Here is a 280,569-nt window from a genome sequence, read left to right as displayed (position 1 = left end):
TTTGGCAACTTGTTGATTGTTTTGTGTTTTTGGGCCTTGTGAAGCTCTCATGGTCGAAGAGAATGGTCAGAAAGCTCTTCAATATCAAAAGCAAAGCTGAGGACTCCTACCAATCAAATGGTGTTGCTTATGGAGGTGGGTGTCTTTGTTTTGTTCTCCTCAAAAATTGGGCACATGCTTTTATCCAAAAGCATTGTATAGTTCTTTGGTTTTAGCTGGGTGGTGGAAAAACTAAGGGATGTATAAAAATAACACCATTTAGAAAAGAGAAAAAAAAAACATTGAAGCCTTGCGTCATTTGTTAAGTTCTGGCTGCTTTCACCAATACGCTCATGGCATTCCCATTTTTCTTCCCCTGAGCCTTTTTAACCTCTTGTTGTTGCCACACTTGTGAATTACATTTTGATGCATTGAAACTTGTTTCCTTTTCCAGGAGGTGACGTAGAATACAGAAGCAGGAACAGCTTCTCTGAAAGAGAGCCTTGCACAATCAAAAAGAGCAAAACAGGTACACGATTACGAATTACCCCAATCCATTCTTTGAAGCATCACCCAATTTAGAAAACAATTTTTGTTGTTGCTTAGCCTAACGTTTATACACAATGTTTACAACCCCTCATTGTAATGTGCAGAGAAGTTTAGCAGAAACACGGAGCAGGTCAGGCGAGGGAGAGTGAGTCTTGACCATCCTAGAATTATTGATGTCCATAACTATAGGTATGTGATACTACTTTTTCACCAGGAAAAAAAGAAATCTTGCTTTGATGTGTTGTTCGATTAATTACTCACGAGTGCTTCTCTTTTCTTTATGAGCAGTGTTTTTGTTGCTACATGGAATGTGGCTGGAAGATCCCCACCAAGTAATTTGAGTATAGATGATTGGCTTCATGCTTCACCACCTGCTGATATTTATGTTCTTGGGTAAGATTTGGTACTTGTTAATATCTTTTCTCTTCCAAGCAAATTTAGTACTAGTGGTTACTAGTGACACATTTGTGTTTCAGATTTCAAGAGATAGTACCCTTGAATGCTGGTAATATCTTAGGAGCAGAAGACAATGGCCCTGCCAAAAAATGGCTTGCTCTCATTGGAAAGACTTTAAACAATCTTCCTGGTACTAGTGGAGGAGGAGGGTATTATACACCATCTCCCATTCCTCAACCGGTGGTAGAACTAAATGCAGATTTTGAGGGATCAGCTAGGCAAAAGAATTCGTCATTCTTCCATCGCCGATCATTCCAGACGACTTCCAGCGGCTGGGGAATGGACAATGATCCTTCAACTATGCAGCCACGATTGGATCGAAGATTCAGTGTTTGTGATCGTCTGATTTCTGGTCCCAGGAAAAGTGACTTTGATCCCAGTTTTAGATGGGGTTATAGGCCTAGTGACTATTCCAGGGCAAGTGACTACTCTAGGCCAAGTGACTATTCCAGATGGGGTTCATCTGATGATGACAATGGCCTTGGAGATTCACCAAGCACAGTATTGTTTTCACCACTGTCTTATGCTGGACCTACCTTTGCTGAAGATGGATACACCATGCCAGGGCGTTCCAGGTACTGCCTCGTTGCAAGTAAGCAAATGGTAGGAATATTTCTCACCATATGGGTGAGAAGTGAATTGAAGGATCATGTTCGAAACATGAAAGTATCATGTGTTGGCAGAGGATTGATGGGTTATCTTGGAAATAAGGTACATTTTAAATCACTCATCATTTTCCTTATTTTCATTTTTAATTTGATGTGTTCATACCAAAATTGCTGATCAATGGTTTACCTGAGAGAGATATTCTGCATGTATTTTCAGGGATCCATCTCAATTAGCATGTCTCTACATGAAACAAGCTTTTGCTTCATTTGCAGCCACTTAACCTCAGGACAGAAAGAGGGTGATGAACTAAGAAGAAATTCTGATGTGATGGAAATTCTTAAAAAGACAAGGTTTCCACGTGTACATGGTGCTGACGACGAGAAGTCTCCGGAGACAATCCTCGAGCACGAGTAAGAATTTACTCGCACACAACTTAGTATTAATAACATTTTTAACATGTTTATCAGTTTATGTAATTTGAGGCCCTTCTAGCATTTACATGTTCTGATTTTGGATTCATTTTTTTAGTCGAATTATATGGCTTGGAGACTTGAATTATCGGATTGCGCTCTCTTACCGTTCTGCTAAGGCACTTGTTGAGATGCAAAACTGGAGAGCATTGTTAGAGAATGACCAGGTAGGCCTATATTATTGTCTATGTCTGCTAAGAACACAAATAAAAACAAATTAACCTTTCGAAATATCGTAAAATATACAACATATATCTCTTTCCTTTTCATGTATATACTCACAAAAACAATAAATGTTAATATCTATATTGGTATTCCTGGCAGTTGAGAATAGAGCAGAAGAGAGGTCGTGCATTTGTGGGATGGAATGAAGGGAAGATTTATTTCCCTCCAACTTACAAGTATTCAACTAATTCAGATAGGTATGCAGGAGATGATATGCATCCAAAGGAGAAAAGGAGAACACCTGCTTGGTAAGATCATCTTCATTCAAAACCAAAGCATAGAAATTTAGCAGAAACACCCCAGCACCATATGAATACTAAATGAGACAATTAGAATATAATTTTTCTGAATTGTTGCAAACAACTTATGTCAATATAAATGTTTTTCTTTGTACAGGTGTGACCGGATATTGTGGCATGGAGAAGGTCTCCATCAATTATCTTACGTCCGCGGAGAATCAAGGTTCTCAGACCACAGGCCGGTTTATGGCATATTTTGGGCTGAGGTTGAGTCAAGTCATGGAAGATTGAAGAAAAGTATGAGCTGTTCTCGAAACAGAATCGAGGTGGAGGAACTCTTGCCATATTCCCACGGATATACTGAACTAAGTTTTTTCTAATGGAAGGAGGACTAGCTATAGGATTTCAGGTACATTCTCTATCCCTTATGCATATACTCACAATTCCAAAAATACAAGATTCTTGCTTGTATGAAAAACTTAGAAATGATATTATTTTTTAAAGTTCATGCTATTGCACATGGACCTTTTTCTTATTTTATTATTGGCTAGACCATAAGTAATATAAGGTTCAGAAGGTTTAACTGAGTTATATTATATCTGAGCATAATATATACTGATATGTTCCATGCCACTAGTTGTACCTTTCTTTTCTAGATAAACAAACTGATTTCATCAATCCGTTAGCCAAAATATTCAGAATATGTTCACTGCATAGTCTGATTAGTCTATTTCTCAATCCCTTCTGCTTTAGTGTCCTTTTTTTTGCTTTCTTATTGTCATACAATTATTTTCCCCCCTCTAAATACGAAATCTTATATTATATGCATGCACCTATTACTGTTCAGCACCTGGTCAACACCTCAGTTTGAAGAATTTTATCCATGGAAACTGATAGAGACAAGCCATTTCCCACATACCGAAAAAGGTTAGTTTAGTTTTTTTCTTTTCTTCTTTCTCTTTCATGCTTTTCTTTTCTTCTCTTGGTTCTGCTTTTGGTCTCAACCTCTTTTGTCTAATATTCACTTTACTTTATCTTTGTGAGGTGCTAATATGTAATTTTGCTACACAGTTTCATCTCATGCCTTGCCAAACATATGATCAGTACACAGTTCCTCATCATCATCTCGTTAGAACTCACGCTACTGTGAAAGTGTGCATTATTTGATAGCCAATTAACAAACACTCAACTTTACAATGTCTCATAACACCGTACCTTCATTGGCAAAATCATTAGGTACTACATTATTTATTCTTTTCTTATTAATGTTTCTATAAATTACTAGTGATACGCACGCCGCACGCATACTCATGATCAAACCTTTCTTTCTTGTGCAGGAGCCGGAACGAGACCATTTTTTATTTAATTAATCATTCTTTAATTGTTTTTGGAGAATATTCATCATGACTGAATGAAGCTGAAAAGATCGTCAAGATAATCATTAGGGTACTAACTTTTTTTTTTTTTGAGGAAATGAGAATTTTGATGTATACTGATTGCTACAGTGATGAAAAAGAATTTGTACAAAGAAAAAAGAAAGAAAGAAAGTTCTAGTTAATTATTGATAGAATTCCAGAGCCTCCACTCCTCAATTTCTGACTCTCTTCACATGATTAATGATTTTACTGATAAAGGTGCATTTGATGTCTAATTATATTCCCTCCTGCTGCGTGCACTTCTTTTTATTCTTGAGCTCATTAACAAACTAAAAAGGCTTAAACGGGTTCACAGGTTTCAAACGTATATGGAGATTCCGATTGAGTAATCATACATGGATAATGATTTTTTATAGTATTTTTTTTTAATAATTTTTTCACCTCTCTATTACCTTTTTTTTGTTTAATCTATTACTAACCCTCTCTTTCTATCTCACTCTTGAGTCTTGATTGAGTAAATTCTTAAATTTTGTTGTACAAAAGTAATGAATGATTAACATTGTCCATTTTTGTCTAAAAGGCTAGTTACATACCTATGTGTATTTAAGGAATAATAATGTTAATTACTAAACGTAAACGAGGGTATGGGTTGGAAAATTTTGGAGTAGTGGTTACGTACTTTCCATCGCTAAACACAAGGCTGGCTTATAGTCCGAAATAATTGAATGTAAATAAATAGCTTATCTAATCACGTACTTTGTAGGAATTGTTAGAGTTGTAACCAACAAAAACATTGATATAAAAGTTTCAAAAAGGGACTAAACAATTTATTAGCATTAAGTTTAGTTGGATTTTGGTAGCCGAAAAAGGAGAAAGATAGGTTTAATGATGGTTTTAATTATAGTGTTTTACTTTTCCTTAAATATATGTTGTTGAAGAAGCAATCAAAATAATGAGGAGAGGTTGCATGTGTTATGAGAGTGTTCTGAGTGGCAAAGAAAGTGATCCTTAGAGTTTTGATAGAGACGTGACATGGTGCATATGAAGTATGAACTGCAAAAAGGTTCATTTCTCATATCACTTTTCCTAGTGCTACTGTAGTAGTTCTTCAGCCAGCCAGAGCCATTTTGTTAGACTTGTGCTTTCCATTTCTGATCCACTCCTTTATGCTTTCTCTCTTTTCATCTGTTCTATGATTCATATAACTTGCTCAGGACCACGGCTTTTCTGAAATTTTTAACGAGTTTCCAAGACTTGGTAAAAATCTGACCATCGACAATATGTCACAGAATTGGGTTGAAAGACTAAGCAGGGCCAACATGTGCTCTCTTTGTACACCTTTTGTCACTGCCATTTTAAGCAATGAAAAAAATAAGTAATTAAAGTTGCATTTAGCAGGGAAAAAATGTTGATGAATCTCTCTTATGTGAGACGCTTATTTTGAACCATTTTTAGAAAACCTCCTGTATGTTAGAGGATTTAATTCAAGCAACTTTGTTTTTGTTTTTGTTTTTGGAATCATCATGGCTAAAATGTAACAGCCTAGATATGAATTAGCTATAAAATGCTGTGATAATCCGATAAGTATATATATATATATATATATATATATATATATATATATATATATATATATATATATATATATATATATATTTATCTTCTACTTCAATCTTATCGATTTCTTTCCAATCGCAAATTTTTAAAAAATCAATTTATTGAAATGAAGTAACAAAAGTTTTTAAGAAAAAAATGTTAAGACCTATATTTTCAAAATACAATTTCATATATCTTGAACAAGAATGAGGATCCCACCAAGCAAAACATAATATCTTATGAAGTATCCATATATCTATAAAATATTGTGTTGATGTGTTTGACACGTTTCTGACACAACACTTGTCAAACACGTCATAACACCTTTAACACATTTATATCATATTACAATTAAAAGTTATTTTATTGTTCAAAACCTCTCCAACACGACTTTAACACATTTTTAACTTAACTTGAATACGAATTAAGGGGGTTAAATTGACTTTTAACTATTAAATTACTCAATATTTTGATTTTTAAGAAATATGATTCTATCTTTTAATAATTATTATCATATAAAAGTTATAAAATTTATATATACATTGTGTCTCGCGTCCTACATTTTAGACATTAGTCTTGTCATGATGTCCGTGTATGTGTCATGTTAGGTGTTTCTATGTAATATACCTTAATATATGAACCCCTAATTCCTTGTTTGTGATAGCACGTAAAGGTAAGGTTGAGTGTTATGCCTAGAACCGTCCCACTTTGTTTGGGCTTTTACAGACCATCAATAGGCCGAGGCCTTTTGTTTTTGTCTATGAGAAATAAGATGAATTTTATTGGAGAGTACAAGAATAAGTCTTGTGTCAAAAAGTCAATAACTGAATGTAGAAAGAGAAATGAGGCCCAACCTAATTGAAGAGAACAATTTGTGTACTGTACAAAGACCCAGATGCTGATGTCTACATTGCCGAATTTTTTACCAAAATATTTTTTTTTTTTTTTTAAATTACAAGATTAACAACTGTGCAGGTTTATTTACCACACTATAACCATTTACTGTGCATGCTCAGAATTCGGTTCCCGGAAAACCGAATTTTGAGCTTCAAAGTATTATTTTTTTTGTTTTTTCAACTCAGAATTCGGTTCCTGGGGAACCGAATTCTGAGTTGTTTTTATATTTTTTTTTTTCCGTGTTTGCAGGGAAATTTGGGCAGATTTTGAAAGTGGAACGGCCCGTTCCGAAAGCAGAACGGGCCGTTCTGCTTAATGCCACAGAGTCATTTTTTCAAAATTGAAATCGGCTCAGAACGGGCCGTTCCAGAATTAAGAATTACACCTTTTTTTGAATGTGGCCAGGAGCTGTTTTAACGAAGGATACGTGGTTTTGGAACGGGCCGTTCTGGTTTTGGAACGGCCCGTTCTGGAAAAACAGTAAAAATGACATTAAATTAATATATATATTAAAATTATATTTGTTATACAATTTTAATATTATATAATTTAATTAAAATTTTAAAATTAATTATCTTTTTGAGTTTACTAGAACTGATTATGTGATTTTAATTTTTAAAATTTTAATTTATTAAATATTGAAGTTGTATAATTTTAATATTACAATTTTAATCAAATAATTTTAGTTCTTTAAATTTTTAATTGTAAAATTCTACTTTATCCTATTTAAAATTAATATATATATATATATATATATTAAAATTATATTTATTATATAATTTTAATATTATATAATTTAATTAAAATTTTAAAAATTATGTTTTTGAGTTTACTAGTACTGATTATGTGATTTTAATTTTTAAAATTTTAATTAAATAAATTTTAATTTATTGTATTAAAGTTGTATAATTTTAATATTACAAATTTTAATGAAATAATTTTAGTTCTTTAAATTTTTAATTGTACAATTCTAGTTTATCCTATTTAAAATCAATATATATATATATATATATATTAAAATTATATTTATTATATAATTTAATTAAAATTTTAAAAATTATGTTTTTGAGTTTACTACTACTGATTATGTGATTTTAATTTTTAAAATTTTAATTAAATAAATTTTAATTTATTAAGTATTAAAATTGTATAATTTTAATATTACAAATTTTAATCAAATAATTTTAGTTCTTTAAATTTTTAATTGTACAATTCTACTTTATCCTATTTAAAATTAATATATATATATTAGAATTATATTTATTATATAATTTTAATATTATATAATTTAATTAAAATTTTAAAAATTATGTTTTTGAGTTTACTAGTACTGATTATGTGATTTTAATTTTTAAAATTTTAATTAAATATATTTTAATTTATTAAGTATTAAAGTTGTATAATTTTAATATTACAAATTTTAATCAAATAATTTTAGTTCTTTAAATTTTTAATTGTACAATTATACTTTATCCTATTTAAAATTAATATATATATATATTAAAATTATATTTATTATATAATTTTAATATTATATAATTTAATTAAAATTTTAAAAATTAATTATGTTTTTGAGTTTACTAGTACTGATTATGTGATTTTAATTTTTAAAATTTTAATTAAATAAATTTTAATTTATTAAATATTGAAGTTGTATAATTTTAATATTACAATTTTAATCAAATAATTTTAGTTCTTTAAATTTTTAATTGTACAATTCTACTTTATCCTATTTAAAATTAATATATATATATATATATATATATATATATGTATATATATATTAAAAATTATATAATTATTAAATGATATAATTATTAAACTCAAAAACATAATTAATTTTTAAAATTTTAATTAAATTATATAATATTAAAATTATATAATAAATATAATTTTAATATATAAATATATATATTAAAAATTATATAATTATTAACCAATTTCAGTTATATATATATATATTTATTTATTTATTTTTATTAATGTATTAAATGATATAATTTTTTATTATTAAATGATATATATATATATATATTAATTTAATGTCATTTTTACTGTTTTCCCAGAACGGGCCGTTCCAAAACCACGTATTCTTCGTTAAAACAGCTCCTGGAACGGGCCGTTCCACATTCAAAAAAAAGGTTTAATTCTTAATTCTAGAACGGCCCGTTCTGTGCCCGTTTCAATTTCGAAAAAATGACTCTGTGGCATTAAGCAGAACGGCCCGTTCTGCTTTCGGAACGGGCCGTTCCACTTTCAAAATCTGCCCAAATTTCCCTGCAAACACGAAAAAAAAAATATAAAAACAACTTAGAATTGGGTTCCCTGGGAACCGAATTCTGAGTTGAAAAAACAAAAAAAATAATACTTTGAAGCTCAGAATTCGGTTTCCCGAGAACTGAATTATGAGCATGCACAGTAAATGGTTCTAGTGCGGTAAATAAACCTGCATAGTTGTTAATCTTGTAATTTTTTTTTAAAAAAATAATATTTTGGTAAAAAATTCCTACATTGCCACACTTCTCAAGTTTATAATGTTGACTATTTTAAATAAAGTACTTTATAATATTGAGCTAATGACAAACTGATTTGTAATATTAAATATTTTTATTAGTCGATGACATGATAATATGTTTTATCAGTTGTTTAATGTTATTTTTTTGTTTTCACTGTTTAATAATAAATTAAATAAATCAGCTCGAATAAAGTCAAATTTGATCAAATAAAAATAGTTCTTATCATTTAAATTCAATGAAAATATGTTTCAAATTCAGTCTGCAATAGTTCGATTCACCCTTAAGTTATATTAAAAAAAAATTATCCGATACACGAAGAAATTACAAATTAGAGACATAACTACAATACTTTATCAAATAAAGTCTGTTATGAAACTTGTCTTCCTTAAAGGGTGCATGACCTCTTTAATGATTTTTTTACTTTATTGTCATGACAATTCTAACTATGAATGGTGCAGCACACACAAATAAACTTGAAAAAAAAAATGTGATGTTGGCTAGGACATGGTCACTGAAAGAAGATTAGGGGTAAAAACAACAGAGAGAATACACATTTAATATTATAATATAAAATTAATTTGAAAATTTAAGTGATATATTCCATTCATTTATTTAATTATTCATAAATCTAACATTATTGTAGCAAATTCTACCAATGTACTACATAATTTATTAGTTTCCTGAAGAAAACATTATTATACAATAAAACTAAAATGTATTTATTGTTATGTTAAATATTTCTCACATTCATTAGTATTATTTGGAAGAGAAAGAAGAATAAAAGAGAATGAGAGAATATGTAGGAATTGATTTGATAGAAAATAAGTAAGAAATAAAATGAAATAAAATCAAATTTATAATTATTTGATAAAGTGAAATTAAATAAAAAATAAAATGAAATTAATATTTATAATTACTATTTTACCCTTTATTTACAAGGTGGTTTAAATTATTATTAGAGTGAAATCCACTTCTAAAAATCTACTTTTAATTCTTCACAAAACTCTTTAAATATCTTCACTAAACACAATTTTTTTTTAATTCATTCTAGTCCATTTTCCTCCCTATTAAATAATCTCTATCAAATATAGTCTAAATGTTAAAAAAATTCTCATTGTATACTTTGAAAAGTCTACTATAAAAGCTTAGTGAGTCAAACAAGTTTCTAAGTACTTTTAGAATAGAACAGCAATGTGAACCACCGTTTACTTAGATTCATTTATTAGAATATTGTATGTAAATCTTGCATTTACTCTAAGCATTTAGGCTATCACACAGGTGGTGTTGGGACAATTTACAATAGCCTTATAGCTGGCCTATTTTGAATTTAACTTAAGAATCTTTAGTTTGTGTGGAAGCAATAGAAGAAAGAAGATTTAGAAAAGTGTCAGAAAACCCTAAATCCTATCAACACTTTTTTTTTATTGGGAGATTTCGTATCTTAATTAAAAATATATATAAAAAAAAATAAATAATAAAAATATATTAATGTAACTCGTATTACAAATGATTTTTGAGTCTGAAGATCTTGTGAATTTAAGTCTTTAATTAATAATAAAAATATTATTATTTTAAAATAATAAAATGATATAATGGTATACTAAATATAAAAACTAAGATAATTATTAAAAGGGATATCTTTTTGCGGTAGGGGTTGATCCACGCTTAAGCAAGGTCAGAGGTTCGAATCCTGCCTTGTGTATGCAGCCGCGTTAAATCTTAGGGCCAACTATCCCACCTTTTGAGGTGCCTCCAACGTAGCGAGGAGGTTAGTCACTGCTATCGACGGTAAATACTCCAAGGACGAATCAAAAAAAGGGATATCTCTTTTATAAATTAGATTAATTTTAACTTTTATATTAATTAGATTTGACTATTTAATTATTTTTATTAATATAAATAAAATTTACAATCTTGTTATCACTTTGAGAGAGAGAGAAAGAGAGAGAGAAAATAAGCCATTTTTATTTTTTCTTCACGTTTTTTTTTTTTTTTTTTCTGTATTGCTTCAATGTTTATACAGTTGATTTTTGTTCTTCTCGTAATCTTATTTTTATAGTATGATAATTACACACAATACTTATTTGTTATGCATATTATTAAAATTTATCATGAATTAAATTATCTTGTAAAAGTTATTAAACTTTTTAAGTAAATACATAAATGTACATTTTTTAATTTCACATATATAATATATATAAAAAAATGGTAAACTAACTTAAATAATTTAAACTTCATTTAAAAGCTTAAATAAAATTATTAATCAGAATAAATGAGTGTCAAAAAATATTATATTACCATCAAATTACATATTAGTATATACAAGTAAATTATTAAGTTTTATAACAATTATATATAAATTAGTGGGGTCGTGGCTTGATATCTTTATATTCTATTTAATAAAAATATTTAAAGATTATCAATTTTTGTTAGTCAACTAATATTATATTTGGTCTTTAAATCTTAAGATCTCAATTTTAAATTTTGTATTTGTAAAAATAATTGATATTTAATATTACTTTTATCATTTAAAAATAAAATCATCTAAAAAAAAATATACCAAATTAGATTATTGTCTTTATAAGATAATAGATACTAGAAAAAAAAACATTTTTATCTTAATGAAATTATAATAAAGCGGTTATGATGAAAAATGATAATTTTATCTAAATTAATAAAATAAAATTATTGAATTATCATCTATTTAAAAAAATAATTGAAGAGTTATCATAATAAATAAAAGATAATATTTTAAAAATTAGGTATACAAAAGGGATGAATTATCATTATATATGAAATTATAAAATGATTACATTAATATTTTGGAATAAGGAAGTTATAAAGTAGGTATGATGAAAAATAATAAATTTTATCTAAATCAATAAAATAAATTTATTGAATCATCATCTACTTAAAAAAATAATCGACCAGTTATCATAATAAATAAAAATAATAATGTTTTAAAAATCATGTATGCAAAAAGAACGGATTGTTTTTATATATGAAATTATGAAGCGGATATATTAATGTTTTGGGATAAGGAAGTTATAAAGTAGTTATGATGAAAGATAATATTTTTTTATCTAAATTAATAAAATAGAATTGTTGAATTATCATTTATTAAAAAAAATCGAGCAGTTATCAAGGATAATATTTTAAAAATTGTATATAAAAAATGATGAATTGTCTTTATATATAATTATAAATTATAAATTATAAATATATAAATTTAGAATAATTTTCTTGAAGAAAATATTCTTAGAAATTAATTTTAAGTAAGAGTATTTTAAATTTATCATTTTGTTAATTTTGTTTCGATAAAAACGTTTTAAAATTTTCTTATTTCTTTATTTTTTTAATTTGTCATTTTGTTATTATTAAATTATATTTCAATATTTCTTTATTATTTTGGTCTCTTAAATTTAAAATTGTTATTTTTAGTTCCTATAATTTTAAAAAATCTTATTTTAATCCTTATATTTAAATATTGTTAAGAAATTTATCAAATATTATTATGTAAAATCTACCTATTAATGTCGTTGTTAGTGAAAAATATCATATTAAATCCAGTTAATACTACATAATTTTCTTAATTTGTCACTTTTAGATATAATATTGATGATGTAAAGGACTAAGTATTTTTTTTTTAAATTACATAAATTAAATGAAGAACCAAAAATAAATTTTTCTTAAATTTAAAGAGCTAAAAATATATTTAAATCTAATTAAAAATAATTTTATATCAAAATATAAATTATTTACTGTAAATCTTAAATCCAATTTATATAATAAAATATTTATTTTTATAATTTTGAATTACAATATAATTTGTATATTAAAATGTATTTATACATGAAAAAAAGAAAATTGCATCACGTGTATGTTAAATTACAAATTATTTTAAAATTCTTCTTAGTAACAAAAAAAAATAAAGTTATTTTAAAAATTACAGATTATAGATAGGGTAAAAGAAAATATAAAAAATTGAACATGAAAGGTTGCGTAGTGTGAAGTGTATGGAGTGGAAACCAAATATACAAATATAGGATCGGATTGACTCCACAGTGCGCAGAGATGAGAAGAAATCAGTTAGCGAACTTTTCCAATCTTCCTCGCTAAGGTAAGGAGTAAGTCTTCCAACCAAAACCCTTTCTCTCTCCTTTTGCAATGCGATTTCCTCACAGATTCATGCTCGCTTCGCTTATAAACTGATCGTTTCTGCTTTCCTCATTCTACTTTTCGTTTTGCCTTAGGTTCTGCGTAACCGCTGCTTCAATTTAACCCATTGCTTCTTCTCTCACCCTTCCCTGCACGGTTCTCTCTTCATCTACTGTTCCTTTTTCTTTATCTTCGTTTAGGATCGTGTTTTGGTTATTTCTTGTTCCTATGTTTGGATATTAGTGTTGGTGATGATGAGATACATTAGTGTATATAAGTGAGGAACGATTTTCACCTGATTGTATATGGTTGAGTTAGACTTTAAATCCAGTTTCTAAAATGGCAATAGAGTGTATCAAAACTTATATTATGGAGATTATTGATTGTTGTTAAGTCTACATTACCACCAATGCACCAATTTTACGGTAGAGGCACTCATCGTGATTTGTGCTGGGATCCGCCAATTTTATGCAAATTCACTTTTGAGGCCATAATTGCAGTTTACACGAGTGGAACTAAGCCTTGTTGTTTTGTAGCTTCGCTTTCTCATAATCTCGTCTGTGTTTTTGCTTTTGCCAAATTATGTTCCTATATATTTATTTTTGGATGATATTTTGTGTAGAGCCAAAACTTGGAGGTAGCATACAATAGTTTCCGATGAGTACTGCTGGATGGTCAGATGAGGAATGCTCTGTCATTGGAGAAAAGGCAGAAATCGGGTTTCTAGATTTTGAGGAAGAGAAATCTGTTTGCAGTTACGTTGAGGATGAAAGGGCACCGATTATTGTATCTGTCCCATTTGCATTTGTGAATGGCAAGCCTCAATCTGTAATTGTAGGAGATACTGCAGTGGATTTAATAACAATTAAGAATACTACTGGTGAACCTGTGGACCTGTGGAGTGTTCATATTTTTGCCTCAAATCCTCAGGACAGTTTTACTCTTTCTCTCACAGAGCCTCCATCAGCAAATTCAAATGCAGACGGAGACCAAAGCTTTTTAGAATCTTTCACTTTGGAGGACAGGGTGCTTCAGCCTGGAGAGAACTTAAAAATATGGTTGTCTTGCAAGACAAAAGATATGGGCATGTACTCATCAGTTGTTTATTTTGATGTTGGAGATGAAAAAATCGAAAGGGTGGTTTTCCTCTTAGTTGAAGACAAACTCTCTAAATCTTTGGCTTCTAACAGGCCTTATTCAAGAGCAAGGAAAAAAGATAAATTTGTCGTAGATACTTTTGTTGCGGCTTCACGTCCTGTAGGGAAGCCAACCCGAAGATATATAAATCGACTTCCAAGATATAACATTCCCAGGGACATCAGAGAGTTGCTTGAGAGCAATCAGGTCCCTCAAATTCTTGAAGAAGGTCTTACAAAAAGGACTTATGCTTCTTATTTCAAAACATTAATAATAATGGAAGAGATACAATTGGAGGTAATCATATTTGTTACACTGTATAGCAACTTATGAGTCACAGGCCATAAAAAACGTCAAGACTGATTTTATTTTTTTTCTATTAATTCCTTGATACTGACTTATACTTCAGGAAGACATGAGGACTTATGACATGGAATGCATATCTATGAGAAAGAGAACCAGTAATTTCTTGACTATGGAGGTTCCTGGGCTTGCTGAGAGAAGGCCCTCGCTGGTTCATGGGGATTCTATCTTTGCCAAACTCTCATCTGGACATGATAATAACACCACATCCGTTTATCAGGTTTGGTCCTTATTTGGCTGCGGGTCACATTCACTTGGATAAATAAAATTTTTAGCTAGAAATTGTTGCATCAGCTGGTCATTATATACTATCAGATGGATACCGTAATTATTAACATTTTTTTATATTTTCTTTTGATGTGATCTAGAGTCTGCTCTTGTAGATAATAAAAGTGCATGCCTTTTTGATTGTGTTATCTTAACCAATGAATCATAGAATGCCATATCATCTGTGGTGATATATTTATGTTGGCAACATTTGTTATGTGTCAATTGTCTTACCTATATATACTGCACGCCTCTTGCATTTCCTCTCTGCATTGGCAAACATGATTCAGGGGCAGCTATGATAGATTGAACACATTTGTAATGCACTTTACACTTTGAGTGTTGGTTCTAAACCTTAAATAAAATTAAAGAGATTATTACAGAATTGTAGAATATAAAACAAGATGGGTACTTTGTGTAATAGATTTGATATTGTTTTATTGCTTAAGATTCAAGAAAAACTTAACAGAAGGGTATCCTTTTCTTGTTGGAATTATTTATTTATTTATTTAGAAGGCCAGATTTGGGTCATATTTGGCCTGACTGGACTGCACGAAGATATTTATCCCCCTCTGGTCATGTTGGGTCATATTTGACCTGACTGCACGAACTTCATGATGTCTGCAGAAAATGCAACACTTAAATTGCAGTTTCTAATCCATTGAGGATAAGTTCAGCAATTCAGGACATGATTCTGCCCATGCTCCAATTTGCTCTCTTGTTTGTTTTACAGGGTGAGTGAGTTGTATTGATTTGCGTGACTCAAAATGTGAATCAAACAATTTCTATAACCATGTGTTTGATACTTATTTTAAGGGAATAATTTCTTATTGTTGGCAGATTATTGAGAGATCTTTTGAAAAATAAACAATTATTTCCCAAAATTTAATCATTTGCAGAACAGGCACTATGTCTGTGTGAAGTGCATTCCATTAATCATTAATCATTAATTTTGGCTATCTTTTATTGTTCGTAAATATATGCTTATCCAATTTGCTTTCAATTATTCTACAAATTATTCATTTAGGGTTGGGTTACTGTGTGTGAATTTCTGCAGGGATTTGTCCACCGAGTTGAAGCTGATGAGGTCTATTTGAAGTTTGATCCTGAATTTCATTTTTTCCATAGGGATGAAAATCGCTATGATGTTCACTTCACATATAACAGGCTTAATATGAGAAGGTTATATCAGGCAGTTGAGGCAGCAGATTACTTGGGAAATGAGTTCCTTTTTCCATCTTCGTTTTCCAGAAAGAGGCAGATCAAAACCACTGCTTTGGTTCCCATATCTGGTACTTTTAACGAGGAGCAAATTTGTTCAATCAAAATGATTCTTGGTTGCAAAGGTGCACCGCCTTATGTGATTCATGGGCCCCCAGGTACGGGAAAGTCGAGGACAATAGTAGAAGCAATCCTCCAGCTCTACAAATATAATAAAAATGCTCGTATTCTTGTCTGTGCACCCTCAAATAGTGCAGCAGACTACATACTGGAGAAACTCCTTGCTCAAAAGGATGTTGCGTTTCGAGAAACTGAAATATTCAGGCTCAATGCATCTACCAGGCCATATGAGGATGTCAAACCTGAACTTATCCGCTTCTGCTTCTTTGATGATTTGGTATTTAAGTGTCCCCCAGTCAATGCCCTCATTCATTATAGGATCATAATATCCACATATATGAGTGCTGGTCTTCTTTATGCTGAAGATGTTTCCCGCGGTCACTTCTCTCACATTTTCTTGGATGAGGCTGGTCAAGCTTCAGAACCTGAAACCCTGATTCCTGTGTCCCACCTCTGCACAAGGGATACTGTTGTTGTTTTGGCTGGAGACCAGTTGCAGTTGGGTCCAGTAATATATTCCAAAAAAGCAGAAGAGTATGGGTTGGGGGTTTCATACATGGAACGGTTATCTGAATGCGAGTTATATTCTATGGGAGATGCAAATTATGTAACAAGATTGGTTAAGAACTATCGTTGTCACCCAGCGATTTTACATCTCCCTTCAAAGCTGTTCTATGAAGGGGAATTGATTGCCTGTAGAGATCCTACAACTTTCATGAAGATTGGGGAGTTGCTCCCTAATCAGGAATTTCCTATTCTTTTCTATGGCATCCAAGGATGTGATGAAAGAGAAGGGAATAACCCCTCTTGGTTCAACCGAATTGAAGTAAGTAAAGTTATAGAAGTTGTCAGGAGACTGATAGCCGGTGGGAATATAAATGAGGAAAACATTGGCATAATAACTCCATATAGGCAACAAGTGCTGAAAATAAAACAGACGCTTGAAAATCTAGATATGCCTGAAATCAAAGTGGGTAGCGTTGAACAATTTCAAGGACAAGAGAAGGAGGTTATTATCGTATCAACTGTTCGATCTACCATCAAACACAATGAGTTTGACAGAGTCCACTGTCTTGGCTTTTTGAGCAATTACAGAAGGTTTAATGTGGCTATAACCCGAGCTATATCACTGCTGGTTATAATTGGGAACCCACATATTATCTGCAAGGTATTGCTTTTTATCTAACAAACTGCAACTATATGTTAAGTCAGTTAACTACAGATCCCCCCTTTTGTGCTTATACATATAAAACATGTTCATATTTCCTCTGATTGACTGTATTGCATGTAAGCACTAGTTTTCTACTTTCTAGATGGTACACGTTACAATACATTACTTTAACTGTCATGGTTGTACTGAGAAATGGGAATGCTTACAGATAATGGTATTACTGTTTTCTACATTAATTGGTCAATTTGTCCTCTTAACTGGATAAATATTGTTGCAAAATATTCAAAGAAAGATGGTGATAATATAAAAAAAACAGGTTCAAACCCTAATTGTTAGCTAGAACCTTATCCTGATAATAATGGTTTATAAAATCATTCTTCACTTGTCATTTGGCAGGACGACAATTGGAGCCAAATGTTGTGGCACTGTGTGGACAACTCATCTTATCTGGGTTGTTCTCCTCCTGAAAGGCTTCAACATTGTGAGGAAGAGGACACTGGAGAGAACTCATGCTTTACTGAAGATAATGCATTGCCACCCTCCAACAATGTTGGATGGGGTCCGGATTCATCCCCGTTAGATTTACCTAAACCTGTTACCGATGAAGCTGAATGGTCTGACGGCTGGAGAAGTAATTAATCTAGCACCTCGGACTTGGACTTTTTCACAAGATTCATGTTTATACTCTCTTTATGACTTTTTGTATTAGGTTTCTGTGGACTTACACTTGTGTTTGGAACGAGGCCTAGTTGATTTTATTTATCCCATAAAGTTTTTTTAAAAAAAATAAAATTAAAAAGGCGATCTAACCCATATTGTATCCTGGTGAATTGATTAATTACAAATTGTTTATCATGCAAGTTGTCATCGACCAGTTGTCTGGAGTCTAAAATATTGAATATTTGTAAATATACAAACATGCCTTTAGTTTTTATCATGCGAGCGCTGCATCCAGATTAGAAACGAGATTAATTATTTGGGTGTGTAACAATATTTTCCTAAGCATTCCATGAAAACAATATGGTAATAAAATTAGTAACAAGATATTTTAGCAAGAGTTGGAAAGGTCACGTGTTGAGGAGTGTTACAAAATCACATGTCCATACTCCATACTTTTTTGTGTTAAGTTAACGTGGACCTGGTGCATGTTTGGAACAGATTTTGGAATGTGCATCCGTGTTTTCTCTATACGTCCAACAGGCAAAATTTGTGGATGCTACAACTTGTTTTCTGGTGGATGAAGTTTTACACATCTACGATTGATTTTCTTTTAAGACGTGACGTTGATTTTAAAAAGCCCATATCTATCTGTCTAACCCATGATATTGTATATGGATGAATTGATTAATTACAGAAGTTAATCACGTAAGTTATCATGTCATCAACCAGTTCTAAAATCATGACTACTTGAATAGATAAGTTATTCATTATCAGTAAAAGTGTATTTATACGACATCCTTTACTAATAACTAACAAGTTACTAACAAAGAACAGAACCTAAGCTAACCGAAGAAAGAAGCGAATAAAAAACAAAGATATAACTTGTATATATTTTGTCACCAGGGAAACGCACAATTGGGATGAGAAACAAAAGTGTGTATATGTTTGAAACACGTACGGCCATTATGTATTGAAATAAAGACCAACCGATCGAGGGTGTAGCAACAATAGCAATTAACATATTAATTCCTAAGGTTCAACTATATTTCCCATGAAAAGGTTGAGAAAATGAGGGTAATGAAAAGCAGTATGTGTGAAGTGAGGGTTGAAGCATTGGGGGAGGTGTTGTGAAACCATGTTATTGTTGCTGCTCCTGCTCCTGCTCCTGCTTCAGCTGGTACCCCTTTCCCATAAGATCCACCCAACCCTGATCCTGATCTTCCTCCTCCTCCTCCTCCTGCACGTTCCCATATGCATGCATGCATGCATGCATGCATGCATGCTCGTGTTAATATATACATACACGTTCATTCTCGTTAATAATAAGAAATATCCACAACAGAAAGTGAAGACTCACTACCACCACCACCACCACCACCACTACCGCGTAGAGGTTGAGTTGGTGCGCTGTTGAGAGGAGGAAGAGCCGGTGCTGATGCTGTCAAAGAAAAACAAGAATGCAATGCAAGGACGACGTTAAATAACTATCTTAAGCCTTAAGGTAAGATTTAGAGTGAAAGAAAGAAAGAAAGAAAGAAAGAATAAAGAATGAGTGTTACGTACGTACCTGAGCAAAGAGAAGGGAAGGTGGTTGAGGTTGTGTTGGGAGACGGACACAGCCAAGAGAGGGAGAGGAGTCTGCTGCTGTTCAGAGGGAAACCCAGAATCATTGGCTCGCGGAGGAGATAGCAGAGGCACGCCGAGTCCGCGGCGGAGGAGAAGGCCTCGCAGCACTTTTCCGAAGCGCTTTCCGTCAAGTTGTTCGGAGGATACGACACGTACGCCAGACACGGTGAAAACGACGTTAGCTCCTCCGTGCAACCCTCCCTCGCCGCCGTCACCACCGCCGCACCCAAGAGGAGGACCACCGACGCCATCATACGTTTGCCATTTGGCGTCACTGAAACCGACTCACTTCTCATGATCATTAGGTCTATGCATGCACTTTTCTTTCGCCTTTCGAATATCATAATGCTTCCACCAACGCCATCGATTCCTATCATATGTAATATTTTATAACGAAAACTAAAATATCATTTCTTTATCTTATTTAATCACATGTTCTAAAATATCATTTCTTTTATAAATAATTGCCTAATTTTTCTAATATTTATAAATAATTTTGTAAAAAATATTACAAAGTAGATCAAATTTAATACAATTAACTTATTTCTTTAATAAATATTTCACGCACCTCATCCAATTAAACTAAATCCCATATGTACTTAATATGAGCTTTACTTTTGATCAGTGATTTTTTAAAGTGCATTTATGTAATACATAGAGTTTAACAAACATTTTTATCTATGATGTTATTGAATGGACAATGACTATCACAAAAAAAATAAAAACGAGAAGCAATTTAATTGATAACATGTATCATCACATTATTTTTATCGACTATTACAATTGTTACATTACTTTTCAATATTGTCATGGTTTTTATGCTATTGCAATTGTTGTCTTCACCACCACCTTTGCACAACTTCCACCACCAAATATATTTTAAAAAAATTAGTATTGATTAGAAGCACAGTAATATTTTCATACAATGACCTCCTCGTCATTTAGATAATTTTGTTTAAATCTCAACGTACAAAAAGAAGTTTGTATTTGAATTTAGTGTCAAATATCATCAACAGTCAACAAAATGATTTATTTTTATTTTGTTAACTTAATATGACAAACAATCGGAGTGGTGAAAAAAAAAAAAAAAAAAAAAGAGGGAGAATTCATTATTAAGTCAACGAAGACTTGGGGGAGGAACTGATATTTAGCAGTTTGACAACAGTAGAACAAGCAAAGGGCTAACTAGCAAAGGAAGTTGGAACTGTTGCTTTGAGCCAACCACTGCACAGCAAAATGTATATTCTATGCACCCTCCGCTGAACAGCCATCTAAGATTTTATGATTTAGCCTGTCTGATAAATTCATATTGTAGTTCTTATGTTGCATTAAGGTATGCCAAGGTTGATGTCACCTTTTTATCAACTCCAAATGAACTTATATAGTTTTGCTAGTGTTGTTTTCAAATTAAAATTGAAATTTTATCATCATAATTCACGTAATAAATGTTTACATTAAAAATATTTATAAAACTTTACACCTTAATGAAATTCGGCAAACTTAATAAACTTGCTGAGTGAATAAAATAACAATAATTTGCTTTCCATGCACTCATATACACCCCAACACAAAATGCCTTTTGATATAATAATCTGAGCAAAACCTAATAAATAGGCACAAAGATGTGGAAGGCACAGCAACCTAGTAGTGTTTAAGAATGAAGGGAAAATCCTATAGCAATCAATAAAACAGAAGGCAGGAGGTGGTAAGATGAGATGGCAGATGATGGAGTCAGATCAGAGCGGCCACTTCCTCCTGTGGTTGCAGATGATGGAGTCAAAAGAGGAGGGGTTGTATCAGACACTGGTGCCAAAGAAGGTGAGGGAACTACAGAGGAAGCTGTTCAAACAAAACAAGATGCTCACATTAGCATTAGTATTAGTATTCAAGTTGACAAGTGTTTAGTTCTCAATAAACTGTCACAGTGCATGCCATAAGAAATTGCATATGATAGTGTGTACCTTGAGGACTAAGAGGTGGAACAGATGGAGAAAGAGATGGCCCAAAAGCCGCTGGTCCTGCCAACATAAATCAAAATCATGTAAAGCATTAATCAAAATATGGAAAAGGTTCGATGATTAACACTTATGGTCTAGATAAAGTTTTCTAGAGATAAAAATAAAAAGAAAAATTAAAATAAGTTTTCCCTTAAACTAAAAGTCAAAAATAAGATTTTTGAGATGTTAGTAACAGAATATACTAATTTTAATTTATAGAAAAAATTATTTCATTTTTTCTTTCTATTGTTTTCTTGTAAAACTGTTTTAAAAGACCCTTAATATAATAAGTTTTAAGCATATTGGCGTTACCTGGAGCTGGAATTGGCGAACCTGAGGCTGCAAAATAAGAAAGCACTTGATAAATTGAATAATTAAAAACAAATAGTAAGAAAGAACTTAAGAAAATAAAGATTGAAGAAATATGTGTATACCTTTGCATTGAAGTGGAAGACGAGGCAAATTGCAAGCACGAGGAAGAGAGATGGCCAAGGTTCGGTTGATTGGTATTGTGAAGGGAAGATTGCCGGTGACAATGAGACACAAACAGTCCATGCCCCCACTTGTGACGGACTTTATGCTATTACAGCAGTCTGCAGTTGGTGAAGCTGAAGAAGTGCCATTGCCACTGCTATTTGTCAGGAAATTCATGCAAGGGTTCAACAAACTGTTTATCATTGATGCGTTGCATGGCGTCGTCACTTGGGCGTAGGCTGGTCTAGCTATCACCGTAGCCATGGCTAATATCACAGTTAGGCTCACAAAACGCTCCATGTTTGAGTTTTGGATGCTTGTCTTCAAAAGTACAGTTTGGAAGTTTGATAGTGGGAAAATGGAGAATAAGGAAATTTATAAGGAGATAAAGGAGAAAAAAATAGGTCTAAAAGCTCAACTGCCATAACTAATCAGTGGGAAATGAAAAGAGTGGGAGTAGGTTTGTGAATGGTGGCATTTTAAGCTCAGGTGGCATCTAAAACATCCTACCCTAATCTATTGTTTTTTTATCATTAGTAAGCTGGCAAATGTCAAATCAAATCATTCTTTATTTTATTAGGTCATCTGCTCAAGAGGATAGATAACCGAATCCTAGTGCTAGTAGTACTTCCCTCTTCACTTCCTGCCCTTTTTTTTATTCATGAAAATCAAATTCATTATTAAAAGATTACTACAACATATAGTTTAAACTAACCAACTTAAACGGCTTAACCCCTTTATCTTCCTAGCGTTTCTCTGCTTTTACATTAAATATTTATTTATTAAATCATACAAATGTGATACTAGGTTAACACATAAAGCTTCCATTGGACTTCAACTCATTTAAACGTCTACTATATTTTGGGGTCAAGCCCAAGCCAGACTTTTTTCAAAGACCCAACTTATTAACCATATCAAACCGTTTTTAAACGCGACTTGATTTATGACGATCAATATTTCGGCTATAACATTAACACAACCAATATATGGCAATGGTTTCTGACTACCTAAATGAAAATTTACTAGCATATAGCGGTACTAAATTTGCTTTAAATTAATTTTTTTAGTTATTTGGATGAAACATACTTTAAAAACTATTAAAATTCTGTAAATTGACTGGTCAAATACTTGGGGAGAAGTTGGCATAAAATTGTAAATCAATAGCTTACAACGTCTTCTGTTCGTGAGTTGAAGCTACAAGGGGACGCTAATACGTTTTCGATCAAACATACATGTTACAGACTGCTGTCCATCTCGCAAGACACGTGGTTCTTTCTTGTTTGGTTATGTTTTTTAAGTCTGCTGCTTTGAACACATAAAAGTATTACTGACCCGAAGCCTGAGAAGCTTTAGTGGGTCATCTGTTTAACCGCCCAGGATTTAGAATTTTATACGCAAGTCAATATTATAGAAAAAGGGTCCCAGAATTGAGGTTTGATTACCTAACAATATATAAGGCCGCCACCAGATACCAAATAGATCCCGTTGGACAGTAGGAGGAGTTGTTCACCCACATCACCTTACCATTGTCATTTTCTGCCCCCCTTCCCCTACAAAACCCCATGCCTCCTTCTTCCAAAACCATCCTCTCTTCCAAAATATCCCTTACACTCGAAAGAAAAAGGATACCAAACCAACACATTTGCATCAAACAATTCGGATGGCGCACACAAAAATGGAGACGGGTTTGGTTTTGGTGGTAATGGCCATGCTGTGTGCAGGAGCTGCAGCACAATCGAGTTGCACAAATGTGTTGGTGAGCCTGTCACCGTGCCTTAACTATATCACAGGGAATTCTTCAACCCCTTCTTCAGGATGCTGCTCACAGCTTGCCAGTGTGGTACGCTCACAACCACAATGCCTGTGTCAGGTTCTTAGCAGCGGTGGATCATCGCTGGGGATCAACATCAACCAAACTCAAGCTCTGGCATTGCCTGGTGCTTGCAAGGTGCAGACCCCACCCACCAGTCAGTGTAACAATGGTAAGACAACACAATTTCTATTTCATTACATTACATTCAATACAAACAAAAAAAACGAAAAACAGAACTAAATAATAACCAAGATAAGCGTAACCCATTCTGATCAACATCCTTCTGCTAACGTAACATTTTTTGTTCGCCAGCAGCTGCTTCCCCACCAACAGAAACAGAAGCGGAATCTCCAAATTCAATTCCATCAGGTACTGAAAGTTAATTCACCACTTTTCGGGATGGTATTTTAGTTGATGCTTCACAGTCTGATTACATCCAATTTGCCCTTTGTCCGAGTTAACCATTCAAATTGACATTCACTTGCAGGAACCGGATCCAAAACCCTACCCACAACTGATGGTGGCTCATCCAGCGGGAATTCCATCAAGTTATCAACACCTCTGATACTTATTTTAGCAGCAGCAACATACGTTTCAACTTTTACAACATATTGATTCTATAATCAGTTGGCTTCCCGTTTGCTATTTTTTGTTTGTTCGCCATTTGTTCTTGTTTAATCATATACTATTGAGTTCCCCTTAGGCTGAAGGGTTCGATCTATTCATTTGTGACCCCTACTGGGTTACATAGTTTTGTACAATGTGAGATGTTTGTTCTCTCAGTTTATCAATAAAGATGGGTTGTGACTTGTGGTTTGCTATTCATAATTCACTCGGAACATGTCATTGGATTCTAACCTCAGAAAGCGCACAAAACTCGAGTGTAGCACTTTCGGCACTAAGGCAATGAACTTTTAATTGAAACTGATCAATGAAACTAAATTTATTTACTATGAACGGCAATCCACAAACTACAAAGCCATTATTAGACAACATAGTCTTTCATGGATTCAAACTTCTATTTAGAGGGATCAGAACTTTGTATTTGCACATCCGTTACGTCCAACTTAACACACTCTCCTCAGTTAATTTTCTACTAATTTCCATGATATGTGAATGAAATGATTTTCTTTAATTTTCTTAGACATGAAATAGTTAAGAACATAAGAGCTCATTTACACATTAATCCTCACAAAGCTGCCAACAATAAACCCAAACCAATTAACAGGTCCCATCTTCAAGTGATTACTAAACAAAGCAAGTGAATTCAACAGGCTTCAATTACGGAACCAGATGCAGTGGCAGACTAGCATGACTTCCACGTATACACAGAGCAGAACAGATGAATAAAATATGTAGTACACCATGAACCACGTAATTAAAGAATTTGAATCTCTCCCTCGAACCACATCTCAGGAAGAATAACAAAAAAAATAAATAATCAAGCTAGAACTCTGAGTCAAGTCAGTCTCTACATCCAGCAAATCCTGATGAAGAATAGAAGCATTCCAAACATTGCACATAAATTAATCTTATACATTTATGGACAAAACTTGAGTCTAAATTTGAGACGTGTAGCTTTAAAAGTTCGTTGCAAGTATAAACATTCCCATCCATATTATACAGAGGAGCATACTATTGGAACTATTTATCTCATACCATCTCATAAAACATAAAGACCAAAAAGATGCAATATTTAGGCACTGAGGAGCTCACAATCAAAATTACGCACGCCCATGATCTGGTACAAATCAAGAATGCGATCGAGAGCGTACAAAATCTTCCAGTCTCTCCCACACGTCAAGCGCAGCAGCCCTGTCTTGATGTCTCTTGTTCTTACTAATCTGCCAGTGCCATCAAGTTAGACTACAAGTTCATGAGCTGAAAACATAATAAGACAAGCTTTGAGAATAACAGAACATGAACCCACCGAGACAATCTTGACATTCCACTGCTTCACATTCTTCGCCGACTCCAAACTATCATCTTCAAATCGCATGTAAAATCCAATAACTGCAAAAAGGAATGACAAAGCGTTACTAGAAAAATTCAACAGCATAGTTTAGCATAACAAGTGAGGACTGACTAACTTTTGTTGAAAATTTCAACATGGTCCTTGAAAGGCCAATCCTTAAACTGCCACTCCTTGCCCAAAACGAAAACAGCGACGACACGATCCCAGTCCTCGGGTTTGAGCGAAGAGGGCTTATCCCTGACTTCGTAAGCGGTTACAACCCTATCCCTACTAAGCTTCTTCTGCACAGTGACGCAATCGGGCCTAGCACCTTTCATCTGCTTGACTTTGACATCCGTGGGTATATAAACACCGTCCTCAAGGAACTCCTTCACGTTGTAGATAGTGATTAGGGTTTGGAAGGCGCTGGGGACAAGGATAATGGGGACGCCTTCCCCGATCTTAGAGCCCTTGAGGTGCATTTTGGGCTTGGGAGTTGGGTCGTAGGGGCCCATGTCGTCGGAGAAGGCGGCGGTCCCGTCGGAGAAGCCCGTCAAGCGGCTCTTGGCGACGAGGCCGTCCTTCCGCTGGTGGGAGTCGATCCGCTGGCGCTCCTCCTCGCGTTTGGTGGCGGAGACGAGGACGGTGTAGAAGTCGCGATTCTTGCACTCGAGGAGGGCCTGGCGGTCCTTGAGGGGCCTCTCGACGGAGCGGATCATGGACATGAGGTCCAGTTCCTGGGGCTGGGGCTGGGGTTGGGCCTGGGCCTGGGCCTGGGATTTGGGGGCGAAGGGGGGGTCCTCGGGGCGGTACTCGATGGAGTCGGTGGAGGCGAGGGTGCCCTGGAGGTACTGGAGGAGGGGCTTGCGGTCGGGGAGGGTGACGGAGGGGATGCCGACGGCGAAGGTGTTCTGGATGTACTCGGTGTGTTTGAGATGGTGGTTTTTCACGTAGTGGACTAGGGTTTCAAGGGTGTAGCGGTTGCCCTTGGTGGAACGGTACGCGGTCTCCACCCAGCATGGGAACGTGTACTCCTCTCCGAATCGGAACTCGCCGTTCACACGCACTATTCTCTCCACCTCTCCTCTCATTGTGAACTCTCGAAGAGCCGACAGCGGATCCATTCTCGCACGCTGTCCCTCACCTCCCACCCACTACTGCTTTTTATAAACCTCACTCTTTTAAAAAAAAATAATTTTTTATTAATATTATAAAAAAAAAATCATACAAAAATATATTGTTACATTATTTATAGAATTAATCACATGTTAATATATCATGTCAATTACTTATTTAATAAAATAAAATAATTTAAAAATTTACATTAAAAAAATTTTATACCAAGAGTATATCAACTCTTATTTATACCTCATAGTCTCAGGTTTCTTTTCCTCTTAATTCATTCCTCGTAAGGAGAGACATTCGAATTAGGTGTAGTTACTTTTTGGTGTAGTTAATTAATCCATGTGCCACATCAGTGCCACATTAGCTCTGACCCACTTTATGCAGTGATGTGACACAAGAATTGCTTAGATACTTTAATAATACTATAAAACATTAAAAAATAAAAAAATTAATAGATAATAAAAATAAAAAATTATTATAATATAAAAATTCAAAAATTTAAGATAAAAAAACAAAATATACTTAAAAAATTATTAAAATCAAACTATTTAAATATATAATAATATTATTACAAAAAAAAAATTAGAACATATAAAATAAAAATTCACCACATAACCTCGAATGTTTTTCAAATGAGTATGACAAACCAATCTATCGAGGAGTGTTGTTTACCCGCTCCCTAAACACATAAATAAGGTTTATTCTGAGTCTTGTTTCATAAAACTTAGTATAAAAATGAAAAATAATTCCAACATCAAGCAATAGCATGTCAAGTATAAATGCAATCACCTGCCATTCCTACAACTATTATGATAAGCGGTTTCTTTCTGAAGCTAGGCGATCCATTCCCAGAAGAGGATCCTTCAATATGCAGCTTCTTCATAGTTTCTGCGATTTCCTCCTTTTCTTTGTTTTAACCTTCATAACGAAACCAAGGAATGAGCATCAAGAATCCTTAGAGCCACGATTGAAAAATTCAAAATTAAATTCATCCAATTAAAAGAAAGAAAGTTAGGGTTAATCCTTTAACGAACAACAAATTAACTATCATTTGAGCCAAGTACGATGACCTATTGCGAACATCCCCCTTAAGCAGTGGATTCAATTTTTTTTTTACTTTATTTGGTTTTACAAAAGCGAACGGAGAGAAAGCAGACAGAGAGAACCGAGTTAGGAAGAGGTACGTGAGGGGGGAAAAGTCGCCGGAATCCAGTTGCATAAGTACGTTGGCATTTTGGAACCGTTATTGGTGGCGTTCATTTCCAATTGCGGCGGCGATGTGGAGAGAAGTGAGAGGGAAGTTGTCTTGCGCAGTTGAGGGCTTATGAACGGATCCAAGTTGTCTTACTTTGACGCGCCAAATGAAGGCTCCGTTGGAATATCAACACAATTTTTATAAATACTCACGCATAGGGGAGTTTTATGGGTTGATGGTTAGAGTTTTTTTTTTTTTTTTGTCAAACATTCTATGTGTACCGGAAGGTCCCTATCGGTCACGTTGACCAACACGTGCCATTTCGTCAGACTGCATAGCCACGTACAAGCATCATCATCAACGTCGGCTCGGCATGAGGCCGAGAACCGACATCAGGCTGGTTAATGCAAATATGGACCATCATCATTCATCGAGTCGGCTCGGTCAGGTGCCGTGCCGACATAGAACATACCGGAAGTATACAGGCTGCCGTGTACGGACTGGACGGTTCGGTCATTTGCCGCTCCGACTAGTATTGATTAGACGGCTCGGCCTCTTGCCGAAGGGTTAGGCGAGTCATAACAAGTAATCACAGTCAAGAAAGGTAAGTACATGATTAAAGCCTAACGACCAATTAGTACCGTATTACCTAATTTGGTAAACATCTGATAGGGCCCATCACGCTCAGGCCCATGTCAGATGCTATAAATAGGTCACACGTAACAAGGTATGTCACTGTTCATTTTTAACCTAGATACTCGTGCATATACTAACTTGAGCGTCGGAGTACCTTTTGCAGGTACCTCCCCCCACTTTTGAAGACATCGTTGGAGCTCTTATTCGGTCCCCTTTCACCAGGAAGAACAGGAGTGTGCCCTCAGACAGGTACACTATTCAAATCACTTAAATTTTTTATTAATTTATATGGATTTAAATTTTATAATATTTTTACTTAACTTTTAAATTAATTTAATATTGATTGGATTAATTTGATTTAAGTTATCACATATTTAATAACTTAAAAAAATTAAGTAAATATATTTGTTATAGTAACTAAATTGTTATTAAAAATTAATTAAATTGGTGGATTTGTAATATAGTTTTTTTTAGTTTTTTTTCTTAATTTATTTAAATATTTTAAATGGGTCTTGTCTAAAAAATGACACTCGATATATTATAATATAATTTTTTATTTTTCTAAATATTTGAAAAAATTATGAAAATATTTATATATTATAATATAAAAATATTTTCAAAATAATGAAAATAATATATACAAATTAATTATTAATTAAATAAATAATAATAATAATAATATATAAATTAATTGATTTGAATTGTCAAATTCATCAACCGGGTGAATACCCTTATTCATATATTATTACATTAATTTAAGCAATATTATTAAGATACAACATTTTTGTTATTTAAACAAAAAAAAGACACCTGTTAAAAAAATTAAAAAAATAATGAATAGTTATTTAAAAGGTGAGAATTTTGAAAGTTAAATATAAAAAATAATTTAATAGTAATTAGTATAAAAATGAATTTAAAATTTGTGTACAGAAAAAATAATCATTTTTTATTAATTGTATGAATATATATTTAATTAGTGATCCTCCTATCAATTCCTTCATGAAATAATTCTTTTACTTATATTGATCTCACTAAATTTTAATAAAATTATCATGTGAAAGAATATGGGTAGTTTAAAAAAAGAATGTTATACAAATTGTTCTCCACCGCCATTTTTTTACGTACCTCTTCATTGTTAATAAAATAAGTACTTTTTTTTTTTGGGGTAACAAATTAAGTGATGAAGTGATATAACCAGTGGACAAGTGAAGTGTAAGTCATCAGGCATTAGAAGATGCAAAATTGGAGAAGCCTTTCGTTGTGAGTCACGTAGAGAGAAAACGAACGAGGTCGAACCATCTAGCTTGAACTCATGCCATTCCATTATCATTATGAAGAAAGTACATCTATACAAGTAAAAGAAACACTTTTTACAGGAGTAAAATCGTAATAGCCTTGTGGCAAAACCGCATTTAGAAGGACTATCATCGCTGTATCTTACCTTCCTAAACACAGTAAAAGAAAAAGGAACCAGAGAAAATATAACGAGATTGTAGAATCCATTTGCACACACAAGCAAAAGAGCTTCAATGCTTCATTTATCTCCGGTTACTTATACTACTCTTTAACTGTTGCCTTATCAACTTCATTCTTCCCCCGTGAAGCAGAAATATTACTTTGATCCATATCCCCAGCCTTTCCCATCAAAATCCCAAGCTGTTCAAAACAGTATAAATAAATGACGTGTCATTATGGCAATCCATAAATAGCTTAACAAACTGAACAATTGAACGAAGGATAATGCAGATAAGGAAAAACCTACCTTAGCTTTTGGAATCCCCCGACCTTCCTTGTCTTCCTTGGCACAAACAGTGGAAGTCATGATATCTGCATCACATGAAAACCAATTTAATCTTAACTAGGAAAAAATACGTTCAGCTTTCGGCAAGCTTTGTAAGTAGAAGACTGATCTTACTTTTCTCGAGTGCCCACCCGTTGTTTTTCAAAATCTCAGAGATGATTACAACAGTTGGAATAGCTGGGATTCAATTTAAAAAAAATAGTTAGCAAAACAAAATGCAACTGCGTGTGAGTGTTCTATTATAACTCTCCCTAAGACATCAGTTACTTACTCCACGTGTGAGAAACTCAATCGCATAAAATGGATGCACAATAACATTTAGGGTTTGATTACAATTAGTTTCAACTTTCAACCAAGAGCATAATAGAGAACAGATTGAAAATATTTTTGGTGCAATTGAAATTATTCTTTATTCCAAATTTTCACATACTCACCCAAGAACACTCTTAATGTTCAAGGTTTAACTTGCCATAACAAACAATTGCTTTATGGTAACCCTCATCCCAAAAATGTAACGAGCAGAATCACACAAGAACGCAAAAAAGATTCAAGAAAATTATACCCAAGCCCAGTGCACATAGCTCGACGTCGTTGCCCTGCTTTATGTACTTCTGCAACAGAAAGAAACACAAGATCGATAGATGAAGCCATTTGAAGACAAATTCACAAAGAAAACGTCCAAGAAAAGTAGAGGAAAAAGATGCAAAGCGCAGTTAATCCAATTTCCAAGCAACATGAAATGTGAAATGAAAAACAAAAAATCAAGAACGCACTTAACTACCGATAACCGAAATCCAAAACAGATTTATTGGATGAAAAGCGATGAACGAAGTCAAAGATTGGAGAACAAGCATCAGCGTTAACGAGTGCGAGAACAGAGTGATACCTTGGCGAGATTGAGGTAGAAGAAGAAGGGTTTCTTGGTTTTGGAAACCTGAATTCGGATGACCTTCTTGGTTTTCTCTTCCGCGCCGTTAATCTTGGCGTCGGCGATGTTGCCATTACCACTCACAGAAATCTCCGTCGCCATTGCCACTCTCTCTCTCTCTCTCTATTGGAAATTTTGCAGTGCGCTACTCTCACTTGGAAGCTTCTTCAACAACAAGTGAATGCAACTCTGTTGACGGAGGCGTTTTTATAGGAGCCGTTAACAGATAAAAAGGACACGTGTCTCCTTTTTTTCCCCCTGATATCTCGTTAGTTAGTTCGGTCTTATTTGGGCCTAAAAAAGTAGATCAAGTGCAGGCCCAAAGAAAGTGTTTTGTAGGAATTGGTGGAAGCTATTGAAGCTTAAGCTCATTCTAGTGATATTTGGGCTTTCAAATATTAAGGTTTGAATTTTAAAGTCAAGTGTGTTAAGTATTTTTCTTTAAGCTATTATTCTAAAATTTTATGATCGTTTTTACAATTTTATGTGTACAAAAATTTATGTCGGTTTAATTTTTTTATCTAGATAATTTTGTGAAATCATATTAAAAATTTGTTAGCTTTAATTAAAATGATATATTAACTTTATTTCAAAATATCAATATATTGAAGCATAATCATAAAGGATTAAAGTTTAAATTTTTATTTCAAAATATGAGCTAATTATCACTTTTTATGTTAGCAAAATGTATTAATTATCACTTAATTGTGTACTAAAATGAATTGATTATCATTTATGTACTTATTAATAAAGTAATTATAGAATTAAATATTGTGTAAATTATGACTATTATAACTATAAAAAAAATGTTATTTTCTTATAGCTTTTATTCATTGTCTTTTTTTCCAAACAATCCAAACACAAACCCTTTTTTTTTTAGCTTTTGCTTGTAATTTGGGATATTGTTTAGTGGTCCAAGTTGAATCGTGGGCTATTTATTACAAACTAAAAGTTGTGCAATAGAAATTTCCAAAGTGTAACATATGTGTAGAAAAAAAACTTGGTTTTGGAGATTGAGTTTCTCAATGATGGTTGTTTACGATATCACTCGAGTTATTTCTTCGTAAATAAGGTGGTGAGTATGGTTGGTGATAATTAAGACGTGTCTTGTGATTACAAATATTAATAGGCAGATCAAGTTGCAAATTGTTTAGCCAAACATAGTCATTTTATGTTAGAAGGGGTATGTATCTTACAAAGTTCCCTGCATGAATAAAGTTACTTTTGTTTACTATATTCAATAGTTTTTTTCTTTAGAAGTTTTTAGCTTGGGGTTTTAACCTTCCACTATACCAAAAAAAAAAAATCATTTTTTACTATTATTATAAATGTCGATTTATCAATTATAGTAATATCAAAGATTACGAACAAACTTATAGTATTAGTTTTTTAAACCCTCATATGATTTCACTATTTTTAAATGATTAAGTTTGATATTTTTTTTAAAATGTCAAATATTTCTCTTTCATCTAACTTCATTAATATTATTAGTGTTAATCCGGACAAAAGAATAAAATTAAACATTTTCTTTTAAGTTAAAAGACCAGATTAAATTATTTATAAGTAGTTGAATTTGATTAAATTTTAAAAATAAATAGAGAAACTAAAGAGGGGTAATCACCATAAATATTATTGAAAATCAAATTCTCGAGGAAGAGTAATACGAACTATATTAATTAAGACAAAAAGAACAATAAAATATGGATATAGATTAGCGTGAAAGATTATACCATCTCCTTCTATTTAAAAAATTGTCAAAATTTGACTTATTTATCATTTAATTTATTTTCATAGAAATATGTTTGTGAGAGTAAATTTCCCCATGAATAATAAAATCTTTCTCATTGATAACAACTATAAGTTTGATCACAACTCTCTCTTGAGCATTATATATCATATTATAAATAAAGCTTAATATTTAGTTCATTAAACCCTCTAAAAAAACACAATTTAAACCGGCTTATTTAAAAAAAGTTGTAATATAATTAATTACATTATAAAAAAAACTTATTTAAAAAAATGAAGTTAATAAACATTTATACACACTTGGCTTTTTTCCCCCTTACTAAACTAGGATATTTAACAACTTCTAATTCTTCTATCTTCATGTTTTTTTAACAATTTTCTCTCTCACATCTTTTATGTTATTCCTTACCTCCACCAAACACAACAGTAAACTTATATACATCCAACAAATCCTATGTTATATTCCCCTAGATAATTATAACACAAAATTTTTAAAAACAAAATACAGGTAATGGGCCTAATGCAAACAGCAGAAGTTAGAAAAAAGAAAGTGTATGATGAACAAATTTACGCGGCTTTTGGTTTGGATTTAACCAGACAGGGTTGGGGTTTGAGCTGCCAAACCTAACAGATCCTTTCCAATAATTAATAGAAACAAATCGACGGCAGATACGCTGCCACGTGCCAATTAAAAAAAAAAAGGCTATCCGGTTTGTGTTTGGTTTGTTGAAGAATGGGAGGGGGAGAACTCGTTGGGTGTGTCCTGCGCAACAGGGTTTCCGTCGTCATCTAATTCCATTTTCGTTACTAAACACAGCAAGAAAAGCGAGGCAGAGAGAGAGAGAGAGAGAGAGAGAGAGAGAGATCTTTCATTTTCTCGGGAAAATGGAGGATTCTTTCTTTGACGTCGTGGAGTTTCTGAAGAAACCCTCGATAGTGGAGACATTCGTCGACATTCTGCTTTGCGCGGTTCCGATTTGGCTGGCCGTCATGATCGGCTTGCTGATCGGGTGGTCATGGCGCCCGCGCTGGACGGGACTCCTCTTCCTCGGCCTCCGCAGCAAGTTCCGCTTCCTCTGGACGGCGCCGCCGGGCTTCGGCGCCCGCCGCCTCTGGCTCGCCTTCACCGCCCTCTCCGCCTTCTCCATTTGCCGCACCTATTGGTCCAATTTCAAAGGCAAAGCCAAAGCTCAAGATCCCTCGCCTTCGCAATCCGATGTTGCCGACTCCAACGCCGTCGCACGCGCTACACGGTAGCTCCTCAATTTTACTATAGTTTAGGATAAGAAATTATCGAACAAGAGACCGGAACGCTGATTATTAGGGATTGGACAAATCAAAGTATTGAGTTATATCACGTGTTTGGCGTGTAGTATTTGCTTTTGCGTTTAGTTTTTCAGCTGTTTTAGAAACTAGTTTTAAACACTTGTGAATTGATCTAGACAATCCAGTTTGGTTTGTTTCAGGATAGGCATTTCAGTTTCAGCTTCTTCGGAGCATTGATAATATTGTTGTATTGTTGTTTAATTGTTGCCTTCGTAATTGCTTACTTCTAGCTATCAGATTTTATGACATATTGTGCTGTTTCGCTAGAGGAAGAATGAGTTGTTTTATTCATTTGGCAACTTGGTTATTGCATATGCATTAGGTCCGGTGATAGGGCTGAGGAGAGGGAGCAGGACACAGTTGCACAGACCGATTTGGAACATTTTCTTCATCTCCTTGAAGGGAAAGATGGAGTGATGGATTGGCAGAGTTTTATGGAGAGGTCAACACCGAACATGCAATACAAAGCTTGGCGTCATGATCCTGAGGTTTAATTTTCATCTCATTTCAACTGTCTGTAATCTGACGAAAATCACCCACATCCTGCATTACCTCCTAGTTTAAAGTAGATTTATGTCATCGAGTTTTTTCCATTCCATATTCCCCACCCAAAATAATGGATACGTCCTCACCATCTATGTTGATGATTATTTCTTTTTGGATTTCTACCTTAGAAATATATCACCATCTGATGTTGGACCTGGATCTGTTAACAGTCAGGTCCTACAGTTTACCGTAGTAGAACTGTCTTTGAAGATGCAACTCCAGAGTTGGTGAGGGATTTCTTCTGGGATGATGACTTTCGTCCTAAATGGGATGCTATGCTTGCATACTGCAAAGTATTGGAGGAATGCCCTCATAATGGGACAATGATTTCTCACTGGATTAAAAAGGTATTTGCAGCAACGATCTTAAAGACTTGCATTTTAAGTGTGCAATGGTATGGTTGACTGATTCTTCATTTACTCCTTTTGTCTGTAGTTCCCCTTTTTCTGTAGTGATAGAGAATATATTATTGCTCGAAGAATATGGCAGGATGGAAACACATACTATTGTGTGACGAAGGTATGGTTGTGACACGATTCATTACTATCTTATGGCATTTCTCTTGTTTTTGTTCCTCTCCCAATGACTAGTCTCCGCTCTTCTATAGCTAGAAAAGAAAGTCCCATTGGTGTGAAGACATTGATAGTGAATATTTCAAATTATTGATAGAAATAATTAATGAATTATATGTGGCATACAGGATAGGATAAGTGGAAAATGCTCCCTCTACTTCCCCACAAATTATTTTTTAAACCCAGGTTCACATGTCAAATTGATAATATATTTTGAACTAGTTATTAAAGTAGTTATTCACCCTGGATAGTCAGCAGGTATCATGATGGAAGCTATACTGAAGTTTATACATACAACAACAATAGTTTTGTTCCACTACGTGGGTGCGGTTACATGGATCACATAGTGCCATTAGGCTTGGTTAAAACTTAAAAATCAAAGTCTCAGGGGCATTATTCAGCATGAGATCTCTTAATAATGCCTCAATGTTCTTTTTAGTCTCCCTCTAGTCCTCTACAAGATAAAAACTATGCTATCTTCTCTCCTCATCAACGCCTCTTGTAGCTTTCTTTGCATACTCTATCGTCTTTTACTTCATAAGTGCTACAACAATATTTCCTTGTATATAATCATTTTGAATCCTGTTTTTTCTTGTGTGGCCACACATCCATCTTAAAATGCTCATTTTTGATATTCCCATCTTTTTCTCTTATTGTTTATTTATAGCCCAACATTTATTATTGTATAGTATAGGGTGTTCATGGATTGCATTGGATTGGTTTTGATGAAAAAATATTCAATCCAATCACTTTTAGATTGTTCTTTGATCATCCAATTGGTTTGATTTATTTCAATTTGGATTATATTGGTTTTCAGATTTTTGAAATAGTCTCTATAAGTATTGAAATAAATGATGAAATACTTAAATTAATCCAACATCAAACATCACATCTCATACATAACTCGTAACATAGTTCAAAGTACACATTCAAATTAAGTTAAAGATAACCTTACAATTTCAAAAAAATAAAAATTGATAACAGACTCCTAGTTCAAACGCATTCTTGAATATATGAATATGTAACTAATTATTAAATAATCTTGAATACACAACAAAGTTCAGTTCGATCAGGATTGGATAAGTTTTCAACATAGGATCCAAAATCCAATCTATTCCAATGAAAACAATTGGTTTTTTCAGTTTGTTAGTGTTGTGATTCAGGAATTGTGTGTATTGTTGTACACATACCAATCTTATTTATAGAGTGAATACAATAAATGATAGAGATACTAATCTCTAATATTATGGAAACTAATCTAATCATATTCCTAATTGATAGTGAGGATAATAACCATAATATATGTATCCACAATATTTGTAATATATTCACAATATCTGTAACAGTTAGGTTTTTCATTTTTTCAATTTGGTTAGGTTTGTATTGGTTGAAGAACACTCCTATTTGAGTACAACGTTTCTTATAACAGTGTGATAAAACTTTCCTTTGAGCGTGTGCTTTGTTAAACTACTTTGTTGTCTTTAATAACCTAGTACAGACCGAGTACAATTGGTCATACAACAGTACATTAAGACTTTCCTTTGTGCTTGTTGAGTAACATGAAAAGAATAGGGGAAAAAATGCAAACATAATTAAAAAATTAAATAAAATAGAAACCGCTATGTGACATGAAAAGAACAGCGACCACAGAACAGAGGTTGTGGGTTGGCCAGAAATGCCTGTCAGAGTGTTGTGGGTTACTGTAGAGCCGTGAGTCAGATGTTGTGGCTAATAGAGGAGAGACCATGAGAGCAGTACATCGACTTGCTGAATGTGATTGAGTGCTGAATCAGTGTTTGACAGGTATCAAACAATTGACTAATGAAAGAAAGGGATAAATTTTGAAATTATCCCCATAAATTGAATGGACAACTGGCAATTGGGGCAAGGGTCTTTTAATTGCTTGTTACCAGTGTGGCCACAACAGCTGCAAATTGACACTATTTGGGGTGCAACAAATGCTTCTTGATAACATGACATTGTAGCTTTCTTGTAGCTGCCAGAGGCTGCAACATGGGGCCCCTATGATGTTACCATCGCACACAATTAATAACTCTGGTCATTAACATAACAAGACACTCTTTGTTGGAGAATTGAATGGTTGTTCATGTCTCATTGTTGGTGAAACTTATCATTTTAAAATCTCTTGATGCATTTCTGGCTTTACTTTATGTTTTAAATATTTAATGGCATCCTTCAAAATTTCATGAATTAAAAATTTAAAATTGGTTTAATTCCCTTTTGGTCCCTGTAGTTATATGAATTTTACTCTTTAGTTCCAATAGTTAAAAATATTTCATTTTAATTCCTATGAATATCATTTTTTGTTCCTTTTTAGTTTCTATGTCTTTTAATTATATTCTTCATTAACTGCAAAGTATTTCCAAGTTAATTCAGATCATTTGTTAAGATGATTTATTGCTTTACATGTTTCTTTCAGTAAATCTACTGTTAATTGATTTAAAATAAATAAACAAAATACAGAAGGTTTATACTTTTTCAATCTTCAATGTTATAGGGAGTACCCTATCCAAGTTTGCCAAAACGGGATAAGCCCAGACGTGTGGAACTCTATTTTTCTAGTTGGGTAATCAAACCTGGTAAGAACTGTCGGAACAATTATTTTTTGCTTGTTAACCTCAAGAATTCAATGGTGATGTTTCATGGGCTGATTCTGGGAAATTGATGCAGTGGAATCTCGCAAAGGAGATGGTCAGCTGTCTGCATGCGAGGTTACCCTGTTACATTATGAAGACATGGGGATTCCCAAAGATGTTGCCAAGTTGGGAGTCCGCCATGGAATGTGGGGAGCTGTCAAGAAATTGCACTCTGGAATGAGAGCTTACCAGAATGCTAGGAAAACAGATGGTTCTTTATCAAGATGTGCATTGATGGCAAGTAAAACAACTAAGATCTCTTCTGACAGAGACATGCATTCCTCAGAGCCTGCGTCTTCTTGCAAGGAAGATGGAGTGCAAGCCTTGATTAATACCGCACAAAAGGGTCATGGCCTCGACTGGAAGTGGGTGGCTGTGGGTGGCACTGTTGCTCTGGTTTTGGGTCTTCATACTGGTGCTGTAGGGAGAGCGTTGTTGTTGGGAGCAGGGCACAGAATTGCGCGGAGATGAGTTATCTAGGATCTGGTTAATGTCATGGGAAGGTCCACTTGTCACCATTCAGAATATTCATCATATATATACATATATATATTTAGACCATCATTTAACGGTACCGAATGCTAATTTTGTGTTTGTTATTATTATTATTATTATGACGATGATGATGATGATTTTTTGTATTAGTTTCAGCCCGGTTAGATTCATCTTGCCCCTGCGTTTTAGAATGCTAAGCATCAATTACATGCCATTTTTTTTTAAAGGGAATCCTTTCAACAACGTTGCCATCAAATTATGGGCCACAAATATTATATTTTACCAGGATCAATTGGACGACTTGAAATGTTTTGTAGCACGGTAACCAAAAATAGTAAAAATAAAATAAGGATAAACTGTGTAAAAATAGAATGTACTTTGATGATTGAGCATTTAAGATTTTGTCGGATTAAAGTGATTCTTGGTTCTAACAAGATAAAAACTGGTGTCCTGTTGTATGAATTATCAAATGCCAAAGTAGAGCCGTTGAGCTCAATAATTCCGTAACTGCACTGTAGGTATGATATCGGTGTACCCCAACACGGGTATCAGTTATTTCGTCCGGACGTCCGATTCGGGAAACATGATCATGTCCATTTTTCGTTTGCAACAGTACTGTGTTTAAACAACAGCGATATGTAACAAAAACAAATATTGATAAATAAAAAACTAGTAAGCATTTTAAAGTGGGAATTATGAAAAATGTGAAATTAGCAATTCCTCTCTAAAACATATTTTTTTTAAAGCTTATAAATAAATAATAAATAATCATCGACGAATGGGAAAACAAAAAGGTGAGGAAGCACAAATCCAACAATCAGGCAGGTCTATATGCTGCTGTTTATGATTGGCAGCCCATGGTATTGAAAAGATAAAGGTCGATAATATAATAATTTGATTGGGAAAAACAATTTTCTTTAATGTAAGTTCTATGGTTTGTTTGAGACATGGAATAAAAATGAAGTTTATATATATATATATATATATATATATATATATATATGACTTGACCAATAATAATTTAAATTGAATAAAAGTTAGTATTTTAGTTTACATGATAAATTTTTATTTTATATGATAAAGTATTATAATGAACAAATATTTTTATTACGTAAGTTCTATTTTAATTTTATGATAAGTAATTTATATTGTGATAAAAAAATTTAACTATCAATATTTTTTTTTAAAAATATTAAAATTTAAATTAAAAAATTAAAATAAGACTTCCTTTGTATATATATAAGGACTATCTAGAACGTTTTTAACAGAGTTTTTTTTAATGATAACATTTTTACGAATTTATTTCAACTTTCTATCTATTTTTAATTTGTCTTTTTTATTTAACTATCATACAATTTACATGTTGAAAATATTTATTTATTATAAATTATAATTATATAAAATAAATATTTATTTTGTGCACTACACAATCTAAAATAATTATGATCCACGTGGCATACTTATCATTAGCATTTTAAAGAAAAAGCTCTCGTTGATTTATAGTCTTTATAAATATTTTATTCAAAAAATACTCTAATTTATATGTAAAAAAAACGATAGAGAAATTTATTATTGTTGATTGATAAATTTTTAAAAGAATATTACATTCAATTGAAAACATATATATATAGAGAGAGAAAGTAAAAAAAAATCTATCAAATTTCATGTGATTAATTCTTATTTTATATGCCAAAATAAGTTGAGATGACTTTGTTTTCTCCAGTCTTCTAGACAACTAGTAAAATTGATTTAATTCGTGATTTATCTTTCAAAATAAATTTATTTTAACATATACATCAGAAGCTTATTGCTATAGATATTGAGTTTAACTAGTTGAGTAGTTTAAAATTTAAATGAAGCGAGATTTACAGCAGGTTGGTAATTATTATGTCTTATTACTGTCATGTAAGCAGTGATGATGAAATGCTGCAAATTGCAATAATCCAACGTACGAGGGTTGTCAGTGGCATAGAGTGTGTCCACGTGGCATATCCTAAAACCTCACACAGCAGAAAAAAGGTAAACAGCTTCATGTAACTGTTGTATCAGAACGTCTGGTTCTGCAACTGCACCCCAACTCCTATCTCTCTCTCTCTCTCTCTCTTCCTTTTTCCCATTTTTCTTTTTTGCTTTGCTTAGTGGATCACAGTCGCACCTAACCAAACCAAACTGGTATGCTTCACTTCTCAATTTCCTTATACCTTGGAAATGAACTCTTCATATCTATTAAGAGATAAGATAGGACTACGACTGTGTGTAGCTATTAAAAACATGTTTCCTAGTTCCACGCCCTAATGTCAAGCACTAGCAGGAATTAGTGTGACTCTATTCTTACCATCATATTATACAATCTGTTGTCTTGTGTTTGGATATGCAAACGATTTTTTTTTTTTTTATTACCTGGACTAGAGTTTGTTATTTTCCTTGCTTTTTATGTTTTTGTGTAAATGGTTTAAAATCTCATGTTTACAGATATGCATCTAAATGATCGTGTTGAATCCTTGCTGCTTCTAATTGAGTTAAATTCAAGTTCAACTCAAGGTGATGGGGGTGACCTTGTTCTTTGTTCACACATAAAGCCCTTGTGATGCTCATAGGCGGTGTCCATGAGGAATGTGCCCGAGATTGAAACCATTCATAAACCTGTACATAGCAACCTGAGCTTTTGGTATGTCTGATCCTTGACATTATGCGTGGCAAGAAATTATTATCAACCTTCGTGTTATCTTTGCATATATGATAATGCTTAATGTTGGTTGTTTCTCCTCCTAGTCTCCTCTCAAATTTTACTAGATTCTAGTGGAACACTTGAATTAGGAATGTTGCAGAAAGAGGTTAGAATAATGGTCCGTTGAAACACTTAAATTAGGATGAGGAAAAGGAGAAACAAATGAATGTATCCAACATGCTTTCTAAAATATGATGCATCTTAGAAAACTGATTATCGTGTAAGGGTATGTTTGGATAAGTTTTTCCGGAAGCACTTCTAGGAGAGAAAAATAGGAAAGAAAATCAAAACAAGTTTTTCTGTATGCTAAAAGTAGCCATAGACTAAAACTTATGAATAAAAGTAAAATTTATGAGAAGCTAATAACTTATGTATCAACTAGTTAAAAATAAAATTTTAGAGAAGCTAATATGAGAGAGTTTCTGCAAAATAACTTATGTATAAACTAATTCTTAGCTTATGGGGAAGCTTATTTCATTTTTTCCTCCTATTTTGATTTTTTATAAATGTTTTTAGAGAAGTTTACCTAAACATATCCTAACCCACAATCCAGTCATGCAATTAGCTGCCTCAGCATTTACCCTACATTCAGAATTTTCATTTTAAGCACTTCATAGAAGGTTAATTTTAATTGTAATAATATTTCAGGACCTTTTTGTGAAGAGTTTATCCTTCTGAAGATGAGTGCCGAAAACAAGAAAATAAAACCAAAGACTGATATTGAACTCTTTCTCAATAATGCTAACCAGTGCGTTTGGAAAAAAATAAATAATGACTCAGGTGCAGGTGCAAATGCAGCCTCAAGGGTGGACATGACACTTGCTGCCACTGACCCCCTATCTGAAATAGTTTGGTCTCCAGACAAAGGTTTGAGTCTTAAATGTGCTGATTCAAGCTTTGCTAAAAAAAATACTTCTCTTTTAAGGGATGTTGGAACAAGCTGTATGGTTCTTGCTTCGCCACAAAATTTTACTGGTGGTAATTCTACCACTGATAAACCTATAGATGATGATTTTGTGAAACCTATAGCAGTTGTATGTGCCAAGAGTGATATTGCTGAAGCAGATGCTCATACGATGCATCCAACAGGTGGTGATTCAAGTGCCAAGGCAGAGTGTAAAGCCTATGAAGAAGATGACATGGGTAAGTGTATATAGATGCAAGGAAAGGAGGCTTTACAGTAGATTTTTGGGTTCAAATAAACCTTACCTCACTGAATGACAAAGAAATACATCTGTTATCCTAATTAGTTAAATACTTAATTGGGACTTGTGAGTTTGAATTAATGTCTTTCTGGTCACTTTTTCCTAGAATCATTTTCTCAATCCTACAGAACTCTCATCTGGCAGGATCTGTTGGTCATAAGGAGAAAGTGAACACTGCAGCGGTAGCACTTAATTTGTCTAATGATCAAAATGAGAATCTAATGAACAATTTGGAAAAGGTTACTGGAGATCGAGCCAACATTGGAACTGATAAGATATCTGGAATAGAGGGAAACAAACTTTCTGCTACTTCAGGTATGTGTTGCCATCAAGGTAGTTAAAGGTGAAAGGGGCACTTACTGCCGAGCAAAGAGAGCCACCAAAAAGCAAGACTTACTAAAAAAAGATGCTAAACATTAAAAAAATTAAAAGTTAAAACTGTTAAATATTTGACTATTTTGCATTGATTTCCATATAAAGTACTGTTGTAGCATAAAATTCATAGTAAAAATAAAACATTATGAGCCTCAAATTCTTACTCCTTAGTATCACAGATGACAAGTTACATGGCTGGTTTTAGAGATTTTTAGTTGCTATTCGGAAAGGCGCTTTTGTAAGAGGCACTAACCCCGTTTAGCTTCCTGCCTCAGCGCAGTAGGTGCATCTTTTGGTGCCATTTTAGTATATATATTTTATGAGTTATTTTTATAAGGTTATTACACAAACATACTCTACAATGATGAGATATTGTCCGCTTTGGGTCTTAGCCCTCACGGTTTTGCTTTTAGTCATCACCCAAAAGGTCTCTCAATCATTGAAGTATGTTTGTATTATATAAGTTGTTATTTGTTGTATTATTTTATCGATGTGGGACTTGTTTGAATCCCAACAATCCTCCTCTCAAACAAGGGACCTAACCTTTCATGCAGCGGAATCTGTCTTTATATGGCACATTATATTTTATGAGTTATGAGGGGTTATAGGGTTATTGGTTTTCACCGAATCCAACCTGCGGCTCTGATACCACTGATGAGGTTATTTTTATGGTATTTGTCTGAGAGGATATTTTATGAGTTATTTTTATAAGGTTATTACACAAACATACTCCACAATGATGAGATATTGTCCGCTTTGGGCCTTAGCCCTCACGGTTTTACTTTTGGTCATCACCCAAAAGGCCTCTTTTGAAGGTGATTTTTCATCATCTTCATTCTCCTCTTGATCATCAACTTTCTTTTGAAGACATGCATTTTGTGTTCTTCACTTGTATCTTCATTTATAATTGGCTCCTCCTCCAAATTTAAAGCAAAACTTTTGCCTTTCATATGAACATTGAATACTTCTTTGTTGTGTATATCTTTAATCACACAATTTTTATCTTCAAATAACACTTTATAGCCTTTTCCTAATAATTGAGAAACACTCAACAAATTTTGGTTAATATCATGAACATATAAAACATCAGATATTAATTTAAAACCTGAATGACTCTTAATAGCAAGTGTTCCTTTGCCTTTTACTGCAAGGTGTGCTCCATTCCCCATTTGAACTTTAGAGATATCAGTTTTGTTGAGTTCTTTGAAGAGTTCTCGATCATAGGTCATATGATTTGTACAACCACTATCAATAATCCAAGCTTTTGAGGGTTTTTTGGTCATAAAGCATGACATTGAAAGTAGTTCTTCTTCTCCCTCTTCTTGTTGATCTTCAACAATGTTGGCTTCTTCTTGTTGCTCATGAGATTTGCATACATGTTTTAGGTGTCCTAATTTTTCACAATTGTCACATTTTACATCAGGTCTCTACCAACATCTTTGTTGTGGATGATTAGTCTTTTTGCAATAAGGACATGGTGAAAAAATTTGAGTGTTATTATGTTGACTGTTCTCTTGAAACAATTCCTTCTTCTTGTTTTTGCCGATTTAAGAGTCATGATCCTTGTGAAAACATTTTGTGAAACACAGGCAAAGAGACAACTTTTTGCCTTTGCCTTCTTGATTTTCCTTTCCTTGTGAATTTTCATTTGGGCTACGGTAGGATTTTCTGGCAACGCGGAAACACATAATCTTCTTCTACAGCTTCCCAGAGATCTAAACAATGATGGGAAAATTTGTGAAAAATTTGTTTCTGCTTCCATCTCCAAGATCGTAACCTTAGCTCTAGATACCAATGATGGGGTTATTTTATGGTATTTGTCTGAGAGGATATTTTATGAGTTATTTTTATAAGGTTATTACACAAACATACTCCACAATGATGAGATATTGTCCGCTTTGGGCCTTAGCCCTCACGGTTTTGCTTTTGGTCATCACCCAAAAGGCCTCTCAATCATTGAAGTATGTTTGTATTATATAAGTTGTTATTTGTTGTATTATTTTATCGATGTGGGACTTGTTTGAATCCCAACACATTCTAATTTGTTTAATATTTGTTACTGGTTTATAGCAGAATAATTGGAAAGAATATTTGATAGTTCTGCAGGCTGTTTTTCTAAATACACTAGTTCTGAGTTTTAAAACATTTCCTTTCTGTTTTAAGGACACTAACTGAAATATTTGTTTTTGTATAAGAAATTCCAAGTTCTTCCTTTTTTGGCATACATGAAATGTATTCTGTGTCCATTTTCCTGCAGGCCAGGCTGATCAAAGGCCATTTGATAATTTATTACTTCAATCAGATGAAAATAAACCTAGCATGGACCAAAATCCTTTTCTGGGGAGAGATACTGGTGTAGAAAAAAAGGCTGTAGTAAATGAGGATAGTTTGCATACTGTGTTTGAGCCTATAATTGAATACAAAGGCTCTGGTGCTCCAGGGGATAATTTAGCATCCTCCAGCAGGAATCCTGTAGAAAAACTGGAATGTAGTGCAGAGAATAATTTGCGATTTTTCAACTGTGAAGCTGCTTGTGCTGGAACCAGCAGAGTTAATGTTAATGAGACTGAAAACAAATTTCAAGACAATGAAATGTTGCAACCATGTGATAAGATTCTTCCAGTTTTGCATTCTCCATGTCATAGCAGAATTCATATGGCAATCAACAAAGGCAAGGAAAAATCCTTATCAGATGTTGATGCAAATGTAATGTTATCAAGGGAGGAGAATGACAGCCATTCAAGTGTTGAAAGCTGTAACAGTGCTGGCTTTTTCCCAACTGGTAAGAAGAGACGTAACTTTCAACAACAGTTGATAATTGGGAGTAAAAGAGTCAAAAAGCAAATTGAAGAAACTTCTGGTTCCAAATCCTATGCTAAACGGGACAGCTCATTCATGAACTGGATTTCAAACATGGTGAAAGGACTCTCACAATCAAGTCAGAATGATTCAAACGCTTTGGCTCTTGCCCTTGGAAATCCAGATCATCTTAATCTGCGGCCCAATGAGAAAATTATCACGTGCAATATGAATCAAGATCCTGAGCCACAAAATACAGGATTCAAATCCATTTTTCAGTCCATATATTGTCCAAGCTTGAACAATGTGGGAACAAAAATGCCTCATCAAGAAGGAGTGAGTAGTGATGATTTAGAGCCAGGTAACATGGAAAATGGAATAGATGCTACTCCAATAACCTGTTGTGCGGAGAACAATTTGCAATCAAATAAGTTTGAAACATATGATGCCGGTCCATCCTCACAGCCTACTATTAAACCTCTAAACTTTTTTAACTATCAGGAAAGCCCAGTGGAGAATACAAATTTTTCCATCTTGGGTCATAGTAAGGACAAGGAAGAAGTGGCATCGCATTCTTCTTCAACCAAACAAAATACAGATAATAATGATAATGTTGATTCCAATGTGCTTTCTGACAGAAAGGAAGAAGAGAATATCTATCACAAAAGAGATAATCTGGGAAGTCTGTGGATAACTCGTTTTTCTCCAAAATTCACTCCTCCCTTGAGAGAACAACCTGCCAATGACACAGAGGCCTCTACTGATCTTAAGGAAGATAAAGGAAATAATGATAATAAATCAATGTATAAGTTCAAGCCTCCTTCATCTTCCCCAGGATTCAGAAATTTTGAGCCAATGGCTTCAATGTTTGCAAGGAGATTTGGTGCCATCAAACACATCATACCAACAAACACAGCAAATAATGCCACACAGTTAAATATGTTGTGTTTGTTTTGTGGAACAAGAGGCCATCAACTCTCTGATTGCTCGGCTATTGCAGAAAACATGCTAGAAGATCTCCAGAAGAATATAGATTCATATGGGGGATTGGAAGAACATCCTTGTCTATGCATCAAATGTTTTCAGCCCAACCACTGGGCAATTTCATGCCCCACTTCAATCTCAACTAGGAAACAAGAACTGAAAGCTAATGCCTTGGTGAATGATTGTGGAAAACATTTCATCCCAATCAATGAAGAGGGTGCCAGGCTGCTGAATGATGAGGATGACCGAGTTTTATCTAGCGGTTCGATTAATGATGAAACTGATAACCGAGCAGGGCAAAATATTAATTTGAAGCGGAAATCAAATGAAATTATAACCTTCAAGGTAGGCAGCAATGCATCATTGAAGAAATACCGGGGTTCAAGTTCAGAGGAAAACAAATTCAGAGAAAATCCTACAACATCTCCATCCAAATTGGCTGAAAGGAAGATTTCACATGTGCCAAATGAAATATTTGAAGCAGTGAAAAAGCTTCGATTGTCCCGCACTGACATCCTGAAGTAAGTAATACCAGTCAACTAACTTACACTTTGTCATTTCGTGTAAATGAATCATGTGGTTTTATGGTCCATCCCAATGCGGATACTATACTCTCTCCGTTTTTTTTTTCATAGTCATTTTTGACACTTTTTTTTTTTCTTTTTTTATTGTTACTTTTCTAAAATCAATGACTTATTAATTTTTTTTTTCATTTTTATCCTTGATAATTAATGTATATTTACTGAACAATGTGTCTATTCATTTTTCAATGTACCCATTTCTTCTTCAACCACCTAAAGGATATAACAGGAAAATAAGTAATAAATACTTGAAAAAACTAAAATATCAATCATTTTCTTAATTCTTGTGCATAACCTTAAATGTCAATGAAAAAAAAACGGAGGGAGTAAAATTAAACAGCCTAATGGTAATTGCAAATTACATCAATGATGCTAATTAATTATTCTTAATCCCAAAATTCATGCTTAAATCATTATGCATTGGTACGGGGGTACACATTAGACGTATAAATTAGTAGTTTGCACATTCCTTTTGCTTTTGCTGCCATTGACGATTTTCTTTTCCTGCATTTCATTGTTTCTCATCAAAATGGTCATTATGCCATTGCGCCTTGCACATTTATCTGATTAAACAAACATTTATCTATATTGAAGTAGAGTGCATTCATGAGTTGAATTTGTCTAATCATTAGGTTACCCTTTACTCCTTTCTCATCTATGATCATAGGGACTTTACACGAAAGAAAAAAAAAATGTACACAAAAAAGTAGGTGAATTGTGTTATAGACACCTTCCCATTTTTATGAGAAAGAATGGACTTTCCGAAATATTTTCACAATGTCCTGATAGGAGCACTTTGTGAAAAAATATAATGTGACACTTGTATATTCACAATTAGTCTTACACCTGCAAAAATATAAATAATCTAACTTCAGCAAAATGTAAGTTAAATAGAAGATAAGTTAGCCCACAAATAAATTGAGTTAAATTCGAACCATGTATCAACAAAATCGAGGCATACAATCACTAAGTACAAGAATGGTAATAGAAATAAAAAATAAAATATGGGAAGAAGAACAGGAAATGAGATTACATATATGCCACCAAATGCTATCTGTTAAATATTTATTTACAAATACACTACTTATGCCTCTTGGTATTGATTGGGAAGGAGCCTCTGTAACCTGTATTGCTAATTTTTCTAGCATTTTAAGTATTAACTGGAAATAAAAAGGAGAAATGAAACCAACAGGAGTGTATGAAATCTGACAGGCAGAGACAGAGATGCATATTTGTGATAGGTTAACATAGTGTAGACTTTTGTCACATAAAACAAATGGATCTTTGTGACTTTACTTAACAGAATGCCCTTTACATCAGATGGATAAATACTCATGGCTCAATCACACAACTTGATGGTTTTTTCTTGCGCCTGCGGCTCGGGAAGTGGGAAGAAGGGCTAGGGGGAACTGGATACCATGTGGCATGCATAAATGGTATAACTAAAACCACACCTTGTTCTTTGCATGTAAAGCATGTATCATGCTTGACTTATGTTACTTGATCACATTGTAAATTACCCTGGAATTTTTAGTTTGATGAGACATCATGACTACTAGTCTTTTTCTTTTTTACTTCTGAGTACAATTCATGAATGCTGTTTTTATTCCTTCCATTTTTGTTTTTTCTTCCTTGTTCTGTCTGGTTTACGGACAGAGACCCAGAGACAGTGTTCAGAGCAGAATACAAGAAAATCTCTCTCAGTGAAAGTGGGGAGTATCAAGTGCATGGTCGAGAGTCAGTATATATCCAATCATGATTTTCTTGAGGTAATAATCAATGATTATATATTAGCTTTTCCACTTGTTTTCCATGTGTACATATTGGAAGCTAGTGCTTTTTCACTTGTTTTCCATTTTGACTCTTTAAACTACTGTGAAAGTGAAATTCAGGCTCTAATATTATACTAGATGGGATAACATTCTTATGGGTTTGACGGTGGTTTACTGCTTATTGAGTAATGAACAAAATATAAGGGCGTTTTACTTCTATTTTCATTTCGTATTAATTTCTACACCTATTTTTTTGCTCTTCAGATTTTATTGGTATGACAAGTGAGCTGTGTGAAAGTGAAACTTTGAGTCCTAACTAAGTTGAACCTACTGAGCTAACTTTATGCTTTATATTCATATAACAATTAACATGCACAAGTACATTTAAGAGGAGTGTTTACAACGCTCCGTCTAATATACTATTTAATATTAGTTAAACTTTAGGTCAAAATTATATTCTTTAGGGGACCAAACTTAGAGCAGTTGTTTAGGTGATTTGGTGTTGTTATCCGATTAAAATTGGTGTTTCACCTTCATAATCCACAAAAAAGAATGTTTACATTTAAGGTCAACATAGGTTCCTAAGTTAAAATTCTAATTTTGATTGGAAAATAATATCAAAAGCACCTGGGAATTGTATTCAAGTTTAGTCTTTCTTTAGGATCTTTTGATATCATTCTCCAATTAAAATTGGAGTTTTGTCTCAATAATCCATGTTGACCTTTAATGTAAACTTTTATAAGTGGATTATTGAAATAAAATTTCAATTCCGATAAAAAAAAATAAAAAAAATAGAAATAAAAAATAAAAAATAAAAAACAAATGTACATAAAGAATTACATCTAAGTTTAGTGCTAAAATTTATTAAAAACTAAAAAATCATGAGTTACTAGTGCAATGGTTATCAGCTGAAGAGGAGGATCTAAAAATTCAATAACTCAGAGGGATCTCTAGTATATCTAGACTCAAAATCCCCTAGAAACGCCTTGTGATCAGCCCGAGAATTAGTACATGTCTGGTTTCATGTTTAAGCTAGAATTTGCTGCTTTTGCATGGTTTATCTGTATTTGACACAATTTAATTAGAAATATATATAGTTAGATTTAGTTCAGTGGTTTAGCATCCACTCGTGCTTTTGGTATAGCTGCTTCAACTTCACCTGATGCTTTTTTCTCTCTATTTGAGCAGGAAGAAATCATGGAATGGTGGTCCACCACCTCAGAAGCAGGTGCTGAGATTCCATCCGGAGAAGATCTTACAGAAAAATTTAAAAAGAAAAAACTGTTAGGTCTCTAGACATTTATTAAATTAAATGTTAATATATTTATTAACATATAAGCGAGTTCATTCTCACACTCTTTTAGATAAAAATTCTGTTTCCTTTTTGTTATCCAATTAATTGTATATCAAAGGAAGCTTAACATTGAAGATGGTGATAACTCATCATCACGAGTCTGTGCATGTCATACAGACATTCCTATACAAAGCATTGTTTCATGTTATGCAATGAAAATTATACTAATTCATTACTCACTAATCACTATTTCTACCCTCCACTCCAAATTGCATCTATGTCTTGCACGTTTTTGCAGTTTCTTTTATCCTGGTTTGATAAAAATTTTAATTTAGCCAGATCCCACAAAATACATAGATTAAAAAGGCATATTTAATTAAAAGAAAACTTATATCCATTTTTTGAAAATTAAGGCCATTCTTTAAATGAAAATAATACGTTATTAGTAAATATATTTTCATTTAAAAATAGCTCAATTCATGTGCATATTGCATATGGTGCCTCGTGAAAAAATATTGGCATATCTAAGAGAAAAGGTGCTTTCATAAACCTTTAATATTTTTTTATTTACCCATGAAGATTTGATATAATGAACTTGGTGAAGGAGATCGTGTGCCTGTAAACTTTCTGCTCGGTTTGAAATTAAAATATTGCTTTGCCAACCATGTTTTAATAGTGTCATTCAAGTAATTTTAAAATAGCTCAATTCATGTGCCTACATATGCATATGGTGCCTCATGTGAAAAAAATATTGGCATATCTAAGAGAAAAGGTGCTTTCATAAACCTTTAATATTTTTTTATTTACCCATGAAGATTGATATAATGAACATGGTGAAGGAGGTCATGTGCCTGTAAACTTTCTGCTTGGTTTGAAATTAAAATATAGGAATTTAAATATGTTTTTAGTCCTCAAATTTAAGGTAAATCTGTTTTTGTTTCCTCAAACTTAAAATTGTTGTTTTTAGTTCTTATAATTTCAAAAAATCTTATTTTAGTTCTTATATTCAAATTTTGTTAAAAAATTTATCAAACATTATTATATAAAATCTACTTATTGGTGTCTCTATTAGTGAAAATATCATTTAATCTAGTTGATATTGTATAACTGTCTTAATTAGTCACTTTTAAATATGTTATTAGTGACTTAAGGGACTAAAATAAGATTTTTAAAAATTATAAAGACTAAAAATAACAGTTTTAAATTTGAAGAAGCAAAAATAAATTTATCTTAAATTTGAGAGACTAAAAACATATTTAAGCCAAATATTATTTTGCCAACCATGTTGAAATTGAAATTCAAGTAATGTAATAGTGTCATTCTAGAGTACCACACCTTTGCTTTACTTTACCACGTGATTGCAGTTGTAAAGGAAGTGAACCCGGATTTAGTCCAGTAGTTTATTGAAATGTCACTTGATTCTTTTTTTTTTTTTTTTTTTTTTACTCTATACAAATCTCTCATAATTTATTTATATAATAACATGATACCGTATAGTCTTCCTATGAATAAAATATTTCCTTGATTATTATGCAGATAATTAGTTAGAAAATAGTTCTGCCTCTTTCTTATTTATATGATTCAATTTATAATAATTATTTGTTCTTTTATATAAAATGTAATTCATAATATTTAATGAATTAATTATTTTTAAATTAAAATATATTAATTATAAAGAAAAACATGTATTCTAATTGGTTAAGGAAGTAAGCATTATTAATTATGAAAGAAATAACATAAGGTGTATCGGAAGGGTCTTATCGGTCACGTGGACCGACACGTGTTGTCCTATCAGACATCTACGCGGACCTCGAACACGACTATGGCCGTATTAACAAGCACACGAGATCATTAATGGCTTAACCATCGACTCGGCAAATAGCCGAAACCAAGAGAACACTAGCAACCTCGGTTCAACTAGAGATCGGTAAGATAAACCAAGGCAGCATGATAAGACTCCACATAACCATATGTATCGTCTCGGCCAAAGGTCGAGAACTAGGGGTGGCCCAACACATACCAATCGGCCCGGTCAAGGGCCGAGAACGAAGGACAACCCAACACTCTATTTATCGACTTGGCCCAAGGCCGAAAACGAACGACAACCCCAATATTATCTATCGGCCCGGCAAGAAGCCGATAGGGCCAGGCAGGAATTAAGACGACGATCACGATTAACAAGGACAAACGCGTGATTAAATCAGCCAATTAGCATCGTATTACCTAATTTGGTAAGCATCAGAAGAGGCTCACTACGTGCAAGGCCCATTAATGGTAGTATAAATAGGTCACTTAAAACGAGGTATGTCACTGATCATTTATTACCTTCGAGAATTGTGATTGTCCTGACTTGAGCGTCGGAGTGCCTTTTGCAGGTACTTCCTCCCTCTGAAGCATCCACCTGAAGCTCTCGTTCGGCCCTTCTCCTACCAGAAAATTACGAGTGTGCCCTCAGACAGGTACATAAAGTATGCATTATAATTGGTTAAGAAAGAAGTGATGGTTAATTAAGAAAGAAAAGTAGTACAAAAATAGTTTTTAAGAAGAAAAACTGAACAATTATTATCAACTAAATTAACTATTTTTTAAAATTGTAATAAATTAAGTATTTGAGTTTTATATATAAAAACAGAGTTAGCATGTATCTTTTAATTCACTTTAGGCTTATGTATATATTGGAATGGCTCTAAAGAACAAGCATAAGGTCAAAGAAATGAACGTGATTGATTCTTGGGCTTCGTTTGGTGCTGCAGATTTTATGAAGAGATGGGTGAGAAAAAATAGATAGGAAATAGGAAATGTAGTGATCACATAAGAGTGAAAGGAGGGAGGTGAAAAATGAAAAAGGTGTAAGTTCCATAATTTTTTTTTATTTCTTCACTAAGTTGAATGAAAATGAACAGTGCTTACAAATCTGAAGAAAAAATAATAATCGATTTTGAAACCTACTACGTATTAATTTTTGCAATATACGTAACAAAGAACGGTGCTTGCAAGTAATTGATTGTATTAGTGATGTAACAAAATTAATTGATTGTCAATTTGAGACAATTAATTACTTTTAGTTAAATTATTTTTAAAAAAATTATTTCTCGTCAAAGGTCAAACCATACATCGTATTCAATTATTTCTTTTTCATATTTCTATCTATTGTTTCTCTTATTTCTGTTTTTTATACCGAAAAAAATAAAAAATAAAAACCTTGATGAAACTTTATTATTTCTCTCAAAACAAATGCTCTCACTTTCACTGTATTTCTCGTCTACTTCCATTAGGTATCTTTCACTCTTCTCTATTTATATCTATTATAATTCTCATCTCATTCTTTCCTTCAATAACACTTCATTGAAATTATACCTCTAATCATGAACAGAAACATGTAATGACTGTCAAACAGTTGATGCCAAGAAAGTTTTGCAATATATATTTTTAAGTAGGTAATGGTATTTCTCTGAGGTTATAATCGTATACTTCTCACATCAATACAAGCTATTAAACAAAATCTTAGTCTCGTCATTTTTTTTATGATGGTATGTCCATCTTACCTAATTATGTACGTTTCTTCCCCGTGCCATAAGATGTGGGAACGACTTATACAAGCTAGTATAAAATAAAGAATCACCATTTAAGAACTATACCACAAATGGATTAAAACGAATTCATCATTTTCCACATTCTCAATCTCAAGACAACGTACATGCAGAAGCTGCAACCTCTATTGGAACTCATCTCATGAAGCCTTCATCCAAATATTCAATACATAGTGAACAACAACAAATTCAGAAGCTACAACGAAGTTAAAAGTGAACAACATGATGAAGCCTTCATAAAAACATTCGATACAGAGTGGTACTTGTTTGCTTCCTTAAGGTCCTAGGGAGGTCATTAAACAAATAAAAAATGAAACACTTAATGAAGAGCATTTCCTACTCTCATAACACGCATGGTGCAATTCTTTTTTTTTTTTTTTCCATGGAAGTGGTCCTGCTTCCAAAGCTGACAACTAAAGGACATATCGAATGCGGATTTTTCACAACCAAATTGACATCAAGAATAATACATGGCCAGCATAACTGACTCTTAAAAAATGATTGAACCTAATTGGCAGATTCTTTGTTGGCTTCCTTGAGGTAATTTTCCTTTTCATGGAGCCACAGATCAGCAAATTCACAGTTTTTCCAAGCCTCAAACCAAGGCCCTCCACGAGTATAATGGATGGACTTTGGCTGAGTAGAGGGATCATTCTCAACAACCTTGTTATGCCCCTCAAGAAAATTCCAAACAAAGGGTATGGATCCAATTTCAGCATCCTCAAGCCATTGAAACCTGTGAAGGAAAGCACCTGTTTGAGTATTCACAGTGTCAGGAGTGAGCACACGGTTCTTGGGATGAGCACAGTTGTAGAGAACCATTGAAGACCAATTCTTTCTGGGGTAGACAGTTTGCACTGCCCCATCCATCTTAGTGGTCTCCTTGGGAGCATAATCATGTTGAACACACATGATGGCATACTTGTCGTCAATCAAGTCCACCAATTCTTTGATATCAGCCAAGTAGAGGAAATCACAATCCACAAACATGGCCCAACCTTGGTAATTGGCAAGGCAAGGTGTCAAGAATCTTGTGAATGAGAACTCAGTGCTCTCAAACTGACCCCTCTCCCGCCAATACAAGCCACTCTTTCTCAGATCTGACTGCTTAATTGGTATGATCTCAACAGGAATTGAAGACCTTCTCAAGATGGAATGCCGACATACCTGAAAGGCGATATCTTCACGCTGGTCATACCCCACGAAGATCTTGAAGGGCTTCTTCTCATTCTCAATTTTCCCATTACTCAAACTCATTTCTCAATGTGCCTGTCACGCAACAAATCAAAGATAAATACGATACAAAATCACAAACACATAGACCCCATTTGGGTATGGACAAAACCATGGAAATGCAAGAGCGAAAAATCTAATCTTTTTTCATTCCCAAGATCACCCAAATGTAGTAATGCAATGCTAAGGAATCTAGTTGATGTTTTTTTGAAAAAAAATAAAATCCCAAATAAAAAGATGAAAGGTGGAGAGAAGGGTACCTAGGAGATTGCGATTGAAGCAGTGTGTTGGACTTGTTTGGAACAGAGAAAGAGAAGATTTTATTTAGAAGAAGCGGAAGATGGAAAGAGAAAGCGAGGATTCAGCGGTGACGCAGATGCACACCGACACACTTATATATATTATTTATTATTTATAGAATATAGGCATAGCAGAAATTAAAACATGCGATGCTGATGCTTCACGCGTGAGCACACTGGATTTGGATTTTGGAATACAAATAGCTGCCTCAATCACACGTTTTCTTCGATCCAATCCAATTTCATTCACAAATCAGTTATCCCAACCCATCGTTTTACTCCAAAATTTAAAATTTGATTTTTCTCATATGCACACATTATTTTTAAGTTAATATATCTTACAACTAATCAAACATTATTCTAATATTATGAGAATTAATTTTTAGAACATTATATTGCTTTTTTATGTTAAAACAAACCTTATAATTACAAACTTAAGAAACTTAGTATAAAAATTAAACCTTTTATTTAAAAAATTATAATGATAGTAATAAGGGTCAAACATAGAACCTTAACCTTGAACGAATTTGAGACTTAAATACATTTTTATTTCTTAAAATATCATAATTTCATGAATTTTGTCCCTAACAATTTTTTTTTCTTTTATGATAGTTAATAATTTATTTCATTTATTATTTTATTAAATAACTTATAATTTACATTAAATTTTAACAATCAAACCATTAGATTAAAAAATTTTAATACATAGATCGAGTTTATAAATCCTTAAAAAAATAAAAATTATTTAATATTTCATTTCATTAATTCAAATTAACATATATTTTTTTAAAAAAATTATATATTAATTTAAATTTATATAATAAAATATGGGTTACTAGATAAAATAAACTTATATAAACTTACTCTCCTCCTCCTACTCTTATGATTAAGTCATTAATTATTCATTAGGCCTTCTCAAATAAAGAACACCGGGGGGAAAGCGTAGCATAGAAAATGGGTTGTCAAGACCATTGTAAAAGTGAATTTTGTTTTTGGGCCAAAAAGAAAAGAATAGGGTTAGAAGACCTTCAATGGCCCATTCGCATAACCAAAGCTAAGCTAACATTGGAAATTCAGAATTTAGAACCACGAATTTTAGTTATATGTATCTTTCTGCTATTCAACCTACCAAAATTGAAGTTATATGAAGAGAATATGCAACTACTTTCTCTATTAGGCCGAATGACTTGGGCCTACTATGGGCTTATCCCGGCCCACCAGTAAGAACATGGTGACCTAAAGAAAGAATTCATGTCTTCTCCATTACTCACGTGATGTTATCCATTGCTATGCTATGTATGAACACAGAGTTATACATTAATTGAAGTGCATGTGGAAATCTGTGTTTCCTAACATATGTAAAAACAGTTGCATCAGCGAAGGGAAAGTGTTGCATATTCTCTTCATGCATCTGAGTTATTTTATTTTATTTTTATTGACAAGGTTAAAAAATTTAGCTAAAAATGGCAAAGCATATGGACCCTATGTTTATCTTAATCAACTAACATGCCCTAAGGGCTATATAAGCTCATTAATAGCAAGTTATATTGTCGTATACGCAGTTGTGAAAATTAAGTATAAACATGCACACGTTTCCAATGAATTTTCCATTTTCAAAAAGGGTCAACAATGTGTAAAGCATTTTTGCTTTGAAGCTTTTAGAACACTTTTTCTTCTTTCTTACCTAATAGCACTTGTCATTTGGGATTACCTCCCACGTTAAGATTCTCGAATCATAAATATTTTAATTTGAGTTTGTATAAATTGAGTTACAAATTTGTTATTTGGGACTCCATAACCAAAATTTATTCTTATCTTAAATTTGTAGTACCAGAGATCATTCATTAAATTTCTTGGTACCCAATTTTGTAATTCAACAATCACTTATTCTTATCTTTATTTATCCTCTTGCGGTTTACCTGTCTATTTTGCTATTTGGAGTCAACAATTTCAAGAGATTTTAGCGTGTTCTAAGGATTGTAATTTTTTCAGGTTTTCTAATTTATCTGTTGTTGACTTATTGCGTTTTGCATGTGGTTTCCTTGCAATCATCGAACAATATTGTCAAGATAAAGAAAAATATCGAATGTATGCTCTAATTTTGGGGTGGATATCGAAAAATTAGAATGTAATTAGTGGAATCATCAAACAATGCATATAAATATCTTGTTCAAAAGATGTTAGGATTTTAAATATAAAGAAAAAAGTTTTACATTAATTAGAATTAGATATATTAATTAATATATAAGTAAAAAAAAATTCTTCAACCCAATACCTTAAAGTTTTGAATTAAGATGCAATTGATTTATTCATTATCCAATCGAAAATTTTTCTCATATATTAAATTTTTTGACCCAATAAAATTAACTTGATGTTCTCAAACCTGAATAATGATGTCAATGAATAAAAAATATATATATATAAATACCTTGCTTAGGTCATTAAGTTAGGTATGTGGTTAATATCTAAAACAATAGCGATAAAACATAAATAAAGAATAAAGAATCGTGTTCTCCCAATTAGAAATGGTGGAACCGTTGAAAAAGAAGTGTTTTGGATATCTACGGAGCATCCGAGAAAATAGAAGAAAAAAAGAAGAAAGGTGTGTTCTCTTAATTTGATTTGATGATAGTTGTACGAGTGAATTCGTACATGCATGTGTTGTGTTGTGTTGTTCCCACCACTCAAATTAAGCACAAACACAAACCTGTTCCACAAACACACTACACTTTCACAACACACACCACAAACCCTTATTTTCCATTTACATTACACACTTACGCGGTTACACCTCTTTTTTCATCACTTTTCACTTATATTAATATTATTTTTTTCCAATGAATAAAAACAAAATTTAAAATATATGAAAATAAATTTCAAGACAATTTAATAAAAATAATATAGTCTATATTTCTGTTTTTTTTTTACTCAAAGTCTATGTTTGTGTAAAAGAAAATTATAATTTTAAGAGATTAAAAATAAATGAATTCTTGACCAAACTAAAACTAGAATTTTCGTGATTTTAAAAAATAATTTTAGTTAAATTTGAAATATTACAAAGGGAATAAAAAAATATGTAAAATTAAATTGAAATGAATATCTAATGAATTATATAATTCATAACATTTTATACAACAGCTCTTAATGTATTTATGTTTCCATCAAATACTCACGTCATTTATTATATCTTATATTTCTCTCTCTCTCTCTCTTAATTATATAAATTATTGTAAAAATAACATCTCTTGTACCTAAATAATGGAGTGTTACCCATATATTGGATCAAGATGCCATAACTTGATTTTTTTGGTCCAGTCTAAGTCCAGATTTTCAAAGACCTAACATGAAATGTTGAATTCTCTCACATTGCCCCCACCAAGACTTAATAGCTCCATTTAGATGTTAACAAATGTGAGGCCACTTGTTAAGACCTCTTCTGCATCATACAATGCAAATAAAGTTGAAAGGTTCACTTTTAACTGTTTGTAATATATTATAACTATGTTCTGTGTTTGGAAAAAAGAAGAAAAACTTCTTTTGTTTTTCTTTAGTTTAGAGAGAGAAAAATATATATATATGTGTAAGCCTTCGCACCTTTTTTTTTTTTTTTTTTGTTCACTTCTATAAGGAAAAAGCACTAGAGAAATAATTGTTTTTACTATTCCTTTAATATATTTATATCCAAATGCTTAAAGTAACCAATTATTATTATAAACATAATTATTTATTAAAAAAAACTTATCTTTCTAATTTACTTTATATGTAATCAACTATTTGAAAAGTTTTTTTCCTCTTAGATATATTGATAATATAGTAATTTTTATCCTTTTTTTTCACTTTTATTTCTCCAAACTAAACAATATCTCTAGGTGAATATCTCAATCTTGGATATATTTTACTCAAGCTTTAGACTTGAATTATCGATCATAGAGGCCTTGTTATTACAAAAACTAACTAGTTGCTAACTATATAATTAAAGGATCTTTACCTAACCCAGCTTTAATACCCTTGACAAAATATAAGGTGTTCATCGAATTTGATTAGTATCATTAATCTCATGGTTTAAGCCAAATTACTTAAATTGATATGGATGATTTTTTTTTTTAAATCAAACTAATTATAATTGGTTTAAATATTGAATTTTTCTTTTTTGAAATTAAATTCACTTAATGACTTGATCGATTATTTTTTAAAATTATATTAATATATTTTAAATTTTAATATTTTTTTTTTATCTTTATAATTCATTTAAATCTTATGATTACCTTATTATTTAATTTTTTTAATCATATTTTGAATAAAGAAATTAACCAAATATATGAGGTAGTAGCTGTAAATATATATATATATATATATATATATATATATATATATATATGTGTGTGTGTGTGTATAACTTTTATCAATTATTACATTTGTTCAATAACTTTATATTAAATGTAAATTTTCTAGATCCAACTATTGAATTATAACTTCATATCATGATGTATGTTTATGTCAAATTTTGATAAAATTAAACAACAAATTTCTTCTATATAAATAAGGTATCAAATCATCTTTGCTTAATATATAAAAAAAATTATTTATGATTTAAAAGTAAGAAACTCTTAATCGAACGATAAACTTTGAAAAATAATTATCTAATATAAACTTATAAAATGGTGTAATATCAATGTCATTTGATCTTTATATATACATATGTGTGTGTGTGTGTTATATGTGTATATGAGAAAAGATCCATTTATTAAAAAAAAACAAGTTTTAGTTGAGTTATTCCACTTAATAAATTATTATATACATTGAATTTCAACAATTCAATCATCGAATTAAAATTTTTTAATGAATAAATCAATTAAGTTTGTTTTTACAAAATTTTAAAATTGTTTGATATCTCGTTGCATTAAATCAAATGGTCATATATTCTTAAAAACATAATATATGTTAATTTGAATCTATATAATAAATATTATATAGTTTTCAAACTTTATAAAAAAATTACAGACATAATCTATTTATTAAAATTATTAATTCAACAACTGAATGATTAAAATTCATTATAAAATATAAATTATTAAATGGAATAAGTCTATCAAAACTTACTATTGAAATAAGTGAATTCTCTATATATGTGTGTGTGTTAATGGTGGACAAAAACATGGGGAGGGAAGAAAAAAGTTACAAAGATGTTGTTAATGCTCAATTAAATTTATTTAAATATGAATTGGATATTTTAATTTATGTGTCACAATTTCATTGGAGGGACGGGGTTCCAAGAAAGCGGGATGTGTGATTTGAAATCAATAACTCGTGATATACGTTAAATTTCAATGATCAAATGATTAAATTATAAGTTCTTGGTATATAAATTGAGTTTACAATTTTTTAAAAATTTTGATAACTTGTTTATACTTAATCCAAAAAGTTATTGAAGGTATAATATTTGGTGTAAGGTTTTAGACATACACCTTACGAGTTAGGATCTGTTGACACTAGGTGTGAGTCTAAAAATTTACATTTTCAATAACAATTTGTGTAATGTAAATTTAATCGATCTAACGGTTGAATTATATGACATTATACTTGAAAGATTATGTATATTAAATTCACATGTTTGAAAATTTTTTTTAGATATATTATCCAAGAATGATTATTTAGACATATTTTAAATATCATATTATACATGAAGATAAAGCCAATTCACGAACTAGTAAGTAATTTTAGAATCATATAAAATTTGATATATATAATTTTGAATATAGTATCATATGATTCAATGGTTATATCAATTAAATTTGCATTATACAAAAAGTTGTTAAATGTATAAAGTTTAAAACTTATACATGGTGTCAAGATTCTAACAATCTCTTCCTCCCCCCCTTTGTGTATATATATTTCTATATATTCTTACCCAATTTTACAAGTACTTCAACGGTGAGGATGACTTTTAAATTGTTTTGACATCAACGATGATAGGGAAACTTGCAAAAACTCCTTAATGCTTAAGTTAAAAGGGAGTTTAAGTTAAAAATGAAATTATGATTATAGTGATACCTCGTGCCCTATATATGCATGGTTGAAACCCTATGTGTCCACATGATTGTGCATGGCATTTATTGCGAGGATACATTATCCTTTGTGTGTCGCTCTCTAATGTCCTATAGAGTATTTGGAGGTATGATATCAATATTGTTTTTCTGGTTGTTCCTAAGTTACAATCCAAGCTTGTCACAATTAGGCTTGGTCATGAGCTTGACTCGACGAACCCAAATTAGACAATACAATACACACACACATACACTCACACACACTGTGAGAGGTAGGTTTTTAATGCTAGAGCGAGATAAATTAATTTCAACCATTAGACTAAGTTGAATAATTTAGATTAAAAGATTAAAAAAATTACTATGTACCACCACGATCATACTACTTTTATCACTGATGTTATCACTATCATTATTAAAACTTCATTATTACCACCATTATCACCGTCATAATTGTTGCCACTATCATTGTTGATAACAATAGTGACAATGACAATGGTAACAATGTTGATGACATTGTCACCATCGTTATTATCATCGTCAATGGTAATGATAATAATAATAATAGTGACGATAATAAAAATAGTATTACAGTGATGAGTGGTAGTGATATTAATAGTTGCAAAAATCATAATATTAGTAATTTTATAAAAAAAATGTTTATAATTATTATTTTTATTTATTAAATTTTTTATTTATATTTTAATGATTATGATTTACTCACATTTTACTTCTATATATTTAATCACGATAGGGTAGTTTTTCATTGTGATAAAAAAAACTTACATTTTTTTTCATTTTCCAATTATCAAAAGCATTCAAATTTTCAACTTTTATATACCTTCTCGTACTTTTTTTTTTAAAGTTGATATCATTGTGATTTTTTACGTATAAAAGGAAAAAAAAAAAAAAAAAACACCGTTAAACACTCAAAATTCATCTCTAAGTTTCTTCATGCCTAAGGAAGTATTTAATAAAATAAATTATGATTTTAATGATTGGTGTAACTTTATTTTCTACTCGTGTTATCAACCAATTACATATTAGTATGCATGACTTTTAAATAATTTATTTCATAAAAACAATAAATTTAATTATACATAATGAATTTTGATTAATTGACAATGCGATTTTTTATATGTTTTTTGTGTAAAAAAATTAAATTATAATTAAATAATATATATATATATATATATATATATAAATAAATAAATAAAGTGACATGTGTAATATCATCAATTACATGAATTAAATGATATAAAATTATTTTATCAATTATCTTAATTATTAGTTTTGAATTCAAATGTTGAATATTAAATATATTAAATATTTTTAAAAATGGTTTTATTATTTATAATCCAACTCAAACTAAATTATTACCAGTTTTACATGTAATTAATTGAGCTGCTGTGAATAAAAAATACATACGGTCAATGAAAAAAAAGGTTGACATGTATAATTAAATGATCTTTTTATGCAAATAAATTAATAATGATGTGTATACTTAAATACGTCTTTAGGTACTTATTTGAATTAATGTGAATGACAAATGACTCATATCACTTAATTAAATGACCAATTATCAAATCTTGATTATTTAGAATGAAAAAAACTTGAATTCGAAGGGAATTATTACTCATTTAGTGTTTGTCAAGTTTTAAAAGGAGATTGTCCCATATTAATAAGAAATGTTTATTGATATTGAAAAAAAAAAACTCCAAGAACACGTTTAATTAGTTAAGATTCATAATATTAGATAGGTCAATTTTATAAATTTAAATTTAATTTGATTAAATCCAATAAATATAAAGACAAAATTAGGCATAAAAACTTGTTAACATATATTAATTTCAACATTAAAGTATATTTTACAACAAATATTTAAAGATAAATAATATAAATATAAATATAGTATCATATTAGACAAAATAGTATTTATTAAGTAAAAAAAAATCACACATAAATATTTAAAAAATGTTAAATAGGGTTAAAATTATTCAAATAACAACATGAACTTGTCTTTCAAATACATAATGTCAATTTTGTAAAATTCAAAACCATCAAAAGTCGTTATGTGACAAATCATCATGAACACAAAACATTTTTACCAACGTTATTAAAGAATGACATTTCTTTTAAGCGATATATTTTTTTTAATGTTTAAGATTTCTGTACACTTTAAAAAATATTTAATATTAACATGTTAAGTCCAATATATCCTCATTTGATATATTTAACAAGAATAATTATAGAATAGGAAAAAAATTGTTAAATAATAATATATATAAAAAGTTTATTAATACTACTTAAAATGTGTAAAGCAACAAACATTTTGAAAAAAAAAACTAAAACATAAAAAAATTATGCTCCTGGGAAAATATCAAATATTGTATAAATTTATTTTTAATTATCAATAAAAATTAAAATTTTTATTATACCCTTAATTATTTATTATGGAGTGAGAAAATACAAAAGGAATATAGGTATGAAAAAATAATTAATATGAAAAGTAAATGATACTTTAAAAAATTGAACAATAACTGAATTTAAAAAAAAATATTAATTACAAACTTTTAATGGTTTTAAGAATTAAAAAAAACTTAAACCATATGACAAAATAGAACATAAAAAAAGATAAAGTATACCAATATTAATATATCATTAAAAAGGCGTAAAATTTACTTTTATATCATAGAAAAAAGCGTCATACTATTAAATAATAATACAAAATAACAAAAAAATTTATTATTTTGCAACTAAAATATTGTAAACATAATTGAAATAAGAAGGAAACTTTACTATTTCAAAAAACGATGTAGCATAATAATTATGTAAAATTATTCATTAAATTATACTTTTTCTAATAATAAAAAGATTTAAATTTTTTTAAAACCATTTTTAGTTTGATTTAAATTCAAAGTTACATTGAAAATTAAATTACATGGTACTTTTTAGGTTTAGAACGATGACTTTTGTTTAAAAGTTGAAGACTAATAATAAATGGGAGTTTTTAATTATTTTATTTTTATTTGACTTAAATATATATATTTTTTAATAAAGATAAGAAATATTACAATTTTTTTTGTTGATAAAAATAGGAAATATTACAAAGATAGTTGCAATTGGGATGCTTCTAACTACCTCAATCCTTCCTCACCCAACCACTAGACTAACCCTAATGGTCTAAGAAATATTACAAAGATGATCGCAATAAAAACTCGTTCTAAATTTTCATATTTTTAACTACCTAAATTTCTCTCTATCTAATAACTAGATTAATCTTAGTGATCACTTAAATATTATCTAGTCTCTATATTTTATAAGTTTTTATAATGAAATATTGTTTTTGTGAATTTTTTAAACATATGTCCACGTGGATGATATGCGATACTTTATTTGCCACATCCTTATTTAATGAATTTAAAGAATATAGAGTAAAATGGCTTATGGCTTAGGGCATAGGGGATTAGGGGCGAAATGTGAGGCACAGACGCTTGCCAATCAGGCCTTACTGCTGACTCACTCAATCTCACGCGCACATTTCCCACGCGCTTCCCATTCTTCAACTAACACGCTTCACACGTGCGTAATGCTCCTTTCATTCGCCTTCACTTGCTTATTATCTTCCTCACGCAGGATCGGTTATAATAATATTAAAAAAAAACGTAAATAAATAATAAATAATTAACAGAGTAAGCTATAGTAAAAAAAAAAAGATTTAAAGAAAATACCTCAAAAGTAAAAAAAAAAAGAATCTAAAAATGAAGGAGAATTCTGTTTTAAGGGTTTTTGAGTTAATTAATGAATGAATTTGATTTAGAAAATGTAGAGAGAGAGAGAGGGGGGGAAAGTTTTAGAGGAAGCTACATTTAGTGAGAGAAAGGGAGAGATGAGAGACAGCTGGGTTAGATGGATTTGGATTCTGAAGAAAAAATAAAAAGCCCATTTGCAAGATTTTACTTTTATTATTATTTTTCTTCAGATCACAGACAGAGAAAGTGAGGAGAGAAGAAAAAAAAGTTATATATTTAATGGATGCTGCCATTTATTATATTATTGTGTATAAATAAATAGAGAGAGTTTGTTGTATGAAATTTGCATGCTCATCTGGGCTCTTCCCTCAACCCTTCATTTTGAATCCCCCATTTGCTGGATCCATACTCTAAGCTCTCATAACCCACAATTTCCCTACCGCCCACTGTTCTCTATTTTCTCATCGGAATTTGCCTCACGCAACCAAGGTAATGGTCTGCAATGCAACCGGGTTGCTTTTTATCTCAATTTTTTTTTTCCCAGTTAGGGTTTTTTTTTGGGTTGATTATTTTGATTTTTTTTTTCTCTGCTCAAAATCGATTTTCGCTTTGTTTAGTTTTCTGCATGTTTGAAATTGAAGCTGGTTTTGTTGTTTTGAGAGGAATTTATCGGAAAAGTTGGGTACTTGTTTGTTCTCAAAAGGGGAGTTACAATTCAGTGTGTGGTTGGGTTAGGGTTTGATTTTGTCTTTAGAAAGGGTTTTGGGACTTTGGGGATTTTTTTTTGTTTGGTTGGGGTGGGTGGGTGGGTGGGGGACCTTTTACATCACTTCAATTAGCATTTGCAAAATTTTAATCTCTGGTAGATTCTGGGTTGAGAGAAGTATTTCATGGAGTGGTACCTGCTTAGTAACTTTTTCTGAAAAAGTTGGGGCAATGTTTGTTAATGTGGTTTGGATGTAAATTCTGCATGTCGATGAGGACTTTCCAGATTTTAGAAGCTCAGCTATGAGTCATCAATCATCATAATATTCAGGAGTACGCGCTGAGATAACAGGGTAATTCACATGTTGTTCCTTTTTTTTTTTTTTTTTTTGCAACATGTGCATTATTTTGTTATTGTTTTATCGCTGACGCTGTGAAATAGTTGCAACATTTGAATAACATTATTGTCTATTAAACTGAAAGAGTGGGAAGATCAAGTATGATGTAGGAGTGGAAGATTGGAGGAGCTGTCATCTTTGAATAGAATTGTATGCATATGTGAATGTAAATGTAGCATGTATGTCCATTGGTCTGGGCATATATTTTTTTGGTTTCTTGTTTTCTTATTTCCTATGTAGTCTTCATCTTTCTTTTTGTTCAAAGAAGAATTCATTAGTAGAGAAGTATAGCAGTTATTGAGAATTAGGACCCCCCTTAAGCAGGCATTTCGAAAAAAAATTAAAATTGAAGCAATTAGTTCAAGAGTGTTCACCATTCTCTGCGTATATGACAAGGAAGTCTCCTAAAGAATTTATTTGCTAAAATTCACAAGTTTAAAAAACAATCCTTTTTAAGATTAGTAGCTGTAAGAGTAAGAAACTCTAGCTATAAGTTATGGCACGATTGGCATCACAGTACATTCAAATACACTCCTTTTATGGATCCCAAACTTCAAACATGCTCAGAGAAAACGTTGCAACTTAGAAACATATCTGAGTAAATCCATGATTCGCACAATGTCCACACCTCAGAGAATAAGATGAGCTCTAGTCACTGAACTTCAAAATATGTTTCACAAATATAAGATAAATCCTGATGCAGTTTCTGTGCTTGAGAATTGTGATAAATTGTTCATGTTATTCCTATGCCGTAACATTATGAAACCTTGCTATTGGAGGTATCCTTAACTCTGTAAAAAGCATTAGGGTCTGAGTCAATTTTCATCTTTCATTTAACTTGTGCTTTGTTTTGATTATGTATCAGCCAAATCTGAAAAAAGCTTGTCAAACATTCTATGATTCAGTTTCAGAACACTGATATGAGACTTGAATCGGGAACTTGCAATGTGTGCTCGGCTCCTTGTTCATCTTGCATGCATCTTAACCATGCTCTCATGGGGCCAAAGGCTGAAGAGTTTTCTGATGAAAACTGTCGCGTAGGAGAGGCTAATAACCAGTATTCTATGGAAGAGGATAATGCATATTCTCTTAGGAGCAGAGCTTGTGAAAGCTCGCAGCACACTGTCAGTGAAGCAAGTAATATGCAGAGTGTTAATTCAAGTCATGATGCTTTGTCCGAAAATGCCGAGAGTAGACAAATTACATTGAATAAGTATCAAGATCCCAAGTATTTAGAAGGTCATGATGACAACACTTCTTGTATTAGTAGAGCCAGTGATGCTAATTTTGTGAATGGCAGCCATCAGAGGAAGGAAGAGAAAATAATAATGCATGTGGAAAGGGATTCATCTTCTCATGTTCCAGAAAAATTGTTGGAATGCTCCATTGAGAATTCTAGTTCATCCTTGACCAAAGAGAGGGAACCTGTTGTTTCTGGTGAGAAACATATTGCTGTTAAGGATCGCCTTGTTGAGAGTACTTCCGAGATTTCACTAAAAGTATGTCCAAAGTCAGAAGCAGATACCGCTGTTTGTGATGTTAACAATGAAGATCCTAAATGTTCACTTCACAATGGACAAGGTGAGAAAACGGAGCTGGTTAAATTGCCTGGCAAGCAGGAACCTCAATCTGAAGACGAGAGTGATGAATCAGATGTTGTGGAACATGATGTGAGTATCTTTCCTTTTCTATCTGTTTGTTTTGTGTTTTTTTGCTGAATCTAAACTTGATTGAGATGAAAATGAGGGCAAATGCAATAGCATATGTGGATGTGCTTAACCTCAACTTAAATTTCTCATTTCATTGACTGGAAAATAGGTAAAGGTGTGTGACATCTGTGGAGATGCTGGTCGTGAGGATCTACTTGCCATATGTAGTAGGTGCAGTGACGGTGCAGAGCACACGTATGCACGAGAAACTTTCACCTTATTTCTTAGTTTCTATTATATTGATACAAATTCTGTTCTCTAAAGTCTAAATTGAATTTTATCATTATTATTTCGTTGAATCAGCTACTGTATGCGAGACATGCTTGAGAAAGTCCCTGAAGGGGATTGGTTATGTGAAGAATGCAAAGATGCAGAGGAGAATGAAAATAAAAGATCGGGTAAGAGTGAAGTTATATATCATATTACATAATTCTGGGGTTTGACATTACACACCCTTTTTTGCTTTCTGTGAACTGAATTTGCAGTCTTTGATGTTGAGTACATAAACATTGAAGCACTCATGTATGTGTATATCTATTTCTGTATGCTTACATTTATGGATTTGAATTTTGTATTCAGATGTTGAAGACCAAAAAATGGTTGAAGCTGGTTCAACCTCACAAGTTTCTGGCAAAAGGCTTTCTGATAACATTGAAGTAGCTCCAGCAGCAAAAAGACAAGCTCTTGAATCAAGTACAGGATCACCAAAGATGTCAAGTCCCAAGAAGTTAGTTCCATTATCCCGTGAATCTTCATTTAAGAGCTTGGATAAATCAAAAGTGAAGCCTAGTCTTCTGATGCCTATTCGAAACCACTCTGGTGGTAATGACACAGAGATTGCTCGCTCTCCTTCGATTGGTCCCCGGGGTCAAAATCCTAAGGGTAAGCATTTATTTTTCATCTGTTTTTCTTCTCTGCAACTTTCTATATTTTCTGCAGGTCTTAAGGTCTTTTGAGGAACTGGGTTCCTTAATGATTTTTTACCCTGTATCCTAGTATTTCATTTATTCTAAGTACAACTTTTGTTCCTATGAATAGGTATGTTGTTGAAGTCTAATTCATTCAACAACTTGAATTCCAAGCCAAGAGTTAAACTTGTTGAAGAAGTTGTTCCCCCAAAACCAAAAGGGGGTAATGAACATACTTCAAAGAACATGGACATGCCTGCTCGAATGACTGGCAAATCAACATTATTCAAATCCTCGAGTTTGGGGCGATCAAATGCATCTGAATCAAAAGTTAAAATGCTTTCGCCCAAGTCTGCAACTACTCAGGATTTGAAAGGTTCTAGACATTCAAAAGAATCAGGTGTGTTTGATAGGAAATTTCCGTCTAGGGTTGATCGTCCCGTGGCTAGTACTGTCGTTTCCACTCCTAAGGGTGATCAAAAGCTTACACCTCGTGCTGAAACCAGTAAACCCTCAACAATGAACAACAATCGAGAATTGAAGGTTAACCAAGATGGAAAATCAAGTACATTATCAAGGTCAATGAGTAATATAAGTCGTAAAAGTTTGGAGCCTCAAGTTAGTTCAGGTGTGATCTCAATTGGAAACACAGTATTACTGCTATTGTATTTTTATTTTTACCTTTTTTTTTTTGGGGGTGTGGGGGGGGTGGGTTGTTAATCTGCTGCTTTTGGTTTCATAAAGCCACCGTCTATGTTATTTTCCCTTGTTTTAGTTTCAGCTGGGGCATCCTTCTTTCAATAGTAGATTTTGTGCTTCAAACTACGCTATCTTCAAATATTATTTCTTATTTCATTTTTTCTTTAAATCTAATAGAGAGAACATCAACCCGGGTTGATGAAGCTCAACAGGATGTGCTGCCTCGATCACGGGAGACTGCAAATCAGGTTGAGAAAAGCAGAGATAGTTCTAGTGGTGATCGTGTAAGGTCACCTGTTCCAACTTCTTCAAAAAACCCATTCTGTCAAAAGTGTAAGGAATTTGGCCATCCCTTGGAATGTTGCACAGCTGGTACTACACAGGAATCTGGTGCCGAAATATCTGTCACTGCCTCCAGTAGTTCAAAAGAGGAGATGCATAAAGACAATATATTGAAAGCTGCAATCCAGGCTGCTTTACTTAGAAGGCCTGAAATTTACAAGAAGAAAGAAGTGTCTAATCAAACTGATGAGGTCTCTACCTCAGGCACAGAGTTGAATTGTGAAGTGACTTCAAAAGACCAAGTGTTGATTTCTGGCACACTGAAGCATAGTATATCTGCTGATGAAGCCCATGAACAACTGGAAACCCTTGAGAATTCTACCTCAGATTCTTCAAAATGTTCATCTGCCAATGATTTGAAGCAACTTAACTCTTGTCCAACTGACTCTCAGTCCCTAACAGGAAAGTCAGATTCCATTGGTCTTGCAGCTGGAAAGCTTGTAGTGAGAGACTTGTCTGATAAAGCTGTGGCACTGTCAAGTGTTCCTTCGAAGACATTAGCCTTTCCTGAATATGAATACATCTGGCAGTATGAAACAACTTTTGATGAACTAGCTTGTCTTTAGTTCTGGGTTGCTCTTGCTGTTTTAATTGTCATGTTTTTCAATAAAGTGCACTGTACATAAGCTTTGTTGCTTGCTTGCAGGGGTGTCTTTGAAGTGCATAGAAATGGAAAGCCTCCTGATTTATATACTGGACTTCAGGCGCATTTATCATCTTGTGTTTCTTCTAAGGTTATTGGGGTAGTGGACAAGTTCCTACCCAAAGTTCCCCTCAATGAAGTTTCTCGACTGAGCATTTGGCCTTCACAGTTTCATCATGGTGGGGTTAGTGAAGATAATATTGCCCTTTACTTCTTTGCCAGGGATGTTGAAAGGTAAGTATATGGATATTATTGTTATATTGGCAGTAGACCATGAAAAGCAAATATTTCTTTGTTTTTTTGTCATAATTGACTTATTAGCGATGTTCTGACACAGTTATGAGAGATACTACAAGGGTTTATTGGATCACATGATTAGAAATGATTTAGCACTTAAAGGAAATTATGATGGTGTTGAACTGCTGATATTCCCTTCCAATCAGCTTCCTGAAAATTCACAGCGTAAGGAATTATTTCATACTTTTCCAACATTATAAGCAACTTGTGGAGGGATACTTGCAGGTTTGGGGCTTTTGTTGATGTTTAAGGCTGGATTAGTGTTCATGGGTTGCTTAAATTATTTTATATATGCAATTTTGAAATGTCTCGGAGAAACATGGTTTCAGAATTCTCTACAAAGACAAGCATTCTTCTGTTTTAGTGTGCACCTTGTGTGTGTTGTGTTTTTTATTTTATTTTATTTTTTTGGGGGGGGGGGGGGGGGGCGTAATGGTTACTTTACTTGTCATTTGCCTGGGTGGTGACCCTATTTATTTTGATTCAGGATTCTATACTGCTTTATATGATGTCAGAGTTCTGAATAAGACTTGCATTGATGAAATGCATTAAATTGCAAAATTTAAGAATATTCTGTATTGAACTCAGACCAAGTCAAAAGCAATAATTTGACCATGCATTCAGCAGGCATCAGTGTGTCACCAGTGCTAAATGGTTACTTGTCATTTGCCTGGCTGGTGATCCCATTTATTTTGATTCAGGATTCTATATTGCTTTATATGATGTCAGAATTATGAATAAGACTAGCATTGATGAAATGCATTAAGGTTGCAAAGAATAAGAATGTTCTGTATTGAACTCGGACCAAGTCAAAAGCAATAATTTGACCATGCATTCAGCAGGCATTAGTGTGTCATCAGTGCTAAATTTCGGTTAGATATAAAATCATTCTTGAGTATTAACATAATAAATCAAATTTTTGGGAGAGTTGGTCCTCAATTGGTATTAGATCCTTGCATCTCGTGTCTTAGTTGCAAACAGGAAGCAGAGGTGGTGACTCTAGCACTGTTGTTTTTGCATGACTTCTCAAAGGGTTAGTGTACAGTCAGCATGAGTGGGTGGGTGCAGGGGGCAGCATGGTGGAATGTTAGGATCCAATCAGAGGTTGGAACTAGAGCCCCGTCTTAGAAGTATGGGTTTTTAATGTGGGATTTGTGTTTGAAGCTTGAAATCACAATGGCTAGCTTTTGTGGCATAGTTCTTCCAATGTTTGTTTCAATTGGGGATTCAAATTAGTGGTCATGAATTCGTTCTACTTGTTTTCTAAAAGAAAATGAATATTAGCATGTGCCTGTGCATTGTCCTTGCTTTAAGGAGGCACGTTTGATATAAAATCATTCACATGCCTTCACCTAATTGCTTAAGCTTTTTGTGGGGGGGGGGGGGGTAAGTCGGTCCTTGACAATTGGGTATGCTTGGCTTTTCAGTTAGATGACTGATTTAAATGCATATCTATGTAAAAAGAAAAGAATTGTTTAAATTCACTTGTTAACACATGTTTAGACTGCTAATGATCCTATTTTTTGGCAGGCTGGAATATGTTGTTTTTCTTGTGGGGCGTATTTAGGGGGAGGAGGATCAATAATTCAGATTCTGCAAAAAAGATTTGTATTCCCAGTTTGAATGTGATGCCAGTTGAGGAGAAATCTTCAGCTGTTGTTTTGACGAAGCCTGAAACACATTGTTTGCCAAAGTGCAAGAAAGATGAAGAATCAATTGATTGTGATAAAGCATGTAATGCACTTCTCCCATCCACTTCTGTAGACCAACGTCAGACTAATGGAAGTAGGAATGTGGATGCCAATGACCAGACATATTTGGGTTCACAAGGAAACTTAGAGAAGCTAGATAGTAGGATTGACTCAAAATCTACATCAAGGGTTCTAACAAGCAGCACTCTGTTACATCAAGAAATTGAGTCTCCTGGTTCACCCCTGGTAATGTTTTTATCCTTAAATACATAAAATTTCATAGACCGGAAAGTTTGTTTTTCAATTGATAAAAATCTACTTGCATTCATGTGCGATGTCAACATTATGTCTGATTATAGTCCCTCTTACTATGAAAAGTTTGAAGCAATGCTGTTAATGGTGTATGGTAGCAAGCCAAAAAAATGGCATAAAATTATAGTGGATGGTGTTTATAAAAGTATATATTACTGTATGTATGTGTCAGGATGAAATCCCTTGAGCCAATCCCCTTGTATGTGTCTAACATCTTGTTGCTTGTAAGCTATGCTGTCATTGCTGTGAACTGTACCTACCTTGAGACCACTATTTAGAAACCCATTTTGTGAAGAGTAGTTGTTATCTTTGATGCCAATCATCTGAGTTTGTTTAAACACGTTCTTGCTTTATGCAGAAAGCTGGTGTACCTGAACAAGGACAGTGCAGAGAGTGTGAACCTCCTGAAGCAACAGGAAAAAGTGCAAGTAGTATGATTGTGGAAACAAAAACCGATTCGGATATTTCTGTTAAGCAAGAGAACACCTTGTCTTTGATTCCTTCTGAAGAAGGTGCTGCAAGCAATATTAGCGAGGATAAGATTTCAGAAAAAATAAACAGTGATAAAGACCAACAAAGGCCTGAGAAGAAACGAAAAGAGGATTGTCATTATATTGATTTAGAGGCAAATCTTGACAATCAAGAACCAGGTGCTACAAGCAATTTTAGTAAGGATAAAAATTCAATAACAGTTATTGGTCAAGATCAGCAAAGGCCTAAGAGGAAACCGAAAGATGATCATTATATTGATTTGGAGGTAACGCCTGAAGATCAAGAAATGGGTTCTGTAAGCAATATACGTGAGGATAAAAAAATGGACGTTGAGGAAGACTGGCGATGGCTTAAGAAGAAACAGAAAGATGGTCACTGCATTGACTTGGAGGCAACTTTTCCGGGAGACCCAAGTGTAGAAGTGGTCAACTGTCAGCTACCTGATGATAAAGTTCAATATGTAAATCTTTCTGACACAATTATGCAGGGTTCTGCTGTTAGTTGTCAAAGAATGCCTTGGAGTGAGGGAAATGCTATGTCAGAAGACAGAGAAAGTTATGGCAAGAGGCTAAAGTCAGGTTTTGGTGGATTTTATGGTTCTGGAGGTAGAGACTCTTTTAATGACAGTTTTACACCTCTTAGAAATGATCTTGGCTCCTGTTCTTCAGTTGAGGACAAAGGATGTGAGGAAGCTTGTGCTGAAAAAATCATCCTTGAGGACTTAGGTACGAAGGAAAGAACCTTCTTTCCGGTTGGCATGCAGAATGCTAGCAACTCACTATCAGTGCTGAATACCATGTCAACCAAAGCGGTTGGTGGGTACGATGAAGGGTTTCAAGATGGGACTCCTAATCTAGAGCTTGCCTTAGGGGGCAAGACGAAACCGCCACAGTCTGCGCCTAAGGGTATGCTGCCTTTCTTAGTTGGGGCAGTGGACAGGCAGAATAACCGCCCGGTTAGCGTGGGAGATAGGCCGGAGGATGATGGTTTTGCTGCATCTCTTTCTCTCTCTCTGTCCTTTCCATCTCCAAACAAGGATCACACAAAAGCTGCTGAGCTTTTGCCTGATGGCCACCGAGTGAACAACCCGTTTTTCCTTTTTGGGAGAAAATAAATCTGCTGGCTGCTTATATGTTTCCAATCATGTAAATTATCTTGTTTCGGATGGCCCAGCATGTATGATAGATATAATCTTCCAGCCCCTCGCTACACAAAAGAAGGAGCCGTTGTCCTCAACAAGAGTCAATAAGTTTTCTTTCTTTTTTTAATCCTTTGTTACATACATGTTTTTGTATTAGTTTTTTTGTTTTCAGAATGCATAGTGACGGCTGTTTGTATATATAGAGAGAATTGAAGCCGACATAATTTCAAATATGATACTAGGAACTTGCGGATGACTATTTTTATGGCAGGGTTTCCTCTGTTCCTGGCTCCATTCTGTCTTTACTTCATTATATTTGGTAAGCACAATCTTATATTGAAACTAAACTTATGTTGTTGAAAGAGAAGTTCATGATTTTCTTCTCAATTATTAAATATATGATTAGGAAGGACAAATCTGAATGGGACTGGGAGTATTGTAATGCTGCAATGGTTCGTGGTAACTTGTAAATGTAAACGAAAGATCAATCATCATTTTCGTAACAGACTAACAAATCAAAATGATTAATTGATCTGCCTTCTTAGTCACGAACTCCATGCTTGAATTGACAATCATCATTTTGCATGGAAGATATGATATATATATATATATATATATATATATTGTAAGTTGGTGAGTTTTTTAAAATAAAAAAATTGATATGAAAATTATGAAGCGTCAACTAATATATGTGTTTCTGGCAAAAAAAAAAAACTAATCAGTATATTATGTTGACTTTTTTTTTAATTAATGAAATTTTATGGATGAACATAATAATTTATTTCGTAGAAATAATTTTAAGGGATAATTTGATGAATTTTTTTAAGGACAAAATTTAGTCCAATGATTTTTTAAAGATCAAATTAAATCATGGTAAAGAAAGTATATTTTCTCTTTAAAATAAAACGAAACACATTAATTTCACTTGAAAACGCTTTTTTATTATATTTTGTTTTGGTCATGCTTTTGAGATGCACTTAAAATGTCTAAGCTAAAATTTGGGGGCACAATTTTTTTTATTTAATAAAATTACTAAACTTAACGTAACAAATACTAATAACAATATACTTGATTGATATATATTATGTATTAAAAATAATCATATGAGAAGTGTTTGGATGTAATAAATTTAAAACAAAAAATATTAATATCTATAACTTATGTATGTATATTTGTATGTAAGTAAGTGTTCGTGTATATGCACATGTGTTGCAATTTAGAGTCTTATATGTACTTTTAAAATAAATTTATGATTATTTTATTTTTATCAGTTATTTATTAAAATATAAATTATAACATAAACTATATATTGTTTAGTGCATGATGTGTGTTCATGAGATTTTAACTTTTCAATAATCCTAGTTTTAAAAAATAGAAATAAGTAGTTAAATTGTTCATTATATATATATATAAAGAGTGATCAGCATTAGAAGATTGAATTGGTTATAACAAAATTAACGCTAATAATATCACGATTCAAAAGAGATTACATTTCACCGAAGAAAAATTTTCCTTTATATAAAAATTTAATTTTTTTTAATAATCAAAATGATTATTTCTTTTAAAAGCAAGTTTATATTATTATTTTTATTTGGTATATATTGTGATGAATAATAAATAACATATCTATTTATGATATCTTAATTTTTTTTATCAAGTTAATATAATTATGATTCAATTAATTTAAAATAATTTTTTGGTTTAGGGTTTATTTACAAAGTTAAGATTAATTATATATATTTTTCTTCTAAACTTATACATTTTTGTAAATTTTATCTTACTTTTTTTTCATGAATTTTGCTCCTAATTTACTAAATACCATAAAATTTGTATCGCCATTTGTTACAATTATTTGAAACAATTTCGTTACATATAATTGAGACTGTTTAAGTAAATAAGAGTAAATTTTCATTTATGATATTTTTAAAATTGAGAAAGAAAATACGTAGAAAATTCTTTTGAGAAGCAAAACACACGAAAAACATTAGATGAAAAAATTGCAATTAAACATAATATTCATGCCACGAGAGGGTTTAATATCTTATAATAAATAGAAGTAAAAAATAATCATGCAATGAATGTAGTTATATTTTGTGTATAAATTAAAAACAAAAACCTGTTTGATAGCGAAATCGATTATTTTTTTTAAAATTAAGATAGATATTTATTTTTTCAGCGGTGATATAAAATTAAATTTAGCTTCAAATTTGTTATTATTCATGATGTTCCCAAAACATTAGATAATGAATAAAGGAATAGTAATAGTAGTAGTTGTGAACTAAAATTTAAACATTTGTTTTTTAAATATATCTCTTTTATTTGAAATAATGAAATAGCTGATAGATAAATAAACATAAAATTGTGGTGATGAACAGTTATTATTTTATTTCATACAGAAAGACAAATAAGTTATCAATTTGCTGCTTGTAATCTCCATTCTCTTATTACAATTCTCTCTCTCTCTCTCTCTCTTTTCAGACACACTCTCTCATGGCAACTTGTTTCACCCCCTTCTCCATTTCAGGTGAATTTTTCCGTCTTTTCAATAACCCTTTTGGCTTCTAAGAATCAACAATGTTCAAATAACACGCCCCATCAGAAAAAAAAAATGTCTTTTTTTAACTATCAGTCGGTAGTCCTTCATTTCTAGGGTTTTCTCTGCTTTTATTGATGCTTCCTTATGATTAATAATCATCACCGAATGGAGCGTATATGGAGAATATGAAAAATGAGATTTTTTTTAATTCAATATAAATCATGGAATTCTTGTATTGTAATTTTTTTTTTGGGATTTAATTTGGGACCAGGTGGATCTCATGTCAAGTCACCTGAGTTGTGGTTAACAAAGGGTAACTCATTTGGGGTTGGAACTAAGGTCAGTGTTCAAAGGAGATCAAATCTCGTGATCAACAAGAACCGCAGGTCATCAATTTGTGCAGAATACCGGTATGCCATTTTGACCTCACTTTATTTTTCGGTGCAATTTTATGTTTTAAAATAAATTAAACTACTTAGATCGACCTAGTAACGAGTGTTGAGATAACATGCACATCGTCTTAGGTTTGAATTTTATTATTGTGATTGCAATTTCGACTGATTAAGAAAAATTAAATCTATTATAGCCCTAGCCAGACTTCTGATTGTATCAGATGATTTTGTCTTTTTTATTTGTACTTTATTAGATTTAAATTTTAAGACTTTGTATTTGGTTTCTGTGGTGATTGGTGTCTCGGTTTATATCTCACATAAATATGATCTGCTTGGGAATATTTTGTGAATCTTTAAATATAGAATTTCAGAAATCTTTAAACATCATCATTATATTTGTGAATTGCATTGCATGATCCATGTAGCTGTGCTCACCTAGTGAGATAAGGTTTTGTTGTTGTTGTCGTATGCACACAGATTGGTTTTCTTTCCAATCTCGTATAGTCGTTTATGCTAAATAAATCATAGAACAATCTTCCAGACCAGTTGATGTGTTACATTTTGTCTACGAAAGACCAGAGGTGAAGAATGGTGATGTTTAATGTTTCTTTCCACTATCTGTTAATTGTTATACTTGTATGTTCTGATTTCACAGATTTTCATGAATTTTAGACCTAATAGTGAATGAGCATTTGAATCTGCTTTTTCTGAAATGAATTAGAAGCAAAAATGGTAGCCACCGTTTCATTTCATGATTTTTTGAAATTATTTTGGTGCTAATATTCTTTTTAAATTCCGAGTACTTGGAGTAATAGTTGGAATTTGCACGTCACTTGATTTTATTGGTTGCTTATTTTGGAAGATTACACAAAGACTTACTGAGCTTTCCATTTTCTATCTCCCATGTATAGTGATAATAGAGGAGGTGGAGGTGGAGATTTTCTTGCTGGCTTTCTTCTGGGTGGTGCAATTTTTGGAACTGTTGCTTATATCTTTGCTCCCCAGGTGATTTCTTCTTATTTCTATTTTAAATTTGTTTAATACTAACAACTTAAACCGTAAGCAGTGTATGGTGAACAAACTTGATTACACATCAAGAAGAAAGGGAAAGTAAGATGAGTTAACTATGTGGTAGATAACTTCTTTTGAAAATTATTAAATTTTTTTTGCTAAACAAGAAAATGCAGTCATGAAGGACTGACTCAATGGACTTGTCATTATTAACTATATAATTTCTGTTTCATTTCTAAGTGGGACATTTGTTTCATGCTCCAATGGCTAAATTTGCTTTTCTAAGAAGAGAAAAAGAATAAGTGGTTTTTTCTTTTATATGCTGTAACGATGGTAATATCAATGTGCTGGGATGATGAGTTAGAGTCATGAATGTTTATTTTTATTTACAAATATGAAAAATGTCCATGTAGTGTTTCACTAGCTTCCCATCTTTGAATCTGGTTTTATGGTTGTCTCGAGTACTACAAACATTCTCATGGCAAAATTTCGGATATATATCACTAACACTCTCTTTATTAGAAATTACAAATTTTGTGGGTTCTGTATTTCATTTAATGAAAGAGTCTCTCTTGGTTTAGTGGTAGGACTCACTAAATTTTTTAATTTTAAACCAATAGTAGGGAGAGTATTAAGAAGAGTGTTAGAGTGAGTGTTGCTAACATTTCTCATATTAGTATCATTTACTTTTTGTCTTGGAAAAAATACTCATTTATTTTAATTATCCATCTTTTTGTTGTACTGCTGTTACTTTTGTTACTATTTACTCATGATATTATTGTTGCCATTTTGATGGCTTAGTATGCTTGCAAGTTTGTATGTTGACACTATTTTGTGATGCAGATCAGAAGATCTCTGCTAAATGAGGATGAGTATGGATTTCGCAAGGCCAAAAGACCAATGTATTATGACGAAGGGTTAGAGGTAAATGTAATTAGGCTCCTTTTGGCTTTAGATTCAACTTTTCTGTTATTGAAATATGCTTACAATATGTTTAAATACAAGTTTAGAAGAGTTTCTTTGAGCTTATTTATCGAAAATAAAGAGTTTTCAAATAGACTCTTGGAATCTTACAACTATGTTATGCTGTTTCTGAAAGCAGAGGACCAGGCAGACCTTGAACGAGAAGATAGGGCAACTAAATTCTGCCATTGATAATGTATCTTCACGTTTGAGAGGTGGCAACAACGTGCCTGCTGCTAAGATAGAAAGTGATCCTGAGGTGGAAGCTACCATGTGAGATGCATTCACAGTTTGATACTGCGATCGATGATGCTTTCAAGTCATGAATTCTAAGAATTGAAAATCGAGTCTATGCTTTTTTGACGGGTTGAAAGATGTGAAGTCTTGTTGCTGGACTAATATAGTTAAAGCTGTCAAATTATTACTTTTTAAATTTTGTTTAATAATGGATGATTTTGTTTGTGCATGATTCAGTTGGATTCTGGGGCATTACTTGTTTCTTGTTTTGGTAACTATGCTGAAGTAAATTTACAAGAAAAGAAAAAAAAACATGTTGCTGTCCAAGTAATAATTGAAATCTCCACCACCCAAAATGTCTTTTCAAGAAATGATATTAACCAAGAAAATAATATATATGAAACGTGCTTAAGGAGGAACGACTAAAATTTTTGCTGTGCAATATAAAATGTTTCCATGGTAATTCAGGCGAGCATTGATGCCAAGAAAATTACGAATATGTTAGTGGTACCTTTTCTATCCATGTACAATGTACAAAATTAAAAAAGAAACGATGATATAAACGAGATGACTAATTGATATCAGAAGATGAACGGAATTGTAAATTATAAAAAATAAATATAAAGGCTTTTACATTATAATATATAGTTAAATATATAATTCAATGATTTAAATAAAAGCACTGTTTTAGTAGGAATCTCAAAGGCATATTCATTTTTTATGCTTTAGAATCGTTATGTTCTTTACTATGTAAAATTATTGTATTAGCCCAATATAATCAGCATATTCTCCTCGTTTAAATCGGTGTTTGTGAACTTTGACAAGTCACTACAACTGATTAATGTCTGTACACTGATTAAAAAAGAAGGAAAGATTAGGTTAATCATAAAATGTTCAAACAAGCCGATATAATTCATGATTATATACTTGTATGTGTGTAAGAACAAATGTAGATAGTTTCTTTTAACCGCAAATCACTCTGGAATTGCGGTCTGTAAAATAAGTAATCCAATGTGGAGGGTTGATGTAGTGGTATTATTGGCTCACCTATTTCATTTGCAAATTTAGCTACAACTACCTATAATTATTTGTGAAAAAAACAATGACTAATCTGTCTTGTTTCTCTGTTTCATTTCCTTTGTGATTCTTAATTTAGAAGGCAACGTAGGCTTTAATAAAACAAGGATTTATTGGGTCAACCTTCCCCTTTAATTTTATTGGGGTTAGCATTCCTCTCCCAGATGTAGCCCCTCAATGTTTGATGCTGTACGAAGAAGCTACGAAAAGAATAAAGCACCCAAAATAACAGTTTTTGGCGCAATGGAAGGTGCTCGATCACCTAGAAATGTCAATTTTATATTACATACTTTTTCTTTCCTTCTATTTTCTACACAATTAAGCAAGAGAATTTTTATCTTTTAGCTTTCTTTCCTTTCGTTTTTCCGCCAAACAGCTTAACAATCATCTCACTTTTTACTTTTTTTTTTCCCAAGTCCCCTTCTTTCTTTTTACTTTTTTTTTTCCTAAATCAAAAGAATAAAGACGCAGGGATTGGCTGAAAGAAAGGGTATCAATCACTATTCTAAATGATCAACAGATAAGCATATTTATAAATCATGTATAAGCGGTGCAGAAAATTTTCTTAACCACTGTCATGATATAAAAATTTAGCATTTCTAAATAATAACCCAAGGATTTGTGATAATAGAAGATGGAATGGAAAATATAAATAACATGCTTCAGAAAAGTTATAAACTTAGCGAATCAGCATGTGGCTACAAGCCAATAACATGATCAGCCATCCAACATGAAGGGTAGCAGTTGTATCTCAAAAACATTGCAGCTTCCTCTCCATAGTTGTTCTGGATGCCATCCTCTTTCGAGTTCAGTGACTTTACCATGGCCTTAAAAGTGGTTCAGTTAGCAGCCACATGATAGTTTTAACCACTCAAAAGACAATTCCACCTTTCAATGAAAACTGTTGTGCTCATTGATCAACAATGATAGCAAAGGAAGACAAGCAAAGCAACACATTATCAAATGAGCACTCAATTACCCAAGCTTTGGAGTTTGTTAAATGTATTCAGAAGCATTTAGTGAGAGGTTATGAAGTAACTTATAAAGGTGAAGCCCAATCTGCTCTCTAATTGGGGAAAAAAGTCCACATCAACAATGAAATAGAGAGCCTAACAGCATGATTACATCAAGAATGAGTACTGACTATTGCCTACATACTAGACAATATAAAACTATCAACATTACAAAAAATTAACCACGGACTATATGCATAATTTTCCAAAATCTCTAGAATACTATTTTAATAATTGTAATTCCCAAAACTCAAAATTCTTCCAAGATTTTTACAACAGCAACAGGATGAGACTGAAACTTCAGGCCATAGTCTTGGGGGAAAAAAAGACAGTCTTACAATTGCAGTCAGACAATAGCCCCATTGCCTACAACATTAGACAATGGCAGCACAAAGGGGCGTGAAGCTTCGAATCGCAGCAGAGATGGTAAGTGGTGTGAGTGGCACAGAAAGATTCATGATAGAAATTAAAAGCACAGCATTGGGAAACATGGGTTAGGAGTTTGTACACCAAAGGGAATAATTGGAGACATTGCAAGGCAGCAGAAAGAGAAGTGTTTAAGTCTGTTAGAGCAGCCAAGGAAGAGAGTCAATGAGAGGTCATGTGAAGTTGTTATTTGGACAAAATTGGAAATTCACCATGAAGGATAACAAAGAAAAAGGTGAGCAGCCATGCAGTGGTTTATGATGGCTTATCTACTCTAACCTGGCAAAAGCTCTTCATTTTCATTTGTATATATAGAATTATAGATGATTATAACTGATGCAGCATAAAAAAAAATTAAGCTTCTGAGACCATGAAAAGAACTAAGCTGAAATCACCAATAATCACGGCAAGAACATTTCCCTGAATTAATATGATGAAACCTATTGGCATCTCTCACAATTAATTCACGACCAGTTACCATTGAGACTCTTTTTGCAAAATCATGGCAGTCTTTGCATGATCGTGTATTTTTGAATACCATAATGGGGGTCTCAGCTGCAGTGTATATGAGACCATAGGCTATAGCTAGTCTCTCACTATGATCAAGAAGCTGCTCTTTCCTTTCAGTAAAGTCACATAGAACATCCTCTTGATTGAGAAGGTGCTCCTCAACTTTCTTTAAAGAGAAACTGAGTTCTTTTAATTTTGAGTATATTTTTTCTGTCTGCGGGTGGTGTCTATCACCTACTACAAAACGGTGGACTTTACCCTTCACAATAATCCAGCTGCAGCTGACTTCCTTCCTCACGTTTCTTTCAGCCATCAGCTTTCTAAATTGGGCTGCTTCATCCCACTTCCCAGCCAAAGCATACAAGTTGAACATGATCACATAAGTAGCAGAGTCTAGTGGGTCTAGGCAAAAGATGTTGTCAGCTGCAATCATCGCAATCTCAAGATTCCTACTGCTCCAACATCCTCCTAATAAACTTTTCCAACTCATTAAATCAGGTTCAAGTGGCAGACTCCTTATCACCTCAAGAGCCTCCTGTAGCAGTCCAGCACGAGAATATATATCTATCATGCAATTGTAATGATCAATTGTTGGGTTCACACCATATTTGTCACTCATTAAATCCAAAAATTGCTTTCCCTCTTTAACTAAACCTGAATGACTACAAGCATTTAACAAACCTATGAATGTAACAGCATTTGGACTTACACCAGAACCCTGCATCCCTTTAAAAAGCCTTAAAGCTTCAGAAGCTTTGCCATGGTAGGCATGAGCACATATTATTGCAGTCCACGCAACAGTATCAGGTTTATCTATTGTCAAAAATGCTTCATGTGCATAGTCCACTTTGCCACATTTTGAGTACATAGTGATCAGAGCACTCTCCCCAGAGAGGTATGCAACTAGCCCCTTTTTTATTGCATCTGCATGAACTTGAGCACCAGAAATCAAATCTGAGACAGCAGAGCATGCTTGGAAAATGTTGGTATAGATGAATGGATTCAATAACACTTCTTTACTTCTTATTGTCTTAAAAACCTCAAGAGCCCTGTCAAATCTTCCACTCTGGCAATATCCAGCAATTAAAGCACTCCATGAGAAATCATTTGGTTCATGTATGCTCTCAAAAGCTTGACGTGCAGCTTCAAACCTTGCACACTTGACATAAAAGTCTACTAGTGGAGTTCCAACAGAGACCTCAGATTCCAAGCCAAGTTTAACACAGTAATTATGAATTTGCCTTCCAGTGTACAAGTCTCCTAAAGCAGCACAAGCCTTGAGAACTATTGAGAAGACAAACTCATCCAACTCTACACTTTCACTTATCATCCTGGCAAATAACAACAAAGCATCCTTGTGCCTAGCAGCTTGAGTATAGCCCACCATCAATCCAGTGCAAGCCACAACATTTTTCCTGGTCATATTATTGGTGGCAACTTCAGCACCGTCCAACCACCCACACTTGACATACATATTGGAGATTGACGTTTCAATAGAATCATCGGCTGCAAATCCAAACCTTATCAGCTGAGAATGTATCTGTTTGCCAAGGTATAACATTGAAGGATCCACAAATGATGCTATAAGAGTACTGAAGATAGAGGAGTTTGGCATAACTCCAAAATCCAGCATACGCATGAGCAATCTAACAGCTTCATCTATACACCCTTCCTCAATGTAAGCAGATATAATGGTGGCCCAAGAGAATAAATCCCGATCAACCATTTTATCAAGGAATCTCTCTGCATCTATGAAACTCTTGCAGTCACAATACATTTGAAGGATGCAATTATCAATGTACTTATTGCTTTTGGCCATTCTCTGCAATCTTTTATGAAATAATTTTCCATCAGTTAATGCTCTCAGCATTCCACACATTTTAAAGAGGTATTCGTAGGATCTGGGATTAATGGCAATACCCGCTTTGCCCATGCTTCCAATGAATTCATGCACTTGTGTAAGCTTCCCTTGTTTGGCTAAAGAAATCAAATGCAAGTTTTCAACTTGGCCTTGTTGACTTTGATGGGTCCTCAAGGAAGAATGACTGCTTTTCAAAGAGACCCAGGAAGGGATTTGAGCAAAATTAGTACGCCTGGCATCATTAGTTTTACGATTAGCTACCACTACTTGTGAAGAATTGGAAAGCAGCCATGAACATTGACAAGTAATTGAAGACATTAGTTTGTTAGAGATTGGAAGAATGTATCCCTGTACAACTTTGGTGAAGTCAACAAAGCCAGATTCCACACAAACCCAGCAACAAAGATATTCTATCTAATTCCTTGTGTGATGCAATCTGAAAAGAGAAAGAGGGGTTAGATAAAAGGCTTTTGCTAGCTTAGATCAAGCAAACAGAAACAGTGGTATAGTCAGTTGCAAAGCATGCAGCAAGCCATGAACAAAAGAAACCAAAAAATTAGAAAGAAAATTGAGATTTGATTGAGGTCTCGTATCAGTGTTCAGAATCATAAAATGTTTGACAAGCTTTTTTCTGATTCATAATCAAAACAAAGCACAAGTTAAATGAAAGATGAAATTTTTGACTCAAACACTAATGCTTTTTACAGTGATAAGTTAAGGATACCTCCAATAGCAAAGTTTCATTATGTTACTGCATAGGATCAACACAAACGATTTATCACAATTTCCAAGCACAAAAGCTGCATTAAGGCTTATCTTATCATATTTGTGAAAATTTTTTTGAAGTTCAGTGACTAGTGTTCATCTTATTCTCTAATTTGTGGACATTGTGCCAATCATGGATTTACTCGGATAAGTTGCCACATTTTCTCAGAGCATGTTTGAAGTTTTGGGTCCATAAAAGGAGTGTATTTGGATATACTGTGATGCCAATCGTACCATAACTCATAGCCAGAGTTTCTTACTCTTACAGCTACTGCTCTTACAAAAAGGGATTATTTTTTAAACTTGTAGATTTTACCTGATAAATTCTTCATGCACCATGCACCACACTCCAAGTTCCAACTATTTTATGATCTCTCCCATATTTTTGAGAAGCTGAAATGTGTAATTATTTTACAAATGTCAGTGACAAAATCAACGAAGTGCACTTTTGCAGCAATGCAACATCAAGATAACATTACTAGCATATGTTACTGTGAAAATGGGAGGAATTTGAATGCATTTATCAATGATTAATGGCAATGATTTTAGGAATATTATTTTGTTAGTGGTCTTAATGGGTAGTTGTAGGAATTGTACTAGTTAAACTATGCTAATACCCAGCCTAGATTATCAGTATACAAAAGAAGTGTTAGTGGTGTTTGCCTTTTCTTTTTGTTATATTTTAATGATAGTCTACTATCCTCCTTTTTTTCTTATAATGAAATTCTTGTATATAAAAGGTATTAGAGATTAGTTTTATACACATCTTTTTATCAGCGAATATACTAATAGAGCTCATTCCAACAATCAATTTAATGGTAATTTACAAAGGAAGTTCCTACAACAGCAAAATTCTCTTCAAAACAAAGAGATCTGTTTTGCTGAAATGATCACAGTATCATGTTAGTTTCACTATATATCTTAACCAATTCAAAATTCTTTTCAAATTAGAAAAAGTCAACTTAGCTTCATACACACTCAACTAGTAATATTTCACATTCCTAGTAACCATTGTAAACCATTCAGTACTTCCAATTCCAAAGAAGTACAGAGGGAAGATTTCCCACTTAAAGATTGTGAACACTTAATACCATAAAAATTGCTCAACAGTTAGGATTAAAGTCATGCGATGAAACCATACTATCTCAAGCCCATGTTCTAATAAATGAACAATCAAACCTCACAAGCTGAAAGCCAAAAGAAAAGTGACAAAGCACAAATACTATGTATTACAAAATGAAAGGCTGTAAGTTCATAGTTATCTTCTTGTACCTGCTTTGTCTGATCTTCAACATTATCAGAGATGAACTTCCCCGCCTGCATTTAAGAGCAAAACATACATTATCAGGCCACTAGAATAAATGCACAATTGCACACATATAAAGATGCTGAAAGATTGAATTGAAGAATGAACTTCATATAGATGATATCAAACCTCGGTAACAAGGCCAAGAACACCTGACACAAACAAAAGATTGTTGGCTTTGATTGCTTGAGAATATGGTCCCAATGCCGCTAGGGCCTTTTCAGTCTGACCAGCTTCCTTTATCCCTGCAATCAATGATAAAGAGATTGACAGCATCAGATTTTGATAAAGATAACAATAGCTATGCAAAGGAGTTTCATGCAAGCAACATAGTCTCTCTCCCTTTGTATCTCTCCACCAAAACACAAAAAAGCATCTCAGCTATGCCCAATACATATACTTCAGTTCAAACAAGCAGTTTTACCAAAATTAGTTTTCCAACAGAGCGCATGAAAACCGATCAAAGCGTAAATACACTTCAAGGCAGTTAAGCAGTACCCACACTGACAGATTCTAATTCTATATCGAATTGATCACAAAAACATAATGACAAATTCTACCCTCATCACTGACCTGATAAATTCATACAAAATGCAAGTATGCAACAGTATGAGTTATGATAATATAATGTCGAAATTACACATTTTACAGAGATAAATAATAGAAGAAAATAGAAGGAAAAAAATATCAGAAAACATCAAAGGAAGTAAAAACAGAGATATAAATCTTGAAATTAAATTACCAAAAAGTGGGGAAAAAAACGCAAAAGAACCCTAGATTATAGAATAAAACAGAGAGGAGAAGAAATAAATAGAGAAATTAGAGATAAACCAAAATAAACACAAACAAAAACCCTAGATAAGAAAGAAATCAAACATTAAAGAAATGCATAAACAAATTATAGAGAGACGAACCAAAAATGCATAAACGAAATGTGAGAGTGAGCTCGAGTGAGAGAGAAAGGCTCAAACAACGCCAGCAGAGAGCGTGTGATTTTAGTTTATTAAAATTCTGATTAAAATTTTAAATTCTTCTTAATAAAATATCCGAACAGAATATTTTGTCACAAAATTTTTAGAATCTTTACTTAAATTACTTTCAATTTTTTTTAAATGGTGTATGAACTATGTTTATGGATAAAAAAATTTTTGTTTACTTTATTTTTATTCTTGCAATCAGATTGATTGTTAAATTTAATGAAAAAAAGTAAAGAAAAGGTCTTAAGAAAGTAGTTAGGTGAAAGGTAAAATTAATTTAAGGTTTTAATGAGATGGGACTTTCATTATTATTCATCTGATTATAATTTATTAGAAAAATAGCTTAGATATATTTTTTATTATTTGCTTTTGTTTCTGTAAAATATTTTTTTTAAGTAATTATAATATTAATACAAAATATTCACCGAGAATAATAACTAATCTATAAAATATTTTCAATAACAAACATAATTAAAAAACATTTTTTGCAAATCAATTTTTTTTATTCTCATATATCATAATATTTTTTTTTTCTCTTTACAAATATTTATTAACTCATTAAATTATAGACTAATCTCTATTTATGTTAATATCACTACTACTATATTGACATTTATTAAGTTTTTTACAATAAAAACGCTTTCTTGATGTGCATATAAATTGGTATGTTTATTTTAAATAAAAAAAGATACACATACATTTGAGTAAAACAAGGATTTTGTTTTCACTTTTTTAATATATTTGTTTGAACTGGTTATTTAAAAATGCAATTTTTTTAAAGTTATCTCTATTTACCTCTTAAAATTTTACATTTTTTTCATAGAAAAAACACTTATTCTATAATCACTTTTTTAAATTTTAAATAAAATGAAATCTACTAATTTACATAAAAACTATAAATTCAAATCAATCACTATTATAAAACTACTTTTCCTTATATTTTTATTAGTGAAATTGTTGGGAATATGTCTAAATATTTTTAGGAGATTAAGTTAATTTTTTTATAAGAATATTTTATTTTATATTTTAAATATTTAGATTTAATCTGTTCTGATTATTTTAAAATTTATTTCCTTATTTTAAAATAGGATAATATCAATATTTAATTTTGTATAACAAATTTTTTCTATAAATAGAGACTCATGAATAAAATTATATTATGTTCCCTGATAAAAAATCTCTTATAAAATATTCCCTCAGATAAATATCATAAAATAACCACATCAGTGGTATCAGAGCCACAGGTTGGATTCGGTGACAACCAATAATCCCATAACCCCTCATAACTCATAACATATAATGTGCTATATAAAGACAAATTTCGTTGCATGAAAGGTTAGGTCCCTTGTTTGAGAGGAGGATTGTTGAGATACAAACAAGTCCCACATCAAGAAAATAACACAAAAAATAACAACTTATATAACATAAACATACTTCAATGATTAAGAGGCCTTTTGGGTAATGACCAAAAGCAAAACCGTGAGGGTTAAGGCCCAAAGCGGACAATATCTCATCATTGTGGAGTATGTTTGTGTAATAACCTCATAAAAATAACTTTCATAAAATATCCCATCAGACAAATACTATAAAATAACCCCATCATTGGTTTTTAGAGCTAAGGTTACGATCTTGGAGATGGAAGCAAAAACAAACTTTTCACAAATTTCCCCACCTATTTTTGATGGAGAAAGTTATGATCTTTGGGCGGTGAGAATGGAGGCATACCTAGAAGGTTTAGATCTCTGGGAAGTTGTAGAAGAAGATTATGATGTTTCTGCATTGCCAGACAATCCTACCGTAGCCCAAATGAAAATTCACAAAGAAAAAAAAAATCAAGAAGGCAAAGGCAAAAAGCTGTCTCTTTGCCTGTGTTTCACAAAATGTTTTCACCAGAATTATGACTCTCAAATCGGCAAAAGTAATTTGGGATTATCTAAAGGAAGAATATGTTGGAGATGAAAGAATTTGAAGCATGCAAGTATTAAATTTAATGAGAGAATTTGAAATACAAAGAATGAAGGAGACTGAGACAATCAAACAATACTCAGACAAATTGCTTGACATTGCTAATAAGGTACGATTACTAGGAACGCAATTTCTTGATTCTATAATTGTTGAAAAAATTCTAGTAACTATACCTGAAAGATATGAAGCTTCAATAGTGGCTTTGGAGAATACAAAGGATCTAAGTAAGATCACTTTGGTAGAGGTGTTACATGCATTGCAAGCATTAGAACAAAAGAGGCTTGTGAGAGAAGAATGATCTATGGGGGGTGTATATTTAGCCAAATGGAAGAACAAAAATAGTGGCAAAAACAAGAAGAAAGATTTGTTTCAAGAGAACAGTCAATATAATAACACTCAAATTTTTCCACCATGTCCTTATTGCAAAAAGACTAATCATCCACAACAAAGATGTTGGTGGAGACCTGATGTAAAATGTGACGATTGCGAAAAATTAGGACACTTAAAACATGTATGCAAATCTCATGAGCAACAAGAAGAAGCCAACATTGTTGAAGATCAACAAGAAGAGGAAGAAGAAGAACTACTTTCGATGTCATGCTTTATAACCAAAAAACCCTCAAAAGCTTGAATTATTGATAGTGGTTGTACAAATCATATGACCTATGATCGAGAACTCTTCAAAGAACTCAACAAAACTGATATCTTTAAAGTTCAAATGGGAAATGGAGCACACCTCGCAGTAAAAGGCAAAGGAACACTTATTATTAAGAGTCATTCAGGTTTTAAATTAATATATGATGTTTTATACGTTCCTGATATTAACCAAAATTTGTTGAGTGTTTCTCAATTATTAGGAAAATGCTATAAATTGTTATTTGAAGATAAAAATTGTGTGATTAAAGATATACACAATAAAGAAGTGTTCAATGTTCATATGAAAGGCATAAGTTTTGCTTTAAATTTGGAGAAGGAGGAGCCAATTATAAATGAAGATACAAGTGAAGAGCACAAAGATGCATGTCTTCAAAAGAAGTTTAATGATCAAGAGGAGAATGAAGATGATGAAAAATCACCTTTAAAAGAGAAGTTCGAGACAAATGTTAAAGTGCTCCCACTGAAGAAGAATTACAACAAAAATCACAAAAAAAAGAAACCAATCAAAAAAAGAAAAGGCAGATTTTGAAACTCAAATTAGGTGATAAAAATATTCAGTCAAGGAGGAGTGTTGAGAATATGCCTAAATATCTTTAGGAGATTAAGTTAGTTTTTTTTATAAAAATATTTTATTTATATTTCAAATATTTAGATTTAATCTGTTATGATTATTTTAAGATTTATTTCCTTATTTTAGAATAAGATAATATCAATATTTGATTTTGTATAATAAATTTTCTCTATAAATAGACATTCATGAATAAAATTATATTATGTCCCTCTAATAAAAAATAACTCTTATAAAATATCCCCTCAAACAAATATCATAAAATAACCCAAAAATTACTCTCCAAAGCGGGCTAATTAACAATTTTAAATGCTCCATTCCACACAATGATGACATCGATCTTAAATTAATCAGAACCATTAACAAATGCGATTTAACCTAGCTGGATTCACCTCAAAGTTAATCCAAAATATTTAAAATTTTTTTTATAATATATCGAGGTAGAAATGGTCTTTTTTCCAATTGAAAAAGAAAAATATTGGTATGAATTATTAGCATACCTGGGATGTATGGAGGCTTCTACCAAAATGCCAAGTGGAATGGAAAAAAGGAAAAAAAAAAATATTAGATAGTCCTAAGCTATATAAATTTTTAATTAATTTTTATATAATATGTACTTAAATATTATTTATTTTAAATTTGAATTTAAATAAATATTATATAGTGATTAGTTGAAGATATAAATATTTAACAATTTTTATTAAAAAAAAAAAAAAAAAAACTCCACTCGCTCTGCTAACAACCCAACACATGGACATCTATTTTTCACATATTTATTCCATTAAATAAATGCTGACTAATCTTTCTATTGCCCCACATGTCTACATCTCAACCTTCCAAGTGTCAATCACTAAAACAGACACTCTTTTCAACATTACCATGCCTGACCTCAATCATGCATTAATACAATTAATTATATCTTATTATTAAACTAACTTCGCATATTTTGATTAAATAACTCGAAAAAATTGAAAGCATCCTAATCATAAAGTATGGTAAATATAAAAAAATGTTAATCAAACATATAATAAAAAAAATCAGGATAAATTTTTTTATATTATTATTTATTATCTCAATTTAATTATAAATTATAATTTTAATGAATCTCGCTATAGTCAAACATATTAAATTATCAATTTTATAAGATGATTAGAGAAATCACTAGCATTATTTATAATGAAAAATAAATAAATGAAAAGAGAAGATTAGCACTTGTGAAAAAGGCATGGTCCTTGGTTTGGGTTTGGGTTTGGATGTAGACTTAGAAGAAAGGGAAGATAATAAACACTACCTTTACTTCCTCCTTTCATCATCTGCCACCCACCACTACAAACTTATAGCTCCATTTCTATACTTCCAAACTTTTCCCTTTCTCTCTCCTCTCTTCCAAGAGAAACTTTCTTTTTTTCTCTTTTTTTCTTTCTGCCTCAAACCAAAACTTGGTTGTTATCATAGAGGATAACCATAAGAGAAATCAAACCCAAAAGTACATCATCAACAAGAATCATGGTTAGTTTTAGTACCAACAATCAATGCAACCCCCCACGTGTGCGTTTCTTTTTCTATTTTTTCATGTTTATTTTTCTTGTATTAATTCCTCTCTTGTTTGCTAATTAATCTTTGTTATTTGTTACTGATTATTGTATGGAATCAGGGGGGTGGAGGAGGTGCAATTGGGGTGAGAGGTCTCAATGAAGAAGAAAATAAGTGGCCATCATGGCTTAAGCCACTTCTCCAAACAAGCTTCTTTGTTCAATGCCAAGTCCACTCAGATTCCCACAAAAGTGAATGCAATATGTATTGCTTGGACTGCATGAATGGAGCCCTTTGCTCTGCTTGTCTTGCTTCTCACAAAGAACACAGAGCCATTCAGGTAAAAACTTTGGGTTAAAATTTAGTAACTAAAATTCTTGGTTGGATCCATGACTCGAATTTGATCCAATTTTGTGGGGTTTTGAACCCAAAAGATCAAATTCAAGGATTCGGATGCATGTAATCTGATTGTGTAACCTTCCTACATTATCACTTTGTTAGGATCCAAATCATCCAACCCCTTTTGATTGATCCTAAAAATATTTGTCTCTTGTATTGGTATTACCACTTACACGTGCCATCCAATGCTGAATTATCAATTCCAAAGTCAACAATGGATGGCCAGTTAAAAATTTGCCCTTTGAAATTGAATTTTCTCCCATTGAAGAATTGATTATTGTGCAATTTAAATAAATGCCGATTGGTTCATCCTACGAGATGATAGATTGAATGTTAGTTTAACATTTTGGTATTTTATTTTAGCTAGATTATATAATGTTGGTATAATCTCTGATGGCTTGTTATTGTATTCTTTATTATTTTTTCGAAGATAAGAAGATCTTCATACCATGATGTGATAAGGGTGTCGGAGATACAAAAATTTCTGGATATAACAGGGGTCCAAACTTACATTATAAACAGTGCCAAGATTGTGTTCTTGAATGAAAGACCTCAACCTAGGCCTGGGAAAGGAGTTACTAACACCTGCCAAGTCTGTGAACGCAGCCTTCTTGATTCATTCAACTTCTGTTCCCTTGGTTGCAAGGTAGTATATACATAATTGCTTTATAGTTTATACACATTTTTTTTCTTCTTTTCTTTTCTTTCTCGTCTATTTTTCTTTGTAGCAAAACTAAAGTTACATGTAATATTAGGTCTTCACACAAACAATCCAAGTTAAAGTTGCTCTAGTTTTCCAAATAGTTGTACTATTAGTAGCCCCTACTTTTTTTTATTTTTTATTTTTGGACTTTTTCCTATGTTGAAGTACCAAATCATTTTTGTTTCCCTAGAAAAAGTAACAAAAGCATAGGTGAAAAACTGAATATGAAATACATGTTTAACATAGTAATGTAATCATAACCTATTATAAATGATAAATCTGATAACTTTTATGGTAATTATTTTAAAATTATATAAATCATAATTTCTGATATCTGATTTGTTGATCGTGTAAAACTGATTAGTATGTAAATGCATACATAATTATTAAACCTTATGAATTACATGCTAAAGTTTTCAATTATTATTATTATTCTATCTCAGATAGTTGGAACCTCGAAGAAGTTCCCGAAGAAGAAAATGTTAGGTGAGAGAGATGGGTCCGATGGTGAAGAATCAATAAATGGCATAATGAATGAAAGTGCAAGAAACAAAATCCAGAGCTTCACACCGTCAACACCGCCACCAACAGTGGTAAATTACAGGACAGCTAAGAGGAGAAAGGGAGTCCCACATAGGGCTCCAATGGGGGGTGCCCTTATTATACAATACTAATAATAATGTTATATGCTATTGCTAGCTTCATGGGTTTAGGTCACTCACCAAACAATAATTATACCCACAAATATTCAACTTCCCTAAGTGGCAATATCACATCCTTAGACATAAAAGTTACAAATACCTAATACCTGAGCCTTGTTCACTTGAGGCCGGTGTTGGGTTACAAAATATAAGGGATAAAGCTGTGTCTGAACCAATTACTTTATTTGTGTTTAAATGGATTACTTTAATTTACTCTTAAATGAGCCAACTAGAAAGAAGTTGTACTTCTTAATTATACCAAAATGTATAGGAGGATAATCATAAAGGGAAAAATTATAGGTTAAAAATGAAATGAATATAGAATATATAGAATGGGAGTAATTGAATTTATGTTGGTGTAAGAATAGCAATCATGTGTTGGTATCAGATGCGCAATGTACAAAGTGGCTTGTAGAATGTAATAATGATAATGAAAATAATAATAAATAAAAGAAAAAGTGGGTTGTAGAAAGATGTTGTATTTTAGACAGTAGATGTCTTTATCATGATTATTAAAATATTCCCCTGGTTTGGTATATGTCCATCAGACTTGAAAGTGCGGTGTTGAATTGTTGAACTGGTTATGAGTGGTTTAAATTGCAGAATGTATTTGGCTTCTGTTTTTCTTTTTTTTTTTGCTTTTGATGCATGACTTCTCGTGCTTCTTTAAATAACCCTATATTAGTGTAATGTATAGAGAATCTATTTGATTAAATATTTAATGATTTTAATTGGTTCGTTTTTCTGCTCAAGTAAACACAATTTTAGTGGATATTATTTAAAAATAATCACTTATTTTTTTGAGGACTGTATGTTTGTTTGTAGAATAAATTGAAGCAATAATACATAGAATAATTGTTTGGTAAGATAAAATAAAAATAATGGAAATGCGTCCACAAAACAAGATAAGATACCGAAACTGACAATATAAGAATAATAGAGGGGCCCGCTGAAGAAAGGAGAGGCAGCTGGTTTTTTCTATAAATCCATAGTGAGCCACCGAGCTGCCCACTATCCTTCGGTATGTGTGGCACCCTACCACTCTTAGACTATACATATATAATTAAATCAAGCCATGAATATTACATTAACAAAAAAGTTCACTAAGATTAAAAATAATCAAAATATAAGAAATAAATCAGTCAATATAAAACAAAAATTAATAACAAATGATAAATTCGAGACCATGGTTCAAAATATGTATTTAGAAAGAGAATATCTTTGAAGTCGGAAATGTGAATCTATCATTTAATTATGTAGGTTTACTTATATATATTTAGAGAGATGGAGCATATATTATGAGAATGTATTTTGGTATGAGAATGAAAGTATTTGATTTTAATTCTTAAATTAAAATATTAAATCATGTATTGATATTGTTATAATTGTCTTTTTTAAAATTTAAATTCTAATTTTAAGTATAGAATAAATTATATTAGGATAATGATATTCATTTTACATGCGTTCATAGTCTCGTTCATGATTTCTAAGAGGTTAACCTTTTCATCAAAGATTAATAATATGATAAGATTATAAAAAATACTTTAATTTTTTATCACGAGACACACTTTAGAAGAAAATTGTAATTTTTTATAATTTATAAATCAATAATTTTATTTTTCATCTTTTTTTGTTCTTGTTAAAAATGATGAGAATAGATGTTTATTGTTTTTTTTTATAATAAGAATAAAAATTGAAAATTAAATTTTCTCTTTTACCTCTTAAACTTTCTAATTGTCATTATCAATTTTATCAATATTAGTGCATATGATTTGATATGAAATATTATCTTCACATTTTGTATAAAAATTAAATGATAAATAAGAAAAGTAAAATTGGTACATTATGATTTTATTTTATAAATTAATAAAATTAACTAATATAACATAATTATATTAATCTCTATTATTCACTTAAAAATGACTTATAATGAGGACTAAATGGAATAATTTATTAAAAATCTTTAAACTTCATTACTTATTGTTATTTTCATCGATGAATATATGTTAATAAGACACAACTTAGATATAATAATAAGAATGAGTATCAAACTAGTTGAGTTGAGTTTATCTCTATTTTTATCTAGCCTAAAATTTTGATAAAGATATTTACTTAAACATCTGAATTGATTTAAAAAGTTATGAAAATAAATTGGGTTAACTCAATATTTTAGTATGATATATTAATATTAACATTATGCATAGTTAAATTATAAAATAAAAAATGTAAAATTTAAATTAAGATATATTTTATAATATATTTAAAATAAAACAATATTGTTGTAAATATAATAACATGTTTATATAAAGTGTTAATTATTAAATAAAATATTATTATTAATATACAATTGTTTATATAAAATTATTTTTTTAAAAGAACATAGGACATTAACTTGGACTATGATGACTCAAAAGATATCCTAAAACTGTTTTTAAAAATCTATTGAATCTAATTTTAAAATCTGAATTCATCTAATCCTCTTTGGAACAGGTTGGGTCACTGAGGTAGATCAAAATTTTCTCACCCATACATGATACTATAGGTGCTTTTATTGTTGTTTTTTTAATCAAAATTAAAAATTTATCTTAATAATATACACTGTCATTCAATAAAATCGTTTATTAAACAAATTACTAATTAGAAAACAACACTTATAATAATAATTCATGTGAGTTTTATCAATGTTAATAGGATTAGTATTACTTAGGTCACATATTACATAAGATCAGGGATGACAAATAAACTCATATCCGTGAGTAATATTTGAATCCGTCCCGACTTTGACAGAGAATACCTTATTTAACCGAGTATGAGTACGGGTACGGGTATAACCCGATAAAATTAACCTGGGTACGGGTACAGATATGGTATATACATACCCGCCTCGTACCATACCTGTACCCGTACCTAATTTAATTACATTAAAAAAATTTAATATTTTATTATGTGTAATTATTTATTATAATATGAAATATTTATAATTGTGTAATTATTAAGAAATTTCTTGATTAAAATATGAGATAAAGAAATAATATAATTATAATTATAATATAATAAAAAATAATTTAAAAAATATTATATATTTTTTTTGTAAAAAAAATAATTTTTTACAAGTACGGATACGAGTATACCCAATATCTAACAGGAACGGGAATGAAAATAAAAATTACATACTCGACGGATCGGGAGAACAGGACAGATATCATAAAGTACATTGCCATCCTTACATGTGATGCTTGTAAAAAGTTATTCATGAATTGTAGCTCTAGGATTAATTTTTTTTTATAAATTTATTTATTTTTACATTACAGTGATTTAGCCAAACACGGTAGAGGCAGTGATGGCAAAATCGCGGCTGAGAAGGTTTTGCTTCTCTCTCTCTCTTAAACCCTAAAGCAGGGTTTTTGTGTGGTGTTGTGATTATGAAGAAGAGAGAGTTGAAGACTCTTCTCTCTCACACTCTCCAATTCCTCCACCTCCGATCCCTCTCCACCTCCGATCTCTCCCAACACTACGCATTCCTCCGCGACGCCCTCAATTCCGCCCCCAAAACCCTCCCCTCCCCCAGCGACGCCGTTTCCATCTCCAACGCAATCCGCGCCGGCTTCGGCCACGAAACCCTAAACTTCCTCCGCCAGTTCCGCGGCAGGTTGAGCGAGTCCCTCGTCGTCGAGGTAATGAATGACGTGAAACGCCCCGAGTTATGCGTCCCCTTTTTCCTCTGGGCGAGTCGCCAAATCGGTTACACCCACACTCCAATGGTGTACAATGCGCTAATTGAGTTACTCTCTTGCAATGGCCACGACAGAGTGCCCGACGCGTTTTTGATGCAAATTAGGGCTGATGACAGGGATTTGCTTCGGAAGCTGCTCAATGTTCTTATTCAGAAGTGTTGTCGAAAAGGGTTGTGGAATGTGGCGTTGGAAGAGTTGGGGAGGCTCAAGGATTTTGGGTACAAGCCTTCTCCCACCACTTATAATGCTTTGGTTCAGGTTTTTCTTAGGGCTGATAAGTTGGATAGTGCTTATTTGGTTCAGAAAGAGATGTCGAGTTCTGGATTTGGCATGGATGGGTATACTCTGAGTTGTTTCGCGTATTCGCTTTGCAAAGCTGGGAGGTGCGGCGAGGCGCTGAGTATGATTGAGAAGGAGGAGTTTGTGCCTGATACGGTTTTCTACAATAGGATGATTTCCGGGTTGTGCGAAGCTTCGCTTTTTGAAGAAGCTATGGATGTCTTGAATCGAATGCGGGCGAATTCGTGTGTTCCCAATGTTGTTACTTATCGGATTTTGCTCTCTGGTTGCTTGGGGAAAGGGCAGCTTGGCAGGTGTAAGAGAATTCTTGGCATGATGATCACAGAAGGGTGTTATCCGAATCGTGAGATGTTTAATGCTCTTGTACATGGTTATTGTAAATCGAGGGATTACTCTTATGCCTATAAGTTGTTTAGGAAGATGGTTAAATGTGGGTGCCAGCCTGGATATCTGGTTTATAATATATTCATTGGTAGTATATGTAGCAATGAGGAGCTACCTGGCTCGGACGTGTTGGAATTGGCTGAAAAGGCTTACAGTGAGATGCTTGATTCGGGGGTTGTTTTGAATAAGGTCAATGTCAGCAACCTTGCGCGGTGTCTTTGTGGAGCTGGAAAGTTTGATAAAGCCTTTAAGATTATATGTGAAATGATGAGCAAGGGTTTTGTTCCTGATGATAGTACATATTCTAAAGTGATTGGTTTCCTTTGTGATGCCTCCAAGGTAGAGAAGGCTTTTTTGTTGTTTGAAGAAATGAAAAAGAATGGCGTTGTTCCCAGTGTTTATACTTATACTATTTTAATCGATAGCTTTTGCAAAGCTGGTCTCATTCAACAGGCTCGCAAATGGTTTGAGGAGATGTTGAGAGATGGTTGCACCCCGAATGTGGTGACTTATACTGCTCTTATTCATGCATACCTGAAAGCTAGAAAGGTGTTAGATGCAAATAAACTATTTGAGATGATGTTGCTTGAAGGTTGCAAGCCTAATGTTATTACATATACAGCTTTAATTGATGGTCATTGCAAGGCTGGCCATATTGATAAAGCTTGCCAGATCTATGCCAGAATGCAAGGTGACGTAGAATCCTCTGACATTGACATGTATTTTAAGCTAGATGACAACTGTGAAACACCAAATATTATTACATATGGGGCTTTGGTGGATGGTTTATGCAAAGCAATCAGGGTTAAAGAAGCCCGTGAATTGTTGGATACCATGTCAATTCATGGTTGTGAGCCTAACCAAATAGTGTATGATGCTCTTATAGATGGGTTTTGTAAGACTGGAAAGCTTGACGATGCACAAGAGGTGTTTGTAAAGATGTCAGGATGTGGATACAGTCCAAATTTGTATACCTACAGCTCTTTAATCAATAGTCTGTTTAAAGACAAAAGATTGGATCTTGTTTTGAAAGTGTTGTCCAAGATGCTGGAGAATTCATGCACTCCCAATGTTGTTATTTACACAGAGATGATTGATGGCCTCTGTAAAGTTGGAAAGACAGATGAAGCTTACAAGCTGATGCTTAAAATGGAAGAAGTGGGTTGTTATCCAAATGTTATAACTTATACTGCAATGATTGATGGCTTTGGGAAATTAGGAAAAATTGAACAATGCATTGAACTATATAGAGATATGTGCTCAAAGGGTTGTGCGCCAAACTTTATAACCTATAGGGTCTTGATAAATCATTGTTGTTCCACTGGCTTTCTTGATGAAGCAAACAGACTTCTAGATGAAATGAAACAAACATATTGGCCAAGGCATATATCAAGTCACCGTAAAATTATTGAGGGCTTTAACCGGGAGTTTATAACCTCAATTGGGCTTTTAGATGAGCTGAGCGAAAATGAATCAGTGCCAGTTGATTCTTTATACAGAATTTTGATTGATAATTTTATCAAGGCTGGAAGACTGGAAGTTGCCTTGAATCTACTTGAAGAGATTTCATCATCTCCAAGCCTAGCAATTGCCAACAAATATCTATATACTTCTTTAATTGAGAGTCTGTCACATGCAAGTAAGGTTGATAAAGCCTTTGAGCTTTACGCAAGCATGATAAATAAAAATGTTGTTCCAGAGCTTAGCACATTTGTCCACCTCATAAAAGGCCTTACCAGGGTTGGTAAGTGGCAAGAAGCACTACAATTATCAGACAGCTTATGCCAAATGGTTTGTCTCACTTGCTCTAACTCTTTGAAGCACAACACAACACATAAATTTTCCACGAAATTTTGCCAAGTTATTGTAAATATGTTAACATTAGGAACTTACTTTATGCATTTAGTGGTAAAATAAATCTGCTGAACTTCCACGTCATTCCTTACTGAACTGCTCAGTTAATGTACTAGATCCTTCAGTTATTATTTTGGCATGTTTATTCTGACTCCTTTTCTTTTGTATTTTCTATCAACATTGCAGGATATATGCTGGCTTCATGAAGAGGCAACCAACGTGAATTAGATTTCTGATGTACAGAATTGCAGATTGGATGTGAGTTATGTAACTAAAGGAAAATGAATATAGGTAGGATAGAAGAAATGGTTAAGCTGGTAAGAGGCTGCTCTCTCATAATCTCTAATATATTATGATGCCTTTCATTTATGATTATTAATCTTCATTTGCAGATGTGGGTTTTTTCAGTTCAGGTAAAAACAACAGCGATAATGGAAGCAGAAACATGGAATGTTGAAGAAATCTCAAAATGATGTTCTTTGTAATCCATTAATCTTCAAGTTCCAAAATGACGTGTATTTGTCCACCTATCATCACATCATGCCACAGGTAATGATTTTATAATCTATGATCAAGCATATTGCATACTAATTGATTCCAAGGTATATAAAAATTAAACCTCTCGCCTTGATTTCTTTCGGGGTAAATTATATCTCAATAATGTTTTTGTTATTTGCCAATAGTCTAGAAAGAGAAAAAAAAAATTATATCAAGTGTTACACACTCGCATTTTTTTGGCCATTTTGCAATCAATGGGCATGTTCACCTAATGGAGGTTTTTCCTCCTATCATTTGCAAACAGAGCTTCAGTGTTGGTTTCAAAAATCTATTTGTGGTCAGGCATTTGCATGCCTGATTCATTTTTCGATACATGAATAGGCTATTATTTGTTTTTGCTTTTCCTGTTTTGCCATTTTACCATTTGATAAATTAGAAATTCTGTGAAATTTAAGAATACAGAATGCCAAGTCATTTACAACTTTTGTTGCACTAACCATTCATGTGCCCCATTATATTAGCAAATATGCTTACTGTTTTTTTTTCTTCTTTTCTTCAAATTTGTTATGTTCTGGGTTTAATTTTGAAACTGGTAAAATTTAAAGATAAAGTCATCTTCATCTGGTATATTTATTGTCTGTTTTTGAAGTTGAGACAAATAATCATCTGTTTTTTACTATGAAGTAGCCTGGCAGCTAAGGAATCAGCTTTTGGGGCATATTTGAGGAGCAAGGAGTTTGGGAAGTATATCCTTGGTTCAATTTTTCTTTTATTCGAGAGACTGGCCATTAGAAGGAATGCAAAATGTTCTAGTATTGTGCTCTTCTTGTAGAGTATATGGTATCTGCATGCGAACTTGCAAGGGTTAGAGTCAACACTCTTTTTTGCAAGGCATGGTATGTATTGGTGAAATTGGTTATCATTGAAAAAATAGCCTCCCCACTCACTCTGTACACCTGAAAGCTCTGGACATAACCATGAGGGGAGGATCATTATGCACCAAGCTGCCCTTTTGTTTTGTGGACGAATATCGATAGATTACGACGCCAGGTTTTTTTAATTAGAAGGCGTCATCTCTCTCATCTTTGTTGCGAGAGTTGTTTTCTTCCCTTTTATTTCCCTTTGGCTGTCTTAGGAGGACGACTTCTTATTCTCCGTTTTGGCCCTCTCAACAAATGATGATATCCAAAGAGATGAATGTGTCAAGAAAATGATTTAGAATAGGATCAAAGGCGCAATGTTGCTTCACTTTGGGATATGTCTAGTGCACTGAGGCTTCCTTGGAAGCTTGAGGCAGAGACAATCACATCATGTTTTATTGATAATGGAGTGCTCAGGCTAGTTCACTATTCACATCATGATTTCGAATGGGGTTCTAGCTTTAGCCAATTTAGAGACTAGAGTGTACTAATAACTCCTTGAAATGTTTTCTGGGGCTTTTTCCTCTACTCTAGACTGGGCGGTTTGCAGTCACTGAACCCTTCACCATTAGTCATGAGCTGATCTGTGTATGTACTACCATTGTAATTCATTCTATATAAATACATATGAGGATCCTACTCCACACATGTTCTGCATTCGTCTCTGTCTTCCTACAAAAAATTCTGTAATAAATATGTGGTTCTGCAAAATTCATTTGGAGAGGCGTGCTTCTCCAATTTCTCAATAATTTTACCACCTATCGCTTCACTTCTAAAATACGTGCTCTTTATCTATGTTTATCTCATTTATCTTTTCGCATGTGATTTGCTTTTTGAGAGATATATTAATATTCTATCCATATATAAATAAAGAATGATACATTAATTTTAAATGATTATTGTTGGACATTGTCTCATGAGAGGTGGTGAGTTTTGTTGCAAACTAAAAAAATGTACATCATTGAAGGCATCTTAAACGTGTTTCTAACTAATCAATATGTATCTCCTAAAAATGCTAATCAATATGTATTTCACCCGAGAAATGATACTAAACATGTTTTGCATGACATGACGCATCAAATAAGTATGTGAAAGCATTTCGGTGGAGATTTTACGATAGATAATAAGATAAATTAGAAATACATCATGCAAAGTAAGGATGTGCAAGTATTAATAACCAAATGATTCCGATGAAATAAAAGCCCACCAAATTAGTAAGTTATTTTGGGTGGCTTTTATTTCATCATACTCATTTAGTTTATTAATATTTGGCACATCTTAACAAAAGTTTAAAATAATAATTCTAATCACTATATATATATATATATATCAATAAAAAATAATTTTCTATTTTACAAACAGTTCACTTTTTCACTCTTTTATTCTCGTTTAAATATAATTCTTTGATTTCTTATATCTTATATATATTTTTTATACTAAATGAAAGATCTATCAAACAAATAGTTACTGAATATTAAAATTAAATGTGTATTTATCGTTAAAATTTAAATATTATATATATATATATATATATATATATATTTTATCAATTTCAATATTTTTTAATTTCTTATCTTTTTGAATGTATAATTTATATATTTATTTAAAAAAATTTAATTTCTTATCTTCTTGAATATATTATTTTCATATATATATATATATATGAATATCTTTTTAAAAAAAATTATTAATAGTTAAAAATAATTTTGTATCACAATATAAATTTTTTTATCATAAATCTAAAATACAGTTTATATATTCAAAATTATTTATTTATTATAAATTTAGTTATATAAATAAATAATTATTTTTTACGCTGTAGATAATAAAATGTTAGTTTTTTTTATTATATTTTTTATTTATAACAGTTTCTATCAATTCTCCTATTTATTAAATAAAAAAAAATCAAATATTTAAAAAAAATTCTAAAACATTAAATACATTTATTTATTGTATTTAATATTTTTTTTCTTAAAATATTAGACATTAATTTTTAAAATAATAGCAATTCCATTATTCCATACACTGTTATTTTAATTAAGGTGCAGTAGATGGTTAAATACATTGTAGTTCTGAACGTCTCAGCCACTCTCAGTCTTCTCTCTATTCTCTCGATTTGAACGATTTTGTATTTTTAGTTCTCTTTTAGGTGCGATTCTCATTCTCTTTAACTCTCATCTTCTACCATATCGTCATTTTCCCTTTTCCACCTGCTCTTTGCTCAATCCTAACCTGCCTTTTATTGGCATGTTCTTCGTTCCAATTATGCATTCACGTCTGTGTTTTCTTCTCCTTCCGTTTCCCAACTATTCATTATTAAGCATTCTTCACGTATGTAGTTTCGTGTTTTGTTATTTGATTTTCTTCTTTCTCCTTTTGAAATTGATGAACTTGATGTTTTTCATACTTTTAGGGTCAATGAATTTTAGAGATGGAGCTCACAAGTTGCCTCGCTGTATTGTTACGGTAATTATTCAGTTTTTAGTACCCTCCAGACCAATTCATGAGTAACTCTTTGAAGACGACGGTATTTGTTAATTATGTTAAGCCCTTTTGATTATGTAAAATATGCATTTAGAAAATTATCTTAAATTTGTTTTTCTTGCTTTTCTTTTATGCGAGATCAACTAATTGGAAAAAAACTTCTCTTCACTTAAGTTACAATAACAAAAGAATAGTTTATAATATTCTATAATTATCTATATTTTACAATAATGTTTTTATTAGAAACATAATAGCAGTTTCTTAAAATTTATAACATATTTTATATTAAATATTCTTATTTTGCAATTAACTCTTTTAACACACTTATTTTTGGGGTCCCAAAATCAATTCGGCCAATGCTATAAAAGCCTTACTTGCCTATGCCTTGAGCAAGCTTGTCATAGACAAATCTTTAAATTCCAGTAGGGACTGACATCAAAGACTTCCAAGTGCTGTAATCCAAGCATACTGTTATGTACTCAAAATTGGACCAAGATGTAAAAAGACAACTATCTGGATACTGAATTAACAGAAATGTAGTCCATACCTTTTCTTAAAGAAACTGGTAATCTAAATCTAAATGTCTGTACAAAACTTCTAATACGAAATAAATATACATATTCTGCATGTTATAAATAAATTATGCTTATGACATTTTTCAAAATAACCCGATTCTGTTAACAGGGTTCATGCTAGTGTATCAAGATTCCAATCTAAATGCATGTTATTGTTGCTTCATGTTTACTGTATATATTGTTGAAAACGATGACATTTAACATGAATGGTTAATCTATGCATTTGAGCATATATTTTTCCATTCAGTCCAAAATTTAAAAGTCCACTCATTGCGGGTTTTCTAAGGCTTGTACAGATCGGAAATCTCGGGCTTCAACTGCTATGGTACTTTCTGCAAATAATTGTCAGCGCATGGTATTACATATCAGTTGTGGGTAATTTGTTTGAAAGCTATTTCATCTCTTGGGGAGTATTAAAGAAATACAAGTCTCTTCATTTAAAAAACGTTCGGTACCTTGCCATTGTTATAGAAAGTGAAGAAGCTTATCAGATTTCCAAAGTTGTTAAACTTTTGCAGTGGCTGGACTCTATTGGTGTAAAGAATGTGTGCCTCTATGACATGAATGGTATGAAAGGTTTATAGAATCAGTGATGTTAAAGTTTCTTTTACTCAGGTCATATAATAGTATTTTCATTGAACTCTACATTCTAGGAGTATTGAAGAAGTCTAAGGAAACCATATTTCAAAAATTGAAGAATGCAAAATCCATAGAGGTACCATATAATTGTTTTCCCAGCAGATTTTTTCTTTCTTAATATATTAATAAATTTGTCTCCTGATTTATGATGTTAGCCTGCCTGTGATCGGCGTGTCTTATTTCTTTGCCATATTAATCACAATTTGGGTATCTCCCTCCTTTGCCACATTTTATCTTGTCTGATCCTATGATTTCTTTCTACTGTTCATATATAGTTGATGGGAAAGGATATAAACAAGCCCTTATTTATATTCTGGGAGATTATGTATCCTAGAATAAATTGATTTTAAACATGAAATTTGTTGAGTACATCTGATTGCATTTCCAATTGTCCTTGGCTTAAAAGTTTGGAAATGATGGGACTTACCTATAGTACTTGACTATCTGTGGATGTACTATCTAAGAAGATGAAATACATGCTGCCGTTGATATATTAGATAAGCTACGTGGCTCTCAAATCTTGAGTCTAGACTTGGTGCACAATTATGATATGATGAAAATTGAGAGAAAATCAAAGGGAAAGAAATGAGGCTAGAAAGTAATTTTGTATTTTAGGTATTTGGATGGTAGGTTCAAAATAGGAGTGACAGAAAATAGGCACGAGAAAAGCATCTTTGAGGGCACTAGACTTTTTTCTCTAAAGACGAGGTGATAAGGGGGAGAACAGACTTTGTACAGGAACCATACCTGTTTTTCTTCTCCCAATAATGAGAAAACTGTTTACATTTTCTTCCTTTTCTTACTCTTCTAAACAAAAGGTGGAAAAGATGATCATTCTTCTCATTTGTTTTCTTTGTATTTTCTCTCTATATCCAAAAAAAATGCACAAGTAGAAAATATGGATCATAAATGGCTCATTCAGATGCCATTGCTGTCGAACAAGTAACTTCTACCGTCATGTCACGTTTTTTATCTGATCTAGCATTAACTCAGTGCAGGATATTAGTGAAGTTGTCACACACCATGCTCCAGGTCACATGACCTTAGAATTTCTTTCTTATGTGGATGGGAAGGAGGCAGTGGCCAAAGCAGCTAACTTGATTTTTGTGGAGAACATGAAACGACATAACTTGGGTGGAGAACTAGATGTTCCAATCTTGTTAGAATCTCACTTGAATGAGGCATTGCAAATTGTTGGTATGTTTTCCTTCTAAATCTACTAATAGAGTTTGTTTGGATACTGGTTTTTAAAGGATTTTGAGAATTTTTCTTCTTGAAAATGCTCTTTATTTTTAGTAGAGAAACTCTCAAAAGTTCTTCTAAGCTTGTATCTCAACACACTCATAGTCTTATTGATTGCGTTGTACAATAAAGCACTTACTATTTTCAGGTAGCAAAGGTCCAGAGCCTGACCTTTTACTGGTTTATGGACCTGTGAGGAGCCATCTTGGTTTTCCTGCATGGAGACTTCCTTACACAGAGATCATGTAAGTTCTTTCTAGGAAAGTACTATTATTTATGATTAGATTAGTGCAGTAATCAAATGTTTGTTTATTGACATGAAGTGAAGCTATGCTTGTTTATAGAAGCTAAAAGCAGTAGCTCTATTACATGGTCTTCCTGTTCTGTATTAGGTTTTCAACTTGGAAGAGCCTGTTGATGATTTATCTGAAAAATAAATTACTGTAAATAAAATTGGGTTTATGTCTCAAGTATCAGTGAATATATTTGGATTGGATCCGATTTAGTTTCTCATTATTTGCTTTGTGTTCCTGTCTCTTTATCCTAGAGTCTGTTCAGATAAAAAATTTCATAAATATTTCTAAAAGAAAAAAAAAATGAAATAAGTTTCTCCAACAATTATATATAACTTATACATAAGTTAATTTGTAGAAGTTTTCTCATATTAACTTCATTAAAAGCTAATTTTTAGCTTATAGAGACCTTATTTCTTCTCTTTTTTTTCTTTCTAAAACGCTTACAGAGAAGTATATCCAAACATGCCAATATTTTCTTTCTGCACTTGTAAATCTGTGGTAGACAGGAAGAGTAGTGGCTACCCCATAGTTATATTGCCGAAACATTAAGCCTTAAAAGTGAACTTCCTTGCATCGCATAGGTTAAGTGGTATATGATGTGAGGGCCTACTTGTTTATAATTCTCACTTGATACGCCAATAAGACAGCTTTTTTCTCTCTCTCTTTTTTCCCCCTTTGAATAGATTCTGACTGATGTTTGTGTTTATTACTAGACATATGGGATCATTGAACTTCATGAGATATGGTTCCTTAAGAAAAGCTATTTACAACTACACGAAAGTGCATCAAAATTATGGTAAGTTTTCTCTTTACTAAGAGTCATTTACTGGTCTTCGATGGTTTGACCCCCAACAAACTAGTAAATTTCCTACAGTTATTTTTACTATTAACTGGACTTTGCTTTTCACGTGTCTGTATTCATAACTAAATATTAGTTCTGCCCATTGTCCAAAGGCAACATTCTATATAACAGTACGGAGATGTCTTTCAATATACTGTAATATATGTTTGTGTTTATTTCTCCTGGAGGGCTGGGATCCAGTTTTAGGCTTTAGGAAACTAACATGGAGATCATTGCAATTTGTTTTCATTCGTTCTTTTTTTTCCCTAACAGGTTCGTAAAGAAGGAATTTGGAAGTAGTTGACAGAGCAGCACAAATCACTCGCACGAAGAATAGAAAAACACTTGGCTATATCTTTCTGGATAAAGGGCTTTCTCGCTAGTAATGTGTAAATGTGTCAGAATGAGATAGAATTGCATGTCATGACTTAATTTTACTAACTGTTTATATATATATATATATATATATATATATATATATATATATATAGATAGATAGATAGATAGATAGACAGATAGATCTAGTAATATAATACTGCCTTTACCTTCATTCCTGGCTTTAGTTTTTTCTACTAACTGCAAGAGACACAGCCCATAAACTCCTCACAATTGTATTCAAAGCCAGGTTTTGTCTTGGCATAATCTTCCATTCAGTGTCTGAATTAATGTTTCACGGTAAATGAACCGGTAAAAGTACTTATTTATGGTTTATTGGTTTCATTGCCATTAAATTGTGATTGAATCGCCCATAATTAATTTTTTTTTTTGACATTATATAATATTTTAGTTAATAAAAAGTTATAAGAAATCAAGATGTAAAGAGTTGTAAGTTAATATAAATGACTAAATTGTTTTATAAAATAAAAATTAATAAAAATAGGCAAAATAATTTATTTATCTTAAAAATATTTTACATCAAACTTTAAGAAATAAAGATTGTGAAAAAATGGAAAGTTTTGAAAAAAATACTGGTTTGAATTGATTTTTTGAGTTGGTTTTTACCAATTTTGAACATGTTCGAATGATTCTTTACTGATTTATTATTGATTATGATTAAGGAAGTTCGTTAATTTATTTAATAATATTAAATTTGTCATTAATTTATAATTTTCTTTCAAAACTACCATAATCAAAAGTATTTAGTGTGAAAAACGAATAGTTAAAGCAAGAGATATTTGATATTGATTCTTATATAATAAAAAAAAATACTTGATTTGAATCTTATAAAAAAGACATGAAATAATTTGTTTATTATTATTTTTTTTTCTGTTTGCACTAAGTTTACATCTAGAGATAAACACATCCAACCTTACAGATTTAATTCCAGCAGGTTCTTTATGCTTCCTTTTATTCTCTTCTTGAATATATGAATGCAGGTGTTGTAAAGCATAATGAATGAATGAATGGAATTTCTCGGCATAAGTTCTTATATATCTAGGAGCTTTTCCCTTTCCTCCTCTCCCCTTTTTGTTTCATTATAAAATGTGTAGTTGTAGTTGTAGCTGCTGATCCTTAAACCCTATAACTTGTAGGAATTCCTACTACGAAGTCCCAAAAGTCAAACATTCTTTGCGTGCAATGTTCTAGCTTTGTTTTTTGTCAGCAAACCCTTTTTAAGAATTCCTGCTTTAGGCTATGTTTTTGGGTAATTTCCTCATCTGTCTTATTCTTTAGTACATTAGCAGAAAACAACTTTAATGCAAGGCTGCAAAATAGACTACTGCTTTTGGTTTGAAGCTTCTTATAGTCATACACTATTTTTAGAAAGATGCCCAGGACCTCAGGCTATGTCCTAGTTTCTGCTGAATATTTGCACTGTTGCATTCATGGTTGCCCTTATCCCCCCTTCCCCAACCGGTACCTACAGAGGTAAACTGGTATCTTCGTGTTGTTTTCCCCCACTTTGAATCATCACATGTTTTGCAATCTGAATATGTCATTTGCCATCCTCTCGTTTGTCTTATTTTGATAGTAGTTAGACTTAGACAACATGTTGGGCACACAACGACGAGAAGTTTTGTTATTTTGATAGCAGAATAACACAAATGTGAAAATAGGATTAATCTAACTAGAGAAAATTAGGATTCCTATAATACAGTCAAAAGCTGTGGGATTATAACAATATGAAACTCCCTCATCTAACTAGAGACACTGAAAATTGAAACCAAAATTATGTAAAAATTCTAATGTTTTATGACCGAATTAATATATTATTAGATTTAAAGTAAATATAAAAGTAAGGTTTTTTAAAAGTTAATAAAAATATTTTTTTGATAAAAATAATATTTTAGGGATGAGTTTTGAAAAAAAATATTATATTTTTATATCTTTCCGAAATAGATTTTTCAAAGTGAATTTTTAAAAATACAATTTTTTTTAAGTTATGCAATCTTAAAAAAGTTATATAAACATTATTATAAAATAATTTTTTTTAAATGAGCCCAAAGCAAAAATTTTGTTGACCTACCCGTAGACCTATTCTGCATTCACAAAATAAAGTGCATGGGTCCTTTGAGGTTTAGTGGCCCCAAAAAACTCTTGCTGAAGATCCATGTGCTCTATGTACGATGGCATTGTATTGTTGTCCAGCTTCTTTTTTGTGAAGTAATTGATATGAAGTTTGATCCCCCAATAATTTTCAATGTACATAAATATTTCCACTCTTATCCTTTTCACTATCCATTTGTAAGATCTCTTCAACAATTAAAGAGAAAAGAAAAGTAATGTGTGCCAATTGTTTTCACTTGTCATTGCATTCTTATGTACGGTTCCTTAAAAAAGAATGACTAAATTCCAATTTAATAAGAAAAGTGTTCAATTTTACATACCCACTTTTTTCACATCTTCTTTTAACCCAATTTTTTAATATCTTTTTTCTTTTTCATTATATATCACTCATTAAATAGTCTGAGACTCTATATAGAGTGCCTAACAATTACTGATATTATGTTACATAAAATCTTGCTCAAGAGATTTAAATAACTCCATACATTTCATGTATTATTACTTTGTTAAATCAATAAATCTTGAAGCAACATTTTTACTCGCTTTGAGAACATTGATTTTTGGTATGGTTAAATGTTCCATAGGAGTAGGACCCTATTCTGTCACGCCTTTTTCATATTTATGAAGGTACCATGAATTCTTCTTTGCTTTGGTTGTTTCCAATGATTCGCCGTATGCAGCCAACTTCTATGTCTGCTGTGGGACCCACCTCTCTTCCCACTTTCACGTCTTTTATGACTTTACTCAGCATTTCACGCTCTCTAACTCCTTATTTCATGCAATTTTTTCTTATTGTATTTGTATGAACCATTTTAGTTTCTTTTCTTATAAATCACACTTTCTGTTGCATGAAATTTCCACATAAAATCTACGTATAATACAATTTCCCTGCACGCATAGATCACTTTCACTATCATATCTATGCTTTTTAAATTCTTCAGCAATATATCTGTTGCGCACAAACACTAAGTGTGATGATCCTATTCTCTTTATTTCCTTACTATTTCAGCTCCATATATTTGTCGCGAGCGGTGTTCATAATAGTATTCAACTAATTGCATTTTTCTTAGATGTTACTGGTCCCCTCCAACCTATATTTTTTTTATAAAAAAAATGGATACTCGAATGCAAAAGAAAGGTGAGTGGGGATCGAATCAATGCAGCGACTGGCAGTTATCTCTTTGTTTTAGGACCCCTTTTTTGAGAAATTAATATGTGGCTCAAAATTACCAAGCATTATTTATAATTTCAATCGATCATTATATAACATATATTTAAATTTTTTATCTATAATTTTTTTTAATGACATTTAGTTATATATTATATAAAGATTAATTAGAGATCATAATAAGTTTTTTCTTTTTTCTCTGAAAAACAAAACTAAATTCAATGCTTTGTCTCTAATGTACTCCTACATATGAACAATAGAATTCCATCCATATCTTATACCACTAAGAAAATGCTTCTTCTCACAAAAGTATTCAATTAATAACGATATATTATGATTTGGTTACACCTCTGATATGAAAATAAAAAAGCCAAATGCTCGGGGAAATTGTCGATATATATATATGTGTGCATGTAGCGAAGTCTTTGGTGTGATTATTAATGGAAGTGCAGAAGCTTAATAATAAGCGCTGAAAAGTGAAGAGAAAGATGCTGCGAAAATAGTATTTAAGCAGCTGAGGGAGAAGCTGATCTGATAAAAAAAAACAACATATATGCTCTCATTTTGCTTCCCACTTCAGAATATATGATAGTTACGTGTGCGTTGTGTTGCCTAAATAATATGATATGATTCATGAGTTCTTTTGCCGTTTTGATTTTGATTTTGATTTTATATGCAAATCTTTTATAGGAAACTTATAATTTCTGTAATATATTACTGTTTGACAGTTAGATGAAATAGGTCACGCAGTGAATGGCAATTAATCGTTTATTGATGAGTAGTACACTAGTACTAGTACTCGATGTTGATGATATTCAATATATTTGCACAACCATTACCCATTGTGTATAAATGAATCGCAGGTAGAATTATTGATCCAAAATAATATGCTGTTATTGTTTTCAGACATATATATATCTCTTGTACCCATCATGGTGCATGCTGATATTAACTTATATTTAAACCACTTCACATGCATCTTAAGTTTTGTAGCAACTCTTGCATGTATATATATGGCCATAAAGGAAACAGTGCGTCCACAGATATCAAATTTGGTACCCCACTTTTACCAGAAAGTTTTATGAGCCATAGCATAGCATATTTAAAAAGCAAGGCTGTATTTTATCATCTCAAACGCTTGTCTTTTTCTTTTATAGCTCTCCTTTTCAGTAACACATGTATGAACCCATTGTTATTAATTGAGTGAATCAGTAAAAACATGAAGTTGTTTTGCTCAATTTCATGCATGGATGTCATTTCAGTATCTCAATCATTATTGTTACATGTCGAAACAGATACATATACATAGTAATTAATCTCAATATATGAAATATTTATTCAAACCTAATAATTTACTAATAACTATTAACTCATTTAGACTCTTTTACATGAGTATATATTTGGGATTAGGCAAAGCTTTGCTTACTTTAGTTAGGTAGAGAAAATGTGGGTGAAATATCTCATGCATGTATCACTTTGGAGTTGGGACCAGTTAAAAAAGAGAAGAATACATAAAGAAAAGAAAGGTTGGTGGAGACAAGTGATAGAAGGCTTCATAAACTTTTTTACTAATTCTAGTGAGTAAACTATACTTGCTTTTCTTATGTGACCAGTTTGGGGGAAAAAAATGGAATCGTGAGTGTCAAAAAGAAAATTCCAAAGCCACCATCAATGACCAAACTTTCTTCCCAAGTACTCAAGGAAATTTAATTTCACAGAAATATTTTATTGAGCTTTTTAAAAATTTCAAATGTTCGATTCCAAATTTTAAGGTAGAATAAAAGTATTTTAGAGTTCCTAATTTACTCATGTAGAGTTTATTTAGATATAAATTATAAGTATTTTTTAAATTTTTTATTAAAAATAAATAGTATTTTTTAGTGAAAAAACTCTCAAAAACACTCTTAAATTTGTATCTAACCATTTCAATTAATAATCAATTATTAACATCACGTTAACCTCGAACACAAATAAAATGGACATAGGCATATATTTTTGAGAATTGGGAATCTTCACATGGGGTCACTTATTGATTTTCTTTGTTACCAAAGTGTTCATGAAATGAAACCACGAAAGTGAAACCAATGCTTATTGCTAATAATACCGTAATTACACGCTTTGGTTCAATGGGCCTGAGATAAGGATGTTTGATTGGGCCGAGTTGTAGTGTTAATAACTTATCATGAATATTGAATGTAAAGGAAACCCATGAAAACATGTAATAATAATATCATTTTTAAATAATAATGAAATCATGTATCTCAAGAGAGAGAAAAATACGACGTGTTTTCATTGTCCATTCTATTATGGGAACTAAATTAAGAGACAGAATTTATATCAGATTTTTTTTTATACATGTCATTATAAATAAATTCTTTAAATCAAGATACGTGATGTTTATTTTTGTTCAAATTAACATATGATCAATTTTAATATATAATTGCTAATTTAAATTTTTTTTTTAAAATCGATAAAGTATATTCTTTAACTTAAATCATTTTTTAATAATATAATTATATCTTTATGAAAATATGTAATATATGTATTTATTTTGTAATATATATCATGAAGCCTTACTTAAATTTATTTATTTTTCCTTATAAAATTTAAACAACTTCCTTATACATTACTTGTATACTTTAATCATCAATTGGAGTATGAACGAATTCAAAATATTAATCAAATTAAAACTTTCGCCGAGAGACATATATGAATAATGTACATACTTATTAAAAATAAGAGCAGGGAAAGGTTGAATTTTAAACAATTTAATTTGATATAAAACAAAAAGAGATAGATAAGGAAAATGAATTGTGAGGAATGAATTAAACTGATGATACTCTCGTCTCGTCACTTTTAAAATCCTCGATCAGCAAAAAGATTGAGAAAACAACAGAAAAAGAAGAAGACAAAATAGATTCTTGAGTGTGTGTGTGTGTGTTTTCAGCCAAGCCATATATATGACTTAAGAAAGCTTAATATAGATGTTTAGGAGTGAAAAAATATAGAGTAGTTGATATCTCTTTCAAGACCTAATTAAATAATATATGATGAGTTTTTGTTTGCCACAAGCACAAGATAAGAAAAGTGTATTGGTTGCTAGTCAGTTTCTCACCATACAAAACAAAAGTTGGCTAAACTAATTTTCTTTATTACGCCATTTACGTAAAGCAACTGCATGTGGTTCCCCTTCTCCAACACTATATCCAACCATCTTTAATTTATAATAAAACTGTCTCACAATTTTTCTTTTACGTTGTCATTGTTATGAATTATATATTTACCATCTTTATTGATATAGATAGAGATTACTGATGAGGAAAGTATTTATAGGAAATCAGCGTTTTCTTTTCCAAATAGCAGCTCTTGTTTTGGATTATGTGCAAAACACATGATATTGACTTTCTAACAATTTCTATTGCATCAAACAGTAAAATGTTATGTGTTTGGATTTATCCTCCGAGTATTATTTGATTTTAATTGACATGCATGATTAACATAATTTTTTCACATTAACAATTAATGAAAAGTATTTTTAACATCACATAAGTTTGTATATAACTTTTAAAATAGTTATTATAAAGTTAACATAAACATGCAATATATTATAAAATATCTTTCCACTATGTGCATATATTTTTTTATTCTTATTGATTTGAAGTTATATAGATCGTTGGTCCCGCGTATTAACCAAACCCTCAAAGAGAACATCTAACCTTAAATCTCAAATCACCACTCTGCAAATGTAAACACTATAAGAAGCCCTTTTGTCCCCTTTGGTGCAACGTTTCCATGGAGTCTTTGTTGATGAAGATTTCTTTGGTGTAATGTCTCTATTGAATTAGGCATCCACCTTTGCTTCAACAAATTTGTGCATCACTTAGCTAGTCATGCTCATGCAATATGACTTTTAAGTTGGCTCGAGTGTTGAAGAGAAACTCGGTGACCATCATGGTAATTGAAAAAGTGAGAAGAGAAGGGAAACTTAAAGAGTGAATGAGTGATAGACTAAGGATTTATTCTTCACAAGATAGTAAAATAAGATTGAAAAATTAAATAATTTATCATAAATTAAAATTAGTTTATGTATAAATTATATTATTGAAGTTCTTTTTTATTAACCTTTTACAAATCTTATTTTTAACTCAAATATAAGTTAGTCTTATTTTATGAAGAAGTTTGTTTTATTCTTATTTGGATTAATTTATTCAAATAAACTCTAAAACGAATTAAAATGAAGTGTATTTAGAATTTTTTTTTAAAAAGTTATATTTTGAGACTAAAATAAAAAAAGTGTATAAAATAATGTGTCATTACATTACTAACAAAGATGTTATTTTATTAGTCTTTTTAACTATTAGTGAGTAACATTGAGACTATGATGCAAAAAAAAAAAAAAAAAAAAAAAAATATATATATATATATATATATATATATATATATATAATCAATATTTATTGATATCATGATATAAATTATGTGAAATAACATTTTTATTAGTTTTTTTATAAAATACAAGTTCAATCAATCATTATATTTGATATACACAATCATAATAATAATACCATAAAATATAATAATTAAATTAATATTTTATAAAAAAATTATTGAAAATATCATTTTACTTATATATATATTATTTTAATTTAATAAACCTACTTATAAGTTTTTCCCTTCAACTTTCAACTTATAAATTTATGCTAGTTTATTAGTTAAATTTTGCAAAGCAGAGGATATTTTATCACTTGGAGAGTAAAGTAGTAAAGCATATATACAAAATTAATATATTTTTTATGCTTATTAAAAAAAAAAAAAACCTGCAAACTGCTTTGTTTTTGGATTATGTTCAGAAAGGTGATCACGACTTTGTAGCAATATCCATTGCATCGAAGAGCATAGTGTTTTATGTGCTTTGAATTTATCCTCAGGTTGGTATAACAGTCAGATTATCTTGTTGCGATATTTTTTTTTAAAGGTATTTTTTATTAAGTCAACTTGTGGTCATCTATTAGGATAACAAATGTTCATTGTTGTTTTCATCTATATAATAAAGGATAATTTCATTTATTATTAATTTTAATTTTTAATTGTATGTAAAAATGAAGGTTAAATTGCACATTTTGTTCATTTATTTTTTGTTAATATGTAATTTAGATCATTCTATTTTAAAATAGAAATATTTAATCTCTCAATTTTTAAAAATATGAAATTTTGGTCATTTTATTAAATTAATATTTATTAATTATTAAAATTTTAATATTTATTTATACTTAAGTATGTAATATTTAAAAATATAATATTCAAAAATAATTTTTTTTAAAAAATATTTAAATAAAATTTATTAATAAATAAATATTAATCACTTTTAAAAAATATATATAAATTATATATTATTTTTAATTTTTATCTCTATATTTCAGGTTATTTATAATGGTAATAAATCACTATAAAATATCAAAATTTAACAACTTATAAACATTAAATAAATGATAGGATTGAAATTTCATATTTTTATGAATAGAAAATTATATGTGACAATTTAAACTAAAGGAATTGATATTACATATTGACAAAAATAAAAAGATCGGAAGTATAATTTAATAAAATGTATTTGCAATAAAATTATATATTATAATTATTTTTATCTTTATTATCTTTTATTATCTTTTATTTTAATTTATTTATTTTTATTCTTATAAATATAAAGATAAACATGAAATATTTATCTTCTAATATCTAATGATAAGTTACAGAAAAGATGGTGATTAATTATCGTTTTACAATTATGTATTAAACTATCGCATTCATTAACGACAAATTACAAAATAAAGTGTCAATTAATTATTGGTTCGATATTGTTAGTAAATTTTATTTTTATCTCAATAAAATTTATTTAAATAAAACCACATGCTAAAATGAGAGTGATTATGTGTTTCTTTTTTTTTTTTAAATATACACCACAATTTTTTTATAAAATATTATATTAGTTAATATAAATAGTAACGTCTTTGATCCTCCAATCAATTTGTAAAAAGTTATAATCTTCTATGAAATAAATTATATTAAAATTTTATTTTATAGATACTTAATAATATGATAATTCATAGAAACATTAGTAAAAGTAAAAATGATGAACATTGTTTGGTGATTAGAACTTCACATGCTTCCACCTTTCTTTTTAAAATAATCCAACCTGTCAACGCCATTGATAATAATAATAACATGCATTGCTATTGCTATGCTATCTCTTTAAATTCGCTCATAAAACCAAAACATTTTTCTTGAAAAATCTCGACACATGCACATGTTGCAAATACAATTGTCATCATATTTTATTTATTTAAAAAAAAAAGAAAAAAAAAAAGAGTTACAGGGGCAGTTCCTAATCCCATGGCAAAGTATCTATTTTCCTGAAAAGAAGGGTAAGGTTGGAAGAGTCTCAGACAGGTCTTTGCCTCTGAAAAAGCTACACCTGCCTTTGGCTTTCACAGATTTAAGAAAATTTAGGGTTACTTTTGTCCTTTCACATTCCTCTTCCTCAAGATATACACTAACTTTAACTTAACTTCCACTGTGTGAGGAAAATGAAAATGAAATGGTTAAAGAGAGAGAGAGCATAGTGTGTTGGTGTGGCAACTTTTGAGACAGGAAAACCAACTCAACTTATTTGGTTTTGGTTTGTGTTTTGTGAATTTCTTTCTCTGCATCATCTTCTCCTTCCAAGAATTTCCCACAAACCAAAAAAGAAAGAAAAAAAAAAGGAACAGTTTTTGAATTTTTGATCTTACTCTGATCCCATATTTGTTATGTTTCTTCTTTCTGACAATGTTGGAACTTCTGCATTATCGATGCTGCAACTGACACTTTGAGATTTTAGCAAGCCATCTCACGCTTTGTCGTTGTTGTAGTGACTTGCGTGCTTGCTTTTTCCACCAACATGGCTTCAAAATCCAGGTTTGTAAAGTTCGGTGCTTTCTTTTGTGGGTGTCTCTATTGCTTCAAGATCTGATGTGGGTTTCTTCAACTTCTTCCGTGCACCGCTTCACATTTTCTTTTTTGTTCTGGGTGGTTTTGATCTGCTGTTTCAACACGTTTTTGATTGATTTTCTAAAGTTATGTGAAAGCCCCTTTGCTTCATTTGTTTAAATTTCGGTGCTTTTTTGTTTTACATTTGGTGTGTGCGTGAAATTTAAAGATGGGTTTCACTTCATTTATGTCTTTGGTTCTTGTTATGTCTTGATCTTCTTGTGTTCTTGTTAGATTATGTTTTTTCATCAGTGATTGCATCTCTGTCTGTGATTCTCGCCCTAATTTCCAGTTCTGGGTAGAGTTACTTGTTAATAGTTACCATATCCTTTTTTCTTTCTCTTGGTGGTTATTTCTTGTTTGATGAGTTTGGCTTGAAAATGCTTCTAGTTGCTGAATTTGGTACAAAGGGTTGGTTTCCGTATGCTTAGATCCATGTGTCTGATTGGATGCAAATATGGGATTTTGTTACTTTTTGGTGTCTTGTCTTTTCTTTTCATTCAATGTGTTATTGATATGATATTGACATTGTGAATCTGATAGATCCAGTTTATCGGAAACTCCCAACAAAGCAGCAACACCAGCTACTCCCAACAAGGCAAGACCATCAACTCCCAACAAAACATCACCTGCAACTCCAAGAGTTAGTAGACTCAGCAAAGGAGTACCCAAACCGGAATTGGAGTCACCGTCTCCGCTGCAAAATTTGCGCCTGTCTGCAGAAAAACCAGAAAAATCGCCACGGCCTTCGAATCCAAAGCCCATTGCTGAACGGAAATCACCAAGACCAACTTCCACTCCACCGGATGTATGTTACTCACAGTAAATGCACTTTGTGTACCCTCTTATATTTGATATTGAGTCATGTCTGGTTATGTTACAAAATGGCCTCACTTGAAGATTTAGACTGTTTTGTTTTTCAATTCTGTTTGTGGATGAAGTATTCAAACTTGTTGAATGTTTGAGTCTTTTAACAAGTGTGATACAATAAGTAAAACTATGAAATGTGTTACCGTGTTTTAGTTATTTGACATTTTTTACCTTGGAATTTGAAGTTTTAGACTGTCCATTATTATAAGATGTACAGTATGTGGTATCTGTATTCTGATATGTGTTTATGTTCCTTGAATTTTCAGAAACAACCCCCAAGAGCCGCAAAGGGTTCAGAATTGCAGGCCCAGTTAAATCTTGCTCAAGAAGATCTAAAGAAAGCTAAGGAACAGCTGATTCAGGTTGAGAAAGAGAAGGAAAAAGCAATTGATGAGCTGAAAGAAGCGCAGAGAGTGACTGAGGAAGCAAATGAGAAACTCAGGGAGGCAATGGTGGCTCAAAAGCGGGCCGAGGAGGATTCTGAGATTGAGAAGTTCCGGGCTGTTGAGTTGGAACAGGCTGGAATTGAAGCTGCTCAGAAGAAGGAAGAGGAATGGCAGAACGAGCTTGAAAGTGTGAGGAATCAGCATGCTTTGGATGTGGCTGCTCTTCTCTCCACTACTCAGGAGCTTCAGCAGGTTAAGCACGAACTTGCCATGACTAATGATGCAAAGAACCAGGCACTGAGTCATGCTGACGACGCAACTAAAATTGCCGAGCTTCATGTGGAGAAAGCAGAGATTCTTTCAGCTGAACTGACACGGTTGAAGGCCTTACTAGATTCAAAGCTAGAAACTGAGGCCAGTGAAAACAAGATTGTATTGGAGCTGCAAGCAGAGATAGAAACCCTTAAGGAAGAACTTGAAAAGGCAAAAGGTTATGATGCAAAGTTGACAGAGAAAGAGAGTTATATTGAACAACTTAATGTTGAGCTTGAAGCTTCCAAGATGGCTGAATCTTATGCTCACAGTCTGCTAGAGGAGTGGACAAAAAAGGTTGAGGAACTAGAAATGAGGGTTGAAGAAGCTAACAAGTTGGAGAGATCTGCATCAATATCTTTGGAATCTGCAATGAAACAGTTAGAAGGGAACAATGATTTGTTGCATGAACAAGAATCTGAAATTTCAAGTCTTAAAGAGAAGGTGGGATTGTTGGAAATGACAATCGAGAGACAGAGGGAAGATCTTGAGGAGTCGGAGCGTCATCTTCTTGTGGCCAAAGAAGAAAGTCTTGAAATGTCAAAGAAGGTTGAATCTCTCACATCTGAACTCGAGACAGTCAAGGAAGAGAAGGTTCAAGCTTTGAACAATGAAAAACTTGCAGCTTCAAGTGCGCAGGCCCTATTAGAAGAGAAAGACAAACTAATTAATGAATTGGAGATCTGTAGAGATGAAGAAGAAAAGACTAAAAAGGCAATGGAAAGCCTAACTTCTGCTTTACATGAAGTATCTGCAGAAGCTAGGGATGCCAAAGAAAAGCTATTAGCCAGCCATGCTGAGCACGAAAACGACGAGGCCCAGATCGAAGATTTAAAGTTGTTCATAAAATATACTAATGAAAAATACGAGTCCATGCTCCATGATGCACGGCATGAGATTGACATTCTTACATGTAGTGTTGAAAATTCTAAGAACAACATTGAAAACTCCAAGGCGGAGTGGGAGCAGAAAGAACATCATCTTGTCAACTGCATAAAGCTAACTGAAGAAGAGAACTCGTCGCTGGGAAAAGAAATAAATCGGCTGATTCGTTTACTCAAGGAAGCCGAGGAAGAAGCAAGCGCCAAGAGGGAGGAAGAAGCGCAGCTGAAGGAAAATCTGAAGGAAGTTGAGGCTGAGGTGATCCACCTGCAGGAAGAACTAAAAGAAGAGAAGGCCGAGACCATGAAGTTAAAGGAGAGTCTATTGGATAAAGAAAATGAGTTTCAGAATGTTTTTCAAGAAAATGAGGAACTTCGATCTAGGGAATTGACATCGATTAAGAAGGTGGAGGAGTTATCGAAGCTGCTCGAAGAAGTTACTAGCAGAACCCAGACTGAGGAAAATGGGGATCTTACTGACAGTGAGAAAGACTATGACTTGCTTCCTAAAGTAGTTGAATTCTCTGAAGAGAATGGACATGGAGGAGAAGACTTATCCAAGAAGGTGGAGCTTTCAGCCAATGAAGAGGGACTCAAACAAAGTTCACATGAAGAAAGTATTCCCTTGGATGACAAGTCTGAGAAAACTGAATCTCCCAAACCTGAGAATGTGATTGTGAATGGTAAAGTGAAGGAAGATGGGGGAAAAGAAAAAGATGATTTGGTTGAACGCGAATTTAAAATGTGGGAGAGCTGCAAGATTGAGAAAAAGGAGTTCTCGCCGGAGAGAGATCCAGAGCCTGAATCCTTTGAAGAGGAAGCTGACTCAAAGATAGAGGGTGGTGAGGGCTTTGACCAGATTAATGGAACCTCTTTGAAGGAGAACGCTGACAATGGCGGGAACTCACCATCAAAGCAACAAGTGAAGAAGAAGAAGAAGCCTTTGCTTGGCAAGTTTGGAAGCCTGCTCAAGAAAAAGGGTGGTAGCAACCACAAATAGAACAGAGTTTTTACCTTGGCAGGTATATTGAACATTAAATTGTTTGCATGTATTTGCTTTATGATTTTTGCTTCTTGAATAGCTTTTAAAGAATGACGAGGCATGTAATATTGTTTAGGATTCTTACCCCCTAGTCACTTATTTTGAGTTGCGGTTCTCCATGCTGGTAGTAAATTGTATGTGGTGGAATTATTATTATTTTTTGTCTCCCTTTATTATGTTTTTCCCCCTTGCCCTTCTATATAGATCTGACGAAAGAAGTGGCAAGTTGGATTGTATTTTTATATCATCTTGATTCCAATGAAAGTCTAGATAGAAGTTCTGATGTTTGCCACCCCTTTGACATATAATGATCACTTTTCTCAAAAGATACATTGTGCTGTGCTAGAATTACGTGTGTTTAGTGGGTATATTTATTCAAAGAGATTCTCTGACACTAGATGAAATTCTTGTAGTGAGTCTCTATTCGCATTCAGTTCAACTAGGAAAATTTTAAATTAAATTAGGCACTATTGAGCTTTGGTTAATCATTAAGTAAATATTAATATTTGGTTTGAGGATCTCCAATGTCGACTATTTAAACATGAATTTTTTTTTTTTAAACTATTGATCTTCATGCAGCAATTACAACATGTTCATTGTACAAATGTTGGAAATTTATCAAATCCAATTCTCGCTCAATTGACATATTCTTTGAATAACATTTCTTTAAATAATCATCGATTTTCAATGATATTTTTTTGAATGCGTAAAAAAACTGATTATATCAAAACTGGTTCGAATAAAAAATTGGCCTGGTTATTTTATGGTATTTCTTGACAATCCGAAATAGAATCTCTTGAAAATAAATTACAAGACTTGTATCCTTATAAGAGGAGTTAAATTGGTTTAAAAAAGGTTAAAAACCTCTTTTCGTCCCTTACATTATTTATTATTTTCAATTTAGTCCCACTTTAATTTTTTGTTTTAATTTAGTCTCCAATAATTAAAATCGTTGCAATTTGGGACTTCCGTCTAAATGATTTAAACGGAGTTAACTGGTGGTCACGTGAATGTCACGTAGATGTCATGTAAGTGGATCCAAAAATACTTGAATACACCTGGAACTAGAACGGTCCGTTCTGGTTACATTATTGATGTGTAAAATTTGCACCTGGAACGACCCGTTCTAGGTCCAAAATTAACACATCAATAGTGTAACTAGGATGGGCCGTTCTAGTTTCAGAACGGGCTGTTTTGGTCCAGAATTTCGTGAAAAAAAACTAAAGTACAAAGCATTTTTTTTAGGGAAAATACAAAGTATTTCAAACACTAGATTTAATAATATTGTTAATGAAGATTAATAACTTCAATCGCTAAATATTTGGGCTATACAGTATATCATTAAGGATGATGCAGTGTATCACTAAGGACAATGATAACAAGTTTTATTTCATTGTTTGTCAAACTGGAGTGAACTACTTACTACCAAGTTGACACTATACAGTCAAGGATAAAACGAAATAATGTTTTTTCTTAAAGTCATTGACGATGTACCCTAACAATAGTAACCTGTTCTTGAGGAGGTACCCCTAAACCCTGAATTTTATTTTCAATTTTTTAAATACATTGCGACATTTTAGTCAAGATTTTGAACTGGATAAATTCAAATCAAAGAAATATTTTAGAAGGTCTTATCTTATTTAATTTTTTTTTAGTTTTATTCATAAATGAATATTAATTTATTGTATTTTTTTATTTATTATATATTTATTAATATAGATATAATAAAAAAAATATATAATAAAAAGCATGGCGTTTTGGAACTACCCGTTCTAAAAGCAGAACGACCCGTTCTACTGGTTTCAGAATGAGCCGTTCTGAATTCAGAACGGACCGTTCTGGTTTCAGGTTTTTTCAAGAATTTTGGCGTCCACGTACGCATCCACGTGACATCCACGTGGCCAACAGTTAACTCCGTCTAAATCATTTGGACGAAAGTCCCAAATTACACTAATTTAAATTATTAGGGACTAAATTGAGACAAAAAATTAAAGTGAGATTAAATTAAAAATATTAAATAATGTAAGAGACGAAAAGAGGTTTTTCACCTTTAAAAAATCTAGGAAATTTTGGATTATAGGGATGTGAATACCCGCATCTACCATGTCATAATCGTAACTGTCTCAGTGCAGTCTATTTTTTTTTCCATACTTTCGTGTAATTAACATGTTGTAACTGTTTTTGTCAAAAATAAAAAGAAAATAATATATATATATTATATATATATATATACTGCGACTGTTGGATGAAGAATAGACTGTTGAAATCTCAAATGTGTGTTTTAAATATGATTTACGAACATAAAATATGAATTGCTTGATTATCATTTGAGTTACTTAATGCATGAATGCGCGGAAAAGTAGAGTGATAATTTGTCTGGGTTTGTTTGGTAAGGAAACTTTAAGTGAGAAATTAAAAATCGTCGTATTAACTAATAATATTTTAATTACCTAAAATTAAAAAACTTGAAATTCCAGTAAAAAAAAGAAGTCAAAATTTAGAAATCCTCCGTGCTGACATTTTCTTTCTAATATCTTAATCATATGCAGAAAAACATTGACGCATGATGAATGATTTAGAGTGAATAATAAAGTCCAGGAACCTATATAACATTTGCCTTTTGCAGAAGCAACCATCAAACAAAAGCAAAATGTATAGTCCTATTATTATTCATTGCCTTCACCCTTTTGCATGATCTTGGTGGTTATCATGAAAAGACACATTATTATAGAAAATATTCCCATGGCAGAGAAAGTATCTTGAACTCCAACTGGATATGTAACACTAAAAAATTCCTTCCTCTATCTGCAAGGAAATGGAGGAGAAAGCAAAGAGATTTTAATTGGGGTAGTACTTGTAATGTCAGAATGGTAAATACTCTTTGCTTGCAAAATAAATAAATAAATAAATGAAAGTGCAGTAATTTGTATAAAAAACAAATTAACAAAGTGATCTTTAGATGCTTTAATTTCTGTCATGTTCTTCAACTTTAAGCTGGCTTAAATACAAATTTAATTTTTATAATTTCATCTAGAAAAAAAAAAAAGAAGAATAATCCAAGGTTATTTTTCTTTTGTAATTGTGTGGTTTTATTTATGTGTTACGTATATTTTTATTTATTTTTTATATTAAATTAAATTAAATTAATATTTTATTAAATAATTATTATTCTAAAAGGATTTTAGTTTCTTTAACTTATTAAATTATTATCCATTACATATTTAATTTTAGTATTATTTTATTAATAATAAAATACATTCAATCAAAATCTAAAAATATTTAACCGCATGGTTCAGCGATAGGGGTTGATCCACGCTTAAACAAGGTTAGGGGTTCGAATCCTGCCGTGTGTATGCAGGGACGAAAAAAAAAAAAAATCTAAAAATATTTAATTTAATAAAAGTTGAATAGAAAAAATAGAAATTGTTAAGATGGCAAGTTTAGAAGGAAGAAAGTGTTGAAAGGTGAAGTAGTCAAAGTTTTGACGGTGAATTTGGAAGTGAAGAGCGAAGAAGGTTGCGACAACGATGTGGCTCGAGGTTATCTTCGGTTTGATTGTATACAGGTTGTTCCGACGCTTCTTCTACGACGACGACGTTTTGGACATCGAAGGATCTGACTCTTCTGTTCTCTTCTCTGTTGCAGAAAGGTCTATCTTTTTTCTTTTTTCTTTTTCTCCCTATTTTTCTGTTTAGGGCACTAACCGATTTCAATTTTTCGCAGGCTTAAGAAACTTTACGGAGCAAATGTGTACGTCGGTCTTCGAATTCCCGATGCCGATACCGCTTCTCGACAGAGCATTGACATCGTTCTTCTCACCAAACAGTATTGTCCCCCCCCCCTTTTTTTTTTGTTGCAATTATCTTCTATTTGTCTTACGTTTCAGGGCTTTTTCTAATGTGCACCAATGTAAATAGCTGAAGTGTGATTTGGTTTTTATTTTTGAATTTCACTTTATTACTGCAGGGAGCTAGTGGTGGTATCTGTGAAAAACTTCTCGGGGATTTTGACAATTGGTGGTGATGGTAGTTGGGTCTGTGAAAAGCCAGACAAACATAAAGCGGAGCGTCATCCTGATCCTGTAAGGAACCAGTGAAATGTTCTTGTCGATGCTGAAACTAGCATCATTATTTGCCTGATCGAGTGCTGTTGTATAAGATGGGTGGGGTGAATTGGAAACTATTTTTGGGTGTTTATTAAATGATGTGAGGAGTGGTTTGGTTTCTTTTTTGTTTGTGTTTTGTTGTTGAGGCTGCATTAATTGTGGTGTGGAAGAGCATGGGTTGATTGTTTTCTCAACTTCTGTACAGGTGGAAGAAGCAAGGAAGCAAGTTGCTATCCTTGAATCATATCTTGAACAAAGAGGGGTTGCTCTGCCTGAAGGATATATATCTTTCAAAGTTATACTTCCAAATCCTAAATTATGGTATGTTTTTGAATCTCCCCGTAATGTCACTCTACTTGCTATTAATGTTGTCAATGTTGTCAATGTCTTCTTCTAATCGTTTAGGTGCTACTCTCTTTAGATTAGTGGTTAGCCAATATACTACGTGGTTTGTGTTTGTGATGTTCATGATTTCAAGTAGGCTCAATTCATCCAAATATCACTTGGAATTTATTTGTGATTTTCAATACCGAGTCTGTCATGACCTTGAAAGAGAGGACACAGATAAATAAAAATGCTTCTAAGTGATGGCTTTGAGGTGTTAAATTATAAAATTCATGATAAGGAGCTACTGAGCTAGAAGATGACAGTGGTATCATGGTGAACATGGAGAGTCATGGTGAATTGCTCATTATCTATTTTTGCTTTATACTTTTGTTTGTTTTTGTTATTGTAATCTCATCATATTAGAGTTAGACATTATTAATTCATTCAAAATTTTCAGTTACTTAAATGTGTATATGCACTCTTTTGGTTCAAAGAAAGGGAGGGGAGGGACACATTGTTTGGTTCACTACCGACGATGAGGGAAAATAAAAGTAAATTACTATTATATCTTTGGAATAGACAAATTAAATTACCAACTTAAGGATAATTTAGTCCAATTATTGTAAAACCTTCTCTCCTCTTCAAATCCCACTGCTTTTGGAGGAGAGGCAAAATTGATAGTAGAGAGTATTATAAAAAGCCCTCCATTCCATTTCCCTCCCCTGCCCTCCAAATTTTTGGACAAAACAAGAAAGGATTATAAAAATCCCTCTCCTCCCCTCTATTGCCCTCTAACCAAACACTACGTTAAAAGATGTTTTTATAATGTTTAAAACCTTTGTTTTTTTATATTCATGTCTGCCCTTCAATTTTATTTGTTCTCTGGGAAGTTATAAATTAAATCCCACTTTTGTCAACTTTGATGCAACAAATAATAGACAAATTCACACTACAATATGTTCAGGAGAGTGACTCAGATAATTTTTATGCTGGAAACTTTGGACAATAGGGATCCCATTTTGTCTTAGTAATGGCAAAAAATTTGTGACGCTAATTTTTTAGGAACTTTTGCCAATTTTGGCTTCATGTGTTGACCTGTTGTGGCTATTCTTCGTAGTTCGTATTCATATGTTTTATAATTTCTATTTTTAAATAGTTCTTTGCAGGAAATGAAGAAAATGGGGCTGTGTAATTTCTAGTTGAAATTGTTTGAGTTAGAAATTTGTTGCATAAATTGTAAGTGTCGATACTTGGTTCAATCACTTGACAAGCAGTATTTTTGACAGGAAAAATGCATCTGCTAATCTAGTAAAAAGCAACTGATAATTTTGTTATTTTAACCTTGTTGGTAATGTATGTTAAAATTAAATAATTGATCTCTTTTATTGTATTTGCAGTACCATTCCTGCAGGCAGTTTTCCATCTGAAGTTGTTACGCATGACCAATGGATGCAACTGAAGCCAGAACATAAAAGCACGCTGTCCAGTTGGGTAAAGACTGCCTTTCGTAGTGGGAAGAAGGATATGCAAGAATCTGTTACTCAGAATCTTGATTTTGTCCTTAGCTCAGCTCCAATATGGGATAGGTTAGTTACCATTTGGTACTTGATGAGTCACTATTTTACTTGTATTTCTTTTTAGTGGTATAACTATTTCAATGCATTCTTTTTAAATGATTTAATCCACTAATATATGATGCTTTAGCCCTACATAAATAAATAAGAGTTAGCTGCAGCCAAGGAAATTCTTCTGAATCAGAATCTGCAACTCTGCTGAGATTTTTTTTTTTTGTTAATTGTCGATGAAAGAGGGGCTTATAAGATGTCCATGCCCAAATACTGCATAGTATTGTGTTTTTAGAGCTTTTTCGTATCATAGAATATAACCAAATCATAGCTTTTCACTAACAAAATAGATTGTTTGGTTTTCTAGGGTGGAGCTTAAAGGCAACAAGTTTGTATTGGGGGAGTTCCTGGAATTTAAGGGAAAAGAAGAAGATGTTCAGGCTTTAAGACATATTAGAAGATCAAAAGTTGGTCAAATGATGATCCAAAAGACAAGCATGTTTGGACTAGGTAAACTTTTGAAGATAAATCATGATTTTACTTTTCAATTGTATTCCTCTGCATTAACATTAATTATGATATCCTTTATCACCAAACCATACTAATTATAATATCCCTCTTTAATTTAAAAGTAAATGTATTATGATCAAGAATCGGGGCACAAAATTTTTGTTGGAAGCGAGAGAGAATGTTAACATTCTTACATTGGCTCTTATACACTAGGGGTACCCTGGATTTGCTAAAGAACTGGATAGCACAAAAGATACTGGTTTTATGTTTTATTTTAAAATGGTCACAGTACAAACAAAACTATGGAATGAATGGATGAAACACTAGAAAAAGGTTTTAAAATATGTTACAATATATACCAAGGGACAAATTTTTGTTTCACGCACAAAACCATCTAAAAGTTAAAAAAAAAAAAAAAAAAAAAAACTCTTCCTCCCAATGATAGTCTTCTTCCACCACAGGTCACGTTCCTCCCAATTAAAATGTAATGAATGGTGCAATATTGAACTGCACCTCCTGCTGTTATTTTTGCAACTGCAGCGGATCCATATCCCTTCCACCACCTTTTCTTCCCCTTTCCCTAAAACCGGCATATGTAGTTGTGCAGGTGCTGTGAATTGGCCACCAAACAATAATAGAACAAAATTTGGGTTGTAACTCAACCATTTACATCATATTATTTTGGTTATATTGCCCCTCAATTTGCATCAAACACTTTTAAATTATTACACCATTCATCCCATAATAAGTGTCGTTTTATATTATTTTATATTGACAAAAAAAACTATTAAATAGATGAATTAATCTTGTGATTAATTTTTTTTGTTATGAATGATATGACATAACAATCATTTTTTAAATAATATTATATGGAGTATAAATGAAAACTAAATAATTAATACTATATTAAAAAGTTAATACGACATTTATTTTGAGAGTTATTTTTTCTTCTAATACGAAACTTATTATGGGATGGAAGAAGTAATTGATATTTGGAAATCAGGAAAATATGATTTTTAATAAGCTCATTGCTGATTAAATAGCTTTATTGTTTGTGGTTTCTTCAATTAATTTGGAATGATTTGCAGCTCCTTCTAGGCTTCAAGTTCTATACACCTTTCGCGACTATAGAACTGAAGGGACATCAGAACCAGAGTGTAAAGAAGTAACCGTAAGATCAAGTACAGAGATAATATTTCAATCTGAAAATGCTTCCAAAGTTCGGAAGTTTAAGCTCTCTTCAGTGAGCTCTATGCTTCTTAGCGCTTGAAGTTGGCCAAACTAAAGAAAGGTATTTTAGTGCTGATTTTTGCCAGTGGCATATATTTCTCGTCTATTTGTATTCCTCTTCAAGGATGTATATTCTTCGTTAAGATGCATGAAATGGATATATACATTACTAGCCTTACAGAATATCATTACACTCGAAAGTCATACAAGTTACTTAACAGGTTTTTCTGCGTGCTTGATTTTATGATGTATATTTTAATATAATTAGCAGTTTTATATACGTGAGTTTCATATTTATCAATTGGCCGTGAAAAAATTTACGTAACTACTGAATTTTTTTTAGTTAATCATATATTTGCCTGTGTAAAAAAATCAGTTTATAAAGTACAAATAATCTAAGGCAAATATCTCATGGGTTATTTCCACCTTTATTTTTGACAATTTTTTCTTTGGATTGGAATAGTCTAGCTGAAGATGATCATAAAGCATTTTGTAATTATGTTTATCGAGAAACTAATCAAGTTGCTAACAGTTTGGTTAAGTGAGGACGTTCAGTGTCGTTGAGTGTGCATATTTTTTCAGGATCTTTTTTCATGGATTCATATTCTTTTGATTGCTGATTTTTGGTGCTTTTTTAAAGACTTTTAATTTTTCGCGTTTAGTCTTTATTATACCAAAAAAGATTAATCTCCTTGCACTTATTCACCAAAGTAAATAAAATTAGATTGACATATTAAGACAAGCACTTTTGTTTTTAAAGATTCACCATGTAAGTTTTATTATTCGATACATACAGTTCCATGTCACGTATGCTCAAATATTAAAGGATGAGAGGTTTTGTTGAGTATTTTAAGTGCGCAGGAATATGGAAAGAGAGGAAACTAAGACTGCCTTTAAATAATAACGTAAAGTTTTTAAATCATATAATAATATCATGTATTTGAAAGAAAAAAAAATATATATATACAAGGTTTTGTAGATTAGTTTAATTCAATTTAAAATGGTTATTATTATGTGAAAAATAACGATTTGTATTATTTATTTATGAATGGTTCCTTGCATACTGGACCAAAATGGATTACTTGAAGAACTAACACAATTTGTGATTATATTTTAGCCTTATTCATTGGGTCAAAATCAATAGGAATAGTCTTACCTAACAGATAACAAAAACTTTTGACTTTTTATCATTCACATCAAGTTATAGAAGGAAGATCACACTGACTTCACCTCTATAGAGTAAATTATACCGTTAGATTTTCTAGGTTGCTTTCTAATTAGTGTCAAGGAGAAAATAATTGCGTGGACAAATAGTTTAAGGGCAATGTTATTATTAAAAATCATTGTGAAGTTGGACTTGGGTTAGGGTCATATTTTTTGTCCTAATTAATCCCCTTTTACTTCAGAACATATATAAATGGGTCGTTTTCACAATTGTATCTAATCGTTTATAATATTCACCCCCTTTTTCCCATTCTTCAAGTTTCAACTTAAGTCTCCATTCTGTTCGATTAATTTATTTTCATTGACTCTCTCGTTCAAAGATGTTAGTTTCTGTGGAAATAGATGAGACAAACAACAAGTGGATTGCAAGCATTTTCTTCATTATGCATGGCTTTATTCCAACCATTCACATTAGGTTTATAAAAATATAAATACTTCATTTAAGAAGGAAAGCCAACAAACAACACGTTTTATAGTTTATACAAAGAAGATGAATCAACATCATAGGGCCTCTAGTCTATGATTTAATTACGAATCTCCACGTTGTACATTTTAATGTACAATATAATTAAGAGCTTTCTATATATATATTTGGATCTGAATAATACATATAAACCAACCGATTATTTATAACTAAATGAACAGTATATATATGTTGATCCATACATAGATCAGTGAACAAATTCTGTTATTGAGCGATAACCCTCAAATGCCATGCATCTTTCACGGGACTGTCGACCATGCCTGGTTAGAATGTTGGCTATAGAAAGAGAAAAAAGAAAATGAGTTGAATAATAATAGTAGTAATAAATAATAATAATAATAATAATAATGATGATGAAAAAGAAGAAATTTAATATAACACCGTATATACTACTAGTTTATTAATGATATGAACTTAGATATAATACCATACTAGTTCTTCATTCAAAATATAATATTACATTTGATTATTGAGATGAAATTGATGACCACGTTAAAGGTGAATAATAATTAGAGATAAAATATAAGGACCTCCAAGTCCAAAGTTTTAGAAGACAAAATAAATTTAAATAATTAAATAGTTTAAATAGTAATTATATTTGATGATAATACTCAATATTCATGAGATAATTTTTTCACAAAATTGGATATAGCTTATATTGTTAATAGACTAGTAAATTAAATATATAAAAGAATTAATAATTAATACATTCAAAAATAAAAATGGGGTTATATTTCTTATTTATTTAAGTACATTAGACTATTTTGACTTGAAAATCAATATTTTCCATTGGTGTAGTGTTTCTAAAAGTTTATAGTAATAATAAGTGCAAGTAGGGATAGAAAATTGGAAGCAAGCACACTTACTCTATGAAACCTTTCCAATAAGTTTCGGTTGGTTCCTCATCCATTAAATCTCCCCACGTTAACTCAAAGCTGGTTGAACACTCCTTTGAGTTTACCATCTTTTCTGCTGAACGTTCAGGTGAGGCACAAACTAGATTTGGAAGCGAAGAATTTGATGTTGTGGAACCAAATTGCTCATCAAGCTTTTCAGATTCCTTGCAACCACTATTTCTGCCACCATTCATGTGTTGTGTTGGCTCCTGAGGGGCCTCAAAGTTTTGGAAATTATTGGCTTGGATTTGAGAAGAGAAACCAAGTGATGTACCATCATAAAGGTTTTGAAGATTAGAGAGATTATTCAACCCTAAAACATCATTTACCAAAGCATCTGGCAGTGAGTTTAGTGATCCAAAAGGGTTGAGTGGGTCTGAGTTTGAGACTTGAAACATGTTTTGCAATAACTGGAGTTTGGCTAGTTGTGTGGCATCTGATTGTAGCCTTAGAGCATTGTTTATGTCACAAGGGTTTGTGAAACTGCTCACAATTTTTGCAGCAGCCAATATCTGTTGTAGATTGCTAAGAAGGCTTAGGTGATCAGTTCTTGGACGGTGAGTCATTGGATCCAACCCCATTTGCAAAAGCTTTTTCTTTAAATGGGTGTTCCAGAAATTCTTGATCTCATTGTCAGTTCTCCCCGGCAGATGAGATGCTATAGCTGCCCACCTAACAATAGCAACATGAAGAATATTAAAGTCATAATAATCACTCTAATGATAATCGAACCATGATTCTAATAACAATCCTTGAACGCTACAATATACAATATTATATTGATTCTAATATCATTTTCAAATATAAGTTTAAATGCAACTTAATTTTATAAAATTAGTTTATAAAAATATAAAATGAAGATTTCTTCTTAATTATATATATCATTAAAATTATATCACTAGTCAATATGAAATCTTTAATATATATTTATTTATGTATATAATAATCATGCTGATGTCAAATTTATGATCTCATATATAATACTTCATCATATAATATTAGAATTTATAACCTATACATATTACCTTATTTTATTACTAAATTGACATTAGCGGTTTATATACTAATGTCAAATTTATAATCTCATGTATACTGCTTCACTATACATTAGCGGTTTATCATTTTACTTTATTTGAATAAATACTCCAAAATATTATATAATTTGACATAATAAAGTTATTTCATTCCAATTAATTAGTATTGATTTAGCGCTTAAGTAAGCTTTTGATCTTCAATATAATTCTAAACCAGATATTGTAGAATATACAGCATAAAGAAGAATAAGCTATATGGGGGATTAATTACTTGTTCCCAAGAACTGCATGCAAATTGATGATGAGTTTCTCTTCTTCATCAGAGAATTTTCCTCTTTTGATATCAGGCCTGAGGTAATTAGTCCACCTTAGTCTGCAACTTTTTCCACATCTGTTCAATCCTGCAAGCTTTGGAAGGGCTCTCCAACTTCCATGGCCATGTTTCTGAATGAAATCCATCAATATTTTATCCTCTTCTGGGCTCCAAGGTCCCTTCTTCAAACCACTTTCATCATTGCTTGGTGTTCTCATCATCACTGCAACTATTTATATATCACAATATATAGTATAGGAAATAATATATAGTTTGATTAATTGAAGAGTATAGTTTGCATGACCAAAAAAGAAAGAGATGATCAGCAGAAGAATCCAAACCTTTGAAGTGCTGTGAAGAGGAAGATAAAACTAAGATTAACCAGAGAAGTGTGTTTGTTATATATATAAGGTGGCAATAGAAATAGCAATGCGACTTAATTAATTAATTATATATCATGTAATGTTGTGGTGGCATATTCCAAACCAACTTTGTCGTGTATATCATACACAAAGTCATATAGATAACGACCTTGAAGGGAATCAACACACACTCACTCCTTAAATTATACATACTTTTACTCATAATGTCTAATTTCAGTGGATACCAATAGAAACATAATATCAACTTCGCTCAATGTCAAAGAACAGTTACGTAAATATTTTCTTTTCCTTTGGAAACATACCATTATACCAAGTTTCTAAGACATTCTAAAAATACAAATAGTTAAACGTTAAGGTAATATTTTCCATTGAAAAGTCACATCTATTTACAAATATTATCTTTCAGAATAAATCGTTGATTCAAGTAAAATTCAATTCAATTTTTTTTAAATATCAAATTTGAGTCTATTAAAAAAATCATATTTAATAGAAGAGATTCTATTATAATTCTTCATATAAGTTTTTCGTGACAATCAATCATTAGTAAAATTCACTATAACAAAATTGTCATACAGTGACACATACCCTATAGGGACACTATAAATGTCACTAAAAATTACTTTTACCCACACAATAACTACAATATATGTTGGTATATTATTAAAAAGTGAGTTTAAACTATGATGACACATAAAATATGTTGTTAAATCTCATTTAAAATCAACACTAAAATTGTATGTAACTATATGTTAAATAGACATATACCTACATATATTATACTTATAGTGACACTTTTTATATGTCACTACATGTAACATTTCTTGTAGTGATCATTAATAAATACTTTGAACCGGGAATATGATTATCAATATATATATATAGAGAGAGAGAAATATAGAGAGAGTTGGTTAATTAGTTATGTTTTTCATTTTATTTAAATGATGTTTTTAATTTAAATACAACTTTCATTCTTTATTTGAATCTCATCTTTTTCTTTTCTTTAAAATGATTTCCTCCTCTTGTTACGTTTTAACAATTTTATCTATTTTCAACTGTAAGCATATTCTTAATATAAATCCAAATCATATAAAATAAAATAAATTTGGTAATGAAAATACCACTTTTTGTGCATATATAATAATAATAATAATCATAATAATAATAATACCATTAATATTTCTTAAAAGAATTTAATTTTTATACGCAGTTGGTATAATTTTTTTTAACATTATCGATTATCGTTTATGACTTTTTAATTTAAAGTGGTTATTAATTAATTATAAAAATTAATAATTGCCATACAAACATACTAACTATTTGTGATTGAATAAACTTTTAAAAACTTTTTTATGCTATAATGAATTAATATATATACTATTTACTCCTCTTAAAATCATCATGCATGCAAGTCACTCACTAATTATTATTTTTACGACATGAAGATTGTGATTTCATAAACACCCTGAACAGTTTATCTGATACACCTTCTTTGCCTTTAATAATTATAATTTGACTTTATTTAATTTGTAGTCCAAATTTTCCACAGACGCGACGTACAAAGTAGCAAGACTGTGAGAGTAGAGTCAACGTAGAAGACATACATATTGTTTTATATAGCTAGAGAAAGCACGAAATTGATAAATTAAAAAGTGAACAGAATAAACGATATACGTAGAAGGCTAACACATGATGCAATTTTCAACAGGGGCCATATTATATGAATATGAATATGACCTTCACTTGTCCAACAAGAACAAGGCACATACATAATATATAATATAATATATAAATATATATGCGTATAGCTAGGGCAACATATATATGAGACATCAGAAACTGCAACGAACTTGAACTACCAGCAAGGGTTGGTTCCACGTGGCAATCATTTAGCGAGTGTGAACCTCACTTTTCATAGCCCATTTGGAGAAGTAATTTCCTAACTTGAAACCATCCAATTATACGTGTTTCATGTTTTAGCATTCATTGCTTTAACTTTTGAGCCTATTTAATTTATACGTGTTTCGCGTCATGCAACCCAAAACTATATAAAGGGTCCACTTGTGTTGTGGGACCCCCGATTCAACGAATCCATATATATTTATACATATGCATGATGTTTTATGCATCGATCGATCGGAAACTAAATTTTACATGAATATATACTGAACAAACATGGAATAGAAACTGCATGTATATAATGTTTTCATAAATGAAACATATATATGAATGAATGGATTCGTATTCTAGCAGTCACTCATGACAATAATTTATAGATGTCATGTTAATTAATATTTGAATTAATGAAATAGAGGAATAAATTAGGAAGGATATCTTAACAACTTCATTGTCTCATAACCATAAACAGATTTAAAATATATGCCGTGCGCTATCTAAAGTTTCCATATACATGGAAGATGTTGATAAATTAATCAACGACTAGAATGGCATGTGTTTGATATAAGAATACCAGCAGCCTTTTATTCAATCTTGTTAGGTAGTAAGTGAAAAATGATTACGCATATGCATCCCACCACCATATTTAAAAATCAAATAATCATGACATTTAGTACATAGTCAGATCCCTTTAATTGAAAAAAGAAATATATATACTCATGCACGAATAATCTATTTCTATAGTCTACTCTATATCTATTAGTTCAAATAGAAGAATAGAAGAATCGCCCCTACTTTTAGGTGAGAGTGAGAATAACAAAGTCATTGCAACTTCTCACACACAAAACGTAGAGGCATGCTAAAGGTTAAAACGCCGTTGATTTTAATTTGCTTTTTAATATGAGTTTCCAATCTCGTACACTATCAATAGGTCTAAGTAACATTCTCTATTCTCTATCTGAATTACCAAAATCTTTCTCAATAATGTCAATTACAGAAAGTACTTTTGACACCATTATTCTTTTAGAATATGTTAAACACATAGAAAACGGGGGGAAGGGGGTTCGGGAATCTCCAACTAATATTCAGTGTTTCCATAGCAATAGTTCTTTTCCCTTTTGCCAAGCAAATTAAGGGTTCTATTATTATATATACATAAAATACTTTTCACTATATAACAAGTAATAAACAATAAGACGAAGCAAGTAATGAATTACATATAAAAAAGCATATAATTTGTGTAAAATGATTTTTTAAGACAAAATCATTAAAGGATTTCAAGATATAAAGTGTGGCCCTATTAAAAATTATGAGACTTGTGTTTGCACATATATAAAAGCAGATGGTATTTTTTTATGGACTGAAGACCTAAACTAGCTAATTCGAATTTAATTAGGTTGGTCTAACTTAGTTAAACATTAAAATTAGCCAAAAATGCCCAAAACCGGATCGACTTGGTCCATGGCTACCAGTAGGTAATGCTAGCAAAAATATAATGATTACATTCAATGCATTTTCTTTTGATACCTCAGTTTAAGATACAGAAAATCTCCAAAATTAAAAATCAATTACATATTTTACTTCATCCCACTAATGTGAAGAAGGGCTTAAACAAGTAAGTTCTGAAAGATGCAAGACCCTGCATTGAGATTACATCTATATGCATATAGCTTAGAGATACTCCACATCAAAACTTGTATGACAAAGTGAGATAAGAAGAAACTAGAGAAATATATGAGCGGAGATTATTAATATGATAAGGAGAGGTAGAAAGAAAAGAAAAAAACAGAGAGAAAGGTTGCTTTATGAATAATATAATATAATTGGGATGATATATAATGGGTAACTAATGGATTCAGATTCAATGGATACTCATAAAAATTACTAATACTAATGATAGATAGGTAATTATCTACTGTATAGTATTTATCCGTCCCTTACCTATTGACACACAGTAATAATAAAAAAGTATCTGTCAAATATATACCAAATCACGTGGAAAGAGTAGATAAGCAGCCAAAGAGAATAAAAAATTTATACCAAATAAGAAAGGGAATCGATTTGACAGTCTTCCGTTAAAAGTAAAAGCAAAACTACTACACCTCATCTCACCTCTCTAATCAATTTTTATCCAATACACGCACAACAGGCAACTTCCCTTTATCTTCAATGGACAACATCATTTTAACATCACAATTATTGATTGACTTTATAATAGGGTTTGTAGAGAGAAAATACAAGGAATAAGAATCGGGAAAAGAGCATAACTTATTATGTTTATAGTATTTATTGGGAAGTGACAATTAGTGTTTGTGTAATAAAGTCGTGCATAAGTTTGCAGTATTCTACAAACTTTTATTTTTGTTATATTCAGAGGGGACTAAATGAGTTATATGCAAGGTAAAAAAAATCAAATTAAAAGTCATAATTTTATGAATTTTAATAAGTTTGAAGCATTATGAGTTATGACATTATTTTGAGAAAAGGGGAGGCGTTAGACCACTTTGCCTTAGCTGTTTCGAAGAGCACTGCATATTGTTTCTTCTAGACACATTACGGAGTGTTTAATGTTTTCATGTCACATCTTTGGACACAATAGTCAATTCGGGGGGTTAAAGGGATAGTAGACCTTGTCGTTGTAGGGGTTTTCTACGAACATTACCTCATTATCCACATTTACAAGCCACTATAGATTTTTCATGTTTACTATATTTTATCTCGTCTAATTAACTAATGACAGCTCAAGATTTCGTGTAAACGGAATAATTTGTAAAGAACAATAACGAGATCTACCCTGTTACTTTATCAAGTGTGCATTTATATAATTCGCGTTTACTTGCACACTTGGTACATTTTTGCCACAAATAGACTAATTTCGTTAAACTAAAATACTTATATTAATTGGATAAGTAAAAGTGATTGGTCGATGTTCTGAAACTAAAAGTTGTTCAACTTCAAAAATAAAAAATCTGGTTTAGAAGTCCAAACCATCACAACCATTAATTATTATCAAAGGAGTTGGTAAAAGGAAAGATTCACGTAATTTGATGGTTTACCAACGGTTAGAAGGTTAGTTGAGAAAACTGCAAGAAGACTTTGAATGCTTGCATTTATATATAATCATAGTGTCTTAACGTGCAAAGAATAATTTGAGAAATTGATAGCGTCTTTTTATTAAAACTAAATATTTGCACAAGCAAATTAATTTGAGAAATTGATCAGCTTGTAGAATTAAAATGCAGCAGAGCCAAAGAACCAGAAGTGTAATATGTCTCTTGTACTTGTACTAGAGTTTAGCCAATGAAATAAATTATTTAGTTCTTGTAAAACAATAAACGCTATTTCCTTTAAAACTGTTTTAACACTAAGTTTAAAAATAACCCGACTCTGTAGCCAGTGTTTCCCTAATGTGATGCTAATTTTCAGCAAAGGAAATCTATTCATGAAAATTCGCAAAATACGCACAAAACGCCTTAAACTCGATAATCTATCCAATAAGCAAAACTCACTGCTCTCACTCTGAATATGCTCCCTGCGAAAAATAATCTACTTTCATGGTCTCATAAAATGTCGCCGATCACCCAATGAAAATACGCAGGCCAAGCATGAGAAATATATTAACGTGCTTGCTAAACTACCAACTTGCCCTCAGAACTCCTTAACATATAACAGTTCTTTCAGTTTAGGAAAACAAGAAAAATGATCACAAAATTCCCGTTTGGATGGGACGACGAAATAATTTAGTTTACAAGCGCAGAAACAATGATTTACATTGTAATTAACATGACTACGCTAAGACATGGTCGGCGTTCCCCGAAAAAAAAATATATGGCCGACAGACAAAAATTGGCACCTATACATCTTTTAGTGGTGGATTCTATATTTTCTTTATTCTAATCCCTATAAAATTATACGTAGTAACAGCATTTTATTAGTGGTTCAACTGAAGATAAAAGGATGAATAACTTCGGAAATCAATCACGTGCAAGTCAAGAACCGCTTCTTAGGTTGATCCAACAGCTTGTATGCTATGCTGAACTTCTTGTGACACGTGCCTTTGAACCATAACTTGTAATCAAACCTTCCAGAGTCAGTACAAGGCTCCTGTTTCAGATATACACAAAATTATGTAACTCTCATCGCCAAACAATTTGCAAAAATGGAAAAATTTCCAAGTCCCAACCCAAAGTATACAAAAGGAAACCTGTCCAAAACTAATCAAAAGCCATAACATGCTAACCTCCAGTTCTTAAAGCAAGCAGCCCAAAAACATAGCCCAAAATATCAGGTAGTTGGCCGTGTCATTGTAGATAATCCTCGTCCCACTGGAATAACACCTGGATAAACATCATCCGCTACTTCCTCTTCTAAAGGAGCTGCCAAAGATTGTTAAATTACTTGAGTAACTATTATTGCATAATTTACACTTGAAAATGATTCAGATTCCTTCTTCTAAAATGACGTGGTAGAGCTAAGTAATGTAGCATTTTCTACTATATCTACATTCAATATATAGCCAATCCTCAGATGCCTGGACATAGTTGACTGGTTTACTTTAGACATATAACTGCAGTTACCAAGTTCCAAAGAGAAGATCTTTGTGTTATATATGAAACATGTTTACATCTTGCAGTTCAAAATTATCAAGTTACTGCCCAAATTTTGAAAAGATGAAAGATGAAATCCAGATTTAAGGTTCCACATATTACTACACCTGCTATATCTTGTGCCGCCTGAGCACCAGCAATTCCAATGCATGAATATAGAGAATTCTCATCCACTTTCAACTGTTCATATGCAAGGTATATATCCTCAATAGTAGCAGCTTCATATAGAAATATTAGGTCTTTGATACATGATATGTCCTGCATCCCACAATCAATATTAAAATAACAATAATTTAGAAGCAAGAATGACAGATTAGAAGCATAATAGAAAATTTTATCAAGTCTAAGTTTGGCAGGACTAAAAACCTTAAACCCAGTTTTGTTTTGCAACAAAATAAAAACTTCTCACACTTCAACTTCAAGATTCAGATATTTCTATCTCACCTTCCTTGGAACAGAAGCAGCTTGTAAATGAGCTAATAATCCAAGCCAGTAGGCATTTGACTTGATTTCAGCTTCATGTCTCATAAGAAGGGTCCGTTTAGCCTATAAATTAGAGAAAAAGCACCAAAGAATTTCTCAAATTTAATACATAGCAAATAGCAAGAAAATTTATGCCATATTTGGAAATAGAATGAGGGTGACACATGCATTTTTTAACCAGAAAAATATTCTCTCTTCACATTTGAACACTAATAGTGCACATGCTTAGCAGAAAAACTTGTGTCTGAAAGTGCAGCCACTAAATTGCAATGTAAAAACAACTCAAGCCTTTCGATAACTAACCCTGTCCAATTCCCTCTCCGTAATTTTGTTGCTATGCAGACCTCTAAGAACATTCTTGCATGCATCAACAGCTTTGTGCACCTGCAAATCAATTTGACCTGAAACTTTTGAAAAGAAAGAAACTAGCAGCAAAAATAATAAGAGTGAATGTTTGTAAGAATGGAGCACACACCTTGCTTGGAGTTGATGTCACAGAGATCACATACCATCCTAATTTAAGCCTATCAAACAAGTTTAATTCAAATGACACGTCGTATGTCAACCCCAGAGAATCTCTAACAGTTGTGAATAGCCTGTAAAAAAATTGAAAATAACGCACATATTTAGTATGTGTATACTACTCCTAGATATTTTTAAGATTTATTCCCAAAAGTCACAGGGTTGGCCTGTTTTCAGAATGAAGATGATCAGGCTGGTCTAAGCCTAGAAGCCAGCAAGGTGCCTAAACACTAAAGTTTCTGCACTAACCTAACTACAGGTGAGTGTGTAGGAGGTACCTAGAATTTATAATCTCAGAAAGCAGTCCCATTGTTATACCAAAGAAAAGAGGATGACCACGAAGGTTCTTTTGCAAACCATCTTGCGACTCTTGGGCGTCAGATTTTGACTGATCATCTGCACAAACCATTTCCAGCATTTAACAATTAACAGTGATTCCAGAAATAAAATTCGTAATACAAAGTAGGATATGATGCCACAAGAAAAATATAAAATCAACAAAGTCCACCATTAATTTTCGATGCATTATTAATTGACTCCAACAGGTCTTTTCCATCAACAGTAAAACCCCAACGGTTTGGCGCTGGTCCTGCTATATAAGCACATGCCCTCTCATCCGTGTCTTTTAAAAATACCTGAAAAAAAGGCAAAAGTTGATAACCACGTCACAAGTCTAGTTCATTGAATTGCACTAATTCTAAAATGTCTAAAGAAGAAACCAAATTTGCCTGTGCAACTAAAAATTATACTGCAAATTTACTTGTTATATTATGTTCTCACAAAACAACATATCTTACTTCTTGCAACTGCAAATCAGATGGAGATGGTCGAAATACGGGTGGGTTGAATTCTTGATCTCTTTCATGATTTCTTGTGGCCTGAGCTGTGCCAAGGTAATCAAGAATGCAAGATTCAATGTCCTCCTCAGTGAAGTCACCTACAATACACACCTGAAGAACAAAAAAGATTTCAGTATTTGAATGTAATTTTAAAAGAACTATGCATTTAACAAAATCCATGATAACAGACCTCCATGTTGTCACCAACAAATTGATTCATTACAGCATTCTTAACAGATTGCAGGGTTAAATTTTCCAGTGATTTTGGTGTAGGTTCAATAAACCGCTCATCCCCATCCAACATTGCCACCATGAGTTTGTGAGCAGTTGAGCGTTCCAAGCTCTTGGGGATGGATCGGTAATATGACAGATACAGTTGCCTCGCTCTATCGAAAGCATCATCAACCCAGACACTATGCTGCATAACAGAAACATCATAAGGAATACATATATGCAGTTATGCAACCAGGAATTATATATATGCAACATATGAGGATAAGAAAAGGCTTAATAGTTAAAATGTAATGATGTTTACCTCAAGCACCATGTGAAGCAATTGAAAGGCCGCACGCATCCCATTGTCTCTTAAAGTAAAACGGAACTCCATAGATATGAATTCTTCCGTAGATTCCAAGGAGCAATTTATCAGGTGATTTACACAGAAAAGTTCCACCTGGTATTAAGCATGAAATAAAAGATATTCATTAAATGGAAAGTGTCTATCAACTCTTAGATACTGAAACTATCTTTATGTATGTAGATGACATATTCACAGCCATGAGAAGTTCAAATAATAGAATTCATAGTGACCAAAAAATTAATCTGTGCAGAGTTCTCCGAACATGAAGTGCATTTGCCACCAAAATTTCACAACATATAAAGAATGACCAATCTGTTTATTCAGTGTCAAACAGGCACACTATTGACAGAACATTTCTCCCATAATTATGCACTGCAATATGAATGTCTGTTTTAACATTTGCCATGCACTTATACCAATCTGAATATCATATTTAAAATAAAATAAAAAACTCAATATATTGACATTAATATACAATTGGGCTTAAAATTTGGTGTGTATATGAATCAAAGGTTTCTACTTTTCATCTTGGAATAAGCATTTCTAAATTTTTGTTTAACTATGAATTTGAAAGAACTGAAAGAGACATTATTTAATCATTTTCTCCTAGACCATGTCAGCAACAAATGCAAACATGACAAGTTATATAAGATGCTAACTGTGTCTTGTTCCCCAAAATATAATAACGAGTCAATTACTTTAGAGGGGAAAAAGTTTAACAAGAACAGAATCAATTAGTTAAGAAAAAATTAGCAAATTGCCAAATACAGAAAGAATGCACATAACTCTAATGAGTCTCACTGGAAAATAGCAAACATATTCCAGACATTGAAATTTGGAAACAACTGTTGGTTAAAAAAAAAAAAAAGTTAGTTACCTGCTCCCTTGAGAAGTTGCCAACACGTCCTCCCTCGCTAAGTGTCCTAACACCCACAATCACAGATCCTCTTGACTCAGAACTCTCAGCTGCTCGTCCACCACCAACAATCAGCCGCATCACACCGCTTTGTGTTTCAGTTTTTGATATCTGTCAACCATAAAATGCATTAATAAGTTCAATATAATTGATACACCCTCTTTTATGGTACAAGCCCTGAACTCTATGCCACTCTCAGATTGCATTTGTGAAATTAGTTAGAAATTGAATGGCAGTACGACTACAAACATAAAAGGAAACTGAAATTAAATTTTTAACAAGTTCTGTAGAAAAGAACAAAATGAAGCAGTAGCAGAGTACTAGAGTTAGGAATCCATGGAGACTGAGTCACTGTTTTTAAATGCATAATAGAGTTGGGAATCCATGGAGACCAAGTCACTATTTTTAAATGCATAATAGAGTTAGGAACCCATGGAGACTGCCTCACTAATTTTAAACACAATGTTGAATGCAAGCGATGACATTGCAAAGGAAACTGGAAAACAAGGTACTAGTATCATATGAGAATCTCAATATAAATTCAGATAGAATACCTTATAATTAACAGGGATTCCATTTGAAAGACGGCGCCGGGTGATCCCAGTTTCCTCATCATGAAGCTTTGTAGCATCTATTTCAGGATTTACAGGAATAAAGGTAGGCTTCCGCAGCTTTTTCAACTCTTCAAGCTTTGATGATTGTATCAGTTCTTTTGGCACCTCAAGCTATACACATATATAAGCAATTAGCTGAACAGTAATCATGTATATAGACTAGACACACCCAGCTCATAAAAGAATTGGCTCTCATTACTAGAATTCACCATCTATATATAATGAATCAAAAGTGGTAGATTCATATCATAGCACATGAAGAATATAGATGTCATTCAAAGGGAAAGCCAAGTTTTGAAAGTAATCAATTATTAAATGCATAGGCAAGTCATCAGTCACTAGGTGAAAATAAATTCTTCAAAAGTCAAATCAAATCAAGTAACAAGGAATTAAGCTGAAGGAAGAGATACCTCAGGCTCTGGCTGAATAGGTTCAGCCAATCCAGCTTTGATAGCATCAGTAATTTCAGTTGATGATATCTTGAATTCTGTTTCACCGGCTCCCTCAATGTGAACTTTTTTTGGAACACAAGCAACAATTGCAGCAGGAAGTGGTGCAGTAGGCTTGCCAAAATCAGCTATAAATTCTAACACCTTGGCACCAACAGAATTAACCTGAACCAGAAGATTATTTAAGTTAAATGACTAGAAGGTACCAGCTATATTTTTATAACTTTCAAAAAAATTTCTAAGATAACTTTTAAACATATTAAAATTTTAATTTAAAATATAATAAAATATATAGTACATTTTTTTAATTTTCAGTAAAATTGAGAAAACAACAAAAGAAACAAAATACCAGAAATATAACATGATAAAGGAACAAGATTTATACCAACTAAAATTTCATAAAAGTAAAATCAATACAGTTGACAATGATGTAACAGTATCCTAAATATTTTCTTTCACTAGGACACTAATGGAAGAAAGAATTTAAAATCTCATCTTTAACATGGAAGGAATGCACAAATCATTAAGCAAAGGGGAATGATCAATCTCCCTTATCAGGATAAACAAAAATGTTGCACTAAAAAATTAAATGGTTGCAAAGAGATATCTGCATAAGAACTTTGCAACAGTGCATGCCTCTGACAGAGACTTCTACTAATAATTAGTTGTCATAATAAAAAAATAAAAATAAAAATAAAACTGTCAACAAACAATACAGCACAAAGTCCAATAAATACCAATGAAATTACCTCCTCAAGGGTAACTGTCCCAGCAACAGCAAGTAAACTTTCATGCCCTTGTCTCTGGTCCATAACTTTATGGCCAAGGGCATCACTTTCCATGATAAAATCCAAGTTATCAACAGAAGATACATTATCAATCATGGCTGCCAAGTGTTCACTATCTTTCAGAAGTGCATCTAAATAACGAGTTAATTCACCCTGGGTAACCCCAAACTCTTTAAGTCTCCGAACCTGCATGACACAAATTTAGACTGGTGATTGAAAGAATGAAGTAAAAGTAATTAATCAAAATAATCCTAGGAACATTCATAAAGATTAAAAAAAAAATCATAAACTTCATGTTAAATAATTGTTATTCAATCATGTCATTTAATATCTTTCTATATGTAAAAAGAGTGGACCTTAAAATAACTAACTGAAACAACCAATAGAAATAATACTACTAAAATAGATCTCTTGCAAACAATCAAAGCATAGCAGAAAAAACAAACCTCTTGAACAGCAACTCTAATTGCATTGTGCCAATTCTTTGGTTCTGCAGTTATGGTAAGCGTGGTCACAGTGCATCCTTCCCTTCCAGAGTCACTGTGGTCCAATTCGACGGAAGTAAACGGTGGATTTGAACTCTGTAAATTTCATGCAATAGTAAACATTTAGATGCTAAGGGAAGGACAATCTAGCAAATCACCAAAATAAAAAAAATATAAAAAATATAAATAAATAAAAAACTTAAAAGCTAATTAATCAGCTAAAAGACAGACTTTATAAGACTTTCCTAAAAGACTTTCCTAAGAGAGCAAATGGATTTGTATTGAGAAAATTGAGCATGTGTGATTAAAAATTGAAATACATAGAATGGGGTCACTTTATTATCTTTGTCAGTAACTTGGACATACTTTATAGAAAAGTGGGTATATAAATATAATTACTGAAAAACTTTGGACCTGTTTCTAATTCATCAGAGAAAACATTTTCTATTTACATTTCTTGTTTTTACTAAAAATTAAAACAAAAAAAGTTATCTTAAATTTCACTTTGTTTCCTGTTAATATTTGTACAAGAAATGGTGAAAACAACAAAATCACAAAATAAATGCCGAATGAATTCTTATGTTAGTCATAAAAAGATAGGATCAATAAATAGCACCGTAGCATATACAGGGAATTTCATCTCACCTTATATCTTGTATTAATTCGAAAATGAAGAGCAGACAAAAATATTCTTTTCATCAAGACCTTGCGCAAGTCTTTATATGATTGCACCTTATTCACTGGAATCTGCAAAAGATTTTGAAAAGGTAAGGGAACATAAATTTTATAATATCTAAAAGCATATCAATGAAGAGGAGACATGTAAAGAAAAAGTATGGAAGAAGAAAAGTGTAGAACTGAGAATCGTTACAGTAAATTTTATATAGATGCCAAGCCCAAAAATGGCATAGCAAGATGGCCAATATACCATGATTATCAATAAAAAAATAAATAATTTATACTACATGCATATAAATGCTCAAAATAGCAAAAATAAAACTACAATTCAATTCATAGTGTACAGTAGACACAATTATCATTGATCTTAGTTAGGATAACTGACAAGTCCATAACAATGAATGTCAAGGAGCACAATAGGAAAATAAAAATAAATAAAAAAAGACAGCATGCTATCACTCACTAAAAATATGCAGAGCTATGAGAAAGAGGAAGAAGCCAAGAACAACTAAATGCTTGTTTGGATTACCGTTTAGGACTAGAAAACAGACGTTGAACTTCCATTTGCAAAAGCATTCCATTTGTATCTTTACTTTAAAACATTCAGAGATTTTGAAAGGTTAACACAAACACGCTATAAGTTTAAGTTGTGCAAACAGGAGAGAAGAGGCTGGGGTTACCAGAAAAAAGGATGGGTTTGGCCAAAAACAATCCCTTGAAATGCCAAGAGATAGTTGGAAAACATGTTGGCCAAAACACAGGTGCAATCGGAGGGTGCCGCTACAGTTTATTTATGGATGAAGTGATGGAATTCTAACCCTAGAATCCTTCTGGTGCTCACAAGAATAAAAAAGGTTGTAAAATCATAAAAATCTCCCCAAAAAATGAGTAGGCAATGGAAAAAAGGGAAGTCCAAACAGAGGTTTCATAACTGTTCAATATAGGGATTTGCTAGAGGCAGAAACATGATGCAACAGAGTTGTTGAAGCATTCAGAGGCTGATCTGCCCACACTGCTTCTATAGCATGGCACAATTTGCCATTATAACTATTCTAGTGAAGACCTGACAATGTTTAAAAACAGAAAAGTTTAAGTGCCATAAGGAGATAGGCATGATAAGCACAACTTGCATTGAACTCCACCATATCTCTTAAGCTTATTGCTCAACACTAAAGTACACTCTAATAATCATTAGACCGACAAACATCTACTAGACAAGTAATATGAATATGATAATAGTTTATTTAAATTGTTCATTAAACCAGTAGACCTTGATATGAACCAGTAAATCACATATGCATGTCCTTTTATGTGTTATGTCCAACATCCTCTGTTGATCATTTCACCACCACAAATGGTTCTATAAACTTGATTCCAACCAAGTTATCAGCTCCAAAAATTTTAATCACATGCAAATAAAAATTAACAAAAAAGACAAAGAAAAGGCAATTCTTGGGGGAAGACAAAAAGTATATACAAAAGCAACTGCAAAATCTACAAGTTGAACTCAAGAATCACACAATTCAACCTCTTCATACCTTGCAGAACATATTAATTGAAAAATTTTGAAGTAACTCGTGTTGAAATATTTGTGGTGGCTTCAAATCAACACCACTCCCTGGAAGTGACCAATTATGCTGCACAGGAGGACGAACAGCTTGCCTTTCCTTATTGAATATTTTTGATTGATCCATTGCATTGGCTGATCTTTCAATAGAATTTCCACCCAAACCAACAGAAAGCTTAGGAACAAGAAAACTGGCCATTGCACCAAATGCACTTGGAGTGGCCACTGAACCTTTCTCATTGTCTACACCAGTTTGTCCGAAAACTGCCTGCATGACAACAGTTCATTGTATAAGATTCCTAAATATTATAACAATGATCATAACCAAACCTACTAATTTGCAAATGTGGACATACTTCAATCTGGCAAACAGTTTTTGTGATGTTATCAATATCCCCCACAATGTACAAGGTAGCATTTGCAGGGAAATACCAACGCTCATGAAACTTCCGTATTTTATCTGCATCCCACTTCTTTATCTGTTCTTCTAATCCAATGGGAAACCTTTTGCTCAGCTTATTTTCAGAATGCAGATGCTGTAACAACTGCAATTACAGAAATTAAAAGCAATGCAATTGGGAAACAATAAAATTGAGTCAATATTCTGCAGAAACACAAAGTTGATAGCTTTAATTTCCAAGAGATATGTTCCTCACCTGACAATCAACTCGATATTCTATTGTATTCATCATTTGAAGCTCTGATAGTATAGCACGCCTTTCTTTTTCAATTCTAGAAGCAAGAAACTTTGGGTGGAAGGCTATCTGCATGCATCAATAACAATAAGCTGTGAGTAAAATTCCAACCAAGAGGTAACACATACATATTTACTCTATTTTCCACTTTCAAGTAGAGGCTTATATGGCATGAAATAAAGCATAGTTCAATAAAGTATACCTCATTCAAGGCATCCAGAACAAATGGAAGTAGATCACCATCAGAATCCTGACACACAACACCCATTTATAATCAACAACATCAATAAAATATTAAACAGTTCAATATAATTGAATGCATATATACACATATTGGAAACAAGACATACATGATCACTTTCGAAATATTTTAAATGATGAGTCCTAATAACAATTAAGCACTAAAGAATATGAAGCCCAGTAACAAGACAGACAAATCTAAGATTAAAGAAGGATAGAAATTGGAAAGTTGTATGCAGCTTAAAGGTGCCGATGAATAATTTTAACACAAACATAGTAAACATCATTATCAAATTTCAACCTTTATAATCTTTGCTCTTCCATTTCATTCTCTCTCTCTCTCTCTCTCTCTCTCTCTAGAAAAGTTTCTTTCCTAAGACTGTCCCTAGTGGATTTTCTTCTCTGAATATCATGTTGAGTCTCTTTAAAGAATACGATTTACATATCCTCAATTGCCATGGATTTACCTATACACGTAACAAATTTTAAGCGCTGAGCACTTAGAACGTGGGAGTATTCATGAAAATTTTCTTCTTACAACTAAAGTCAAAAAAATTTACAGTTAGTCAAATACTGTGCTTTCAACAAATGAATTATTCATATATTCATTACATTATCAATAACTTCCACATATTGCTTGGACAGAGTTCACAAGAAACATCATTTTACCCTTTTCTCATATGCTTAATTTAAATTAGTAATTAAAAGTTCAATAAATGTCCAAAATTCTAATTAAAAAATATCAAAGAACTAATATTTGAATACATCACAAAGAACAGCACGCCAAATGGCCTATACCTTGGTGGTCGTTGGAGCATGGATGTGAAACACTGTATGGTGGAAATCAGTATAAGCATTTGAACGAGCTCCTGTTCCCAAAAGCTTCTCACGTTTTTTACTTCCTAAGAAAGCAACATGTTCAATCATATGTGCAATCCCTTGCTCATCCTCCTCCTCATCTATTGATCCTGCATGAACTTCCAAGTGTGCTTCGAACCTAAAATGGAATCAGTTGACACTAAGTAGTTAGTACAAGCACATTCTAGAGAACCTGCAATGCATACATGTGCACTAGAAATTTTGAACTTCTTATCACCACTATATTGCAGCAATACAACTGTTCAAAGAGAAAATAAAAAAACCATATAAACATTTGAGATTTGACTCTATCAATTTTATTATGAAGTGATGCGATGGCAAACTAAATTATTCACTTCAAAAGTGTTGATGTTATACATACATTTCAACTCAGAACACTCTTAAAATATCTTTCATCTTATCCTTGAATTTGATCATTAATAAACAAACTCAAGGATGACAAATCAGAATCAGCAAATCCATTATTCCACAATGAAACACATCCTATTTTTGGAATGAATTCATAAAAATTATTGAACTTCACCTTTTTGGTGGAACTTTATTTGGCAAAATCAGATAACGCAGCCCATTCTTCAGTTGACCTCGATGCAACTTCGGATGAGATGGAAGTTCAGAACCAAGAAATCCCTCTATCCGCTCCAGTTCAGAATCATATACACTTAAATCTTGTTTTTCTGCAATACCATCTGGCCAGGTGGTACTTGCTGCATGTGGCTCATCTGGACCAACAGTTGCATGCGGAATTTGAACCGGCTTCACCTGAAAAAAAATTAACACAAACATCTGATATTTGAGAATAATGGAAAAATGACATAAATTATGCACAAAAGCAATCATATCGCAAGTATACAATATCCAAGGAGAACGAAAACAAACATACGACAATGTCCTCCAAATTTACCTATGTGTACCAGAACCAGAAGCTTCAACATAAAACATTTTCAAGAAGCATCAAATTGCTCTGAATATTGGTAGCAGCATGGAAAATCTTTGAGCAAGAAAAACATGACAAAAGCTCCAAGTTCAACAAAGTAAAATTCAATACACGAGACACTTCCCTTCCCTTGTTTCATTGTCATTCAGATAATAAGTAGTACTAATAATCTTGAACGCTAGATATAACGATGATTCAAGACTCAAACAAACCTACATATCTGTTGCAAGATTTATCAAGAAAGTAATAATAACCAGCTAAAAACGAAGCGAGTAATAATAACTCACAGAAGAACGACGGAGTTTATCGTTACATAACCGGAAGCCAGACTTATCAAGAAAAGCTCCAGGCACGAATGTCGCAAGATTGGAACGGCGTTTCTTGGCAAGACAGCAAGAGGCGCAACTCCGTTGTTGCGGCACCAAAAACGAGGGTTCGCCAACGACGAACGCGTGGCCGCGAGGTTTATTCCTCCGCAAATTCAATCCACCACAAACAGCCTTGTGCCTCGTTCTTTCACCAATACAGGAAGACGAATTAGGTAAAAGAAACACGAATTTGACATTGAAAGTATCAGCAATTGAAGAGAGAGAGAAAGAAGTTATAGTACCTCGGGGGAGAAGATAGGAACAAGCGGTTGTTGCGCAATCGAGTGCGGAAGCGAGTAGATGACGCGGCGGGAGGGTGAAGGTGGTGGCGAGGGAAGGCGAGGCTAGTTCCGACGACGGAGAGAGAGGTTGGAGTGGAAGAAGCCATAGCCATAGGCATAGGCATGGTAACTCGTTGGACTCAGTGAGTCGCAGAAGAGAACGGAGAGAAAGCAAAAATGGAAAGGGAGCGTGAGAAGTAAGAACAGAGGGTGGTTATATAGGCACCGGCACCACCCGCTCGGACTCGGACACAGACACGGAAATGGACGCAGCCTCTCGATTTTTCAGATTTTTCTTTCACTTCCGCATCATCCCTTCTCCATATGTGTAGCTTACAACTGTCACGTGTAAGTGCACGCACGCTAACACGATGCGTGAATCAAATACATCTTCTTTTTTTTTGCAAATTACATATATATCTTATATTTGGAAACACTTGCTAATAATTTAAAAATTACGACACTGTGTGACATATTCTATCGAACACAATGTTTATTATAAATTAAATTTTGATAAATCTTATTTCTTATTTATTGAGTCTATTATTATTTTATAATTTTCTACAATAGTAAAGTGCATATTATAAATAGTGTTACTACCCAAAAATTAAATAATTTTTTGTTTTCCTTTTTGAATGTTCAATTCAAATACGCATTGAAATAATATGTATATCAAAATTAAATATCTAATTACAAATTATAAGACTTAGGAAAGTAAATTTAATGTTTGTTTGGTTTAGTTGGCAATTTTGCAAATGGAGTTTTGTGAAAATAAGCTTATTTTTTAAGAGACGTTGTATTAAAATGTGTTTTAGCATGTAGAAATCAATTTTCAACTATAAATTAAACAAGTCATTTATTCATTTAACCAAGCAGTTTAATCTATTTTATTTGTAATCACTATGTTTATTCATGTTTAACTTTGAATAAAATATAGCTCTTGTTTTCAATTAAATTATAATTTATACGTATCATATTATCGCTTACCAAATGGCGCAGGGGTTCATTATTTCTTCAAGAATCTATTCTTGCTTCATTCATCCGGTCAAGAATATGCAACAGTCTCGGATAACCAGAGATCTACAGACTACAGGTCATGTTTAATGCTTGACATGGAAGGTTTTATGGCTTGTGAATCCTATTTCAAAGTTTATGCTTTCTAAAGTTAGACCCAAGAATCTGCATTCATTTGATCGTAGGTGCTCTTAGTTAGAAGAGATGAACTACTGAACGAAAGCTACTTGTCCTGGTACTCCTGCCAATTGTTACAATGATCAAACACAATCACAAATTTCATTGATCGCATAAACTTGAAGATTATTATTATCACCTAACAGTGTGGGAATTCACTGGATCGAGGAAGTTTATTATGACATTTCTAGAGGGAATCAATTGTGAGGTTGAATGATACAGGGAACAGAAAACTTAAAATATATATATATATATATTAAACACACTCGTAACCAGAACACTCGACTGGAACGTTTCTTTTGTTGGGTGCTGACACAAGAGAATGACTTTCTTTACACTTTGTCCGCCTTGAGATCTTTCTGCCTCCGTTCTTGCACAGCCTTGCAGCCACCGATTTAAACCCACTCCTCATGTAGCTTACTAGTGCAGTGAGAAGCTCTCTGAAATGTGAAATGGAAATTACAATTCTGGAAAGGATTTACATTTTAGAAAAAAGGATGCATGTAGCTCACATACACATTAAATACAAAAAGGCCAGTCAGTTGGGCAACCAAAACTAAGGCAACATTGTATTCAAATTTTAAATTTGAAAATCAGTCGACAATCGTTTTCAATTGCATGATTGCATCATCTGATTGCCCAATGAAAAATACTAACGTCACCCTTTCTAACAATCTCTATGTTATAAGCTAAAATTTATAGAAAATCATAAACCTTGTGGGTCTCACATTTCATTTAATGATTTTCTCTGCTAATTTAGTAGGAGGACCACAAAAATTTGTGATTGTCAACTTTTTTTTTGTCTATGGATATGGTTCACGTAGTATTCCAAAACTGACAATCAAGAACTAATCTATATTAGTGGGACATGGCTCTGCAGACCAAACATTATTTTAACACAAATGGGAATTGAACCTGGGAGCAACATGTAGATTTCTTGTGTCCCAGGACAGGCCTTACAACCACTGGACCAAAAAGGCTTGGTTATTTATGATTGTCAACTAATAGTAAAAATAGTATTAATAAAAGAGTGTTAAGGAGAGGGTCACTGTCATTTCTCTTGATAAATTATATTACCCAAAACAACTTGCAACAAAGATATAAAATATTTTTCACACATCAAGTCAAAACATGTATATATATCAACAAAGAATGCGAGGACACTAATTGGTTCAAGTTCAACCTTATCAAGGTTCAGAAATTCATATCGCGGGTAAAAACTTCTACACTATCTATAATAGGATTCGTTTAAAGCATAACATGTAAGACCAGTCTGAACAAATCAAGGGATGAAAGTTGAAAGGTATTTTGTACTTACAATGGTGAGCAAGGAGACCGTCCCCCATTTACATAGTACAAGAATAAGAACGAATCATAATGTTGCCCATTGATCAAATAAAATCCCTGCAACCTTCTCACACACTTGAAAGACATTTTCTTGTACAAATTGATTGCAGGGTTATTGTAAGAGATTACATGCAAGTAGACAGCTCGGCAGGTTGGAATACTTGAAGCATATTTTATGACCTCCCGAATCAGAGAAGAAGCTGTAAATGAGGCACTAATTAGACTACCAATTTATATTATAGAGGAATTCAACAAAATTAAAGCGCAAAACACCTACCTATTCCAAGACTTCTATATGCTTCCACTACTCCCAGCGTCAGAACATAGACTAATGTCTGGTCAGATTTGGCTGAGTCATATCCAAGCATATCCACTATCTACAAGAATAATATTCATGCAATAAAAAATTCACAAATCATCAGAAAAATAAATTAAGGTTTCAAATATTTACATTTTAAGTAGGGCATACCCTATGGGACAGTTTGAACAGATTTATTGAAAATTTGGTTTTAGTAAATTGTTATCTAAAGGTTAGCAACAGAAAATTAATAAAGCAATCAAGTCACATGAGCAGACTGTGGATATCAAGGATTACACAATACTACATTAAGTTTGTCATGGTTGTCTTCAGATCAAAATGATTGATTGAATCGGACTATGGATATTACGAGATGTACTTTCCCATCATGTTTCTCTTGGAGTCTCCACGGCTTGTACATTAGAGTTTAGACATTTGAACAGGTTTATTGAAAGGTATTTTTCCAATTTCCATCAACATTGGGTTAGCAAGATTGATTGAATACATATAAAAAAAAATCCAACAAGAATTTTCTACATAACATAGCCCCTTATAGCCAATAAATTGTGAAAGCATTACAATAGCTACACTTTCCACGGGAAAGATGCATTTACAGAGTAGTAGAAATAGGACACATTCTCTTCTCAGCACAAGATTTAGCAATGATGGACAGATAACTTTTTCAAGGTATGCTTCAAGTAATTAGACAAAATCACAAAAGGCATACAATTGTACATAAATGGGATCAACCTCGCTTTCTTTTGCAAGAACAATCCGTGCCGTTACAAATCCAATGAGTTCATCACTTCGACCATCCGGCCGACTGCTGTCAACAGCTCCCCAAGACACAATGTCACGTCCATTTACGACATCATGAAAAAAAGTAGATTCATACCTGAGAATTGTAGATATCTTTGGGTAAACACCATTTCAAGTGTCCAACCTTGAAATCAATAAAACAGCACATGATCTCACCTGATGGGAAACAATCTGCCATGGATATGCTCTAAAATGTCTAGGTCAGAAGGTCGAATAGGCCTGTAGCATATTTTTGGTTGACTAGGCACTTTTGTGTTTACCATGGAGTCTTTTTCACTTAATCCCCAGCAAATATCTGATATACTTGGAAAAAACGTGCAATAAGAACTGCTTCCATTTACAAAGCAACAATGGAAAGGGCCATTGTATAGTTGCTCTTACTGCAAATTTAACAACAGTGTCAAAATTTCTTCATATATATTATAAATACAGAAATGAAGTATAAAACAAGTGTCTGCGTGTGCACGAAAATTTTGGATCAAATGTTAATGGAATTTTCCTCTTCTACAAGTGTCCATTTGGCACATAGAATTAGACATGGAATTGGGGCTTGGAATTAGAATTTGACATTGAAATTTTAATTATGATGCTCGGAAGTTTATTGAGAATTCGAACCACAATTTCAAGTTCCAATTTAATGGAATTATAACACATCTAAAACTAACTATTCCTAATTTATAACTCCCAGTTCTGAATTACAATTCCAAACCTCACCTCCACACTACTAAACAACCACTCTCCCTTTTTTTTTGCCATTCACATCATCACTACTCTCATCATCGCTACTCCCACCCTAATCGTAGTTAACACTTAACATTGTTGTTGACACCAACTATTGCCACTGTCTCCATTGTCGACCACCATTTCACCCTAAGCTGCCAGCCTGTCACCACCGCCAAAGTTGTTGTCATCTCTACCCATGGATCAATTTTTTTACCAAAATCCAATGCTACCCCTTCCATGACTATCCTAATTAGAGGTGTCAAGATGGAATTGTAATGCGGCTTAAAAGTATAAATCTACTCAAAGATAAGAATAATGATTCTAAACCAATTCCAATTTTATGTGCAAAATGGACCCAAAAAGTTTTTATTATTTGGATAAAAATAAATAAATACTATTAGAGGGATTCCGCCTTGGCAGCACAAAGAAAAACACAAGACAAGAAATGCAGCAAAAATATACAATATCCATCCAAGTCAGACAAGATGAATCCTTTAAAATAACTATTTGCAGAACACTACAAAGAGGTTATATACACAATCCTAACCCAAAATAAGAGAATTTTTCTCCACTAAATTTTTTTTGCCAAAATCATTAAACCTAACCAGCAGCAATGGCTCCAAAGTAGAAAAGTTCGGACCCACTGCTCATGAGAAGATTCAACATGCCTTTCCCAGATGAAAGAAGCTAAAACTAGCATCTCCCCCTTTATCCCTTTTAAACCTGGATTTTGACCTCCGATAGTAAAATCAGTCCTGAAGCAACTCCCTTGAAAGACAACAACACTCAATCTATAAGAAAAACAACTTTTTGAAAGTCTCCCATTAATATAAAGAACAGTAATTACATAGTTCTCTGAAAAATCCGAGTCATGATCTCATTCCTAAGGTCAAACGCAATGAAAGCATCGATGATAACAGCACACACACCGAGGGAGAAACAAGCAAACTAAAACCGATGACAGAAAAAGTGGAACAGTGACCGCAATGACCTGAGTTGAAGATTTAGTTTGAAAAAAGCGGAGTAATCGAGGCAGAGACGTAAACGGTTGGATTCGATTTGGCAACAGAAAGAATTGGATGAATTTAGAGAAGATGGGATTGGAATTTACGTACAATCATTGTTTCTCAAGACTTTATGCTCTGCTTGTTGCCAATTGAATGCCTTCACTCCAACACAACCCAACCAAATGAATCTCTCTAACCACCTAACCCTTCTTCTCTTTCTTCAATTTATAATTTTTATTTTATTTTTAGGATTATACACAAATATTGATTCCATGCTTCTGTCTTATAATTTTGCTTAGGATCTCATCATTCCATTCTTCCATCGCCTCTTAATTCTATGCTAAATGTAACCAAATAAAACCTAGAATATGATCATACCATTCTCCAGGTGCACGGATACACTCTTAATTAATTCATAATATTATTAATATACTATTTTCAAAATATTTATAATAACAAGTAAATATTATATAATGAATTAAAAATTGTTAAATATTTTAAGGCTTAAATATGTAAATATATAACTGTTGTATTGTGATCAACGAAATCTTATTATTAAACAAATTGTTACACTTTATAATTAATTTATATCTAATCTAATTTATTAAATGACACACTAATATCACAAAATGAAATTTAAGTGTTTTTTGTAATAAAAAAAATTATACGAAGTTTCTAATCAATAAATTTGTGTAAGAGTTTACATCGTATAAAAAATAATAATTTACTGTATTAACTATTTATAATTAGTTTTACTAAATTTCATAGTAATAAAAAAACTATAAATAATTTTAACATAAAACACAAATAAATGATTTCAAAATCTTTGATTCTTAACCTCTTCTATATCTCATATATATTAGTTAGTCACCAAATAAGTATAACAAACTAACTCAATCAAACATGTTCAACTTAAACACATTTTCATCTAATATTGAGAGGGAAAAATGGACATTTATTCATTGATTTCCAAAACTCATAACCATGATCATTGTAACTTGTAATGTAAAAGATGAACCTCTCACAAAGAAAAGCTCTCAAACAATGATCATAATTAACAATTAAAATAGGTTGATGAGATTATTTATTTTTTAATTTTACTCGCATGTCAACACAATTAAAACAAAGTGTGATACTCATTTTCCTTTTACAAATAACCCAATTATCATCCTTTTATCTCTTAAAACTTTTGAAATAGAGAGATATTTGTCAAAATAATATAATAACAATAAAAACAGGTATAATACTTGTCATTAATACACCAACAAAGAGAATTAAGATGATATCTAGTAGTTTAGTACATTGAATTAATATATTAATATTTTAAAATGCAAAGAAAATATTTGTTGTCATGTAAACAGTGGACAACATCAATAAAAAAACATTTTTTACAAAAATATGAAACAGACTGTGGAAAGGGTGAAGTCTTGATTTTGTATTATGGTACCATAAAAACTTAATGTACAGGAAATGAAAGAGAAAGTGGAAGGGACAAAGTCTTGGCAAACACCCAATAAATTTTGCATTTCAAATTAATATAATAAATAAATAGTTAATCACTTATATATTGTCAAAATAAAGTTTTTTTATATAAATAATTAATCATATTTTTTAATAGTATCTATCAATTATTTATTTAATAAAATAAAATAATTTAAAAGATATGATTAGTTGTCAATGTAAAAAATTTTACACTCACAATGTATGTATGATTAATTCATAAGTAAAAGCTTAATTGTTGGAACAACTCAGTTTTTGAGTGAGAAATCTCACTTGCAGAACTCACTTATGGTTACCAAAAAAGTTTGGCTATATGGCAACGGTGTGATATTTTTTAGGTAAATATTAGTCACATTCTCTCAAATATTCTCTTGATAACAAACTTATTAAATAAAACGTTTAGAAAGTTTGTGATTTTTAATAAATTTTAACTTCCATAAAAAAAAATAGTTAATAAACAGTGTTAAGAAAGATATCTCTAGCATTTCTCTTATTTATATCTTAAAATAACTAAAATTTAGTATTTTATATACATAAATTAAGAACAATTATAAATATATTATATCCAATCCTTTTAGGATTTTTATAACTTATTCATCAAAAATAAGTAAAAATAAATTATTAAACTCAATAAATATATTTTTACTTTATATATTTTTTAAGTACTCCTAAATTAATAAGACATTTGATATGTTTCCAAAGATTTTCATTCAGAGACCATTTATATACCAAAAGATATAAATTAAATAAATTTTCCTTATTTATTGAACTCAACAAATACGTTTAATTAAGATATTTTAATAAATAAAAATTAATACGCAAGACATGTTACCTATATTCCTACATATAAGAAAACATATGAGAGTTTAATTTTTGGTCCTAATTATAAAAAAAAATATGAATATACTTTTAAATGTATTAATTTGTTATTATCTTTTATACCCTTAATTTATTACAAGTTGGTTGATGAATTTTCTCCTCATTTTTCATAATACCATATTTACAAATGCTTTATATCAAAATTTAAATATGTTTTCAATTTATAATACGAAATAATTTTATTTTTATTTTTTAAAATTTAATTTTTTAATCTCTATAATTTAAAAAAAAATGTTTTAATCTTCATGTTAAAATGACGTTAGTAAATATGTTAAACTAAATATATCATACAAAATTTATCTATTAATATTATTTTCTTAAAAAAAATATCACAACCTTACTCATATTTCATAATAGTTTCAATATTTCACATTTACACTTCCATATAAAATAAGGTAGAATGATGCGGAGGAATGCTTAGGATTCTTCGCTCCTTGCGTAAGGTTTGGAATGAGGTGGAATACCTATTGGACCATAGTACAAAAAAAAAAAGTCAAAACAAAATATCATATTGAAATGATATATATATATATATATATATATATATATATATATATATATATATATATATATAATTCTAAAAAAATAGAGAAACCATTTATGAATGACATTGATACCAAAATGATTTTATATATCATATCATATGATAATAAAACAAAACGACTCGAATATACTCTATACATCAAATAAGACATATGATAATCAAACTATTTATTGACCAATAACTCCAAACACCCTAACACATTACTTCTATTCTAAGCTTCAATAAGATCATCCAAAATAGAACAGAATTTTCTACAAAGCAAATAACAATAAATTATTCCAAATAAAAAAATCTAAATAAGTAATAAAAATTAAAAACTAATAACCAGATATACATTATGCAGGGAGCCATGTGGCAGATATAGTTCATAAAAGACACACACAACTATGTTCTTTGACCTTGAAATTCAAAGGACTGCCCCAGTCATAAACCGATGATTGAGGACAGCCTCCGCGGTTGGTCTCCTTCGAAAGTCAGCATTAAGCATTGCCTGGAAATTAAGAGTACAACACCATGAACTTCTGTGTGTAATAGCTCCTGAATTACACAAGTTCACACTTGAATTGAAGTAGTAATGAGAACATGCTGTTTGTGATCCCAAAAATGCTAGAGCAGAAAAGGCATAGTTACATTTGAGGTTAATTTTTATGTTTTACACTGCCAAGTGCCAACCAAATATAAATAATTATGATGTTTACAATAACCTTTCTTAAGGAAATTATATTGACACCCTGAAGTTTGATGAAATTACATTGACACCTCTGCTTTATTAACGTTTACAATAACCTTTCTTACACAAATTAAGGAAATTATTATAATGGTAGAGATAAAAGGAATGTTTGTACAATTTCACAAATTCCAAGAGTATCACTGTAATTTACTTTTTTAAAATAGTTATTATAAAAATCAACAATATTGTAATACAAAATAATCTTATGATATTTTCATCAACTTTGGAAATCTTTCTTACTAAAACTAAAATATGGTAGTCCTCACATATTTAGGCACTGACGTAAATCAGCCAATTACCTTAACACTCACTCACTCAAAGCTATTCACTAATAGTTGCTCTTACTAACAGACATATAAATACCTGAAGTAACTCCCAACCAGCACCATCACCTAGATCCAGGAACTCGACAGCATTCACTAATTTGTCATCTGCTACACAATACCTGCCAAAGGAAGAATAAAATAAAATGAGACAAAAGTAATGAACTAATAAAACGTAAATATACACTTTCAGTCTTTCACTAGGCTGTTTTTTCTTCAGAGTTTAGACATGCTGAAAAAGTGCATATTTAGTTTGGGAACTTCTATAAATACACAGTATTATTTCAGCTATTTGTTCTTATGACTAACTCATGCCCATAATAAGTATAACTCAACCAAAGGAAAGATTAGATTATAAAATTACACAGTAACATATGCCACTCTGAGTTTCCACGCAAGATTAAACCAGAAATTAAACTAGAAGATAACATACTCTCGTGTTGCTTCAAGATCAAGTTGGAAAGTGTTCTCCAAAAGCCTCTGAATTTCACGGCCAACAAAAACTTCAGTGAAGATATTGTCTTATGGGAAGGAAAACTTCCACAGAAAAGAATTATCAGCTACCGAAAACAAAGTCATATTGGCAGCTCGGCTTACTTGCAAGGAAAGGCTATCCATTGCACCAGCCTCACAGAATGGAACAAAAGCCAAGTATGCAAAAAGAAGACCTGCTTCATATCTGCATTGGAACTCATAAAAAGAAATAGGTAATCTGAAAAAGATGCTGAAACAAACTTCTGCATTGACCCAAGTTCTGACAAGTTACATGTCATCAGCTATTCCAAAAGCCCGTTTCTCCATTTGTGTGAATGCACCAGCACCTGATGCTCTTCTCCAAAGCCCCTCTGCAAGTTGTCCTGAATCATCTAGTTCTGTGTACCTGCAATGATGTAAGTATACGTAATGCTATTTATGTAATAAACTACTTCAGCTTGTAGGTAGAAGTGTATAATGTTTAGCATACAGTAAATAAAGCAACAATTTTGAACTCTGGCCTCAAGTGAAACCAAACCACACAAAATAGACTAGAAATACAAAATACACAATAGAAAAAGTTATATCCTGAAAAGAAAAAGGGCATGAAGATTACACCAATGATTGCCAATAAGAAGTGCAACATATTACACACACAAAAATCAAAGTTCACGTAAAAGATAAAAACAAGCAAATAAAAAAAACAAATAAAAAAAACAGAAGAGACAAAAGATAACAGTTTTTTCATGTCATGTGCATATGAAAAATATGTTTTATCAATGTATTAATAACAGGTTAATTCAAGACAAAAGAGCTCGACAAACCATTACCTTACCTGACATTAACAGAAAAGGCTAGATCCCGGAGTCTTGGAATCAAATAAGAAGATTCTCTTTCTGAAATTGTGCTGACATCATATTACAAACACATTAAAGGTAGGGTCAGAAGGTATAAGTCAAATGAAAAATCTTGAGCAAAATTAAATGCTTGCTAGTTGTATACTTGAGAGCCACAGAAAACGGTCCTAGACTTTGGTGCAATCTATCATGGTCGTGCAAGTAAGCTAAACCCCTCATGACGCCTTGAAGCAGCTTTATAATAAAATACTGTCTTCTTTTGATTCTTTCTGCTCGTTCAAAGGGATTCCAGGATGCCACTTCTCGGTCTTTCGATACCCTCTCGCTTGCAAGTTTTGCATAGTCTGCCGCACTATATTTCCCATCATCACGAAATGCAAGCCACTGGATCAAACATATTGCTCTAACATAAACATAATCAACAGAATTGGAGCCAAGGAATGTGAAGTGGAGGAATTTATGTTATTTCATAGAACAAACCTGCTCTCCAGTGGCTGTTTCAAACCCACCAACAAGCAGCACAAGATGCTGACCGATACCTTTAGAACTGTTCTGTAAGGGAAAGTGTAAACCGGCAAGAAGGATTTACAAAAAAAGAAAGAAAAGCACTATGAATTGATATCAAAGGACAAAGGATTAAATTATGCAGAAAGAGATACACATATCCAATTATCTCACCTGAAGAAACAAATGTGTATTCAACTCATTTGCGGCAAGTGCATCAGCCACAACTCCCCCAGCTCGCCTTCCAGGATAAACCTTCACTCATTGTCTTTTCGTTATGAATTTCTATGCTCAATACAACACATGAAAATGAACACGTGAAGAGGTAGATTATGATCCTACTTACTACCTTAAAAGTTACCGGAGTTCCTGTAAGTGGACCCCGAGAAACTCTCCCTTCATAAAGCCTGCAACATAGAACAAACTTCCATGAGTATATATTATCATTATCATTAGGGAAATGCTAGAGACACTCTCAAACATTCTCTTTATAACGTTCTCTCTATTGTTGATTGGAATTTATTAAAAATCACAAATTTTGGAATAATGTGATTGTCAATTAACATTCTCAAGGGCTAATCTTATAATTTCTTAATTTCAGAAACTAACATAATAGCGCCTTTCAAATTCAAGAATGAAAGTAGGTGTTTACTCGTTCGTGTTTTAAGCAAGTCTGATTTAGTTATGAGTGATTCAATCTTCATCCAAATGCAATTGGTTGAATGTGTGAATACAATACCTGATTTTGACATTGCCTTCTCCAACATCTTGAGTTTTGATCCCTCCCAAGTCTTCAAGTGAATAGTCAGTACCAGGCCCAGAGGGGAAGGCAGAGTAGCTGGGTAAAATCAGAAACAAAAAAGGAAAACTTTTTTTCATACCCAAGTGGTGAAATAGATGTAGAATTGCTTTGGATGGAAAGGGAAGAACCTGGTGACGTTGATGAAGCCATAGGTGCCAATGGGTCGACCCACTTGGAACCAGTCGGAGTCGGCGAAAAAAGGTGCCTTTGCTTGAATACTGGGAGAGTGGAAGCAAAGAGTGGAGGTAGTGGGTCTGGAGAGGGGCAAAAGGGTTGTGTGATTGCGAAGAGAATGGTGGAAAGAGAGACAATAAAGAGGAATCAACACAACCATGCCTTTCTTTTCTGATTGAAGGGGAAAGAAGAATAACAATATAGCTTACCGCCAAATGGATAGATAAGGAAGCTGTTTTTCCAGTGAAACAACTCAAATGTTGTCCTACTTTTATCGTACTTTATGTTGGTAATTGAATAAAATTTAGGATGAATTAGTTTTTATGTTCAATTATGACCACATGAACTCTTTATATGAATATTGAATTGGGTCTAAAAATTGAAGTAAATGGCTCAATAAAATATTGTTAGCAGGGTTTAATTTCTTTGATTTTTTATGTTTACATCCTTATATATTTATGTTAAATTAAATTTACTAAATTAATATTTTGATAAATTTCCATATAAATGGTAAATAGTTATGAGATTAAAAAACAAACTTTTTACATAAGTTAACTTATGTAATCCGACTTTATAAAATTTTCTTATCTATCTTCGATTGATGTACATGAGTTATTTTAATTGATAAAAAAAATATTTATTTAACAATTAATTTTCTTATGTTATAAATTTTTATTGAAATTTTTATCAAAACATAGTAAAAGTTAAATATTTGTGCTAAAAAATAAAATCCAACAAGTATTCATAGTAAAAAAAAACATGTACACTAAAAATTCTTGAAATTTAGTGTAAAAATAATTTAATGATCTTTAACGTGATTCAATATGATTAAGGTTATTCATGTTTGTTTTACAAGTATAACATTTTTTATTTTCCAATATTTTTAGGAAGTTTATAGTGTCTTAGTTTAATGGTTGAAAATGATTAAGCTTATAAGTCATGGATTTTCTATCATCTTCTAGTTATTAGTATACAAGGTTGTTAGTTGTGACATTAAATTGACTTTACCAATTGAATGGTTAATTTTTTTTTTTATTATCAATCGATCTATTAAACTTAATCATATAATTCATACCCTTTCAAATGTTAAGTCTAACAAAATAAAAAACCATCCATTGGATAATTTAAATGTTTAATTTGGAAGATATAAATATTTACTTGGTTAAGCATTTCACAATCCTTAAAATGTTGAATCTGAAATATGTAGGTAATTACTTTGTTAGATGGTCTAAAAAAATGTGTTTTGTGACATGCAAGAAAAACTTCACTATCTTGTAACTATAATATCTATGATATTATGTGTAAAAAACAAATAAGTACTTTTTTGTTCTAATTATAAAAAACACAAACTTATTTTAATGTGCATTAATGTTAATTTATTTTTAATCTTTTATTTACTATAAAATATATTGATAAGATACTTCCTTATTTTTTATTTTTTATGCAAACAGATACATTTATTGATTAATTAAAAATATAAATTGTTTTTATTGATAAAAAAAAGTTTTTCAAATTATATATAGTCTCATTGAATGTACTATTATTTAAAATGTATTTTTTTTAAAAATAAAATTTAAATTTACGATATTGTTTTACAAATTAACTATCTTAACTATTTTTTTTATTGATTTTGATTAATTAATTAGTTATTTTTCATATAAAAAGATGGAAAATTTTAAATATTTTACATTTTAATGATGAAATTATAATATTATTATAATACAATTAAAATTAGTTTAGTAGTAAGAAGTTGAAGTAATAAATATAAGGTTGTAAGTTTAACCCATGTTTTTGTCACTGTATTTTTATGAAGAAAAAAAAATATTATAAAACACTAACAACTTAATAATTTTACTTGCGACCGATTATTATAGTGTTGTGATTAAAATTTTCTTTTAAAAAATGGTTGATGGACTATCGCATTCAACCTGCAACTCACAATAGGTTAAGCAGACAAATTTTTAGTCCAATCGTTGGACTGAAATAAAAAAAATAAAATATTGGTTCATTGGACTCTACTCCAAATTTCACACTAACAATGCATAAAAAGATTTCACTTCAAACGACAAGTTGGTATAATAAAAAAATGCATCAGATTTAATTTATTATATTTTATTACTATATTTAAATTAAGTTTTAATAATTATTTAAGAGCATCTATGATTATAAAATTTCAAACTATTTATTATCTAAAATATAATTTATATATTTTAAAATATTTATTTATTATAATGATGATTATAATATAATTTATATATACTCAAATTTGTTTACTAAAAATTATAATAATTATATAAAGTAAATAATATTAGAAAATAATTTTTTTTCTACATATAAATTACAATAATATGTTAAATTATAACATTTTTATAGGTTATTTAAAAAAAAATAATGTTTTAAGGAACTTTTATTTATGAAGACAAGACATTTCTTAAACTTCTTGTAACTTGTTCTTATCTCTTTTGATTTATTATTTTTGTAATCACTTAAATAATTTTTAATGAGAAAAAAAATTTGTAAATAAAAAGAAAGAAATAAAAGGAGTGTTGAAGCGAGTAGAGAGTACGTTTGAGGGTGTGCGATACTTTCCTTTCATCTTCTTCCGTTTGCAATAAACCCAAAACCTAGAATTCGGTTCAAGCATAGGAACCAGTTTTTGTTGATCCGTTATGGAGGGAGCATCATGGAACAGTGTTTGCGTGGCACCGTTTCTGAGCAAAACCTACGACATGGTCGATGACCCTTCGACCGACTCGGTGGTTTCGTGGGGCGAAAAAAACAACACCTTTGTCGTGTGGAACGTTCCCCAATTCGCCACAGACATTTTGCCCAAACATTTCAAGCACAACAACTTCTCCAGCTTCGTCAGGCAGTTGAATACTTATGTGGGCATCGCTTCACTTTTTCTCCGATTATCGTTATTTTCAATGCTTTTTTGCTTATTAGAAAAACCCCTTTTTGTTATTTTTCTGTTTTTGGGGTGAAAGGGACCGGGATTTCGTGTTGTTACGCTGAGCCCTTCTTGTTGGGTTTTATATTTGTGCTTTACGGGAAACCCTTCTTCTTCTTGTTTTATTTCATTCGATGTAGCACTGTGGCGTCTCATTGATTTGAATGAATCTCGAATTTGCAGGTCAGTATTACACCTTCATTGGGTATGCTCGACTTTAGTAAATTTGGCTTAGCTTGGCAAATTTTTGGTTAGATCTGAGTTTGCATAGTAAGTTAGCAAAGTGAACTCAATCACGTTTCTTTTAATTTTTTTTTTTTAATCTCTTGTTATAGGTTAGAGGATACCAAGTTGTGTTTGAGGAAACCGAGTCTGATTTTTGATAAAAGATGCTGTTTCTTGATCTTTCTTTCTTTTTTCCCTGTTTCTGCACTGGGATTAAGTTGGTTAGGAGTTAAGTCCAGTAAACTCAGTAGTGATCACAAGAAAACTACATATGTAAATTGTGGATTAGCTAATATGATTTTCGGCTTGGTTATGTACCGTGATTCAAAATTGAAACTACCTTTGCTTTGTGTTTGGCAGTGAGATTTTCTGTTTAAGTTGAAAATTTTGTGATACTTGGTGCTTATTTAGGGTACTAGGAACAGTTATGCAATTAATAGTTCTAGGTCCTCCTGCTATGCTGCTCATTTCTTTAGCGTGGATAGCTTCTTTAAACAGAGTCCATATCACCTGTAAGTTCTGTTATTAATACACATGAACAATGATATAGTCAGATTGAAAGACTGCCCAATACAAGTATACATTAGTACAAAATTTATATTTCATTGGCAGTGATTGTGGCAACTGGAGGGTGGTTGAAAAAGGGATCACATGATATACATGATTAAAGGCAACCTTTGGTTTTATGCTGTAGGGAAATTGTTGCGACAAAGTAATATGATCATAGGTTATGGTAAATATGGGCCGCCTGGTTGTCACTCTTCAATGAATTTAGTTAATCATCACAGTCTATTGTAATCTAAGAAAATTTACTTGCATCTTGTACACTCTCAGAGAATATTGTTTAACGTGCCATCTCTCCTTCATGCATTTTTAGCATTATGTTTACATGTAGTTTTAATCAATCTGGATTAGTTATACAGTTTTCTGCCTACTGACAATGTTTTTCTGTTGATTGACAATTAGGGTTTTAGAAAGGTTGACCCAGATCGTTGGGAATTTGCAAATGAAGGATTTTTAAGAGGTGAAAAACAACTTCTAAAAAGTATCAGTAGGCGGAAATCTACTCATGTAAATGGTAGTCAACAACCGTCTCAAGTTCACAAGTCATCTGTACAATCATGTGTTGAAGTGGGGAAATTTGGGCTTGAGGAAGAGGTGGAAATACTGAAAAGGGATAAGAACATTCTTATGCAGGAACTTGTTAGGTTGAGACAGAAACAGCTAGTGACAGATAACCAATTGCAAAATGTTGGGCAACGTGTGCAGTCAATGGAGCAGCGTCAGCAGCAAATGATGTCATTTCTGGCAAAGGCCATGCATAGCCCAAGCTTCTTAGCTCAATTTGTACAGCAGCAGAATGAGAGTAATAGACATATCCCTGGGGTAAATAAAAAGAGGAGGCTCCACAGGCAAGAAGAAGATAGTTTAGCAACAAAGGATCTCCATGATTCTCTTGATGGACATATTGTCAAGTACCAGAGTTCCATAAATGAGGCTGCTAATGCATTATTTCGCCAGATATTGCAAATAAACAATTCTACAACAGCAGAATCTTCAATTAAGAACCCTGATGTTTTCCTTATTGATGATGTTCCTTCTTCCATTTCATTTGATAGCAGTAGTTCATCCACCCAGGTTTCTAATGTGACCCTTTCTATGGTTCCACCGGTTTCTGAGCTGACCTGTATGGAAGCAGAATCCCAGTTTCCTATAAATTGTATGCCCAGTAGCATGTCTGAGGTGCAATCCTCACCTGCTCTTATGGGTTTTTGTAATAGTCAAGGGATGGAGACAGAAAGCAGCTTAGTGAACCATGATCTGAGTGTTGGTGGGGCTGACACTAGGAACATGGGGGAGATAGATATGGTGTCAACTGTTTTAGATGATGTACATGCCGCAGAAGCTGATCATTTTTCACCTGATGCTGATGGATTATCTAAACTTCCCGGAATCAACGATGAATTCTGGGAACTGTTTTTCAGGCCAAGCCCAATTACAGGAGACACACAGGAAACTAAATGTAGCTCTCTAGGATGTGGTTTACCGGAAGATCAGGGTTTGCCTTCAGAAAGGGAAAATAAGCAGGAAAAAATTGATAAGATACAGCATGTTGACCATCTTACACAACAGATGGGACTTCTTACATCGGAGTCCTAATTGTGTATCTACGTTTCTTGCAACTGAAGGTAAACATTTTAGCTTGCAGCCTCTCACTTATACATTATTATCACCATACTGGTTCTCATAGTTTCCTGAACTAAAACAAGTGTAAATTCTCCTGTCATTGCCATCAATCATTATACACAGTTGCTGCCATTAAAGAGAGAGAAAAATGAGGCAGTAAAACAGGAATGTTTAGAACAATTACAGTGAATATCTACAAAATAATGTATTGTGAACATACATATTACTAAGATAGAAATTCATTACATATGTGCTTCTGAATTGTGTTACTGCTTACAACAAGTTGCAAGCGTGGAAGCGGGAATTTACTTTCAGTTCTCCCTTGATATAACTATAATATATAGTATCAAGAATGACAACTATATGCTTCCTTTCTTTGATCTTAACATTTCATTCATGCATTGGTATATCTCTCAATTCAAGATGGTTGGATATTATTGGGGGAGAGTAGATGAAGTCGGGGAGTGTAATGTTTTAGTTTCCAACGCTCTTTTGTTCATGATTCCTACACAGGTTGAGGTCCTTTGCTGCAGGGAAGTCAAAGCCATCTTACATATACAAAGAAACCTGACAAATATCATCCAGCAACTCGATCAGTGCCTTTATCTTGTTGTCATGTCGTGTGTTCTGTTTGTTATAGGGAGCTTTAAAACATAAAGTTTACGAAAGTTCATATATCCCCCATCAACAGTATATTTCTTTTCAACTCTTTACTCCCTTTTCTCATGCTGCTTGTGGGGGTGTGCTTCGTGACTTATCTTCAGCTTTTATAGTTTTTGTTAACACTTGAATTGCTGGTGAATGAATTACTACTGCTTACTGAAGTACGAGTTTAACCCAATTAAATAAAAATGGGGAAAAGTGTATATTGTTTCCCTGAATGTTAATATGCAAATCAGTCTCTAATATGTGCAAATTAGTGACAAAAGTTTATAAACAATGCAAAGTAACCTCTCCTAAAAACCTTTGTATTAGTAGAAAATATCATTTGAAAGTAGTGATGACAAAATAGGTCCGGACTGGCAACACAGCTGTTGGCCAGCCAACAAGTGGCGGGTTGAGTTAGACATTTTAATCCACTAGTTGTCAGGTCAAATTACAAATTAGGATGGATTGGCTTGTTTATTATATATATATTTATATAATTTTTTTAATGTTAAGTTTAAATACTTTGATTCATTTTATTATATGTAATTTAAGTTTTTTTTGTGTATTAAATTTGTTGAAAAAATATTATAATGACATCTATTTTATTGTGTAATAAATTTGAAATTTGTTTGTAGCAAATCAATTAAATTTATTGTAATTTAAAATTTATTTTATTATATAGGTATATTGATTTATATAGATCGTTAATATACTGAAAAAAAATTGATGGAAGAAGTGGTCAGAATAAATGTGCATTTTTCTTTTTTATTATTATTTTTTTGCATGCTAACTCACCTGTCTACCAACCCATCTTTAAATGGGGGCCAATGCGTCCAGCCTGACTTATTTTTGGGGGGTTAGTGAATTGGCCCAATTAAGCCCGTTTTTAGTGGGCTGGCTGCGAGGCAGGCATAACAAGCTGGACTAGTTCATTATGCCATCCTGCTAATTGTAGTATTTCAGCCACAAAAGGTACTATTATTATGGAAAGACTTAAAAAATAAATATGGGAACTGCAATATTACCATACCAATAAATAGGTTACTTATTTTGATCGGAACAACTAGCAAGGGTTGGCTTTTTCTGAAGGCATTTCCCTTGGGTATCGTCCATGTTCTTGTCCTATGGTGTGTGTCATACCAGGTTTTTAAGTGGTTTACCTATTCAATCAATTTCTTCAACTTTTCTGGGCTTTGGACATGGTATTTGGGTTGTGAAGTAGCTCAGCTGTTATCCATTTCCAAATGGTAAGAAGTTGTATCAGTTCCCGCAAGAAGTAGATCCCCTAGATTAACATTACAAACAAAAACAATATTCAGATGAACTACTCCATATGCTACATATATATAATTTAATGACTTGATTGTGTTTTTATTCGTGACTCTGATGTATGAAATAAGAGTCTTTTTGTCCCTATATTTTCAATTAGAATAAGAAATCATTTATTCCTCATTAAAGTAACATTTGGTGTAAGAAATCTTTCATTCTTAACTAAACCACTTTCAATAAGATTTTTTTAGAATTTTTGACAAACATTTTGGTTATTCCTTAACTATCTAATGAATTGTTTTTTCTTTACGAGATCACATATTTTATTTGAGTTTAATAAGACCACTATATATCATAATATGTTTCTTTCCAACAAACTATTATTCCAATATTTGGGTTTAAAAAGTATTTTAAAGATTTTTTTTTTCAAAAGTATGACTAACTGAGTTAAAAAAATGTGTTGATTAAAGTGATGGCGTAACAATATCAATCGTGGTAAGGATGACTATAATATAGATAATTTATGATCTATAATTCTATAATATATAGGATATCCCTCTTTATTTCATTTGTTTTAAAACAATTATACTCTTTAATGAACCGAATAACATAACTCACTTACGAAGAAAATGTAGCTACTTTTTTTTTTCTTTATTCCTTAATCACTCAACTATAAAGTGAACTTCTTTATATTTACACGAGAAAATATTTTTTTTAAACAAATATATAGAGACACTTAGACTTAGTGTCTCTTACCCTCTGGTAATTAATAAATACTACATATTGAATTTGTCTTGCATTTTTTTAAGATTCTTTTACCCTTAATTAATTGTGCTAATTTACTTGCTATATTCAGTTTCAACTTCTCAGACGAGATATTTATATTTAATCTTTACCTTTTTTTCTCTTATTTTATTTGTATATGGAAAAATATATATATCGAGAGACACTCCTTTAATAATTAATAAAGGAGTTTATCTGTTTTTTTTTCTCTCTCTATTTTTTAGTAAAGTATTGTATCTCTTAGATATTTAAAAAAACCTTATATATATATTTTAATAATCATCCACAATCATTTATTTCACTATCTCTTTTTCTTTTATCTTAATTTTAAAAAATTTAAGAGATATAAAGTATCTATTTTCTTTACTAATAACTTTTATAAAAATAAAATAACATAACAATTTTATACACAAAAGGATATAATTAATTTTATGTATAAGTATTGATACCAAATAATAGAAACTTTTATTTTCTTGTCTGTTTCTTAAAAAATGTTAAAACAATATACATGTATTAAATGTTACATAAGGGTGTTGAATCAAACACCGAAAGTTCAAGCTTACGTTAAAAAAAAGAAAGAAGTTGTTTATTGAAATTAGTTAAGGTTAAAGCCTAAATTTGATTTGGTGAAAAGTTGTAAACCCTAAGCTTAGCTAACTCACTAGCTTATGCATGGCTTTGAATTTTTTTTTCTTTATTAAATTCCTTTTTTGAACAACTTTTGTTCTCTTTCTAATTTAGTATCTTGGTAAAAAAAAAAATTAAAAAAAATCTAGCTTATGCATGATTTTGAATTTTTTTCTCTATTAAATTTCTTTTTGAACAACTTTTGTTCTATTTCTAATTTAGTATTTTGGTATAAAAAAAATCATATATATTTTTATTAGAGATAACTTTTTTTTCTTTCTAAATATATAACACAACCACATATAAATACTCAAATTTATGATAATCCGTTGAAGTGGATTAATCTTATATCAGTTAATTCATGTGTCAATGATTCATTATTTTAATACTATTTGAAAAATATTTTGTGTGTTAGAAAGTAAAGGAAAATGGTAGTAAATAATAATGTTGTAAAAATTGCATTTTCTTAATAAAAGGACAAAGGCAACATGCACTTTTGAATTTAAAAAATTTACAAAATTATAAACCCATGAAAATACTGCAAGTTGGTTTAATAAAACCTGTAAACATATATATATATATATATATATTTATCATAAAAATTAAATTAGACGTATTTTTTTATTATAAATATTTTGAATGTGAAAAATGCAGTGTGGGTGTTGATAGTGCAACAACCAAGTAATTTGTGTAATGAAATGAAAATGCATATATTGGCTTTGCATCGCTGCTTCAGGTACACGCAAAGTAATAATGAGGAAAGAAAGAGTAGCGAGTTAATCTGTTAAATAAGTTAATAAAAAATATCTGACGTGAACGTGAGTATAATTGGTTGGGGAATGGAGAGAGAGTGAGGCGAAGACTTTTTACGCGTTGGGTTGGGTAAGGGACTAAGGGTAGTGTAGTTTGTTTCCGTTGTGGGTTTTGGAAAAAATGAGCGAGAATTTGATGGAGAAAGTGAGTGCCCTGGGGGAGCGTCTGAAGATTGGAGGGTCGGAAGTGGGGCGAAAGATGAGTGAGGGGATGAGTTCGATGAGCTTCAAGGTGCGGGAGTTCTTCCAGGGGCCCAACCAGGCCGACAAGCTGGTGGAGGACGCCACCTCGGAGGCCCTAGACGAGCCCGATTGGGCCCTCAATCTGGATCTGTGCGACCTCATCAACACGGACAAGCTCAACAGCGTCGAACTCATCCGCGGAATCAAGAAGCGCATCATGACCAAGAGCCCTAGGGTTCAGTACCTGGCGCTCCTCCTCCTCGAGACCTGCGTCAAGAACTGCGAGAAGGCCTTCTCCGAGGTCGCCGCCGAGCGAGTCCTCGACGAGATCGTTAGACTCATCGACGATCCCCACACTGTCGTCAATAACCGCAACAAGGCCTTGATGATGATCGAGGCCTGGGGTGAATCCACCGGCGAGTTGCGCTATCTCCCTGTTTATGAGGAAACTTACAAGGTCTCTCTTTTCTTTTTTAATTCATTCATTCTTGTTCCACTCATAGTGTTCATGTGGTTGTTCTAGCTTAGATACAATAAAAGGTTGTTTTAGCTTAATCAACTCTCTTGAATTTGAATTTTTTTGATCAGTTGTTTTTATGGTTGTTCAGAGTCTGAAATCGAGGGGTATTCGGTTTCCTGGTCGTGACAATGAGAGCTTGGCTCCCATTTTTACTCCGCCTCGTTCCGTCTCTGCTCAGGAGGTTGATGTCAATCTTCAACACCAGTTTCAGCATGATATTCCTGAGCAGAGTTTTACGCCTGAACAGACAAAGGAAGCCTTTGATGTTGCAAGGAATAGCATTGAGCTTCTTTCCACTGTGTTGTCATCTTCACCGCAACAAGATGCTTTACAGGTATGTTGTGGTTGTGGTACAATGCTACTATTAATTGCAATTTTTAAAACTTGTCTTTTTGGTGGTCTCATTTTGATTTTGACAATAAGTGGTGTATGTTTGGACTGTTGTGTGATATTTGTGGATGGATTGAACTTATTTTGTTTTTGTAACTGACAGTCTGCATGTTGCATTGACCTTTTGTCTTGCATTTTATTCCGTGTACACCAGAATTTGAGTTGTCATCACAGTTTTGTGCTTAGAAAAGATTATATAAACCACATTGTTAAGTTTCCGCGTAAGTTTTATCTTTTATGATGGTATGCCTGGACTGTTAATGGTATCATTTAGGAGATCTACGAAAATATTTCACATTTCACTATATGAAAGGGGGAAATCTTATTGTGTATCAAATTTGATCAGCTTTTTTAAATTCTGATATTCTCTTCAAAGAAAGTTGAGCCACTGATGCTTGGTATAGGTTTCTTTATTGATAACAAGCACATCTCTAGTGTCTGGTAATGAGATTTTTTTTTCCCCTTGGCCACGATAATGCAACGATTGGTATTGTTTGAGTTACGGATTTATTCTGTTTGATGGGTATGGAGGTGAGATATGCTGTTTATTCTCCATTTATCTAAACGGGCAGCACCCAAGCAAGAGCTTATCTTAATATGTTTAATTTTGGAGAGTGTTATGTAAAAACAAGTTAATTTCCATTTGGTGTGGTGCATTGTTAACTGCTAATGTGAATATGGCCATGTGCTATATATGTGCATTCAACCCACCCCTGCCTCTTGAGAAAGGAAAGAAAACAGAATTGTGGAAAATCGTTTGAGCCTTTCTTTGCTTTATTCCCATGCAAGTTCCCCAAACAAGGAATGCCAGTTTTAGCCATGTGACAGTTCCTTGCCAGCGAAGAAGCATATTGTATTAAGCATCGGTGAATTCCAGAAATACAAATGTGACCCTTTCTTCCACCTGCAGGATGATTTGACCACCACACTTGTACAGCAGTGTCGTCGGTCACAAACCACTGTCCAGCGAATTGTTGAAACTGCTGGTGATAATGAAGCACTGCTTTTCGAGGCCTTGAATGTTAACGATGAGATTCAGAAGGTTCTCACCAAGTACGAAGAGTTGAAGCAGCCTGCATCTGCTCCACTTCAACCTGAACCAGCTATGATACCTGTTGCTGTTGAGCCAGATGAGTCACCCCGCCATACTAAAGAAGATGCTTTGATTAGAAAGCCAGCTGGATCAAGACCTGGTGCCCATGGAGGGAGCAACGACGACATGATGGATGATCTTGATGAGATGATTTTTGGAAGAAAAAGCGGGGATGCATCGGATGGGGGACATGATACAAAGAAGCAGCAATCTTCGAAAGATGATCTCATCTCTTTCTAAGTTGCAATACCAATCTATGCTGAATATAGAACAGAGTGCCTTTAATGTCATGCTACTTTTATATCTAGATGTTGATTGTGATGAACTTTGTTCAGAATTCAGATTGTTCGTTCCTCCTTCCATTATTTTTTTTTGCACACTGTGTGCAACTTATGTTTGAATTATGGTATATAAGTTCTTGACAGGGTATAGATGGGAAACTTTCTGGAGTAGTTCAATGAGGTTTCATTCGGTCTTTGTGATCTGTTAGTTGGATGACTGCTTGTTGTTATTGATGTATGGTAATGCCAAACTATTACTCAAGTGAGAAAAGCATGGGATAAGTTTAAGGTTCATACTTCATCGTCATTTCCTTTTCTCCACAATGACAACAGTCACAAGTTCCTAATGTAGGACCCTTCCTGATTGAAATATATATCAAAAGATTGTCCACGAAAATATTCACAAGTACACTATACATGTGTTTTCTAAACAAAAGAGCTCATATTTGTTACGACTTGCCGGTTTTTAAATTTATAGTGTTTTAAGATGAGACAAGAATTAGTAATTTAAAATTAATCAAAGAATAAGGGTATGTTTGGATAAAACTTTTTCAGAATGAAAATAAGAAAAAGTTAAAATGAGCTTATTTTAATAAACAAAAATAAATTTATGCTCAAGTTAAAAATAAAGTTTTAGAAAAATTAGTTGAAAAGGGTTGATACAAATTAATGTAAGCAAAATCTAATTGTAGCTTAAGAAGATTATTTTATTTTATTCTTTATTCTTTAAAGTATTTCCAGATAAGATTATCCAGACTTTAATAAGAAAGAAGAGGCATATCATCTACAGTAACTCGAAAAGAAAAAATACAGATGCGTGAGCTTTTTGTTTTTGTTTTTGCAAACATGGGTTTCTTTAGCAAGAGGAACAAGGTTGGGAAATGCAATGCTATGTTAATGAGTGGGTTTAGGTTTAAAAGAATAGCAATGTATAATTTAGTAATAAAACTTATCGAACTAGTTTCATAGTTTCATGTAGACCATAAAATTTATGTTTGGCTTTAGACAGCTGAAAAGCATAGAAACAAACCTATTACTTAGAAATAGGAAGCATGAGTGGCTGCAACGTGAAGAAGAAAACCAGCGTGGTTGCTCCTTCAAGAATGTCACACAATCTTTATATTTAATCAACAAATTAAATTAAAATAAAATTGTTACAGCCAAGCCAACACGAACAGAATGGAACGCGTTTGGCAAAGCTTTCACGTCACTTTAGAATATCATATGAACATGTGATGTTACATGTATGTGACTACGCACATCTCATATGAACGGATGCTACGAGTAAACATTACATTCAAACTTTTCAAATTGAATAAATTAATTAATAAGCTACGTATTTTTATTCTCATATTAATTAATAAGCTTATCATACTAAAATCATATAATTATCATAGAACTAAAATTATTTGATTAAAATTGTACAATTATAATATTTAACACTTGAAAAAATTAAAATTATTCGAATAGAATATATACCAAAATCACATAATTGTATAATTGAAATGATTAACAATTAAGCCAGATTAATAATATACTATTAAGAGGAGGAAATGGTGTAATGAAAACACGTTACAGCATTATTACAGCCGGCATATATTATTGGATATGATTTTTTTAACCTAATACGCTGCTTTTTCGGTCAAATTAGAAAGAGTATCTAAAATTATATTCTTTACATAGTTCAAGAATCTTTTTTAATCAATTTCTTTTAAACTTAAATTCCAGATTACTAATAAAATTAAAGCATTTTTATTGTTATCTAATTTGTACGTTTAACATTATTAAAGAATAATTCTACCTGTCACTTTCATTTATAAGAAGATATAAATAGCGTACTATGCATAAAAAAAACTTCGTATTAATTAATGTATGGATAATCCCGTTTACATTTGAAATCTTCAACACAGATTATTATATGAAACACACATGATTATTTCACGACACTGATAACTCTAGTTTTTAAATTCGAATTTTGCTGTGTAATGGTTGAACACCGGGAAAGTTTAGTTGGCAAATTAAAATATGGATACAAGATTGAACACACAAGTCCCTAAAACCAACGTACTTTAATTTGAATTTAAATAAAGACGCGCACTCATGCAATTTTCGACACAACCATTAGATCAAGTATTATGCAAACTAATAATCACAAAATTATAATTACTATAACTATAAAGTTTTAACCAAAAATAGGATTATATATTGGTGAGTGCTAACGACTAGACTAATGACTATCCGTCCAATTTCGATTGAAAAATAAAAATTTAATCACTATTTTAAGAACACTATATTTATATACAATTTTTAGTCTCTAAAATTTAATTATCATTTGGCCTCAGAGTTTACATGAATAACAATGTTTTTGTGTTTAGATTTTAAAAGCATACATTTTCAATCATAATGCTATTTTTTTATTATTTAAATACTTATAAGTAACTTCAAAATTTAAATTTATAATCATTTAATAATGAAAAAATCACCATTAAAATATATGGGTTTTCACACACACACAATAATTTAAATATTTATAGTGAAAGTGTAACTTTTTATCATTTTGCTTTTATAGTGAAAAATCTAAATTAATATTGGGTTATATAAAAAATAATTTGTTGAAAATTTTCGTATTAGTTTTTTTAAAAAAGTAAAATTTAATTTATTTGTAAGTTAATTTTATTTATCAAAAATTTATATTGATTTTTCTTCTTCTCTAAAAAGTACTTGTGAAAAAGATGGGATCAAGTTGTTTAAACTTAAAAAGGGTGTTTTAAAAAATAATTTTTGAAGAAACATATAGAAGTTGTTTCTTAAAAAATACACAATAACTATTTAAAAGAATAATTTAAACAAACACAAAAAAAAATATTAAATTATTTATTTTATTAAAATATTTAAAAAAATGTGTAACCAAACATGTCATTATCAAAATTCTAAACATACCAATAAGCTTTTCTTGCGGAGAAAATTCGAATCTTGGTTTCTTATTTTGTAAGAAAGAAGTTCTTTGTGCTTGACGTAATTCTTTTAATGATATAAAAAACGAAGAGACTTAATACACTTTAATAGAATGTGTAAATAAAGTTTCATTAACATATTTTCTTGTTATTATAATTTCTAGTCTTTATAATTAAAATATTTTAATTTTTCTTTTCCTTGATCATAAAAATATATATATAATGATATATAATTCTATAGTTTGATATGTTTTACTTTTTAATTTTATAATGATATATAATGTAAACTAAAAATAAAAATAATATGTTTAAGAATTAAAATAAAATATTTTAATTACAAGATTAAAATATAAAATTTATGAAACTAGACCAATTAAACTTTAAAATAATAAAAGAGTTTTGATGAATCATTACCATTCTCACAGTTGACAGCAAACGTTCACGAATTTTGATGGTAACAATTGTGATTGTGGGACAGGTCCCCCCACTTCGCATTTTCTGCCACTTTTGAACAAAATGGAGATTCTTTTGTTCTTAAAAGAAAGACAAAAACAATTTTATAATATAATGTTATAAGCTAGAGAATGATTTCTCGAGGGATTACAATATTAAATATTGTCTTCACGCTCAATGCTATGGATATTATTTTGAATTAATCATTCATACACATGTAAAATTTTTTACATTAATAACAAATTAAATATTTTAAATTATTTTATTTTATTAAATAAATAATTAATATGACACTGTTAAAAAATATAATTAATTATCAGTATAAAAATAATTTATACTATTATATAAGTAATTAACTCTATTATTTTATACCCTAAGTAAAATGTTTTTGTTCAAATTATCACTTTTCAATTAACAACGACAATTTGAATTGATCCAATTATTAAACACAACCAGTAATTTTGTAATTTCAAAATCAAAAAGAAAATACTAGTGAGAGATAAATTATTTATTCTTTTAATGAAAAAATGCACTTTATGAGAACAATTCGTGTAAAACAAAATGTACACAGATTTCACCACCCAAGCCATGATGGAAATTTATTTTCACAAGTTTCTTAAATCCAACTATGTTAATGGTCCCTACATGTGATAAGGTTGTACAATCCTATTATCTAAGGGGTATGAAATAATTGATAAAGCATCTTCTTTAGGGAAAACACCACTACATTAATCTCGTGTACCAACAAACTGATTTTTCTATAAAATGCTCATTGTTTCTATAACTTCGATTTAGAGAGAGCATTCTCTAAGCGATTAGTTAATGCAGCAAAAGAAAATATTTGTTATTAATTTTTATCAAATAATAAAAAATAGTGATAGAGATTTATTATCACATAGTTAAAAAAACCTATATAATTTTCATTTAAAGTAAAAGGAAAAAAATTCCAAATTTTACTTTTTAACTTTCATTTAATGCTGGATCTGTATGATTATATATATATATATATATATATATATATATATATATATTAATATTGATGAGTTTGGATGACTAACACAGACTTATTGCATTCTTCCCTGCCAAATAAAATATAGCAGAAATTAAAAAAGCTTTCCAGATTTTCTTCCTTTTTTCTCTTAGCTGATCTTTCCTTTGCCAGAAAGTTTGTAGGCTGAATTTAAAATATAATATTTTTTAAAAGGGAATTATTACGTTTTAAAATTTAAAAAACAGAAATAAAAAATCTAAATAAATACAATGCAATATACAAAAAAAAATTAATTAAAAGATGTTTTTCTAGAGCATTAAATAAAAAGATGTTATTCTATAAATAAAGCTAAAATTAAAAAGGAAAAAGAAAAATGAGAATCACATTTATAAAGAATAAGACTAACTCTATACTAATCATAATACTCATTCCATTTCAAAAATAACTACATATTTAATATTTGATTTTCTTTTCAAAATAATTTAATGTTTTTAGGTTTTAATGTAATTTCTTTTTCTTATTTGTCCCTACACAAATTCTCTTGTATCACAATTAAAAATAAATACATTTATTGAAAAAGTCTACTTATTTTAGTATAATTGCATAAAAAATTATATATCATTTTTAATTTATGTAAAAAGAAACATAAATTTCAATCACTTTAGAATGAAGGGTTGTTTAGAATGAAAGATTGTGTTTAGTTAATTAAGTTTGAAACACATCAAATGACCAGATAAATTGTAATCATGTTAGTCAAAATAAATCTAAATTAAATAAATAATATAACTAAATATTATTAAGTTGGGTGGGTGGAATATGTAGATTAATACCTGCTTACACTCTTATTAAATAAGTGCCATGTAAAAAGAAATTTAAAATAATTATTATTTTATTTTTAATATAATATTATATATATATTATTTATATTTTCAATAATATTATTTAAAAGTTATTATTATGTTATATTGTTTTTTAAAATTAATTTTATAAAATTACTAGTCTTTTTGGTTTATTTATTAACTTGTATAAAAATCTCAGCACAGAAATTAAAATATAGATTATAAACTTTACTCATCACATTCACAATTTATTCTGATAATTACTAGACAGGGATTAGGAATGTTAAATTGTTAATAATTAATTACACAGAAAATATTTGAGAAATGGAAAGAATAAGTAAAGAAAAAGAAAGGATTTGGTAGGATATAGGAATTAGGAAGTTCTGTTAGTCACGACCAATTCTCCATCTGTCTTGGCTCTGTCCGAGAATGCGTGTGACTCTGTCGTGTATGCGCGTCTCTTTGGTGACAGTTGTAGCACAAGTTCAACACTTTTAAGCTTTCCATCACCGCCCAACCCCATTTCTCGCAGATCTGAAAACCTTCGTTCTTCATCCTCTCTGCACCACCCTTTTCTTTCACATGCACTAACGCTTCCTCTTCTACTTCAAGGTTTAAGCTTTACGGCAAATTTTCATGCTTATGTGACCAGCTGGGTTAGAAAGCACTGAAAGAGTGAGAATTGGGTAAATTTTTCATCTTAAAAAAAAAATAAATTCTGGGGTTTTAGATTTTTGATGGTTTGTGGGTTCATCAAAGCAGAGAAGTCAAAAGGGGTTTACCCACTTTGGCTGACTTCTTAATGTCGTTGTTGCTGGTTAGGGACACCAGTTTTTTTTTTTTTTTTTTTTTCTCCCTGTGTGTTGTGCACCTTTTTATGATAATCTAGTTCTGTTCTTTTGAGCTCAATAGATTTTCTGGTTGGTGAGATATTGTGAGGGTGGAAAAAGAATATTCTGTTGGGATCTTCTTGTGTGGGTTTATGGAATAAAATGTCCGTGGGTTGAGTTTAGTGTCTGCATCTCTGTGCAGATTCCACTGTATCTGTGGTGTGTGCCCTCTTGTCTTTTCAACTTCTTTTCTTTGGGGTGGCAACCAACCACGCCACACTAAAGGTTACATTTTTCGTGGTTTCTTTGTTGTTCTACAACTATTTCACTGATATTTGTGCGGACCTGTTGAAATTATCTACTCATTATTCAGGATTTTTCTGAGATCTAGCGCTTTTCCTATGTTTCGTTTGGGTCACTGGAAAGAAAATGAAGGGAGAGATAAATTTTTGACTTTGAATTGAAGACAAAATAGACGGGAAGAAATTTTTTTCTTCATTTTTTCTTCTCTTCGGTCAGATAGAAGAGAATGCACCATTTTATCTCCTCTCTATTTTATTTCTTCACATCCAAACAGACCTTAGTGTTATTTTAAAGATGTTGATATAGAATAATCGCAGGTTATACTTTGATTATTAGAATAATATATGGATTTTCAGTTTTTACCAAAGGGAAGAAAAAAACTCAAAAGTTTCGACTTGTTTCAACTGTTTGCTTGATACTCGAATAATGTGCCATTGTGTCTTCATTGGATTTGGGTGTAATTCGATTTTAGTATGTTACAATATAGTTTGTTTCTATTTTATGTAGTTTTTCATATTCTGATTTGCTAAATTTCTGAGTTTCAGGATATTACAATCAGTCATAGTTGTCAAATATGTCATCTAAAGTGTTTAGGGCAACCCGATCATCTATATCAGCAACATCTTCTGATGCACCTGATGGCCAGAAGCCTCCTTTACCTCCAACCGTAACATTTGGCCGGAGAACTTCCTCCGGTCGCTATGTCAGTTACTCTAGAGATGATCTTGACAGTGAGCTTGGGAGTACTGACTTCATGAATTATACAGTGCATATACCTCCAACCCCTGATAACCAACCTATGGATCCATCTATCTCGCAGAAAGTTGAGGAGCAATATGTGTCGAATTCTCTTTTCACAGGTGGATTCAACAGTGTTACTCGAGCCCATCTAATGGATAAGGTGATAGAATCTGAAGCAAATCATCCGCAGATGGCTGGTGCAAAAGGATCTTCATGTGCAGTTCCTGGTTGTGATTCTAAGGTGATGAGCGATGAACGTGGTGTTGATATTCTTCCATGTGAGTGTGATTTCAAGATATGTAGAGATTGTTATGTAGATGCAGTAAAGACCGGAGGCGGGGTATGCCCGGGATGCAAGGAGCAATATAAGAACACAGAACTAGATGAAGGGGCTGTAGATAATGGACGTCCCCTTCCGCTTCCTCCACCAAGTGGAATGTCTAAAATGGAGAGGAGATTGTCCTTGATGAAGTCAACAAAGTCAGCATTAATGAGGAGCCAAACTGGTGATTTTGATCATAATAGGTGGCTCTTTGAAACTAAGGGGACCTATGGCTATGGTAATGCTATATGGCCAAAAGAAGGTGGTTTTGGAAATGAAAAAGAGGATGATGTCGTTGAGCCAACTGAATTGATGAACAGACCATGGAGACCACTTACGCGGAAACTGAAGATACCTGCTGCTGTCTTGAGTCCATATCGGTAAAAAGCCTTTAGTCTTGAATACTGTTTTTTTTTTTCTTCCACAAGTGTTGTTCACATTTTTTAATTCTTGCATGTTTATTCTACAATTGTATCATGTATACTAGTCCTGAACTTGAAAAGTAATGTGCACAACACCAATCATCTACATTATCTGACAATTTCCTTCTTCCTTTTGTTCCTGTTTGTACAGTCTTATTATTTTTATTCGATTGGTTGTCTTGGCATTGTTCCTGGCATGGAGGATCAAACACCAAAATACCGATGCAGTCTGGCTATGGGGAATGTCTGTTGTTTGTGAGATATGGTTTGCTTTTTCCTGGGTGCTGGATCAACTTCCCAAACTATGCCCAGTGAATCGTTCCACAGATCTCAATGTTCTGAAGGAGAAATTTGAAACGCCAACCCCTAACAATCCTACTGGAAAATCTGATCTTCCTGGCATTGATGTCTTTGTTTCTACTGCTGATCCTGAGAAAGAACCTCCTCTTGTCACTGCAAACACTATCTTGTCTATTTTAGCTGCTGATTACCCTGTCGAGAAGCTTTCTTGCTATGTTTCTGATGATGGAGGTGCACTTCTAACTTTTGAGGCAATGGCTGAAGCTGCCAGCTTTGCTAATATGTGGGTTCCCTTCTGCCGGAAACATGATATAGAGCCCAGGAATCCTGAATCATACTTCAACTTAAAAAGAGACCCTTACAAGAACAAAGTGCGGTCAGATTTTGTCAAGGATCGTAGAAGGGTGAAACGTGAGTATGATGAATTCAAGGTTAGGATCAATAGTCTGCCTGATTCTATCCGTCGCCGGTCAGATGCCTATCATGCAAGAGAGGAAATCAAGGCCATGAAAGTTCAGAGACAAAACAGGGAAGATGAACCTGTTGAAACTGTAAAGATTCCAAAAGCAACATGGATGGCTGATGGAACTCATTGGCCAGGAACTTGGCTGAGTCCTGCATCTGAGCATTCTAAGGGTGACCATGCTGGTATAATTCAGGTACTAAATAGGTCCACATACAGTTTTGTTCAAGTGTCGTACTAGTTTTAGTACTAAGATGAGTATGAATAATTTGTTTTCCGTGAATGATGCAGGTGATGTTGAAACCTCCTAGTGATGAACCTCTTCTAGGAAATGCTGATGATGCAAAGCTCCTGGATCTGACTGATGTTGATATCCGTCTTCCCCTTCTTGTTTATGTTTCTCGAGAGAAGCGTCCAGGCTATGATCATAACAAAAAAGCCGGGGCCATGAATGCCTTGGTTCGGGCCTCAGCTATAATGTCTAATGGCCCTTTTATACTCAATCTTGACTGTGACCACTATATCTACAACTCAAAGGCAATGAGGGAGGGTATGTGCTTTATGATGGATCGTGGAGGTGACCGCCTTTGCTATGTCCAGTTCCCACAAAGGTTTGAAGGGATTGATCCTTCTGATAGATATGCCAACCATAATACTGTCTTCTTTGATGTCAATATGCGAGCCCTTGATGGACTTCAAGGGCCAGTCTACGTGGGAACTGGGTGCCTTTTCCGACGAATAGCACTTTATGGTTTTGACCCGCCCCGTTCTAAAGAGCACCACACAGGTTGCTGTAATTGTTGCTTTGGTCGTCAGAAGAAGCATGCATCAATCGCAAGCACCCCAGAAGAGAACCGTGCACTAAGGATGGGCGATTCTGATGAAGAGGAAATGAATCTATCACTTTTCCCTAAGAAGTTTGGCAACTCAACTTTCCTCATTGACTCAATTCCAGTAGCTGAGTTCCAAGGCCGACCACTAGCTGATCACCCTGCCGTGAAAAACGGTCGGCCACCTGGTGCTCTCCTCATACCCCGCGATCTTCTCGATGCGTCAACCGTCGCAGAGGCCATCAGTGTCATCTCCTGTTGGTACGAAGATAAGACTGAGTGGGGACATCGCGTTGGGTGGATCTATGGATCTGTGACAGAGGATGTGGTCACTGGCTATAGGATGCACAATAGGGGATGGAAATCAGTTTACTGCGTGACCAAGCGTGACGCCTTCAGAGGAACTGCTCCCATCAATCTCACTGACAGGCTGCATCAGGTCCTCAGATGGGCTACCGGCTCGGTCGAAATCTTCTTCTCACGAAACAACGCACTCCTGGCTAGCCCAAGAATGAAAATTCTTCAAAGAATTGCATACCTTAATGTTGGAATCTACCCTTTCACATCCATATTCCTTATTGTCTACTGCTTCCTTCCTGCACTGTCCCTCTTCTCTGGCCAGTTCATTGTTCAAACCCTCAATGTCACTTTTCTCTCATACCTCTTGGGAATCACTGTCACATTGTGCATGCTTGCAGTGCTTGAAATCAAGTGGTCTGGCATTGAGCTTGAAGAGTGGTGGAGAAATGAACAGTTTTGGCTGATTGGAGGGACCAGTGCTCATCTAGCTGCTGTGCTTCAGGGTTTGCTCAAAGTCATAGCAGGAATTGAAATCTCATTCACCTTGACTTCAAAATCAGGTGGTGACGATGTAGATGATGAGTTTGCTGATCTCTACATTGTGAAATGGACATCACTTATGATACCACCTATTACAATTATGATGGTTAACTTGATAGCAATAGCAGTTGGAGTTAGCAGAACCATATACAGTGTGATACCACAGTGGAGCCGTTTATTAGGTGGTGTTTTCTTCAGTTTCTGGGTCTTGGCACATCTCTATCCCTTTGCAAAAGGTTTGATGGGAAGAAGAGGGAGGACTCCAACTATAGTTTTTGTGTGGTCAGGACTCATAGCGATCACAATTTCTCTCCTCTGGGTGGCTATTAACCCCCCTGCTGGTTCTAACCAAATTGGAGGTTCATTCCAGTTCCCATGATGGGTCATTCTTTTTGTCAGATCAATCTGTCAGGAATTTTTTTATTTAAAATTAGTTTTTCTTTTTCTTCTTCTCTTGATTCTACATATTGAAGCTACTAATGAATGGACTTATATTATGTTGTCTATTGTGCTTATGAATTTTGTTTAGATCTTGATTCCAGAAATGTGACAATATTTTCTGCTGACCAAGACTGGCTTCTTTATATAATTTAAAATTTTTTTACTCTTAAATCATATATATAAAATTTTATATTAATTTAAGATGATTTCATACTCACTTAAAAATAAAATTGAATAATATATATATTTTAAAATATAATAAAATATGAATATTTTTATTATTTTTAAGTTGTTTAACTTTAGCAAAATTTGATATAAATATATAAAATAATATGAATTTTTAATCTATCGACTAGATTTATAAATTTTATATTTAATATAAAATTATTTAGCAGAGTAATATTTAATAAAAATTATACAAGTGTCATTTGAATTTTTCTCAAAAAAATATATCAAATTAGTTCCTCAAATTAATTTATCGAGTTATTATAAATTTAAATAAAGAGTATGTTATACGTCTTTAAATATTTGAAAGATGTAATATCTCAAATATTTGAATGACTAAACTAATGTTAATTGTATTGTTTTAGGAGTTTAATGGTTATAAATTAATAATATAAAACAAATTTTACATTGTCAACCCAAGAAAAAGTTATCATTGATATGATATTTTTTGTTGTAATTCTTGTAAAAGTAACAAATTCACTATATATGATGATTTATGACTGAATCTTGATACAAAATTATCAATATATAAATTCCTAGTATAAAATAAATAGTTATAAATTATTCATCAAATTAATAATTTAGTTAATGTTAATCATTTATAATGAAATATTTGTATTACTTATATTCAAATATAAATAAGTGTATAAGATTATAGTAATTTATTTAAATAAAAAAGTAAAAATAATATGACTTTATTCTTAAAAGAAGATAATAAGAGATAAAAAGAATTTATTGAATTTTTTTATAATTTTATTTTCTTATTAATAATATAAACTTTTTTTTAATATCCACTATCTTTTGTATAATTATATTTCTACATCAAATAATTTTATCATAACATCTCTAAAGGTTAACATAGGAGTTTTTATTTATTTTTAATGAAAACATGGAAAGCATTCCTATTGTTAAGTCAAATGCTTTTCGCAATCACCAAACCGCGATTCTTTCTCGAGATCGGTCAACTCATACACCACCGTTGACCTACAATTACAAACCAAATATTGTGCTCCATATTGCTACAGTGTCGGTCCACAAAAAAATTGAAACTAGTTGCCATCTAATTAATTACTAATAACTGCTATTTAGTTTTTATTTATTTATTTATCTATTTAGTAGATTTTATATTTTCGTGTCCGCAGTCGATATTGAAATTTAAATTAACATATGAAATGAATAAGAAAAATGTACCAACAGCCCACACGAACTTCGTACAACAACCCACCATTTGCTGTGGAACATTAACAAATACCAACTCCCACCAATTAACCACGTGAAACTTCCACTGTTTTATCTATTTACTCATCTTTTTTTAATAATAGATAAACATCTTCATTACAATTCTTAATGATGTGTAAGATATTCTTCTCAAATACTTGATCAAATATAATATTTTTATACTACTTATCTATGACATTCGGAGCTTAGATCAAGTGAATAAAGAATGTTATTGACTTTTGACAATTTTTTTTTATATATAATTTTTCATTGAATAGAAATTAAACTCATTAATTACAATTTATTTTTTCGTTGTTTATAAAAGTTATCAATATAGATAAAATTTCCACAAACGAAGAGGTTAGGACATCAAACAAACGTTGTCTTATTTTATTTGACAACCCAACGGCTACATCTCAAATATAACAACTAAGATTCTTCAGTCTTGACCAAAAACTTAAGTAGAATTGTGTTGCGTATTTATTTTTTAGTCTTATTAGTTTTTATATGGTATATATTATTTTCTAATTAAGTAGTAGTATGTAATTATTATACAATGGTCTATACTATTTTTAATTGATTATTTTCTGAATGAAAACATATAAATGGTTGGCAAATATTATAGCTAGGATAATTATTTTGGGAGTTGCTACGGTACCCTTAAAGATCGAGAGGTTTCAATATATTTTTATAAACTCATAAAAGATTTTAAAAAAATTAATTTAATTATAAAATAAATAATTTAAATTATACTTATAAAATAAAAAGTAAGATAAAATTATAGAAATTAAAATTATAAGATTTCAATAATATTATAAAACATTAAAAAATAAAAAATAGTAAAAATAAAAAATTATTAAAATTATAATATAGAAATTCAAAAATTTAAGACAAATAGACAAAAAATATACTTAAAAAATTATTAAAATTAAAATATAGAAATTCAAAAATTTTAAGTGAAAAGATAAAAATATAATTAAAAAATTATTAAAATTATTAAAATTAAACTATTTAAATGTATAATAATATTATTACAAATAAATTAAAATATATAAAATAAAAATAAAATAACTAAATGATTTAAAAATTGAAAGAATAAAATATTATAAATATTATTTAAATAAATTATTAAAAATATAAAATATAAAAAATTGTACCGGTACCCTCTCAAATAAGATGGGTACCATAGAATTTCTCAATTATTTTAAACATTCATGCGAATATCCACTTTGACTTTGACCTAAGCACCGTACCCATCGACTTGACACGAAAAAATAAAAACTGAATATTTTAAGAGTATATGTGTTAAACCAATTAAATAAGAATTGCATTTTTTTTTCACTCACTTTTTTTTATATGTTTAATTTTTTATCGCGTAACAGTTATTTCTTAAAAATCTATTGAGGAATAGTTTAGATGATATTCAATCAATTTATTGAAAAGGGTACATGTTGTAAACATAAGTTAACGCACGCGTTAATTATTTATGTTTCTTAATTAAATTGCATGTATACGTTCAACAGAAATTAATCACGAAAAATATATTATACTAATATTATAATAATAAAATATTTTAATATTTATTTAGTTTTAATTTCTTTTAATATAACTGGACCTCCCGTGATTTTGACTCATTTAATAATTATAATATTATTACAGCATTTCGCTCTCTATTGACTCTTCCTTCCTATCATCATTATATTATTATCATAATTATCATTATTATTGTCATAATTATCATTATTATTATTATCATATTTATTATTATGTTAAGATAATTAATATAAATTAATTTAAGATAACATATCTTAAAAATGTTATTTCTATAAATTTCTCATTATTTTGTTTATAATATCTATCATATTACCCAACAATACATATGATAAATTGTTATGTAAACTTTAGTCTAATGATGTTGTATTTATGTTGTACTTTCGTGTATCATGAACATCTAATACTATTACTAGTAGTTTTTTTTTTCCTCTATGGACTTGCATAGGTTGTAGTTCCTCTTAGATTTTAGGTTGAGTTATAGGTACATCTGAAAATAAATTATATTAGGTTAGACTTTCGCTATATAGACTGGAATTGCTTTATAAAATTAAAACTAAAAGTTTACATATTATTTATTATAACTTTTTATATGCATGCCATAATATTTTTAAAAAGTTTGGTATAATTTATTAGCTTGTTTAAAAACTTATTTTACGTTAATAAGTTAATAAATTAATTTTTAAATAAGTCTATTAATTTATTTTCAAATATATTTATGAGTTTTTTTTTAATTTATTGAATAAAAAATAGTTTATCCTATTATTACTAAAACTTAAATTTTAATTAAAAAAAAGAATAAAAGGAAATAATCTTTTTTTTAAAATATTCCTTTTCATTTGGAATATTCTAATAATCAACCATAAAGATCTTAAAAAATTACTAGAATTTATATTTTTTATTTTTTGATTTAATGAACAAAAAATGCCAAACATTTAAGTCAAGTGAAAATATAAAAATACAAATAACTAAATTTTTTTGTGCTACAATTTTATTTATTTAATTATATATATATATATATATATATATATGTATATTAGTTAAATAAGATGCGCAATTGCACCTAATATATTATTTTATAAGTTGAAGTTCAGCTATTTAAATAAATAATTTTTTTCAAAAGTTTAAACTTGACATTTTTGTCAAATAAGATAGGTTAAATAAGATTTTAAATAAATCAATCTATAAATTTCTATTTAAATTTTTTTTTTCATCATAATTTCTATTTAAATTTTTTTTTTCATCATTGGTTATATACGTATGAGTCTATAATTATTAAATATTATGTAAAGAATAATAACAAATCATCAACACTAGCATAAGAAATCAATCAAATCATTGTAGAATAATCTTAATGAATCCTTAAACTCTAGCATCCAATTAAGAGAAATCAATCAAAGCATTGTAGAATAATCGTAATTAACAAATCTTTCAACTTTAACATTCAATTAAAAAAATCAATCACACTATTAAGGACAATCGTAGTGAGACAATCTTAATGAATCTATTCATTAAAATTATCTCTTAATAATTTACTACTTCATGTCCTTTTTAACAATAAGGTTGTATACACAAATTAAGAAGCACAATTTATTTTTTGTTTTTCATACAATGATTTTAATGTTTACTATTATGTTCTCATTTATTTTTGTTCAATAATAAATACATATTAGTTATAAGTATAAATCAATTAAAAATCATGTAAAAATATAATAGATAAAATAATAATTAATGTAGTCTTAAATTTTAAAAATAACATATAGATAGAAACAGACTTTTTTCTTTAAAAAAAAAACTGACAATTAAAAAGGAAGGTAGATAGTAATTGATTTCTCTCATTGAATGCTAACGACAAAATTAAAGAATTCTCAATTATTCTTTATACGTTAAGCAAATGAAAAAACATATATCAATTACACCATAAGTTATTTCATAACATCCTAGATTTTTGCAATTAAATATTGATTAACTACTACTATGTCAATTAATTAGGAATGACTAGATTTTCATCAGTTTGATGCAAGCAAATTTTATGGGTGAAATCCTAAGGGGGAATTTGTGATATAAAAAAAAACCTGATTATTTTAGCGGTAATAGTATTTTTATAAAGCTAATTACTGAATGATTGTGTTTTAGTGAGGCTATATATTAGAGTAATTTGGTGTTTATTATTTTATGTGTACAGGGCATGCATTTAAAATATAGTTCGTAAACGATCCACAATGGCAGGCTGAAAGAAAAGGACAGAAAGGGGGGGTAGGTAGGTAAGTAAGAGTGGCTGGAAGAAGAACGCTTGTTCCAACGTGACACAACCCCTTCTCCATCTACTACACTCCATTCTCTTCAAATTTCATCGTTCATTCATTCCCACCTAACACCCCTTCTTTTCTCTTATATTACTCCAATCACAAACCCTCTTAACATACCTCCTAAATTCTTTAATTTCACTACCAACTCATTTCACTTACTTGCAAGTTGCAACAACAACAAAACATTAAGATCATACCAACATGATAACCGTTGCTCCTTCAGAACTTGCTCCTCCTCCATCAACTGAACAGAAAAACAATGTCTGTGATTCCAAAACTACCCATATTTTTAAATCTAAATTACCAGATATACCCATCTCCAACCACCTACCTCTCCACGCTTACTGCTTTGAGAAACTCTCTGAATTCGCCGACCGCCCCTGCCTCATCGTCGGCGCCGCCGGCAAAATCTACACCTACGCCGAGACTCACCTCCTCTGCCGCAAAATCGCCGCCGGATTCTCCGCCCTCGGAATCCGCAAAGGCGACGTCGTCATGATCCTCCTCCAGAACTCCGCCGAGTTCGTCTTCTCCTTCCTCGCCGCCTCCATGATCGGCGCCGTCGCCACCACCGCCAACCCGTTCTACACCGCCGCCGAGATCTTCAAGCAGATTTCCGTCTCCAAGGCGAAACTCATCGTCACGCAGGCAATGTACGTCGACAAGCTCCGCCACCACGAGGACGCCGCGAAGCTCGGCGAGGACTTCAAGGTCGTGACGGTCGACGAGCCGCCGGAGAATTGCCTCCACTTCTCGGTGCTCTCGGAGGCGAACGAGAACGAGCTCCCGGAGACAGAGATCCAACCGGACGACGCGGTGGCGCTGCCGTTCTCCTCCGGCACGACCGGTTTGCCTAAGGGAGTGGTCCTGACGCACAAGAGTTTAACAACGAGCGTGGCGCAGCAAGTCGACGGAGAAAACCCTAACCTCTTCCTCGGCACCGAGGACGTGCTCCTCTGCGTGCTTCCGCTCTTTCACATCTTCTCTCTTAACAGCGTCTTGCTGTGCGCGCTCAGAGCTGGCAGCGCGGTTCTGCTTATGCAGAAGTTCGAGATCGCGACGCTGCTGGAGCTGATTCAGCGGCACCGCGTGACGGTGGCGATGGTGGTGCCGCCGCTGGTGCTGGCGCTGGCGAAGAATCCGATGGTGGCGGAGTTTGACCTGAGCTCCATACGGTTGGTGCTGTCGGGGGCTGCGCCCTTGGGCAAGGAACTCGAAGAGGCTCTCCGCAACAGAGTGCCTCAGGCTGTTTTGGGACAGGTAACTTGCACTGCACTCTTCTTTTAATTTATCATTACATTATCATCAAATTTACTCTTTTCATTTTTTATAAATCAATTTTTTATAGTAGTAGCGATTCTGTGCTTCTAAGTCTCCGTGCAGCATGCATGCAGCCAAATCTTAACCTTTAATTCATCGTTGCACATAAATCAAGATTATAATACACCGTCCAGATTTTTGCTATTGAGTAATTAATGCTGCAGAGAATCTGATTAAGATTTGTGGGGACTGGGGATGCCATGATTTTAAATTATGTACGGAACACTCTTAAAAAAATTGACATGTAGATAAAGGAGAAAATTGATGAAGAGAGGAAAAGAAAAAGAAAAACTAATAAGAAGAAAATAATTAAATGTAAATAAGAGAAAAACTTAGATATTATTATAAAATTGTCAACATTTTTTTTCTTTATTTCTCATTTTAAATATTTTTTATATAAGAAATAGCAAAAGATTTGTTTTTCTATATTTATATAAATATTTTGAATAGCAAACAAATTAAAGATAAAATAACAATTTTATAATTAAAAAACCACTTGTCATTTAACACTCCAACCCACCCACCCACCCACCCCATTTAGCGGCTACTTATTTGACCACATCTCTTGCATGATATCATGGTTGTTGGAGCCTGTTAATACAATGATGCCATTTATTTTACATTCACTGTTTTTTTTTATAATAAATGTATAAATTAATTAAAAAATATATAAGAATAAAGTGTATAATAGTTATAAGAATTTAATATTTTCGTTAAACTTTGAAAATAATAAATCAATTAAAAAAGCTTTATACCAATTTAAAAAAAAAAAAAGGCATTGTCTGTAAGTACTAGTACCTTTTTTTTTTCTTTTCATTTTTTTAATAAAAAAACTAGTAGTAGGAGTATATGTTTTTGCGTTTTTATTTATTTATTTAAAAAAAAAAGATTAAATTTGAGATAATATTTAAAAAATATTAATTGTACTTTTAATATTTATATAAAATATCAGACGTCAATAAAATAAAATATTGTCTAGAAAAGAATAATAAATAAAGATGGCGACGGAAATAAAAACTTGGATTTGGGGGCCAGGGAAATTAAATGGACAACCTGTCGAGGCATGGAGAAAATAAAATAAAATAACCTCAACGTGTACCAAGTAATGGTATATAATTCAATAATGTATTTGGACTCATCCCAAACTACATTTTTGTTTCCCCAAGTTTGAGTGTTGCTACGTGTCCCGGGACTCTGACTGAACTCTGAAGTCCCCATCGCCCCCAAGTTATAAAAAGGAATACCCCTACTTTTAAAACATTTTCCGGCGTCATCTTTTCATATCGTTTTTAACTGAACTACCATAGCATAACTCAAATTAAATAATTAAGATATTTACTTTTTTTTAGTAAGATTAACACGAGATGTAATGCATAAAAATGTTTAAAAATATATATTATTAATATTTGAATATTTTTCAGATGCAATTTTTTAAGATACCCAATCATTTTTGAGTACGTAGACATATTACGGCACAAAAAATTGGAACGTGAATATGTCAATCCTTTTGGCTCTGTCAAAATAGTAGCTCACCAAACACCAAAATAAGTTGGTAGGTAAGCCACAATGAATCCGCGAAGGTCAAACTCGGCATCTTCATCATTTTCGTGGTAGCTAGTTTGGGTCAGTTGACTTGGTCTTGCGACGTAATGCCAACACTAGACTGGTCAACGTTCAGTGCTTATGCACGGCAGCATAGTTGCCTAAATTTTAAGTTTCTGCATTATTTTAAATATTCTATGATGGACCACAATATTATAAGGGTTAAAAATATTTCTACTCGATGAGTTGGGCAGGATTGGACTATAAATAAATCAATAATGATACAGTATAACAATTTATTTAATAATTTGTATTATATTATTTTGTATGTTTAGTATATCTTTTCATTTCATTATTAATAAATGTAGTTATATATAATATAATGTGATGGAAATAAATGAGCACAAAATATGACATTCCACAAACTCTTATACCAAAAACATTATTATTATTATTATTTTTATTTTTATAAAAAAAAAGTAGGCCAAACAAGCATGACCGTTACAATAAAATATATATAGGATACCTTGTGCATGATTCTGAGCAAATCATTCATGAAAAAAGAGTTAGAAGGGTGGCAATACATGTGCAAGGCTGATGAATATATTTATACATGTGCTATGTTTGCTTTCCTTGTGTTCTTAAGGTATATATATGTTGAATGTTGAAAATGAAATACTAAAGTTGTGTCATGGTAAAATGTTTAGGGTTACGGGATGACAGAAGCAGGACCGGTGCTGTCCATGTGCTTGGGATTTGCAAAGCAGCCATTCCCAACAAAGTCAGGCTCTTGCGGCACTGTAGTTAGGAATGCAGAGCTCAAGGTTGTTGAACCTGAAACTGGTCTTTCTCTTGGCTACAATCAACCCGGTGAAATTTGCATCCGAGGACAACAGATAATGAAAGGTATAGATTAATATATGCAACCCTTGTTATATATAGTGTTACTCTACAGTTTTTTTAATACACACTTTTAATTGTATTGGAAAACAATCTTTTATTTTAATTGGCTAGGCACTCATTACACTCACATATATATATATGTCAGGATATCTGAACGATGATAAAGCGACAGCATTGACCATCGATTCAGAGGGTTGGCTTCACACCGGTGATGTTGGCTATGTCGATGATGATGATGAGATTTTCATTGTTGACAGGGTCAAAGAACTCATCAAATATAAAGGCTTCCAGGTATATATAATAAACATTTAAATTAACTTTGTCTCTCAAAGTTTATAGAGGAAAAAAATGGGACAACAGTTTATATTAATTATATTTATTCTTTTATGATGTTATAGGTTCCTCCAGCAGAACTTGAAGGGCTTCTTATAAGCCATCCCTCCATCGCAGACGCAGCTGTTGTCCCGTAAGCTTCTTAATCTTCTGAATTTTTATGTATGCCTATATTGTAGAGCAAGAGTGACTATAATAATTTTAATTTATTAATATTAACGCAATTCAAATATGTTTTTACAGACAAAAGGATGTTGCTGCTGGTGAAGTTCCTGTTGCTTTCGTTGTGAGATCAAACGGCTTTGATCTAACCGAAGAGGCTGTAAAAGAGTTTATAGCTAAACAGGTACGTGATAGTATGTGATTTAAGTTGATACATGAAAATTAACATGAACTGACTTCAACATTTTATCAACTTGATTAATTGAATGATATGGGGTATTTGTTGTGAACAGGTAGTGTTTTACAAAAGATTGCACAAAGTTTATTTTATTCATGCTATTCCCAAGTCTCCATCAGGAAAGATACTGAGGAAAGACTTGAGAGCAAAGCTAGAAAACGCAGCCACCCCGACGCCTTAATGGCTAGAACCTGTCCTTTTTTTGCATGGCAATATCTTCCTTATTTTTTATTAATATTATTGGTTCACACGTGCAATTTATGTATCCATGCTTCACGGCATAATGTCAATCCAAGAAGCAGTTCCACTCATACATAATCATTGTAATTTTTATGATCATTGCCCCATCGAGCTTCTATGTCTGTATTGTGATTTTAGATCACTATTTTTCCTGACCTTATTTTATTGGTGTGATCAAATCCTTTATTATTCCCTCACTTCTTCTGATGTCTGGTTAACCATTAGTCTCAATACTTTTTAACAAAAATAATTTGTGGACAGCGATTATGCTATTCAATACCCGCTGAGAGAAAGAAAAAAGAAAAAAGAAATATAGTCATAATAGATGATATATGATGATAATATATATGATCGATGCAATAGGAAATGAAAGATGAAAATAATTATGAGGTGGTGACATTAAGGTGTTTGAATTATGGAGTCTCTAAATTCATTACTCATGTAAATCACCAATTTGGTTTCTTACTGGTCCACGACTTAATTGGTGATTAACGTAGTCCGATTTTTCTAATGTTAAGACCATTGCATAGAGAATATTAAACAAATAAGCATACCTATTTTCTCTTTAAAAATTTGGTTACACGTGTAAAATAATTTTATCTAATAACGAATCATTATATATAATTAGAAGTAACCCCAAACATGTGGTTTAGCCATAGGAGTTGTTGATCCATGCTTAAGTAAGGTTAGAGGTTCGAATCTTGCCTTGTGTATGCAGTCGCGTTAAATTTTGGGGCTAGCTATCCTACTCTTTGAGGTATCTCTAACGTAGCGAGTGTTGGGATACAAACAAGTCCCACATCGATAAAATATGACAAATAATAACAACTTATATAATACAAACATACTTCAATGATTGAGAAGCCTTTTGGGTGATGACCAAAAAGCAAAACCGTGAGGGCTAAGTCCCAAAGTGGACAATATATCATCATTGTAGAGTACAGTTGTAATAAAATTATAAAAATAATACTCATAAAATATCCTCTTTATCGGTCCTGAATATTCCAGGGACGAACAAAAAAAAAAAAAAAAAATAAAAATATATATATATATATATATATAAAATTAGAAGTGGGATATAGGTCATGATTCGTATACTGACTCGTTAAGCTTGTGGTTGTGGCCCATATAAATAATTGGTTTGTTTGTTTGTTTTTTTAATTTTTAAATTCATATGATCATAGAAAATTTTTGACTAAACCCCCTAACTTTGTAAGTTTAAATTGCAAAGTTCATGAGCTAACTCACTTCTCACTAATATTTTAACATTTGGTTGGTGTATTTAAACTGTTATATTTTTAGGACATCAAGGCTTCTGTGTGTTTTTACATGACAAACTTAAAAACAAAATGATAGTTTTGTATACAAAAAAATAAAAATGTTATGCTTACGAGAAATTAACGTTCTTAATCTCAATCGGTCATAAAAGATTACATCGCATCATTATTGATAAATAAATAATTAAATTAAATATTTTAACAATTGAGAGATCAAATAAAATAAAATAAAATAAAATCAAAAGAGTGATTCAATAAAAATATCTTAAATTAAATTGTAAAAAAATAAACCATATCAATTCAACTAGTTAATTTTCAACTAGTTAACTGATTTCGACCAATTCAAACCATGAAACTAATTTTGAAATTCTCCAAATTTTCGAGGTAATGAACCAGCCGATACGCTCAAGCATGAAGCATCATCTAAAATGAAGTCATTAAAATAAATATTTATATTAAGTATCTTACCTACTAAAATTAATACTAGTTTATTTATTTTTTCATGCTAACTCGTGAAGCCAAATGAACACTAATCTCGAGTTTTGGTGGCCAAATTAAATATTTTGTGGTGTTTAGTTTACTGATAATTAACCATCCATATATATGGATCAAAAAGAAAAACCATCAAAATTTAGAACACTCTTTTCATTTGAGTGTTTTGTAACTTGTTTCTCTCGAAGAATGGAGACAAGGGAGGACTTGAGATCGATTCTGCCGTATCTACCACTCGTCATGCGTTCTTCCTCTCCGTTTTGGCCCTCGCAAGCGCTTGAAACGCTCAGAGAACTCGGAAGCGCCCGAGTCAACTCGGGCCACCACTTCTTCGTCGCCATTTCCAAACTCAGAAACGCTCTTTCCCTCTCTTCCGAGCCCTTAGCCCCTTCCACTTCGCACGGTTACGCCCTCTTCTTCGACGAGGTAAGGTAACTTCTCCCTCACTCTTCGTTTCGGTTATTTCTTCACACACATTGCGTTTCGTAATTTCTTCTTTTATTCAGGTCATGTCTCGTGAGGAATCTAGGAAGTGGTTTCAGGAGGTGCTTCCGGCGTTGGGGAATTTGCTTCTGAGGTTGCCGTCTCTGTTGGAAACACACTATCAGAACCCTAACCCTAATATTATGGCTGTAGATGGAGAGGAAGATATGCTCACAACTGCTCTTCGTTTGTTGGATTCACAACAACCGGGGATAGTGTTCCTTAGCCAGGTTAATTACTTTATGTGCATTTAATGCAACAACATCAAAAACCGCTAGCTATAATAAAGTACACAAAGTAGTACAACTTGACTGCTACTGCTATTGCCAATGAGGCAGCCACGAAAAATTATTAGGTGATATGGTTTTTAACTAGTCTTTACTACATGGCATGTAAGTGTAATTAATTTTTTCTAGTAAGTTTATAAACTTAAATGCATGTCAAGTATTGATTGGTTGAGATTATGGACACTTGGTGGTCTTGGACTGCCTAATAATTTCTCTGCAGCCACCTCTATTGCAACTGTTTCATAGCGAAGGCTGCTTCTATTGCCATTTTATTGTAGGATACGTGATTGTGAAATATGACATGCTTGATAATTGCTGAAGATGGTTATAATAGTTGACATTGACAATTTCTGGCTTTTCAGGAGTTGATTGCTGCTCTGCTTGCCTGCTCATTATTTTGTCTATTCCCAGTCAATGAAAGATATTTGAACCATCTTCCCGCGATCAACTTCGACGAATTGTTTGCGTAAGAAAACTTTAGCTCTATATTTTTGGAAGTCCATGTATTCTTGTTCACTTTCTTGTTTTAGTCTTAATTTTGTTCATCTTATTTCTCCTATTAGTGTCAAGATGCTGCAGCACTTGATGTGTCTTAGATGCGTGTTTGTGAATGGGAGTGAAAGAGAGACACAGATAGAATTGATATTGGTCTAGTCCATATCAAAGACTTATTGTCTTATTTCATGTCATAGTTATTTTTATCTTCAAATCCAAAAGATCAGTTTTCTACATTTTCAGGAGTCTGTATGATGATTACAGTCGAAAACAGGAAAATAAGATTTGGTGCATCGTTCACTATTTTCAAAGGATAAGTTCTGAAATGCCTATGGGTGTTGTCTCATTTGAGCGAAAAGTACTTCCCTTTGAAAATGATTCTATTCACATTTCTTATCCAGATGCCAACTTTTGGAGCAAGTCTGATATACCTTTATGCAAATTTGAGGTAATTGAAGGAAATTTACTGTCAATTGTCAGCAAAAGTATTTTTAGTTTTTTTTTAAACAATCCATGTGGTATGTAATAGGTAATACTTTGGCTTTGGCATTTGAATAGGTTCACAGTTCAGGGCTCATAGAAGATCAATCAAGTGGAGCTGTTGAAGTAGATTTTGCAAATAAATATCTTGGGGGAGGTGCTCTTGGCAGGGGGTGCGTACAGGTACAATATGTTTTTATCTCTGCCTAAACCTTTTATATTAGTTTTTAGCAATTATGATAGCTTTTATACCACTGTTCCTGTTACAAGCATATGGATGCAGTCTTGTGTACATAATGTCTTTAACAGCTTTTATCATTTTGTAGATTCTTTTAGGTGAGATATTTTTTTGCCACTGATGTTTTTATCGGTCGACATTTGTTAAATTTGCTTGTATTTGTCTGATATAGGAGGAAATCCGTTTCATGGTCAGTCCAGAATTGATTGCTGGCATGCTTTTCTTGCCAGCCATGGCAGACAATGAGGCTATAGAAATTGTTGGTGTGGAAAGGTTCTCGAGTTATACAGGGTTAGTGTTATTCAGTGGATCTAAACTTGAACAAGAGATTGATATTGTTGTTGCCTACTACAAGATTTATTTACTTCAAAAAGATGGTGGGACAATTTTTTTTTCTTCTATTTGAATATGAGTAAGAAAAACATGTTTATTGATTGCTATGTTTTGCATAGTGAATTTTTTCATGTTTTCCGTGTACATTGGCTGATAGTTTGGTGTATCTTGAAACATTTAAGTTTGTGACTATTTTTCTTTTTATTTATTTTTTATTTTTATTTTTTGTTTGCATTCCTGGATGCAGCAGATTTTAAATACTAAAGTTTATATCCTCCGAAGAATATAAAGATTCAACATTTTACTGTTATTTGTGATGATGTATATAAAGTATGCGTATGACAGGGTAAGCTAGTTTAAAAAATATTTATTTTGATTTGGTGTCACTTTATATGTTTTTCAGCTGTTTACTCACTCTTATAATTGCTGGGTGCTTCCTTCATAACCTAATGGTGATCATTTTTCCTGGCTTCTTTAGGTATGCATCATCATTTCGATTTTCCGGTGATTACATGGATGAAAGGGAAGTAGACACTCTTGGAAGACGGAAAACAAGGATTGCTGCAATTGATGCATTATGTAGCCCAGGGATGAGACAATATAGGGCAAAATTTCTCCTCCGGTCTGTTAATATTGGTTTATGTGACTACTACTTTTTAGGATGTAGAATCACTGTTATTGATGGGACTAGGAGAATATACAAAGATAAAATTTATAACCTAAGATTCATCATGTTTGATGTTTGTACTTTGAAATTTGTAATTGTTTATAAAAGGTGTCTTGCATGCATGCATTCCCTGCAAGGTAGAAACTTTCGAGAGTTGCCTTTGGTTTCTTTTACTCATTTCTTTGGAGGAATGTGCCTGCTTTACTACACACGGTAGCTATAATAGTAGCCATACTCTTTTTTTTTTCTTCCTAATAATATTTCTTCCTTCATGAAAACAGAGCTCTCTTTATGTTAGATCAGTTTTATTTCCATAAATTAGGAGACTCTAAAAAAGAAATTATTGGTAAAATTATTTATAATTTAGTACTTTAAGTATTTAACAATGTTTAAGGTGGTTTTATAAAATAAATTCTGAACTTGTTCATTTCTGCAGTGAGATCAATAAGGCATTCTGTGGTTTTCTGAACCAATGTAAATATCAACCATATAAGAAGATATTGCAAGAGAATGGATGTTCATCTGCACTGGTTGGTCTTTCCCACGTTTTCCTAGAAACAATGATACTGGATTTTAGGTTAAGCAACATCTTAATATAAATAAGTTCTCATAAATATATTTCTTTGTTAATTTATCTTTTTGAACACTCTTTGCTTCACAGTTTGATGCTGCCACCTCAACATCTATGGAATCAAGTGAAGGAAAAAATCCAAACCACATTATTAAAAACTCTCAAAAAAATTATCATTGGATGGATCAGGGCAATAATATCGGGGTTGCAACTGGAAACTGGGGATGTGGTGCCTTTGGAGGAGATCCTGAAGTAAAGGCCATAATTCAGTGGCTTGCAGCTTCTCAGGTAATTTTATATATTGAGCCATCAATGTATGAGTATGTGGCAGTCAGTTATCATTGTGTAGTTATCTGAATGAGTTAGAAATGCTTATGTTTATCTGTACACCAAGGAAAACCCACTTATTTTCCATGTCATATTTGCTATGGTAAAGTGGACATTTAGGCATCATTCTTCCACTAATTACTAGCTAAATGAGAGAAAATTGGTAATCTGTACAGTTATCTATCTTCAGTTATATAACTCTATTTTGACCCTTTTAGCCTTTTAGGCAGTGTATTTATTTATACACTCTTTTATTTTTTCTTTTACTCATGCTTCTCTTACGCATTCACATCTTTTCTCAACTTCTATTCTCTAAAAGTCAGTTTTTGAACACAATCAAACAAATCCTTATTTTTTTCAAAAACTATTTTAAAAAAGTCTTGGCGAACAAGTTTTATTGTGCTTTTATTTTAAAAAAATGAAAATTGTTTTATAAATAAAAGCAAACAAACAGCCCCTAAATATCTAGTTACTTGTAATTGTCATTTCAGAAAAGGTGTTGTATACTAGGGAACTGTGACATACGACAAAATGAAACTTGTATTTGTTGATCACAGCAACTGTGGTACCTTAGTAATACTTAGGCTCTATAAGACCTTAACTTATCATGCTCGAAAACCAATGTTGTCTTGGTTCCTGACTTACAGGCTCTAAGACCTTTCATAGCATACTACACATTTGGCTTGGAGGCATTGCAAAACCTAGATAAGGTAATTTGATCTTTCTGTTTTAGTGAGAGAATCTCGATTATGATAGATGGCATCCTGATAGACATCTGCATTGAAAAGTGTCATTTGTCTTTCTATGAAGATTTCATACTAGGAACTTTGATTGTTGTTGTGGCAGGTTGCGCATTGGATTTCGTCACAGAGATGGACAGTTGGGGACCTATGGAACATGCTAATCGAGTATTCAACAAGTAGATTAGAAGGAGAAACTAATGTTGGCTTCCTTCAATGGCTCTTGCCATCAGTATATGGCCATGGTGCTGGGATGGATTTGTGAAATTGGCTTAATCTTATGTTGTTGAACATCTTTCTCTTTTATCAATGCATGATCTCACTTTGAAGGAGCTGTGAAAAGGTATCCGGTGTATGTATAGTTTGATTTGGGGACTTCCAAGTTTTATCATTCTTGCATGACTACACTGCAGACCGTGAAGCCAGAATCTACTGCAAAAGAGATAACATGCATATATGTTTTTCGCCAAGTGCTATGGGGTGGATACAAAAAATAGATTATACGGATTCTCTTCCTACATCATTTAAAAGGTGCTGCAAATGGAGAAAAAGTACAAGAGTAGTTTCCGAATATGTAAATAAAATATTTCGTTGCTGATGGCAGATACATGTTTTACGTAAATATTCTGCAGCAGCCAAACCATGCATCAAGGAGCGAAGGCTTACCATGCAATTCTTGTCAAGATAACTCTTTTCCATGTAATCAAGATATTGTAGATGAAGAATCTCACCTCATTTTTTACTGTATTTATAGAGAATTTGATAATGTTTTTAGAAGATAAAAATAAATAGTCAATGCATATGAAGTACTATTTGATAAATACATTCTTTATTTAAGAATTTAAAAACTTGACTACAAATTAAAAATTTTAAAAACGTAAGTACTATTTATCGTAGAAGCCGGTGAAACGGTCAAATTGGGAAAATTCCGACCTTAAAGTCAATTTTTTTCGTGAGCGTTAGACGAAAGTTCGAATTTCCTGATGGGAACTGTTTTTGGCACCCCTAAATTACTATTAAAATCCTTCACCTTTTATTTTTTATTTTTTGTCAAAAATACCCGACAATTTTTATATGCAATTGATCTTAGCTGTTGGTTAAGTAAATATTTTGTTGCAGTGTTTCGGCATTTTTTTCACATTCAAGTTACAATAGTTTATCAATAACTATTAATAAAAGGCATAAAAATGTATTTAGTCCTTCAAATTTGGAGTATATATTTTTATCTTTAAAATTTAAAGTGTTATAATTGCAAAAATAATTGTCTCGTTTAAAATTTGTTTTTTTCTTAAAATATCAAAAATTGTTGTCTCTTAATTTATCTCTATCAGTTACAATAATTTGTCTCCATCAGTTACAATATTAGTGACACTATTTTTGAAATTATATAGGCAAATGATAAATTTTAAATTTGAGAAATTAAATAATAATTTTTAATATTTTAGGGGCTAAAATCATAAATTTTAAATTTGGAAGACTAAACATAATTAAAACATTCACTTGCAAGGAGTAATGATTCATGCTAGGGTCTAGTGTGATAAAGGTGAACACAGGCTTACTCAGAATTTGTGAATTTTGTGGTTAATTGTTCATGATTTTTCATTTGCAAATGGATAAAATATAGAAGAAATTCTCGCATTTTTCAATATAATTTATCCTTTGAAAAACTCCAAAAATATATTAAATGTTTCTTAATATACTTCTATATTAAACTTTTAACATCTATCGCCTAATATTTGATTCACTCGTAACAACGCACCGATGTGTTTTGCAATTAATCAAACAAAAAGAGCTAGTTTTCCGCATAACAAATGAAGGTTGGAATCCTCATCGAGAAAAATGCCCCCATTTAGTATTTGATGGTGTCTCTAACGAGTCTACATCCGAAAGAAGATACCTGTGTGATAAAAGGTTCACCCATTTTATTGAAAATTTTCATCTTATAAAAAATAATAAATCTAGTTATGCTTTGTTTGGCTTGTCAGCGCGATACGGATAGAGCTAGTTATGCTTTAAACCCTATAATCATAAACCCATATATCGGCGCTTTCCGTCTTTCAAATTCATCACTAAAATGCTATGCAGGCAAAATCATCAGTTTGCAATTAAAAACCAGAACGTCTCTTATACCTAAAAAAGGTTTTTCGCTTGACTTTCAGTTTTAAAAGGAATTGTTCATCCACAAAAATGCATATGTTCAATCCTTTTTCATATTACTATTATTGATTTTTGCGTGATCAAGATATTGTGGCATTATCTTGAACTAAAAGTAACACTTTCTATTTCCCCACTTCGTAACCACTAGAAAAGAAAGAAATAAAGAAACCACCAACATTATACGGCAGAAGCACAAAATTCTAGACACAAATACGTGGATTATTTCATTGATAGCCTTCCAAAAGAATAGTGCATGAAGCATTTGCCAAATAACTTCCCTCGAAGTTATATATTGAATAAAACAAGTAGTGCATAGAGGAAACCCTATCAACACAAAGTCCAACAGGATATCATACGATGCACTTACCCAAATATCAAGATTGACATAAGACGGAATAATTTATACAAAAATCTGTAAATTCCAAAATTAATCCTATGCTGATGTATATAGCATTCCACGATCTCTATGGACCAGTACAAACCAATTTCTCTATTATAGGTACAAAAGGGCAAATACACTGAATATGTGGGGGGAAATCAGTTAAGGTCTTGAGGTAGTAATTAATGGATATGGTTAGCAAAGAATTTGCCAAAATCAACCCAGAAGAATATAGACTCAAGCAGACCGGTTTGCTTCTAACCTAACGAGTGAATTGGCTGCACTTGTTAACTATTATGGAGGACTATTAATTACCGACAAATTACTTTACAACATTTACAAACATGCTTAAATAACGCAATGTAGTATAAAATTGCAATCAATGCTCATTCTTAATTCTTGCCTTTAATATTCCAGGAAGGGGTGGAGATGAAGGAGTCCTATTTGGAGGGTTTGAAACTGAAGTAGGAACCTGTGCATGGTACAACCCTGACATGCTAGAACCTTCACCGCCATCTGTAGGATTGTCTGTTGCATTATCATTCTGAGACCTCTCACAAAATTTCATTGCCTTGAGAACATAGTTATCATCATGCAGCTCAAAGGGAGTGCTACAGAGAAAGAGAAGGAAGAGAAAATGAGCATACATACAAAAATGTTTTGAATTATATAAAGCTCTAATAGTACAGAAGTGACAGATGTATTTCTCAACGCAACCTTTGTTTGACCATCATAATAGTATACAAATGATTGAATCTATGATACAAGTGATACAGGAATAGGATCACATTCAGACAGCAAATGGGCAAGATAACATCAATATTCTTATTGAAATAAATCTAAATAATTGAAGCCTTCCTACCTATTGAAATCAAAATGCACAAGCTGCATATCTTCTGATATTTCCACTTCAACTGTTGCATGGGGGCGTGTCTTCAAATTCCAAAAGTCAGAAATGATATTAATTAAGACCAAAATTCAGTAAATAACTTGATTGATTATTTATTCAATAAGCTTTATAAATAGGAGTTTACTCATAAGATTGACTACGGAACTTGTTGTAAAAAGCAAAATGAAATTATTATAAGTTCTTCCTTGAAACTTAATAAGTTAAAAAGAGCTCATAAGAAGTTCCATCATATCAATACCAGTAAAATATAAGCATTAACTGACATTAAAGATCCAAAGGGGTAAACGAGAAACAACACAAATAACCAAAAACAGTACAACACAACGTACCTGCACCAGAATGAAAGGCAAAGACACACCTCCATTGGGAGCGTTTCCTGAGCTATATAATTGCTCATTGCGTTGTATAAGTTTCTGAAGACCTACATACTTGATAAATTAATATAAGAAGTTAGCAAACAGAAACTAATCATTATGGAACAAAAATCATAGTCTTCTTATAAACCAACTGCAATTTTCAAAACATAAACAAAATAAATTCCTTGGGCTTTCAAACTTAGTACAGGAGTTCAATCCCCGATTAAATCCACTAGAGAGAGTGGTTCTTACTTGCTCCTCCAGCTCTTGCAAATAGGCTGCTTTCTTTTCAATTCTATTCCTTAGCCCAAGACGCTCTGTCTGTTGAAACAATTATTAATTTAAATGATCCTTTTATTGTATTTTTAGAATAGCTGAGAGCATCACCTTAAGGAAATAATAAGCTAATAAGAGCCAAAAAATAAATAATAATTACAACCCTAATGTTTGCAAACCTTAAGCTCTTCAATATCGCTTAGACTAGTACGAGGAAGACCCTTCCATTGTATTTCCTTTTTATCCTTAGAAATAATATCCATTGCCATGAGAACATTCAAGGCATCATACACCCTTCGACGAATGTTTTTCTCGTCATATTGTTGCTGTCAAACATTAACCCCAAAAAAATTAAGTCCATAATATTGATGATAATACTCCGTCTGAAATCATTTGAACAAAGAGAAGACCTGATCAGGAGTTGAAACACCATTGCTTGGATCAGCAAATTCAGCCACAAGTTCATCAGCTACCTATAATATAACCACAATCCACATTAAATCTTAGAAAATAAATTATGAATAGGTACTATATATGAGAAATTCAAACCAGAATTTGTGTGAAAAGTTGAATTACCAAGAAAGACAATGAAAACACATACATTCTCACAGTTTTATTTTATTTTAGTTTTAGAGTATCTGTCTTCAGAAACATTTCCTTACAATAGAAATGATAATCATTTTGTTATAACAGATAGAGTTGCTAAGGCTTATGAGAAAATATATGAAAAAGAAACCATGTAGGCATGTAAGATGCATATATCATCAGTTCCTAACCTACATACTTCTATACAGCTCATATCCCCTTTGCCATAACTTCTCTCCAATCTAATTAATCTACAACAATTGTATCAGGCTCGTCATTTTCCTAGTGTAGCAACAATATGCCTCTATATTATCTCAGAAGTCCGAAAAGAACCTAGAGTTTAGTACTTACAACTATTGGAAAATCTTAAAAATAAAGAAGCAGTCATGAGAAGATAACTTCTGTGGAATTATATTACCCTACGGGCTCCTGTATGAAATTATAACACCATCTACAGATTGTAGTTCTTGAAGAATTCTCAAGAATATGTTATAGGCATCTAACAAGTCATGGGCTGCAATTCATATGTATCATGGTTATGCTTGATAATCAAAATAAAATGAATATAAACTCGTGAAATACCGAGGACAATCCCTTTTAAAAATCTAAAAGTAATTTCTTAAATGCACACAATTTTAAATTAAGTACAACACATTAGAACTTGAAACATGCACGTGCATATGCAAAATGTATTAAAAAAAAAGAAATTAATAGAAAAATGCAGCAGCTATATACATACATTTTACATGCATATAACATATAAAACTGAAGCCAAAAACTAAAATTTCAGTTTAGCACAAACTGACTTAGAGCAACTGGCTGACCTCATTGTAAGTTGTTCTTCCCTTGCTTTCTACCTTCTCACACACTGCACAACCAATAAATGGGAAACAAAATTAGTAAGAAAATATATCATTATGACCTCCACCCAAATAATGTCAATCTAAGGAGCACAGCTAAATACCACAAATGCAAATTTGGACTTAGTGCATGTTTGATAAGCAATTATTTCTTCAAAATAAATTAAGCCAAACACAAACAAAGCTTCCCATAATCTGCACAGCATGCTATAAGCAACTTTGATAGGCCATAGCTATTAACTAGAAAAGATCAATAATCATTTTCTTTAAAGAACAAACTGGTCAAAATGGATTAGATTAGAGACCTTTCATACTAAACTGGCGGAGACCTCTTCCACTCTTATCACCTCCAACAGCACGTTGGCCCCTCTTTTTCTTCTTGCTACTGTTTAAAAACTCATAATGAACAAGAATCAACTGTTTTTATATGTATACAGGAATTGTGAAACCAGAAGCAGATAATTGACACTAGCAAGTAATAGATAGAATTTCATGCCCAAAAAAGTATTTAACTTAACAGGAAGATTTTAGTAGATAATTTTAAAAAAGAAAGAAGAAAAAATAAAGTATTAATATTTCTTCCTGCCAATAAGAACTAAGTTAAGCATAAATAGACTCTCCTATTAAACATAAATAGACTCACTTGTCCTCTATATAACTATAAACAAGCCTCAGAAGAGTCCACTTATACTCAAGAGTATAAGACAAAAGAAAAACCTCCCTTATCTGGAGACAAAAGCAAAGACAAATTTAAGAAACTCTTAAAGCCCCAATAATAAACACTACACCACTGTATGCAGAAATTCAAAGAACCTTCTATTGATTTTTAGCCAAATATTCTAAATTCTATCAACAATACAAATCCTAAACCAATTTTGGGTCAATGTATGGCATGTCATATTTGGAAAATGACTGACAAGCAAACATAAAAATGACCATCTGACCATGAGTGTCAAAAAACTGCAGACTGATACCACATGCATCAAGAATTAAGAACTTCATACAACAAAACATTTCCAGATTTCCTCGCTTTTTTATATTACAAAGACTACTGAAAAAGCCTTGAGCTTAAAGAGAGCTTGTTCTTTCAAAATGCAATTGTAGAGGAAGGCAATTTTTAAATGGGTTCACAGATACAACTGTAACAACAAAAATTACATGAGAATGCTTTTGTTCTCTCAGAACATCTCTAAAAGGTCTAATTCTTCCATCACGAGGGTTCTCTAGAAAAATGAGTATGTTTTAACTATTTTCCTTTTCTAATTTGACCTTTATAAAAGCTTATCTTAGTAAACATTTAAATTGTTTGTTAAAAAAGATCCAAATCAATGTTCATTTGAAATGGTATATTCATGGGAAAATGTTGAACTCAAACCCCACAAACTTCAAAAGAAAACTTACAAGTCATATAACATCTGCATCACAGCAAATCTCATAATTATACAATTATCACAGGCTCAAAGGATAATGGAGAACTCACGCAACTGCGCCCTGTGATCCAGCATCATCACCATGTATATCAAGATGGTTTAACCTAAGGAAAGTGTTATCACTAGCTGGTGTTGCCATTGTCTGCTCACTGCGGCTGGATGGTGAGCCAACACTTCTGCTAGTTGACATTGATTGACCAGAGATCGTGGTTCCACGGCCCGGCAGCTCCTCCTCCTCCTCCTCCCGAAATGTTTGTTGGGGTTGTGTTCCCATGTTGGTAAGTCACTTACCTCAAGGCCTGGTAATAAATCCTACTGGTCGAAACTGAATTAAATGGAACAAAAGTTTTGAAGTAAAGCTGAACTGCTCAGTAATATCTGTGAATAAATCAATAGTCCTTCTGGTATCAGCTTCAGAAATCAGCTTAAGATTATATGTAAGAATAACAGGCGTAAAAGATTCAAGGGGTTATTGCCCTTTCTTGTCCAAAGGAGACTATTTTTAACATCCATACATAATCATCATTTTTCATATTTCACATTAATATATAACATAACTATATCTATCTCATATAAAACATTTTAATCATTACAATTATATAGCATGATTAATTATTCAATTAAACAATATAATTGTAGAGAACGAGAGTTCATATGATGGATAATCATATAAACAACAAACAATTATGGGGAAAGGGAAGCATGCAAGAGGCTACATTCACCAGGAAGCACAAGACCCAAACAATTATGGGGAAAGGGAAGCATTCAATTCTCAATGTTTTAAAGCATTATAGGAGAAGGAAATGAATATGAGAAATTTAAGAAAGCATAATTGACAAAAGGAGGAAAACAAAATTGAGAAATTAGGCGTCCCTAGATGTTAGTTATCAACACGTTGCAGAAATTAAGGGTACGAATACTCACCAACGACGTTGAGATATCGACCTGAGAAACAGAGAAGACCTAAAATGTTGAAGATGAAGAGAGGAACCACTGGACCAAGTGCTTGCGTGAAATTGAGGATACGACCACGCTCTAGGTTTTAATATGCCAAAAAAATCAGACCGAACCGAACCGGATTGTAAATCAGTCCATTATCTATACTCTTTTTTATAATTACCTTATCTCTACTTTTTTTTTATCATTATACTTTTTTATTTTAAAAAATTAAAAAAAATATAATTTATCTATACTAATATCTTTTTTAATATATAAAGAAGATACCATTTTCGGTAACCACTTTGATCTCTACTTTTTTCTTTACTATTTATACTTTTTTATTTTAAAAAATTATAAAAAATATTTTTTAATTAAATTTAAAAACTTAAAAACTAATAAATCTATACTAATACTAATATATCAATGAGATATCACTTTTAATAATTACTTTAAGTTTCTATTTTTACATGAATCATTTTATTTTTTATTTATTTTTTAATAACTACTTTTTATGAATGATTTTTCATTTTTTTCTTTTTAATTTATTTTTTTCTTTTAATATAATGCAGGCACGAAGTGCCTTTTTCCTGCTAGTTAATATATAAAGGAGATACCCTTTTCAGTAACTACTTTCTTTTTATCATTATACTTTTTTATTTTAAAAAATTAAAAAAAATTAATCAATAATATTAATTAAATTAACATATTTTTATAATTTAACTTTGAGTTTTATTTTATTTTTAATTGAGATAATAATAATAATAATAAATAATTAAATAAAACACCAGTTTTTTTTTCCAGTAAATAGCGTATTATAAACCCGGGCGAAAGAGACGTAAGATATGTTTTCTAATTCTCACTGCTTGCCCTAACAGAAGAGGTGTTGCCGACGCCGAGAGCGGAGTTCCGTAGCCGGTGAGACTTTATAGCTAATTTACGGTTTGTTTGTTTTTAATTAATTTTTATTCTTTAATCGAGGAATGAATGTTCTAACGAAATCCTTCACGTATTTCTGGACAGTTGCGGTTATCAAAATAGTTATCGACTTTCACTTCAACCAACAACAAAAGTTGTCGCGAGTTTGATTTTCTTGCTACTGTTGTAATCTGTAAGTACTCCTAAACTTTGAGGTCAGAATTATTTTTTTCACAGCCGAAAAATTTCAGGATAATTGTTGTTTTTTTTTTGTTTATATAATATGATCTAAATTTTATCTATATTTAATTATTTATATAATGTCTGCTTCGGCAATCTAATTGACCAAAAGTTTTGTTTTTTAAATGGACATTCTCATTTTATACAAGTAAATCATTCCAACCCAATTTCTATCCTTTGTGTGCCGTCAAGTATAATGTTTGTGGCCAATGTGAGAGCAAGTGTAGAGGAGTCATTCTTTGGTTAAGCACAGTTGGTAACTTCTATTTTCTGCTTTGTATCAATAACTGGGTCTCCATTTATCATGTTTAATGATGGTTGATTCCCTCTTTGGTGAATAATTGTATGGCTTTTGAGGATAAATGAATATGCACACTTGCCTACTACCTATTTGATGAAAAGCCCCAACTTTTGGGAATAAAATTATGTGTGATATAGATCGACAATTGAATCTTTTTTTATTGTGTAGCACTTTATTCTGTTATTAGTGAACGAACCTTTGAAACTAAAAATGACCAACCCAAACCATCTGATTGTTAGCCCCTACTGTTGTTCCTCTTATCTTGTAGCACATGTAGGAATGTCTAATTCTTACTATCAGTAAAAATTAGTTTCAAAAGAACAAGAATAAAAAAATTATAAAAAAAATGCAAAACCCTACAAACTGTATACTCTCTAGTCTCTACACTTTCTCTAATTGCAACCTTACTTCAGAGGCTACAAAAGTTTTTTGTTTCTATATTCCATTTTTCAGTATAGAGAAGTTCAAACTCATGATCTACAATAACTTATAAGAGCCTAGTGGACATTTCAGAGTGATGGTAGACAAAGAAAGACCAATTACAATTAGATTTTGGTTTCATGATTTTATTCTGATTATGATATGAATTGTTCTGAGTGATTCTATCAGCATATTTAAGGTTGCTATTATTACTACAGTAGAAAATGTCAGGATTAATTATTTTACATGAGAAGGAATTCCTCTACTGTAGAAGTATTAAAGTATTAGACATTTGTACCATTTTATAACCTTTTGTAGCATACAAATTTAACAAATCTAATAACTAAATAGTGTGATATTATTTTGATAACTAATCATCCCAAATTTTAGATACATTGGATATTCACAAGTAATCTCATATTCAACATTTACTCATCTTTTAAAAACATATTACTTCAAATAAATTTGTATGATGAATTATAAGCTAGCTTTTATAGTGATTTAAACATTGCAGACTTGATATGCTTGATGGGAACTTTTAATCAAGAGGTTGTATAAATGAAATTCACTGTTCATAAAAGTTATTATATGGTGGTAGCACTTGCTCTATGGAATAATTAGATCCCCATTCATTTTCTATTAAATGGTGGTAGCACTTGCTCTTGAACTTCTGAGATGAATTCTACATAACATAAAAATAAATTTCCATGCAATCCTATAAAAGAAAACATAATAACATACATATATACCAAGGGGGTCTAGCTCAATTGGTTGAACAAGGTGTGTGAGTTGTTATAAACTGCTTGGTTCTATTCGCACTGATCAAAACAAAAATAAATAAATAGATTCAGACATCATTGAATTATAACCTTGTAAAGGAATCTCCCAGAAGGAAAAAATCTGATGTACTGGAAATAGCAGACCTGCAGAATATAGAGAAAAATAATATACAAAATAATATTGTGAATAAATGAATAACTAAATAAGATATATGTACAATATATTAGTGTAAATGGTTATTTAGTGTTGGTTAATAACAATTACTAAAAATAATTATTTTTTCTTAAAAATTAAGAGTATAATCATCCATAATTTACGGGAAGAAGTATTCCCTTTATTTGTTAGTATAGATTAATGAAAAAATTTAGACACGCCCAAACGGCGTCGTTTCAAACAAAAATTGTAATGGATATGGGCCTAAAATAGGTCTGGCCTGCTGGGCCATTTAGGCAGGGCCCAATTCCTGGGATTCCATCATGATTGTCCCACGAGTACCGGTTGCGAACGCACTCATAGATATAATATATAACACTTGTTTTTCTCTTTTTTGTCTCCTCTATAGGGACAACGTTGTTAGCTTTTGAATGTTTCTATCTTGCAAACTTGTTATGTTATAGATTATAGATAGCTCCCAACTTTCATCGAAGACTTTTGGTGCCATGCAATTGACGCGCAATTTACATTGATATAAACTTTGAACTTATATATTGTTGACGACACAAGGTTTATTCTTGGGTAATTTAATTATTGCTGTTTAGATTATTAATTTTTTTATAAGCGTTAATTGAATGACTAATGATAATAGAAAACTGTTTCCAAGCATAAAACACCTCTGCTATAAGTGGAAAATTGGTATCATAATCTAAATTCAAGATTGCATATTGATACTGAATTATATATGGTGAATATGCTTCATCTTCTGCTTACAGGACAGTTGTTATTTGGTTCCATCTTTGGGTTTGTTGCATACGAGGGAGACTACTGTACTAGACTTGATTATTGCGTCATGGATCCTTTTGATGATGTTCTACCAGTGGCTCCTGCTGCACGTTGTTAGTGCTTCACTCCAATGATGTTGGGAAAGCTTTTTTTATTTTTTTTTCTTAAGAATTTAATCATACTTATGTCAGGTGGTTTTATTGTATTCTTCTGTAGCTCGGCCAGGTGCCAAGTTTGTTCCAAAAGCCAAATTGAAACAGCTGCCTCGAAAGGAAATACCGACATCAGAACATGCAACTTCGTCGAAAGATGGAATTTCTGGGAACGAATGTCAGAATGCAGTTGCTTCAACTGTAAGTATGCTAGCAGAAGAATCTATGGGATCCATTCATCATACACAGGTAGAAATTCCAAATTATTGTGAAACGGGAAATGCTAAACAAGTTGGTGTGAAAGGAGATAGTGCAGTCACAGTGGATGATTCTGCAACCACTGTGGCTGAAGTTGATGCTGATCAGAATTCTACAAGCTTTTTAAAATCAGCTTATGGGGTAAATGTCATTTTTTATTGATGGTTATATTAAATCATTGTTATGCAGTAACCTCTTTTTACCTTAATTTGTTTATCAATTTAGGCAGAACTAGTAGATTTTGAGGTGGGCTCAGTAACTAACTTCGATCCTGAGACCAATGTCAATAATGGTAAGTTATGTGTACACATTACTTGTCTTTGTGAAGCCATTTTACTTCATCTCTGACTTGTAGCTGTCACAATGTGTGAGTCGTCACTTGAGTTAACTTTTGTCTGATTCATTTCCTATCTATCATGTTGTTTAGGCACCGCACAACCAGTTCACCCTGATAATGCCCTAGATAGGATGAAAGAACCCCCTAAAAATGGGGAAGGTTCATTTTTTGACAGCAACAAAGGTTTGGAGCTTATTGATAATTCATTGCGAGTTAGTACGGATTTGGGCTTCAAAAGTGTTTCAGATAATAAAGCTGCCGAATTTGAACGGGATCCTTTTAGCAACATCCTCCCTGATCCTGGCGCTAGGAATGGTTAGTGATATTGATGATTTTCTAAATATTCTTCACATCACTGAAAAGATGAGTTACCTGTATTTTTTCTTATTGTAGCTCATAAATTTCAGCCCAAGATTAAGTCACGACCTAGAGCATGCAATACGCCAGCAATTGCTTCTGCTTCATCTAATGTTATGACAGAAAAATCTGTTGAGTTGCCTACTTCTTGCAAGAATGACTTTCAATCTTTTCAGTCTAGTGGTGATGGCAGTGGTGGACTAAACCAATCAACTAGTTTACCTTTACCGGCCTCAGAGATTCTTAGAACAACTGATTTACCCAATAAGTTTGATTATATGAGCTCAAGCATTCCATTCTCTGAAGACAACAAGAGCTTGGAATCTGCAATTCCATCCCAACTGGATTCCCTAAATGCTATGCTTTCAGAGGATGCAGTTCATAATGGAACTAGAGATTGGCCTTCTAGCTATGGCAAATCATCAGGAGAGGTAAAGCAAAAATTAATATTGGTTTTTTTCTATTTTCATTAATTTATTTACTTTTTTTATTATTAATTTGCTAAACATTGATAAATTTTGTGCATACAGGCTGCAGACATTTTTTATGGGCTGGAATCCCTTGATGACTTTATCACCCATGCTGCCACTGATACAGGTGATTACTATATTCCTTGTGATTTACCAAATTACATAAACTCTCTTCAGACTTCTTCATTTTAGCTTTCAAGAGCATCATTTGTATTGTGCTGCCTTTTAACCTCACTGTTATGGTTAACTGGCCCCCAGCCATCTTTAATTTGTAAGTGACCATGGGTTTCTTCAGTAGTGATTGGAAATATTGTGTGTAGGAAAACCAGCTCTTCATTCTTTCAATGAGAAGGGTGCAGAGGAAAATTTTGCCACACCTGCTAGTAATTCTATTAACTCTTTTGGGGAATGTGTTACTACCCAAGATACATTAACCTTCGATGAAGGTGCAGTTCCCAATGAGGATGATACTCACACTAACAATAGGTCGGAAACAGAGGTGAGGATTATGTGATTACAAGGATATGATAATTTCCTGTAAATGCTAAATAACTAATTATTTTTTTAGTGAATAATATTGATCATAATTATTGATATCAGGAAGCTGTGGACTTGAATCCTGACTGCCCAGGTGATGATGTCTTTGATTATCACTCAATGAAATCTGACGAAGATCCAACTTCTGGAATTCCAGTACATGATGAGTTAACAAATGCTGCAGATAGTCCCAGATTGGCTGATCTTTTGCAAGCAGATGTTACAAGGGAAAAACAAGTAAGTATCAGTTACTATGACATATCAAGTTTTTTTCATTTTTCACGTGAATCTGATTGTAGATAATTTTCATTTCATTTACCATGCTTGTCAGGATTCCAATGAGAAAAAAAAGGATGACTCAACGCCATGTTCTGTAAGGAAGAATAGAAGATCTTCTATTGCTGGTGAGGAGGATAAAGGTGGTAAAACCTCAAGACAGCTGAGAAAACAAGCGGCTCGTAAGCCTGCAAACAGCTCATTGAATGAGGATGTTGAAGATAATGATGACCTTGACCCTCCTTATAATTCTAACGGAGATGAGCTTCAAGAAAATGATGATGACTATGAAGTTGATTATTCATCCAAGAAAAGAAGAGCATCAACAAGTTCAAAGAAGAAATCTGTAGCTAAAAGTGGAAAAACATCTCAAAAGCGTAAGAAGGCTAATGACGATTCAGAAAAAACTACGAAACCAAAAAAATTCTCTCGTTCAACCCGACGAAAAAAAAGATGCGGTAGAACTTACTAGACTGTTTGTGTTTAATTTTCATCTTTGGTTATATACTTATGTAGAATTTTTTTCTTTTTCATAGTGGACAAGGCTCTGCTAGAAATTCCTGAGGATGAACTTGATCCTCGAACATTGCCTATTAAGGATATTATCTTACTTGCAGAACATAGGGAACGGCTGGCGGTGTGTACACTCTATTCTAATCCTTGTGTTACAATCTAACCATTGTTACTCTCATAGTATGGAACTATGGCTTAAATTTTCACCAACTGGTCCTTTTGTTTTATTATGTAGAAAAAAGAGGCAATGACTTCAGGGGCATCTTCCACCTGTCAAAGGTACTCAGCTTTTTAGTAAGAGTTTAAATTTTATTTAATTTTCTAGTCAATATTTATTTTTTCTAATACAAATTATCTTCATGAGGCCACTGCATATTATCCACTGGCTGTTGTTACTTCTCTTACAAATCACGTGGACTAGTAAATAAATTTCAGTTTGCGTAATATTTATCTGCAGTGGTGGAGATCCTTTTCATGAGGCCGGTGCTAATAATGAAGAGGAGTTCTCAGGTTCAGAAGATGATAGAGACCCTTATGATGATCAAGCAACTGAAGTGATTCCAACAGCTTCGACTTTATTCAACTACCAATCTTTCATGGAAAAGGCACCTAGGGGAAAATGGTCAAAACAAGACACTGGACTGTTTTATGAGGTATTTGCATAGTTCTCACATGATGTCTGACATTATTATATATCTTAAAACACAATTATTCACCAAGTAACTTTGTTTTACCTTGCGGTTGGGAGGAGGGGCATGGAAGAAAGAGCTGTACATTGCAGTAAATTACCTAACTCTTTTTCTGTTATTTTGACATAGGCTGTCAGGGAGTTGGGCACAGATTTTTCTATGATACAACAGCTTTTCCCTGGTAAAACACGCCATCAAATTAAGTTGAAGTACAAAAAGGAAGAAAGGGAGAATCCTTCACTGTTAACTGATGCTGTAAATAACCGTGCAAAAGGTTTTCACCTTTTAATTACTGTTGTGCTTTCCTCTATCAGACCGATGTGTATATTGTTAAAGCAGTCCAGAAATGATCCTCAAAATTACTTCATTAACTTGCCATGGCAAACATAAGTTTAGAATTGTTAACTTCATTGCTCTTCGTTAGCTCTTTGATGAGGCAAAAAAGTTATTCTAAATCAAATTTATACTTCCTTCTTGTAGATCACTCTCATTATAAATTGTTGATTGAGCGACTGCAAGATGCTTCCAACAAGGCAGAAGAAGATCCCAGTAGAGATGCCTCAGATTTCATGGCGGTGGATGAGGTTCTGGACCTAACACCCGCAACTAATAATGTATGCACTTTTGACCTGTTTAGTTTCTTTTGATATCTCCCTTTTGGTGCACATAATTTATGATTTCAGTACCTTGTGTGTCACAGAAATTTTCTTATTGCATGATGTTTGCCTGTGGAGATGTGTGGAACATAGCAGGTCCATCTATAAATATCAACACTTTTACTTGGTTCTGGCCTTCATTTCCTGAATGCTGTGATGTTTAAAGCTTTTTCTACCTTAATCATTAGATCAATGCTGATATCTTTGTTCTACCCTAAACCAAGTTACGCCAATTCGTCCTTAATTAAGAGTTATAATGTTTATACAAATAAATAAATGATTAACACATTAAGTTTGTTATTATCATTATGTTTTAAGAAATTATCAAATTAAAGTATATTTATTAGAAATGAAAATTTGTTTAACTCTTTAAGATACCCTAATTTCTATCTCGTAATTGACCGTGCTAATTTCATAAATTGTTTTGATCTAAATGAAGGAGGAGGCTGCAGAGGTTGCAACAACTAAGCAGGAGGATGATGTTAAAGCACAGGAAGATTCGGTGGCAGTTCCTAGTCCAGAGCAATCTGATGATAGTGACGATGACTTTCAAAAATGGTCTCAGTATAAAAGTGTCTTTGATGAATAATGAAATATGTATATCATTATAATCTCATTTAATTTTCATTCTTTTAATTGCTGAATAATTTTGTGAAATCATTTTACCATCCGATTTCATAGTCCAGCGCATTCTTTTTTCAATCTTGCGTTCATTGTACAGTATTTTCTTTTTCTTTTTCTCATTGATGTATCGTTAATTTGTAATTAACTTTTGAGTTCATTAATTTTTTCTATATTCTGTTATTTGTTCTTTTATGTAGTATATCAGAAACATTCATTTGTCCCTCTATATTCATGTTTGACCAATGCAATGAAGCAAAGAAAGTCGAGGAAGGAACCCATGTCAAAGATGTTTGTGAAAAAAATCTTTCACCAAGATTGGGCATAATAATATTTACCACAGGATATATTTTCTTGCAATCTTTTATAACGATCTTCTACGGTGACATTTTTTTCCGGTGATATTTTAATAGCTTCATTTTACTTCATTTTAATCCCGGTCTAATTAAAAAAAAAAAAAAAAAAAAAAAAATTTACCTCTAAGTGGTAAACAATGAGGAGAGATTATTAAAAAACCAAATAAAGATTAATGTTGTCTTGGAGAGATTATTAAAATTAAAATACCAAATAAAGATTACTGTTGTATCATAAATAACATTTATACATTAAGAGCAACTATATTACACAAGAATATTTTTAAGAATTTTGATTTTATTATCTAATTCAATGTTTTTTATTTATCATATTTATTTATAAATTAAAATTTAATATTTTTAGATTAAACCATCAATAATTAAAAAAAATGTACCACAATATAATTAATTTATTTTAAATAAAAAATACAATTTAAATGTTTAAAAACATCTAATAATATAAATTTAAATTTATATTCAAATATATTTATTATAAAATTTAGTTGTGTATAATAAACATTTAAGCTGTAAAATACACTAAAATACTGGTAAATATTGATAATTATATATAATTGTTTCGTTACTATTAACCATTGGCCAGACAAAATTAACTATATTTATAAATGTAATTAACCAGAGTTTGGGTGGATGCCGGGTGGACACGTCCTAGTGAGACATTGAATTTGCTCCTATATTAAAAAGCATAGTATTTTGCAAATAGATTACATGTTTGGTATATCGAGATGCCTCACAACTCTCCTCTGCAAACAGTTCCATGGAAAGAAATATCTGAAGGACAAGCCTTCTTTTGAACAAGACAGCATTTTGAAAACAGTGTTCTACTTAATAAGTTGGTAATCTGATTTATACAGATTATGGCTTTTGTCACTTGTGCAGCACACCTTTCCTTGACAGCTTCTGTTTCTTTTGAATGTGGTTCTGTAATGTAAACAATAGAAGAATATATAAGCGGATACGTTAACGGAACAATTTCAAATCATGGACAGAGAAAATTGCTACCTTCTGTTTTTCCAGTGCTTCATAATCCGTCCTCTCCTTCCACTTACTCTTGCGAAGTTTTATGGGCCGATTTCCAACATACTTACCTGAAAACAAGACATCAAAATCAGGATACACATTTCATTGCATTTGCGACAATATTGTCTGCTTACATTGACAGGATTCAGTGACAAATTGGATAAGCCATAAATACATTGATGCATAAAAGAAACAATAATCCAACATGATTATGGTTTTGGATTGTAAAGCTATCAATCTTGAGTCTCTAGTCAATACTATCTGGCCTAACATATTTATACTGAATCAAAGCACTAGTCAGAAGAATAACAAATATTAGAGTAATATGCATTTAGACATTACACTGCAGGGTAATTTAAAAAGAGAGACCCATTAGAGCTTACTAACCATTCATTTCTTTAAGTGCAGCAGCAAGGTCAGCAGGATTCGCAAAGCTCACAAATCCATAACCTTTTGTTTTACCAGTCCGCTTATCTCTGACAACCTAGACAATATCAAACATAACTTCAAATCATTAAGCAAGATCTACATTAAGATACACAAACCATTAACAACTCTGTCCCCTTCAAACAAAAATCTGAAGAGGAAACAGAAAATGCTCATACAAGCACCACAATCATTACTAAACATAAAAATAATTTGGGTTAGATGAGAAATCCACTTACTCGTGCCAAGTTAAAAGAAGGGAACCGTGAAAATGCTTTTGAAAGAACATCATCATTCACTTCATTACCGAGATCGCCACAAAAGAGCCGATAATCATCTAATTATCCCAAAAAAAAAAGATAAATGAATTCATGAATTCTTGCCTAACTTCAGAATTTTCAAAACCACAAACGCAATTTCCACATAGGCTCCATAGAAACAAAACACGCACAATCCAAATCAATTATACAAAACTGCTATGAGGAATAACAGATTTATTTATTTTGGGATAATCATGTTATTATTGCGTAGTATCTGTGGATAAGGAATAACAGATAATCTTTCACAAGCAATGACTAAAAAATCATTATCATATATACCTTCTGGCCACTCTGCAAGGATAGGATCCTCCCATGATTGGCCAGCAACCTTGCGAGGAACCGCTTTCCTTTTGCTATCTGCTTTGTGCTCTACATCACTACTCGCAATCGCTGCCTTAACATTCTCAAGAGCCTCCGGCGTTATTATCTGTGCATCCCTCTCAAATAACTGTTGTGCCTGCTCAATCACAAGACAAATTCAATCAATTTACGCCACATTCTCCTTTTCTTATTCTAAACAAGAACAAAACCACCAACCTGATACTGTGGCACGGTGGAGTATACACCCGCCACAGGCGCAGCGGGACCAACGATGGGAGGTTGCACGGACGGAGTGGCAACATAGGGTGCAGCGTAGTGAGTGGTTGCAGGTTGCTGTAGATGAAAGGGCACTGGGAAGTAAGAGGGGTTGGAATAAGTGTATTGCGATTCCGAAGCTGAGGAAGATGGTGTCGTCATGGAATTGGAATCGAATGAAGCTGAATTGGGAACAAAACCGTGGTTGTCAGTAAGATGTCAAAGTAAATGATTTACTCTATACTAGAAAGTTGCAGCAATTTTTAGTTTTCAATAAAATGTCATAAACAAGACAATTGATTCAATTTTGTGAAACATTTTCATAGAAATTTGTTAATGCGCTTCTTCTATACATTTTCCGTTGCCCTAATTTGTCTAAATGGTGAGATGACAATGGGAAGCAACAACGAAGAGCAAAGATTACTTGAAAAATTAAGGAACGAAATTGTAGGGCGACGGAAATTTCATGACAACGACGTAAGACCTAATGTGTCTATCCTGCGGTAGATTCAAATCTGTCGGAATAATAAATTCAACTTCCAATTTACGAAAGCGTTATGTGAGAAGAGAAAGAATCTGAGAAATTTAGATGGTGCGATTGAGAAAACGAAGATTGACGAATTAACGATATGGAATGAATACTCACCAAAGACGTTGAAGCAGCGTCGACCTCAGAGACAGAGAAGACCTAACACTGTTTGCTTACAAAGGAAAGAAACGAGGGAGAAATTGAGAAACTGAAAAGCGAGAAAAGTTAAAAATAAACTAAAATTATGTTTGTGTGTGTTTTTTAAGCGTGTTTAGTTCCAATTAGGTCTGTTTAATAATAAGGATAATTTATATATTAAATATAATATTTGTGTTTATATATTATTTATTATAAAATTTAGTTATATATAATAAATATCCAACCATACTAATTTGAATTGATAAAAATATAAATGAATGAGTTAGGTAACGTAATATTCTTAAAATTATAATATTAAAGAATAATTAAAACGAGTAAAAATTGAATAATAAAAATAAAAATACTTAAATATTCTAGAAAACTTAAAAGTACGGCCCATTAACGTTGGAAATGGTTGGCCCAGCCCAAATATGTCTAGACCTGACATGACCCATTAGTCCAAAATTGACACTGATTCATTTCACTGTCAACAACGAAACGAAACAATGGCGGGTTCGGAGCCTTCTCCTTCTCCAAAAATCCTTCTAGCAAAGCCCGGACTCGTCGCTGGAGGTCCCGTCGCCGGAAAATTCGGTCGAGGCGGCGCCGCCGATGATGATTCCACTCAGCTCCGTTCTCGTCTTCCTTCTGTGGCGTCCCTTAACCTTCTCTCCGATTCCTGGGATTTCCACATCGATCGTTTTCTCCCTGTAAGTAAAGTATCCTCTGATTTCCTCTTTTCCTCAAAATGTTTGCAATTAGGTTACACCTTTATCGTAAGCTGAGATATACTCTAACTGCCCTTGGATTTTATTTGAAAATGTTACAGTTTTTGACTGAGAATACAGACTTCACTGTGGTTGGAGTGATTGGGCCACCTGGAGTTGGCAAATCCACTATTATGAATGAACTCTATGGTTTTGATTCAACTTCGCCTGGTTAGTTTATTCACACAATCTAACCTATAAACTTCTCTGCAACACTTACAACAGTAGAGAAGAAAATAAGCAGCATAAGTTGAAATCAATTTATCGACCTCAACTTTTAGTGAAGTTATACGAAAATTTTTTAAAGGTTTAAATACTCATTTAGTACTTGTAGTTTTATAAACTTTACTTTTTAGTCCTCCTAATTAGAAATGTTCCATTTCAGTTCTTGCACATACAATCCCTGTCTAACAGGTGAATTTTATGAAACTACACCGACTAAAAGGAAACAAAAACAGCATGTTCAGAGACTAAAATAGTATGTTTTTAATTATTATAGAGTAAAATGTAAAGTTCATCAAACTATAGGGACCAAAAGGGTATCAAAATATTTTTGAAAAAATTAAGTAGATAAGATGATTTTAATTTTTAAAAAAAGCTCAAATCATTTTAGTTTCTTATTTTATTCTCTTATAAGTGCTTACAGATAAGTTTATTCATACATGGCTTAATTTCTTCCCTAAGTTTTTATTTTATTTTGACTTTGATGTTTGAGCCTGCAGGGATGCTACCACCTTTTGCCGTACAGTCTGAAGAAACTAGAGCTATGGCAAGGCACTGTTCCACGGGCATTGAACCAAGGATTTCAACTGAACGTATTATTCTTCTCGATACCCAGGTACTACTACTACCCGGAATATCTTCTATTCTTCATTCCTTAATTTGATTCAATTTTCATTTGGAGCTTGGTTTGTTTTCTATTGCTTCTACTGTTCTTGTTTCTTATCTTTGGTTTGTGGGATTTCAAGTTTTATTGGTCGTTTTTATTTTGTTTACCTGTAGCCTGTATTCAGTGCTTCTGTTTTAACTGAGATGATGAAACCAGATGGCTCTTCAACAATTTCAGTGCTAAGTGGAGAAACCTTGTCAGCTGAATTGGCTCATGAACTTATGGGTATTCAGGTAAAGAGTAACTCCTGAGTAGAAAATATCTTCGTAATACAATTATTATCTGTTTATAAAGTTTCTAGCTAGGCAATCTTGAATGGTTTTATTTTTTTGTACTGTTACTATATCTGATTAACTTCACCATGTTGGGTTGCTGCAAGGAATCTTTATAGCTTGCTGTTCTTCTAGCATCCATATGTCATATTCTGCTGGTAGTGTCAGAGGGAGTCCATGATGATAACATGTGGCATTTGATGTTAACGGTATGTGTCTTAGTTGAAGATGCTTCAAGCCCTGTTCAATACCTCGATGAATATTTTTCATGTTATCCAAATTATGTAGTCATTTGAAAAACTGTTGTGCCTGGTGGCTCCATACTTCCATCTATTTTTCTGGTTTGAATGATTCAGTGGGTATGTTTTTGACTTCTTAGCTCAGATTTTTGCAATAATAGATCAAGGGTTTGGATGCTCTGTCTGGCCTACACGTAATAAAATCAAGTGGTTTGGGATACATCCATAACTTTTACTGTTTTACAATGATCATTTTGGTGAATAGTGGCAATCCAATAGTGTGTTGGCAGTATTTTGTTAATTTTAGCATGGCACTAGCTCCTATCTTTTGATAACAACTATATGATGCATTCGGGTTTAGAAAAGCATGACACCAGTTAAGCTAATTTCAATATTTAGAACATAGCCTCTTCTTGGTTCACACTTGTCTCTTATTTGCAGTTGCTAACAAAATAACTAGAACCCCCTCAATTTTTTTATGCTTTTGAAACATGTGACTTCCCCTTGTGCTGATAAGTTCAGCTGATGACAGAGACTCGATTAATCTCTGGTCAGCTTTGAGTATTTTTTAGATTTTAAATGACTCGCTTATAAGACAAGTACACAGTGTATTCCTTGCACATTATGTGCAGATTCTTAATTCTTTTATATATTTAAATTCTAAAGACTAATGATATTTTAAAAAGGACTGATTATGCTGTACTTGTGTCATGTAGGTTGACTTGTTGAAGCATGGCATTTCAGACCCATCCTTGATGACTTCATCGCTATCACAGAGCTCTAGTTCAGGGCTTGAGAAAGATAAACTTCCTGAACATGAAGAATATGTGGCTACTCCTGTGTTTGTACACACCAAGTAAGAAACATCTTTCTTCCTCAATATATTGGCAGGAAATAATTGGTATAAATGTGTAACCAAATGCTGTAATCATTGTAATGCAGCCAAAATAATAAACTCTATAATACTCGTGATTGCTCTGAACTGTTTGGCTTTTGTAGTTAATTTAACAACAAAAGATAATTCTTGAAAAGACAAGCCTAGCCAAGACCTGGAGGGACCTAGTGAGTGAGAAATGATAAATGGTTAACTTGTTGTTTGACTTGATTAGCCGCTTGCTACTAGCCAAATTCCATTTTGGCCTTGTCTTGTTTTTTCTTTCTATAACCTTTTCTTTCAAATATCCTCTAAAATTAAGGTCTATGTCACCTACCGCATGTGTCACTGACTTTGAAAATATACAAGAAAATCAAGAACCAAAGATGAAGTATAGAAGATTGTAATTAGCAATGAGCAAGTGATTATTGGTAATAGGAAAACTAATTGCAAAGGAAGCCTAAAAGTAAAGGTATATGAGGCTCGGGTAGTACTTTGACGATGTATGAAATTGTGCATCATTTATGCTTTAGTTGCGGTGTGAATCTCCAGAGTGTATGCATTAAATTGGTCAACTTTGATGTTTCCATGACTGATTTGTGCACGCACACATTATTATCCTCATAAAAAAAAATCTTATTATCATTTGTCACAGTTCTGTCTTTTATACACTTTTTCCTTTATCTATAACAGTAGATAAAGCTGATACAATATTTTCGTGTATACATTTTGATATACCTTTTTTACCCTTTTACCACATTATTATTCATATTTTCTTTTATCATTAAAGAACAATTTAATTACTCCATAACTCCCTCCAACCGTTTACCAACCTCCACTACACATGACACAACATGGTTTTTCATTTTAATGGAACTACCAAAGTAAAAAAAAAAAGAATAAAAATGTATCTTTTTTATGCATAAAATTATAAGTATCTCTTAAGTTAACTTAAATAAAATATATATAGAGACATAAAATGTCTCATCTCTACTAGTTGGAATAAGGTTGCTGCATGATGAAGAACTCATTAGTATTTTCTTTCAACTTGTATAGGTTGCAAGATCAAGACTTCACTCCTAATAATTTTGTGCAGTTGAGGAAGGCACTCATACAGTATTTCAGACAATCATCGTTTTTGAGGGAACATGCCGGAGACAAACCTAATGAGCATGTTTCATCTTCTATGGTTCGTAGCAGTCAAATGGATTCTAACATGATAAAGTTGTATGGGATCCCTCTCAAGAAAAAAGATGAAAACCCAAGAGCTCAGCATGAAAGTTACATTTCTGCACTATGGAAATTGCGTGATCAGGTTGAAACTCTCTCCACACATGCACACAATTACACACACGAATGCCTCATAAACAATACAGCAGGACTTGTCTAGTTTCTTTACTTTGCCAGTTGCTAAAATTATATTGTTTCCTCTCTTGTAGACCAGTTAGTTTTAATAATCAACAAATTTTATGACACGTGATGTGTTTTGCTGTATGTCAGATTTTATCCATGAAGTCACCATCTTTCACAAGACCAGTGTCAGAGCGTGAATGGTTAAAGAATTCTGCCAAGATTTGGGAACAGGTAAAAAACTCCCCAACGATATTGGAGTATTGTAGAACACTTCAACATTCTGGTATGTATAGGAGATGATTACGAAAGACGGAAAGATTCAAGACATTCCGTAATTGTATTTCAAGTTGTATCTTTTAATGCTAAATCATAATATTCATGTATCAATTGCACATTCTTTACGCTGATTATTACTGATTAACACAACAGTATACCTTTTTTTAATGAACTCCTAACAGCTTAATTTTGTTCTTTGTTGCCTGTAACTTGCACAATTGTTAGAGTATATTAGTTACAAAAACAACTAATACAGCATTCCTTGAAGTTTGTCAGCGATGACAGATGTAGAGAAGTGTACACAATACACATTCAATCTGGTGCGAGATGACATAAATTCGTCTTCGTGTGTAGAGTGGTCATATACAAATCGAAATTTGGTAACCTGATAAATAGTGAATTGTACGGTGATTCCTGAATAATGAATGCTAGCGTAAAAATTTGTCAGATTTTCTTGTCAGCTTCTATCTGTTAACTTTTTAGGCGGGTGAGTAGTCTCTGTAATTTCGCTCCATTCAAACAACATCCAAGGCACCAAGTATTTTGTCTTAAAATTTAGCATTTTTCTGACGTCTTCAAGATGGGTTGATTCTTTCTTTGTCTATAAAATGAAATCCTATACGTTGCAAAAGCTTTTCAGGAAATACAATAAGAATAAAAGAAGGCAAATCATTCCCATTAAATTCGGCGGGGAAGGTCAGCCAAGCACTAGCAGCTGTATGGAAATTAAGTGTGTCGGAACATTTGTAAAGATTAAATTATTTTAATAATTGATTATATACACATTATATATATATATAAAGAGAAATTCAAGTTAGTTTATCTGAACTTACTGTTTAATAATTTATTAATTTATATTTTATATTAAATTTTAATAATTCAATAATTAAATTTAAAATTTTTAATGCATAGATTAAGTAAATTTTTAAAAAAATTTAAAATTATTTTATATTTTATTTTATTCATTTAAATTAACGTATAAAATAATTTTATTATTATTCATCAATTTTAACTAATAAAATAAAATATTAAATGATTTTTTAAAATTTTAAAAAATTTGCTGAGTAATTATACTTCTACATAATAAATCAGTTTTAAGAAAAAGAAAACTAAGAAATAATTCAAATTTTTATATGCATAAAAATAACTTTATACAACTTATTTTGCAAATAATCTTTTCTATATAAATAAACACTAAAATTTGGAAGAAATAATTTTTTTAAAACAGAATACATAATTCAAAATCAAGAAAGATAATTTATAAAGCAATCACGTGAATCCGAAGAATAGAATGTAATATAAACATTATATTTCACTTAACTAGAAAAGTATATGTTATTATTTACAGGGAAAATTAATGTATGAACGATTCATATGATACGGGAGAAGGTAAGCGTGCATTTTTCAAATAATGCGTTAGGTTCAATAATTAAAAACTTCGGATCAGTCAGCTTAAAAATAACATAGTCAAGGAACGGTTTAACCGGCTATAGTTATCTTAGCTTACCCAGCTCAAAAATAATTATTCAAATTATTTATGATCTTTTACCGAGACCAAAAAGATTAAGTAAAAGATTAAATAAGAACAAGTTCTGTTAACACGATCACATACATAGAGTGATAACTGATGACATTATATTTTAGACGATTTAAAGTTCAAAGTGAATTTATCTGTTTTCACAGCTAATAATTCGTTTTCTTATTAAAAGGATTAAAAAAAAATCTGCCTTCCACCCCATGAAATGAAGGCAAAACAATTTTTCAGGATTAAAAAACAAACATCCAGAACAACTGCAATTCAGCTGTCCCATATTCATGGTTCAGGCCTTGGACTCCCATGGTTGGTACCTGGTCCAGTTTCTCTGCCCTGGATTAAGTGCATGTCCTTTGGAATGATAGATATACTGTTCACCTTCTCCAGACAAGTTTTCTTTGTGTTCAACACCATACCTTTTCGGTTTCAGCAAAAGAAGCTGCAATAAATTCATTGTATCATTATTATCATCAACTTGGGGCTTCGCATTTTCTTATCATATGGCATTACCAAGGAAGAAATAAAATACCTCATCTCCTGTGTGATCAGTTATGAAGTGGAGCCAGCCATGCCATTCAGGTGGAACCTGGGAGGCATTATATCTACTCTTCTCTGCATATTCAACCCACCTGTGTCTTCCTGCCAAATATCAAGCAAATCATAACATTTATAAATTTGTTATTATGTCAAAATTTGGGGTTTTACTTCTTTGGATAAAGAATTTTAAAATTTAAAAGAATTTAAAATGTAGGAAATCTAATTCCATCTATTTAATTCATTTCAATGGTAAAATAAATTGTTAGGAACTTTGGATATCCATTTGACAAGTTACAATTCATTGCAAAAAAAAATCATAATGTTATCAATAAAATTTGAAACAAAGCCCTTCACTGACAGAAGAGAGATTCGTCAGTTAGCTATTGCTGCCTGGCATGGATCATTCTGAGATCATCTTGAGTTGTTAGGTTTTGCTGCTAAGATATTGATGACTTCTACTGAGAAACACTACGACATAGCCCTTGAATCATCCATTCCCTTCTTTGTGTCTGGTGGCTTGTTCGCCAGCAGTAGATTCGTGCAATGTTGTAAAATTCACAAGCTTACCTCGTAGGATAGTACGGATAGTACAATCATATGCATCAAGCCATCAAGGCCACTCTTTGGTGCCGGATTGGGAGCCAGAATCGCTGGCAACTAGGATTGTTATGGTATTGTGATCTACCACACCCACACATCCACATGCAATTGTGGGTTCATCGATCCCCTACTAGGTCAAAATAACCAGGTCGTGGTCCTTTGAAAACCCTAAATTTCGTTCTGTCCCCATTTAAAAAACACTTATGTTCTCTTCCCATAGGTGCACCCTACCCTTTCTCCCCTATTTCTGACTCATTTGCAACTGTTTGACATCAATGCTGCACCACTACCACCACTCTGCATCGCCACTGGTCACACCTCTGTTTTGCGAAGCTTCTCCTTTCTCCCCAAGTTTTCTCTCATCTCTGATTTGCGAAGTGAACTTCCCTCTCTTCTATAAACCATCATTCATTTATTCTCTTGACTAGGTGTTCATTCTCTTCCCTCGGGGATTGGGACTGTGACTTCTAAAATGATTCTTCTATTGTTGGCCTAAGTGTTTATCTCTTCTGTTAATTATCCATAAGCATAATAATATACTATAATAATTCTGTTAATTATAATATATTATTATGATTATGAATTTTAACTTTAAGTTTGTTGAATGTTGTGATTTAGAGATTATCTATGTAGTTTTCATTCATAAGTATTATAAGTATTTGAAGAAAGAACGTTGGATCTTACTATCCAAATTATGATCCTGAGTTACAAGTTTTCCTCCCCTCCTGATCCTAGTTTAGAAAAACTGATTCAAGTTTGCATTAAAATGAAAATATCCATGTTGTATTATGGAAAACACAAGTTACACGTGTGTCAAGTTACTAATTGTTACTCTTCTATTTAAATTTTAAACTTCTAAAATCTGTCATTAAATCACAACATTTTAGCTTAAATACTAGTATGATGATGTCTCAAACTTACACGAGCATATATTTTGCTTAAGAAACTCGGCCTACATTTTGTTTTCCCAATTTAACTCCACACTCTTCCTCGTGATTCCTTTCCCCGCAATAGTTATACCCACATTATACACAATTAATAGAGGGCAAGCCCAAGACAGCTGCTGCCTTGTGTGTGACCTAGAGGTCACAGGTTCATAGCCTACCAGCTTGTAGGAGTAAGGATGCATGCATATACCATCCTTACTTCTTTAGACCCACTGGGTGAGAGCCTTGTAGACTAGGTAGGCATTCTTTAATGATTCCAATCCACCACTCATCAGACCCCCAGACAGCTTACAATAAAAAGCTTCAATATCTTTCCGTTTCCAAAGACTGTCCCTCCCCCTCACAATCCTCACAGTTTTACCGGAGTTCTGTTTGTTATGTTTCTTTATTGATTATTGATATTGATATTTTTGGCTGGCATGACCTTTACTTGCAAGGCTTATAGTAACTCCAAGATATACACATCATCTTTTATAGCATTATGCTTTTTATAGCACCTATCTTGAGGCAGCACTTGAAAAGCCATGACATTTCAACATATATTTTTCTTGTTAATTATGCATAGTGAGATATCCATGAGCAATAATTGGAAGGCTTGATGTTAATGGTTGCTGTGCATGTGCATGCCATTGGTAAGGTCCTTAGCTAGTCTAGGGCTCAAAGGGTTAGTTTTGTTGTGTTTAGCCATATGTAATTTATATAGAATTTAGAACAAACCCCACACACATACAGATTGTGACACAAAGAACAGGGCACTTACCATACTGTGTGTCCCCTAGCTTCTCATAATACTTGTTCCCAATTTTATCAACACCGACAAGAGTTGCCCCAATATTGTGGATCTTGGTCTGCCTACATAAGTTCACAAATTAGATTGGCAGAGGAAAAATACCAGTATCAGAAGGGAGTTAAGATCTCGTGGTAAAACACCAATAGACATAAACCATTATGCTAGAGGACGGCTACAAGAAAAATAAATCTAAACCTATTTGCAATGAACCATATACGTTCACTCAACTCAATCTACAGAAAAACTGTCATGTATACAGGCGTACAGCAACATGCAATCAAAACCACTAAACGCTCTTCTCCTTTTATCTCAAAGAGGGCAATTTGAAGTCACAGAACTAATGTCATACATGTTTTTCATACATGCTTGTGTCCTTCTCATATCCCTCCCTGAATAATATAAAAGGCTCCTTCAATTGAATTCACTATTCTACCGTACCTCTCTACATCCTATTTATTCATCGCGCATTAGGAAAGGCAACAAGCCAAAACAGTGAGACATTCAATCATCGAAAGTAATAAATTGGCTTTCAAAGAAGAATATATATAAATCGAGAGAAATTGATGAAGAATGAAAAGATGAAGCGAAGAAATTGACTTACAAGAGATTTCCATCCGGAAGGCATCTCCTGAAAATTCAAACCATTAAGTAAAATATATCAGCACAGCACAACCCTCGAGTATCAACAGATAAATCCACTTTATTCATGGAATCAATAAACCCTCGATAATTTCCACTGACATTTTCCCCCGAATAATTATTGCACAACAAAATTCCTTCACAAGCGCGATATTATATTAACAAAGAGCTATTAAATCAAATCTGAGTTTCATTTCAATTTCAACTCCTAAATTGCATTTTCCGGAGAAAGACTGGAGAAAAGAGGCATAAAAACAGCAAAATCGAACTAAACGATCGGAATTCAAAGTGAAAAGGCAAATAAGATTCGTAAAATGTCGAATGATTAACTATGCGTAATGTTAGGGGAAATTTAGAATCGAAGGAGAGAAAAAGGAACAAACAGGTATCCTTCTTCCTTGAGCTCTCTGAGGAAAGCGCCGAAACCCTTTTCTCTGACTGATTTCAGTACGTTCTTCACAACCGATGCCATCTCGCTCTTCTTCCTCCTCTCGCTTCTTCTCCCACTCTCTTCTCTCTTCTCTTTTGGGGTATACTATTGCTAAGGCTTTGGTAACACCAAATAAAAATAAGAATAAAATAAAGAAAACCAAGAAAAAATAATAGAAATAAACCAGAGTAAAGAGGAAATAAATAAATTATTGGTTCCGTTAAAAATTATTATTTGCCTTTTCTTTGTTGGTAAATTAAGGGTGTAGTATAAATTGTATTTTATTAATTTATTCATTAAATTAAAAATGCCATCAATTTCACACTATTTTATTTTAAAAATAAATAAAACTATGTCATGTTTTATTTAATTTAACATAAATTTTTTATAAGTATGATTGTTGTCTTATCATAAAAAAAATAATCAATGATTTAATTAGTAAAATAGAGGCTTAAATATGATTTTTTTTCTCTCTCTCTATTTTACTTATTTCAATCATTCTTATGAAATTCAAAATGTTTTAGTTTTCACATTTTTGTTGTTAAATACTTTCATTAAAAATATTAGTTTGTTAAAGTCATCCTGTTATGAAAAAAATGATGATACTATTTATTTATTTTTTTGTAAAAAAAGTCAAACTCTAAAATTAATTAAATTTTACGGTAAAAAACTATCTTACTTGAATCGGTTGGCATGAGAGGGGTGATAAAAGTTTGCAAAACATTCATGAAAAGAACGATTCTCTACTCTATGAAATTGATTATATTTGATTATTTGTCTCTCTAAAATTGTAAGTAAAATTAACATGTAAGAAAAAATTAACCAACTTTTTGGTTGGGAAGTTTTTAATATCGGGGAGCACTCTATACAATGAGTAGTAAGTAAATCAGACAAGGGAGTCTATTACTCAACATGCCCAACTCTAATCAATGTAGAACTTCACTTCACAATACAGTACATAATGAGTAAGTCACACAAGTAAGTTTGACACCACAACATAACCTAAAACCTTAAGACATTAGGTAGGTGGGTCCGTCTCACTTATATATTACTCAACATACCTAATTATAACTAATGTAGGACTTTGTTTCACACTTAAATTCTAACACTCCCCCTCTCAACATATCTAACTCTAATCAATGTGGGACTTCAGTTTATACTTGGACTCTAACAAAAGCAAGGATAAGAAATCTCACATCCCATCTGCAAGGACGGAGCCAAGGGGGGACCTACGGGTGCCACGGCCCCTCCAACAATTTTAATTTTTTTTTATATACATATATATTACTATATGGCACCCCCTAATATGCTTTTGATACTTTAATTTTCATTTATTATAAATTATATATTATTTATTCTCGGCCCCCCCAGTATTGAAATCCTGGCTCCGTCCCTGCCCATCTGTAAAAGTGAAATTGCAGCAGTAGAGCCTGATTCCACCATGATGTGCAAGAAGTTTCTAACATAGTGAACCCAAAAAGTGCAAGTAGGCAGCCACAAAATCAGAACTAGAATTACGTATTATACTATGAAGCCAAACCAGACGAGCTGACACCACCAGCAACATTTAGTTTAATCATATGGGGGATCAACCGAATATTCCACCATGATGTGCAAGAAGTTTCTAACATAGTGAACCCAAAAAGTGCAAGTAGGCAGCCACAAAATCAGAACTAGAATTACGTATTATACTATGAAGCCAAACCAGACGAGCTGACACCACCAGCAACATTTAGTTTAATCATATGGGGGATCAACCGAATAGCAATAGGATGTTCTATATCATGATTGAAACAGATGGTAATTAGAGAATTAATCAAACCATTTTGCTTCACACTTGGAGCCTTGCAATGAATTTTGGCAACTATGGCTTAGGGAGGGTCAACAAAATGTCTAAAAATCACATTGTTATTATTAGTCCAAATTATGTCCACAGCAACCGGAAAAACAACATAAAGACAAACAGGTTCAAAACACTCTACTATTGAAAGTTGTCTTGTTGCCTATCTTTGGAGCACTCCCATTTGAGGTACTAGTCATCCCTCCAAAACCGAATAGAAGAACCATCATTGATCTTCCAACTAATTTTCTTATCAAGTATAGTCCAAATATATTTAATTAATTCCACACCACAAATTAGATCCCTTCCTCTCCGAATCAATCACAAGAATAGTCCCCGATCCACATCTGTGTTTTGCATGAATAACACTTTCCCAAAAAGCATTGTGTTGCATCATGAATCTCCAACCCACCTTTAATAGGGTTGTCTGGTTAATAACTCTAAATTCTTTAAGGCCCAGACCCCCATGGATCTTTGAGGAGGACCAAGATACTGTGTGAATTTTTCTGGCATTTTCTGAGTCTCCCTAAACAAAGTTCCAACATTTATGATCAATGGCATCACAAACTAACTTAGACAACATAGTAGAATTGCATGATGTGATTGGGTAAGGATTGTAGTACGGATTTAGTAAGAGTCACGCATCCTACAAGTGACAGTTGTGTAGCTTTCCAAGCACTTAAAAGTTGGTTCACTTTGTCTACTAAAAATTGGTAGGTACTTCTTTTGTGATGCTTGTGAAGATTGGAACACTAAGGTACTTGTCCATCATCAGTTCTTTGAAATCCTAACCCATTTCTAGTATCCCCTAACCTGCCACCATGTGTTACTAGAAAATAAACTACAAGATTTTTCTATGCCTACTTTCTGACCAGAGCTACTATAGAAGATTTTTATTATTTTAAAAAAAAAAATCACATTATACATATTTTATACTTATAAATTTCAATAAAATTTATATAATTTCTTTAAAATTTTCCAAAAATATTACATAACATATTTTAATATAATTCCACAAGGATGAGTTTAGATAGAGGATATTTCTAAAAGTTGTGTTTATATAAAAAAATTGTAAAAATTTTAAATTACTTCAAATTCAAATAAAATTCTTTCACTTTTAACTTTTTAAATAAAGAAATTAAATTTCTTCATACTCAAAGTTCAAGTCCTGCTATATTCAAATATCCTTTCATTTATACTGAATTTAAATATATATATATATATATATATATATATATCATTAGTTTTTACGAGTTATTATTTCATGTTATATATTATATTTGTGAAGATGTGTTTATAAAATTTGATATGGTGTGTCGGTTAAGATGGGTTCCTACAATACAAGGAGCATAGTTCGATCTGTGTAGAAGTTTTCTTTTAAGTATATATATATATATATATATATATATATATATATATATATATATATATATATATATATATTAAAAAAAATTAACTTTATATGATAAAAAATAGTTTTCTCAAATAAAAGCTAATGTAAGAGTTACACACTCATGTATAACAATATACACTTACTTACATTAATATAAAAAAATAATATTATTAAAAAATTAAATATTTTTTATATGTCATTTGCAATATTTTAAATAAATAGCTATGAAAATAAAGAAAAGGAATAGACGAAAATACCATTATCATATTTTATAATTTCTATTTTTTTATTTTATATAAACATTATGTAAAACGTTAAATTATAGTGATAAAATGTCAAAAATATTAGTAATTTAATTTTTATATTAAAAATTTATTTATTTAATTATATCAATAATATAATATGGATATTATATTCTTATTATATTATCTATATCTATTATAAAGAAAATAATTTTGATAATCATCTTTTTTAATTTCATTTTTGTACTGAATACTATTATTTATAGATTTAGTCAAATTTATTCTTTTAAAAATTTTCAAAAATAAATATATAGGGAACAAAGTCCCAGTTTCCCGACTAATATAGATAAATAAATTTTTTAAGTTTAACAGATTTTTTTATAAATTATAACCTAATATATTCAAATAAATTGATTTTTTTAAAAATCTAAATTTAATCTTTTCATTAAATAGATTAAATCAGACTTTAAGTAAGATAAATTATAACCTCCTATTTAAAATATAGTTTATTCATATCCTTACTCATATATAAGTAAAAATATTTAAATTCACATATATTAAAAAAAATTAGTCAAATTTATTTAATTTTATTGATTTGATATAAAAATTAAACTTTATTTTAAAATTACTCTTAATAATATTTATTAGAAATAATAAAATATTTTTAAATAATATCATTAAATAAAATCAACTTGGTTATAATTTATTTATATTTAAATCTACAAATTATAAATATTTTTTTTTACTAATACATGACTTCGAGAAAATAAATGCTAAAGATGTTTAAAACCTTTTTATATATAAAAAAAGAAAAGTGTAAAACTTTGTTTCTAACTTTTTAATTTTTAATTGATGTAAAAACTCTTTAATTTTTTATTAAAATAATTGTTAAAAAAAGTTTTTGTTAGAATAATTTAAGAGTATTGTTTTATTAACTTTATAACTTTCTTACTATTGGTTTGTAAATAAGAAGAAGTCTACGTGGCGAAATATGATTGGCTTCTATTACATCATTTTTTTTCAATGTTATTCGTAAATTTGGATATTTAATATTAAGACAAAAAAGAATTTTGGAAGTCCCCGGCGAGAGCGAAAGACTGGAGGGAGAGAGGTGACCGACAATTTTTTTCCATCCCAACCCTACCAACTCAGACCCCTCAATCCCAATAGGTACCTTATTTCTTCCAATAAGGCTTTTCAATTTCTTCCTCACCTTTTATTTTTCTCAAAATTTTTAATTCCACATAGATCTGATTCCAAGTTAGGGCTTTTCTTGTATGGGTTTTCAATTTGAATGTTGCAAATCCTTCGTAACTTTAATGTTTATTTCGTCTGTTTGATTTATGGAACATTCAAATGCGTATATGTATGACACATTAATTGCAGGTTTAATTTATAAATTGGGTTTTCAGATGTTGATTCTATGATTACCCTATCTTTATGCAGAGAAAAATCATGAGGCTCAAGACTTATGCGGGCCTTAGTTTGATTGCAACTTTGGCTATTATTTATCATGGATTTAACAGCAGGGGCCAGTTTTATCCGGCAATGGTGTATCTCTCGACTTCCAAGATCAGTTTGGTGCTTCTTCTCAACATGGGTTTGGTCATTATGTGCATTTTATGGCAATTAACCAAGAAGGTGTTCTTGGGTTCCCTTCGTGAGGCAGAGGTTGAGAGGCTTAATGAGCAATCGTGGAGGGAGGTCATGGAAATCCTCTTTGCAATTACTATTTTTAGGCAGGACTTTTCTGTGACATTTCTTGCCATGGTAACAGCGTTGTTGTTGATTAAGGCTTTGCATTGGTTGGCTCAAAAGAGAGTCGAGTACATCGAGACGACTCCTTCAGTGCCCATGTTGTCACATGTTCGAATTGTATCTTTCATGGGTTTCCTCCTTCTTCTAGATAGCCTTTTCTTATACAGTTCTTTGAAGCATTTGATAGAAACTTGGCAGGCTTCGGTTTCACTGTTCTTTTGTTTTGAGTAAGCGGTCTTCCTTTTTCTCCTCCCTAATGTATTAGACGAGATTAAGAATCCCTCAAGTCTTTTCATTCTTTGACTTTGATTTGACTCAGTCATGCATTAATCCAATTAGGCCATGTTGATAAATGAAATTTCACATCTTGGTTAAACTCTCAAAATTGCTTGTTTGACAATGATAACTAAAGGATTGGAGGGAAGAAATTGTAATTTCCTGTCATGTAATGGAGCTCTTCATTTTTTTGGAATACTATCACGTAGTTAAGACTGAAATATGTAAAAGGAAAACTTATTCTAGAATAACATCATCATAGTTGTTTGGCATAGGGTATCGGAATATACATTAAACCATACAACAGCGCTTACAATTGATAAATTCGTTGAATTATTTATTATTGATGCACTGGCTGCATTATTTTATTTCGTATTAATAGCTTTAGATTAATACCGTCAAATAAAGAGGATTTTACAAGTGATACCTAATAAATTGTTATTATTTGTAGCTATTACTCATATAATAGCTTAACTTATTTATCTGTTTACAATTTATATTAGATATTAAATTATATAATACCTACATGGATTATGGATCATAGACAACATATTTGTACTAATCAATAAGCGTGCTAACTAGGAATATATCCATAATAATTTGCAGCTTCACATGTACATGCCATTTGTTGCATTTTTTTAGCGTTGTAGTTTTGAAATGATATACTTGAGTATTTTATTTGAGAAGTTATCTGTTTCTATCTCAGGTACATGATACTGGCAACTACAACTGTGTCAATATTTGTAAAATATCTCTTCTACGTCAGTGACATGCTAATGGAGGGACAGTGGGAAAAGAAACCAGTCTTCACATTTTACCTGGAACTGATTAGGGACTTGCTTCACTTGTCTATGTACATGTGCTTCTTCCTTGTAATTTTTGTGTAAGTGATCAGTCAACTCTTCTTTTGTATGTTATGGTAGCCTTCATATAGTCTCTGTTTTTGTATGCCTCTCATTGACACCAATGCATTGAACCATTGGATTGCACTTAGAAACAGGTTAAATCATAATTGACAATGATGTTTGTAGTTTCTGTTACATTAACATGCATACATTTGGTTCATTTGTTTTTCATGGTCATGATATTTTGGTTAGATTACATTAACATGCATACATTTGGTTCATTTGTTTTTCATGGTCATGATTTTTTGGTTAGATTACATTAACATGCATACATTTGGTTCATTTGTTTTTCATGGTCATGATATTTTGGTTAGATTACGGATTTAACGTTCACAGGTTATATTTTTCTCCTATACTAACTTTAGTTGATTTACTAGAAACTATGGTATTCCCTTGCACCTAATACGGGAGCTGTATGAGACGTTTAGGAACTTCAAAGTTCGTGTTGCAGATTACATACGATATCGTAAAATTACTTCAAATATGAATGATCGGTTTCCAGATGCAACCCCTGAAGAGCTTAATGCGTGAGTTTTAAACTTGGTATAGTATCTCTCGCTAATTAAATATTGATGCATATTAAATATATATTTAAATGGCTATGCAGAAGTGATGCAACCTGCATTATCTGTCGTGAGGAGATGACTACCGCCAAGAAACTTATATGTGGGCATCTTTTTCACGTTCATTGTCTCCGATCATGGCTGGAGCGGCAGCATACTTGTCCCACCTGCAGAGCCTTGGTTGTACCACCAGAAAATGGAACACCTGTAGCTGTAGGGCAGCAAGGATCACAGTCAGACAGTCATCGTCAGGGTAAGAACATGATAATCACTCAGTATAATTTAATAGTGTTCATGAAACATGTTGATATTTACATGATGTCGGAAATGAACTGATATTATTTCCAGAGATAGTCTTCGGAAATAAAAATGGAAAAATAAACACTTTTGCTATCTGCACCTTCCGTCACATTCTTTTTTTAAATCATTTTATTTTTACTATTTATTTTTGTAATGCACAATTTATATTTTATTCACATGTGAAGATTTTCTCATTCCTTTTTTAATGTTTTGTGTGAATCTCCTAAGATTCTAGATTTTTTTTACACGTATCAGTTAACTTTTAAAACCTTGTTTTATTTTAATTTTTGGTGATTATGTTGCCTACCTGAGCCCAATACAATCGAACTGTTTAAAATATTTTGAAATGTGAATGTAATATCTGTAAGATTAAATAAACATGTTACATTATTACCCCTTGTAATTTTAAACACTGACTTTGCTTATGTTTGTTCAGTTTATCATGTAATATTTGTTTATTTTTACCTGGAACAGGAACTGGGACAGGCACTGGAAGTGCAGCTCAAACTGAGGCTACTGATAATGTGAGTCGACATCAAGCCAGACTCCAAGCTGCTGCTGCTGCAGCTTCAATATATGAGAAGTCTTATGTGTACCCCTCTGCAAATTCTTTTGTGTGGTATGGCATTTCTGCTTCAACAATATTGTAGAACGTCTTAGTCAATCAGTCTTGTGCTGTGTATATTGCTGGTTATTGATATTTTAGCACACATGCATCTTCTAAAACCAGAAATGATGCATGAATGCTGAATGTGCTGGATTCACAATTGGATGTTAGAGTTTTAGAATATTATCTTAAAAAGTAACTTTAATGAGTATACTTCATTGAGAGTTGTTTTAGGGCTTGGCACTTGCTTGGTGAGGTTCCTTCTATTTAATTGTAAAATGGTAGTATTCTAAAGCATTTTTGGTGGGAAAAAAAATAGACAAATGTAGAGTGTGATGGGTTCTCAGTTTTACGTGTAAAATTGTAAATAGAATAATAGGAAACAAAACCGTAAGATAGAGAATTGGTAAAGGGTTCTTTTATTTTGATGAACAGAAAGGGAACTCAAGGCAAAATCCTCTTACAAGGGAAAGTCCTTTTCAACATACCTTGCTAAATCAATTGCTCTAATCACCTTACCACCCAAAAATATCCTTATAGTTGCTTCTCAGTAGTTGACTAGGCTTGAAGCCCCCAAATCTTGGATATATTCTTCCGCAAAACTTGTTTGATATAGAGTGGTTAACCTTTCTCATACATTTCCAAACTCCATCTTCCAAACCTCCAAATCAAAGCTGAAGTAAAACTCTCTCAATCCTATTCTAGAGTTTTTTAAACACGGGAATTTGAACCAGTGCATCACATTCCCCTCCATACTAATGAAAGCCAATTGCATTTTCTCAGTTGGCTTCATTTGCCGCAACTTGAAAAATTTCTCAGCCCTTGCTATTCACCTCAAGGGGTTGCTGCTAGCAAAGCTAGGTAGCTACACCTTTCTAGGTTGTTCATTTTTGGGCTCATCCTCCAATTCAATACCTTGTTGTTGCATCCACTTTCCCAAAAGTTCCTTGATGTCACCCATCCCTTCCATGCATTTCTTGATATCTGGAAGTTGAGTGCCATGATCACTAGCCACTTTATTTAAAAACTCCACTGAACTCTCCAATGCTTCATCCATTTCAGCCAGTTGATGATGTAGCAAGTTGGATCAAATTGATAGGTCTCAGTTTATGTTTAAATAAAATAATAAGAAATGAACAGATAGGCAGGTAGAGAAATGAGAAAGGAAGGGTTCTATTATTCAGATGAACAGAAAGGGAACTCAAGAGGCAGAATCCTCTTACAAGGGGAGTTCCCTTATATCTAAGAATGACAGTTTTTATTATTTTCTCCCTGGAAGCTTTCCTATGAAATTTGTTATATTGCATTTTCACTCATTATTCTTCCTCTTAGTTAACCATTTGCTAAGATGACTGATTAACAAAGCAAAACACCAATTTAGTCATCTTACTTTTGTATTTAAGCATCAGATAATTTTTTTTAATACTGAATTAGTCTATAAAGCGTTTAATTGACAAGGCCTGTTTCTCAAACTCAGCTCTCCTGGATACACTCTTTATCCCCCGGTTCAAATACCTACTGCAGAATCTGCTAGTACAGATCGTAGTGGAGAGCAAACTTCCAGTGAACAAGCATTAAGACAGTTTCTTATCCCTGGTGGACCAACAAATGTATCCTTTCCTATGATGCAACAATTCCATTTTCTACCTTCTCAAACATATGCAGCCCCTGTGAATTATGGAGAGGGGTTTGAGAATGATCCAAACATCCCAAGCTCTCCGCTGGAAGCTCAAAAAAAACTTCTTCAATGCCAGATTCAGGTATGCGGGACTCTATTTTTTCTTTACCCACACACAATAAGTAATGTTTAATTTTGGTTTTACTTGAATATAAAGCGTCGCATTGATGATTATGGTTATCACCGTAAGTATTCCCTTCTCGTGTATGCTAAATTCTGCCATCCCAAAAAGGGACATTTTACTGATGTTAGTTATAAATAACTATCACAATTAGGCTTTTATAAGCATTGAGACATAACAAATGAATGCATACAAATAGGTTTCCACTGCAACAATGAAGTTAATAGTAGTAACTAACAACAAATCCTCCCGCTTAGCAGATTCTGCAAAATCAGCTCGAGATTCTGCAGAGGACAAAGGCTGATAAAAGTGTAGATGAGGGTACATCCTCATCAGATAGCAGAGGCAAGAGTATCGCTTCCTCATCATCCGAATCTGGTAATGGTTATCGTGAGGTGATTCAAGATGGAAAAGCATGAAATTGTCGGGTTTATTTCTTGTTTTTGCCATGAGACTGCCAAATGTAGATATAGGAAAATACAGAAATCACAGCATTGCTCTAATGTGACATCTGTTATTCGTGATAATACTAATCTTGTAAATGCATAGTGCCCCTTGAAATTGATTTATTTTGGTTTTTATTGCTTTCTATGTGGATTGCACGCATGTATTAGTTTTTACGGAATTTACCTTTTGAGCAGAAAGTAGGGATTTATTGTTTGAGGCTTATTGTTTTTCCCTTTACAGTGGGGATTTCTCATCAATGTTTGAGGTTTATTGTTTTTCTTTAAAAGTGCGGATTAACTCTAAAAGAGTCGGTTTATTTTTTACCGATTAGTAAAAATGTTACTAAACCATTACTATTTTAGCCAGTGAATAAAAAGTGGATGCTCCAAAGCGAAAACTGTATCTATAACTTGTATATGTTGGGTAGAGATTATTTTAAAATACTTACTGAAGGAAAAATAAATAAAATTCAATGGGACTCGTAGCATAACCAAGATATTGTTGATCAGTAGCACAAGTTTTTTTCAGTTGTCTTGACCTTGTATATTGCTAAGCTCGATAGATATCGGTTTTAACATCTTGCATACTCTAATTATTGGGATGGAGCTTGGCCTACTATGGTTCCTCATGAAGGGGGAGACAATGCCTCGTATAAGGGACACCTTCAATCTACATCTTTATAGCTCTATAATGTACGAGTAGAATGTATCGATATGGTTCCATACAACTTCAAACATCCGTTCACTTCAATTTAACAGGTTGTTACTTATCTGCTAACATGACCAAGAACTTCTGCTAACGTATAACACACACTAAGAATACCCATTATGTCCACTTGAGGTTGTTTTTATTAAAGTGTTGATTCAGCTAATGCTTAGGTTTGTTTGTTTCTTGATAATTGATCATTGTTGGACCTGTTAAAATAAGTGATAAGGTCTCAAGCGTAGGACGAAAATAGGTTACGTTGTTCATTGGGAGTTTATTACGTGGTCAGATTGATTTGATCGGGAATCAATACCTTCATGGTGTGTTTGGATGAAGGATTTTACAAATTCAAGGAATTTTAAATTCTTAGTATTTGAATTACTTTGATTTCAATTTCTATCATTCTTAAAATATTTTGTTTGGATAAATCAATTCAAATTTTTAAATTTTAAATTGTTAAGATGGATATAATAATTTGGTTCTACCATGGTAAAATTAATTTTAAAAATATATTTATATGTTGAGATTTTTAAATTAAATTTCATAAAAATAAATATTAGCTAATTTTTAAATATTTAATAATTTTAAAAATTAATATTAGATAATATTTAATAATTTTAAAAATATTTTTGAATATTCAATAATTAAAAGAATGAAGAGATAAGATAAAATATATAGGTGAAATAAGAAAAACAAATATGAGGAATTTCAAATTGTTAAATTTTTGGGAGAATTTAAAATTTTACTATTTTAAGGAATTTCACAAATGCTTGAATTTCAAATTCTTTGTAAATTCCCCATCCAAACAAAACATTTCACCTCAAGGAATTTGAAATTCTTCAAATAAATGAATTACCCTATATAAATTCCTCATCCAAACATACCATCAAGAGCTTGGTTTAATTGCTACATCATTTGTAATATTAACTCAATCCTACCATCATTATATCGCTATTAAAACCATATTAAATCACAGAGTAAACTAGTTTATCAGTCTAAGGCCAACTACGCAGTCCATCTTAAGCCAGATTCTTGACTTTCAACCATGGCACTCTAGCTTTGCGGTTGCAACCAAGGCTTTCATGCATATTATGAGCTACTTGATATTTGTGCATGCTAGCTCGGACTAAGGATCACAAAATAATCTTTATTCGCAAATATTCACGGATAAAATTTGTAATAAATAATATATAAATATTTAAATGGGCATTCGTAGATAACTTAAATGGTATATTCGTATCCCTTATCAACTTGGAATGAAGATGAATATATTAAGGTACCTATCCCCTATATATTCATTAAATATTCATTATAATAAAATGACCTAAATTTCTTTGTTAAAATATGGAACATGTGTTAAATGCAAATAAGATATTACTTAAATTTCTTTTTATTTAGACTTGTGAAATTCAAATATTATAATTTTTTAACTTCTATTTTGAAATTATGGAATTAAATTATTTTAGTTTATTATATTTATTTAAATTTACGGGATTAATATACTTTGACATTTAAATTTAGTTTTTAAATTGAAGAATCTTGATTAATAAAATTGTATATAATATTTGAATAATTTAACTTTTAACTTTTAAATTAATATTTTTTATAAAAAAATATTGGAATAAATAGAAATTATTATTAAAGTAGATTTAATATTTGAGAGAGAGAACAAGAGTGAGAGAGACAGGGAAGGAGAAAGAGAAATTGAAGGAGAGAGAGAGAGTGCGGGAGATGGAGAAAGAGAGAGGAAGAGAGGGGGAGTGAGAATGAGAGAGATAGAGAGGGAAAGAGGGAGAAAAATAGGTTTTTTGTTTTAAAAAGTGATTATCTTTTTTATTTATAAAAATTATAATGATAGAAACGAGTTCGATTATAATAATTTATTTTTTTAAAGTATTTTATTAATATATTTTATTAATAAGTTATAAAAAGTGTATATATATACACATAATATTTATATTTATTAATTTATATTTGTTTAGTAAAAGAACGTATTATAAAATATTTTAAATTTAGCTATATATTTATAAAAAATACTATTTTTAATTATCATTGTCGAAACATATTTTAAAGTAACTAATATAAACAAATTTAATTATATTTTTTTCTAAGAAGATTAACCATATTTTAAGTGGTTACAAATATCATTGTCTTGTTTTAGTTATTACAAAATATCGTTAATTTTAGATCTTTGACATTTTTATAGTATTTTTTCTAATCTTTATAATTATCTTTAATTAGTTTAGCATAGAAATAATTAACAAAATGAAGAATAATAATGAAGATAATTAAGTAAATAAATAATATTTTGAATTAATATAATTAAATTATTTTAACATGTTTAATTTAATAAGTAATATATTTATTGTTTGAAGCAAATGAAATAATTAAAAAAACTATAATTTATTTTAAATTTTAATATATAAATAGTGATTTTTATTGTATTTATTATTGCTCTTAGTACTCAATTTGTTAATCTATTAATGTTGTACTTTCTTCAAAAAAAAAAATTTACTAGTCAATTTGTTAATATCTTACTTTTATTTTTTTTTTATATTTTGACCCATGAATTTTCATTGATTGTGATATATATATATATATATATATATATATATATATATATAGCCAACAATGTTTTTGTCTAAAAAAAGTGTTTAATTAAATTATATTTTTTTAGGAAAATTAGTGGATTGAAAAGTAAAAACAACAAGAGTACGAAAAATTATTCTTCATGATATATTTAAAATTAAAACAATTATTCAAAAAAAGTATATGTAATTATTTTATGTATATAAAATAATAGATATATTACTTAATTAAAATGTAAAAAAAAATCAATATCTTAATTTAAAAGATATTTTTTTGGCATAATTATAATAATTAATAATTTTCTTTTTATTAATCATTTTAATACTTAACTAACTAAATTTAACCACAAGGAATTAAGAATTAAAAAAATTAAATCTAAATGATATAAAAATGAAAAAAAATTACAATAACTAAAACAAGATCGAACTACATTTTTAAAGATTTAAAGCATATTTAACTCTAAAAAATTGAATATAAGTAGTAATATATAATTTTTAATGTCCTTACTAATTATAAAAATATATAATAAATAATATTAATGAAAAAAAATTAATTTGTCATTAAGTCTAACTATATGATTTATATCCAACATTATTATAAAGTTCCAGTTTTGTGATTAGTGTTTGTTCAACTCTCCTTAAAGAATCTATAAATTTTATATTTTATTTTTAATATTCATAAAATATATTTTAAAATAAATTAATTAAATAAAAATATAGATCGATCTGGTAAAAGAAAGTTTGGGTAATATACCAAAAGTCTTAAATTTTTATTTTATTGTTGTTACTATACATATATAAAAAATAATGAAATAGACTACTGTATACATTACATATAATAATTTATTTTTAATTTCTATTGTAAATTATTAATTAAAATAAAATATTGTAATTTTTAAAATTTAAATACATATTACCTTTGGTTTTGATATACATAATATACATAATATCGAATAGTCGTCAAAAAAAAATTAAAGTGACTAATTTTAAAATATTTTTTTACTATAATTATTAGTATAATATTTATATATATGTATAACTTTTTTTTATCATTTATTAGTTTTCAAATATATATTGTTCATAATAATATACGTACATAGTATTAAGTTTTCTGATAGTTATTTTTATTATATAAGATATAGAGAGAGGGAAAGAGATAGATTTTGATGAAAAATCACACATGTAATAAGTTTATATTTTAATTATTAAATTTAATAAATTTATTATATTTAATAAATATAATATCTAATACTACTTAAATAAAGAATATGTATTTATATATTTATAAGTATTGGTAAAAGACATGTTTAAAGTTTATATATTAAGGTTTAGGATTTAGGTTTAGTATTAATTTATTGAGATTTAATGTAAAATTTGAGTTATTAAATGAAATAAGTAATATATATATATATATATATATATATATATATTGTTTTGTCAATCAAGTAATAATAAGTTATTGTTATGCTTAAATAGTTAAGTTATTATAATATTATATTGTTAAATGTTCGATAGTTATACATATAAGGTGATAGGTTTAAATTTTGTTATCATAACACTGTAAGTTGAAATAATGTTATATTATTTTTAATTGTTTTATGTTGTTAAGTTGAGAGTGTTAAGAGACTCAGGAGTCTAAGGATCCCTTAAAAGCTTTAATGATGATAAGAGAGGAGTTTCTATAGACAAAGATCTAATTTGACCCGGAGGAAAAAATATATAAGGTTTTTGTTTCGGATAAAACCTTGCAAACTATTTTCCTCAGCTTTATAGAGAGGGGACTCTAGAGAGAAGGTCTATAGTCCGTGAGCTCTTTTTCTCTAAATCATTCTTTATTTCTTCTTCTTATCTTTTCTAAGTTGTGTTTGTGATTTAGGCAATGAAAACCTCAAATCGAGTCATTGATCTCATGTAGAGATTCAGATCGTTCTTCTCTTCTACCTAGGACTTTAGCTACCCCGAGCTAAAAGAAGTTGAATCTTTTCTTGTAGTACGTGAAGTGTTGAATTGTTGAATGATGTTTTGAATATGTGTCGTATGAATTCCTTGAAATTCTTTGATGTTGTTGATCAAAATCATGGTGGGTTGTATGATGAAAGTTGGGGTTGTGTGTTTTTGAGCAAGAACACATTGATTTGAATTTGATTGAGGTTGCATGTTGATTATGAGTGTTGATATATGTTGGTTGTGATGTATGTAAGTGTTGTTTGATGTTGCATATGTTGAATCTTTGTTGGATTTTAGGTTGTGGTTTGAAATTGGGTTCCGCATACGCAAAATTTTGATGTCAAATTGAGTGCACCTACAAACCGTTGGATGCTATTCTAACTTTTTGAGGCTCTTTGTCTTGATCATATCGGGCACAGGATTGGTGGCACTAGACATGAGGAGAAAGACTCGCCTCGACGTTGAGCATGAGAACCCTAAGATCTCTTTAGCTTGATGACGTCGGGCCCAAAGTTGAGTGGCGCCTACCGTGCCCAAGTCAAGGCTCTCTGTCTGGATTTTGTCGAGCGCCAAGGTGGTAACGTTGGGAAGACTCAAGTAGAGAGTATGTGCCTAAGGTGGGGTCGGGTGTGGTAGTTTATCACACCAAACGCGAGGACTCAAGGGCCTCTACCTTAGCCACGTTAAGCACGGATTGTGTAGCGTCGAGCATGGGCGAGGTAGAGAGCTCCTTACCTAAATGACATTGGGTGCATAGTGTGTAGCGTCGAGCATTAGTTACTGAAGAATATGTGATGTAGTTGATAAACGTGTTGTTTTATTGTTGATTTAAGTTGTTACATGAAAATATGGCGATTAAGTTGTAGAGAAGATGTAGTATGTAGTGTTTGTGTTGTGAGCTGTTAGATAAGGAATAGATATAAGATGTTCCTTGACTAAGTTGTATGTTGGCTGTATAGTTTAGTTGAATATACAATACGTTGTTGAGATATTTGTTGATTACAAAGTTGAATATGAGTTGTGAAATGTAAAGTTATGTGTTGATTTTGTTGTTATGTTGAATCCATAAAAAGTTGTCGTGTTGTTAAATTGTGTTGACCACTTATAATTATAGGGAAAGCTTTCGAGATGAGTCTCTCTTCTCATGTCCAATGCCACTGATTTTGCACCCAGCGTGATTGAGATAAAGAATCTCATGTCGGAACAACGCCTGACGCCACAAAGGTACGTTTGATGTGACGAACAATCTACACTTATACAGATCATGAAAATCACCTATTCCACCTGAAACTCAGCCAAACCACACATGCAACACAACATAATGATCCTACTTAACACAAGCAACTCAAATTCAGCTCAAAAACCAACATGCAACAATCAAATAGCATCAAATCGATATATTTCATTCACAACCCAAAATCCCAAATTTTCAACATGTTTTCACTTCAGGTTCATCAACACAACCACAAATTTTTGAAATTTCACACAATTTGCAACTCGAGAATCATTCACCAACTAACAACTCATCCAAAGCAAAATAAATCCAACTTCTCTTACCTTATAGTAGCAAGAAACTAAGGTAGAAGAAGAAAGCTTGAAACTTTGCAACTCACCCAATGCACTTCAACAACTACTAACATGAATCTAATAACAACACAACACTAGTAAGTATTAAGAAAGAAAGAGAAGAGGATTAGGAGTTGAAAGAAACTCATGAACTAGAGCACCTCTCTCTATAATTTTGAGTAAAAGAGTTTATGACACTCAATTCAAAATAAAAATCTTATATATTTTTCTTCTCATGGTCAAATTGACCCTCTACTAAGAGAAACCTCTAATAATATAAAAACTTGTAAGAAAATCTTAGACCCTAGAGTCTCTCAACACTGAACAAAAATCTAACTTAACAACACAAATTAATTAAAAGAATTATAACACTATATAACTTACAATGAGAACATGCATTTTTTGTTATTGGATAATGATAAAAAAAAAATTGATAAATAAATGTTTTCTGTCACCTCTTAAACTCTCAAATGATCATTTATAATATTATTAATATTGATGTATAATTTTTGATATAAAATAATATATTCACCTTTCTCATAAAAAATCAATGATCAGTAAAAAATAAATAAATTATATTATGATTTGATACATTCTTATCTTGTTAGGTGTAATTCAATTAAAAATATCTTATTATAAGTATTAGAAAACATTATAAATTATAAAATTTTATAATAAATAGCATTAACATGATAAATTTAATTCGACATTAAATATAACCATTAAAGTTAGCTGCATTCAGTGACAACAGTAAAATTAAACTTTTCGGTAATAACTAAATTAAAGAATAATAAAAGAACAGGGTTTACTAAATGAATCGATGTGCAAAATTTTTCTATTGAAAAGTATATTAAAGTTATACGGAAGAGTGTGTTGTGGTACTTTTTTAATAAATTTTCCTCTAAAAATAACAAATAATTCACCGTTAAATAGAGTAATTCTTTTATTAATTTCTATAATTATAGAATTAATTGTTAAAAAGATATTAAAAATTGTTTTAAATTAAAATATCTATAAAATCATCACTTTTAATTAACATTATTCATAAAATATATTTTAATTATTTTTTAACATATGTAACATATAACATATAAATATATAGTTTTAAATTTGAATTTGATTGCTGCAGTTATAATTTTTATGAATGAAAAAGTATATAACAAGTTTCTACTTAATATTAAAATTAATAAATTGATATTTAATTATCACAATTGTATAATATTATAGTATTAACGTGAACATTTTAATTTATCATTAAATACAACCAGGTACGTTAAATTTAATTACATTACTATCGTAAAATTGAAGTTTCTACCGATTGCTAATGGTTGATTAAGTCTCCTTGGTAAAATATCTATAAAATTATTATTTTTTGTTGTTCATAAAATATATTTTAAAGTAATCAAATTAATTTTCATCAAATGTCCTTGAAGGAGTTAGATAGACTTAAGTTTGATTATCGATGTTATCAATGTAATTTTAAAAAATAATTAAATTAAAAAATAAATAAACTAATATATATATATATATATATATAATAGCATTCTTTTGTAATTTCTATTCTGTTATTAATTAAAATAAAATATTATTAATATATTTAAATTTAATTACAAATTTATAAAATCGCTGGTTTTGAAATTTATCTAACTTTTCACAATATTACAACTTTTAATATTATTATAGTATTTAATTTTAATGTAAACTAATTTAATATAAATATATAATATTAAAAAATCATGTAACAAAAATATACATAATAAAATTTATTTCTGAAATAAATTTTAAAGTATTTAATTTTAAAAAATAGTTTTGAACGCAAACATTTATATAACATTTAAATTTATTATTGTACATTATATATCTAGCTTTTTTTTATCATCGTTTTGAAATATATATTATGCTTATTTGGATTTATAAACATTGGTAAAAAGTCAATACAACATTTAATACTTTTTATTAATTTAATAGTAATCATATAATATCTTTAAATCAAATATATTTTCCGGAGTACTTTTCATTGTTTTTTTTTTTGTTTTTTTATTGTGGTTATATGAAAGTTTACATTTAGAGAAGTTACGACACCATACTTTTCATTCTACATTGTACATAAGAAATATTTATTTAATATAATTAAATTTATAATATATATTTTAATTTAATAAATTTTTTTATATATAAACTGGTGAAAGAATTTTAAAATTGAAAAGAAGTGATTATTTAAAATTAAAAAAAAGGTTATATATAATTTAGTCTCTCAATATACATAAAAACTTATTAAATTAGTTCCTTTGTGGTAAAAATTATCATCTATTGCCCGATAATTTCTTAACACATTTTTAATTTATTTATTATATATGTAGTCTATTTTTAATTTAAAACATATAATACATTCTTAATTTAATACTTACATGTAAAAATCAAATTAAAGATGTGTTACATGTAAAAAATCCAACGAAAAATGTGTTTCAAGTATAAGAACCAAATAAAATACGTAAAATAATTAAAGTGACATGAATTAAATTAGTAACTTTTACATGTATAAAAATATTGTTTTAATAAGTTTTTATGTACATAAACTAAATTGAAAATTCATAACACGTGCATATAAGTGTTTAGTGAATAATAATAATAATAATAATAATAATAATAATAATATATAATAATAATAATAATAACTCTTAATGCTTTATGTGCCATATTGACAAACTGCAACTTCAATTAAACTGCGAGGGGCAAGTGAATTCAGCACCACATTGTCATAAAAAAAAAATGGCTTTCATGTCTTCTTTATTGTTATTTCCTCCATAAATAATGATAGGAATATTTGCAATAATTATTATCCATAATTATAAAATATCTTAATATTTATAATTAAAAAGAGAACAAATTAGTCCATGATTTGCCTAATTTATTCAAATCAAAATAACTAAGAAGATAAAATAATTCCTGATTGAAACACATGACTTGTCAATCAAGTGGTTCTTACTCATCCCAACTCAACGCCACACAAAAACTCTCAAAGTGGTGGTGGCCATTGAAATGTATGTATCAGGTTCCAAGTTAAATACATTGACACACTCAACACGAGAAACATGAAATGAAAAGGCTATAAAATATTATCATATTCAGGGAAGAGAGAGTGGTATCATATCATAAATTACAATGGGATTAACATCCTCTGTATCCGACTCAGTACACCAACTATTTGATAATGACTTTATGTTATTTTATTCCTATAGTAATTTTAAAAAAATAAAAAGTATATATTGAAAGAATGTTACTATCTAAATTTTAATGTATAATAAATATAGCATCAAGTGAAATAAAAATGGGTAGGTATAGCTCCAATCCCTTGACCGGGGTTCAAGAATCAACCACTAACTTTGGAATCAAAATAAAAATATTCAGTACTGTCTTTTTTATTGTTTTATAACTCATCTTCATTGACACGGAGAGAATATACGAATAAGAAAAGAAAAATAATAATAAAATTTAGATACCCAATGACGTGATTGCAATTCTAGCTCTTAATGTGGCCGTTGATCTTATTAAACATATGCTACCTACCCAACACAACTGGTGCCTCATCGTGCTAAGCTACCACGATTGACTCAAATAGGAAGTTAGAAAATAACATTAAAAAAATGTTTATATGGGTTTAGTTTGTATTTGGGAGTAGTTTCTAATTAAAGTTTCTTTAGTTTTAATATTTTTCTCAAAATAATAAAATTCAGACACTCCTATATGACAAATGAATATTGCAATAAGAAGATCTTTCAAAATTAAAATATCTGGGATAACAAGTCATTTAGGATTATTAGTTTGCTTTATCATATAAACTAAATTGAAAGTACCCATTAAATTAAATGTAAAGACAAATTATTTAAGCACCCTTTTTTAAAAGTAACATAAAATTAAGTATGTGATGTTAACAGGAGCAATTCAAAACGATCAACCTACTGCAAATTATTTTAAGCATAATATTAAAAGCCCTAAAATCCTAAATAATAGAAATATAAAAGTATCCGGTAAAAAAAGTTTAATAGCCACATACTTTCAAATAACTAAGAATATAATTTTTAAGATAATTTTTACAAAAATTGAAAAACCTACTATACATAATAGTTTGTGACTAAATAAAAAATAGCATGAACATATATTATTAAGTTTAAAAAGAAAAAATTGGCACAAAATGCTTGGTTGGTTGACGAAAGGAAAGGAAGATAGTACCATACCCACATACCCAAGTTTGATGCACGTAGTTATGATATATCAATAGTGATGTACGGTACATAGCAATTCGATTAAGTACCAAATCTAACAAAAAAATGTAAACGTTTATATAATATACGATTGGTTAAATTAAAAATATATATAAATATAAATATATTTGACGGAAATCACATGTTTGCCTCATCTTGGATATATATAATTTGGTATAGATGCATAAAATATTAGCAATTATTGGTTAGTAAATGAAAAATAAAATAAGAGGATAGATAGGGGTAGAGATGCGTGCATATGCCACCAAACTTTTAGGTCAGAGACTAACGGGCACGTCGGGCAGTCATGGTAGACGGTGGAAAATATGCGTGGTAAGGTCATGCACGTGACATTCACCTACCCTCCGATCCATCTTAGATACATATAAAAATGCTATCTCCCTAACACAACTTCAACCCACACCTTCTACTTGCAAAGTACTGTGACTTGTTCACTTTGTTCAATTCCCAGTGCTTTCAGAAGGATCATAAGATATGGCCAGCGTTGCTGAGATCCGCAAGGCCCAAAGGGCAGAAGGCCCAGCAACTATCTTGGCTATTGGAACTGCCAATCCACCAAACTGTGTTGACCAGAGCACCTATCCTGATTTCTACTTCAGAATCACCAACAGCCAGCACATGACTGAACTCAAAGAGAAATTTCAGCGCATGTGTAAGTACTATAGCTAGTTAACATTTCACGCTCTTTATTATTTTCATCTACTCGTATGGATTTCAATATTAATTCATGTTATTTCTTTGTAACAAATTTCAGGCGACAAGTCTATGATCAAGAGGAGATACATGTACTTAAATGAAGAGATCTTGAAGGAGAATCCCAACATGTGCGCTTACATGGCACCATCTTTGGATGCTAGGCAAGACATGGTGGTGGTGGAGGTACCAAAGCTAGGGAAAGAGGCAGCAGCAAAGGCTATAAAGGAGTGGGGGCAGCCAAAATCAAAGATCACCCACTTAATCTTCTGCACCACAAGTGGTGTGGACATGCCTGGTGCTGACTACCAACTCACCAAACTCTTGGGACTTCGCCCCTATGTGAAGAGGTACATGATGTACCAACAAGGGTGCTTTGCTGGTGGCACGGTGCTTCGTTTGGCCAAGGATTTGGCTGAGAACAACAAGGGTGCACGTGTGCTTGTTGTGTGTTCTGAGATCACTGCTGTCACATTCCGTGGCCCAAGTGACACTCACCTAGATAGTCTTGTGGGGCAAGCACTGTTTGGAGATGGTGCGGCTGCAGTGATTGTTGGTTCTGACCCAATTCCACAGGTTGAGAAGCCTTTGTATGAGCTTGTTTGGACTGCACAAACTATTGCTCCAGACAGTGATGGTGCTATTGATGGCCACCTTCGTGAAGTTGGCCTCACGTTTCACCTCCTCAAAGACGTTCCCGGGATTGTCTCTAAGAACATTGACAAGGCACTTTTTGAGGCCTTCAACCCTTTGAACATCTCTGATTACAACTCCATTTTCTGGATTGCACACCCCGGTGGACCAGCAATTCTTGACCAAGTTGAGCAAAAGTTGGCTCTCAAGCCTGAAAAGATGAGGGCCACAAGGGAAGTGCTCAGTGAGTATGGTAACATGTCAAGTGCTTGTGTGCTTTTCATCTTGGATGAGATGAGGAGGAAATCAGCAAAAGATGGGCTTAAAACCACAGGTGAAGGACTAGAGTGGGGTGTGTTGTTTGGTTTTGGACCTGGTCTTACTATTGAAACTGTTGTTCTGCACAGTGTGGCCATATAAGGTGATGCTTGATATATTGTTTCATTATTATTATGTACCACTTTTTAGACTTGCTGGAGTTTGTAACAAAAACAAAACTCGTTTAGAGTTTGTACTTTTATGAACGCGCGTAATAAAATAAATAATTCATGGTTGCTGTCCTTTTAGCCTACTAATGGGCATTTGATTGATTTTTTTTCTTTCTTTTTTGATATGTATTATTTTATAATTATAATAGACCTTTTTATATTATGATATTTGTTAGTTTGTTATTAATTTTTCCTCATCTAATAACATTTTGATCATTTTCAAGCAAAACTTAGAGAGTAATTGGAAAATCATTTTTCTAACGAAAACGTGAAAATATACTTTTCAAAACACTAAAATAAAAAATAACTATTTTTATCTTTTCCGTTTAACGTACGTTTGTTAAATTTTAACGATAAAACAAACATACACTTAATTTGTTTATTAGTCTTCATCTCTCAATTCTCATATTTTGATTCTTGCACATTGAGCATAAAATTTGTTAGTTGTTACAGATAACAATTCACTAGTGTTACTTACGAGTCATGAGATACTCTTCACTACAAGATTTATTATCATTTTGGAGTAATACGAAACTCGCACACAAATCAATATTCACCGCTGCAATTTGCAATTGTCGTGGTCACGATTCTCGTGAACAGTTTTAGCATTTGGTTAGTAGTGTTTGGTTCAACCTTTTCCTAGTTTTTTCTCTTCCTGAAAGGAGAAATTAAGTCAAATGCATGTAAAAAAAGCTTCTAAAAAATCAAATATCTTATATTTTAGAAAAAGAAAATAGGGAAAGTAGTTTCTTTTGTTAAAAAAAAGAATTTGGTTAAAGTAAGATTTTAAAATAAGTTTCGCATCTTAGTCTTCTTCTTCGTACGCACTAATTGACGTGACACAAAAAATAAAGCGTTATAATTATTTTTAGAAGTTTAAAGCTAAAAAAATGTTGCGTAAACAACTTTTACTTTGTTTTTAAAACTATTGTTTTAAACATTAATTTTAAAATAAATTTTAAAGTTGTGAAGAAGAAAAGCTGTACGAAACATTGACGGAATATTTTCTGCATCATTTTCTTTCAGACACTTTTTTTTTTTTCGTCCTTAAGTATCCATCTCGTTATATTGGATAGTTGGTCTCAAAATTTAACGGAACTACATATATAAGATAGGATTCGAACTTTTGATCTTGCTTAAAGGTGAATCAACCCCTGTCACTAAATCACATATTTGATTGTTTCCGACTCACTCTATTCGCATCGAATTTACTATTACGTGGATGACACGATGACCGCTACAAAATGAGTGGGGGAGAGGCACATATGATATAGCTTGCAGTGAAGCCTCCCACCGTGGGAAACTAGTTTCTGAACGTTAGATTTATTAATTTTTAAGTGAAGGGTTGAGATTTTCCGTAGTACACCCCAGTGGACAAGCACGACAATTACAGTGGTAATGGTTATTAATGTGTAGGGAGATGCATTAATTATTACTAATAAGTAATAACAACAAATATGCTAGAAGGGCAGATTAGGAAATGAAAGGGAAAAATTAAAAATTAAAAAAAAAATCTATATCTTTGACTAAAATAATAATATATCCAATGGCCACGTTTTGTTTCTCATTATAGGAGACTTGTGACGATTTCCCACCGTAGAAGCCGTAGTAGCTTGCAATAATAAATGCAACTTACGCCAACTACCTTGTGCATATTTAGTTAGTTCAGATACCATTCCCTCTTTCCATACTTTTTATTTTCATTAATCAGTTCCCAACCATACCAGAGAGTATAAATTTTTTTTACACTAATAATTAATTATATTTTTTAATTATATTATGTTATTATAAATAAATTTATTTTTAACAGTAATATGACATAATTAAAAGATATAATTAATTATTATTGTAAAAAAAATTTACAGTAACCGTGTATAAGTGATTAATTCTATTAATAAATAGATATAGAAGGGAAGCTTATTGTATTTGTAAGAAAAAGTCAATTTTTTGAAATCTAATAAAACCACGAGCTTTCTGAAAACTTTAAATATATTGAAAATTCTAATAAAACCTAATATAGATATTGAAATCCATAGAATACTAGAAACTTGCATTAGTAATAGAACCACCCTAGAATAGTTATAATATGAAACTTATCCCTGTAACCATGAAATTGCAAAAGGTGTTAGCAAATATTATTCAAAGATTTCGGCAAATATAATTATCAATAAAATTTAGTTACAATTCTTTAATTATAATTGATATTATTCTTTGATTATAGTTAGAGTTTTGGTCAAATACTTATGTTTTGCCTATAATTAATATTGAGAGGGAAGCTTACTTGAATTTGGGACCACCATAAGACTAAACTACCATTTATTTTAGGTGTTTAGAGAGATATTTGTATAATTTTATTTCAAAGGTATTTTTATGAAAGAAAAAAAAAAGTAAAAAGCAAAATAAAATATACTTTTTTATAAAAAAATTAAAATTAACTTATATATTGTTGCATATTTTGAAATATTTTAAGAGACTGATTTATTTGCAAAACTATTTTGTTAGTTAGATACCTTATGGAACTTGTATGAGAGCCTGCAAATAAATCTTTTAGGATAATTACGTGGGAATCTGGAAATAAATCTTTTAAGATAGTGCATTATACGTCTAAAAGTCCAAACCAGTTCGTGTATTTAACATCTATGAACAATCTAAATGACTTATAATTGTTTGTAAATTTTTTTGAATGAATGTGAAAGTTGAGCACAAGGCTGTGAGGGAAAATGCGACATGTGTGTGCGGTTGTTGCCGTCACATGTGGAACGATTTGTTGATTAGATAAACTATTAATTGTGTTTTGTTTGCATCTAGGAATCAATCAACTTTTGGAGGTAAGTTATGATTTTGATCTCATCAAATGCTAGTAGGTTCCTGAACGATGAAGTATGTTTTCCTTCAAAAAAAAAAATTTAAGTATATTAATTGTGTATTGAATTAAAGTTTTGAGGAGAAATAAATATTTATTTATTTGCGTGAGAACGTGATGAATGTAACGACCCACCCTAGGTCGTCACATTAATAACCAGCCAAAATAAAATAATATAAAATAAAGAAAATAGAGCAAAAGCCAGCTACGATAGAGTGAAAAAAATTATTTCATAATATCAAACATAATTATATCAGAGTCATTCTTGGTAAAATTATACAGTAATCCAATAGTAACATCATGAAATATAAGTTAGACACCCTAGGTGCTGGTCAAGCTCTACGTCTAGCCACTTCTCAAAGCAGCTACCCCAAAAGACTCCTTGCTATCCCAAGGCCTCACACCTGATCTGCTCCCCCACATAGTGAGATCATCACAGTCCAAACCACATGGAAACACAAGGGTTAGCACATATAAAACCAACCATAGTATATCATAATAAAATATCATTAAACAAATATTTATCCACAGTACTTTTCCAAACCACATACATAGCATATTCCATAATTAAACATAACCATAACCATGCCAATTTGTCAATATAATAATAATATAAATATCCAAAACAACCATCAATTGATCCAAATTATACTATATGAAATGAAAATCTCCACATAAAATAGCATATTAAAATTATACTATTCCTATCATGCTCATATATACTAGATTAATTTTATAAGCACTACCCTTACTTGGATAAACCTGAACTGAAACTCGGGCAGAACCTCCACCTCTCTCCTTAAGCAAGGGCCGAAACTCGGGCAGAATCTCCTCTTCTCTCCTCTTTTCTCTCCCCTAGCAGAACCTCCTCTACTGGATTCCTCTTTCTCTCTCCTCTTTTCTTTTCTCCTCCCCTCTTTTTCTTTCTCTCTCTCTCCTCTTTCTCTCTCTAGGATTCTCTTTTCTCAGTATATTTTTTTTCACCCCCCTGGCCCCTATTTATAGGCAACCAGAGTCACCCGGAACGGCCCGTATTGAATTCGGAACGGCCCGTTCCGAATCTTTCAAATGTACGCAAATTTTTAAACTGGAACGGCCCGTTCCAAAATCGGAACGGCCGTTCCCAAAAAGCAGAACGGCCCGTTCTAAAATCAGAACGGCCCGTTCCGAGACTCATCCAGAACGGCCCGTTCTCCTTCCGGAACGACCCGTTCTCCCTCCAGAATGGCCCGTTCCAAAGTCAGAACGGCCCGTTCTCCTAGTTGGAACGGCCCGTTCTGGGTCCGTTCTCACTAAAAAAATTTAGTATAATTTTTAAGCTTGGAACGGCCCGTTTTGCTTTTGGAACGGCCCGTTTTGCTTTTGGAACGGCCCGTTCCAAGTTACCAAAACACCCCTTAAATTTTTTTAAAATTGCGAAAATGCCATCAGTAATAAAATTACAAGAATACCCCTATACCTTTATAAATTTTACGAAAATGCCATTGATAATTAATAATAATAAAAAAAATGGGTATTACAATTCTCTCCAACAACAAAAATTTTCGTCCTCGAAAATTCACTTACTCTAAAAGAGATATGGGTATTGATCCTTCATCCTTTCCTCCAACTCCCAAGTAGCTTCATTAGTAATCTCATCCCAAATAACTTTCACCAAATTGATAGATTTACCTCGCAACTGTTTAACTTTCTTATCTGCCACTGAAACTGGCTGTTTCTCAAAAGTTAAATTCTCCTTAACTTGTACTGCCTCTGATTCCAATACATGATTTGGATCGTGAATATATTTCCTCAGTTGTGAAACATGGAACACATCATGCAGATTAGAAAGGAATGGAGGTAATGCAATCTGATATGCCACTGGTCCAATCCTCTTGAGAATTTGATACGGCCCAATAAACTTAGGATTCAACTTCTTAGCTTTGATAGCTCTTCCCACACCTGTGGTAGGAGTTACTTTCAAAAACACATGTTCTCCTTCTGAAAACTCCAAAAGTTTCCTCCTTTTGTCTGCATAAGACTTTTGCCGACTCTGAGCAGCTCTCATTCTTTCCTGAATTTGTTTCACCTTTTCAGTAGTCTGTAAGATGATCTCTGGCCCCACCATCACTGATTCTCCCTCTTTAAACCAACACAAAGGTGTTCGACATTTCCTCCCATACAGAGCCTCAAATGGTGCCATTCCTATACTTGCATGAAAACTGTTATTATAAGTGAACTCGACCAAAGGCAACATCTCTTCCCAATTCCCTAGATGATCCAAAATACAAGCTCTCAACAAGTCCTCCAAAGATTGGATAGTCCTCTCAGACTGCCCATCAGTTTGTGGGTGATAAGCAGAACTGAGCCTCAACTTAGTCCCTAACGCTTGATGCAAACTTTGCCAAAATCGGGATGTAAAACGAGGATCCCTATCAGAGATGATACTGGAGGGTACACCATGTAATCTAACAATCTCCTTAATATACAATTGAGTTAACTTTTCCAAGGACCACTTTATATTCATTGGAAGGAAATGAGCACACTTAGTTAATCTATCCACGATCACCCAAATAGAATCACAATTCTTAGCAGATCTTGGTAATCCAACAACAAAATCCATGGTTATACTATCCCATTTCCATTCTGGCACTTCCATCATTTGTAACAAACCTCCTGGTTTTTGATGTTCTACTTTAGCTTTTTGACACACAATGCAAGATGCAACATACTCAGCTATCTCCCTCTTCATACCATTCCACCAGAACATTTTCTTCAAATCTTGATACATTTTTGTCATACCCGGATGTACACTCAATTTACTTTTATGACCTTCCTCAAGTATCAACTTCTTCAACTCTTTATCTTGTGGAATACAAATTCTACCCTTGTACCTCAAGATTCCATCCATATCTTGTTCAAATCCTTCAGCTTTCTCAGAACCCAACAACTCTCTAACCTTATTCAATCTCATATCCTGAACTTGTTTTTGTTTCACCATCTCCAAGAAATCACTAGTAATGGTAGTCATACCACAACTAATAAAATCTGAGGCAATCACAACATTAAGATTCATATCCTTGAATTTCTCTACTAACTCCATCTCTTTAACCATCAGGTAAGACATATGAAGAGATTTTCTACTCAAAGCATCTGCCACCACATTTGCTTTACCTGGATGGTACATTAACTGAAAGTCATAATCTTTCAAAAACTCAATCCACCTCCTTTGCCTCATATTTAACTCTTTCTGATCAAACAAATATTTCAAACTCTTATGATCACTAAACACATCAAACTTTGCTCCATAGAGATAATGTTTCCAAATCTTCAAAGCAAAAACCACCGCAGCCAACTCTAGATCATGCGTAGGATAATTTCGTTCATGAGTCTTTAACTGCCTAGATGCATAAGCCACAACCTGTCTATCTTGCATAAGAACACATCCTAAACCTTGATGAGATGCATCACAATAAACCTCAAAAGATTTATTAGGATCTGGCAGAATCAACACTGGAGACGAAGTCAACTTTTCCTTTAACTCTTGAAAACTCCTTTCACACTCCTCCGTCCATATAAAAGGATGATCCTTCCTGGTCAGCTGTGTCAAAGGCATAACTATTTTAGAAAATCCTTCTATGAATCTTCTATAATAGCCAGCCAATCCCACAAAACCTCTAATTTCAGTAACTGATTTTGGACGCTCCCACCTCAAAATCGCTTCCACCTTAGTAGGATCAACTGCAATTCCTTGTGCAGAAATCACATGACCCAAGAACTTAACTTCAGATAACCAAAACTCACATTTTGACAACTTTGCAAATAATTGTTTCTCCTTCAATACCTGCAAAACTATCCTCAGATGTTCTCTATGTTCTTCCATAGATTTAGAATAAACCAGAATATCATCAATGAACACCACCACAAACTTATCCAGAAAGGGTCTGAAAATCCTGTTCATATAATCCATGAAAATAGCTGGAGCATTCGTCACTCCAAAAGGCATGACAACATACTCATAATGGCCATACCGAGTCCTGAAAGCAGTCTTTGGTATGTCCTCTTCCTTTACCCGAATTTGGTGATATCCAGATCTCAAATCAATCTTGGAGAAAATAGTAGCTCCCCTTAACTGATCCATCAAATCATCTATTCTTGGCAATGGATATTTATTCTTGATTGTCAATTTATTTAACTGCCTGTAATCCACACATAACCTCACACCACCATCCTTCTTCTTTACCAATAACACTGGTGCTCCCCACGGAGATACACTAGGTCTGATCATCTGCTTCTCCAAAAGTTCTTCAACCTGCTTCTTCAATTCAGATAACTCCGCTGGTGCCATTCTATAAGGAGAAATGGACACTGGTCCCGCCCCTGGTATAAGATCAATACTAAACTCTAACTCTCGCTTTGGTGGTAATCCCGGAACATCATCCGGAAAAACCTCTGGAAATTCTCTAACAACATCAATACTATTCAACAACTTTTCATTCTCTACACTAATAAAAGATAAGATCATAAACCCAAGAGCTCCATCCTTCAACAATCCATCTACCTGTCTATTAGAAATAAATCTCTCCTGTTCATCAGTAGGAAAGATTAATTTCTTCTCTGAACAATCTATCAAAATCCTATTGGCAGAAAGCCAATCCATCCCTAAAATCACATCCAAATCGGATAGAGGTAAACAAAATAAATTCACTTTATAACAACGCCCTTCCACCTCCACTGGACATCTCAAACAAACCTCAGAAGTCAAAACAGACCCTGAAGCTGGGGTAGAAACAACTAGATCCACACACAAAGAACTCACAACTAAATTTAACCTTGCCACGCATTCATAAGAAATAAAAGAATGTGAAGCACCAGAATCAAATAAAATAGAAATATCATTACCATCAGCTTTGCCCTTTCCTTTTACCAGCTCAGATGTCGTTTCAGCTTCAGCACCTGTTAAAGCAAAGACACGACCTGCTGCAGTAGGCCGATCCACTTTCTGGTTCTCTCTAGCTGGAATATTTTTGACAATGCAATCTTTAGCCATGTGACCCACCTTGCCACATTTAAAACACGTATAGTTCTTTGTAGAACAGTCCTTCATCATATGTGGGCCTCCACAGATATAACATCTAATACTCTGAACATCTCTTGTGGTAGTAGTCCCCATCGGTTTCTTATTAGCATTTCCAATTTGAAACTGAGATGGTCTCTTTTGAGGATGTTTCCCCCTCCCAAATCCAGATGATCCCTCTAGACCCTTTGCCACTCTATTTCCTCCTTCAAATCTCTCAACTGTTTTTGCCTTTTCAACTAGAACTGGGAATTCCACAATCCCCATAGGGACAATAGTCTTTTTCAGCTCAAATCTTAGACCCTCACTAAACTTCCTGCATCTCCAGGCTTCAGTGATAGCTTGAGAATAATACCTAGCCAAGTGTTCAAACTTGACCACATACTCTTGTACTGACATATTTCCTTGTTGCAATCTCAAAAATTCAGCTTCCTTAGCATATCTGGCGCTATCTGGAAAATATTTCTCTAGGAATACCTTTTTGAAATTTTCCCAATTTATCACCTCCCCTCTAGCTTCCATCATAGCTTGAGCACCTTTCCACCAGAAACTAGCCTCACCCACCAACATATAAACAGCATAAACTAGCTTCCTTTCCTCAGGACAATGCATCACCATAAAGATTTTCTCCATCTCTTCAATCCATTGATCAGCAATTTCAGGTCCATTAACACCTGTAAATTGAGGAGGATTCCCTTTTCTGAACTCTGACAAGCCCCTATATTCATCAGATACTTCAGTCCTAGCTGCTTCAGCTGCAGCCCGGTTGGTCTCCATCTGAGCCAACAAAGTATTCTGTTGTCCAATAGCAGCAGCAATTAGCTCCATAGCCTGAGCAATCTGCCGCTCATCTACACCTGAAGAAGGATGAGAATGGTTTCCCCTACCAACCATCCTAATAAAGATAAAAGATCAAGGAACCCATGAGTTTACACTAAAACACATAAGAAATTCCTTTCAAAAAAAAATCTATTTCCACTCAACAGAAACATAATAAGACCATTTCCCACAAACCCTAAAGAGACTCGACCAGCTCTGATACCAAAATTGTAACGACCCACCCTAGGTCGTCACATTAATAACCAGCCAAAATAAAATAATATAAAATAAAGAAAATAGAGCAAAAGCCAGCTACGATAGAGTAAAAAAATTATTTCATAATATCAAACATAATTATATCAGAGTCATTCTTGGTAAAATTATACAGTAATCCAATAGTAACATCATGAAATATAAGTTAGACACCCTAGGTGCTGGTCAAGCTCTACGTCTAGCCACTTCTCAAAGCAGCTACCCCAAAAGACTCCTTGCTATCCCAAGGCCTCACACCTGATCTGCTCCCCCACATAGTGAGATCATCACAGTCCAAACCACATGGAAACACAAGGGTTAGCACATATAAAACCAACCATAGTATATCATAATAAAATATCATTAAACAAATATTTATCCACAGTATTTATCCAGACCAACAAGTCATTTTCCATTCTAAATATAGACCAACCCAAAATATAATGTATACACGTCCATGCCAATATATACATATTTTATGATAATAAAATAATCCATAACCAATGTATACAATCCATACTGTAACGACCCACCCTAGGCCGTCACATCAATAACCAACCAAAATAAAATATATAAAATAAAGAAAATAGAGCAAAAGCCAGCTACGCTAGAGTGTAATTATACAATAACATATAAATTGTTTCCAAAATATATAATATAATCTGCTACGGCAGAGTCATCATCCTTATTAAAGTTATACAGTAATCCAAAAGATAATATAATATAGACACCCTAGGTGCTGGTCAAGCTCTAAACCTAGCTACTACTCAAAGTAGCTATCAGAGGACTTCTTGCTATCCCAAGCCTCACACCTGATCTGCTCCCCCACAAAGTGAGATCATCACAGTCCAAACCACATGGAAAACATGCAAGGGTTAGCACATATAAAACCAACCATAGTACATGATAAAATATCATTAAACAGATATTTATCCATAATATATATATATCCGCACCAAGGAAATAAACCTTATAAATAGTTATTTCCATGCCAAATATAAATCAAATCTAGAATCCAATGCATACAATCCACACCATTTGTATACATATTCCACATCCAGAAACAAAGTCACACCACTGTATAATTATTCCATGATCTCACACCAACATATACTCACAATGTTGGCCTCAACACCATCCACCAAGTGTTGACACGCACGCTGAAACATATCAGCAACACAGGAATCACCCCTGACCTCTCATGGAAAATATACAGCTGGAATTACGTCGTCACGTAACCCTGGTGATCATGGCCACTTCATCCATCGGTATGACTCGGCCTGGCCCTCATACCGGTAGCAAATAGAATACTTAAAGGAGTACTTCAGAATCCACCTAACATCTGAAGTGGTTTATCATATAACCTTTGGAAAAGTTCCACATTGGAATCCTCACCATGGGATTCCCAATTTCATATTTTTTTCCAAAGATTATATCCTGATCTCACCAAGAGATCTAATCCATACCATAACCTTACTCCTTTAAGTCCTATTTACTTTTCCAAACCACATACACAGCATATTCCATAATTAAACATAACCATAACCATGCCAATTTGTCAATATAATAATAATATAAATATCCAAAACAACCATCAATTGATCCAAATTATACTATATGAAATGAAAATCTCCACATAAAATAGCATATTAAAATTATACTATTCCTATCATGGTCATACGCACTAGATTAATTTTATAAGCACTACCCTTACTTAGCATACTAGATTAATTTTATAAATGCCACCCTTACTTAGCATACTAGATTAATTTTATAAATGCCACCCTTACTTGTATGAACCTGAACTGAAACTCGGGCAGAACCTCCACCTCTCTCCTTAAACAAGAACCGAAACTCGGGCAGAATCTCCTCTACTGGATTCTCCTTCCTTTCTCTCCTCTTTCCTCTCTCTTTCTCCCTTTCTCTCTCTAGGAATTTTCTCTCTCAAGGCATACATTCCCAACACCCCAAGGCCCCTATTTATAGCAAAATTTCGCCACCTAACCAGAACGGCCCGTTCCGAAAACGGAACGCCCGTTCTGAACCCTTCAGAACAACATAAATTTTTCGACTGGAACGGCCCCGGAACGGCCCGTTTCGAAACCCAGCAGAACGGCCCGTTCTCCTTTCGGAACGGCCCGTTCTGCAAGGAGAACGCCCTGTTCTCCAAGCAGAACGGCCCGTTCTGCAAGGGGAACGCCCCGTTCTCCAAGCAGAACGGCCCGTTCTCCTTTGGAGAACGGCCCGTTCCGGCCCTGTACTGCACAAACCCAGTACACACATTTTTCTCTTTTGGAACGGCCCGTTCCGCTTTTGGAACAGCCCGTTCCAAAATCCGAAAATGCCCCAAAAATTTTAATAAAAATTACGAAAATGCCACCGATAATTACTAAAATGCCATCCAATAATAAAATTACAAAAATACCCCTATACCTTTGAAAATTTACGAAAATGCCATAATAATAAAATGGGTATTACACATACCATATGTATACAGATTCCATATCCAAAACAAAGTCACACCACTGTATAATCCATGATGTAACCAACACATCCAAACCAAATGTTGGCCTCAACACCATCCAAACCAAGTGTTGATACGGTGAAACATGTCAGCAACCCATGTCCCACACCTAACCTCTCATGGAAAATATACAGTTGGATTACGTCGTCACATAACCCTGGTGATCATGGCCACTTCATCCATCGGTATGACTCGGCCTTGCCCCCATACCGGTAGCAAATAGAATACTTAGAGGAGTACTTCAGAATCCACCTAACATCTGAAGTGGTTTATCATATAACCTTTGGAAAAGTTCCACATTGGAATCCTCACCATGGGATTCCCAAATTTCATATTTTTCCAAAGATTATATCCTGATCTCACCAAGAGATCTAATCCATACCATAACCTTACTCCTTTAAGTCCTATTTACTTTTCCAAACCACATACATAGCATATTCCATAATTAAACATAACCATAACCATGCCAATTTGTCAATATAATAATAATATAAATATCCAAAACAACCATCAATTGATCCAAATTATACTATATGAAATGAAAATCTCCACATAAAATAGCATATTAAAATTATACTATTCCTATCATGCTCATATATACTAGATTAATTTTATAAGCACTACCCTTACTTGGATAAACCTGAACTGAAACTCGGGCAGAACCTCCACCTCTCTCCTTAAGCAAGGGCCGAAACTCGGGCAGAATCTCCTCTTCTCTCCTCTTTTCTCTCCCCTAGCAGAACCTCCTCTACTGGATTCCTCTTTCTCTCTCCTCTTTTCTTTTCTCCTCCCCTCTTTTTCTTTCTCTCTCTCCTCTTTCTCTCTCTAGGATTCTCTTTTCTCAGTATATTTTTTTTCACCCCCCTGGCCCCTATTTATAGGCAACCAGAGTCACCCGGAACGGCCCGTATTGAATTCGGAACGGCCCGTTCCGAATCTTTCAAATGTACGCAAATTTTTAAACTGGAACGGCCCGTTCCAAAATCGGAACGACCGTTCCCAAAAAGCAGAACGGCCCGTTCTAAAATCAGAACGGCCCGTTCCGAGACTCATCCAGAACGGCCCGTTCTCCTTCCGGAACGACCCGTTCTCCCTCCAGAATGGCCCGTTCCAAAGTCAGAACGGCCCGTTCTCCTAGTTGGAACGGCCCGTTCTGGGCCCGTTCTCACTAAAAAAATTTAGTATAATTTTTAAGCTTGGAACGGCCCGTTTTGCTTTTGGAACGGCCCGTTTTGCTTTTGGAACGGCCCGTTCCAAGTTACCAAAACACCCCTTAAATTTTTTTAAAATTGCGAAAATGCCATCAGTAATAAAATTACAAGAATACCCCTATACCTTTATAAAATTTACGAAAATGCCATTGATAATTAATAATAATAAAAAAAAATGGGTATTACAATGAAGAGGTCAAGAGAATAATTGTGAGACATCGTTTGGAGAAGAATGATGTATGCAATTAATATTTATTTTTGAAAATCTCTTCATAGTAAGGATAGTTATAACTTTTGTGAGATGGGACTCACCTAGTACCAACATATATAAATAACTATGTTGATCTTAATGTAAATGTTTTTATGTGATGATAAATATTTATTCTCTAGTTTTGGAGATATTAATTATATATGTTGGTACCTTTATGGTATAATGGTATTGGTGGTGAGTTTTTTTTTTCTTTTAACTCTTAAAATTTATTGTATAAGAATATGAACTATTAACAATTTTGTTTTATATCATGATATGCTAGAAAGGTACCAATAAAATTGTGGTATTTAACATTGTGAAGTTTTTCATTATATTATAAAATACAATGATGACTAATTGAGCTTTGGATTCATGTAAGACAAAATCCTTTTGTTCCAAAGATGATTGATTATGAGACTTGGTAGTGAAGAACCATTTTAGCAAATATTTTGTATAGAGTATATAAGATATGATGTGATATAACAATTGTTTAAAAAGATTAAAAATTATTATGTCTAGTCAATGATGATTTGACTAATCTTTTAACTTTAAATCCAAAGCAAGATATTATTTAATAGACATCGTAAGTTATTTGTAAACACAAAGTATAATGATATTTTATTAAAATCACTTGAAACAGATAATGATAGCAATCTAACCTTTGTGATTTGAGATCTCTTGAAGAAGGTACAATAGGAAAAATAAGTCACTTGTTAACACTAAAATTTATTTTAATTTTTAATCCCTTCTAATGGAATTTCCCACGGATTTTTACATAAAGGAATTTCCGACGGATTTAAATCCGTGGGAAATTTCCGACAGGATTTTCCACAGATTTAAATCCGTGGGAAATTTCTGACGGGATTTCCCACGGATTTAAATCCGTGGGAAATTTCTGACGGAATTTCCCACGGATTTATATTCGTCTAAAATTTTCGACGGAATTTCCCACGGATTTAAATCCGTCTAAAAATTTTGACGAAGTTTCCCACGAATTAAAATCCGTCTGAAATTTCTGATGGAGTTTCCCATGTCTGAAATTATTAAATAAAATTTAAGCCAATTATTTTTCAAATGCAACCAATCCTAATTGCATCAATACACACAATAATGCACTATATAATATTTTCATTATTATATGGGTGTTTTCAAAATATAAATAAGATAAATATAAATCAAAGTGTGTGAGGTATGACTTATATTACCTATATATAATTATATGTTTAGGTTATTATAAATTATAAACTAATTAGCGTTAATGTGTTTTTTGTTACTTATCTTGAAAAATACCAACACATGACGTTCAAATTTAAGAATAACACATCTTTTCTTTAATTTTTAAAAATCACCCATCTCTTTGAAAATAACGTTATTAATTAAATAAGGGGGAAAAAGTTAAATTATGTTCTGCAAATCATATATATGTATCTATCATTTATTTCTAAATTACATCCAATACTATGTCATTTTGATGAAAACTTACATTGATCTTCAATTTTGAAAATAAGATTTTTTTCAATTCATTTTTAAAATTATTACTTAAATTTAATATATTTTTTTAAATCACAGTGTGCATGATATTTAAAATAAATTTCAAAAAAGTTGAAATAATGAAATAAGAGATCAAATCTCATTTAATTATTGATATTTGTATTAATAAATTATTTTCTCTTAATAGTATATAAACAATATTATCTTATATAAGTAGTTGTATGTGCCACTTAAATAAATAAATAAGAAAATTAATACTCACTTAAAAATTTGAGAAGAGATATATGTATGACGTTATTGAGAAAAACTTCAAGTAGGGGTTAATGGAATTTTTTCTAGATTAAATCTTCTTTATTTAAAACTTAAAACATTAAAGTTAAAATAATTACACTAAATAATTATTTTTGTTCCTAATAACTGATTGATTTAAAAATCTCTCTTTAAGTTGTAGTAATTTCTTAACTTTACATTTTATTAATTTCTGAATTTTATATTTAAGTAAATCAGTAAAATACAAAGTAACGAGTATAAATATGAGTATTTAAAACTTCAATGAATCTATATATAGAAAGTAGAGATAAAGACAGAGAAAATGAATAGAAGAAAAATAGTTAAATATATAGTTGTTTGAATATCTATAGTAATAGATAAAGGGAAATATACGTCATCTTGTAGCTGATTTTCTCTAAAAAATAATAGATAATCATACCCTTAACTAATTTTTATTTTATATATTCTAATTTTATTTGAAATAATATGATTATATATTTAAATAGTTTAATTTTAATAATTTTTTAAGTATATTTTTGTCTTTTCACTTAAAATATTTGAATTTCTATATTTTAATTTGAATTATTTTTTAAGTATATTTTTATCTTTTTGTCTTAAATTTTTGAATTTCTATATTTTAATTTTAATAAATTTTTATTTCTATTATTTATTAATTCTTTTCATTTTAAATATTTTATAACATTAATAAAATTTTATAATTTTAATCTCTCTAATTCTATCTTACTTTTTATTTTATAAATATAATTTGGTTTATTCATTTTATAATTAAATTAAATTTTTTAAATTTTTTATGAGTTTACATTCTAAGAATGTATTAAAATTCCTCAATATTTGATTATTAGATAGCAACAACATGAATATTCTGATTATTAGACATTATGTTGTAATTCTACTACTGATCGTACTATATGTTATTTTTAAATTTAAACTCCTAAACTTTATTTGTTATGTATGACATTTTATTTTGTACGAATGAACTTGTTTTGATTTACATAATTATGATTGATTTAATATCTTTAAATAGGATAATTATTTAATAAAATTTTGAATTTTAAAAAAATAATTTTTCACAGAATTTCCCACGGATTTCCCACGGATTTATCCGTGGGAAATTACCCACGGAAAAATCCGTGGGAAATTACCCACGGATTAGTCCGTGGGAAATTACCCACGGACAAATCCGTGGGAAATTACCCACGGATTAGTCCGTGGGAAATTACTCACGGATAAATCCGTGGGAAATTCTGTGAAAAATTATTTTTTTTTTAAATTCAAAATTGAGGAGTTTCAATACATTCTTAGAATGTAAACTCATAAAAAATTTAAAAAAATTAATTCAATTATAAAATGAATAATCCAAATTATATTTAGAAAATAAAAAGTAAGATAAAATTAGAGAGATTAAAATTATAAAATTTTAATAATGTTATAAAACATTTAAAAAGAAAATAATTAATAAATAATAGAAATAAAAAATTATTTAAATTACAATATAGAAATTCAAAAATTTAAGACAAAAAGACAAAAATATACTTAAAAAATAATTCAAATTGAAATATGGAAATTCAAATATTTTAAGTGAAAAGACAAAAATATACTTAAAAAATTATTAAAATTAAATTATTTAAATATATAATCATATTATTACAAATAAAATTAGAATATATAAAATAAAAATCAGTTAAGGGTATGATTATCTATTATTTTTTTAGACAAAATCAGATGACGTATAACTTTATATTAAATGTGAATTTTGTAAATTCAACCGTTATTAAAAATATTTTACTCTTAAATCATATATACAAAATGTTATATTAATCGAAGATGATTTCTTATAAAACAAAATTAAATCCGTTGAAAAATTTATATTTTCGATGAGAAAATTTTTGTAGGAAAAGCTATATTATTGATGAAATATTTCAGACAAATTTATATTTGTCAAAAATGTAAGAACTGGTTTTAAATTTGATATGAAAATATTATGATATTATTAGATAAGATTATAAGTTAGTATTTTATTAATAGTTGATAATTAAAAAATAAAACAAGGTGCCCCCATTATAGGGACCCAATTCCTCTCGTCGTAGGTCGATGGAAAGTTCCAACGCACCGTCGGACTCAAGTTCATGGTTATCACCTTGAGTGATGTTTTCCGACAACGGTCTACGGGCACCTATAGACCCATTCGACAACCGGCCGTACTAACATCCACTCCCTATGGTTAATCACTCATGCCCCCGGGTATAGAGGGAACTGTTGTGTGCAAAGGTTTGTGTGCAGTTTTTATTTCAAACAATTGCGTAAATTTAAAAATACAACAGTTATTAAAGCCAAATAGATAAACATGTTATCATACAAGTGAGGGGTAATAAAGTAATTTTAACTATTATTTGTTAAAAATAATCTGTCACTAAATGGGACTGACTCTCGAGGCTTCCCCAGCGGAGTCGCCATCTGTCGCCACCGGCCCGAAACGGGCTTTCGGCATTCGCGAAGGATGGTTGGACTCGTTTATTTGTTTGAAAAATGTGGATTGCTAGAATGACTTATTCTCAAACTGAGACCTCGTCAAACGAGCAATTTTATTAAGAGGCTCACTAATCCATATTAATCCCAAGCGGGACCCTCCATGGATTAGCGGTTTTCATAAAAGGAGGGTTCGTGGAGTCGCCACCAATGTTTTACTCAAAACATTGGAAAAAGGGATAAGGCAATTGATTTAAAAATCAACTTTGGCCACTACAACCAGAGTTGGGTAAGGGAGTCGGTTACGCGTGGGGAAGGTGTTAGCACCCCACGGCGCCCCTTTCGGGTTCCCTATGACAGATTATTTTTAAAAGAACAGTATAAAATTACTAAATTACCCCTATTTATTCTAAACAATTATGAATTGACTATCTACATGATGACAGTTTAAATGTGCACACAGAAAGCAGTAAAAGGAAGGATTGAAGGGAAACCTCTTGAAGCGTGCTTTTTATAAAAAATGAACTGGGAAGCGTTTTGGCGTTCCCTCGCTCTACAAGCCCGCTCCTCGCTCTCCTAGAACAAAATTTTAACTAAGGGAATCAAAAAGATTTCCCCTCGACTAGGTTCGATCCTCAAGCAAAATGGCTCGGGGCTCAAGAACTTCGTCGGATCAACTCTCCGAGTGATTTCTAGGGCAGAACACTGCTCAAAAACCCCAGAATACTCAAGGAGAGGGTTCAAACTATGTTGAAAAGTGTGGAATGACGTCCAATTGACGTCATATTTATAGGGAATAGGCGCAGTACGGCCTACAGGGCCAATACGGCCGTATTGAAATTTTTGAACTTCAATACGGTCGTATTGGAGTTCAATACGGTCGTATTGAAAGTCAGAAATTTCAATACGCCCGTATTGAGTTCGCAGCGGTCGTATTGAAGTGTCAATACGGTCGTACTGACTTCAGTATGGCCGTATTGAAGCTTCAATACGGCCGTATTGAGTTCAGTACGGCCGTATTGGGCTTTTTCCCTCCACTTCTTTATTTTGAGCTATTCTAAGACCTCTGGACCTACAGAGAACCCTCCTAGGGCCTTCGAGGAGTCCTTCTGGCTGATTATCCTTCAGTCTTCGAGAGTCTTCAAGCTTTATTTCCGACCCGGACAATTTTAGGGGTCTACAGCTGCCCCCCCCCTTTACTTAGTCGGACGGCCTCTTGGTGTATCGGCTGACAAGTAAAGGAGTTGACCCAATTGTCCGGGTATTGTGCCGACCTTCTGACTTGTAGCGTCTTCCGGTGGGAAAATGTTGAGTAGCCTCTCAAGGTGGGTGCATACCTCGGCGCTTCTGACATCCTCGGTAGCTGAGTTTACCTTCTCCAAGGCCAACTTCACTCGACGCCCGAGCCGGAAGTTGGACATCAACGCGCCTCTGATGACGCTGATGGTTGAGTACCGCCTCTCCAGGCTTAGCTTCACTCTTTGTTCGAGCCGGAAACCAGGCACCTTTGCGACGACGGTGAGCAGTGTGAGTTTTGCCTCTCCAGGCCTTGCTTTGCTTGTTGCCCAAGCTGGAAGCTGTGAGTACCGTCTCTCCAGGCTTAACTTCACTCTTTGTTCGAGCCGGAAGCTAAGCACCTTTGTGACGACGGTGAGCAGTATGAGTTTTGCCTCTCCAGGCCTTGCTTTGCTTGTTGCCCAAGCTGGAAGCTGTAAGTACCGTCTCTCCAGGCTTAGCTTCACTCTTTGTTCGAGCCGGAAGCTAAGTACCTTTATGACAACGGTAGGCGGTGAGTACCCTTTTTCAGAGATAGCTTCGCTCATTGTCCGAGCCGGAAGCTGCATACCTCCGTGTTTGTGACGACGGGGTAGCGTGAATATCTCCTTTCCAGGGATTTGGTGATGATTTTGTCTCCACAGTCCACGATGCTGCTTCGACGGTTGTTTTTTGATTTTGTGCCACTAAGGGCTGGATAACGCAGGGATCCGTCTAGGGGATGTGCAGTTATTCACAGGTTCCTGTGCCCCAACTTGCATTGCATTGTTGGTACCCTTGGGGAATTTCTGACTCCTTGGGGTATAGACACAAAGATGCTCTTTCTGATGTGAGCGGTGCCTTATGATTGGCTGACGTCCTTTCGACGTTGGTGGAGTATCCCGGTTATCCTTGTTCGGGTAACTCTTTTTGATTTTCTGATTTTTCGCTGCCTCTGTGTAGGCTGTTATCCGCTGGGGATTTTGTCGTTGATTTTGATTAGCCTCTTCTGTTAGGCGTATCAGCTTGACGTTCAATGATTGGCTGAGAGCCAGATTCCACTTGGGGAATGATTATTGATTTTTATTTTCTTTCTCCTTCTGCAGGGATGCCTCTTGAGTAGGCGACTGGGGATTTGGGGATCTTATGTATCCCAGAGTATTATTTAGGAAGCCTCTACAGGCTTAGCCTCACTCGACACTTGAGTTGGAGAGCTATCTTCACTGAGGAAGTTTAAGTCCTTTGACTTGGATATTCTGCTTGGGTGATCGTACTTCCATTGGGAATGTCGTCGATCTTGCTTTGATAGCTCTTGCTGGGGATTTTGAGTCCAAGAGCGTGAGTTGAGGTTTCTCTGGGGAGTATTATTTCTGCGAGCCTCTCCAGGCTCAATTATTCTTTGAGATGTGGGGGATGAGGAGTATTGTTTCGGCAAGCCTCTCCAGGCTCAGTTATTCTGAGAGTATTCTTTCGGCAAGCCTCTCCAGGCTCAATTATTCTGTATGATGCTGCTGATTTTCTGAATCTTTGTATTCTGCTTGCTGCTGTCATACACAAGCAATTTTCTATTTTTCTATTTTATGTAGTTGCCTCATGATAAGGTCTTTGAATGTGCAACTAATATGTGTGTGATGCACAAATGCAATACAATTTTTATTTTTGTTCATTTATTTAGAAAAGTGGGTGGCTCTCCCTATCCTCTTCTTCTTGGAGGACTTTCTGTCATTGACGCGAGGGAGTATTTTTGTGAGCCTTTATGCAGGAGATTATGGATTTTACAGGAACCCCTCCAATTTTCTTTTATTGACCGATTATTAAGAGTTTCGTACAATTTTTAGAAACATCAATTTTAAAGGCATAATCACAAGGTCAAGAAAGAAAAGAAACAAATGGATATTTTATTGATATTCACAAATGTTTACACAGAAAGATTTACAAAGGGAATTTCTGAAGAATGGCTGGCCAAGGTGGGCTATACATTTTTGGCTTAAACAATTATATTTGTAATTGCTGCTCTTCCCGTTTCCCTAGTTGTTTCGGGTGAGATGCCTGAGCCAGGAGTGTAGATACTGCAAGACGCTTGCTTCTAGAAGATTATCACTTGAACCGCCTTTCGGTCTTCAGTTCACGTGATCGTTGCTTGCTTTACTTTTTGCATCTTATTCTTTTTTCCCTAATTTTTGCCTAGGACGTGTCCTAGCGGGGATAATTTTGCCTTTGTTTTGCCTAGTACCCTTGTACTGGCGGGCTTTTTGTTTTGCCCTAACTTTTGCCTAGGATGCCCTTTTTGGGTTTTCATCCTAGCGGGCTGATGCAAGCAACGTCTTCAAGCATAATACTTCTTTACCATGTCAGCGTTGACTGGGTATCGAAGTTCTTCTCCGTCCATGTCTGTGAGAATCAATGCTCCTCCGGAGAAGGCTCGCTTCACCACGTATGGTCCTTCGTAATTTGGGGCCCACTTTCCGATTTTGTCCTTTTGAGCTGGTAGCAATTTCTTCATCACCAGCTCTCCCTCATGGTAGATTCGAGGATGGACTTTTTTGTCGAAAGCCTTTTTGACCTTCCTTTGGTAGGCTTGACCATGGCATACGGCGTTCAGTCGTTTTTCTTCGATAAGGTTCAATTGGTTGTATCGACTTTGAACCCATTCTGCCTCGGAAAGTTTTGCTTCCATGATTACTCTCAGAGACGGTATCTCGACTTCAACCGGCAGAACTGCCTCCATTCCATAAACAAGGGAGAATGGAGTAGCTCCTGTGGATGTACGTACTGAAGTCCTATAACCATGGAGAGCGAAGGGTAGCATCTCATGCCAGTCTTTGAATGAGACAACCATCTTTTGTACTATCTTCTTGATATTCTTATTGGCTGCCTCGACTGCCCCATTCATCTTTGGTCGATATGGGGAAGAGTTATGGTGCTGGATTTTGAACTCTTTGCACAGCTCTTCCACCATCTTATTGTTCAAATTGGATCCATTATCAGTGATGATTTTATCGGGAATACCGTATCTGCATATGATATTCTTTCTGATGAAGGATGTTACCACCTTTCGGGTCACATGAGCATACGATGCCGCTTCTACCCATTTGGTGAAATAGTCAATGGCCACAAGGATGAACCTATGTCCATTGGATGCCTTTGGCTCGATGGGTCCAATAACATCCATGCCCCACATTGCAAATGGCCATGGTGAAGCCAGAACATTGAGTGGCGTTGGTGGGACATGAATATTGTCGGCATATGCTTGACACTTGTGGCATTTCCGGACGTATTGGTAACAATCCTTTTCAATGGTCGACCAATAATATCCTGCTCTGAGGATTTTCTTAGCCATTGCAGGCCCGGGAATATGGGTACCAAAAACCCCCTCATGTATTTCTTTGATTATATTTTGAGCTTCGACTTGGTCTATACATCTCAACAAGACCGAGTCATAATTCTTTTTGTAGAGGGTTTCTCCAATCAACAGAAATCCCATGGCCCTTCTTCGGATATGCTTTTTATCATTATCGCTGGCCATATCAGGATATTCCCCTTTTGACAGATATTGTTTGATGTCATGGAACCATGGATGATCGTCAACAGCTTCATCTATCAGTAGGCAAAACGCTTGCTTATCGTGCCGCCGGATATTGATGATGGGCATTTCATGCTCCTTATCCAAGGCGAACATCGATGATAGTGTAGCAAGGGCGTCAGCGAACTGATTCTCCTCCCTTGGAATGTATTCAAAGATGACACTTTGGAAGAATTGTGTCAAATCTTTGATATGCTCAACATATGGTATCAGTTTAGGATTTCGGACTTCCCAGTCTCCTCGTAGCTGATGGATGACTAAAGCCGAATCTCCAAATACTTTGAGTTTGAGGATACCATTATTGATAGCCGCTTGGATTCCTAACGCGCAAGCCTCGTATTCGGCCATATTATTTGTACAGTCGAAATTGAGTCTTGCTGTTAGAGGGATATGCTTTCCTTGTGGGGAGATTAACACTGTCCCGATCCCCTGTCCAAGCATGTTGGAGGCTCCATCAAAATACATGGTCCACGCATCGTCCTTAGGATCTTCATGTTGTATACTCATTACATGTTCATCGGGGAAATCATCCTGAAGGGATTGATAGTCATTGGTCGGCCCGTGTGCTAGGTAATCAGCTAAGGTACTACCCTTGATGGCCTTTTGTGTGACATGTATGATGTCAAATTCTGATAATTGCACTTGCCATCGGGCAATCTTCCCAGTGATTATTGGTTTGTCGAACACGTACTTAATTGGGTCCATTTTGGAAACCAACCAAGTAGTATGCCTTATCATGTACTGCCTGAGCCTTTGTGTTGCCCACGCTAACGCACAGCAAGTCTTTTCTAATGGCGTGTAGCGGGTTTCATAATCAAGGAACTTTTTGCTCAGGTAGTAGATGGCTTGTTCTTTCTTTCCAGTTTCGTCCTGTTGCCCTAGCACGGCTCCCATGGACTCATCAAGCACTGTTAGATAGAGGATTAATGGCCTTCCCTCGACAGGCGGCACCAATACTGGTGGATTGGCCAAGCACTGTTTGATCTTGTCAAAAGCTCGTTGACAATTCTCATCCCAAGTTTCGGAATGATTCTTGCGCAACAGCTTGAATATTGGTTTGCACGTGTCAGTCAACTGTGCGATGAACCTTGCGACGTAGTTCACCCTGCCGAGGAATCCTCTAATTTCTTTCTCAGTTTTAGGAGGAGGCATTTCCATTATTGCCTTTACTTTATCGGGGTCCACCTCTATGCCTTTTTCACTGACGATGAACCCAAGAAGCTTACCCGACCGAACTCCGAAAGTACACTTAGCTGGGTTTAGCTTAAGCTGATACTTACGAAGCCGATTGAATAATTTTCTCAAATATTGGATGTGGTCCATTTCGTCTTTCGACTTTGCGATCATGTCATCCACGTATACTTCAATTTCTTTGTGGATCATATCGTGGAATAGAGTCACCATCGCTCGTTGGTAGGTGGCACCCGCATTTTTAAGTCCAAAGGGCATCACCCTGTAGCAGAAAGTTCCCCAGGGTGTAATGAAAGAAGTTTTCTCGCGGTCTTCTATATTCATCTTGATTTGATTATACCCCGAGTATCCATCCATGAAGGAATAGAGTGTGTTTGTGGCGGTGTGATCCACGAGTGTATCAATATGTGGCAAGGGAAAATCGTCCTTTGGACTGGCACGATTCAAATCCCTATAATCAACACACACTCTAACTTTCCCATTCTTTTTGACGACTGGCACAATGTTAGCCAGCCATTCGGGATACTGGGATACAACCAAAAATCCCGCGTCCAATTGTTTTTCCACCTCCTCCTTAATTTTTAAGGACCATTCGGGCTTGATTCGTCGAAGCTTTTGCTTAATAGGTCGAAACCCCTCTTTTAAGGGCAACTTGTGTTCGACAATGTTGGAGTCCAACCCGGGCATATCATGGTACGACCATGCAAATACGTCCTTGTATTCCCTCAATAATTGAATTAATTGCGTTTTTATTCCATCACTGATACGG

The 280,569-nt window shown here is 32.3% G+C and overlaps 34 protein-coding genes and 1 long non-coding RNA gene across 75 annotated transcripts in view; 21 read left to right on the top strand and 14 right to left on the bottom strand.

Annotated features, from left to right (window-relative positions):
- LOC109810904 (type IV inositol polyphosphate 5-phosphatase 7) overlaps window positions 1-4,097 on the top strand; it is a 5,191-nt gene extending 1,094 nt beyond the window's left edge. For both annotated transcript variants that reach the window (XM_020374508.3, XM_083066789.1), the window contains 12 exons: window positions 45-135; window positions 434-508; window positions 633-717; window positions 817-921; window positions 1,005-1,695; window positions 1,810-2,003; window positions 2,122-2,230; window positions 2,388-2,536; window positions 2,685-2,936; window positions 3,375-3,454; window positions 3,599-3,763; window positions 3,865-4,097. In XM_020374508.3, the coding sequence (XP_020230097.1) occupies window positions 45-135; window positions 434-508; window positions 633-717; window positions 817-921; window positions 1,005-1,695; window positions 1,810-2,003; window positions 2,122-2,230; window positions 2,388-2,536; window positions 2,685-2,907 (1,722 nt within the window). In that variant the 3' untranslated portion in view covers window positions 2,908-2,936; window positions 3,375-3,454; window positions 3,599-3,763; window positions 3,865-4,097. The remainder of the gene's footprint in view (window positions 1-44; window positions 136-433; window positions 509-632; window positions 718-816; window positions 922-1,004; window positions 1,696-1,809; window positions 2,004-2,121; window positions 2,231-2,387; window positions 2,537-2,684; window positions 2,937-3,374; window positions 3,455-3,598; window positions 3,764-3,864) is intronic.
- An 8,794-nt stretch (window positions 4,098-12,891) lies between these two features.
- SDE3 (P-loop containing nucleoside triphosphate hydrolases superfamily protein) lies at window positions 12,892-18,209 on the top strand. 4 transcript variants are annotated; one of them, XM_020374464.2, is made up of 6 exons: window positions 12,920-13,039; window positions 13,166-13,226; window positions 13,693-14,504; window positions 14,617-14,790; window positions 15,895-17,346; window positions 17,746-18,209. In XM_020374464.2, exons 3-6 carry the CDS (start codon window positions 13,728-13,730, stop codon window positions 17,986-17,988), a joined length of 2,646 nt encoding a protein of 881 aa, XP_020230053.1. In that variant the 5' UTR covers window positions 12,920-13,039; window positions 13,166-13,226; window positions 13,693-13,727; the 3' UTR covers window positions 17,989-18,209. The 4 variants fall into 4 exon arrangements, with proteins under 4 accessions (XP_020230056.1, XP_020230055.1, XP_020230053.1 ...); XM_020374465.3 differs by having other exon boundaries at window positions 12,926-13,032; XM_020374467.3 differs by lacking the exon at window positions 13,166-13,226 and having other exon boundaries at window positions 12,892-13,032.
- A 663-nt stretch (window positions 18,210-18,872) lies between these two features.
- On the bottom strand, window positions 18,873-20,496 carry LOC109810901 (Bifunctional inhibitor/lipid-transfer protein/seed storage 2S albumin superfamily protein). Of its 3 annotated transcripts, none has more exons than XM_029273868.2 (3): window positions 19,577-20,496; window positions 19,367-19,447; window positions 18,873-19,246 (listed from the first exon to the last, which is right to left on the bottom strand). In XM_029273868.2, the coding sequence occupies exons 1-3, from the start codon at window positions 20,010-20,012 to the stop codon at window positions 19,050-19,052; spliced, it is 714 nt and encodes a 237-aa protein (XP_029129701.2). In that variant the 5' UTR covers window positions 20,013-20,496; the 3' UTR covers window positions 18,873-19,049. The 3 variants fall into 3 exon arrangements, with proteins under 3 accessions (XP_029129701.2, XP_082923054.1, XP_082923053.1); XM_083066928.1 differs by having other exon boundaries at window positions 18,873-19,243; XM_083066927.1 differs by having other exon boundaries at window positions 19,370-19,447.
- A 538-nt stretch (window positions 20,497-21,034) lies between these two features.
- On the bottom strand, window positions 21,035-25,751 carry LOC109810972 (non-specific lipid transfer protein GPI-anchored 20). Its single transcript, XM_020374591.3, has 5 exons — window positions 25,636-25,751; window positions 22,067-22,427; window positions 21,945-21,971; window positions 21,597-21,653; window positions 21,035-21,474 (listed from the first exon to the last, which is right to left on the bottom strand). The coding sequence occupies exons 2-5, from the start codon at window positions 22,404-22,406 to the stop codon at window positions 21,287-21,289; spliced, it is 612 nt and encodes a 203-aa protein (XP_020230180.1). The 5' UTR covers window positions 22,407-22,427; window positions 25,636-25,751; the 3' UTR covers window positions 21,035-21,286.
- Window positions 23,633-24,740, top strand: LOC109810923 (Bifunctional inhibitor/lipid-transfer protein/seed storage 2S albumin superfamily protein). The gene is made up of 3 exons (XM_020374532.3): window positions 23,633-24,088; window positions 24,232-24,288; window positions 24,407-24,740. The coding sequence occupies exons 1-3, from the start codon at window positions 23,767-23,769 to the stop codon at window positions 24,532-24,534; spliced, it is 507 nt and encodes a 168-aa protein (XP_020230121.1). The 5' UTR covers window positions 23,633-23,766; the 3' UTR covers window positions 24,535-24,740.
- On the bottom strand, window positions 25,260-27,030 carry PHP (PLANT HOMOLOGOUS TO PARAFIBROMIN). 2 transcript variants are annotated; one of them, XM_020374531.3, is made up of 4 exons: window positions 26,010-27,030; window positions 25,850-25,932; window positions 25,636-25,763; window positions 25,260-25,406 (listed from the first exon to the last, which is right to left on the bottom strand). In XM_020374531.3, the coding sequence occupies exons 1-3, from the start codon at window positions 26,995-26,997 to the stop codon at window positions 25,671-25,673; spliced, it is 1,164 nt and encodes a 387-aa protein (XP_020230120.1). In that variant the 5' UTR covers window positions 26,998-27,030; the 3' UTR covers window positions 25,260-25,406; window positions 25,636-25,670. The 2 variants fall into 2 exon arrangements, with proteins under 2 accessions (XP_020230120.1, XP_020230119.1); XM_020374530.3 differs by lacking the exon at window positions 25,260-25,406 and having other exon boundaries at window positions 25,411-25,763; window positions 26,010-27,029.
- Window positions 27,031-30,129: 3,099 nt separating this feature from the next.
- On the bottom strand, window positions 30,130-31,750 carry LOC109810953 (uncharacterized protein At2g34160). Its single transcript, XM_020374568.3, has 5 exons — window positions 31,517-31,750; window positions 31,193-31,241; window positions 30,745-30,807; window positions 30,592-30,656; window positions 30,130-30,485 (listed from the first exon to the last, which is right to left on the bottom strand). Exons 1-5 carry the CDS (start codon window positions 31,658-31,660, stop codon window positions 30,387-30,389), a joined length of 420 nt encoding a protein of 139 aa, XP_020230157.1. The 5' UTR covers window positions 31,661-31,750; the 3' UTR covers window positions 30,130-30,386.
- Window positions 31,751-34,022: 2,272 nt separating this feature from the next.
- Window positions 34,023-39,049, top strand: LOC109810917 (Polyketide cyclase/dehydrase and lipid transport superfamily protein). Its single transcript, XM_020374525.3, has 6 exons — window positions 34,023-34,557; window positions 34,953-35,118; window positions 35,347-35,523; window positions 35,612-35,695; window positions 38,267-38,348; window positions 38,440-39,049. Exons 1-6 carry the CDS (start codon window positions 34,190-34,192, stop codon window positions 38,874-38,876), a joined length of 1,314 nt encoding a protein of 437 aa, XP_020230114.1. The 5' UTR covers window positions 34,023-34,189; the 3' UTR covers window positions 38,877-39,049.
- Window positions 39,050-40,920: 1,871 nt separating this feature from the next.
- LOC109810852 (uncharacterized) lies at window positions 40,921-50,881 on the top strand. 9 transcript variants are annotated; one of them, XM_083066993.1, is made up of 9 exons: window positions 40,921-41,072; window positions 41,373-41,568; window positions 42,409-42,495; window positions 42,718-42,771; window positions 42,978-43,148; window positions 45,466-47,512; window positions 48,893-49,008; window positions 49,229-49,341; window positions 50,533-50,881. In XM_083066993.1, the coding sequence occupies exons 3-9, from the start codon at window positions 42,441-42,443 to the stop codon at window positions 50,638-50,640; spliced, it is 2,664 nt and encodes an 887-aa protein (XP_082923119.1). In that variant the 5' UTR covers window positions 40,921-41,072; window positions 41,373-41,568; window positions 42,409-42,440; the 3' UTR covers window positions 50,641-50,881. The 9 variants fall into 9 exon arrangements, with proteins under 9 accessions (XP_082923119.1, XP_082923118.1, XP_082923117.1 ...); XM_083066992.1 differs by having other exon boundaries at window positions 42,661-42,771; XM_083066991.1 differs by having other exon boundaries at window positions 42,658-42,771.
- A 3,554-nt stretch (window positions 50,882-54,435) lies between these two features.
- On the bottom strand, window positions 54,436-55,881 carry CDI (Nucleotide-diphospho-sugar transferases superfamily protein). Its single transcript, XM_083066994.1, has 2 exons — window positions 55,722-55,881; window positions 54,436-55,497 (listed from the first exon to the last, which is right to left on the bottom strand). The coding sequence occupies exon 2, from the start codon at window positions 55,483-55,485 to the stop codon at window positions 54,736-54,738; it is 750 nt and encodes a 249-aa protein (XP_082923120.1). The 5' UTR covers window positions 55,486-55,497; window positions 55,722-55,881; the 3' UTR covers window positions 54,436-54,735.
- A 9,738-nt stretch (window positions 55,882-65,619) lies between these two features.
- LOC109810880 (ASI1-immunoprecipitated protein 2) lies at window positions 65,620-75,184 on the top strand. 5 transcript variants are annotated; one of them, XM_020374473.3, is made up of 12 exons: window positions 65,620-66,042; window positions 66,545-66,611; window positions 67,562-68,326; window positions 68,475-68,560; window positions 68,669-68,763; window positions 68,945-69,247; window positions 69,404-69,901; window positions 70,150-70,843; window positions 70,961-71,191; window positions 71,295-71,419; window positions 72,785-73,191; window positions 73,616-75,184. In XM_020374473.3, the coding sequence occupies exons 3-12, from the start codon at window positions 67,577-67,579 to the stop codon at window positions 74,861-74,863; spliced, it is 4,437 nt and encodes a 1,478-aa protein (XP_020230062.1). In that variant the 5' UTR covers window positions 65,620-66,042; window positions 66,545-66,611; window positions 67,562-67,576; the 3' UTR covers window positions 74,864-75,184. The 5 variants fall into 5 exon arrangements, with proteins under 5 accessions (XP_020230062.1, XP_020230060.1, XP_020230063.1 ...); XM_020374471.3 differs by having other exon boundaries at window positions 67,522-68,326; XM_020374474.3 differs by lacking the exon at window positions 66,545-66,611.
- A 2,073-nt stretch (window positions 75,185-77,257) lies between these two features.
- LOC109810920 (uncharacterized) lies at window positions 77,258-80,261 on the top strand. The gene is made up of 5 exons (XM_020374527.3): window positions 77,258-77,414; window positions 77,698-77,836; window positions 78,730-78,823; window positions 79,673-79,753; window positions 79,932-80,261. Exons 1-5 carry the CDS (start codon window positions 77,381-77,383, stop codon window positions 80,067-80,069), a joined length of 486 nt encoding a protein of 161 aa, XP_020230116.1. The 5' UTR covers window positions 77,258-77,380; the 3' UTR covers window positions 80,070-80,261.
- A 1,355-nt stretch (window positions 80,262-81,616) lies between these two features.
- RARE1 (Pentatricopeptide repeat (PPR) superfamily protein) lies at window positions 81,617-88,020 on the bottom strand. Of its 3 annotated transcripts, XM_020374459.3 has the most exons (5): window positions 87,902-88,020; window positions 87,117-87,232; window positions 86,954-86,998; window positions 85,998-86,074; window positions 81,617-85,352 (listed from the first exon to the last, which is right to left on the bottom strand). In XM_020374459.3, the coding sequence occupies exon 5, from the start codon at window positions 85,232-85,234 to the stop codon at window positions 82,937-82,939; it is 2,298 nt and encodes a 765-aa protein (XP_020230048.1). In that variant the 5' UTR covers window positions 85,235-85,352; window positions 85,998-86,074; window positions 86,954-86,998; window positions 87,117-87,232; window positions 87,902-88,020; the 3' UTR covers window positions 81,617-82,936. The 3 variants fall into 3 exon arrangements, with proteins under 3 accessions (XP_020230048.1, XP_082922295.1, XP_020230050.1); XM_083066169.1 differs by lacking the exon at window positions 85,998-86,074; XM_020374461.3 differs by lacking the exons at window positions 85,998-86,074; window positions 86,954-86,998; window positions 87,117-87,232; window positions 87,902-88,020 and having other exon boundaries at window positions 81,617-84,884; window positions 84,976-85,117.
- A 4,369-nt stretch (window positions 88,021-92,389) lies between these two features.
- LOC109810886 (protein RGF1 INDUCIBLE TRANSCRIPTION FACTOR 1) lies at window positions 92,390-95,228 on the top strand. 2 transcript variants are annotated; one of them, XM_020374487.3, is made up of 4 exons: window positions 92,390-92,702; window positions 92,809-93,027; window positions 93,517-93,732; window positions 94,233-95,228. In XM_020374487.3, the coding sequence occupies exons 1-4, from the start codon at window positions 92,661-92,663 to the stop codon at window positions 94,461-94,463; spliced, it is 708 nt and encodes a 235-aa protein (XP_020230076.1). In that variant the 5' UTR covers window positions 92,390-92,660; the 3' UTR covers window positions 94,464-95,228. The 2 variants fall into 2 exon arrangements, with proteins under 2 accessions (XP_020230076.1, XP_020230077.1); XM_020374488.3 differs by having other exon boundaries at window positions 92,391-92,663.
- A 2,492-nt stretch (window positions 95,229-97,720) lies between these two features.
- Window positions 97,721-102,929, top strand: LOC109810883 (Tetratricopeptide repeat (TPR)-like superfamily protein). Of its 6 annotated transcripts, none has more exons than XM_083066453.1 (4): window positions 97,721-100,699; window positions 100,949-101,053; window positions 101,171-101,311; window positions 101,948-102,929. In XM_083066453.1, the coding sequence occupies exons 1-2, from the start codon at window positions 97,913-97,915 to the stop codon at window positions 100,988-100,990; spliced, it is 2,829 nt and encodes a 942-aa protein (XP_082922579.1). In that variant the 5' UTR covers window positions 97,721-97,912; the 3' UTR covers window positions 100,991-101,053; window positions 101,171-101,311; window positions 101,948-102,929. The 6 variants fall into 6 exon arrangements, with proteins under 6 accessions (XP_082922579.1, XP_020230073.1, XP_020230072.1 ...); XM_020374484.3 differs by having other exon boundaries at window positions 101,155-101,311; XM_020374483.3 differs by having other exon boundaries at window positions 97,722-100,699; window positions 100,949-101,079; window positions 101,948-102,839.
- Window positions 102,930-104,212: 1,283 nt separating this feature from the next.
- LEW1 (Undecaprenyl pyrophosphate synthetase family protein) lies at window positions 104,213-108,968 on the top strand. Of its 2 annotated transcripts, none has more exons than XM_020374422.3 (8): window positions 104,213-104,329; window positions 104,594-104,646; window positions 105,536-105,806; window positions 105,893-105,954; window positions 106,877-107,075; window positions 107,269-107,365; window positions 108,130-108,212; window positions 108,531-108,968. In XM_020374422.3, exons 2-8 carry the CDS (start codon window positions 104,599-104,601, stop codon window positions 108,536-108,538), a joined length of 768 nt encoding a protein of 255 aa, XP_020230011.1. In that variant the 5' UTR covers window positions 104,213-104,329; window positions 104,594-104,598; the 3' UTR covers window positions 108,539-108,968. The 2 variants fall into 2 exon arrangements, with proteins under 2 accessions (XP_020230011.1, XP_020230010.1); XM_020374421.3 differs by lacking the exon at window positions 104,213-104,329 and adding an exon at window positions 104,336-104,511.
- A 9,462-nt stretch (window positions 108,969-118,430) lies between these two features.
- On the top strand, window positions 118,431-122,739 carry LOC109810864 (WEB family protein At3g02930, chloroplastic). Of its 2 annotated transcripts, none has more exons than XM_083067079.1 (3): window positions 118,431-118,884; window positions 119,506-119,764; window positions 120,093-122,739. In XM_083067079.1, exons 1-3 carry the CDS (start codon window positions 118,868-118,870, stop codon window positions 122,403-122,405), a joined length of 2,589 nt encoding a protein of 862 aa, XP_082923205.1. In that variant the 5' UTR covers window positions 118,431-118,867; the 3' UTR covers window positions 122,406-122,739. The 2 variants fall into 2 exon arrangements, with proteins under 2 accessions (XP_082923205.1, XP_020230036.1); XM_020374447.3 differs by having other exon boundaries at window positions 118,433-118,884; window positions 119,500-119,764.
- A 3,147-nt stretch (window positions 122,740-125,886) lies between these two features.
- Window positions 125,887-130,462, top strand: LOC109810906 (plasma protein). The gene is made up of 7 exons (XM_020374510.3): window positions 125,887-126,096; window positions 126,171-126,272; window positions 126,414-126,528; window positions 126,758-126,873; window positions 128,277-128,465; window positions 128,812-128,954; window positions 130,043-130,462. Exons 1-7 carry the CDS (start codon window positions 125,975-125,977, stop codon window positions 130,222-130,224), a joined length of 969 nt encoding a protein of 322 aa, XP_020230099.1. The 5' UTR covers window positions 125,887-125,974; the 3' UTR covers window positions 130,225-130,462.
- A 1,357-nt stretch (window positions 130,463-131,819) lies between these two features.
- On the bottom strand, window positions 131,820-134,888 carry LOC109810957 (transcription factor MYB53). 3 transcript variants are annotated; one of them, XM_020374574.3, is made up of 4 exons: window positions 134,477-134,888; window positions 134,094-134,364; window positions 132,759-133,460; window positions 131,820-132,168 (listed from the first exon to the last, which is right to left on the bottom strand). In XM_020374574.3, the coding sequence occupies exons 2-4, from the start codon at window positions 134,354-134,356 to the stop codon at window positions 132,132-132,134; spliced, it is 1,002 nt and encodes a 333-aa protein (XP_020230163.1). In that variant the 5' UTR covers window positions 134,357-134,364; window positions 134,477-134,888; the 3' UTR covers window positions 131,820-132,131. The 3 variants fall into 3 exon arrangements, with proteins under 3 accessions (XP_020230163.1, XP_020230164.1, XP_082923206.1); XM_020374575.3 differs by having other exon boundaries at window positions 134,094-134,358; window positions 134,477-134,550; XM_083067080.1 differs by lacking the exon at window positions 134,477-134,888 and having other exon boundaries at window positions 134,094-134,463.
- A 5,223-nt stretch (window positions 134,889-140,111) lies between these two features.
- Window positions 140,112-152,679, bottom strand: SPP (Insulinase (Peptidase family M16) family protein). The gene is made up of 25 exons (XM_020374437.3): window positions 152,298-152,679; window positions 151,975-152,200; window positions 151,277-151,512; window positions 150,673-150,871; window positions 149,837-149,884; window positions 149,596-149,703; window positions 149,296-149,484; window positions 148,911-149,207; window positions 147,340-147,441; window positions 146,656-146,790; window positions 146,171-146,395; window positions 145,383-145,586; window positions 144,913-145,083; window positions 144,320-144,469; window positions 143,398-143,535; window positions 143,053-143,280; window positions 142,821-142,973; window positions 142,532-142,658; window positions 142,302-142,419; window positions 141,977-142,097; window positions 141,805-141,885; window positions 141,463-141,564; window positions 141,126-141,276; window positions 140,652-140,787; window positions 140,112-140,515 (listed from the first exon to the last, which is right to left on the bottom strand). Exons 1-24 carry the CDS (start codon window positions 152,459-152,461, stop codon window positions 140,696-140,698), a joined length of 3,765 nt encoding a protein of 1,254 aa, XP_020230026.1. The 5' UTR covers window positions 152,462-152,679; the 3' UTR covers window positions 140,112-140,515; window positions 140,652-140,695.
- Window positions 152,680-153,607: 928 nt separating this feature from the next.
- LOC109810838 (Acyl-CoA N-acyltransferases (NAT) superfamily protein) lies at window positions 153,608-158,075 on the bottom strand. Its single transcript, XM_020374411.3, has 6 exons — window positions 157,830-158,075; window positions 156,148-156,371; window positions 155,923-156,067; window positions 155,152-155,251; window positions 154,846-155,074; window positions 153,608-153,967 (listed from the first exon to the last, which is right to left on the bottom strand). The coding sequence occupies exons 2-6, from the start codon at window positions 156,252-156,254 to the stop codon at window positions 153,784-153,786; spliced, it is 765 nt and encodes a 254-aa protein (XP_020230000.1). The 5' UTR covers window positions 156,255-156,371; window positions 157,830-158,075; the 3' UTR covers window positions 153,608-153,783.
- Window positions 158,076-160,383: 2,308 nt separating this feature from the next.
- Window positions 160,384-164,762, bottom strand: LOC109810903 (Protein kinase superfamily protein). Its single transcript, XM_020374506.3, has 13 exons — window positions 164,463-164,762; window positions 164,272-164,370; window positions 163,882-163,939; window positions 163,707-163,787; window positions 163,509-163,580; window positions 163,174-163,412; window positions 163,007-163,078; window positions 162,464-162,577; window positions 162,295-162,376; window positions 162,131-162,177; window positions 161,738-161,819; window positions 161,043-161,134; window positions 160,384-160,564 (listed from the first exon to the last, which is right to left on the bottom strand). Exons 1-12 carry the CDS (start codon window positions 164,666-164,668, stop codon window positions 161,051-161,053), a joined length of 1,236 nt encoding a protein of 411 aa, XP_020230095.1. The 5' UTR covers window positions 164,669-164,762; the 3' UTR covers window positions 160,384-160,564; window positions 161,043-161,050.
- Window positions 164,763-167,055: 2,293 nt separating this feature from the next.
- On the top strand, window positions 167,056-170,736 carry LOC109810877 (heat stress transcription factor A-1b). The gene is made up of 3 exons (XM_020374468.3): window positions 167,056-167,393; window positions 168,650-169,872; window positions 170,384-170,736. The coding sequence occupies exons 1-2, from the start codon at window positions 167,178-167,180 to the stop codon at window positions 169,841-169,843; spliced, it is 1,410 nt and encodes a 469-aa protein (XP_020230057.1). The 5' UTR covers window positions 167,056-167,177; the 3' UTR covers window positions 169,844-169,872; window positions 170,384-170,736.
- A 3,234-nt stretch (window positions 170,737-173,970) lies between these two features.
- LOC109810916 (Target of Myb protein 1) lies at window positions 173,971-176,770 on the top strand. Its single transcript, XM_020374524.3, has 3 exons — window positions 173,971-174,649; window positions 174,801-175,046; window positions 176,013-176,770. Exons 1-3 carry the CDS (start codon window positions 174,131-174,133, stop codon window positions 176,433-176,435), a joined length of 1,188 nt encoding a protein of 395 aa, XP_020230113.1. The 5' UTR covers window positions 173,971-174,130; the 3' UTR covers window positions 176,436-176,770.
- Window positions 176,771-182,099: 5,329 nt separating this feature from the next.
- LOC109810844 (cellulose synthase-like protein D3) lies at window positions 182,100-187,268 on the top strand. The gene is made up of 4 exons (XM_020374418.3): window positions 182,100-182,399; window positions 183,392-184,289; window positions 184,483-185,290; window positions 185,386-187,268. The coding sequence occupies exons 2-4, from the start codon at window positions 183,421-183,423 to the stop codon at window positions 187,141-187,143; spliced, it is 3,435 nt and encodes a 1,144-aa protein (XP_020230007.1). The 5' UTR covers window positions 182,100-182,399; window positions 183,392-183,420; the 3' UTR covers window positions 187,144-187,268.
- A 5,077-nt stretch (window positions 187,269-192,345) lies between these two features.
- On the bottom strand, window positions 192,346-192,980 carry LOC145953251 (uncharacterized). Its single transcript, XR_014430798.1, has 2 exons — window positions 192,840-192,980; window positions 192,346-192,752 (listed from the first exon to the last, which is right to left on the bottom strand). It is a non-coding gene; the product is annotated as an uncharacterized LOC145953251 (long non-coding RNA).
- On the top strand, window positions 192,710-197,443 carry 4CL3 (4-coumarate:CoA ligase 3). The gene is made up of 6 exons (XM_020374550.3): window positions 192,710-193,768; window positions 196,078-196,276; window positions 196,419-196,564; window positions 196,672-196,739; window positions 196,850-196,952; window positions 197,062-197,443. The coding sequence occupies exons 1-6, from the start codon at window positions 192,710-192,712 to the stop codon at window positions 197,185-197,187; spliced, it is 1,701 nt and encodes a 566-aa protein (XP_020230139.1). The 3' UTR covers window positions 197,188-197,443.
- A 1,610-nt stretch (window positions 197,444-199,053) lies between these two features.
- LOC109810943 (poly(ADP-ribose) glycohydrolase 1) lies at window positions 199,054-204,457 on the top strand. Of its 4 annotated transcripts, none has more exons than XR_014430797.1 (11): window positions 199,054-199,441; window positions 199,522-199,728; window positions 200,148-200,251; window positions 200,524-200,728; window positions 200,839-200,943; window positions 201,171-201,289; window positions 201,810-202,211; window positions 202,435-202,575; window positions 202,660-202,857; window positions 203,544-203,606; window positions 203,743-203,903. XR_014430797.1 is itself a non-coding variant. In XM_083067139.1 (11 exons), the coding sequence occupies exons 1-11, from the start codon at window positions 199,127-199,129 to the stop codon at window positions 203,899-203,901; spliced, it is 1,971 nt and encodes a 656-aa protein (XP_082923265.1). In that variant the 5' UTR covers window positions 199,073-199,126; the 3' UTR covers window positions 203,902-204,457. The 4 variants fall into 4 exon arrangements, 3 of the variants coding, with proteins under 3 accessions (XP_082923265.1, XP_082923267.1, XP_082923266.1); XM_083067139.1 differs by having other exon boundaries at window positions 199,073-199,441; window positions 202,435-202,528; window positions 203,743-204,457; XM_083067141.1 differs by having other exon boundaries at window positions 199,076-199,446; window positions 202,435-202,528; window positions 203,743-204,457.
- Window positions 204,458-206,156: 1,699 nt separating this feature from the next.
- LOC109810932 (transcription factor-like protein DPB) lies at window positions 206,157-211,676 on the bottom strand. 2 transcript variants are annotated; one of them, XM_020374544.3, is made up of 10 exons: window positions 211,514-211,676; window positions 210,640-210,967; window positions 209,465-209,544; window positions 209,124-209,167; window positions 208,125-208,187; window positions 207,894-208,040; window positions 207,691-207,759; window positions 207,412-207,510; window positions 207,035-207,105; window positions 206,157-206,783 (listed from the first exon to the last, which is right to left on the bottom strand). In XM_020374544.3, exons 2-10 carry the CDS (start codon window positions 210,861-210,863, stop codon window positions 206,552-206,554), a joined length of 1,029 nt encoding a protein of 342 aa, XP_020230133.1. In that variant the 5' UTR covers window positions 210,864-210,967; window positions 211,514-211,676; the 3' UTR covers window positions 206,157-206,551. The 2 variants fall into 2 exon arrangements, with proteins under 2 accessions (XP_020230133.1, XP_082923270.1); XM_083067144.1 differs by lacking the exons at window positions 210,640-210,967; window positions 211,514-211,676 and adding an exon at window positions 210,561-210,595.
- Window positions 211,677-212,345: 669 nt separating this feature from the next.
- LOC109810960 (uncharacterized) lies at window positions 212,346-220,461 on the top strand. Of its 3 annotated transcripts, XM_083067138.1 has the most exons (18): window positions 212,347-212,443; window positions 212,549-212,636; window positions 215,114-215,236; window positions 215,340-215,674; window positions 215,759-215,825; window positions 215,961-216,185; window positions 216,264-216,658; window positions 216,758-216,824; window positions 217,018-217,196; window positions 217,298-217,328; window positions 217,419-217,471; window positions 217,566-217,968; window positions 218,047-218,147; window positions 218,259-218,302; window positions 218,481-218,676; window positions 218,842-218,986; window positions 219,193-219,326; window positions 219,808-220,461. In XM_083067138.1, exons 3-18 carry the CDS (start codon window positions 215,191-215,193, stop codon window positions 219,955-219,957), a joined length of 2,571 nt encoding a protein of 856 aa, XP_082923264.1. In that variant the 5' UTR covers window positions 212,347-212,443; window positions 212,549-212,636; window positions 215,114-215,190; the 3' UTR covers window positions 219,958-220,461. The 3 variants fall into 3 exon arrangements, with proteins under 3 accessions (XP_020230166.2, XP_082923264.1, XP_020230168.2); XM_020374577.3 differs by having other exon boundaries at window positions 212,346-212,443; window positions 217,298-217,471; XM_020374579.3 differs by having other exon boundaries at window positions 217,298-217,471; window positions 217,566-217,887.
- Window positions 220,462-221,012: 551 nt separating this feature from the next.
- LOC109810928 (uncharacterized) lies at window positions 221,013-223,508 on the bottom strand. Its single transcript, XM_020374537.3, is given in 8 exon segments — window positions 221,013-221,256; window positions 221,258-221,281; window positions 221,363-221,448; window positions 221,768-221,864; window positions 222,046-222,143; window positions 222,406-222,583; window positions 222,664-222,884; window positions 223,349-223,508. Coding segments are annotated over 7 exon segments (759 nt in total). The 5' UTR covers window positions 222,865-222,884; window positions 223,349-223,508; the 3' UTR covers window positions 221,013-221,181.
- A 331-nt stretch (window positions 223,509-223,839) lies between these two features.
- Window positions 223,840-228,234, top strand: LOC109810941 (uncharacterized). Of its 2 annotated transcripts, XM_083067142.1 has the most exons (8): window positions 223,841-224,079; window positions 224,199-224,307; window positions 224,859-224,974; window positions 225,139-225,258; window positions 225,417-225,506; window positions 226,253-226,392; window positions 227,467-227,725; window positions 227,911-228,234. In XM_083067142.1, exons 1-8 carry the CDS (start codon window positions 223,876-223,878, stop codon window positions 228,061-228,063), a joined length of 1,191 nt encoding a protein of 396 aa, XP_082923268.1. In that variant the 5' UTR covers window positions 223,841-223,875; the 3' UTR covers window positions 228,064-228,234. The 2 variants fall into 2 exon arrangements, with proteins under 2 accessions (XP_082923269.1, XP_082923268.1); XM_083067143.1 differs by lacking the exon at window positions 225,417-225,506 and having other exon boundaries at window positions 223,840-224,079.
- Window positions 228,235-229,652: 1,418 nt separating this feature from the next.
- On the bottom strand, window positions 229,653-233,642 carry LOC109810971 (NADH:ubiquinone oxidoreductase, 17.2kDa subunit). Its single transcript, XM_020374590.3, has 5 exons — window positions 233,470-233,642; window positions 233,049-233,075; window positions 232,418-232,509; window positions 230,103-230,212; window positions 229,653-230,012 (listed from the first exon to the last, which is right to left on the bottom strand). The coding sequence occupies exons 1-5, from the start codon at window positions 233,556-233,558 to the stop codon at window positions 229,860-229,862; spliced, it is 471 nt and encodes a 156-aa protein (XP_020230179.1). The 5' UTR covers window positions 233,559-233,642; the 3' UTR covers window positions 229,653-229,859.
- A 4,363-nt stretch (window positions 233,643-238,005) lies between these two features.
- LOC109810890 (ERAD-associated E3 ubiquitin-protein ligase HRD1B) lies at window positions 238,006-243,868 on the top strand. Of its 3 annotated transcripts, none has more exons than XM_020374492.3 (8): window positions 238,006-238,161; window positions 238,438-238,976; window positions 239,732-239,908; window positions 240,308-240,457; window positions 240,538-240,746; window positions 241,268-241,412; window positions 242,878-243,160; window positions 243,460-243,868. In XM_020374492.3, the coding sequence occupies exons 2-8, from the start codon at window positions 238,447-238,449 to the stop codon at window positions 243,616-243,618; spliced, it is 1,653 nt and encodes a 550-aa protein (XP_020230081.1). In that variant the 5' UTR covers window positions 238,006-238,161; window positions 238,438-238,446; the 3' UTR covers window positions 243,619-243,868. The 3 variants fall into 3 exon arrangements, with proteins under 3 accessions (XP_020230081.1, XP_020230082.1, XP_029129715.1); XM_020374493.3 differs by lacking the exon at window positions 238,006-238,161 and adding an exon at window positions 238,183-238,266; XM_029273882.2 differs by lacking the exon at window positions 238,006-238,161 and adding an exon at window positions 238,230-238,357.
- An 11,248-nt stretch (window positions 243,869-255,116) lies between these two features.
- LOC109810862 (chalcone synthase) lies at window positions 255,117-256,621 on the top strand. Its single transcript, XM_083066969.1, has 2 exons — window positions 255,117-255,387; window positions 255,490-256,621. The coding sequence occupies exons 1-2, from the start codon at window positions 255,210-255,212 to the stop codon at window positions 256,479-256,481; spliced, it is 1,170 nt and encodes a 389-aa protein (XP_082923095.1). The 5' UTR covers window positions 255,117-255,209; the 3' UTR covers window positions 256,482-256,621.
- The last annotated feature ends 23,948 nt before the right edge of the window (window positions 256,622-280,569 follow it).

This window comes from Cajanus cajan, chromosome 11, assembly GCF_000230855.2.
Source record: "Cajanus cajan strain Asha chromosome 11, NIPB_CcT2T_4, whole genome shotgun sequence".
NCBI lineage: Eukaryota > Viridiplantae > Streptophyta > Magnoliopsida > Fabales > Fabaceae > Cajanus > Cajanus cajan.
This window is presented reverse-complemented; position numbering and strand designations above follow the sequence as displayed.

What these genes read in the sequence shown, in the direction of transcription:
- LOC109810943 (XM_083067139.1), top strand. Translation starts at nt 199,127, where the DNA reads ATGGATCAAAAAGAAAAACCATCAAAATTTAGAACACTCTTTTCATTT. An exon ending in GGATAGTGTTCCTTAGCCAG is followed by an intron (nt 199,729 to 200,147) that starts GTTAATTACTTT and finishes CTGGCTTTTCAG; the next exon opens with GAGTTGATTGCTGCTCTGCT. An exon ending in AGTGGCTTGCAGCTTCTCAG is followed by an intron (nt 202,858 to 203,543) that starts GTAATTTTATAT and finishes CCTGACTTACAG; the next exon opens with GCTCTAAGACCTTTCATAGC.
- LOC109810903 (XM_020374506.3), bottom strand. Translation starts at nt 164,668, where the DNA reads ATGGTTGTGTTGATTCCTCTTTATTGTCTCTCTTTCCACCATTCTCTT. An exon ending in GAACTCCGGTAACTTTTAAG is followed by an intron (nt 163,788 to 163,881) that starts GTAGTAAGTAGG and finishes CAATGAGTGAAG; the next exon opens with GTTTATCCTGGAAGGCGAGC. An exon ending in TTTGGAATAGCTGATGACAT is followed by an intron (nt 162,377 to 162,463) that starts GTAACTTGTCAG and finishes GTTCCAATGCAG; the next exon opens with ATATGAAGCAGGTCTTCTTT.
- LOC109810906 (XM_020374510.3), top strand. Translation starts at nt 125,975, where the DNA reads ATGTGGCTCGAGGTTATCTTCGGTTTGATTGTATACAGGTTGTTCCGA. An exon ending in CTCTTCTCTGTTGCAGAAAG is followed by an intron (nt 126,097 to 126,170) that starts GTCTATCTTTTT and finishes AATTTTTCGCAG; the next exon opens with GCTTAAGAAACTTTACGGAG. An exon ending in TCAGCTCCAATATGGGATAG is followed by an intron (nt 128,466 to 128,811) that starts GTTAGTTACCAT and finishes TTGGTTTTCTAG; the next exon opens with GGTGGAGCTTAAAGGCAACA.
- LOC109810890 (XM_029273882.2), top strand. Translation starts at nt 238,286, where the DNA reads ATGTTGCAAATCCTTCGTAACTTTAATGTTTATTTCGTCTGTTTGATT. An exon ending in TCACTGTTCTTTTGTTTTGA is followed by an intron (nt 238,977 to 239,731) that starts GTAAGCGGTCTT and finishes TTTCTATCTCAG; the next exon opens with GTACATGATACTGGCAACTA. An exon ending in TTCTTCAATGCCAGATTCAG is followed by an intron (nt 243,161 to 243,459) that starts GTATGCGGGACT and finishes CCCGCTTAGCAG; the next exon opens with ATTCTGCAAAATCAGCTCGA.
- LOC109810932 (XM_020374544.3), bottom strand. Translation starts at nt 210,863, where the DNA reads ATGGGAACACAACCCCAACAAACATTTCGGGAGGAGGAGGAGGAGGAG. An exon ending in GTGTTTCAACTCCTGATCAG is followed by an intron (nt 208,041 to 208,124) that starts GTCTTCTCTTTG and finishes AATGTTTGACAG; the next exon opens with CAACAATATGACGAGAAAAA. An exon ending in TGCAAGAGCTGGAGGAGCAA is followed by an intron (nt 207,511 to 207,690) that starts GTAAGAACCACT and finishes TAATTTATCAAG; the next exon opens with TATGTAGGTCTTCAGAAACT.
- LOC109810877 (XM_020374468.3), top strand. Translation starts at nt 167,178, where the DNA reads ATGGAGGGAGCATCATGGAACAGTGTTTGCGTGGCACCGTTTCTGAGC. An exon ending in TCAGGCAGTTGAATACTTAT is followed by an intron (nt 167,394 to 168,649) that starts GTGGGCATCGCT and finishes ATTGACAATTAG; the next exon opens with GGTTTTAGAAAGGTTGACCC.
- LOC109810972 (XM_020374591.3), bottom strand. Translation starts at nt 22,406, where the DNA reads ATGGAGCGTTTTGTGAGCCTAACTGTGATATTAGCCATGGCTACGGTG. An exon ending in TCTTCCACTTCAATGCAAAG is followed by an intron (nt 21,972 to 22,066) that starts GTATACACATAT and finishes CTTATTTTGCAG; the next exon opens with CCTCAGGTTCGCCAATTCCA. An exon ending in TCCACCTCTTAGTCCTCAAG is followed by an intron (nt 21,475 to 21,596) that starts GTACACACTATC and finishes TTGTTTGAACAG; the next exon opens with CTTCCTCTGTAGTTCCCTCA.
- LOC109810864 (XM_020374447.3), top strand. An exon ending in CAACTTCCACTCCACCGGAT is followed by an intron (nt 119,765 to 120,092) that starts GTATGTTACTCA and finishes TTGAATTTTCAG; the next exon opens with AAACAACCCCCAAGAGCCGC.
- 4CL3 (XM_020374550.3), top strand. Translation starts at nt 192,710, where the DNA reads ATGATAACCGTTGCTCCTTCAGAACTTGCTCCTCCTCCATCAACTGAA. An exon ending in CTCAGGCTGTTTTGGGACAG is followed by an intron (nt 193,769 to 196,077) that starts GTAACTTGCACT and finishes TAAAATGTTTAG; the next exon opens with GGTTACGGGATGACAGAAGC. An exon ending in AAGAGTTTATAGCTAAACAG is followed by an intron (nt 196,953 to 197,061) that starts GTACGTGATAGT and finishes TGTTGTGAACAG; the next exon opens with GTAGTGTTTTACAAAAGATT.
- LOC109810941 (XM_083067142.1), top strand. Translation starts at nt 223,876, where the DNA reads ATGGCGGGTTCGGAGCCTTCTCCTTCTCCAAAAATCCTTCTAGCAAAG. An exon ending in TTATTCTTCTCGATACCCAG is followed by an intron (nt 224,975 to 225,138) that starts GTACTACTACTA and finishes GTTTACCTGTAG; the next exon opens with CCTGTATTCAGTGCTTCTGT. An exon ending in TATGGAAATTGCGTGATCAG is followed by an intron (nt 227,726 to 227,910) that starts GTTGAAACTCTC and finishes GCTGTATGTCAG; the next exon opens with ATTTTATCCATGAAGTCACC.
- LOC109810960 (XM_020374577.3), top strand. Translation starts at nt 215,191, where the DNA reads ATGGATCCTTTTGATGATGTTCTACCAGTGGCTCCTGCTGCACGTT. An exon ending in TGATCCTGGCGCTAGGAATG is followed by an intron (nt 216,186 to 216,263) that starts GTTAGTGATATT and finishes TTCTTATTGTAG; the next exon opens with CTCATAAATTTCAGCCCAAG. An exon ending in ATGTTACAAGGGAAAAACAA is followed by an intron (nt 217,472 to 217,565) that starts GTAAGTATCAGT and finishes CATGCTTGTCAG; the next exon opens with GATTCCAATGAGAAAAAAAA.
- LOC109810901 (XM_029273868.2), bottom strand. Translation starts at nt 20,012, where the DNA reads ATGATAGGAATCGATGGCGTTGGTGGAAGCATTATGATATTCGAAAGG. An exon ending in CTTCCCTTCTCTTTGCTCAG is followed by an intron (nt 19,448 to 19,576) that starts GTACGTACGTAA and finishes TTTCTTTGACAG; the next exon opens with CATCAGCACCGGCTCTTCCT. An exon ending in TGGTGGTGGTGGTGGTGGTA is followed by an intron (nt 19,247 to 19,366) that starts GTGAGTCTTCAC and finishes GGGAACGTGCAG; the next exon opens with GAGGAGGAGGAGGAGGAAGA.
- LOC109810923 (XM_020374532.3), top strand. Translation starts at nt 23,767, where the DNA reads ATGGCGCACACAAAAATGGAGACGGGTTTGGTTTTGGTGGTAATGGCC. An exon ending in CACCAGTCAGTGTAACAATG is followed by an intron (nt 24,089 to 24,231) that starts GTAAGACAACAC and finishes TTTGTTCGCCAG; the next exon opens with CAGCTGCTTCCCCACCAACA. An exon ending in TCCAAATTCAATTCCATCAG is followed by an intron (nt 24,289 to 24,406) that starts GTACTGAAAGTT and finishes ATTCACTTGCAG; the next exon opens with GAACCGGATCCAAAACCCTA.
- LOC109810917 (XM_020374525.3), top strand. Translation starts at nt 34,190, where the DNA reads ATGGAGGATTCTTTCTTTGACGTCGTGGAGTTTCTGAAGAAACCCTCG. An exon ending in GCCGTCGCACGCGCTACACG is followed by an intron (nt 34,558 to 34,952) that starts GTAGCTCCTCAA and finishes CATATGCATTAG; the next exon opens with GTCCGGTGATAGGGCTGAGG. An exon ending in TAGTTGGGTAATCAAACCTG is followed by an intron (nt 38,349 to 38,439) that starts GTAAGAACTGTC and finishes AAATTGATGCAG; the next exon opens with TGGAATCTCGCAAAGGAGAT.
- LOC109810844 (XM_020374418.3), top strand. Translation starts at nt 183,421, where the DNA reads ATGTCATCTAAAGTGTTTAGGGCAACCCGATCATCTATATCAGCAACA. An exon ending in GCTGTCTTGAGTCCATATCG is followed by an intron (nt 184,290 to 184,482) that starts GTAAAAAGCCTT and finishes CTGTTTGTACAG; the next exon opens with TCTTATTATTTTTATTCGAT. An exon ending in ACCATGCTGGTATAATTCAG is followed by an intron (nt 185,291 to 185,385) that starts GTACTAAATAGG and finishes TGAATGATGCAG; the next exon opens with GTGATGTTGAAACCTCCTAG.
- SPP (XM_020374437.3), bottom strand. Translation starts at nt 152,461, where the DNA reads ATGCCTATGCCTATGGCTATGGCTTCTTCCACTCCAACCTCTCTCTCC. An exon ending in CAATTAATATGTTCTGCAAG is followed by an intron (nt 147,442 to 148,910) that starts GTATGAAGAGGT and finishes AATCTTTTGCAG; the next exon opens with ATTCCAGTGAATAAGGTGCA. An exon ending in TTAGAGTTGCTGTTCAAGAG is followed by an intron (nt 146,396 to 146,655) that starts GTTTGTTTTTTC and finishes TGTGTCATGCAG; the next exon opens with GTTCGGAGACTTAAAGAGTT.
- LOC109810852 (XM_020374429.3), top strand. Translation starts at nt 42,309, where the DNA reads ATGAGTGCCGAAAACAAGAAAATAAAACCAAAGACTGATATTGAACTC. An exon ending in CAAACTTTCTGCTACTTCAG is followed by an intron (nt 43,149 to 45,465) that starts GTATGTGTTGCC and finishes ATTTTCCTGCAG; the next exon opens with GCCAGGCTGATCAAAGGCCA. An exon ending in CCAATCATGATTTTCTTGAG is followed by an intron (nt 49,342 to 50,532) that starts GTAATAATCAAT and finishes CTATTTGAGCAG; the next exon opens with GAAGAAATCATGGAATGGTG.
- SDE3 (XM_020374467.3), top strand. Translation starts at nt 13,728, where the DNA reads ATGAGTACTGCTGGATGGTCAGATGAGGAATGCTCTGTCATTGGAGAA. An exon ending in TGGAAGAGATACAATTGGAG is followed by an intron (nt 14,505 to 14,616) that starts GTAATCATATTT and finishes CTTATACTTCAG; the next exon opens with GAAGACATGAGGACTTATGA. An exon ending in ACCCACATATTATCTGCAAG is followed by an intron (nt 17,347 to 17,745) that starts GTATTGCTTTTT and finishes GTCATTTGGCAG; the next exon opens with GACGACAATTGGAGCCAAAT.
- LEW1 (XM_020374422.3), top strand. Translation starts at nt 104,599, where the DNA reads ATGAATTTTAGAGATGGAGCTCACAAGTTGCCTCGCTGTATTGTTACG. An exon ending in TGCCTCGCTGTATTGTTACG is followed by an intron (nt 104,647 to 105,535) that starts GTAATTATTCAG and finishes AGGCTTGTACAG; the next exon opens with ATCGGAAATCTCGGGCTTCA. An exon ending in GTGCCTCTATGACATGAATG is followed by an intron (nt 105,807 to 105,892) that starts GTATGAAAGGTT and finishes TCTACATTCTAG; the next exon opens with GAGTATTGAAGAAGTCTAAG.
- LOC109810880 (XM_020374472.3), top strand. Translation starts at nt 67,553, where the DNA reads ATGATTCAGTTTCAGAACACTGATATGAGACTTGAATCGGGAACTTGC. An exon ending in GAATGAAAATAAAAGATCGG is followed by an intron (nt 68,764 to 68,944) that starts GTAAGAGTGAAG and finishes TTTTGTATTCAG; the next exon opens with ATGTTGAAGACCAAAAAATG. An exon ending in TTTGCCAGGGATGTTGAAAG is followed by an intron (nt 71,192 to 71,294) that starts GTAAGTATATGG and finishes GTTCTGACACAG; the next exon opens with TTATGAGAGATACTACAAGG.
- LOC109810916 (XM_020374524.3), top strand. Translation starts at nt 174,131, where the DNA reads ATGAGCGAGAATTTGATGGAGAAAGTGAGTGCCCTGGGGGAGCGTCTG. An exon ending in TTTATGAGGAAACTTACAAG is followed by an intron (nt 174,650 to 174,800) that starts GTCTCTCTTTTC and finishes ATGGTTGTTCAG; the next exon opens with AGTCTGAAATCGAGGGGTAT. An exon ending in CGCAACAAGATGCTTTACAG is followed by an intron (nt 175,047 to 176,012) that starts GTATGTTGTGGT and finishes TTCCACCTGCAG; the next exon opens with GATGATTTGACCACCACACT.
- LOC109810957 (XM_020374574.3), bottom strand. Translation starts at nt 134,356, where the DNA reads ATGATGAGAACACCAAGCAATGATGAAAGTGGTTTGAAGAAGGGACCT. An exon ending in CATGCAGTTCTTGGGAACAA is followed by an intron (nt 133,461 to 134,093) that starts GTAATTAATCCC and finishes TGCTATTGTTAG; the next exon opens with GTGGGCAGCTATAGCATCTC. An exon ending in TATTGGAAAGGTTTCATAGA is followed by an intron (nt 132,169 to 132,758) that starts GTAAGTGTGCTT and finishes CTCTTTCTATAG; the next exon opens with CCAACATTCTAACCAGGCAT.
- LOC109810838 (XM_020374411.3), bottom strand. Translation starts at nt 156,254, where the DNA reads ATGGTAAACACAAAAGTGCCTAGTCAACCAAAAATATGCTACAGGCCT. An exon ending in ATATAGAAGTCTTGGAATAG is followed by an intron (nt 155,075 to 155,151) that starts GTAGGTGTTTTG and finishes CCTCATTTACAG; the next exon opens with CTTCTTCTCTGATTCGGGAG. An exon ending in CGGTCTCCTTGCTCACCATT is followed by an intron (nt 153,968 to 154,845) that starts GTAAGTACAAAA and finishes TTCACATTTCAG; the next exon opens with AGAGCTTCTCACTGCACTAG.
- LOC109810862 (XM_083066969.1), top strand. Translation starts at nt 255,210, where the DNA reads ATGGCCAGCGTTGCTGAGATCCGCAAGGCCCAAAGGGCAGAAGGCCCA. An exon ending in AGAGAAATTTCAGCGCATGT is followed by an intron (nt 255,388 to 255,489) that starts GTAAGTACTATA and finishes AACAAATTTCAG; the next exon opens with GCGACAAGTCTATGATCAAG.
- RARE1 (XM_020374459.3), bottom strand. Translation starts at nt 85,234, where the DNA reads ATGTCTTCAATTACTTGTCAATGTTCATGGCTGCTTTCCAATTCTTCA.
- LOC109810971 (XM_020374590.3), bottom strand. Translation starts at nt 233,558, where the DNA reads ATGGCATCGGTTGTGAAGAACGTACTGAAATCAGTCAGAGAAAAGGGT. An exon ending in CTTCCGGATGGAAATCTCTT is followed by an intron (nt 232,510 to 233,048) that starts GTAAGTCAATTT and finishes GAACTTATGTAG; the next exon opens with GCAGACCAAGATCCACAATA. An exon ending in CTGATCACACAGGAGATGAG is followed by an intron (nt 230,013 to 230,102) that starts GTATTTTATTTC and finishes AATTTATTGCAG; the next exon opens with CTTCTTTTGCTGAAACCGAA.
- PHP (XM_020374531.3), bottom strand. Translation starts at nt 26,997, where the DNA reads ATGGATCCGCTGTCGGCTCTTCGAGAGTTCACAATGAGAGGAGAGGTG. An exon ending in TGTTGAAATTTTCAACAAAA is followed by an intron (nt 25,933 to 26,009) that starts GTTAGTCAGTCC and finishes TCCTTTTTGCAG; the next exon opens with TTATTGGATTTTACATGCGA. An exon ending in GGAATGTCAAGATTGTCTCG is followed by an intron (nt 25,764 to 25,849) that starts GTGGGTTCATGT and finishes TGGCACTGGCAG; the next exon opens with ATTAGTAAGAACAAGAGACA.
- CDI (XM_083066994.1), bottom strand. Translation starts at nt 55,485, where the DNA reads ATGAGTTTGAGTAATGGGAAAATTGAGAATGAGAAGAAGCCCTTCAAG.
- LOC109810920 (XM_020374527.3), top strand. Translation starts at nt 77,381, where the DNA reads ATGGCAACTTGTTTCACCCCCTTCTCCATTTCAG. An exon ending in CTTATATCTTTGCTCCCCAG is followed by an intron (nt 78,824 to 79,672) that starts GTGATTTCTTCT and finishes TTTGTGATGCAG; the next exon opens with ATCAGAAGATCTCTGCTAAA. An exon ending in ATTATGACGAAGGGTTAGAG is followed by an intron (nt 79,754 to 79,931) that starts GTAAATGTAATT and finishes TTCTGAAAGCAG; the next exon opens with AGGACCAGGCAGACCTTGAA.
- LOC109810883 (XM_083066453.1), top strand. Translation starts at nt 97,913, where the DNA reads ATGAAGAAGAGAGAGTTGAAGACTCTTCTCTCTCACACTCTCCAATTC. An exon ending in CAGACAGCTTATGCCAAATG is followed by an intron (nt 100,700 to 100,948) that starts GTTTGTCTCACT and finishes TCAACATTGCAG; the next exon opens with GATATATGCTGGCTTCATGA.
- LOC109810953 (XM_020374568.3), bottom strand. Translation starts at nt 31,660, where the DNA reads ATGGCGACGGAGATTTCTGTGAGTGGTAATGGCAACATCGCCGACGCC. An exon ending in TCTACCTCAATCTCGCCAAG is followed by an intron (nt 31,242 to 31,516) that starts GTATCACTCTGT and finishes TTTCTGTTGCAG; the next exon opens with AAGTACATAAAGCAGGGCAA. An exon ending in GGGGGATTCCAAAAGCTAAG is followed by an intron (nt 30,486 to 30,591) that starts GTAGGTTTTTCC and finishes TGTTTTGAACAG; the next exon opens with CTTGGGATTTTGATGGGAAA.
- LOC109810886 (XM_020374487.3), top strand. Translation starts at nt 92,661, where the DNA reads ATGGTTAGTTTTAGTACCAACAATCAATGCAACCCCCCACGT. An exon ending in ATCAATGCAACCCCCCACGT is followed by an intron (nt 92,703 to 92,808) that starts GTGCGTTTCTTT and finishes GTATGGAATCAG; the next exon opens with GGGGGTGGAGGAGGTGCAAT. An exon ending in AAGAACACAGAGCCATTCAG is followed by an intron (nt 93,028 to 93,516) that starts GTAAAAACTTTG and finishes ATTTTTTCGAAG; the next exon opens with ATAAGAAGATCTTCATACCA.